Source organism: Ursus arctos, unplaced genomic scaffold, assembly GCF_023065955.2.
Source record: "Ursus arctos isolate Adak ecotype North America unplaced genomic scaffold, UrsArc2.0 scaffold_4, whole genome shotgun sequence".
Classification (NCBI taxonomy): domain Eukaryota; kingdom Metazoa; phylum Chordata; class Mammalia; order Carnivora; family Ursidae; genus Ursus; species Ursus arctos.
In genome coordinates this window covers 26,721,153-27,006,526 of record NW_026623056.1, presented here as the reverse complement: position 1 = coordinate 27,006,526, position 285,374 = coordinate 26,721,153, and the positions used below count along the sequence as shown (strand labels likewise).

Here is a 285,374-nt window from a genome sequence, read left to right as displayed (position 1 = left end):
AAACAAGTGAATGAATAAAATAAATAAAACCTGGTTTTAGTGTCCTTCAGACCAAACTATCCTTGAGCTCTGATCAGATTGACACAAATTCTTGTTTTACAACTTCTTAGTTCCATGAGCTTCTGCTGAGTACTTAATATCTCTCAATCCCTATTTCTATATTTATAAAATGGGGATCATAGCAGTAGCAAAAAAACTTTGGAGGGGTTGAGCCTCAGGTTCCTTCCGTTCTCTGTCTCATTTTTCTACTTCTGTACTGATCATGCTTCCTGCAGTCACCTCAATTCTCATTTATGTGAATTTGTGCAATTCTCATCTTAGGGCCTGCTCTAGGGTAAGCTAAATTAAGATTCTGCCCTTACTATCTGTGTCACATTTCTTGTTCAAGCATTCATCGCAAAGAAATTCAGCAGACCCTACCAGTTAGATCAGCTATTAATCCCACAATGTGTGTTAGTTTCCATTTTATTTTACACATATAGGTACATTCATAGGTAGTGGAGTTCTTATGGAACTTCCATTAAGGAACTGCTAAAAAAGACATACAAACGGTTTACCTACTTCAAGTCTGCTGAATTTTTTAAAATTAGTAAGACATTTTTATTTTTTAAAGATTTATTTATTTTAGAGAGAGAGAGTGGGGGAAGGGGCAGAAGGGGAGAGAGAATCCTGAAGTAGACTGCTTGCTGAGTGTGGAGCCCAACACAGGGCTCTATACCATGACCCTGAGATCATGACCTGAGCCGAAATCAGGAGTCGGTTGCTTAACCAACTGAGCCACCCACCCAGGCACCCCAATTAATAAGACATTTTAAAAATTGAAGTATAACATATACACAGCTGTATATCATAAGCTTGATGACTATAATGTGATATAATAAATTTATTTTTGGTCTTTGTCCCAGTTCTGGGCACAGAGCTAATAAACTGGTGGTGACTTCCTAAGTGTAAGAACCATAGAACATCTGTGATAATGTTTTTTGTCCTCAGCTCCTATAACAGGTGAAAGCAGCTTTCATTTTAATATTTCGTTTTTATCTCTAGTTACTGAAATAGCTCCAGAGTGATAAAAGTGAAAGGAGTGCCTTCTGTTATTCATAACAAGTCCCTTTCAACCAAACCTGAATTTATGGTAAGGGGGCAATTTTTAGAAAGCCCCCAAGGATAAGGGCTGGTTGCAAGCGAACCACCAGTGTGATTAGAGAGTTGGAATTTTCAACCCCACCCCTCAACCCCTTGGGAGGAAAGAGGGCTGGTGTTAAAGAGATTAAGTTTAATCACTAATGGCCAACAATTTAATCAGTCATGCCTACTATAATGAAACCTCCAAAAAAATCCTAACCGAAAGGATTTGGAGAAGCACCTGGGTGGCTCAGTTGGTTAAGCATCTGCCTTTGGCTCAGGTCGTGATCTCACGGTCCTGGATCGAGTCCCACATTGGGCTCCCTGCCCAGCAGATAAGCTCCTTTTCCCTCTCGCGCTCCCCCCTGCTTGTGCTCCCCCCTGCTTGTGCTCTCTGTCAAATAAATAAATCTTAAAAATAATCCTAAAAAATAAAAGGGTTTGGAAAGCTTCCAGGTTGGTGAACAAGAACACATCAATAAGTCAGGAGAGTGGTATACCCCAAACTCCACAGAGACAGAAACTCCTATGCTCAGGACCGTTCTGGACCTCACCTTATGTATCTCTCATCTGGCTCTTCATTTATATTCTTAATATATCCTTTGTAATAAATCAGTAATAATGACTAAACTGTTTCCCTGGGTTCTATGAGCAATTCTAACAAATTATCAAGTTTGAGGAGGGGGTGATGGGAATCTCTGATTTATAGTTAGTCAGAAGTACATGTGACAACTTGGGACTTTTGATTGGTTTCTGAAGTGGGGACAGTCTTGTGGGACTAAGTCCTTAACTTGCAGGGTCTATGCTAACTCTTGGGAGTTAGTTTTAGAATTGCTTTAAACTATAGGACACCTAGCCAGTGTCTGCCAAGAACTGGAGAATTGCTTGGTGTGGAAAATCCCACACATTTGGTGTCAGAAGTATTGAGTATACGGGGCGCCTGGGTGGCTCAGCAGTTAAGCGTCTGCCTTGACTCACGTCATGATCCCAGGGTCCTGGGATGGAGCCCCGCATCGGGCTCCTTGCTAGGCAGGAAGCCTGCTTCTCCCTCTCACACTCCCCGTGCTTGTGTTCCCTCTCACTGTCTCTATCAAATAAAATCTTAAAAAAAAAAAAAAAAAGATGTATTGAGTATAGAGAGGAAATGGTGCTTTTCCTTCCAGATTTATCACAAAGTGAACACCCTCATGTAACTTTAGCCCAAATCAAGAAATAAAATATTGCCAACATGCCAGAATTGGCACGGACCTCAGGGGCCCTCCCAATTATTGCTCTCCCTTTCTTCCCAAAAGATAACTACTGATGTAGTTTTGGAATGTTTGGTGGGGTGAAGTCCACAGCCGATGGCCAAGAAAGAATTCTCGAGACAAGACGTCTTTGGTGCAAAAGGGTGGTTTTATTGAAGGACAGCAAAGAGCAGCTGCACTGGGGTTATGAGGGATGACTGATTATATACTTGGAGTTGGGGGAGGTAAGGGAAAAGGGAGGTTTTCAAAACAACTTTCATATGCTAAAAGGATCTAAAAGATACTGGAGGCCTTGCCATTGTCAAGTTAAGGTTGTTCTCCACCCCCCCCACCCCCTGTCTATTAAGGCATTAACATTAAGATAGTCGGGAGCTTCCTGGAGGAATGTCACATATACCCCACCCAGAAGTGACGGTTGGGGGGCAGTTTGCAGGGTGTCCCCTTATACTTTGTCCTCAGCTGGGCTTCCGCTGCCTCATCAACTACTATGTCTCATTGTATATTAGTTTTCCCTATTTTTTACCTTTTTGTAAATGGAATCATACAGTATGTATTTTAACAGCTTTATTGAGATATAATTCGTATATCATAGAAATGACCCATTTAAAATATTCAATTCAGGAGTTTATAGCGTATTCACAGAGTTCTGCAACCATCACCACAATCAATGTTGAACACTGACATCACTACAAAAAGAAACCCTGTACCCATCAGCAGTCACTCCCCATTCCTTCCTAATCCCTCCACCTCCTACCCATTTATCTACTAGCAACTATTTATCTACTTTTTGTATATATAGATTTTCTTGTTCTGGACATTTCATATAAGTGGAATCACACAATATACAGTTTTTTTGTGACTGCTGCTTTTTCTTAGCATAACGTTTCCAAGATTCATCGATATTATAGCACGTATCTGTATTTCATTCCCTTTTATTGCTGAATAATATCCCATTATGTGGTGCAATGGACTGAACTGTATCCCCCAAAATTCGTATGTTGAAACCCAGTGTGACTGTCCTTGGATATAGGGACTTAAAAGAGGTGATTAAGGTTATATGAGGTCATAAGGGTGGAAGCCTAATCCAATATGACTAGTGTCCTTATAAGAAAAGGAGATACCAGGGATGTGCATGCATAACAGAAAAGGCCAGATGAAGACACAGTGAGAAGGCAGCCATCTGGAGGCCAAGGATTGAGGTCTTGGGAGAAACCAAACCTATGTATACTTTGATATTGGACTTCCAGCCTCCAGAAATATGACAAATACATTTGTGTTTTTTAAGCCATCCAATCTCTGGTATTCTGTTATGGCAGCCCCAATGAGGGAACAGAAGGCTGGCTGAAGACAAAGCATGAGCTGACACCCTGCAACTTCCCCCCAACCCCCACTCCTGGGTGGGACATTCTTCCAGGAATCTCCCAACTATCTTAATGTTAATGCCTTGCTAGAGGGGAAAAACAACCTTAACTTGACAAGGGCAAGGCCTCCTGTATCTGGATATCTGGCAAGGCTTCTGGTATCTGGGTATCTCGTAGGTCCTCTTTAGCATATGAAAGTTCTTTTGAAACCTCCCTTTTTCCTTACCTCCTCCAACCCCATAGTATATAATCAGTCATCCCTCACAACCCCGGGGCAGCAGCTCTTTCTGTCCACAGGTCCTGTCCCCGTGCTTTAATAAACCACCAAATGGAAGTTCTAGAGCTGAAATATGCAACATCTGAAATTAAAAATGTGCTCATCTATGGAACATAAGAACTAGGAAGATCGGTAGGAGAAGAAAGGGATAAAGAAAGGGGGGGTAATCAGAAGGGGAAATGAAGCATGAGAGACTATGGACTCTGAGAAACTGAGGGCTTCAGAGGGGAGGGAGGTGGGGGAATGGGATAGGCTGGTGATGGGTAGTAAGGAGGGCACGTATTGCATGGTGCACTGGGTGTTATACGCAATTAATGAATCATCGAGCCTTACATCAAACCAGGGATGTACTGTATGGTGACTAACATAATATAATTAAAAAAATTACTATTGGGCGCCTGGGTAGCGCAGTCGTTAGGCGGCTGCCTTCGGCTCAGGGCGTAATCCCGGCGTTCGGGGATCGAGTCCCACATTGGGCTCCTCCGCTGGGAGCCTGCTTCTTCCTCTCCCACTCCCCCTGCTTGCGTTCCCTCTCGCCGGCTGTCTCTCTGTCACATAAATAAATAAAAAATCTTTAAAAAATTATTATAATAAAAAATGTGCTGGATGAATTAAGAGCTAGAGATGAAAAAGGAAATGATGAAGGAGAGTTGGAGGAAAGGCATGCAGGGAGAAGGGGCCCCCCACCCTAAGAGGAAACCATCCTTAAAAGGATTTTACACCACCCTGGAAGGAGCCCTCTACGCTTTCCCATGTGATAGGTAGATGACAAAAAACCCTGACTGGATGACAGTCTCATGAAGGGTTAATCAGATTGAAACAGCCCACCAACAAACCCATAAAAACCCCTAGACTTAGAAATTCCAGTGGCAGCCCTCCTGGGTCCCCATCCTCTTAGGGAGTTTTGTACTATGACTCACTAAACCTTGGTTTGCTACCCACCACTTTGTCTGGTCTACCTCTTAATTCTCTGAAGACGGGTGATGAAGAACTGCAGGCACTAAAGGAAAAATCCTGTAACAAAAAGATTAATGAAGCTGAAGACAGGGCAATACAAACTCCTTAAACTGAAGCACAGAGAAGTAAGGCTGAAAAATAACAGAGCCTCAGTAAACCGTGAGACAATATCCAGAATTCTTACATGTGTATATATTAGAGTTCTAGAAAGAGAGGGAGGGAGGTAGAAAAAAAAATCTGATGAAAGAAATGTCTCCAAATTTGACACATATAATTCCAAGAAGTTCAAAAATGTCCAAGCAGCATGTATATATAAGGAACAGCATGCCAAAGGTGACTGTAGTTGATAATGCTGTATTGCATAATGAAATTTGCTGAGAGTAGAAATTAAATGTTTTCACCGGAAAAAAAAAGATAAATATGTAAGGTGAAGGATATAAAAATTAACTAGATCAGTGGAATCCTTTTACAATGTGTATATCAAATCACATTGTGCACTTTAAATATCTTATAATTTTATTTGTCAATAAAGCTGGAAAAAGGAAAAGAAAACCATACCAAAGCACATCAGAATCAAGTGGTTGAAAGATAGTGATGAAGAGAACATCTTAAAAGCACCGAAGGGAAAAAAAAGATGCATTAAATACAGAGAAACAAAAATAAACATTACTGATGATTTCCCATCAGGAACAATACCAGCAGGGGAAATTGGATTGTCATTTGAAAACAAAAACAAAGGGGAACAAACTACCAACCTAGAGTTCTCTATCGAGCAAAAATATTCTCCCAAATTGAAGGTGAAATAAAAGGACATTCATAGATAAGGAAGATAAGATTGGAATAGGGTGGGCCCTTGATCCAATATAACTAGTATTGTCTTAGTTCTTTCAGGCTACTATAAAAAAAAATCACAGACCTGGTAACTTAAAACACAGAACATTATTTTCTCACAGTTCTGGAGGCTGGAAAGTCCAAGATCAAGGCACCAGTATGGTTGCCTTCTGGTGAGGGCCCTCTTCCTGTTTCGTAGCTGGTGCCTTCTCGTTGTATCTTCACGTGGTGGAAGAGGGTAGGGATCTCTCTGGAGTCTCTTTTGTGAGGCACTAATCCCATTCACAAGGCCTCCACACTCCTGACCTCAGCCCATTACAAAGGCCCCGCGTCTTGATACCTTTGGGGTTAGGTTTCAACACATAAATTTTAGGGTGACACGTTCAGATCGTAAGTGCCTTTATAAGAAGAGAAAAGTCCCAGAGAGACACACTTAAGGGCAGACTGTCTTTGTGATGACAAAGGCAGATGGTAATCCTAGAGGCTGTAACCCATGGGATGCCAAGAGTTGCTAAACTAGGACGATGTGATTCTCCCCTATAGGGAGGGAGTCTCCCCTACAGGCTTCAGACCCTGATGATACCTTGTTTGCAGACTTCTAGTCTCCAGAAAATTCTTAAGACATATTTTATGTCTTAAGCCACCCAGTTTATGGTACTTTGTTATGGCAGTCCTAGGAAACTGATATGCCACATGTCCCTAGAGAAATGAAAATGTATATCCACGATACATTTATATATGAATATTTATAGCAGCTATATTTATAACAACTTGAACTAGAAACAAGCTATGTTTCCATCAATAAATAGGTGGATCAATTGATGGAATGTGGTATATTCATACAGAATATTACTCAGCATTAAAATTGAATATACCATGGATAAATACAACAAAATATACAAATTTCAAAAACATTATGCTAAGGACAAGAAAAGAGGCTATGCTGTATGATTCTATTTACTTCAAGTTTGAAAATAGGCAAAACTTATCTATCATGAGATATAGTGGTTCTATGATAGTTATGCAGACAAATGGTTATAAACGTTTGTCAAAACTCTGAGCATTATACTTAAATTTTTAATTATGTAAATTATATCTGACATGGTTGATCAAAAGTACATACTGTAAAAACTTGTAATGAATGTTCACAGCAGCATTATTCATAATAACCAAAAAGTGTTAACAACCCAAATGTTGTCCATCAACGGATGAGCCGGTAAATAAATTGTGGTTTAGCCATATGTGTTAGTCTTCTGTGGCTATCGATGTGATTTTTGGAGTAGCATGGGGGTCTGGAGCCAACAGCCAAGAAAGAATTCTTGAGACATCTTAGGTGCAAAAAGGCGGTTTTATTAAATCATGGGGACAGGTCACAGGGACAGAAAGAGCAGCTGCTGCCTTGGGATTGTGAGGAGTAACTGATTATGTACTTTGGGGTTAGGGAAGTAAAGATATGGAAAGTTCCAAAAGGACTTTCATATGTTAAAGAAGACTCTGCAATGTCCTGAAGGCCTTGCTATTGTCAAACTAAGGTGGTTTTTCCCTCTAGCAAAGCATTAAGACAGTTGAGAGTTTCCGGGAGGAATGTTACACTATCTCAAGTATTCGTCAATGGGGTGCAGATTATAATTCTACCTACATTCAATTCTATCTACATTTCCTTCTGCCTTTGTTTTCCACATCAGCTCCTTGACAGAATACATATAGGCTGGGTGGCATTTCATTTTCTCAGTTTTGGTGGCTGGAAGTCCAAGATCAAGGTGTTGCAAGTTTGATTTCTCCTGAAATCTCCCTCCATGGATTGCAGATTTCTACCTGCTTCTCCCTGTGTACTCACATAGCTTTTTCTCTTGTACGTGCACCTCCCTGGTGTCTCTTCTTCTTGGAAGAACAGTAGTCATATTGGATTAGGGCACCGCCCTTATGACTTCATTTAACCTTTAAAGTCCCTACTTCCATACATAGTCATATTGGGAGTTAAGGCTTCACCATATGCATTTGTGAATGTTGGGGGAACAATTCAGTCCATAACAGTTGTTTTTTTTTAATAGTTTTCATTTCTGTCCTTATTTGTTCATGTTTTCCTTAAATCCAGACAGACAACATTTATAATAGCTCTTTTAAAAACAGACTTTAAATGCCATTTAATTCTATCATACATGTCATATAAAGTTCTGTTTCTCCTGACTAATTTTTCTCCTGAGTATAGGTCACGTTTTCTTGATTTTTCAATGTCTAGAGAAGTTTTTAAAAAGAAGTTCACCCATGTGAAGTGACAATTCGGTGGATATTCACAAAGTTGTACAACCTTCACCAAATCTAATTTTAGAACATTTTCATTCACCCAAAAGGAAATCCCATACCATTAGCAGTCACTCTCCATTTCTTCCCTGCCCCCAGTCCTACGCAACCACTAACCTACTTCCTAGCTCTAGAAATTGGCCTATTCTAGCCATTGTCTAGTACTTTTGATTAGATGCTAGTCATTATTACCGTTACATTGTTGATTTTATGGATTTTGGTGTGTTCCTTTAAAAATGTTGAGTTTTGGGCGGTAGAATGGCCAAGTGGTTTAAGGCACTGTTTAGGGGAAAAAAATGTTGAGTTTTATTCTGGTAGGCTGTTTAATATAAATAAGAATGGTCCTTTCAAGGCCTGTTATTAAGGTTTGTGATGATGGCTCTAGAGTAGCCTTTTCTGCAGGTCTAACTTAGTCCTACTCAATGCATCAGGTCAATAGAGTCTCTCAACACCAGTCTCCCAACAAGATCTCTTAACACAAAGGTCTCTCTGATGGTTGTTCAGCTTACAATTCTCCAGTAGGTTTTCTTTGATTAGCCTCGAGGGGTATCATCCTATTTTTGCACAGCATTGTATTTGGCCAAAGACATAAGGAAACTCCTATGCAGATTTCTGGATCTCATTCTCTGCATAGCTTCCATCTCTCTGGTATTCTGCCCTATAACTTTTAGCTGCCTCAGTTTCTACAGGCTCTAACTTTTTTCTCCTCAGTTCAACTCTGCCACGCCTTACTTGGGAAAGAGAGAACACGAGCAGAGTGGAGGGTCAGAGGAAGAGGGAGAGGGAGAAGCAGACTCCCCACTGAGCAGGGAGCCTGACGTGGGGCTCGATCCCAGGACCCCAAGATCATGACCTAAGCTGAAGGCAGATGCTTAACCGACGGAGCTGCTCAGGTGCCTCTTTTTTTTTTTTTTTTTTTTGAGATTTATCTATTAGAGAGAGAGTGCATGGAAGCAGGGGATGGGAGAGGCAGAGGGAAAGGGAAGCCTGATGTGGGGCTCAATCCCATGAACCTGAGATCGTGACCTGAGTGGAAACCAAGAGTCCAACGCTTAACCAACTGAGCCACCCGGGCACCCTGAGATCCCCCCCTCTATGCTGATATTTGGTAAATGCTACCAAGAAGAAAGCTAGGGAAACTGTAGGACTCAATTCATTTGTTCCCCCTTCTCTCAGTAATCACTGTCCTGTGCTGCCTATGGTCCAATGACTGAAAATATTTCACATTTGTTGTACAGTTATCTAGTTGTGTATGACAGGAGATTTAGTCTGATACCAGTTACTCTGTCATGGCTAGCTGTGTGTATTATTGTTTGGTTCCTTTTTGCCCGATATTATGTTTGTAAGATTCATGCTTGTTTTTTTTTTTTTTCTTGCCATATTGTACCATCTAGGACCTCCAGTAGAATGTCAAATACAAATAATGGTGGAGATATCTTTCTCATCTCTTGTTTCCAATATCAGAGAGAATTGTGTCAATATTTGCCATGTTTCTAAATAATTCATGTATCAAAGAATAAGTCACAATGAAAATTTAAAATGTTATATTTAAAAAATAAAAATAAAATGCTATATTAGAACACTAATGAAAATGTGGCACATAAAACTAGAAGGATGTAGCTAAAGCCATATTTAGAAGAAATTGTATAGCCTTAAATGCATATATGCCAAGGGTGGGAGGCGGGGCTAAAAAAAGTCAATGAGCTAAGTGTCCATCTCAAAGTGTTAGGCAAAGAGCAAATTAAACCTGAAGATAGCAGAATGAAGGAAATAATAATAGTTGGAGCAGGAATTAAACAGAAAACAAAGAATAGTATTATCAAAGGCAAATATTGGTTCTTTGAAAAGGCTGTTAATATAAAAAAAACTCCTGACAAGGTGTGCCTGGGAGGCTCAGCTGGTTGAGCATCTGACTCTTGATCTCAGCTCAGGTCTTGATCTCAGGGGCATGAGTTCAAGCCCTGCAGGTTCCATGCTGGACATGGAGCCTAATTAAAAAAAAAAAAAAAAGCAAACAAAACAAAACAAAAAACACCTCATGACAAGACTAATAAAAGAGGATATTATAAACAAATTCATGACAATAATTTGAAAATACACATGAAATCCAGTTTGATGTATCAATAGTTTGTTCCTTTTTATTTTGAGTAGTATTCCACAGTATGGATATATTACAGATTGTTTAACCATTTACCTCTTTAAGGAATCTGGGCTAATTCCAGTTTGGGGTTATCCACGAATAAAGTGCTATAAACATTCATGTAGGTTTTTATGTGGACATATGTTTAAATGCCCAGCAGAGCAATTGCTGGGTCATATGGTTTTGGCATTTTTTGGTAGGAAAATGCCAAACTGTTTTCCAGAGTATCTATACCATTTTACATTCTCACCAGTGACAGATGAGGGATCTAATTTCTCCCACATTCTTACCAGCATTTGGTGGTGTCACGGTTTTTTATTTTAGCCATTCTGACAGGTGTGCAAATATTTAAAAATATTTAATTCAGATCATTTAGTATTTTTTAATGATTTTACTTTAAAATTATTTTTTAATATAGTTTTGTCTTTTTTTTAAGATTTTACTTATTTGTGAGAGAGTGAGAGAGAGCACAAGCCAGCAGGGAGGGGCAGAGGGAGAGGGAGAAGAAGGCTCCCCACTGAGCAGGGAGCCTGATGCAGGGCTCCATCCCAGGACCCTGGGATCATGACCTGAGCCAAAGGCAGACGCTTAACTGACTGAGCCACCCAGGCGCCCCTAATGATTTTATTTTTAGGTAATCTCTACATTCAATGTGGGGCTTGGATTCACAACCCAGAGATCAAGAGTCACATGTTCCACCCACTGAGCCAGCCAGGCACTCCCATATTATTTAATATTTTTGAAGGGTGAGTTGATCTGCAACATATTGAACCTCTAATCAGTACCGTATTGAGTTTTTGAGGAATAGGACTCAGGCATCTAGATATTTTTAAAATCTTCATTGGTGAATCTGATTTGCAGCTAGGATTATGAAGACATCTTGGTCTCAGAGGACAAGAGCTTTAAAGGATAAGTCATCTTTTGAAACGGCCATATCTAGGGCACCTGGGTGGCTCAGTTGGTTAAGCGTCTGCCTTCGGCTCAGGTCACCATCCCATGGTCCTGGGATCAAGCCCCATGTTGGGCTCCCCACTCAGCGGGAAGCCTACTTCTCCCTCTGCCTGCCGCTCCCCCTACTTGTGCTCTGTTGAATAAATAAATAAAATCTTAAAAAAAGGGGGGGCGCCTGGGTGGCTCAGTCGTTAAGCGTCTGCCTTCGGCTCAGGGTGTGATCCCAGGGTCCTGGGATCAAGCCCCGCATTGGGCTCCCTGCTCCCCTGGGAGCCTGCTTCTTCCTCTCCCACTCCCCCTACTTGTGTTCCCTCTCTCGCTGGCTGTCTCTCTGTCAAATAAATAAATAAAATCTTAAAAAAAAAAAAAAAAGAAACAGCCATATCCAATGATAGGAATGTCATAGACAATGAAAATATGTGGTAGGATAGTAGAGCTGAATGACATTTCAGAATACACACAAGGATTCTATAATCCTGGAAAATAATATTTTTGGAAAATAGCTTATTAAACTTGAAAATTCAAAAAATTAATTTTATTTATTTTAATTTTTTTCCTCCCCCCATCTCCAAAATGGAGATCTACTTAATTTTAGAGAGGTCAACTTAGACCAAAAAATAATTTTAAATTTTGGTATTTAATGGTTCCTTGGAGACATGAAGAATTCCTTATTAACAAGAAAGAAAAAAGAAAGTGAATTAGTTGATAAGAAGATGCATCACTGTCCAACTCACTTGGAAAAGACAAAAACAGAAAAAAATCCAGGTAGGGACTAATCGATTATTTGACTAATTTGAGGCTACCAAAATCTGTGAAAACCAGTAAAGTTATGAATTATGTCTCTAGGGGGCGCTGAAGCTCTACAGAGCAATGCAGGAAAGGAAAATATTGAAAATTCTAAGAACCAAAAAAAAAATGTTTCATGAATAGAATCGATTAGAAAATTAGAGTGTATTATTAAGAAAGGAGTAAGGCTAAGAGTAAGAGGTTTAAGGGAAACAAAGAGAAAGAGAAATGTCTGCCTAGTCCCCACTCTGGCTTAAGGAGTCCAGTAATACTCCAAATCCACCCTGCCTCTCCAGTGCGGCCAGACTCCTGACTAATAACAGCTCTGTGCCATTTTGCAGAGCTGATGGTAATGACACAAGAATGGCAAGGACCAGTCCGGGCAGATAAGGCAGATTTAAGTAGTCAAACCTGCCCAGCCTCTTGTGCTCCCTACCAGGATTTATGGCCCTAGGATCCACCCAGTCCCCGAAACCAAAAACTTGGGCTTCATTCATTTATTTTTTCTAAGATTTTATTTATTTATTTGACAGAGAGAGAGGCAGCGAGAGAGGGAACACAAGCAGGGGGAGTGGGAGAGGGAGAAGCAGGCTCCCCACCGAGCAGGAAGCCGGATGTGGGGCTTGATCCCAGATCGCCAGGATCATGACCTGAGCCAAAGGCAGACGCCCAACTTCTGAGCCACCCAGGCGTCCCCTGGGCTTCATTCTTGACTCTAATACTTCTACTGATAATGTGACTAGTTTTCCTATCTGGCTATTTTAGAATTTACTCCGAACAATCTGTGCTTCTCCAAAATACCCTCTTCCACAGCAAACTACTGGTTCCACACTGCTCTTTCCCCACATTTCCCAGCAATGTCACTTAGTCCTAGTCTCACATGGAGATGCTAAAGGCCACTCAAGAAGATTTTCAGGACTTTATCTACATGTCCATGCATTCAAGCTTGAGGACTATGCATTTTTAAAAGAAAAAAAAAATGTTAGCCTTCTAGGATTATTTATTATACTGAAATTACTTTTATTATAATGTTGCTTAAATATGTCCGAATGCAACATTAGGTATCAACTTCTTATAACTCTTATGTGACTATAAAATGAAAAGAAACATCCATATTAAATACAAACCAAATTACAACTAATAAAATTAAACTGTCAACATTAATTTATTGTGATGGCTGATGCTGTTCTGCTGAAACTAAATCACCTCTCACATGAATTTGGCACTAATTGCTTTAGAGGAGGTTCTTTTGCATTTGGCAAGTTGATACTACGTTGGGCAGAGCAATGACTCAGTTATAAGACATTTCTCTAATTGAATTACGTGCATCAATTGGTTCATGCATTCTCACTTTATAAATTTTAGATTTACAGAATTTTGTTTAAAAAAAACCAACTAAATATTTATACCTATTTATTTTAAAACATTTTAATTATTTATTTATTTATTTTTGAGTAATCTCTATACCTCACATGGGGCTCGAACTCTCAGCCCCAAGATCAAGAGTCGCATGCTCTTCCAGCAGCCAGGCACCCCTAAAACATTTTTATTTATTTTCATTTTTTAAAAAAGATTTTATTTACTTATTTGACATAGAGAGAGAGAGAGAGCACAAGCAGGGGGAGTGGCAGGCAGAGGGAGAGGGAGAAGCAGGCTCCCTGATGACCCTGGGATCATGACCTGAGCAGAAGGCAGATGCTTAACCGACTGAGCCACCCAGGCGCCCTCACCCCTAAAACATTTTTAGACTTAGTTTTTTTCAGCCAAAGATACTCTATGACATGATAAATTCTTCCTATTAACTTCTGCTACTGTTGTTAGTGGGGAACTGGTAACAGAACATTGGAGAGGGGACTTATTTGACACTTGTATTTAGTGACTCTGTGGGCTCTGGGGGACTGGTGTCTGCTGAATAATCAAAGTGTTTCTGTTGAACATGTTTAAACTCTTGTTTGTATTAATATTTCTAACATTGTAACTTTCAAATTAGGAAAAGGATGGAAAAAACATTAACTTAAATTGTGAAACCTAAGGGAAAAAAAATCCTAATTTTAAGTTAAAAATTAGTAGTGATAAAGACACACATTAATGGCATGAGAGCTCTGAACTTTCTATATACAAGGGCATTGGCTGGTAATAGGTCTGGAAAGAGCCCGAAAAGACTTCTCTTGAAAATGCACTTTTGCAAAGCATGCAGCCTTTTTTAAAAAAATCCATTTTGAGATATAATTTGCATACAATAAAATTCAATAATTATAGAAGTATGATTTGTTGAGCTTTGACAAGTATTTACAGTCATATGACCACCACCACAATTGTGATAAAGATCACAGAACATCACCCCTATCACCATCAAACGTTTTCTTGTACTTTTTTGCAATCAATCCTATACCCTACCTCAGACCTCTGGTAACCTCTGATTTTTCTTTCCTTCTCTAGAATGTCTTATAAATAGAAACATACAGTATTTTGTGTCCAGCTTCCTTCATGTATCAGGTTTTTGAACTTCATCCATGCTGCTGCATGTGTCAGTTTGCTCCTCTTACTGTTCAGTGGTGTTCTGTTGTATGCTCATACCCCAAGTTGTTCAAAGGGTCACCGTGGTTTGTTTTCAACTGGCTATTACAAATAAAGTAGCTGTAAACCTTCGGGTAGAGATCTTTGTGTGGGCATAAATTTTTATTTCTCTTGGGTAAATATCTAGGCGTGGAACTGCTGGGTCAAATGGTAAGTATATGTCTGACTTTGTAAAAACTGCCAAACTTTCTCCCCAAGTGGCTGTTCCATTCTTCATTCTTAACCACAATGTATGAGAGTTCCAATCAGTCTGCGTCTTCACCAACATTGTCAGTCTTTTTAATTTTTGCCATTTTAACAGATCTATCTAGACTGAACATTGTGGTATTAATTTGGTTTACCACTGACTATTGATGTCAGATACCTTTTCATGCACTTACTCTCCATTTGTAATCCACTTTGGAGAGGTCTCTGTATTTTCCTTACTTTTTTAATTGATTGCTTTCTTAAGTAGTTAAAATTCCTTATACATTCTGTACATAAGTCCTTTAGCAGATATATGTTCTCCCAATCCATAGCTTGCCTTTTCTTTTCTTTTTTTTTTTAAGATTTATTTGAGAGCGAGAGCATGAGCAGGGGTGAAGGACAAGCAGACTCCCTGCTGGGCAGGAACTTGATGCAGGGCTCGATCCCACGACCCTGCGATCACAACCTGAGCTGAAGGCAGATGCTTAACCGACTGAGCCACTCAGGTGCCCCAGCTGCTTTGATTGTTTATGGCTTCCCTCATTAAAGACTCAAGTGAAGCCAAGCTACATTTCTGCTCTAGTAAACTAGAGAATTCTGCTCCCCATGCCCTAACAGTAAACTTCCCTTTGCTTAGGCAGTCTGAGTGGGTATGTTATCAGCAACCAAAAGAAGTTTAGGGTTGATGTTTCAACCCTGGTTCAAGTACTTCTTACTTTATTCCCATAAATTTATTCAGACCCAATAGCTAAAATGACGCTGTACTTGGGTAAGTTTTCAAAAGATCCCTCTAAAACCTCCAGAGATTAGACATGAGCATTAGTCCTTCCTAACATTTTAATATTAGAATCATTGGCTAAGCATGTCATGATGATGGTATTTTCATTTCACTTGAACAGTGGCATGAAAGGTACCTTAGAGGATTTCTAATCCAAGCCCTTCACTTTTAAGGAAACTAAAGCCCAAATTGGGCAAGAGCCTTGCCCAATGCTGAGATTAGAACCCTGTTTCTGTCAATACTCAGGCCAAGGTCCTTTGCCAATGAATTTTTTTTTTTAAAGTAATCTCTGTGCCCAACGTGCAGCTCAAACTCACAACCCCCAGATCAAGAGTTGTATGCTCCACCAACCGAGCCAGGTAGGTGCCCCTACCAATGATTTTTTAGGGCCAAGATGGTATTCCCCCTTCCTTAAATTCCAAGTGAGATCACTCAACAATATTTATTGATTGCCCACTTAATTGGTTAGGACTCTTAGCTGCAAGTTAAAATAAAGGCTCTAAGAATACATTTGTTTTAGATACGGTTGTTTCAAGGCTCAAAATCACTGAGTATTCTCTCTCTCCACCTCTAGGAAAAGACTTTCCACAGGTGGGGTACCTGTAGCCTCATATCTTAAGTAGTACATGCTGGATTTTCCTTGGACTTCTCAGTTGTGTGAGCGAAAAAACTCCTTTTATTCCCTTAAGCCAATTTGAATTTGGTTTCTGTCACTGAACAAGTGTTCGGACTAAAATCACACTTACCAAAGAATTCTCCACAAACAAGGATAATGATAACCAGATTCTCTTCAAAACTTTGAATGTAACAGTAGTTAGTATAGGGGCACCTGGGTGGCTCAGTTGGCTAAGTGCCTGACTCCTGACTTCAGCTCAGGTCATGATCTCATCAGGGTTATGAGATCCAGCCCCGCACTGGGCTTAACACTTGGTATGGAGCCTGATTAAGAATCTCCCCAACCTGGGTGCCTGGGTGGCTCAGTCGTTAAGTGTCTGCCTTCAGCTCAGGGCGTGATCCCGGGGTCCTGGGATTGAGCCCCACATCAGGCTTCTCTGCTGGGAGCCTGCTTCTTCCTCTCCCACTCCCCCTGCCTGTGTTCCCTCTCTTGCTGGCTGTCTCTCTGTGAAATAAATAAATAAATAAAATCTTAAAAAAAAAAAAAAAAAAAAAGAATCTCCCCCACCTCCCCTGCCCCCTGCTTGCCCTCAAGCTCTCTTAAAAAAAAAAAAAATGAGTAGGCAGTATAAGTCGAAGCAGAAAGAACATGCAGAGAAGACAGCAATCCAAGCCATGATGAAAAGCAATGTGCTCGTGACATTGTATCTTGGTTTCTAGTCTTTACTTTTTTTTTTTTTAAATATTTTATTTATTTATTTGAGAGGGAGGGAGATAGGGAGAAAGACAGAGAGAGAGAGAGACAGCATGAGTATGCATGCAGGGGGGAGAGACAGAGGGAGAAGGAGAATCCCAAGCAGACTCTGCACTAAGCCCAGAGTCTGATGCCGGGCTAGATCTCACGACCCTGAGATCATGACCTGAGCTGAAACCAAGAGTCCATGCTCAACTAACTGACCCACCCAGGTGCCCATATTTACCTCTTTTATCTCTTCTCTATTTTTTCTCAGAATTTCTTATTCTTAACTTCAACTTATTCCTGGTTCTATCAACACCACAGCTTGGATTACTGCATAATATCCTAAACTGATTAGACCCTGAAGCCCTTTTCTTAGAAACAACAAAAAGTAATTGTCAGCAAAGCCTTCTGGGCTTTACACAAAACAAGAAAGAACAGGCTTCCTCTTCCAACTTGGCTCCTCATGACATCCTAGGATCTGAAATAACCAGTCATAACTAACGTGGGGACTACATTTGGAATAGATCACATGTGGGCTTCCCTGAGGCAGGAGGCTTGACAAGACAACCAAGATCCTTTCCAGGTAAGTAATCATGCCTGCAACTTTCCTGGGTCTTTGTTACTTAAAATCTTTGAGTCTCAATTACTGTGGCAATAAAATGAGGGGAATCGCCCACATCATGGATTTGGAAGAAGAAATCAAACATGTAAAATGGCTGGTATATGGCCATTACTCAATGAATATTACTTCTCTTCCCTCAAATTTTGTTATTTACCATATAAAGTATTACCTAATTATCTTTCGCTCAAATGCCTTATAATTTATATGATGGAACAGTACTATTCCACATACGACAAACATTAAGAATGACAAAAATGAAGAAACAGGATTTTTTTTTAACCTATAAAAAGTTGCTGCAGTTTTTCAAATGATTTTATTGGATTTAAAATTCTTTTAAGGGATATACAGATATACAACTAGTTTGATCAGCTACTAATATATTCTGGTATCCCTTTATTCTTGTACTCAAGAGCCAATTCACCTTTTCTCCATGTTCAATACTTAGCTTTGGTAAAATTTTGCCGTGTTCTTCTTCATCTGCTACTGGAGCAGGAGTGTTTCCACCCTGCTTGGTATAAGCTGCTCTTTTCGTTTTCTTCCTGTGAGTAGGTTTCGTAGGACTCTTGTGTTTTTTTTCAACTTCACTGCTTATATCCCACAACATTATCTTCCCATCATTCCCTCCGGTAAGCAGCAAATAGGATTCTGGCAGAAAGCAGACCTGGGACACTCCCAAAGTGTGGCCCTTAAATCCCAGTTCCTGTTCACACTTAACTCCCATCACCCTAAAGATTCGAACCTTACCATCTTCTGCACCACAGCTAAAAATATTGCCACATGATGCCACAGACACAGAGTGGGCTAAAGCAGGGTTTAAAAGCTGACCAGGTGATTGTGGGCTTTCCATCTCTTCTGTTTCATCTTCCTGCAAGTTTGTAATCCAGAGTGGCCGCGCTTTCTGAAGGTTCCACAGCATCACCTTCAAATGAGAGGGAATTACGTAGTCAGAGGTTTAGCCATTTTGCTTATTTTGCTCCACTATCATGCTTACTCCACTTCTAATGAAGTCATCAAAGTAGTTTGACAATAATTAGCATGACACAGTTTCAGCAATATTAAATTTTTAAAAATTCATATGGCACCACAATATGCCAGTGGAATGCTACCCTCGTGCCAAAACTAGGATGCCAATGGGCGGTAAGGTAGAATTTAGAAAAAAAGATCCTGAATAACTTGCAATTAACAACCCCATTAAAGTGTAATCCACATTCTTAAGCAGTTGCCAGTTTAAGTCATTGTACCCTCATCTCTGCAAGTAAAAAGAAAATTTTGAAATTTATTTATTTAATTTTTGAAAATATTTCATTTATTTATTTGACAGTGAGCACAAGCAGGGGGAGTGGCAGAGGGAGAGGAAGAAGCAGACTCCCCAGTGAGCGGGGAGTCCGATGTGGGACTTGATCCCAGGACCCTGGAATCATGATCTGAGCTGAAGGCAGACGGTTAACCAACTGAGCCATCCAGGCACCCTGAAAATGACGAAATTTATTAATTTTAGTTTATGCCGGTTGCAGGTCAAAAAGCCCATCAATTAAACAAATGAAATCTGGAATGCTTTCTCTTTCCTCTCACGCTACCTAAATTACCCATTTTAGGGGCTTACCTCAAGTCTCTATCCTTCTAGGAAGGCTTTCCTAACTATTTCAGCCTACTTCTCTCTTTCCCGTGTTAATTTCTATGCTATTAACTAACATATACTACTAGCTTGTCAGTTTCTTGAGATTTAATTCTTCTTTTTAAAAAAATTTTTAGTAGACTCCATGCCCAATGTGGGGCTTGAACTCATGACCCCAAGATCAAGAGTCACACACTCCACTGGCTAAGCCAGCCGAACGCCAATTCCTCTTTGCTAACGTCTAGCACAATGCCTGGAAAAGAGCAAAAATTCCATACCTATCTGTTGGTTAATTTGACATCCTGATATATGTGGGTTTTTTGTTGTTCCATACTATGATTTTGGACCTACTAAATTGATTTAAATGAAATGCTAATTAAACCTGTATAAAACAGAACAAAAACAATCTTTGTGAATTTATTTTACTCTATACTAGTGATTCGTTTTATTCCCACAGCAACTAATCTGAAAAGGAAAATATTCTTCATATTTCAGAGAACAGACAGCCTTATTTTTTACCCTCTAGTATTTTTTAAAAATACATTTATTTATTTGAGAAAGTGCACGTGCAAGTGGGGGAGGGGCAAAGGGGAGAGAGAGAGAATCTTAAACTCCTCACTGAGTGTAGAGCCCAACATGGGGCTCGATCCCACGACTCTGAGATCATGACCTGAGCCGAAACCAAGAGTCAGATGCTTAACTGACTGAGCCACCCAGGCACCCCATATTTGACCACCCAGTATTAGCCCTTAATTATGACTCAATTTAAAATGGACACTAGACTAAGTATGAGCATGTTCAGTCCAAAGCAGAGATTTGAATTGATAAGATTACTACTGCCGATGATATTAAGGATTTAGTTTTCTACTGAAGGTAACTTCCCTCAACTCAGTGACATCTAATAACATTTATATTCTGTTTTTATCAAGGAAAGCACTGAAAACCCTTTTGGATTAGATTTATAACATTATACTAAGTGGCCAGCAGTTGCTATTTGGTGAAAACAAAATACTAAAAAACAAAGTAAACTAAAGTAAGATAAAGAAATATCAGAAAACATAAGAAAGATGAACAAGTACTAAAATGGAATGTGGAAACAATCTCTATAGAAAAGTCTGAACACAAGGAAGATAGACATTCCAGAATCTGCTAGCTTACATGTCTTGGCAGGTATCCCTAAGTCTTTCTTGCACAGCCCTGTGTGATGCCTGGATTATATTTTCTGTCCTCCCAAGACATCTAAGCATGAACTATACGCAGTGTTTTCAGCAGCTTAAACTTCTTTTGTATTTACCGAAATCATCTAAATGTGTTAACAGTCATCCCAGATTCTACCAATCTAAGAATCATTTCCAAGTATTGAAGATTCCCACACGGTTTCTGCCTGGACATTCTCTATTCATCACTTTATTCCTCCTAACTGCTGAAGATTCTAAGGTGTTTTACAATTTCTCAACCACTGGTTCATACGGTGTCACCTAAGCAGGAAAGCGAAAGATATGGAAAGAAAGAATACAAAAGTTTGGGGTTTATGGTCCTATAAAATATCAGAGGGGGAGAAAGTGAACAACTGGCAAATGTTCAGAGATGAATGCGAGCACATCAAATGACCCTGCTCACGAATTTCTCCCGCTACAAAAACATTTCTTTCCACACAGAAGAATCATTTTCAAGGAAAAAAGCCTCTTCTACCATCCTGATCCTTAAGTGTTGGTACTAGTGAACTTTCAAACTCCAGAAAGAACAATTAACCTTTGAATCATTTATTTTCAGATGTGGAAAGGAAGGGCAAAAAAATCAATGTGTATGCCACAGAAATATATGGTGGTCTTTTTTTTTTTCTTCTTCAAGATTTCATTTATTTATTTGACACAGAGAGAGACAGCCAGCAAGAGAGGGAACACAAGCAGGGGGAGTGGGAGAGGAAGAAGCAGGCTCCCAGTGGAGGAGCCGGTTGTGGGGCTTGATCCCAGGATCACGCCCCGAGCTGAAGGCAAACGCCTAACGACTGAGCCACCCAGGCGCCCCGAAATATATGATGGTCCTAAATTTCCAAAGGTCTTTACGAGAGAAAACTATATTTGAGTGGTGGCTACCCACGTATTTATTTAATGTTATTCTTACACTTTACACGTATATATTTTATAGCTACTTAATAAAAATTAAGCAGTCTCAAATGTCTTAATAAATCACTTTAAGGTCTCTGCCCCTCCAAGTGTGCTTTGCCTAATTATTTAAACCTATCTAGATCAAAGGACATAATTTTTATAATTTCTATAATAACAAAGATTTACTGTGTGTGGCAATAATCAATCCCTGCCTTGAGATAAAATGTTTGTTCGGAGAGAAAGCACTCCCAAAATTAACTTTCTAAGAATTCCCTTCCACTACTATACCAACATTCTTGGACCCTTCCATAGGCTGGCTATTCTTCAAGTTTAGAATAATACTGGATAACTAGGTTTTAAGAAGTAAACTGTGGGGGGCGCCTGGGTGGCTCAGTCATTAAGCGTCTGCCTTCTGCTCAGGTCATGACCCCAGCCCAGCGTCCTGGGATTGAGCCTGAGTGGGGCTCCCTGCTCAGTGGGGAGCCTGCTTCTCCCTCTCCAACTCCCTGTGCTTGTGTTCCCTCTCTCACTGTCTCTCGCTGTCAAATAAATAAAATCTTAAAAAAAAAAAAAAGAAAGACAAAAGAAGTAAACTGTGTAAGATATTACAGTTTCAACTTCAGTTAAGGAAAGTGATTTCCTAAAAGCACAGTTGTGCTGTCTTACCACTGTTGTTACAGCACAACACAATGCAGAAATTAATCTACAGTGAATTTTTAGCAAGTCTTGGGAGTCAAATCAAATAAGCAATATAAATCTCCTTCTCACAAAATATTTATAGCCTATACTGTTCTTTAGCAGCTGCCTGCCACTGTAACTTCTCTCCTAGAACTGGAGGCGAAATAATAAATTCTGGATGCCCATTTCTTATCTAATTTGAAAAGTATATAGGTCATTTTTGCACATTGAATTGTTTACTGCCATGCTTAGTAAGTTAATGAACCAGTGACTGACAACTGGTATAGCTTAAGGATGAAAGAATGACTAGTCAAAGAGACACTGTACAATCTGTCTACTTAAAACAGATATCCACCTGGATATGTTAAGTCTTTCTGCACAAGTAGGCAGGTCATCACCACGAGGGTAGAAAATGCAGGTTTGTTAAGGGCTTGGTCAAGACCCGGAGTGGAAAAGGAGTTTACAGGTCGTAGGATCACTGTGCACCTTAGGGCAGAATGATTCTCAATAGAGGAACTATAGACATTTTTGGTAAGACATTCTTTATTGTTTAGGGACTGTCCCAGTGCTGTAAGACATCTCCTGATTCTGCCTACTAAATACCAGTAGCTTGGGGGAGGGTAACGGCAGTCATTATGAAAACAACAACAACCAGCTTCATTTATTTCTAACTTATAAGGGTATGCAGAGGGTAAAGAAGGGAGTGGTAAATATTGCTGGCCAAAAAGGTAGAAAGACAAATCTTTGATGCTATTAATGGAATCAAAGTGTCTTGAAAGATACTGTACACAGTTAAGAATGTAGATTAAATGCCTAGAACAGTGCAGGGCACACAGGTCATTAATAAACAATTATTCTTTTTCTAGGAGTCACCTGTCCCCAAACCAAGAACTTTTTCGACTACATTACTGATGATATCCTGCTTGACGCTGCTGATGTCACAGAAAGAACATATAGGCTTTGCAGCCAGAGATACTGAAGTTTGGAATCTCAATTCAGGCAGCTATGTGAACACTTAATTTGAACCTAGTCTCATTTCTAAAAAAGAAATAGTAACTATCAGGATGTGATTAGAGTGAAAACTAATATATGTAAAGCACTGGCCAGAACTAAGTACTCACCAAAGAGAAGCCATCAGGTTATATCTTTTATCTGAATGTTTAAGAGAATGAACTGGATTATGCTCACTCCAGTGATAGAAGATTTACTTTTAAGAGGAAGTACATCTGCTATGGGACAGTTCAAGCTATCTAAAAGCTTTCTTTTATTAAACCAAGATCTGGGGGCGCCTGGATGGCTTAGTCAGTTAAGCATCTGCCTTTGACTTGGGTCATGAAAAGGGGCCTGGAATCGAGTCCCACGTTGGGCTCCCTGCTCGGCGGAAGCCTGCTTCTCCCTCTCCCCACTGCTCATGCTCTCTCTCTCGCCATCTCTCTCTCTCTCTCAAATAAATAAAATCTTAAGAAAAAAAACCCACACACACAAAAATCTGCTTCCCTAGGACTTCTATTTAGACTAGCACATTCCACTCTTTCCTCTCATGAAAACCAAGAATTAAACACTTACATTTCCCCCACAAAATGGAGTTTCTAGATATATCTACTCTCCTGATGGCTTTCCTCTGAATTTGGTCTAATTTGTGATGTTCCTTTCAAAACTCACTGAATGCAGTGCTCTGATCTTGGTCACCAGTACACAATGCTTCAACTGATGTGCCACAGAATTTTAAAGTAAAAACAAAAAATCCAGTCCCTCTTAAAACAAAACAAAAACAAAAACAAAAAACGGTTTGCAGACAGCGGGTGATAAAGTCTGCCTTTGGCATGCTCCTTTGTTTACAAAGATATTTAGAATCAAATATTTGAATTCCCAGAGTTTATGACTCTTAAGCATAGAGAAAGGAAGGCTAAAGGATAAATGATTACTTTGTGAATAAAACCTACTAGGCTTTGTCAGGTTAGCATTAAGCATGCAGAAGTAAAGCTTATGATTCATACACAGAAAAGACATGTCAGTAGAGAACAGAAAATGCAAGGATATATTTAGCCTGATCAGTAATTTGATCGTTACCAAACCCATTTAGAAATTACCCAAGTGCTCTCTGCAAAGCATTACCTGCATATCCAGTCCACATGATACCAAGCTCTGAGGCCTCTGAGGTCGGAAAGCTACAGAGGAACAGATATTGGAATGTCTCTTCAGTGATCTGCTAACTTTCTTATTTTCCAAGTCTAGGATTTTGATTGCCCCGGAGTCATCAGCAGAAGCCAGCAGGTTTTCAGTTTCATTCAATGAGAGACAATTGATTTCTTCCTCATTCACATGAAAATGGTCCAAGGAACCTTTGAGGGACCTGACATCCAGTAAGCTAATGGTTTCTCCATGTGAGGCATACAGCTTGGTGGGGCAGGAGGGAGAGAATAAGACACTGGTAACATCATCGGCCCCTTGGAAGCGTGTATGTCCTAAAGGAGTCCCATCTTCACCCCAAGCCATGAGATCACCACCCTCTGCTCCAGAAGCCACTAGGCCTTCTTGACTTGCATTCAGGCAGAGAATAGGAGAAGAATGTCCACCAGTCCACTTGACGGCCATTATGGCCCAGGAGACTCTGTGAAGAAAGGGAAAAACTATAACCTCTCATTTGAGAACGTGATGGTAGCAGACAAATGCAATACGCAGTATTTCATTTAAATATTTTAAAAAGACATCTAAAAAAACTTAATTAAAAAAAAGACATTTGAAGATCAAGTCTACAAAAGCCTAGTTGGACACAGGACTGTGGGGCACCTGGCTGGCACATGCATAAATAGGCCTTCTTTGTAATCAGGGACCCAGGCAAACCTGGTCTTCCAGCATTTGATATGAGGCCTACATAAGAATAAACATAGGGGCGCTTGGGTGGCTCAGTCGGTTAAGTGTCTGCCTTAGGCTCAGGTCATGATCCTGGGGTCCTGGGACCGAGCCCTGCATTGGGCTCCCTGGCCAGCAGAGCCTGCTTCTCCCTCTCCCTCTGCCCTCCTCCCCCGACTCTTGCTCTACCCCCTGAAATAAAATCTTAAAAAAAAAGAATAAACATTACATATTTAAATTAGGAAAAATACTTTTAAAAGAGAGCTGCTCAATCATCAGGTTATATCTTTTATCTGAATGTTTTAGAGAATGAGCTCTGGAGCTAGATTCTCTGGGTCTGAATAGCTTTACTACCTATTATTAGCTGGGTGACTGGGCAAGTTACTGAACTTCTCTGTGATTCATTTTCCTTCTCTATAAAATGGGGGTGGGAATAATAATAGCACCATTTTACAGGCTCATAGAAAATTAAATAATATATGTAAAGCACATGTAATAGTGCTTGGTACATAATGAGTGTTCAAAAAATATTATCACTATCACTTTTCCTATTTTTTTTAAAAAGATTTATTTTTTAAAGTAATCTCTACACCCAATGTGGGGCTCAAACCCACAACTCTGAGATCAAGAGTCACACGCTCCATCGACTGAGCCAGTCAGATGTCCCTCACTTTTCCTATTTTTATTAGGCTGGTCAAAGCGGCATCACAGATCTGTCCCAGTGGTGCTCAAAGTATGGCCTCCAGACTGGCAGCATCACCTAGGAACTTAGAAATATAAATTGCCCAATACCACCCTAGACCAACTGTATCAGAAATGCTGGGGTTAGGGCCCAGCCATGTGTTTTAAGAAGCCCTCTGGGTGATGCGAATATATACTAAAATTGAGACTAGTACACCAATAATCATCCAGGGAAATGGTTAAAAATGTAGATCCTTGAAATATTACTCAGCCATCAAAAAGAACGATTTCACAACATTTGCAGCAACATGGACGGGACTGGGGGAGATAATGCTAAGTGAAATAAGTCAAGCAGAGAAAGACATTATCATATGATTTCACTCATTTATGGAACATAAGAAATAGCAGGGAGATTGGTAGGAGAAGAAAGGGAAGAATGAAGGGGGGGTAAACAGAAGAGGGAATGAACCATGAGAGACTATGGACTCTGAGAAACAAACTGAGGGCTTCAGAGGGGAGGGGGGTGGGGGATTGGGATAGGCCGGTGATGGGTAGTAAGGAGGGCACGTATTGCATGGTACACTGGGTGTTATACGCAAGTAACGAATCATGGAACGTTGCATCAAAAACTAGGGATGTACTGTATGGTGACTAACATAACATAATAAAAAATTATTATAAAAAAAATGTAGATCTTTGGGTTTTACCGCCAGAGACTAATTCAGTACATTATTTACCTTTATTCTCAACACAACCCTTCCGTTTAGTATTATTCCATTTTAAAGTTAATAAAACTTGAGTTTCAAAAATGTTAAATAATTTGGTCAAAGTCATCTGGCCCTTAGGACTTGTACATGGGATCCAATACAAAGGGATCCCAAACTTTCAAATAATGAAGACCGTTTTCCAACAATTCCACCTGACGATAGTTTTTAACTTGTTAGTATTCTCTGAAAATACAGAAAATAACCAAAAGCCACGAATAATTCATTACTGCTTTTAAATGTACTTATGTATTTTTATTATTTTTTAAAGTTTATTTTATTTATCTCTACACCTAACACGGGGCTCAAATTCACAACGCTGAGATCAAGAGTCACATGCTCTAACGACTGAGCCAGCCAGGGACCCCGTACTCACATATTTTTATAATTACCTTATCACCCACTTACACTTAACAGTCGCACTTATGTACAAAATTTAGATTCCTGATACACTAGGCATCCCAGATTTATACAATGAAATTGCCACAAAATACTACCCAGCCTCAACTGCCTGTTGCATAAAGCAAAAAAGGAAATAAGGGCAATTTATATAACTCTAAACGTTCAGACAAAAGGAAGCAAACAAATCTACCTGAACAAATTTAATGTTTCATTTCACAAGCCAAGGGAGAATTTCTCCAGTAAGAAACTGTCATAGTTGACTTCATATTTTCAGATATGATACCCGAATTCAATCCAATAGTACAGATAAATTTCCTAATATTGTTTTGAAAAATAATTTTAAATACTGGCAATCTGCCTAAAGTTTCTATTCCCGACACAAAGCTTATTTCCTCCCATTTTTAGGAACTCACACATACACAGAATAACTAACCAGACTGCTAAAAAACCTCTAATCTTTCAGTAATCAAAGTAACAGAGGGGTGGGGGGGGGGGAACAGAAACATGGTCACAAAATCACATACAGCAATTTTCATAAAGATGACAAAATGGGAAAGACAAAAAGATACTTTATTTCAGCAGAAGCGCTGAATTAGAATACAGAGGAAACTAATTAGAGACTGAAACAAGTTTTAAAAGGAGAGGTTTGGAGAGGAAATGACTCAGAGAGAGGTAAAGACAGGGAACTCTGGTGGTTTGATTTTTGCTGACAAGTAATGAAAGAGTAGTTAAAATAATTTTCTACCATTAAAAAGGCTTGCCAAATGTTCAAGATAAACCAAGAAAACAGGACACTTAGCACAATTTAAAATTAAAGGTATTAATTAGGGACTGCCATATGTGGTGACTACTGATTTGTCATTAAATACAGATAATATACTACCTTAAACTATGAAGTTTGTAGTAACCATTGAAAAGGCCACTTAAGTTAAAAATAATTTTGTTCAACTCTTTTCTTTAAAGACCTTATCACTTATTTCCTCCGTTAGTTTTAGTTTTTCCACAGTGAATTAAGTTTAAAGTCCGAAGTCAGCCCTCTACAGCTTTAGGATTTTGTGTGCAGAGGTTTTAGATCCTTGCTGGGATTTTAGGTTTTTTTTTTTTTTTTTTTTTTTTTTTTAAGATTTTATTTATTTATTTGACAGAGAGAGACAGCCAGTGAGAGAGGGAACATAGGGAGGGAGAGTAGGAGAGGGAGAAGCAGGCTCCCAGCAGAGGAGCCTGATGCGGGGCTCGATCCCAGAACGCTGGGATCACGCCCTGAGCTGAAGGCAGACGCTTAACAACTGTGCCACCCAGGTGCCCCTGGGATTTTAGGTTTTATCTAAGACGAGAATGAGATAGGGTTTCTAGTACTTCTATTTCTTCATCACGTATCTACCCACAGGCAACCTAAGTAAATGCTGACTGGCAGACAAAGTTTTAGCAGGTTTTCTTCTGAATATAATTTTTTTAATGGAAAAGATTAACTCAATTTTAAAGACACATTTGGTTAAGCTCACCCTGAAGTGTGAGAAATTAGGCAACAAATGGATTTTGTACTTAAATGAATTATTATAGATAATAGCACTGTTTCCGTAAATTTTTCCATAGTGGAACCAGTAGTATATATTAATTTCACAAGAACAAGGTCAGCTCTACCTTAACCTCCTAAACATTAAACTTCTAATCTCTACATCACATGGAAAATATTTACTGATCACCAACCTATTACCTTATCATGCAGACTATAAATCAGAGTCAACCAGAGGCCCCCCCCAATCACTTGTTTACTTGGTCTACAAAATTAAAATTGTTATTTTGTAAAACATACCCAAAGACCACCATCAAAAAGTATTAAACGATAGACTGCTGTGGTAGAAGGCAGTGGGGAAAAAATGTAATTAAATCTGGTTTAATGTAATTAAATCTTTCAGAAATGAGTTGTCAAGGCACTGTTCCTTGTTTTTCTCTTCCTGGGACTGGAAAGCCTACCAGAAAGGTTAAGTGCCATTATCTCCATATTCAGGTATCAGGTCAACAAGCTTCTCTTCTCATAGGTAATGTCTAAAGCACACCAATTAATCATATCCTATTGTGAATTACTCTAATTAGTAATAGATTCCTTTAACAGCTAATGAGATCATGGCCTAAGCAGGGAAAGGTGGGGTATCTTGAGAGCAGTTTTAGAAAGGGTGGAGGGCAAAGATGGAAGTTCTGAACAGTCAGAGGGCAAGACGGTACTCAATACAGGGGAGGGGCAAGGTCAGGAGGGTGATTTGTAGAAAGAAAAGGACCTAGTCATAAAGAAAATCTTTTCCAGGGCACCTGAGTGGTTCAGTCGGTTAAGCATCTGACTCTTCATCTCAGCTCAGGTCTTGATCTCCAGATCAATGAGTTCAAGCTCCAAGTTGGGCCCCACACTTGGGTGTGGATACTACTTAAAAAAAAATTCCTATTTTGAAATTTTGCCTGGGCCGCTTGAAGGGGTACTTTGTCACAAAGGCATCTCACTGACTGGACTAGATTAGCACCAGAATTATCTCATCAAATCTTTCCAACGCTCTACCTTACCTATACTTGACAGGATAAACACTAAAGTCTTTAATAACTGATGATCTCTAAACCCTGCTCCAGTTATACTTCCATGGGCTCACATGTCCTTTTCAAGTGTTTGTGCCTTTAAAGCTGTTTATTCTGTCTGGTTCTTTGCCCCCTTCTCAGATGGACCAACTCTACTTATCCTTGAAGATTTAAAAGAGGGGCCCTTGGGTGGCTAGTCATTTAAGCGAGATTCTTGATCTAAGCTCAGGTCTTGATCTCAGGGTGGTGAGTTCAAGCCTTGCATTGGGCTCCACACTGAACGTGAGGCCTACTTAAAAAAAAAAAAGAGAGAGAGAGAGAGAGAGATTTAGAAGAAATTTAAGTGCCTTCCCAGACAAAACTTGGACCTCCTTCCTTGGATATCCTATAGTTGAAAGCTGAAAAATGAATAATGAATACAACTCCCTAGCCTGAGATTACACTACCATTCAAATAATATAATCACTATCACTACAGTAAGTATAAGTCAACTTTTTTTTCATACGTTTGGGTTTTCCAAAGTTGGTCTTGATGTGGAGAAGCTGGATAGCAACCAAAATGATTGGAGGGCTGTGGCATTAGCACTAGTAAGGAAAGAATCTGGGTTACTAAGCTGGGAAGAAAAAAAAAACAAACCATCTGGGAAGAAGGGACTGGCAACTAATAATCAAACACCATTTAGCAGAGAGTAGAGAATGTAGTTGCTGTTCTTTTGTTTTTAATGGAGAACTAGAAATGTATTATACACAGCAGGGGAACTACTGGAAAGATTTCTTACTACATAAAGGCAAGACAGTGGAGTCGACTACCCAGGGAAATCTGTGAACCTTATAATAATTTCCTCATAGTTGTTTTGAGAATTATATAAAACCCGAGTAAAGGACCCCTACCACAGTGCCTTGTTCACATGATGGTTAGTATTTTCTCTCACTAAGCATTCTTTAAAGGCTGTAAAAAACTTTGGCCACCTAGGAAAATGCAGTATGACCAAATAATGCTTAAATTCTTTCTCTTCCAAGAAGCCATCTATAATTACAGCCTCCACATCATTCTCCCTATTGGAATGTCTAATTATGTAAAAACACGCTCCCTTGATCCGCCTACTAATTGGGTTAGTAGGAAACAGTGGGAAAGGCTACATTTTGTCCAAAAGAATGGAGCACTTAGCCAGCAATTACACGGCACTTTCAGGCTATCCAAACATTTGAGCGGGGCGCGGGGGGTTCAAATGAAGACCTTACTTGCCGAATACACGTTAGGACACATGTTCTGATTAAGTACCACACTACCAATAAAGAACAAAAGGGTCTGACCAGGAGAAGACGACCTCAGCTGCCGAAGGTAAAGAAAGAAGATCCAATTTAAGCCGAAGGCGGCGGAGCTAGGAATTGCCTAGCAAGGAGAGGGAAGTTTCATGCGTTAGGTTGGAGTCTGAAGCAGTGACCTGACACACGGAAACCTCACGAGGAAAGGGGCCCAGGAAGGCAGACGCGAGACCACTAGATCAAAAAGAGGAAAAGGTACCGGAGGACAGTCACAAAGCCACAAGCGCCAGCTTCATACCTGCGCTTCCCGCTTCCCTCCTCGGCGCCTCGTGATGACCTCACCCGTGGTCGCCCAATCCCATGTAGGGTTGGGCGAGGGGCGCCTCAGCCAAACAGTCACATCCGGGGCCGAAAGGAACCGCGAGCGAGCTGGGCGTGCGCCCTTGCTTCGTGCCCTCAACCAGTATGGCGCAGCCACGGGCGCGCCGCGGGGAGGCCGTGCGAGTCGGGCGGTTCCGACGCCCGCGCTGAGCCGGGGAGGGGGGGCGGGGGACGCCCGTGCGGCCGGTGCGTCTGCCCTCAGTGAGGCGGGGCGCGCGGCGGACGCCCCCGGGCAGGGGCGGGAGTGGTGGAGGGCCGGTGGTTGGCTGTGAAAGGGGCGGTGAGCGAGGTGCTCCGGTCTCAAGGCGAGGCTTGGCCTCCCGAGCAGAGACGGGGGGAAGCGGCGGCGGCAGCGGCGGCCCTTGGGCCGGCTGGTGAGGCGATGGCGGCGCCAGCCCCGGGGCCTGGGGCAGCCTCCGGCGGCGCTGGCTGTAGCGGCGGCGGCGGCGGCGGCGGCGCGGTCGGCGGCTCGGGCTCCGGGTCCTCGGGGGTAGGGGGCCGGCTGCCCAGCCGGGTGCTGGAATTGGTGTTCTCCTACCTGGAGCTGTCCGAGCTGAGGAGCTGCGCCCTGGTGTGCAAGCACTGGTACCGCTGCCTGCACGGTGATGAGAACAGCGAGGTGTGGCGGAGCCTTTGCGCCCGCAGCCTGGCAGAAGAGGCTCTGCGCACGGACATCCTCTGCAACCTGCCCAGCTACAAGGCCAAGGTGAGGGAGCCCCGGGCCACGCCGCTGCCCACCAGTCCCGCTTCTCTGCGCCGCTCTCAATCTCAGTGCTTCTCATCTAAGCTCTGACTCAGACACCTCGCCTCACCATCCCGCCTTTGCACGGCTGCAGTCAATACCTTACTTCACCTCCCCCCTCCATAAAGATCTCTTCTCTTTGAAGTTTGGCTTCTTAACCCACCCCACTTCCGTGATGCACTTTTTAAAGGACCAGATAGTTTGCAATTCCTGGTTTCCATCACTCATTCCACTTTCCACAGTCTTCTCCTATAAAGACAGCCCCCCCATTATTGTACTTCTAAATACTTTTATCCTATTTTTTATTAGATCATCTCAGCTGCCTTCACACCGACTTAGTTTCTAAGATCTTTGCTTTCACCCCACGTTCACCTCACCTTTTCTAGGCTCTGATTTTTAACTGTTTTTCCCCTATTTTCTCCCAAGTTCTCTTTAATTCCCTCCATTATATTTCAGCCTTGTAAGGGAGTGTAGTGTGGTCCTAGAAATTCTGCTAACTTTCAAGATACAGGCTTTAATAGAACATCCCCTTCTTCCCCTATGGGCACTTCTTAACCGTCCTAATGCTGCCTTGTCCCACTATTACTGGCTACTTCCCTGCCAACTTTTTCATAGTTCCACCTTGATGGTGTGCCTCTTTTCCATTTGCCATCTGACGTGCTGATTCCGGTTTTGCTGCCTTTTTGCCTCCTAGATTCTTGGGCATATTCCTGCCTTCTTCACATACAAGTAAAAAATTCAAGTAACAGGTAATGGTAGGGCTGAGAAGATTCTTCAGGCAATGTAATCAAAGGCCTGGAGCTTGAACTCAGTTGGATGGATAACAGCTATTCAGTATAGCAGTTACTGGGAGCATATATGAGAGAGGATGAAGTCTGCCCTAGAATGTGGTAAACATAAAAAAATACATTAATAACTGAAAAGGGTAGATACCCTAATTTGAAAAACTAGACTGCCAAGGAGGGGAGTCAGAGTAAGAAGTAAATTTTTTTGTTTTTGCAAGTGAAGTAGATGTAAAATTTATTCTTCTGTAATAAAGGAGGTTTTCGTTTAATACGGTAAGGAATATTGCCATTATATATGTCAGTTACTAAATTTTCTAGTAAGTGAAGTAACATGTTAATTCACTAGGACAGTGTTTGTACATGGTGGATGCTCGGTGGATACTAGTTGTAATTTACGTAGTAGAGCACAGAACATTGCAGTTTTGTCCTACTTTCCCTAAAAACAGGTAGGCTTCATACATTTTATTTAGTTTTTATTTTTTTATAAAGTTTATTGTTTTTACTCATTTTCAACTAAGACCTTTTTGTAATTGGTCTGTAATAGATACATTTACATGAGTAAAGATTCATATAACAATATGTGTTAGGTAATGTGTTCATGTGAGTCAACATGCAAAAGAAGCAAAATACTATCAGCAAAATGTCTTCCTTTTGCCCTTGTCTGCTGGCCACCCAGCTTAGTTTCCCTTCTTGGAGGCAACCTGTGTTACCTGTTTCTTTTGTATCCTTCCAGAGATATTTTAGGTTTCTTAAGTTTTTAACACTTTGTATGTCTTCCTACCACACCCGTGATAGGTATTGTAAATTTGTACTAATCATATGTTCGTTCAGATGTTGCAGAACTTTTCTTGAATGTCTTGAGAATAAAAGGATTAATTCAGAAGAACTCAGATACCTTAGTAAGGAAGTCCTTAGTCAAGTAGAGAGGAAAAATGTATAGAAATAACTGACACATGATGGAAATTGCTCCTATTAGAGATATTATGTTCAAATACAGTATATGCTGAAAGTATATATATTCACACACAGTAGAATTTCAGGGAAAGGAGGGATATACAAGTTTAGTGGAGGTTTGGAGAAGGTTTGAGGTTAGGATTATATTTGAGCTGAATTGTAAAGATAGGGAGGACTTGAACATTTTACTAAGAAGAAATACCCTGGGCGAATGCAAGACAAGAGGGAAAAAAAGGCTTTGTACAGCATATATTTTTATTTTTAAAAATGTGAGTGCCAGGCACTGTGCTCAGTTTTGCAAATGCAATGGTGAATAAAAACAGACACAAAACTCTTATGGATGCCTTGCTTATGGAGCTTGCAGTTTATTGGGGGGGAGGATAGATACTAATCAAATAATCACACAGTTATAAAATTGCATCTGTGGTAGGTGCAATGAAGGAGTACTCTGAATGTCAGTAATGGAGGATTTGACCTAGGTAGGGAGGTCAAGGAAGGCTTTCTTTGAGGATAATGCATGAAGTGAACCCTGGATAGTAAGGCCAAGGGGAGAGAAAAGAGCCTTCCAGGAGGGAACTTGATGAGTATGAGGGATAGAAAACACATCAGTGTGGCTGGGTCATAGAAAGCAAAGGTGAGACAGGTTTGAGAGAAGATGGAAAAGGTGAACGGAAGCCAAAGTATAGAGAAGCCATTTTGAATTGTAAGCAAGAGGGGGTTAGGGGTGTGGGGATTGGTGATGTGATTTTTTTTTTTTTTTTTTTGCATTTTTCAGTGGTTATTTCTGACTTCAGTATGGAGAACAGTTTGGAGGAGGACCTTAGAAATATGGGTAGATCAGTTAGGAAGTGGGTAGTGTAGGAGATGGGGGAGAAATTTAGGAAAGATTTAGGAAGTAAGATCTACAGGACTTGGCAGTAAATTTGAAATAGGGGTGAGGGAGAGGGAGGTGCTAAGAATGACTCCTAGATATCTGGCTTATGTAATTACAGGAATCACCTGGGCTAGATTTAGGAGGAATAGCAATGAGTTCAGTTTTGGTAAAGTAGAATTTACAGTGTTTTTGAGACATCTGAGAGATTTCAGATAGGCAGCTGTTACAGTTTAGAGCTTAGAGGAAAGGCTAAAGATATAAAAGTGTCTAGTGAGATTGAATTGAAGAAGTGGGGAATATGATTGTAAAGGTAAGTTGAAACTAGAAATATCATGGATGTTCTTGGCTACAGGCTTCAATGTGTAGTTTGGGCTTTGTTCTACCATTGTAACCACAGAAGTTTGAACAGAGGAGTGACAAATAAGAGCTGTGTTTTAGAAAAGCTATCCCATAAGATGAATTGGACAGAGTAGGGGTTGGTACCTATGCCAGAGGTACTTAAGACCTGAACAAACATATAGAGGAGAGGAGAGGATGGCTGAGAGAGCTATCGCAGAGAACAAGTTAACATAAGTGAACAACTGACTGGGAGTGAATGAGGTGAAGAAGAAGAGTCAGATAGCATTTCCAGGGAGCCTGTGTAACCAAGAGGAGGATGGGAAGAGGCGTGGGAGAGCATAAAACTGAAAAGTGGAGTTGCCAGTCTATTTAGCATTTGTCTTCTTTTTAAAATTTCATATTTTACATGTCACCAAGGAACGTCAATTATTCCAGTCATGCTTAGCATCTAACTATAATATATTCTCTAACTTTCAGACCTAGATCCTAAAGTAGGTCTTAAAGTTGTTTGTTATAATGTAAAATTTAGGTTGTGCACAAGACTGAGACAGGAACTGTGGATTGTTTTTATTTATTAATTTGGGTATGTATTTTTCCATTTCACTTGAATTTTTCAGATGAAAAATTATCAAAAAATTATTGAAAAGATAAGGACACTTAACACAATCACAATGTTAGTATCAATAAAGTATAAAGAAATTAACAATAATTCCTTAATACAAACATTAGTGTTTCCTGCTGTTTCATAAACGTCAAATGTTATATTTTTAATTTTCAGTTTATTTAATCAAGATCTAATAAGGTTCTCGTGGTAAACAGTTGATATGTATCATCTCTTAAGGCTATTTAGGCCAGCAAATTCAACTTGCATCTCCCCTAACTCCCATTTCTGCACCTTATCTGTTGACGAAACCAGGTTGTTTACCCTATTGCCCTCAGTCTGGACTTTGTAGATTTCATTCCCCTAGTGTTCCTTAACATACCCTTCTGTCCTAGACTGAGGGAAGCGTGATCAATTTAGTAAGATTAGTGTTGTTCTTGTTCTTGTTGTTTTTCAGTATATTTTCTCCTAGAATCAAGTGGTTGAGTTGGATACAGACTTTTTTAAGGTTCGGTTTTTTTGTGTTTTTTTTTTGTTTTTTAAAGATTTTATTCTTTTATTTGTCAGAGATGAGGGAGCACACGCACAAGCAAGGGAAGTAGCAGAGGGAGAGGCAGGCTCCCCGCTGAGGAAGGAGCGTGATGTGGGACTCAATCCCAGGACCCTGGGATCATGACCTGAGCTGAAAGCAGATGCTTCACCGACTGAACCACCTAGGCATCCTGGGTTGGATACAGACTTAAATGTTGTTTGGTGCCAACTATGATGGATAAGAATTTAGGAGAGAGAAATCGGGGATTGGGTGGTCGTGGTTAGAATACCTTCATAGAGCTGACAAGACTATATCTGGTTGTAGAGGATATAGGGTATGTTGGAGGAGGAAAGCAGGTGTATTAAAGACAGGGACAACAACATGAAGTTAGAAAGAGAAGTAGGAGGAACCAGACCTGGAAGGCTTTGAAAGCCAGGAAGAATAATTCACAGTTGATATGGTAGTTAATATGGGACCATCAAAGGTTATTGAACTGAGATGAAATGTAATAAAGGTGCTCTTTTAGAAGATAGGTCTGGAAAGAATTTAGGTAGAGAGTTAAGGACAGTTCTGGAGAGTTTAAGGGGGCAGAAGTAGGATAGTCACCGGAAAAGAGTACAGCAGAGAAAGATCAGTCCAGAGTAATAGGAAGAAGTCGTAAAAGTTTGAAGAAGAGGCTGGCAACAGTGTCTTTGTGACGGAAGAAGGATAGAGAAAAAGCAGTTGGTATTTATAAGAATTGGGGAATAGGCATAGGTAAGTAGTAGTTAAATATTTTATAATGAGACTTTTATAAAGTATGTTATATTTTAGTTGTTAAACCCTCTTGAGTCTTTTAATACTTAATATTTTGGGGATATTTTACTCCCCCATTTAATCTTATGTTCTGATTTTTTCTGTGCTTAAAAGTGTGTTATAATAGGAACAGATAGGAAAAAATTTAGAAATACTTAGTATTACAGCCTCCAAAGTGAAGCAGGGGTTTTGTTTTGTTTTTTTTTTTTGGTCTCTGCCCTGCAGTGCAACATTGAAGCAGTGGCTAATAGTAACTGAACACTGGATGAAGGGATACCTGACTTCTCTTTGGGATTCTTGCTCTAACTAGCTGTTGATTTTAGGTCTGTGTCCTTATCCCTGTGTTGCACTAGGTCCCTCTGAGCCCTTTCTAAGGCTGAAATCTATGATTCTGGAGTTGGTGGCTCAGGTTATCTAAAGCAATAGGACCTAGCCTTTGGCTGCTTTGAGGTAGTTTGAATAAAATAAAGAAAGGATTTTCAGAAAACATACAAATCACTTTATTTTTTCTCCCTCCCCCAAATCAAAAACTTTAAATTATTAAAGCATGAGAAATGTTTACTATTTGTACAGAGTAGAAATTTTCATACTGTATTTTGGAAGCTTAAGAAACTGATTAGTGAAGGTCAACTAATCTGTCCTTTCAATGGTGGCTGCTCTTAATGACTATCTCTTTATAAATTCTAGTGTTTGAAATTAGATGCTATTTATGGGGTTATTTGATTTGCTAAGATGAGAGTGGTGCTTTCTCAATGTATGAGTAATAACTAGCGAGGAAGCTGAGGATCTAACATAGTTTGTGGTTATTAAAATTTTTTCATAAACTTTAGAACTTCGATAGAGAACTAAGTTCTCTATTAAAATATTTTTATGACAGCATTGCCAACATGAAAACTATACATCCCTTAACTTTTTGATATAAAAATACTAAATATAAATAAGACTAGAGAAAATAGTTTAAGGAATCTCCCAAACCTGTCACCAAGCTTTACCAGTGATTAATTCATGGATAGTCTAGTTTCATGTTTACCCCACCCACTTTCCTACTCCAGCCCTGGATATTTCAAAGCAATTCTGAGATATTGTCATCCATAAACATTTCAGTATTATCTCTAAAATACAAGGATTCTTGTGTATATTTTTTGATATTTTAAGAAATTGATTTAGAGAAATTATACTATAGTTCAGAATTTTGATCAATAATGAAATAATGTGACTTAAATATATATGTATCACTTCATTGTTTAAAAACATGGAGCTTAAAGTCCTAAAGTTTGCTAATTTTTTTTTTTTTTTAAGAGAGAGCACACAGGAGTAGGGGTGGGGAGTGGGGAGAGAGAGAATCTAAGCAGGCTCCACCCCCAGCATGGAGCCCAACCCAGGGCTCAGTCTCCCGACCCTGAGATCAAGAGTTGGATGACCCTGGGATCAAGAGTTGGACATTTAACCAACTGAGCCATCCAGGTGCCCCTAAAGTTTGGGTATTTTTTTAATGTTTAAGAAAAATCAAATTTCTATTTCTTTGGTCTGTTTTTCATCTTTTCAGGTACGTGCTTTCCAGCATGCCTTCAGCACTAATGACTGCTCCAGGAATGTCTACATTAAGAAAAATGGCTTTACTTTACATCGAAACCCCATTGCTCAGAGTACTGATGGTGCAAGGACCAAGATTGGTTTCAGTGAGGGCCGCCATGCATGGGAAGTGTGGTGGGAAGGCCCTCTGGGCACTGTGGCAGTGATTGGAATTGCCACAAAACGGGCCCCCATGCAGTGCCAAGGTTATGTGGCATTACTGGGTAGTGATGACCAGAGCTGGGGCTGGAATCTAGTGGACAATAATCTACTACATAATGGAGAAGTCAATGGCAGTTTTCCACAATGCAACAATGCACCAAAATATCAGGTGAGAAACTGGGTACTTTCCATTTGTGGGCCTTTGTGAAATCATGCCTTGATTTGTTTTAAATATACAAAATTTTATATAGCAGCTTTATATGTCTTTTTGGTAATTTAAAAATAAATAGTGTAACTGGCCTTTCTTTGCTACTCTGATAATCTTTTAGTATTTCCATATTTGTTTCCTGATACATATTTGACCTTGAGCAATCTGTCTTTGCTCTAAATTGGGAGTTGGCAAACTTTTTTCTGTACAGGGTGGGTTGTAAATATTTCAGGCCTTGTGGTCCATGTGGTCTCTGTCACAGCTATTCAGTTCTGTTGTACAAAAGCAGCCATAGATGATATATAAATGAGTGAGCGTAACTGTGTTCCAGTAAAACCTTATTTATGGTCTGCAGGCAAGTTTTGGCCCAACGACCATAGTTTCCCCACTCGTGCTCTAGATTGTCATCTTTCCTATGTCATGACACGTCCAAATGTACTTTTTCTGGACTTCTTACTCCCACAAATGCACACGCACATGAGCACGCATACCCTCTGCTATTCATTATCTGTGGATTCAAAGCCTCTGGAGGTATCAATGATTTCTATTAAGACAGGTATATTGCGGCAACCTACTGCATTTTTTAATTCTTTTCATCTTAGCTTTATGCCATACTTGGGGTCAAAATTACAGTTCCTATTTGTAAAAGCTATATGATTACCATAGAGTCAGCTGAGTTTAAAACACAATCATCTGATAAGAAATTGGAAGTTTTGGGGCACCTGGGTGGCGCAGTCATTAAGCGTCTGCCTTCGGCTCAGGGCGTGATCCCGGCGTTATGGGATCGAGCCCCATATCAGGCTCCTCCGCTATGAGCCTGCTTCTTCCTCTCCCACTCCCCCTGCTTGTGTTCCCTCTCTCGCTGGCTGTCTATTTCTGTCAAATAAATAAATAAAACCTTAAAAAAAAAAAAGGAAGTTTTAAGGAATTACAGACTTAAAGACAAGGAATATTATAAAAGTCATTTCATAATTATAAAAGAGTTAATCAGGGAGGGAGATATAACAACTGTGTAAACATATATGCACCTAATAACAGAGCTCCAAAACACATGAAGCAGAAACTTACAGAACTGAAAGAAGGAATAGATAAATTAGCAAATATAGTTGGAGATTTCAGTACTCTTTGTTTTTAAGTCTATTTTGTCTGATGGTAATATAGCAACTTCAACTTTCTTATGCTCACTATTGCAAGGTATCTCTTTTTCTCCATTCTTTTATTTTCAATCTGTCTTTGTATTTAAGATGAGTCTCCTAGAGGACATATAATTGGGTCTTTTTATCAATCTCATAATCTCTGCCTTTTGATTTGAGTGTTTAACCCATTTACATTTAATGTAGTTGTTGGGACTGCTTGATGTTGTCATTGTCTTTCGCTGAAGCTATGTTCTTGTTTAAAAAATCTTTTTTCTCTTGGGGTGCCTGGGTGGCGCAGTTGTTAAGCATCTGCCTTCTGCTCAGGGCGTGATCCCAGCGTTCTGGGATCGAGCCCCACATCAGGCTCCTCCACTAGGAGCCTGCTTCTTCCTCTCTCACTCCCCCTGCTTGTGTTCCCTCTCTCGCTGGCTGTCTCTCTCTGCCAAATAAATAAATAAAATCTTTAAAAAAAACCAAACTTTTTTCTCTTTGTTTTTTGGATCAGATAATTCCTATTACTCCAAGTTCATAGATTCTTTCTTCTTACCATATCGATTCTTCTATTAAGCGAGGCTAGTGAATTTTGGTTATTGTACTCTTCAGCTCTAAAATTTTCGTTTGATTCTTTTTTGTAGTTTCTATTTCTCTATTGAGAATCACTGTCCATTCATCAATTTAGCTTTTGCTTTAATTCTTTGTACATATAATAACTACTTTGAAGTCTTTGCCAAATCTGACAGGTAAGCCTACTTGGAATCAGGTTTTATTGGCTGCTTTTTTCCCCCCAGAGTATGAGTTGCACTTCTCTGTTTCTTTTCATATTCAGTCATTTATAAATTGAAAATTGGAAATTATAGGTAATACATAGTAACACTGGGATGTTTTGTTTTTAGAAATCACTTTGTTTTTCTGAAAAGTGTTGATGTTCTAGTGGGCAGTTAAGTTGCCTGGATTCTTCAGACTATAAACTCTGTCTCCCCCATGGTGTACAGCAGCTAGATCTTTGTTCAGTTTTTTGGGGGGGGGGGGGCGGGGAGAGGGTGTGGTTTGGCTTCTAGCTGCTACTTTTCCAGACTGATTCTGTGGGGATTTCCCCTGTGTCTGTGTAAGACAGTGATCACACAGTGATTTGGGCAGGTTATTCTCGGATTTGGGGGCTCATCCTCTTCAGGGTTCCTCCTCTAAAGTTTCCAGTTGTTCTGCCACCTCCCAAGTTTTGCCCTCTGACACCTAAAGTTAATAATACTTCTGCTTTCTGCTCCCTGTGCTGTAGGCATGCTGTATGCTCAATCAAAGGTGAAGCAAACTTGCAGATTTCACCAGGAGTGGTTCAGTCATCTTAGTTTCCATCTTCTGTAAAATAGGACAGATATTAGGATATTAGGATAGATGGGAGAATTGAATGAGATAATACAAATAAACCACAAAATGAATACCCAGCAAAATAATAACTTTTCATTTTTATTGTTTGTTTTGTTGGTGGCAATAGTGGTGATGGTGATTAGGATGTTCTTAGGTCCATAAAATGGGGTGAGAGTTAATCTATGATTTGGGCAAAGGAAAAAAGAAGCAGATGTTTGTAGTCGTCTGTGACAGGAAATATAATGAAGGACAGTAACAATAACAACAGGAGTTAACATAATTGGGAAGTATTAAATTCTGATTTTTGGTTGCAGATGTTAGGACTTTCTGGCCCCAAGTATATAGATGAAACAACCTTTTGTAGTTGCAAATTATAAAAATAAAACATCCTTATTTGTCTGCTTACTTTTCCATGTGGGAAAATAGCCAGATATATTGTGCTTCTGCTTTAGTTTAACAGTGTTGCTGTTTTTATAACAAACAGGTGTTTCAGAGTAGTGGCCCATAAAATGACTAATAAGCTAATTCTGCATCTTTAAAATCTATAGTCAGATTTGGCTCTTCATGATTATGTAAGTTCCACAGTATGTGTAAAACTGCTTTGTAAACTTTAAAGATTATCTAAGTGTTTTCTATTATAGTAACTTTTTATTGTGATAAAAAAACCCCACAACATTATTTATTGTTTTAACTGTTTGTAAGTGTACGATACAGTGGCATTAATACACTCAAAATGTGTGTATCCATCACCACTATCTATACCTAAGAGTTTTTCATCTTCCCCAACACAAACTCTGTGCTCATTAAACAATAATTTTCCATCTCTCGCTTCCTCCAGCCCCTGGTAACGTCTATTCCATTTTCTGACTCTACAATTTGAATATTGCAGGGGTTTATTATATAAGTGGAATTGTACAATATTTATCTTTTTTGTCTGGCTTATTTCACTTAGCATAATGTTTTCAAGGATCATCCATGTTGTAGCATATATCAAAATTGCATTTCTTTTTATGGCTGGATAATACTCTGTTGTAATATAATAATTTAAAAAGGTTGTTTAGCTAGCTTTTTTTTTTCTTTTTTTGTAAAATATACCAAGTTACAGATTTTAGTAGTCAACTCCTTAAGAAAAGCCTTTAAACGAAGAGTAAATAAAATCTGGGAACTGTTTAGGGGGAACATTTAAATTTTTGTTATTAAATGTAGATCCCATCTTAAAAAAAAATTATCAAAACAAGTATTTGTGATGAAGTTGATGTATGTTGTTTCTTCTAGATGTTTCTCCTTGACCAGAAAACGTCTCTGAGCATTTTTCTAGATAACTTTTAGGATATATATTCTTTAATATTTTTAACTTGTTGATTTGTAGCTTATTTCTTCTAGCTATGCCCTTGGTGAGTTTCCTTCTAACCATCTTTTGTTGTCTGTTTGCAGATAGGAGAAAGAATTCGCGTCATCTTGGACATGGAAGATAAGACTTTAGCTTTTGAACGTGGATATGAGTTCCTGGGGGTTGCCTTTAGAGGACTTCCAAAGGTCTGCTTATACCCAGCAGTTTCTGCTGTATATGGCAACACAGAAGTGACTTTGGTTTACCTTGGAAAACCTTTGGATGGATGACAGTAGCTTTCTTGGGATGGAAGACAGAATGGAGGAGATATCTGCTTGTGGAAAGTAGAATCATGAAGTGACAGTGTCATACATGCATGCCCAAGAAACATCCTGAAAAACACATGAAATTGTTAACTGGAGAAGCAACTCTACGCAGAGATTATCTTAGTGTTTCCTCTTTGTACTGGGCCAGAAAAATCCTCAGGGTTGCAGTTGGTTGAGTGGGCAGTTGACATATGCATGTTGCAACAGATTTTGTCTCTAAGTTAGCAATGTGTCATTTCCAACTTTTAAGGTGAGATTTTAGAGATGCTATAAAAGGGATAAGATAAGGAAATAGCAAGATTTTTAAGTAGCGTGTTTGTGAAGAAAGACTGATCCTGTTTTACAACTGCCTGTTTTTTCTCCAGACCCTTTTCTCCAGCCAGCTTGACTATTAGAAAAGTATGAAACTGGTTGGGTTTTATTTAATATTTTTAATATATTGAGAAGCATGGTCTGCCTGGACTGCACTTCTCTAACAGTGAGATGTAAAATTGTGCAGCTATTTTAAAAGTTGTATATATAATAAGTGTGTAAAAAAACTGTAAAAAAAAAAAAAACAGCAACAGGACAAAGGGGTTGCTTTGTTCTAGTTCAGTTTCTTAAAAACCACTACATGGTACAAAATTAGAATAACATTTAGGGAAAATTAGGTAACTACAAAGAAGAGGATTTTAAGAGGAGATGTGTTGTATTGGCTCATTTTTGCATTAATTTGGTTTACAGTTTCCATAGCTATTACGGTCTGGTATTTTTTCTTTTAACAATCAAAATTATTGTAAAGACCCCTCAGTCTCCTGGTTTAAGATTGAGGGAAGGCAAATATATTTCTAATCATACATATGTCCGTAGTAGTAATAATAATGTGCATCTTATAGTATCTGGTTTTATTTTTTGGCCTTTTGAGAAAGTGTCTCATAACAATACAGAACATTGCCATTTGCTCTTACAGGCCTCAAATATGAAAGCTGTTAGTCACAGACCTTAGGAAAAGAATTAATGGTCCTTTTATTTTATAACTTTATAATGCTGTAGATACTATAATTTTTTTTAAATTTTATATTGTTTACATCATGGCAACAAATCTAAGCCTCAAACTCGTTGTTGGGGTTATCAGGAAAATGTTTACTCACCCATCTGAAACAGTGCCAACCTGAACCCAGGTTAAGAATGTTCTTAATCTCCTTATAGATAATTGCCCCCATGGGACTTGAAATAAAATACCTTGTGCTGAAAACTTCAGGTTGGCAATATTTTGAAGGTTTCCTTGTAGAAGAGCTTGACATTAATTCTTATTCTGAGTTTTTGACGAATGAATCTGATTTCACTAATACTTTTGAATTAATAATCTAACATACCTGAGCTGAGATTTTCTTTTAAGAGAAACAAACATCATCTTTCTGTATGAAAGTGTAAATGTTTGGTTTCAGATACATCTTCATGATAAGAATTGACTTGAGGCAGGTGGTTCTTTGCTTTTCAGCTTATTGCTGTGTGTAATTTTGTTTTAAATCTAATCAAATTAGGAACAGTAAGCAGCTGGCTGGGGTTCTTGGGTTGTTCCTTGAGAGTTAAGATTATCAATACTCTTACAAAACAGGGTATTTCAGTCGTGAACAAAAATTTATTTTTGCCACCTGACAGGTTTACAAATATTTATTGCGTATTTGGTATGTTGCATAAAGGTGAAATCTGTTAAAGATCCTTTTCAATATCCATGTCAAGAAGAAACCTCCTGGAAACCATATTTAATAGTACAGAGTGAAATTATATGTTAAATGTGTTAGAGAATATAGCTGCTACAGAAATTGATTTTTCTTGGTGTAGAACAACTCAATTTAGCAAAGTTTAGAATTTGAAGAAAAGAACTGGTTCAGGATGAAGGTTGATAAATGACAAAACAATAAAGTCCTCTATGTGCTTGCTTTTTTTTCAGGGTGTGATATAGCCAATTCCAAGAGCTTTTGCCGAGAGTTTTGTTTATAACTTCTGTTTTGTCTTATTAGGGTAATATTCATTTGTAACAAAGTTTTGAAGGTGCTGAATGGAAAACAGAAACACATGGTTATTGCACGTTGAACCTAGACTCAAGTAATTGCCTAAATATTTAACAACAAGCCATTCTTATCTCAAAGACTTAAATTCTCTAATATGCTCATTGCAGATTTTATAAAATGGAGGTTCATGTTTAGAATGAGCATCAGGAGAATGAAGAGCCTTCATTTATAAACTGATAAATTATTTTATTATTGGAGACCAATAGTAGTTGTACAGAGAATATTAAACTCTTCGATGTTCAAGGAAAAGGAATCTCTTTCATTGGTGCTGAGAGAGCATTCAGGTAGAAGACAGTTGCATCTGAAGGTTAAGTATAAATCATCTAGACCAGTGGTTCTCGAACTTAGCTGTGCTTTGGAGTCACGTGCAGTGTGAAAAATATTTATGCTTGTGTCCCATATCCTAAAATTCGGATGTAACATGATCATAAGGATATTTTTAAACTTCCTAGGTGATTTCAATATGCTGCTAAGGTTGAGTTTTAAATTCACCTTAAGTTTTCTCATCTGCAAAATTAAAAAAAAAAAATCCGTGCTCCCTCCCTTCACTACCTCATAAGCATATTGAGGGTAAAGGAGAAAATAATGGGAAAGTACTTGTATGATGGATAAAATGTGCTACTGAAAGGCAAAGTAGTATTGGTTGTATTTCAACTAAAACTATGATCAGGAAAGAAAAATGTGTAATTGAATTTATTTTGTTGACTTTGGAAACTGGGAGCATTCTCTTTGGTTCTTAACTTTAGCGAAGCATGCAGATGTGTAAACAGACAGTACTATGGTCTTTCTGTCATACTTGAGATAGGCTGTTTTAATTATCTGGTTCTATATAGGAAAGAAATATTGAGGCTTAAAGTCTGTAATGGCCAATGGCTCATAATTCATTAAAACTTTTCGTACAAGGAGTTCTGTGGTTAATATATTATTTCATAAATACCATTATTTTTTTCATTATCTGACTTGAATGTTAAGCCATTTATTTCATCTTCATTCTTATGCAAGTTTAGGTATAGATTTTATAAAGCACCGAAAGCAAGTAGGTTTTGCCTAGTTGAATACTTAAAGTCATGGCTCAGTGATTAGGCATCTTCTGCCTTTCAGATATGATTTGACCTGGGAAAGAGAGTTGCAAAAATAGCAGCCCTAAACCATATAATAGGTATTACAATTAAATTTAAGTCCCCAAACTGCTGTTTATATAGATTATAATACTAATATTTTTTGATCTTTTTAAAAAAAATAAACAGTTTTGAAGAACTAGAAATGTAAAGAGTTTTAAAGATTACTTTCTGGAAATCAACACCATCATCATCAGGACCCCTCTGAAACCCTCCTGGAAGGAACAGTCCATAACCAATCCAAATACTACCCTCATAAAGCATTCCTAATTTCTCTTGCTGAATGTAATCTTTTCTTCCTTGAAATTTCCCTATTTTTATATTTATAATTAACTCATGCTATATTACTTTATACCTTGTATAAATTTATTTATATTTATTATTTGTTGGTGTCTTATCTCCTCTAAACATCTTAGGACAGGATCTCTGATGGACTCATCTTTATGCCCACATCATCTAAGCCCAGTAGGCAAGTGCTCACATACTTGGTAAAGGAACAGAGAAAGAATTATGTAGGCCGACTAAAGCTGCTCTGAGGTTACAGACTATAACAAAAGATAAATAAGAAAGAAATTCTGTATCCTGTTGAAGCACGAAGGAAAGGGATATAAATCTGAGGCTAACAAGGAAGAAATGACTGTGAATGCATTTTAGCCATTCCCTGTTATTCTTAAATATTGATAAACTGATTTAGTTTTTGGTGTAGATTTCATATTTGTTTAGAATTAAAATTAGAATTCTGTATTTTAATTTTTTTGAAATTCTGTCGTTTTGCTTTAGTTTCCTAATAAAAAGTTAAAACATTAACCACCTGTGATTGCTTACATTTATTTATTTTTTTTTAAAAGATTTTATTTATTTATTTGACAGAAATAGAGACAGCCAGTGAGAGAGGGAACACAAGCAGGGGGAGTGGGAGAGGAAGAAGCAGGCTCACAACGGAGGAGCCCGATGTGGGACTCGATCCCAGAACGCCGGGATCACGCCCTGAGCTGAAGGCAGACGCTTAACCGCTGTGCCACCCAGGCGCCCCGATTGCTTACATTTAAAACAACTTTTATATTTATTGATCGGAAAGGAAAACTGGGGTAGCTTAGTAGCCCGTTTGGTGATGGAATTTAGGTGTAAATTGCATGTATTTAATAACGGAATCCACATTTCCCGTGTTTCAAGTGGAAGGTGAACAGGGAATAGTAATTCACTGGATCCTGTTCTCTCTCCACCCCAGGTAGGTTTGATGATGTTTGCCAAGAGTTACACACGACAAGCATGGCTGAATGAGTCGCTCCGGTATCTTAAAGGAGAATCAGTTGATCATGTTGCTAAAAGTTGCTTGACACATCAACCTTTTGGAATAGGTTTGAATTTTACAAAGGGTTTTAATTTCCTAAAAAGAAAAGTAGGTGTAGAATTTCTGTATCTTTTTGTTGAGGGAGAGCTTTACTAGTCTGTTGTCCTAATTTCCTTTTTGGATCCTCCCCCTGAACCATTTGCATTTTATCTGCCGTAGTCATTAAAATACTACTGAGGGCATGTTTTATCCTCTTCAGTATATGGTTCTTTAAAAGAAATAGCCCCTCAGAATTGATGATTGTCGTTAATTAGGTGGAATATAGAGGATTTCATGATGAGTGATTTAGGGAGTAAGACCCATTTAGGGAGTTCTTAGGTTACCCTGTTGACAGTCCTTAACTTCTGTTTCTTTTTAGACCAAAAAAAAAAAAAAAAAAAAAAAAAAAAAAATACAAGAAAGAGTTTAGGGAGGGGCGCCTGGGTGGCAGAGCGGTTAAGCGTCTGCCTTCGGCTCAGGGCGTGATCCCGGCGTTATGGGATCGAGCCCCACGTCCGGCTCCTCCGCTATGAGCCTGCTTCTTCCTTTCCCACTCCCCCTGCTTGTGTTCCCTCTCTCGCTGGTTGTCTCTATCTCTGTCTAATAAATAAATAAAATCTTTAAAAAAAAAAAAGAGTTTAGGGAAATCGAGTCCTGGCTATCTGTTGTATGATATTTAGTAAATTATATTGTATTTCAAAAAATATATATTTCTGCTGCCTTTTTTCCTTTATAAACAAATTAGGGATAGAAATGAGTGATGGGCATAGGTTTTGAGGTCCTATCTCCCTTGAGAAAGTCTCCTTGAAGTAACTTATTAAAATGCTAATATCTAAAATTAGATTAATCAGAGGCATATTGTAATAGAAGTAGGCCAGGTATCTTTGTTTATTTTAGTGTAGCTAACCTGTTCACATTTTCCAAACAGTGTTTAAAAGGTCTTGTACTTGTGCCCCTTTGTTGGTCACTTTTATCTTTGAGGAAAAGGATGCTTTAAGGCTGGAATGCAAGTGGTCAGTGATTTCTCTCCTCCAAAAGGCCAGAATGATACAGTTAATGACCGAATTGCCTAGAGCGTTATAGGGCGTGGACAGATGGCTGCTTGCTGAAAGGCATGTTAGTAGCAGAGACCGATTACACTGAGTTCTGGGGAGCAGCCAGATGCACCCACCCTTCCAAGCACAGTTAACAGGAATAGTGCATTTAGGTGCCTGTGGAGCCACATGGAACCGGTAGAGACTCCCTAGGCCACTCTGGGTTTTATGTGGCCATAGGTGAGCCATAGCTTCTGAAATTGTGGAGATTTCCCTGCCCACCTAGCTGCTGGTCACCTACTCAGTATTTAGAAAGAACAAAAAAAGCAGAAAAGAAATTCCAAATTCATGAAATAATTTTATGCACCTATATGTATGTACCAGGGTCTTCCTGGGTCCTAGGGATGTAGAGATGAGAAAAACATGGGCTGCTTTAAAGTTGTTCACAATCGGGGCTCCTGGGTGGCTCAGTTGGTTAAGCGTCTGATTCTTGGTTTCAGCTCAGGTCATGATCTCAGGGTGGTGAGATCGAGCCCCACATCATGCTCTGCACTCAGTGGGGAATCTGCTTGTGGACTCTCTCCCTCTGCCTCTGCCCCTGCCCCTGCTCGTGGTCTCCCTCTCTCTCAAAAACAACAACAACAAAAAACAAACAAAAAAACCCAAAAACCTTTACAAAAAAATAATAAAGTTCACAATCTAGTGAGAAAGCATGTGAAAATAGACTACCATGAAAGAGTGGAATAATTGTTTTCATGGAGCTACATGTGAGGACCAGTATGGCATGGGAGAGAGGGAGTATTTGACTTAATCTGGAGTGATTTGAACTGAGTCTTAGAAGATGAGTACGAGTTAGTGCGGTGACTTCCCTGTTGCAGGCCTGTGGAATAGCCTGTCCGTGAGACGGAGGCAGAAGTGGATCCAGCATGCACTGGAACAGTGCGTACCGGAAGAGTGGTGGGAGACGACAGGAAACAGGAGGACTGGGGCCAGATCATCATTGCTCTGCTAGGAGTTTGGGTTTCGTCCTGTTTTTCATGGGGAAGCCGTTCAAAGGTTTTCAAGTGGAGGCACGGCATGATCCGTGGTCTTGGACGATTACTCTAGCTGCAAGAGGCAGTGACAGAAAAATGGGAGAGGAGTCAGGAGGCCTAGGCAGGAAACGACGAGGACCTAAAAATGACGGCAAAGATGTAAAGGAAGGATGAATTTAAGAGACCTTCAGGGAGGTCTTCAGAGATGGACACCACTCGGGTGTAGAGGATGAGGCACTCCTTTTGGTGCGGATATTTCGGAGAATGGTGGCGCTCTATTAAGGAATTGAAAAGGAGGAATAGAATGGAGGAGAAGGTGATGAGTTCAATTTTGAGCATGTTGAATCTGAGGTGGAAATACTCAAAAAGCAGTGGGAACTGGAGCCAAGGAAAGAGGCAGCCATCAGGCCGCTGCACGGCGAGCGGGAGCTGCTGACACGATGCTTTCCTCGCTGGTTCTATTGGCCCCACAGCGCCCCACGACCCCGGGGAGAGTGAAAAGACACTGAAAAGACAACCGACCGCCCCTCCAAGTGGTGGCTCTACCAGGTAAAGGCTGGAGGGTTGTTTTTTGTTTTAGCTCTAGTGTGCCCTACACCTCTGAGGAACAATCCTAGCCCTTCAAACATTTTAATGCCTATTTTTTAATTTGTAAATGTCCTACCATTTTGGTTTTCAGGTGAGAACACTGGTGCAGCAGTCGGGAGTCATAGGTTCTAAGTGCTGGCCGTGCTGTTACCCAAGACATGGTGCCTAAGCAGACGTCTTCCCTTCCAGGGCCATTGCTTGAGCTGCTTAACTGAGGAGGTTGTCCCAGCTCAATGGTGTTCATTTTGGGATGCCCACTAGAATTGCCTGGAAGACCTTTGATTTTTTTCAACAGCTTTATTGAGTTATAATTGACATACAATAAACTATACATATTAAAGTGTACAATTTGGTAAGTGCTGACATCTGTAGGCATCCATCACAATCAAGAGACTACGTATCTGGGAAGCTTTTAAAAGGTAGGATGCCCAGCATGAGACGGCATGGGGGATGCACTCAGGCTTCAGTATAGGTTTGCTTTAAGTTCCCAGGTAATTCTCCCTTGAACTAGGAGATCACCATTCAGGACTGATTTTTGAAGAGCCTACGAAAAGAGGCAAAATCTCTGTTTTATGACCAGAAAAATACATACAGAAAAACAAAAACAACCAACGTACGCTGGGAGCAAGTCCCTGGCAGAGGAGAACTAGTACTGAAGGCATCTAATGTCTCTTCTGTTGGTCCTTCTACGAGCCTTAGTGAGCTACATTTATGCAGTCATTTAAAAGAGGTCAGTGTCCTTGGGGCGCCTGGGTGGCGCTGTCGGTTGGGTGTCCAACTCTTGGTTTTGGCTTGGGTCATGGTCTCAGGGTCCTGGGATGGAGACTGGTGTTGGGCTCCACGCTTGGTGTGGAGTCTGCTTGAGATTCTCTCTCTCCCTCTGCCCCTTCCTCTGCGTGCGTACACACACACACACACACACACACACACACACACACTCTCTCTCTCTCTCTCTCTCTTTAAAATGAGTAAATGAATCTAAAAAAAAAAAAAATAGAGAGAGGGAGAGAGAGAGAGGACAGTGTCCTTACCAGGACTTTTTCCGGGACAGTGTAGTTGGTACCCGTCCTGAATCAGAGCAGCAATGAAATTGGAGTGTTAAACCAAAGCTGAAAAGCTGTGCCTGAGGTCTGTCACATCTTAGAGTTAAACCTTTTACCACTTTGGAAAAAAGGAGATATAATCACTGAAAATTGCCTCAGGAAAATACGCAAAAACAAAGGGAAGAAGATTCAATCACAGAGCAGGAGTAAATACTCTCGATATTTTCATACATAGCCATCCAATGTTTTGTATACATACTTAAAAAAAATTTTTTTTATCATAAGTGAAGTCATCCTCTACCCTCTACTTGTAACCAGCTTGTTTTAAAATGTTATTTTCCTGTGTCATTAAATAATTACATCAACTAAAAAAAATTGCAGCAGGAAAGAAATAATAAAACCTTATGCTATGGGTTGAATTGTGGCTCCCCAAAATTCATGTGTGGAAGTCCTAGCCCCCAGGACATCCAAATATGAGCTTATTTGGAAACAGAGTCAATGCAGGTGTAATTAGTTGAGGTCATACTGGACTAGGGTGGGCCTCTAATCCAGTGTGACCGGTGTCCTTATAAAAAGAGGATATTTGGACATAGACAGGCACACGGGGAGAACACCATGTGAAGAGGAACGCAGAGACTGGCACGACGCAGTAGGAGCCGGGGAATGCCAGCGATTGTCAGCCAACCCCCAGATGCTAGGAAAGAGGCACGGAACAGATCCCCCCTCATGGCTCTCAGAACGAACCAGTTCTGCCCACACTTTGGTCTCGGACTTCTAGCCTCCAGAACAATGAGATGACACAGTTTTGTTGTCGAAGTCACCCAGTGTGCGGTATTTTGCTGTAACAGCCTGAGGAAACCAAAGCACCTGGTAAGTCTCTCTTTTCCAATCCTGCTAGCTCTCTGTGGAGACAACTTTGAGGCTGTGTTCGGTGGTTTGTTGGAACAAGAACCAGGAACAATTTTAAGGGTGTGATAGATTTGTTGGGGGGTCTTTTGTCAGATTGCTTTGGTAACGTTTGGAAAGTATATAATATAGGAAGTCAACACTGCCTGTATTCAAGTCCAGTTCCACCCCTTACTAGTTCTGTTACTTTGAGGAGGACATTTGATTTCTTTGTGCCTCAGTTTCCTTATCTGTAAAATGTATAGAATAGTACCACCTCCTGTAAAAGATGTTGTGGGGATGAAAGGAAGGCACATTGAGCGGCTTAGAATAGTGCCAGGAACACAGTAAGCGTTCAGTCCATTCCTCAATATTATTACTGAGCTGGTCTACAGTAGGCAAATACCATTAGGAACCAATTATGAGAGAAAAGCAATTTTTTTCTTGTAGGTTTTGTGTGTGTGTGTGTGTGTTGTGTGTGTGTGTGTGTGTGTGTGTGTGTGTAAAACAACTTTTAACTCATTTGGTCCTAAAACTGGGAATAGGAAACACTTAAAAAATATTTGAAGCAACAGAAACTTGAAGTTTAAGCAAAAGGTGTTAACTACAGAGACACAAAGCTATTTCACGGAGATCAATGGCAAGAATGCAGCTGGACTTCACGAGTGACTTGGACAAGACAATGGAAAGTCATTGGGAGCCTGGGAATATCACCTCTTCCTTGTCCCTGAGACATCACTCTTTCCCTAAACTTTCTCTTCTACACAGTCCACATTGTGGAAAAATAGTTGCCAATACGTCTCCTTCTTTTTAAGAGATCAGCCCAGGACAAGATTGGACTCGCAGTCCTAATACCAAATTCTGAAGACAGGGATGCCACTTCCCACCGCTAATCCCATCGGCTGTGGTCAAGGGAGGAGAAGCTACCGGAATCCCCGTTCTGAGCCCCTATGGCTGGCACCGGAGGTGGGGGTGGTCGGTGGGAGGCAGTCACAAAGAAGAGAGGCTGGGTACTATCCAGATGCTGACACCGTGTTTTTATTCCGAAGTTTGGCCTTGTAAAGAGTAGCATTCTTAAGGAATCCAAGAACAAAAGAAGACAAGGGAGGCTGAAAGGGAGGGAGAGGACCGGCTTCTTGCGGCCAGACTCAGCTCTGAGAAGCAACAGCCACAGCCTGGGCCACAGGGGCGGCATCTCGGCAGGAGCGGGTCCTCTACGTCAAGGGCAAGAATACAAAGCTCAGGTCTTTTGGATCTTGAAAAAGAAACTGTGCTTCCTACCTCAAGCTTCTGTTCCCTGTTTAAGAGGGAGCGTAAAGGAGGGTGAGGTTGGCAACTCAGAGGAAAGCCAGCTCAGTGACCTGCTCTTTGGCTCCTCTGGGCTCATTAGCAGCCAGCTGCTCACCAGCTGCTCATTCTGAGCGCAGAAGTGAGGGTGAAGGCACTGTTAATCTCTGCCTCCTGCGGGCCTGATGCTTACGTACTTCACTGGATTCCTTTCCGGAGACCCCAGAGTTTAGTGTTTTTGGGGTGCTGCAGTGAAGTGAGGGTCACAGTCTGGAGGGGAGTTTGGTGATGTGGTCAACTGAGCAAATATTCTGGGGAAAGGACAGTGTCTTCATCAGATGGGGCGATGGTAACAAAATACCATGAACAGGGAGCTTCTGAATGACAGAAATGTAGGTCTCCCAGTTCTGGAGGCTGGAAGTCTGAGATCTGGCCACCAGCACGGTTGGCGTCTGCTGAGGGCCCCTCTTCGGACGGCAGACTTCAGACTTGTAGCCTAGCAAGGCCGAGAGCGGAGAGGGGAAGAGAGCTCTCCCCCGACTCTGAAGGGCACTAACCCCATCACCAGGGCCCCACCCTTGTGACACCATCTAATCCTACTTAGCTCCCAAAGGGCCACCTCCTGACACCATCGCATGGGGGAGGGGTTAAGGTCACAACCGATGAATTGTGGTAGAAAACATTCAGTCCATAATAGACAGCAAGGGAATTGTATGTTCAAAGCCTCTACTGCTTCAACCAAACGAAAACACTCCTGCTTCTCATCGGGTAGAACTTAGAGCTACAGGTCTTTGGGGGGTTTTTTGGAAAACATTTTAAAATTTTATTTATTTATTTGAGAGAGTGAATGCATGTATGAGCGCACGAGAGAGAGAGAGAGAGAGAGAGAGGGAGAGAGAAAATGCACGAGTGGGGTGAGGGGCAGAGGGAGAAGCAGACTCCCCTCTGGGCAGGATGCCCCATGCGGGGATTTGATCCCAGGACTCTGGGATCATGACCTGAGCCAAACGCAGATGCTTAACCGACTGAGCCACCCAGGCATCCTGGGCTACAGGTTTGAGTAGGAAAGGAGCTCTTGTGGGAAGATGGAGCCAGGCATCGGCCCAGAGGGGGCTCAAGAGGCCCTGCTGCGCCCTCAGGACTGTGCCCCCTGCCCAAACCTGGATGTGTCCCCTGACCGCACCACCTGCTGTGGCCTGCCCTCCTTCGGGACCCCAGGAAGAGTTCAGGGTTCTTTCCCCCAGGGGCCCCTCCCAGGAGGAAGCACAGGATCTGCTAAGTGACAAGAGCACCGCAAGGCCCTGCCCACTGTACTTGTCTCCATCAGGCCTTATCAGCAGCCACTGGCGGAAAATTATGACTGAGGCTTTCTTATCTCTTTCCATCAGATCATGACTAACTGCAAGAGCCTCTAGTGTAGATAATTAATGCAGAGCTCACCCTCCTCGCTCGGACTGTTCATGCGTGTCCCCACATCTGCTGAGCCCCCCTGCACAGCACACAGCGCTGAGGTCCCCGCGCTCGGGTCCTCCGAGATGTTGTGTTTGCTCCGTGTGGGCACCTGCTGTGCGCTTTGCCCGCACCACCTCATGTATTCATCACAACGTCTCGATGGTTTTCATTTTTTATAGGAGAGAAAAACGGATGTTTTCAGCGGCTAAGTGACCTGCTCAAGTCACACAGCTTGAAGTTTCAGAATCTGGATTTGAACCCAGATCGTGGACTCAAAAGCTTGGTCCCTACCCATTCAAGGGGAGGCCAGACATGTCAACAGATCACCAGGGGGGTGCTGTTCAAGAGGCAGACGTGAGCAGGGGCGGTGGCTGGCTTGCCCGGAGAGACCGGAGACACTGGCCGATGTTTTATTCTTCAGGCTTGGGAGACGTATTCCCTGCCCCGAAGGCCCATTCAGGGTCTGGACTAGCTCCTCTCTGCTTCCTCCTCACCTCTGCGAACTAATCCCCCTTAGTCGGCCTATTAATTGTAATCAGCAATAACTACATAATCCCTGGCCTATGTCTGGCTTGCCAGATAAAACGCAGGATGCCCAGTGAAATTTGAATTTCAGATAAATGAATCATTTTCTTGTTTAAGTATGCCCCCCCCAATGTTGCATGAGATAACAATTATGCTAAAGAATTATTCAGTGCTTATCTGAAATTCAAATTTCACCGGGGGGCCTGTATTTTTATTTGCTAAATCTGGTGACTCTAAAAGCCAGCCGGAAGCCTCTTGTCTCGTCCTGTCAGCAGCCTCGGGAACCCGTGGCTTTTCCGTGTAGCCTCCTGATAGCAGGCTGGCCGGGCTCCTGGTCCCCACCCAAGCACTCCTCATTGCTGCTGTGCGGGGCCTGGCTTGTCACCGGGGGCCACTGCTGTGGCCGAGAGACGTTCTCATCGTATTTTCTGACTGTGCTTCTTCTGAGAGCACCCCACTGGCTGCACAGGCTGAGCCTGAAGGTAGAAATTGGCAGAAGTTTGTCTCAAAGGAAATGGCCCAAGAGGGCAAAATGTTGAAACAGCAGAAATTTGTAGCCTAGACTCAGCGCATGGACTGTTACAAACATCCTTCACTTTGAACACTGGGAAGAAGCAGACGTTTTTGGCTACTTGATTCTCTCCTCGGTTAGGGTTCTTGGTCTCTCTCCTCTCCTCTGTTCAGATCCTTACTAAGGACCTACCATGGGCACCATATTATCAGGCTGAGATAAGTTAACCTTTGCCCTCAGGGATCTCATGGCCCTGCAAGAAGCCACCCATCTAAATATCTGTAACAAACGGGTGGTAGAAAACGATATTGTCTGCGGGAAGTGAAGACAGAGTGCTGTGGGACTTCAGAGGAAGAAGAGGGTGTTTTGGGGGAAGCAAGGGGTTCAATCTGGGCAACCTCATGGAGGAGGTGTCATCTGAGCAAAGGATATTTATCAAAGCATAAATACTGTTTAAACATCTTTCAATTTGCTAAACATCAAATTGTTGAACACTGATTAATAGCAGTTCACCAATTTGTCAAATGATCAGCTCACTAAAACCTTGTTTCTTTTAATAATTTGTAGAATCTATAGCAATTTGGTTTTTTTCACCAAGCCTTCCAAATAATGAGTTTATTATTTATTTATTTATTTTTAATTTCTGGTGATGTTCATGTCTCAAATGTCAGAAATATTATAAGGTTGATTTTTCTCTTCCATCCAATTTTAAACCCATTTCACTGCCTCCCTGGGCTTCTGTGACTGCACTGACTTGATTCCCATTGGTACCCCTACTACAGACACCTGCTTGAAGCTTTCTCTGCCTTGTGCCTATTCCTTTGTGATTTTGACATCTTTGAAATAAACAGAAGAGTAAAGAGAACAACCACAAACACATTTGTGCCCACCGTGCAGCTTTAACAAATCTTAACATTTTGCCATATTTGCTCCAGATAATTTTTTCCTGGAAACAAAAAGCTACAGATACAGTTGAAGCTCCTATATGCTCTTGCCTGTGATTTGATTCCTTTCCCTTCCCTTCCCCTCCAGATTCTGAGAGTTCTCATTCCCATGTTTGTTTTTATACTTTCTACATATGCATGATTCCATAAAGAATGTTCATAGTTTTGCATATTTACAAGCTATACATGTATACTACCGCTTATGTCCTTTTATAACATTACGCCCTGTGACTTACCCAAACGTGAATGTAGAACTGTTGATTCATTGTAAATTACTGTATAGTATTCCATTTTACAAATATACTCCAATATATTTATTCTTCTGTTGATGACCATTTAAGTTATTTCCCACTTTTTATTATTACAAGCAAAACAGGGATGTATTCTGTACAAATGCTATCATCTCTCTAGAATATATTACTAGAAATGGCACTCTTGGGTTATAGGTTATGTTCACCTTTGCTTCACCTTTGCTAGACATGGCCTAATTGGTTATCAAATGTTTGGACCAATTACTCTTATGAGCAATATTTCTGTTTATCAAGCCAGGCTCAAGGGCAAAACCCACAGATAATACCTGGCACGTTTCAACCTGCAGGTGGAAGGGGATGTACGTGGTACCCCAGGTTCTGACCACTTCATGGGTGGGTGCACCCAGGCCAGGCACAGCAGGACACACCCTGCACCGTGTGCAGGAGAAGGACTGCAGACTCCCCGTTGCCGCACATGTTTATAAAGGAGTATGGAGGAATCAGGATCGTCTGACCGAGCTGGCTTTGTGATTAAGAGGTCAGCCTTCCTGGCATGAGAAATGTGTTAGAAACAGCCCAATAATTCAGAGAATTTATAGACCAGAGGCTTTGCAGCTGTCCCTGAAGAGTCAATTTATTGCTAGGCTGTCTGAGAGAGGCTCACCATGGTTATTCAGGTGAAAAGCTGGTTATCTCTCTGCATTACACCTTGGCCCTGGGAACGTATTAAATATAGGCTTTCTAACCCAGGGCGTGTATCAGTTGATAACATTGTGATGAGTTTGCATCATGGGCTGTGAAAGGTATTTTTATAAAAAGTATTTTGAGGCTTTTTGTGTTCTTTCTGTAACACAAAGTGCGAGTGTTTAAACAATTTTAATGTATGTCTTTAATCTACCTAGAAATTATTTTTATTATGCAGAAAGTAGAAGTTTCGTTATTTAAAACAATGTGATTGATATGTAATGCTGCTTATTGAATGGTTTATGCTTTCCTCCATTGACTTGCAATGCCCTCTCTGCACTTACCAATTGTCCATATATGCGTGGGTCCCTGTTCTATTTCTTTGGCCTATTTATCTGCACATAGCCTAAACCATCCACTCTTAGTTATTCTTACTTTTTAATCAGTATTATGATCATTTTTAAAAGAGCAACTCCCTCAAACTTGTAATTTTTAAAAATTATTTTGATTACTCTTGGCCCTTTTGCTCACCCATATAAATGTTAGACCTAGCTTGCCAAGTTACCTGAAAGTTGTGTTGTGATTTGTATTAAAAGTAGAAAATATAGAGATCCCTGGGTGGCTTAGTCGGTTAAGCGTCGGACTCTTGATCTCAGCTCAGGTCTTGATCTCAGGGTCAGTTCAAGCCCTGCACTGGGCTCCATGCTGAGCATGGAACCTACTTTAAATAAACAAACAAACAAACAAACAAATAAATAAATATCAATATACATATTGAATTAATAGCTTTGGGAAGAACTGTTATCTTTATGATAAAGTTATTCTCATCCATGATCGTGGTACATCTCACCATCTTTTATATCTTTCAATATTATCTTTGGGGGGGCACCTGGGTGGCGCAGTTGTTAAGCGTCTGCCTTTGGCTCAGGGCGTAATCCTGGCGTTATGGGATCGAGCCCCACATCAGGCTCTTCCACTATGAGCCTGCTTCTTCCTCTCCCACTCCCCCTGCTTGTGTTCCCTCTCTCGCTGGCTGTCTATCTCTGTCAAATAAATAAATAAAATCTTTTAAAAAAAAGTTAAAAAAATTTTAATATTATCTTTGGGGATACAATAATTAGATTGGTTCCCACTTAGGTTTGGAAGAAATTGAGGAGAAAAAAAAAGCACCTGGGAGGCCGGAATGTTACCTTTACTGCTGATAGAGACCAGGTTGGAGGATGTGGCTTTAGGTTTAGGTAAGCAAGTGCTTGGTAGATCAAGCCAACAAATATTAGTAGGCACTCAAAAGATGTATGCAAATAATCTAATAGATACAGCTATGTATAGGACACGGTCAGCAGTTTGCTCCCCAAGAAGAAAAACAGAACTGAGCCTGGCATACCCAGATTATTCTTCCTAAATGTACTATTTAATGTCACTCTGTCCTTCAAGGAGCAGAATGAGTAAAGGGGCAGAGAGACAGAGTGCCCCACCAGTAGAGTTCCTTTCAAATGGACAAAAATCTTACAACTAGGAAAGAAGTATTCTTCCTTAGAGACACCTAAGGTGTCTGGTTTCTTTAAATTAAGAATGGAATTTGTTTCCCATTACATTTTTTCATTGGTTATTAACGGCATATAGGAATTCTACTGGTTTATATATGATAACCTCATTTTCAGCAACATTAGAACAATCTTATGGGATATGCACTGTTATTATTCCTCTTCTAGATGGGGAAACTGAGGCAATGAAGAATTTAAGTAGCTTGCTCAAGGTCACAAACCTAGAAAGTAGTAGAGACTAGCTCTGGTCTAGGCAGTCTGATTCCAGGGTCGTCTCACTAAATCCCCGTACAAACTTCTTTCACACTAATGCATGGTATCCATTGTATGGATGACCCCTCCCTTATTCACCCAGTCCCTATTGATGGTCATTTCTCTTATTCCCTGTCTTTCCCTTTTACCGATACATTGTAATAAATAACCTTGTACATGTGTCATTTTAAACACTCGTGGGATGAATTTTTGGCATAATAAGATGTCCTAGGTTCATCTCGCACCTTGCCTGCTCCAGACCTGGAGTCAATTGTTTTAGCAAGGAGCCCTGGTTTCTTTTAGTAGGGAATGGTATTTAGAAAATAAAACCTGGGCATTTGACAAATATCTTTTTGTGACACTCTTTTAATACTTTAAATGTCTAGAAAATGTCTTCATTTTGCCCTCATTCTTTTTTTTTAAGATTTTATTTATTTATTTGAGAGACAGCAAGTGAGAAAGAGAGAGCACAAGCAGGGGGAGGGGCAGAGGGAGAGAGAGAAGGAGATTCCCCACTAATCAGGGAGCCCAACATGGGGCTCGATCCCAGGACCCCAGGACCCCAGGATCATGAACTAAGCTGAAGGCAGACATTCAACAGACTGAGCCACCCAGGTGCCCTACCCTCACTCTTGAATAAGTTTGACTAGTGAAACAAATTCTAAGGTAACAGTTCCTTTTCCTCAGCACTTGGAAAATATTACCGTATTATTTTCTGGCATGAATAGTTGGTAATAAGAAATCTGCTGTCAGTCTTATCACTTCTCTGTAGTTAATCTTTTTTTCTCTGATAGCTATTAAAATATTTTCTTTATCCTTATTATTCTACAGTTTCACCTCAGTGTGCCCAGATGCAAATTTGTTTTTATTTATCTTCTTGGAAGTCAGCATGTGCTTTTTAAAAATTTTTTTCAATTTTTTTTAGCATGTGCTTTTTTTAAAAAAAAAAAGGAGTATCGTTGACACACCATATTACATTAGTTTCGGTGTATAACATAGTGATCGGATGGGTTTGTACATTATGCTGGCCCATCACAAGTGTAGCTACCATCTGTCCCCTACAGCGCTCTTACAATATCATTGACTATAATCCTTATGCTGTGCCTTTTATTCCCATGACTTATTTATGCCACAACTGGAAGCCTGTATCTCCCACTCCCTGTCACCCATTTTGCCCAACCTCCCTCCCAACTTCCCTCCGGCAACCATCAGTTTGTTCTGTGTATTTATAGGTCTGATTGCTCAGAATGTACTTTTTAAATGAGGGCTTATGTTTTTCTTCAATTCTAGTAAATTTTCAACTATTTTTATAGTTTTGAGATATAATTCATATACCATAAAATTCACCATTGTAAAACATACAATTCAGTGATTTTTAGTATAGTCACAAATCTGTGTAACCATCACCACTATCTAATTCCAGAACATTTCAACACAGCAAAAAGAAAGCCCATAGCTATTAGCAATCACTCTCCGTTCCTTCCTTCCCCCATTCCCTGGCAACCGCTAACTCAATTTCTATCTCACTAGATTTGCCTATTCTGGACATTTCATATAAATGAAATCATATAATATGTGACCTTTGTGCCTGGTTTCTTTCATTTAACATAATAGTTTTGAGGTCCATCCATCTTGTAGTATATACCAATACTCCATTCCTTTTTGCATTGTATAATATTCCATTGAATGTACATACCACATTTTCTTTATCCATTCATTTGTTAATGGACATTTGGGTTTCCACTTTTTGGCTATGATGAATAATACTATTAAGAACATTTGTGTACAAAAAAAAAGAACATTTGTTTACATGTTTTTATGTGAAAATATGCATAAACCTATGCTTTCAGTTCCCTTGGGTGGAATTCTCTGGAGTAGAATTGCTGGGTCTTTTGGTAACTCTAAGTTTACAGACTCTTTTTTCTTTTTTTTTTTTAAAGTAGTCTCCACACCCAGCATGGAGCCCAACATGAGGCTTGAAATCAAGACCCGAGCTGAGATCAAGAGTCAGACTCTTACCTGGCTGAGCCACGCAGGCACTCCTGGTAACTCTATGTTTAATATTTGAGGAATGGACAGACTATTTTCCATAGTGGCTGCACCATTTTACATTCCTACCAGCAGTGTATCATGGGCATTCAAATTTCTCCACATCCTTGTAAATACTGCCTTTTTTTTTTTTTTTAATTTTAGCTATCCTAGTGGGTGTGAATGGTATCTCGTGGTTTTAAATGATGTTGAACATCTTTTTATGTACTAATTGGCATTTGTACATGTGCTTTTGAGAAATGTTTATTCAAATCCTTTGTCCATTTTTAAATTGGAAAATTTGCCTTTTTATTGTTGAATTGTAGGAGTTCATTGCATACCCTAGAATGATGGTGTCCTTTTGAAGTTCAAAAATTTTTAATTTGATGAAGTCTAACCTATCTATTTCTTCTTTTATCAGTTGGACATTTGGTGTCATATCTAAGAAACAATTGCCTAATCCAAGATCACAAAGATTTACTCCTTTGTTTTCTTTTAAGGGTTTTATAATTTTAGCCATTATATTTAGGTCTATGATCATTTGGAGTTAATTTTTGTTTATGGTGTGAGGTAGGGGTCCAACTTTATTCTCCTGCATTCAGATATACATGTGAACTATAATTTAAAAAATTCTTCTTCACCATTCCTTCCATTCTTTTCTTCTGAGACTTCTAAAGGAGATTAGAAACTTAATCTATTCTTCATGTTACTTTGCTGTTATCTGTTTTTTACTTTAAAAAAATTCATTATTATTTCTTTGTTATGTTTTAATTAATATATTTTCTCTTTGTGTTTCTGCCTGCTGAATTTTTAAAATCATTGAATAGTTATTATATTCCCAAGATCTCTAATCCAAATTTTTTTCTGATTAAGAAATAAAATATTTAATTAATTTATTATTTTTGAATATGCAATATAGGCTTATTGTACAAAATTCAAAAGATACAAAATATAATGAATAGGTTATAGGGTTTTTAAAATACGTTCTGTTCTTGTTTCATTGTTGTCAGTTTTTGTTTCATAATTTTGTATCTGTATAATGCATGCTATTCATTGGGCTATAAGTATGGGGGACAGGGAGGAGAGAAACATTGACACTGAAATGACAGTGGGAAGGAAAGAAGGAGAGTTTGAGAATTGGGAAGATTTCTGTTTCATAGAAGCACAGCCTGTGGAGGGACAACTGGGCGTCTCAGTCGGTTAAGCATCTGCCTTCGGCTCAGGTCATGAACCCAGGGTCCTGGGATCAAGCGCCTCATTGGGCTCTGTGCTCAGTGGGGAGGCTGCTTCTCCCTCTCCCTCTGCCTGCCGTTCCCCCTGCTTGTGCTCTCTGGCTCTCTCTGACAAATAAATAAATAAAATCTTAAAAAAAAAAAAAAAAAAAAGCACAGCCTGTGGAAGGAAGCCCAGTGGGAGGCAAGACTAAAAAGGTAGATCCGTGTCAGTCTGTGGACTTTGGAATAAGAGGTGAGAAAAGCTTAGCTGAAGATTTGCAACATTATTCTCTTAGTTACGCATGTAGTCTCTGAAGATTCTTCCCCCACACAATAAGCACTGCGCTTTAGGAAGGTTAATATGTTTCAGATAGGCCAGAGGGAGAAGATGGGTAGTTGAGGCCTCATTAAAATCCTTCTATCTCAGGGGGGATCTCTCCTTGTTCTGCCTTGAACTCTTTCAACAGGCCTACAGACGTTTCAGACATTTTCCACATTAGTGTGTTTATGTATCTTAAATACTGTGTTTTATTGCCTACTCCTTGGAGTATTTTAAATGCCCTGATGTGGAAAGGGGCCACCCTCCGAAGGCGTCCCTCTTCCCTGAGTCCAGCAGGGTTCTCCCAGCAGGGGGCAGCGGTGGCACACTTCAGGTGCTAGGGGGAGGGGGAGGTGTTGTGAGGGGCCCTGTGGGGAGGAGCTTGTAGGAGGAAACCCATAGAGTGGAAAAAGTTAACTAGTTCCTCAGTTCCACTTCAGAGCCAAACACACACCCTGTGGTGGGTTAAGCCACAAACACCATGTTTTCTGTAAAGCTGACAGTTTTTTTTCTTCTGGAGGGAGGAGGATGCTCTCAATAGTTTTGAGGGCCTGACTTTTTGTTCTTTGCTTTTCCTAATTCTTTATCTTCTGCTTTTGCCCATGAAAGTTCTAGTTCCTCCAGCTTTCTTTCTCCTCTCCTGTTCTTTCATTTCCTCCATTTTCCCACTGTCGTGATTATTAACCAATCTATGTAATCACCTTATTGACACCCAGTCACTCTGGGAGTAGAGATGCAGTGAGAGGGAGGGCAAAGCCCGCTGTTCCTCTAGCTCTTCGCCTCCCCCCAGAAGGATTACATTTCTCTTCAAGACTTTAATCACTTCTAATCGAAGGCCTCTGACAATCTATCTCTCACACATCTTCACTCGCTTGCTGGATTCTCTGCCGAGACAGGATGAGAATGTGGGCACCCACTTGCAGTCTGGCCTGTAGCTTGGTCTGCTCCTACATGCCATGTGCGGAAGGCATCCTGGGGAACAGAACCTGTGGAGTTGGGGACCAAAGCACATTGGTGAGGGATAGTTTTGCAGGGATTCCAAAAGAATGTGACCCTAGTACCTTCTCACTGCTTTCCCCCAAATCCACTGTGCCAATGGCTTCTATAGTATCTCTACCCGGCATGTTACAGTAGAGGCCGTATGGGGAGTAGAAAGCACATGGGAGTTTCTCACCTCGGGCCTGGTGGGACTTGGCCACAAACCACATGCTGATGTTCCTGCTCTGTGGTTTTGGCCAATCACTTACCTTCAAGCCTTAGTTCTCTCATCTGCACATGGAAGTTAACAGTGCCCTTCATAACCACCTCACAGAATTGAGATAGTCAGGTAACATAATGATATAAGGTTTTATAATCAATAGAAATCTTTCAAAACATCACTTATCGTGACTAGTTCTTTCTCAAGAGTTCTTTGGCTCCTGTTTCATGGACACAGAATGAGGTATTGGGACAAACTGGATTCTTGAAGGTTCCAGGGCTACTGAGAGGCAAGACAGGAAGAACAGAGTGGGACTATTTCTAGAGATTTGGCTTCTAACCTTCTGTGAGAGGAGGGGTTTCTCCCCCCCCCCCCCTTGGTCAAGAGAGACTAATAGGGATGTCTACCTCTAGAACACTGGTCAGGACAAGACCACCAGAAAGTCATTAGTCTCAGACCATTTCCCTGCCCCTCACCTAAGCCTGCATCTAAACTACACCAGATGGTTAAAAAAGAATGTGGTAGATAGTCTGTTTCTTAGGCGTTTTCAGGGAAATTTCATATCCTCCCCTGGTAACTCAGAACTAAGTATGTTTTACGGTGAGTCTGTATATTTTATTTTTGCCCTTTGGCTGCCGTTGAAGGTTTTGAATACTCTGAGGGAAGGAAAGTCACTATTCATCTTCATATCCCATCTAAGCCCAGCACAAAATGGCCCTGGGGCCCACTTTGTTGATCTGATCTGTATCGTTCTGTCCTCACCAGATGCAGAAAATATGCTGGTCCCCATTCTTTTTTTTTTAAGATTTTATTTTTTTATTTGAGAGAGAGTATATGTGAGAGAGCGAGCGGGTGCACACAAGTGGGCAGGGAGGGCAGAGGGAGAGGGACAAGCAGACTTTCCGCTGAGCAGGGAACCCAACATGGGGCTCATCCCAGGACCCTGGGATCATGACCTGAGCCGAAGGCAGACATTTAACCGACTGAGCCAGCCAGGTGGTCCCCATTTTTGAAATACGGTATTTGCAAAGTTCAAAACAAACCCTGCAGTCTTTTGGCTTGCAACTTCTTTCCTAACTCTCCCTCCTTTGGGGACTGAGTGGGATAGGAGTAGGAACTGCAGAGACTGAACTCCTGTTTCTGCTCAAGGACAGGCCCCATGATGGCTTAGCTTGGACCCCCCTCCCTTTCCTTATCAAATGAAATCAGCCGCTGAAGGAAATTGGCTTCTCCAGATTGTGAGAGACAGGAAGCAGCACTACGAGGCAGGGTCCAGGAGGGAAACCAGAGAAACAGCTCAAGGGCCTGCTCAGGCAGTGCCTGGCCCCTCCCCCACCCCCCTTTCCTACAGCTCGGTCTTGTTCTGACCACCTCTGGCCTCACACCCCTCTTCCCTGGGTCCTGGCATGTGAGGCTGAAAGGGACTGCAGAAGTCAAGGCCAGCGCTCTCAAGCCTTCCAGCCCGTGCTTGATACTTCCAGAGGTGGGAGTTTGGCTGCTTCCCCAAGAAATCAGCTTTTTATCCAGCAGAAATCTGCTTCTTGCAGTCCTTCCTGCCCTCTCTCCGTGGGACAGCCTTTCAGAAGCCTTAGTCTCCAGGCTGACCACCCCCACCCCGGGAAGATCCTGATAAGAGCATGAGTTTCTCAGAAACTCGCAAACCCAAAGGGAGTCAGGACAGGAACCTAAGGGGGAAGGAAACGCTGAGAACAATGCCTTTAGTGAGCTCTTTCCTTGCCAAGGAGCCTGGGGTTTACCCTGATGTTTACTACAACCCTGACATATTGCCTTTTCCTCCTCCTGTGTGCCTAGTGTCTGCTGGGAAGATTTTTTCCCCTGTTCATCTCCCTTTATTAATTTTTGTTAACATATTTAAAAGTATATTTAAAGACATCATGGCATTTTGCTCCTGAACACTTCAGTATATATCTTTAAAACATAAGAATATTTTCCAAGAGCGCCTGGGTGGTTCCATCATTTAAGCGTCTGCCTTTGGCTCAGGTCATGATCCCAGGGTCCTGGGATTGAGATCGGGCTCCCTGCTCAGTGGGGGGTCTGCTTCTCCCTCTCCCTCTCTCTCTGCCCCACCCCTGCACGCGCTTGCTCTCTTGCTCTGTCTCTCTCAAATAAAATCTTTAGAAAAAAAATATTTTCCAGCAGAGATGAAATCAAAATATAATATCTAGCAAGATTAATTACAATTATCTAATACTTAATCTATATTTAAAATCAGACCAATGCTCGGGCCTCTTCATCCTTGCTCTGCTTTTGGGAAGCTACACAGCCTCCTTGGCCAGTCATTGCCTTTTTCCTCAGCATATTATCCTTTCATTACCCACACTGATGTCCCTGAGACTTTGGGCCCCTCAGCGGGGTGCTCCCAGTCACGTGGCCCAGGGGCCAAAGCCTCCGCCAAGCTGAGCACCATGCCATGTAGTTGTGGGTTACTGCAAAGGGGAAGAGTGGAAGCTAAACCCCCTGTTTTACCGGGGGGCTGTGACTGGCTGGAGGGGCATTTCTTCCAACTCACACAAAGACATTGTGTAGCAGAAGCCCTGGACTGGAGCTGCTGGTGGTACTGCCAACATAGTGGTTAATCCTTCCCCTGATATTTCATCGTGCAGTTTAGCCCTCAGAGAATCATGGTCTCATGGTTCAGGGGTTCTGATGTTCCGAATACTTAGTCTAGTCCCAACATCAATAACACGTCCAAATCCCTTCTGAATAAAGTGTTATATTTTGAGTTCCCCAACCTCACCCTCCTTTCATGCATTTAGATTCTTTTTTAAAACTTTTTTTAAATTCAGTTTAGTTAACATATATACTGCATTATTAATTTCAGGGGTAGAATTTAGTGATTCACCAATTGCATATAACACCCAGTGCTCATTATATCAAGTGCCCTCCTTAATGCCCATCACCCCATCCATCCCTCTACCCACCTCTCCTCCAGCAACCCTCTGTTCCCTAGAGTTAGGAGTCTCTTATGGTTTGCCTCCCTCTCTGTTTTTATCTTATTTTTCCTTTCCTTCCCCTACGTTCATCTGTTTTGTTTCTTAAATTCCACATATGAGTGAAATCATATGGTATTTGTCTTTCTCTGAGTTATTTCACTTAGCATAATACCCTCTAGTTCCATCCACATCATTGCAAAGGGCAAGATTTCATTCTTTTTGTTGGCTGAGTAGTATTCCATTGTATATATACACCACATCTTCTTTACCCATTCATTTGTCAATGGACATCTGATCTCTTTCCATAGTTTGGCTATTGTGGACATTGCTGCTATAAACATTAGGGTGCATGTGCCCCTTCGAATCACTATGTTTGTATCTTTTGGATAAATACCTAGTAGTGCAATTGCTGGGTCATAAGGTAGCTCTATTTTTAGCTTCTTGAGGAACCTCCATACTGTTTTCCAAAGTGGCTGCACCAGTTCGCATTCCCACCAGCAGTGTAGGAGGGTTCCCCTTTCTCTGCATCGTCGCCAACATCTTTCATTTCCTGAGTTGTTCATTTTAGCCCTTCTGACTGGTGTGAGGTGGTATCTCATTGTCGTTTTGATTTGTGTTTCCCTGATGCCGAGTGATATTGAGCATTTTTTCATGTGTCTGTTGGCCATTTGTATGTCTTCTTTGGAGAAATGTTCATGTCTTCTCCCCATTTCTTGACTGGATTTTTTGTTTTTTGAGTGTTGAGTTTGAGAAGTTCTTTATAGATTTTGGGTACTAGCCCTTTATCCAATGTGTCATTTGTGAATATCTTCTCCTATTCTGTATGTTGCATTTAGTTTTGTTGATTATTTTCTTTGCTGCGGGCATTTAGACTCTTACATTATGCCTGCAGCAATCCTCTCCACCCATTTCTTTGTCTCCTTCTCTCTGACTCACCTCTTGCAATACTGTCATGAATTCACCAAAAAATATAAACTACCTTTAATCTTTTATCCACATAATGACTATCTCTGACAGACACAATCAATAGAAAATAAAACTAACAATTGCTTATAATGAAACATAAAATTTTTTAACTAAACATTGAAAATAAAAATTTTAACAAAATTAAGGCCTGCAAAATTTGAGGTAGAAAATTTGGACTTTGTGGGGGCACCTGGCTGGCTCAGTCAGAAGAGCATACAGTTCTTGATCTTGGAGTTGTGAGTTTGAGCCCCATGTAGGGTGTAAAGGTTACTAAAAATTAACAAATAAACTTTAAAAAAAGAAAACTTATATCCATAATGGCCATTTAAACAACTCGTAAGAGTTGTTAAGGCAGCTTCAGTTGCAAGGAACAGAAAGCTCAACTAAGCTTAGCTAAAAAAGGGGGAGTGGAGAGGGGATTTAATGGCTCCTATAACTGTAAAGCCCATAAATAGTTCCTTCGGATGTAGTTTGTCAGTTTAGTTCCCATGCAGGGCTTGCCGTCCTGGCCTCCTCTGTGTGCTGGCTTAGCCCTCAGCCGAGGTTTCCTCATGGCAACAAAATGGCTGCAATGCTTCTAAGCTTCACATATTCATACCACATTCGGCAAGGAAGAGAAGGGAACTGCTTCCTTAGAAGCCCCCACAAAATGCTTTTTCAAACATCCCTGGCCTGAATTAAGTCATGTCCTACCTCCTGCCAGAATGACATCCCACTGCTTCAGCCGGGGGTGGGATTAGCTTCCCTCAAAGTTCCCAGATTGCCTGGTGGAGATATGGTTCCTGGACAAAAGTTGGGGTAGTCACCAGGAATAAGGAAATAGATGTGGTGGGGGGGGCAAGGATGCAATCACCATGTCACCTAAAATGATAGAAACTTTAGTAAAATTTGATGCAGATGTGACACAGATAAAGAAACCAAGCAACGAGACAAAATTTAAAAAAGTTTTAAATGAAGAAGAATTGATCCTGGCGAAAAAATGTTTCAGTTGATTAAACATAAAAACAGATAAAATGGAAATGTCTCAGGGTCATAGAAAGATGAGCAAAGCATTAAAGTGACTTAGTGTTTGTTCCAGAAAACACATTCCTGATGAAAATTAATCAATGTTGGCATAATTCATTTGAAGTGTTTGCATTGCAAATCTCCTTGGGGACAAGATGGCAAGGATCAGAATGCTGTGTAGTCCCCTACACCGACTCCTAATGACCCCTGACCCTTTGAGGTGCCCACGGACCATCTCATTAATAATCCATTTGGTTCTGGGAATCAGAACAAACACAATGGCTTGTGATGTGAGGAATTGAATTCTCTCACTGTTTTAACATTGTAACGAGTGCCTGCCTCCACAGGTCTGTCCCTTAGACAATGCTTCCAGGGTAACTCACTCGCAAATCTCCCCACGATCTGGAAGGTAATTTGTTCTGGTCAGATTCCTGGAATTCGTATAGAGATACTGGGGTTGTCTCTTGCCTCTTTTTCTCCCACCTTGAGTTGACTTTTCTTCTGGGTGTTTCTGTTCTAAGAACATTCCCGCTGACAGAGAAAACAGAAGCAAAACACAAATTGAGGAGTTCTGCTTTCTCTTCGTCACCCACCAACATGACAGCATTGACCACAAACAGTGTATCCCTTTTTTGCTTTGAATATGACTTTACGGAGCCCTTAATGGGCCTCTCTTCATGTGAGGCTTTCACTTTCTCAAAAGTATGTTGGGCATCTGTTCCACGTCTTATGTTCACCAGTGGTTATGCAGCTCTCTGTTCATCTTAGGCTTCCTTTCTCGTACAGTCACACAGATATGTAACTATATGGCTTCTTTCAGCTCCTTTCCCCTTTTCACTGACTTGGCATCTTACGGGTAAAGCGAATGTTCTTAAGAAGTTACTAAATTCTTGGGCGTCTTTCTAAAGTCTCAAGCTCTGTATTTTCTTTCAATTATTAGAATCAAGGGAACGCATCTCCCTGCGTGCTGTCATTTTTCTCACCATCACAAACTTCAAGAAGACACAGTTGCTTTCTTGCAAGGTTCCTGTCACTTCCACTCTGCCAACCAATTCCTCCTTTTGGCCAAATTTAGGCTCAGAGTGGCAGTTCCCCTTACTACTTCCTCCGCTCTCTGGAAGATGAAATTGTCAGCAAGCAATAATAATAGCTAAGGTCTCTCGGGCATTTGCTGTGTGAGAGGCACCTTTCCTACGGGGAAGCCGAGGCCCAAAGAAGACAGGTGTCTGCTCGAGTTCATCCTCCCGACAGGTGCTGAAGCATGAGCATTAGAGCCAGAGTCTGACTCTGGAGCCCAGTTCTGTCTCTGGTTTAAAGAGCACGTCACACAGTCTGGTTTCAGCTGGACAGACATCTAGCCGACCTGAGAATGTCAAGATCCCCCCCCAACCCCGCCCCAGCCGTATCTCCATACTTTGGGGCCGTTTTTGTGATGTCGGGAGAAGCTGGTGGTCTGATTTCTGGATCTCTCCTCTCCTTCCACATTCAGCCTTCGATCCTTGTGACCTACAATCTGACACCCTTTCCACTCCTAATTTCCCAGGATGCCTTCAACCCTTCCTGGGACAAGTCACGCAGAGAGGCTTTTCTTAAACGCCTTTGCTTCCTCCTGCCGGTGGACCACCTTGCACTCCTCCCAGACGCAGCTGCCAGAAAGAAAACGGGCACACTTCTGGGGGCCACTTGAGGTTAGCAATGGATTCCATGCAGAATGGTTATTCCTCGTGGCTCCTCCTCTAAACAGTTCTTCTCTTTTTGTTTGTTTGTTTTTCCTTTTCTTCTACAGTTACGTGAGTTTGGAGAACGCTACACCTTTTGGGTTTCTTAAGTAACCCTGTTTCAAGTGAGCTGCCGCCCAAGCCTGCTTCCTTTTCCAGTCATCGGGAGTACATCTGACTTTACCCCAAGTAATAGGACACTCAATCATCACGATCTGTACGATTGAAGGGATCCTAAGGCTGAAAGAAGGATCATTTCATTAAAATGATCTTAAATTCAGGATTGCCAAAGTTAACCTATAAACCACTATAAACTTAGAAAGTACCATTTTCTTGTCAGTAATTCCAATTATAACAAAGGTGATTATAATTATATAGAATTATAATTTCAGAAGAGTTTAAATAGTAATTATAACCCAAACTGCAAATATTTCTACCACATAATCATCAGCCAATTCTCTCAAGTCTTAAGTTTGAGCTGAGATGATCTCACCTGTTAAAATTTATTGTTTATTAATGTCTCCACTAAAACTTTTGGCACGTTTTAAATATTTCAGTTTTCCTGTATTATTATCAAGTTTTGGCAAACATTTAACTCTTATTCTTTAATGTGTTTCCAGGCCTAATTTATCCTAAAGTATACCCACCAAAAACACCATTTCAGAATATCAGACACAACTGACTCTGAAAAGAATTCTATCACTCACATAACTCATTTCCTACTATGGTGGTGGACTCTAATTTTCAACTTGTGCCAGTAGAATTGCAGTCTTGGTTTCCTTGGGAGTCCAACAGCTTTGCTCATAGCTGAATGTAATGTACTCTTATTCCTTTTTTTTTTTTTGAGAGAGACATGGAGACAGGAGGGGCAGAGGGAGAGGGAGAGTCTTAAGCAGACTCCGTGCTGAGCATAGAACCTGATGTGGGGCTCGATCTCACGACCCTGAGATCATGACCTGAGCCATTATGACTTGAGCTGTAATCAAGAGTCAGAAGCCCAACCGACTAAGCCATCCAGGAGCCCCTAATGTGGTCTTGTTCTAACAAGAGTAGCTGCTGTCATGGCTTTCTGCTAATTACAAGAAAAAACTTCTTTTTAACTTTTCCAAATCAAAATATCCCCTCCGTTCCCCTGCTTCTCCTCTTTCCCCCATCAAATTTTCCAACTTTAAGAGTTTTTTGTATTTTTTTTTTATTTCATTTGGAGGGGTTCTTGACTGCAAGGATTCTTGACTGCAAGGATTCTTGACTACACCCAACAGAAACTGATTCCGGCTCCTTTGAGCAGGAAAGGGATTCTTGGAAGGGTAGTAGGTCGGTGCCAATGTGAAGGCCGAAGATCCTGATGAGCAAATGAGCATCACCAAGAGGAAGTGGGCAGCTGTAACCACAGCCTTGGTCGTGCCATGGGGATGGCCTGGTTGGAAAGCTGTGTCACTGTGGCTGCTGAGCACTGTCCCTGGCATTGCTGCCACCATTGTCTCATTCACCAGAGGCTGCTGCTATCGCCTCTGGAGCCGTCAGCTTCTTTGTCTCGCTTACTCCACACCCATGGTTCTCAGATTCAGATGGTTGAGCCTGGATCATGCAATCAAACCCTAATGTCCAAGGGGTGGGGCTCTGTTTCCTACCAAGACCAGGCAAACAAAGACTCCCCTACATAGTAAGGGGGTTTGGATGCTGACCACTCCTCAGAAACAACCCAGCAAATACTAGTCTAGATCCAAGCCTTGGGTATATAGTCTTCTTTTCCCCAAACAGAAGAAGGGAGTCATTTCTGCTCTCAGAGGGATGACTGCCCCTTTTTCTTTAAAAAGGAATACCAGCTGCCTGGAGTTTTCTGATGTATAATGATATATGATTAATTTTTACATCAAATTGTATAAATTTATAAATATTTATATATATTATCTTTATACTTGAAATAATTGGATAGTATATATATATATTTAAAGATTTTATTTATTTATTTGACAGAGAGAGAGATAGCCAGCAAGAGAGGGAACACAAGCAAGGGGAGTGGGAGAGGAAGAAGCAGGCTCTCAGTGGAGGAGCCCAATATGGGGCTCAATCCCAGAACTCCGGGATCATGCCCTGAGCCGAAGGCAGAAGCTTAATGACTGAGCCACCCAGACGCCCCGTGGATAGTATATTAATACAATTTAATTAATATACATTAATGATCTCCTTAGCAACCATCTCCAACACAAGATTAAAGATACTTGTATTTTATTTTTTTCATTTTATTTATTTTTTAAAGCTTTTCTTAGACAAGGCCAAGGGGATCTTTATTTCACACATAGAGAGGAAGAAATATTTCTTTTTATATGTTTTTTAAGAGAGATGGAGACAGGAGGGGCAGAGGGAGAGGGAGAGTCTTAAGCAGACTCCGTGCTGAGCAGGGAGCCCAATGTGGGGCTCGATCCCAGGACCCTGAGATCATGATCTGCGCCAAAGGCAGACGCCCAATCGCCCGAGCCACCGTGGCACTCCAGGATAATTGTATTTTAAAGATTTTATTTATTTATTTTAGTGAGAAATAAAGAGCATGAGCAGGGGGAGAGGCAGAAGGAGAGGGAAAGGCAGAGAATCTCAGACTCCGTGCTGAACATGGAGCCCCAGGCAAGACTCGTTCTCAAGACCCTGAGACCATGACCTGAATCAAAATCAAGAATCGGAGGCTCAACCAACTGAGCCACCCAGGCGCCCCAAGGATAATTGTATTTTATTTTATTTTATTTGTTTTGTTGTTGTTGTTGTTTTTACAGATGTTTTTTTTTAATGATTTTTTATTATATTATGTTAGTCACCATACAGTACATCCCCGGTTTCCGATGTAAGGCTCGATGATTCATTAGTTGTGTATAACACCCAGTGCACCATGCAATACGTGCCCTCCTTACTACCCATCACCGGTCTATCCCATTCCCCCACCCCCCTCCCCTCTGAGGCCCTCAGTTTGTTTCTCATAGTCCATAGTCTCTCATGTTTCATTCCCCCTTCTGATTACCCCCCTTTCTTTATCCCTTTCTTCCCCTACCGATCTTCCTAGTTCTTATGTTCCATAGATGAGAGAAATCATATGATAATTGTCTTTCTCTGCTTGACTTATTTCACTTAGCATTATCTCCTCCAGTGCCACCATGTTGCAGCAAATGTTGAGAACTCGTTCTTTCTGATAGCTGAGTAATATTCCATTGTATATATGGACCACAACTTCTTAATCCAGTCATCTGTTGAAGGGCATCTCGGCTCCTTCCACGATTTAGCTATTGTGGACATTGCTGCTATGAACATTGGGGTGCATATGGCCCTTCTCTTCACTACATCTGTATCTTTGGGGTAAACACCCAGTAGTGCAATGGCTGGATCATAGGGTAGCTCAATTTTTAACTTTTTAAGGGACCTCCACACTGTTTTCCAGAGTGGCTGTACCAACTTGCATTCCCACCAACAATGTAGGAGGGATCCCCTTTCTCCACATCCTCTCCAACAATTGTTGTTTCTTGCCTTGTCTGATAATTGTATTTTAAATAAGAAATCCATAGCACTCCCAGCAGTAGCACATGTACTGAAATTGGAATGATAAATTTAAAAAATCTATAACTTCAAAATCTCCAAAACATAACCTTTAAAAACATTTAAATAGTTGTTAAAGGGAGAGGTCAAGAGCAGGAAATATTTTTACTTTGGAAAGCTAAATATATATACTCAAAATACTCCACAGCTACAAAGAGAAACTGCACTTTCAAGGTAGTATGGTCAACTACTAAGTCACTCTGTCACTTAGTGTAATGTTTTCAAGCATTAAGATGTTGACGGCTGAAAGAATTAGGTGGCATTTTACATAAGTAGAGATAATAAAGTGAATAGGATGGGATTAATTGGGGCAGGTTTTTGGGGAGGTGAGTCTTTAGTGAAATCACTGAGCGGGTAGTGACAATAACCTGGTAGAGAAGAGGAAATTCCTGAAGGAGGAATTTGCGAGATGTGTCTGGGAAATGCATCGTGGCTGCAACGGATCTTGGTAACTATGGTGAGAAGCAATGAGGAGGAAGAATGTCCTTCAGAGTGGCATGAGGCCTAAATTCAGCCTTTGCGCTCAGGGCTAGGCTAATAATAATTGGTTCTGATAGGTCAACCATCCTCTGGTGTGCTGATGTGAGAAAAAAAAATAAGATTACTCCTCCCTGTTTCCGGTTCACCAACTTCCCCTCCTCTGCGGACCCCACCCTGCCCCCAGCCTGTGGCTAAACTGCCCAACTGCCAATGACAACCCACACTTCCCAGCATGCCTTGCACACCCCAGAAGCCCCAGTCCCCGCCATTCATTCTGTTCCCCAGCTGAAAGCAGCCCTAGCGAATCACCCTCCAGATTCAGGGCACCCACCACAGGGCCTCTCGATCTCTGGGCGCCTCTCCCCACTACCTCCCTCGGCTGTGGCTGAACCTGCTACCACTTGACAGCAAACCACACTTGACACAGGAACGGGGAGGAGAATGGGGCCCACGGCTCTTCTCCTCTGTGAAATCAACACACTTGTGCTCCTTCTCCTCCCACAACAGGCTGCTTCTGAGCCTTCTGCCCTTCTTTCCTCTCTCCCAGGCTCTCAGGAGGTCTGGCAGGGGTTCCTGGGGTAGTAGTCTTTTTGACCTGTAGAGCTTCTGTGTGTGTGTGTGTGTGTGTGTGTGTGTGTGTATGACGTGAATTTGGGAGCTTTTGACCAGTGCTCTGTGGCAGTTTGCACTTTGCCCCACTGCCAAGGCCCCGTTGGTCTCCATAACCAGCACTTCCTTCTAGGGAACCCCCCTTTTGTCCTACACCCGGCCTTCAGGCCTGCAGCCCTCCCTGTTTGAGGAATCCCACCGCCACTTTTTTGAATTCTTTTGCGTCCCTGAGCAGCCAGAAACTTGTTTCACGGTTATGCCTTTCCTTCTGCGGCCATTCTAGAATGCCATAGCTGTTGGGAAAGCCCATCAGTGTGGGACAAGCCAGGCCTTGAATCCCGACAGAAGTCCACCATTCTGAAATCCAAAAAACTCTGAAAACCAACGGGTTTTTTTGGTGCGTTTGACACAAAGTTATTTGGTTGCAAAACCTGACCTGAACTGACAAAAGGCTATTTTGTTCACTTTCTCATTTGCCCACTGAATGAGAATATGTATGTTTGTTGCCAAAATATTAACGTGGTGATTTAGGGCTGCGGTTGAGACCCTGCTGGAAGAATTAGCCAGCATATGCATGGTGTTACCCTGGTAAATCACAAAAAAATTATGATTTTTGAAACACTTTTGGCCCCAGGATTTTAGGACAAGGTTATTTTGGACCTGTACTCTAACGCCACACGAAAGAGGACCAGATAATTAATTACAGACATCCATGTGACAGAGTATTACAGAGCTAATCAAAATCATATCCATGAAAGCTTAAGGACACAGGGAAACAAATTATAAATTATGTAAGTTTTAAAAAGAGCACATGGAATCTGATCTTAATTTTATATTAAAAAATATTACTTGTGCATAGAAAAAGCTTGGAATGCAGCACACCATAGTGTTGATAGGGAGCTGTCTCTGTATTGTGCCTCCGTGGTTGGTTTTCTTCTCTTTAGCCTTTCCAGTATCTATATAATGCTTTTATAATCAGAATTTTTTTTAAAAAACCACTCACTGTTCTAAAAACAACTTGGTACTGACACTTTTTACTGTGTGGCCTCGGGCAAAACACGTGATCAACCAGAGCCTGATTTTCTCTTTTGTAAATTAAGTCAGTGACTGCCTCCTTCACAGAGTTGTTGAGAGACAATATACCTGAGCAGAAGATGGCTTGGTCGGTGGCAGTTTTAATAATAGCAAAGGCTTGTCTCTGGCGGCAACAAGATGAATAGATCCCCGGACCCACCCTCCAATCTTAAAAGTTTATAAAGAGGACCTGACCGGGTTCGGTCACACATACCCCGCAGCTGTTTTCAACATCATGTCACCATCTCAAGGCCACGTCCTTGGAGCCGGCTCTGGGAGCAGGAAAGGCAAGTGGAACCCACACTCCCAGGACAGGGAGGGGGTGAGGAGCCTGCAAGGACCCAGGTCCAGCTCAGGGGTCAATCAGGGGTCATGTCTTTTTTGATCACATTCCGCAGGAGGACCGGGTCATGCAAGGCCTTGAACCCAGAGTGAGGACACAGATTTATACTCATCAATTATGAAAAAGAATTTCTCAATGACCAGCAAATGATTTTTCTTGAAACTTCAACCTCTCCAACTGCTCCGGAGCAAAGGACACTTTAACCCTCATTCATTTAAGAAATTTTTGTTGCTAAAAAACAAAACAGACGGAACAGACTCATACAGAAAACAATCTGGTAGTTGCCCAGGGAAGCGGGTGAGGGGATGCGCAAGAGAGGAGAAGGGGATTGAAAGGCACAAACTTCCAGGTATGAAATAACTGAACCAAGGAGATGTAGTGTACGGCACTGGGAATATATTAATAACATTTAACAACCCTGTATGGTGACAGTAGTTAGCCTTATCACAGTGATCACTTCTTAATGTATACAGATGTTGAATGACTGTCGTACCCCTGAAACGAATACAATAGCATATGTATCGGATGCCAACTATATTTCAAGAAAAAAAGAAAAAAGAAAAAATTTGCTGGGCACGCACAAGCTGCTAGAGTGGGTATTCCTGGGGATACCTACCAAGGTGACCAAACCATAGTCCCTGCTGCCAGGACCCCCCGCCCCAGGAAAGGCGGACCAGAACAAGAACTGGCCCTGGGCAGCACAGGACAGAACCGTGATCCGAGTCCCGTAGAGACACAAAGAGATACCATCGTCTCTCCTCCAGTCTCTCCTGGACACGGCTTCATCTCATGCACCATCTTCCTTATCTCTCCTTCGGTCTTCAACCGAGGCCCAGTCCCATCTCAGAAGGTCGCAATTCAGAGGCTGCCTCTTCCACAAGCTTCCTCCGGAGTCACCCACTAGTCGTGCGCGCTTCTCCCATGACTCTCCCAGCGTCTCATTCCTGTCCTTCTATGAGTCCCCCCAATTCTGCCCTGAACCAAACATGCCTACCATGTGCGTGCCTCCCCCTCAGCGTCCCAGGGCCAGGGACGCCCTGGCACTGACAGGATCGTTCTGCCAGAATCTTGTCATCTTGGCACCACATGAAATCTTTGATCATATGTGGATACTGTCAGTGTTTCCGGAAAAGGAAGAGGCAGTGTCCACACAGAGGTCAGTCACTGGAATTAGTGGCCGAGGGAGGCCACGCGCTCATTGTCCTGGGAGAGTTTTGCGAACTGTGTAAGTCCCCACCTGGTGGGCAACAAGGAGCAAGAGGGGCTGACCTGATGATTTGAGACCCACCCTCCCCGAGATGGTTAGAGCAGAGGAATATACAAGCCAAGAAGGACCTTCGGCCAGGACACCCTCACTTGCCCTCAGTCTTTGCATTGACCCCGAAGCTTTTCCAGGACTGGCATCATGAGGGGTTGAGTGGTTCCAATGTGGGTGGAGGCCTCTCCTCTTTCCGTTTTTGACTTTTGGTTCTTAAAAACTACATTCCAAACGAGGGAAATGAAACTACTGAAGACTCTCCCCCAGCAGCCAGCTGACGTGGGGCAAGAGAACAATTCCCAGTTAAGGCCCCAAAGGAAATCCCCTCCCTGTCATGTGCTGAGGCCAGGAGAAGCGGGGGAGGCACTAGCTCACTGCTTGGCCAGGCCCAGCCATCAAGGTAAAGGGCCAGATGGCAGGGCTGCCGGTCTGTGGCCGGGGCGGAGAACCCAAGGCAGAGTGGAAAGCACCACAGGTGGAGATCTCGCTGGGGAGACTTCCCAGAAGAGGGGAGCCCAAGCAATGCCTTGGGGATGGGGAGGTTGGCGTAGGCAGAGGAGAGACCACTGCAAGTAAGGGAACCCTCTGACAGGGAGGACAGGGTGGGGAACATTTGTTCTGTGTTTAGGGAAACTGTGAGCAGATCGGACTGCATGAAACCCACTCTCCCCTCCAGCCATCCTAGATGCCGAAAGGAAAGAAAGCTAAGAGGAAGAAGGGGGCCCCAGCCCTGTTATTGTGAACAAGCAGGAGGCCAAGAAGGTGGTCAGTTCCCTGTTGGAGAAAAGGCCCAAGAATTTTGGCGACAGGACATCCAGCCCAAAAGGGACCTCACCGGCTTTGTCAAATGGCCCTACTACAGCCGGCTGCAGCGGCAAAAGGCTATTCTCTATAAATGTCCAAGAGTGACTCCCGTGATTAACCAGTTCGCCCGGGCCTTAGACCACCAAACAGCCACTCAACTGCCTCAACCGGCCCACAGATACAGACCAGAGACAAAGCAAGAGAAGAAGCCGAGATAGTTGGCCTGGGCTGGGAAGAAAGTTGCCGGCAAAGGGATAGTCCCCACTCAGAGGCTGCCTGTCCTTCAAGCTGGGGTTAATACTGTCACCACCTTGGCGGAAAACTAGAAGGTTCAGCTGGTAGTGACTGCACATGATGTCAATCCCAGGTGTCTTCCTGCCTGCCCTGTGTCACAAGATGGGGGTCCCCTACCACACTATCAAGGGGAAGGCCAGGCTGGGGCATCTGGTTCACAGGAAGGCCTGTATCCACTGTCGCCTCCACACATGTTAACTCGGAAGACAGAGGAGCTCTGGCTAAGCCGGTGGAAGCCATCAGGACCGATTACAATGACAGATAGGATGAGTTCCACCATCACAGGGGAGGCAACGTCCTGGGTCCAACGTCAGTGGCTCTCATTGCCAAGATGGAAAAGACAAAGGCTAAAGAATTGGCCACCAAACTGGGCTGAGTGTACACTGTTGAATTTTCTGTACATAAAATTAATTAAAGTTCTCTTAAAAATAAAAAGACTGGATGAAACCCACTTGTAGACACATGTTGAAATATGGAACGAAGAGAGGCTGTAGGCAAGATGAGGCCGCGTGAGGCATCTGTACTTTCTCCTCCAGCTGAGAAGTGCCCAGCTCCTTGCCTCCGCCTCAGCTCTCCTCGGTAATGCCGGTGTCCTGCTTGACATTAAACTTGGCTTTGTTACAGCTGAGAAGGAGACGGATACAGGCTCCACAGCACGTGCAGCAGCCTCGAAGAAAAAGGCACTTAGTCCCCCAAACTCTCACCATCCCAAGGAGGGATGCGCTTGTCTAGGGGAGGGTTGGCTGCACCGTCGGTCCTGTTCCAGCGGAAGTGCCCTGATCCCCTCTCCCTGGAGCAGCCTGCGTGGGGAGGGTCTGATCCTGAGCCGTGCAGTCAGGGTTACCGTCTTGCTGGCGTGAAAAAGTGGTGTTTCCAGCTGCAAAGCCACATTGATTTCAGCTGGAAGTCGTAGGTCCTTCCAGCTTGCTCCAGATGAGAGGGAGAGCTCTGGGTGCTATTTGCCAACAAACTGGCTCGTCTCCACATATCCATCAAGACCATGGGTTTTCTAAGGATTTTTTTTGAGGGATAGCAGCTGCCTTCCTCAAAATAAATTCTGTGAAGAACCTTAATGTATAAAACATTTACAAGTAATGTATAAAACATTACAACATTGCTTGGGATAAGGAGGGGATGGAGTGCCTGGAGTCCCGTCAGGCAGTCCTTAGGGACTTCTGAGGACCCGCTAAACCTTTTGAACCTGGTTTTAAGGTGAGAAAGGCAACCGCAAGCCATGAAAGGGCTTAAGCAGGGAGTGAGACAATCCAATATACATTTTAGAAAGACGCCCATGGCTGCTGGGTGGAAATCTGCACTGGAGACAGCCCTGTTTAAGGTGGCTACTGAAATGGTTCAGACCTGAGTTGATGAATCTAGATCCAGGGCAGTGGCAGGAAGGATGAAGAGTAGGTTTGGGTTCAAGGAACATTTCTGAGTTCGGTGCCTGGGTGGCTCAGTTTGTTAAGCGTCCGACTCTTGGTTTCGGCTCCGGGTGTGATCCCGGGGTCATGAGATTGAGCCCCATGTCAGGCCCCACACTTAGTAGGAAGTCTGCTAGAGATCTTTCTCCCTCTCCCTCTGCCCCCTGCCCCCCCACCCCACTCTCGTGCACACACTCTCTCTCTCTAAAATAAATGAATAAAAATCTTTTTCTAAAAGGTAAAGAAACATTTCCGAGTTAGAATCAGCAGGAATGGGTGACCATTCAACCAGCAGTTGGATGTGAGTGGTGGAGTCTCCAGGGGGTGGACTGCCCGGGTGCAGGCATGCCGCTAACAGTGTTACCCAAAGAGGGACAGAAACCGGCTAACACAAAGACTAAGAATTCAGTTTGGGAAACATTGTGTTGCAGCCACTCTGGGAGGAGTTGTTTGACCAGCAGACAGTTAAAAATATGTCTGGATCTTCTAGGGAAGACCTTGGGAGAGAATGTTGGAACTAGAGATTATAATCCAGGAGTTACCAACATATAGGTAGACACAAAGGTGAGTACACACAGGTGAGTAGAAAATGCATACCACAAGAAGAAAAAGGTCTGCAAGAGAACCTTTGTTCTCTTTGATTGGACTTTTATCATCATTACCACTACGAATGAATATTTTAGGGAGCAAAGACAATTTGCTGGGTGTTTGGAGCAGGAAGGACTTGCTCTTGTTTTTGTTTGTTTGTTTGTTTGTTTTAAAGATTTTATTTATTTTTTGAGAAAGAGCGAGTGCACGAGTCGGGTGAGGGGCAGAGGGAGAAGCAGGCTCTCTCCGCTGAGCAGGGAGCCCGATGCGGGACTCGATCCCAGAACCCTGGGATCATGACCTGAGCCGAAGGCAGACACTTAACCGACTGAGCCCCCCAGGTGTCCCTCTTGCTTTCTTAGGATGGACATTCCAAGGATAATAATGCCATGTGGAATTACAAATCAACAGGCTATAAGAGATGCGGGCCAACCCTCCAGGACACTTCGACCCCTAGCTCTGATGGGAAAGAACAGAACTAGAGATCCCTTCTCTGACTCTCCTGGTGTGGTTGCCTGCATTTCTCACTAGAGATGCAACAGACACTGTAAATATTTTGCCTTCTCCACTAGATTCAAGCTCCCTGAGAGCAGGAGCGACAAGATAACGCACATGAAGGCCTTAGCGTAGTGCCTGGCACCCCTGTGATGGTGGCTGCTATTAGTTCCGTATTTCTTTTGACCTCTTGGCAAGAGCTAGCAGAAAACGTTGTACATAGCAGGTACAAAAAAATTCATCCATGAACCCATGTTCAAGAAGTTCACGGCACTCTGAAAGTCCGCCGCAAAGCAATTTCTGCGTCGTCGTCTTTGTTTTTTTAACATACGGGACGCACAAAAGGAGATTATTGATAAAGATGATCTGAGTGGATGACTCTCCCGAAGGTGGACTCCCTCCTGATTGGAAAAATGCATGTCCTACCCGTTCCCTAAGTCTGCTTCAGCTTGGCGAAGAGTTTCTGGGTCAGCAGAGCTCATAGGCAACAGTTCTCCGCCCCCCAAAATCTCTAAGACAAGAAAATTCAAAATGGATTAAAGACCTAAATGTGAGACCTGAGACCATAAAAATCCTAGAAGGGAGCACAGGCAGTAACTTCTCTGACATTGGCCTTAGCTACATTTTTCTAGATAGGTCCCATGATGCAAGGGAAACAAAAGTAAACTAAACTATTGGGACAGCGTCAAAACAAAAGCCTTCTGCACAGCAAAGGAAACAATGAACAAAACTAAAAGACAACCTACTGAATTGGAGAAGATATTTCCAAATGACGTTTCTGATAAAAGTTTAGTATCCAAAATATATAAAGAACTTATACAACTCAACACCAGAAAAACAAATCATCCAATTAAAAATGGGCAGAAGATGTGAACATATATTTTTTCAAAGAAGACATACAGATGGGGGCACCTGAGTGGCTCCATAGGTTAAGCGTCTGACTCTTGGTTTCGGCTCAGGTCATGATCTCAGGGTCATGAGATAGAGCCCTATGTCAGGCTCCATGCTTCGCACGGAGTCTGCTAGAGATTTTCCCTCTCCCTCTGCCCTTCCCCTGATTGTGCTCTCCAAATAAATAAATACATAAATACATAAATAAACAAATACAATATTAAAAAAGACATGATATATGTGTCAACAGACAAATGAAAAGATGTTCATCATTACTGATCATCAGGGGAATGCAAATCAAAACTACAACGAGATATCAGCTCACACCTGTCAGAATGGCTAAAATAAAAAAGATAAGAAACAAGTGTTGGCAAGGATGTGGAGAAAAAGGAACCCTCGTGCACTGATGGTGGGAATGCAAACTGCTGTAGCCACTGTGGAAAACAGTATGGAGGTTCCTCAAAAAGCTAAAAAAAATAGAACTACCCTATAATCCAGCAATCACACTACAAAGAATACAAAACCACTAATTCAAAGGGATACATGCACCCCTGTGTTTATAGCGGCATTAGCCAAGATATGGAAGCAGCCCCAGTGTCCATGGATTGTTGAATAGATAAAGACAATGTGAATATATACATACATATGTGTGTGTGTGTGTGTGTGTGTGTGTGTGTGTATGCAATGGAATATTACTCAGCCATAAAAACGAATGAAATCTTGATATTTACAACCACATGGATTGAGCTAGAGGGTATAATGCTAAGCAAGTCAGTCGGAGAAAGACAAACACCATCTGATTTCATTCATTTGTGGAATTTAAGAAACAGAACAAATGAGCAAAGGGAAAAAGAGAGAGAGAGAGGCAAACCAGGAAACAGACTCTTAACTGCAGAGAGCAAACGATGGCTCCCAGAAGGGAGGCGGGTGTTGGGAACGGGTCAAATAGGCGATGGGGATTAAGCAGTGCACTTGTTGTGATGAACACTGGGTGATTAAACTAAAACTAAAAAAAAATTTTTTTAAATCTCTAAGGCAAGAAAGCCTGGGAGCCTTGGTTAGGACTGCTGGGAGACCCTAAAAATCCGGGCCTCCTGGCTCACCCGCAGGTAGCCCCCGGCACTGCGGCCGCCGGCCGCCCCCTCCCATCCCCCTGCCACCCCCCGCGCGCCGCAGTTCCCTCTGAGATGCCTGCTCGCTGCGAGTGCTGAGTCGCTGAGCCGCTCGCTCTCCATGTGACTTCAGTTTCCGTCCGTTCCTTCCGCAAGTGCTAAAATAATCTGATGCCCCAGGGAGAGGAGGCAGCCCAGCCCCGCGCTCGGCTGCTCTCGAGGAGGCCGGAGCCCCGGGAGAGGATGCGCCCGGCGGAGCCGCCTGGGCCTGCGGGAGCCGTGAGTATCTCCTGCGGGGCGGCCCTGCTGGGGTGGGCGAGCTCGGGCGCCGCTGCGTGATCGGAGGTCAGTGCCCGTGGCCCACAGCCCGGGACGCACGGGGAAGTTGCGGCTTGCTGCCTCCAAACGCCACGGCTCTTGTGCTCAGTTTGGGGCCCACGGCTCCGGGTAGGTGGAAAAGCCTCCTTCTGGGAGCGCTCTGAGCTGAAAGAGGCGGTGCGGTGGGGTGAAAGCCGTGGAGGCTTCAGATTCCTCTTTTGAGGGTTTGAGTCCTGGCTCTCTGGGGAGAATGCCTGAGCCTCAGTTTCTTCATCTGTGAAATGGGAACAATAATGCTCCCTCCCTGGGCTGAGTGACTGGCGGTAATGAGACTATTCTGTGGACACTCCGTATGCTGAGTGCTTGGGTCTCCCTTCCTTCCCCACAACGTGGTTTGAGAATCACCATTTCATAGATGAAGGCACTGAGACCCGTTCGCAGCCACACATATTTAGGGCTGTCTTCACGGGTGTGGGTATGTTGGAGGCGTTGGGGATAGAACTTGAACAAGACAGGCAAAGCCCCTTCCCCAAAGTATTTGTCCTTGGGAAATTCTGCAGGGTTCTGTTACTTTGATTCTCAGCTAGTAAAGATGAGAGAGAAACTAACCCTCAGGCGTCTGACCTCTTGTCCAGTGCTCTTCCCAGCCTTGGTGGCCTCTCTGTGTGGGCCAGATTATAGAGGGTTCAGCAGTGTCCCCATGCACTCGGGAACTGACCTAAGTAAGGAGCCCCTGACCAGCTCCTCCGTATCGCCCTCGGAATGGGCTGCTGGCTCACTCTGCCCCAGAGAAAAGGTGGCCACGTGTCCAGCCGTGCCCGGGACTAGACAAAGCTGAGCAGGATGCTAAGAACAGAGCCCCTGGATAGGACTGGTCCTGAGCAGAGCACTTCCAGGGGAACGGAGGGGACTCCACCAGAGGGTTCTTTGCTGATGAGTGCAGCCTCTAGGAGTCTGGAGGGTAGACACGTTCACTACATAGAGCCGGCCTTGCGAGATCGCGTGTGCCCCTTCACCGGCTGGCTGTGCCGGCGGACGGCCCCTGTGGATGCTGACCATTCGCGGGGTTTCATAGCCCTGAGACTTATTTTCCTCACACACCCATAGGTCTGTGCAGGTATGTCTGAAAGTTCCTAGGGGTGATTTAGGGAATCATGGGCCAAGAAAAACAAAACAACCCAAAATAGAACAGAACAAAACCTTGATTCTTGCCTTTAGGTTAAAAAAACAAAACAAAACAAAAAAGTCAGTTTCACAAAGAAGGTGCTTTCATCTAGTGGGTCCCCTCATAGGAACTTCATGAAAACCCGCTTAAACCTGATCCCACATAGTACTCACACCTGTCGTCCAAGAGCGGGAACCTCCCAAACAGGGAGCGGGGCTTCGGCCTGGGGCCTGGGAAAGGAATGCGTTGACCTCTGTCTGTCCCTGGCTTCTGTCTTCATCACAGAAGAGTGATGCCAGTCCCAATTATCATCTTCGCTCTGGCTGCCGTGTGCACCCACGCCACGAAGTGTAAACTAGACTCCTGGACGGACCACTAGATGTGCCTCGCACTGTCTTCAGACCCGCGTTATAACCACATAAGTGAGAGGACAGTAGGCTTTCAACCATGACTGAAAAACATGATCTTTCTGAGGACATGCCGTATGGTCAATGATGCTCAGTGACATGTTTTCATATTAGTGACAGATATTTTTGCCTCTGATAGAACCTCGTTATTATACTCATTTCCCACCCCTCAAACTATTCTTCTCCACATCATTGAACAAATGTTATGGGCTCAGTGTGTGGGGGCTTCTGGGCTAGGCTAGGTGATGTTCTCTGACCGCTCACAAAGGTAAGGAGAGGGGTAAAGGACACTGGTACTTGGATCTTATCAAGCTTCACAAGCAACTGTAAACATGAGTTCAGGGGTCTTTTAGTTGCAAATGACAAAAACGCAACTCAGCCCGGCTTCAGAAAGAAAAAAAAAAGATTTATTGTTCTAAATAACCAAAAAGTCTATGTGGAATAGCTTCAGACATGGCTGGGTCCAGGTGCTCAAACATTGCCGGCTTTGCTTTTTTCTGTTATTAGGCAGGTCCTAAAGCTGGTGGCAAAGATTGTCCCGTTCCTCCATGAATTCAAAGAACTGCAGCTCCAAGCTTAGTTCCCACCAGGCTGGTATCTGGAGCAGGAACTGAAAGCCTCTTTCCCAATAGTTCTAACAACAATCCTTTTGTTGGCTCTGATGGGCTTGTCGTCTGTGATGTATGCATTATAAACCAATCACTGTGGTTGGGGAAATAGAGGCTCTGATGGACCCAGCCTGGTGCTTAGGCCCCTCCTTGGACCCAGGGATTGAGGTCAAACCCACACAAACATGGACTTCTTAAGAAAGGAAGGGCATTGGTGGCATGACAATGTAAATGTACTGAACACTACTGAGCTTTACGCTTAAAAGTGGTTAAGATGGTAAATTTTATGATATGTGTATTTTACAATTAAAAATAATAGTAAGGGCACCTGAGTGGTGCAGTCAGTTAAATGTCCAACTCTTAGTTTTGGCTTGGGTCATGATCTCAGGGTGGTGAAATGGAGCCCTGCATCAGGCTCTGCACCCTTCACAGAGTCTGCTTGGGACTGTCTTTCCCTCTCCCTCTGCCCCCCTCCCTTGCTCGCTTGCGCAAGTCTCTCTCTCAAATAAATAAATAAATCTTTTTTAAAAAATCAAAAAAAGAAAGAAAGAAAGAAAAAGGAAGGGGTGGTTTCCTCAAAGGGGAATTGAGGAGTTGTTACCAGAAGGAGAAATGATTGTGGGTAGGAAAAACCAACTGATATCCAGAGCAAATGCAGTCAGGTGCTGAGACCAAACCACATGTGTCTTCTCACTTCAGTGCATGAGTGATTCCAGACCGAACAAAGGGAATAAAGGAGGAAGTAGAACCCTGTCGTTCTCAGCAGCAAGGTGGGCATGAGGAGCAGGCTAGTACCTGTGATGGCCACGAAGCCCTGGGAGGACACAGGGACACCCCACGTCCAGCCCCAGCCCAGACATCTCTGGGCAGGTGCTAGCTATGTGTCCCAAGAAACTCTCTGCTGTGCCTCCAGGAAAGAAAAGAAATGGGAGCGGATTTCTCCACAGAAGTTAGCACTTGGGCTCTCTTCACCTTGACTCTTGTCAAGAGGACCTACATGTCTGAGGCAGCCCAGCACCCACCGTGCCAGCAGGGGGCTCCTCTTGGGGTACACATCATGTTCTCCAGTAACCTCATGTCACTCTTTTTTAGATGTCAGGCTGGCTACTGGCTCCTCCTGGTCCTCCCTGTTGTTACTCTTCGTCTGGTCCAGCCGTAGTCCCTTGGGTCTCTCCTGCCTTTCCAATGTTTTCTTGAGGGTCCCACCAGACGCCAAGGCTGGGTTCTCCCCCTCAGGTCATTCCATGCTTGGCCCTGGGTCACCTCCTTCAGCTTCAGACACATTAATGGTCTCCCTATTGCTGCCCAGACAGACACCCTGAGACCTCCTCATGGGATTCTCCTGATGGCCTTTCTCTTGTTCTAGGTTCTCGAGCCCTTCCTCTAATCCCTAAACTGAAGTTTCCATTATATTTAGTAATACTGGCTTCTTATTTCCTTCTAAATGCCCAGATTTTTTCTAGGCTTTTTAGCTCCTTTTGCAGAACTGTAAAGCCCTCATCTTTGTCACAGGTACACTCCCTGGCATTCACAGGTTATCTCTTCCCCACAAAAGCCCCCGCGCCCCATGAACACTCAGGGGTGCTATTCAGAACATCAAATACTGCATGGTACAGGCACTGTCCTGTTGGAATGGACATTGTCACTAGAAACAGGGTCCTGGGGCCCTGCTGGGTCAGGTGTTACCTCCTTGGTTGCAGGATCATGGTGGGGGCCTGGCAGTTCCAAGAGAGGGGCCTGGCTCATGGGATATCTATTTCCCGACATATACAAACCTGTGCCCCAGCCAAACATTCACTCAACATGTACCCTTCCCGGGCAGGTGCATATCCAGCACCTCCTACCCGGGCCTGAACGCAGCTCTGGTTTGGGTTTTGCCCTTTCTGAGCCTTGAATTTCCTATCTGTAAAATGGAGATAACGGATTTGAGCCTAGATGTTTGCACACCAATGTTCACGGGAGCATTATTCACGATGGCCAAAAGGTGGAAAACAACCAGAGTGTCCACCAATGGATGAATGGACAAATACAATGTGATCCAAACGTACAAGGGAACATTATTCAGCCATAAACAGGAATGAAGTTCCGATACCTGCTACGTGGAGGGAGCTTGGAAACATTATGCTGAATGAAATAAGCCAGGCACAGAAGGACCGACATATGACACGATTCCCCTTACAGGAGGGACCTAGAATAGGCGAATGTATAGAGAAAGAAAGAACAGTGGCTACTAGGAACTGAGGGCAGGGGGACGGAGAGATACTGTTTAGTGGGCAGAGTGTCGGTTTGGGATGCTGCAAAAGTTCTGGAGAATGATAATGGAGAGATGGCATGGCAATGTGAATGTGTTTAATGCTACTGAGTTGTACACTCAAAAAGGGTTAAAATGGTAGATTCCATGTGTTTTTTACCCCAGTAAAAACTGGAGGTAATAATGCCTAGTCTGTAGAAATGTTGCAGAGTGCTAAGTGAGATCAAAGGTCTGTATGAAACCTTTGCAATCTCAAGTGCTATTATTGCCATTATTATCCAATAGCAGTACGTCATAATCCACCTGTTTTGGCTTTATCCAAGAATTCCCTAAAAACCATTGTTATTGGGGGGGGGAGTGTTTTTGTTTTTGTTTTTGTTTTTAATCACATTACTCCCATTCCTCTGGAATTCAAATAGGGTTTTTTTTTTTTTTTAAGATTTTATTTATTTATTTAACAGAGATAGCCAGCGAGAGAGGGAACACAAGCAGGGGGAGTGGGAGAGGAAGAAGCAGGCTCCTAGTGGAGGAGCCTGATGTGGGGCGTGATCCCAGAACGCTGGGATCACGCCCTGAGCCGAAGGCAGGCGCTTAACCGCTGTGCCACCCAGGCGCCCCTCAAATAGGTTTTGAGAAACACACACACACACACACACAAAATAGCCTTAGAACACATAGCCACCTGGCCAGTACAATTTGAGGGATTTTGAAAAAGACGAAATGATCTCCCCTGCCATCCTGAAACTACACCGTGAAAACTTTATTACTTTCCACCATTACCTATCTAAACACCCATTGCAGAGCAGTGCATTTAAGAGGGTATCAGTCATTCACACTGCAGTGTCAGCTGCATTCTTCCCAATTCTGGCTGAGGACACTGAGGCAGTGATTATCAAATCTTATTTTTTTTTTAACAAGACAAACTTTCCCCAAATACCCTTTGCAATCTCAATTAAATTGAGATTAAATTAATTAAACTGATCCAGAAGATTGAACATGGAGTAACTTTATTTTTAGTTACATCACTTGATACGCATTCTAAAGTATTTAGGGGGAAGTATGCTGATGACTGCAATCTGTTTCTAAATGCATCGAAAACTAAGATGGGTTGAAGGATGGACAGCAGGATAGGTAGATGGATAGTTGTGTGAAAAAAGCAAGTGCAAATGTTAAGAGTAGAATCTAGGTGGTGGGTATACCAGCAATCCCTGTCAAATTATTTTGACTTTGCTGTATGTTTAAAATGTTCATAATAAAATATTGGGGGAAAAGTTAAATTACTAACAACGCCTGGTAACTGCTCATATTCCTTTTCATGAACATAAAAATCAAATAATAAAAAAATCAAAAAGCTTCCATAAGAGCTACAACTTTCTATACTATATTAATATATTATATGAATCATTGCTCAACTGAACTGTTAGGATGTGATGAGAAGATGGCACACGCACTGGGCCTTGTAGGATGAATAGGAGTTTGGCAGCTGGAGAAGACCAGAAAAAGGGCCTTTCCCACAGAGGAACCAGTGTGTGAAAATACATGATTTAGTCATGGATAGCAAATATCTGGGGGTGGCTGGGGCTTGTGGTATTGAGGTTGAGTTTTGCTGGATTCAGACTAGGTTTCAATTGCAGCTCTGACATTCTCTGGCTCTATAGCCTAAACCTTTGTGAGCCTCAATTTACCATGTATGAAATGGAGATAACATTTCCCTGCTAGAATTTTGTGAGTTGGGTACATGTGAAGCACCTGGTACAGCACTTGTCCCAAGGTGAGCACTCAACAGACATCAGCTGTTGCAAATTGCAGCTGAGAGTCTGGGAAGCAAATATATTTCCACTCTGGGCAATAAGCCTCGGTTCTCACCTATAACCCCTTTCCTGCCCATGGTCTCCCAGAGACTCTGGGTGGTCTCTCCTCCTCTGAACATCCCTGGGTCTACACTCCGCAGCTCAAATGGATGGGAGAAGGTGCTGCTGCTCCTCTGTCTTATTTATTTCAACACCAGCTCCCTGTTTGCACGGAGGAACTGTGCCTTCCCTTGAATTCTGACACTACCTTGTCTTACTAATGAAGTCCACACATTTCCTTTATTGACAACGTTTTTCACACACGTTCTCTCATTCAGTCTTGACACAACCCTGTGAGATCAGCAAAGTACCGACAGCGTCATTGTCACCCACGGCCACACTGGAGTGTGAGAGAGAACAAACCTGTGATATTGAAAGGAAATGACAGGTTTGAAACTAATGCATCGCTGGTCGGGTGCCTGTCTACAGAGATAGTGTGGGTCTCTCATAAACAAAGGTGACAACACGTTCCCACCACCAGCCCTGTAAGAGCAAGGTGTTGTCACCCCACTGGGAGCACATTTGCATTTTTTAAAATCTGTGGCCATGGAACAGGACAGCGTGAACTGACCTCCGTTCGTTCTAAAGGGCTGACCCTGACCACATAGGGAAGCCAGCTGACTCCTTTGTAGCCCGGAGGAGACATAGTCTGGCAGGATAGTGTTTAAGCAGCACTCCACACACTGGCTGCCCGGAGCTGTCGTAGGAAGAGCCCAAGAGAAGAAAATCGTGTGGCCTCCCGCCTCCCTCCAGGTGCGGGCAGAACCTCAGCTGCTCCCAGATGAAGACTCTTCTTCTCCCAAGCTCAGGTGGCGTCTGGCTGCTCAGGTGGCGTCTGGCTGCTCAGGTGGCGTCTGGCTGCTCAGGTGGCGTCTGGGTGGGAACCAGACATCTGTATGGTAAACCAGCGCTTGGAGACCGTGGCACCGCGTTCCCTGTGGCATCTTGTCCATATCATCTCATCTCTCTGACCCAAGTGTCCTCACCTCCAAAATACCAGTGGGCAGTCCCTTCAGAAGTGCTACAGTTCTCCTGAAAGAAATGGTCAGTTACTAGATTTGAATGACCGTGCACGTGCCAGAAGAGTCACGTGCCACAGGTGTGTCCTTTCTCAGATAAATTCTTGGAGCCGCATGTCCAAGGAGCACGCCAACAAATTCAAATGGGACAACTCCTCGCTTACTTGTGCAGGCCGAGAGTGGGGTCCAAGTCCTAGAAGCAAAAGGAAAGTATTCACACACCCAGCTGCTCACAAAGCCCTGAGCTCCCACCTTGGGTGCGGTTGAGCACAGGCAAGTCGATAAGCTGCCAAGGATGACGCTGTAAATATGACAAAGACTATTTTTTGAACTTTCTTTGAAAACTTGCCTTACAACGCAGGCATTATGATTCCTGTTTTCCCGGGGAGGAAATCGAGGCCCGGAAGCTGGATGATGTACTCAAGGTCAAGCCAGGCTTTGAACCTGTTCCATCTGTCCCCCTAGCCTGGGCTGATCCTTTACCCTTACAGCCACCTTTCCAGAAGCTGGACTGAGAACATGAAGCCCCAAAATCTAAATCCTCTGGACCCTGAAAAGAAAAATAATGGCTATAAAACAACTTACTTTAGGGATTAGTCAATGCAATTTTTTCTTCCATTAACTCCAAATATGATCATTTTAAGCACACTCACAATAATTTCAGTTCTAAGTACCTATAAGAAATTCTCTATTTTAGTGATATTTATTAGACTCTGATTATAGCATATACTTTAATTAATAATAGATTAATTCCATTCTTTTAAAACTTGTCTTTATTTTTTATTTATTTTTTAAAGATTTTGTTTATTTATTTGACAGAGAGAGGGACAGCCAGTGAGAGAGGGAACACAAGCAGGGGGAGGGGGAGAGGAAGAAGCAGGCTTCCAGCAGAAGAGCCTGACGTGGGGCTTGATCCCAGAACTCCGGGATCACTCCCTGAGCCAAAGGCAGTCGCTTAATGACTGAGCCACCCAGGCGCCCCAAAACTTGTCTTTTTCAAAAAAATATTTTATTTATTTGAGAAAGAGAGAGCATGAGCCTGGGGGAAGGGTGTGGGGGGGGAGAGTTAGCAGGAGAAGCAGCAGACTCCCCTCTGAGCAGGGAGGCAGATATGGGGCTCTATTCCAGGACCCTGGGATCATGACCTCAGCCAAAGGCAGACATGTAACCGACTGAGCCACCCAGGTGCCCTAAAACTGGTCTTAATATAGTAATTGAAATTGATTGTTGGAAAATTAGAAAACACAAAGAAGCAAAAATACAGATATGGAAAAAAGCAGATATCAGGTGCAATTCTCCCCACTGCTGAGATTCAAATGTGTACCTTTTCAACTATTTTCCATACAGATGCAGATGAACGCATATTCCTTTAGCAAACTTGGGATTGTACTCTACATTCTATTTTGTGTCTTCCTTTCTTAATATTTTATCATGAACATCTTTGCATGTCGCTAAATATATTGCCACTGAAGTATTTTTAACTGCAGCACAGTATTCCCATCATATGGTTGTATCATAACATATTTAGCCAATTCTTTCATTGTTGGACTTGTAGATGGTTTCCACTTTTAAAAAATAGTATTACTAATATTGCACTGAATATCTCTGTAAAAATATTTTTACATACATTCTAATTCCTCCCGATAAACACCTAGGAGTGGGATTCTTGAATCAAAAGTAATCCACATTTTCAAGGTCTTTGATAAATTTTGTAAAATTGTCCTTAATAAAAAGTGCCAACTTTCTCTCCCATCTTCAGGGTATAGGACAGTTCTGGGGGCAAAGGGTCCTCAAAAGCCATTGTGTTGCCTATGTTTTAACAAGCTCATTATTAACAGAGAAAGCCAGAGAAGCAAATTATGAGGTCTGAAGTCACACATCAAAATTCTAAATGCCATGTTACCCCAATCCTCAGTATGCGAGTTCTTTTTATTTATTTTTATTTTAAAAATTTTAAAATTTATTTGTTTGAGATAGAGAGAGAGCACAAGTAGGGAGGAGCGGCAGAGGGAGAGGGAGAAGCAGACTCCCCACTGAGCAGGGAAGCTGTGGTTGATCCCAAGACCCCGAGATCATGACCTGAGCTGAAGGCAGACACTCAATTGACCGAGCCACCCAGGCGCCCCTGCAAGTTCTTTTTAGACATATTTGCCATCTGAACATTGATTCTTTACAAAATATAGGAATGTACTAATTCAACCGGAGATTACAACTGGTCCTTTTTTTTTTTTTTTTTTTAAGATTTAATTTATCTATTTGAGAGAGAGAGTGAGCCAGAGAGAGAACACTAGTCAGGGATGGAGGGGCAGAGGCAGAGGGAGAAGCAGACTCTGCACTGAGCAGGGAGCCTGATGTGGGGCTCGATCCCAGGACCCTGAGATCATGACCTGAGCTGAAGGCAAATGCTTAACCGACTGAGCCACCCAGCCACCCCTACAACTGGTTCTTTACTTTTGTAACTATTCTTCATTTTCTTTCACGTAAAATACCAAAATCAAATTTAAAAAATCTTTGGAATTAATAGTACACATTTTGGACATTTATCTAAAGAAGATGTAGAAATAAGTCAGTAAACACATGTAAATGCTCAACATTGTTAGCCATTGGGGAAATGGAAATCAAAATCCCAAAGAGCTAGCACTTCACACCTGCTAGGGTGGCTGGAATAAGAACGAAAGGCAATAACCAGTGTTGATGAGGATGAGGAGAAATTGGAACCCTCCTACACTGCCGGTGAGAATGTAAACTGGTGCAGAAACTGGAAAGCAGTCCGGCAGTTCTTCAGAATCCAACAGAATGACGGTACGTCCCGGCAATTTCATTCCCAGGGTATATACTCAAGAGAATTGAAAATACGGCCACACAGAAACTTGAACATGAATGTTCATAGATGCATTATGCTTAATAGCTGTAAGGTGGTAACAATCCAAATGACTAATGAATTCATAAATAAATGTGGTAAATTTGGCCAGACAATGGAATATCACGCAGCCATAAAAGGAAGGAAACACTGACTGATTCATGCTACCACATGGATGAACTTCGAAAGCATTATGCTAAGTGAAAGGAGCCAGACACAAAAAGCCACATATTGTATGATTCAATACACAGAAGATGTCCAGAATAAGCAAATCCATAGAAATGGAAAGGAGGTTAGTGGTTGCTGAGGGATGGGGGAAGTGACTACTAATGGGTATAGGGCCTCATTTTGGGGCGATGCAGATGTTCTGGAATTAGTCAGTGGTGATGGCTGCACAACTTTGTGAGTATACTAAAAACCACTGAATTGTACACTTTAAAAGGGTGAATTATATGGTATGTGAATTATGTCTTGATTTTTAAAGTATACCTTGTAGCTTATTTGTAGGAAAAGAGCACAAAGTCTCTAAATCTTTTTAGAAATTTTTCTTAGATTTCATAGCTAGTTAGATTTCATAGCTGGGTGTGTGAATACCCTTAGATTTCATAGTTAGTTATAAACTCACTATTCGAAAATGTTGAATAGTTTTATCTTGACTCTTTATCTGTCTATCTATCTGTCTATCTATCTATCTATCTATCTATCATCATCTATCTATCTTTTGGGCCTCGATACGAAGGACTTGGGCCCCCCTCATCTTCAATTTAAAGTTTGAGCCAAAATGTTACTCTTGCTTTTCTTTTTTTCCCTTTCCTCTCTCCCTCCCTTTCTTCTTTCCTTTTCCAGACTACATTTTAAGCAATAAATATATCTTGCTAAACCATTTGCTTGGTGTCAGTACAATTTCTCCAAGCAAAAATCTTGCAAATCAAGTTAGTTTTATGTGCAGATTCTCATAAAACAGAGATGATGTCTACAATTATCTAACATGATGATTTGTCAGTACCCAAAATAAGTCAATTTTCCTGTTACAAGAATCTAATTAGTTTTACAGTACATTTTTAATTTTTTTTATTTTAATTTTATTTTTTTTAGGGAGGGAGCAGAGGGGTGGAGTGGTGGGCAGGGCAGAGAGAATCTTAAGCAGGCTCCACGCCCAGCACAGAGCCCCACGCAGGGCTCGATCTCAAGAGTTGAACACTTAACCGACTGAGCCACCCAGACACCCCTAAAACTGTGCTTTTAGGTGTTAATTTTTTGTAACTTTTAATTTTGAAACCATTTTGAACTTACAGAAAAATTGCAAAAATAACTAAAAGAATTCCCACAAATTCTTCACCTCCATTCACCAGTTGTTAACATTTCGTCATGTTTGTTTTCTCTCTTTCTCTTTTAATTTATTTAAAAAATATATATGGGGGTGCCTGGCTGACTCAGTCAGTAGAGCACACGACCCTTAATCTAAAGGTCATGAGTTCAAGCCCCACATTGGGCGTGGAGCCTACTTAAAATACACACACACACACGTTTTTGTGCTTTTTTTGTGAATGATTTGAGAATAATGTTGCAGATATGCCCTTTACCTCGAAATAATTCAGTGTATATTTTCTAAGAACAAGGTTAGCCTCTTACATAAATGTAGTACAATGATCAAAATCTGGACATTTAACATTAATATAATACTGTTTTTTGTTGTTGTTGTCATTTTTAAGCAGGCTCCATGCCAGGTGTGGAGCCCAATGCGGGCCTTGAGCTCATGACCCCTGAGATCAAGACCTGAGTTAAGATCAAGAGTCAGACACTTAACTGACTAAGCCACCCAGGCACCGCTATATAATACTGTTATTTCATCCATGGTTTATATTCAGATTTTGCCGAGTACCCCAGTAAGGCCCTGCAGTAACTTGACCATTTGATTAAGGAGGTGTCTGCCAGGTTCTCCACCATAAAACTGCTATTTTCACCTTTGCAAAATTAATAAGTAATCTGTAGGGAGATACTTTAAGACTAGATTAATATCTTGTTTCCCCCCAAATTTTTGCTCTTTAGTTTTCCCGTCCCTTGACATTCTTGCCTATGGGATGCACTTTGAAAACTACATTGCTAGATTCAGATTTCAGTCACTTTCTCTAATTTTCAGGTGGCATCATAAAACCCGCATGCACCTTGTTGTCCAATTTTGTCCTTTGTGCTTAAACTTATTAAAGAGCAAATCTTATTTTAGTTAGCTCCTTTTTGTTGGCAAGATGCAACAGCTGGGCCAGCGCTTGGGGGTTGGGGGGTAGGGATGCTCTCATGAGCAAACATGGAACTTAGAAATGGACCTGACCCTGCAGCGAACCATCAGGAACCCCAAAGGCAGCCTCAGAGGACATTCTTGCCACCCAGCCTGCAGGGCCCACCCTCTTGTCATTCTTCCTATTCCACCTTCTCTGATCTCTGCCCTCTGTTGACTGTTTTCATTCTCTTCTCTTCATATGCCTTGTCATCTAACTCATAGCTTCTGCTTTCTCACAGCAAGATCCCTCAAAAATTCAATTGTACCTTCTCTCTATACCTCTTAGCTCCAATTTCCACTGCTCCTTACCTAATTTGGGGCACTTGAGTGGCTCAGTGAGTTAAGCGCCCAACTCTTGATCTCAGCTTGGGTCTTGATCTCAGGGTCATGACTTCAAGCCCTGCAGTGGGCTCCACACTGGGCATGGAGCCTACTTAAAAAAAATTACCTAATTCTCTCCCTTGTCTCTGCATCAGGATCACTCAGTGGGTGCTGGCTGCACGTAAGGGTTGACCTCCTCTGGTCAGGTGCTCCCCCAAGATTCTCTGAGCTTGCTGGAGGCAGAGGTAGAGGTGGAAGTGATGGGGAGGTCATGTGTTTTCCTGAGGGCTGCCTCTCAGAGGGACTGCAAGTGTAGCAGACAGAGCTATCGACTGACCTGGACAGTGGAAGTTATGTTAGTACGTCAGGTCAGAGCACATGATCTAACACTCTGGTGCTCCTTCCAGATAGGAGAGAAGCTGCCTGAAAACTCTAGTTTATTATTTTTTTTATTTTATTTATTTTTTTTTAAAGATTTTATTTATTTATTTGACAGAGAGAGACAGCCAGTGAGAGAGGGAACACAAGCAGGGGGAGTGGGAGAGGAAGAAGCAGGCTCATAGTGGAGGAGCCTGATGTGGGGCTCGATCCCGGAACGCCGGGATCACGCCCTGAGCCAAAGGCAGACGCTTAACCGCTGTGCCACCCAGGCGCCCCTGAAAACTCTAGTTTAAATGTCAAATGCTAGAATCTTCAGGATATCTTTAAGGTTTATGTGTATATGCATTTTTAACAAATGTTTACTGAGCACCCTTCTGAGGAGAATATTTGAAAAATATTATGTTCTGAGAAATACTGGGACAACAAATTACCATGATTACCCCTCTTCTTTTAGGAACTCCAACATTTATCTCATGTTCCCTGTTTATTTTTATTTTGAAAAATTTCAAATTTACAGAGAAGTTAAAAGAAAGTATCATGCCAAATGTATCTTTTGGTAATATTTTGCTTTAATTCTCTCTCTCTCAGGCCATGTGAAAGTAGGTTACATAAATTGTAGACATTGTGAAACTTCACCCCTAAGTACTTCAGCATGCATTTCCCAAGAACAAAGGCACTTTCCTACATAGTCAAAAAATCATTTTCATACCTAAGAAAATTAGCAATAATCTGATAATATTATTTGTACGTAATACCATCTGAAAATACATCTTTCGGTATACATGTAAATGTACCCCAGTTGTCTCAAATTTTTCTCTTAAAGATTTTTAAAAATCCCAAAATCCACTCGAGGTGCATGCATTACACTTGGTTATTACACTCCTTCGCTTGTCATCAGACCTCCCTCTCTTCCCCTCCACTGCCTTTCTTTGTGTTTCAAGACTTTGACTTCTTTGAAGAGCCCAAGCCAGTTGTCTTGTAGGACAATGTACAGCCTGGATCCGTCTGATTGTTTCCTCATGACTGCGTCCAGGGCAAACATTCTAGGCAAGGGTACTGCAGAGATGGGGCTCTGTGTTTCCCAAGGCGCCCCACCTGGGAGCTCGGAGTGTCAGGTGGTCTCACTATGGGAGATGCTAAGTTTGAACATTTGGTGAGGGCTAAAGTCACTCTAATTTTTTGCTACGGATCAAAGAGACCAAAGCTGTTTGCCCGAGGCTTTCAAATACTTCTTGGTAGTAGGAATTATTTGAAGTGGTCACAGACTGGGGTTTCTGTTCTTTATTATCTGTTCTCTGTGGTGTGTGACCAGCTGCCCTTCCCTTTTTCCCAGGATCCCAGGTGGGATTTGCTCTTTTATTTTTAAACAAAGGAACCATGAGAGACTATGGCCTCCGGGAAGCAAACTGAGGGTGTCAGAGGGGAGGGGGGTAGAGGGATGGGCTAGCCTGGTGATGGGTATTAAGGAGGGCATGTATTGCATGGAGCACTGGATGTTATATGCAAACAATGAATCATGGAACACTACATCAAAAACTAATGATGTACTGTATGGTGACTAACATAACATAATAAAAAAAAATTTTTTTTAAACAGAAACAAAGGCAGATCCCTTTCTGTGGGGACCTCTAGCTAGCACCCGTGCCTTTCATGTTCACGGGTGTCAGCCTCACACATTCACACCCAGCACTTGTGCATTCTCTGCTTCTAGAGATTTCTTCCCCTGAGACCAGTCTCTACATATTTGTTTGTTTTTATGTTTTATTTATTTATTTATCAGAGAGAGAGGGGGAGAGAGAGAGAGAGCACAAGAAGGGGGAGCAGCAGGCAGAGGGAGAAGCAGGCTCCCCCTGAGAAGGGAGACCAATGCTCCAATGCTGGGACTCGATCCCAGGACCGTGGCATCATGACCTGAGCCGAAGGCAGACGTTTAACCAACTGAGCCACCCAGGTGTCCCTATGAATATTTGTTTCTGACACCAGTACCTCTGAGTTACCATCTTTCTCCAAAGACCCCCTTTGTTTAAAGCTTTTTCTGCTTCTCTTGATTATTTTGAGGAGAAAATTCTCCATTACATGCTAATGTATGTATAACACTCTTAACACTTACTGATGACGCCTTTAGCAAAGAGGGCGCAGTCCCTGCTCTGTAGTAGCAGTGGTGAGAGGGGGTGGGGAGGTGAGAGTGTGGGAGTGAGGTGATATTCAGGGTGCCCCTGGATATTAGAAATCCAGCCTCCTTTCCTGAAAATGAATCAAAGCCTTCCCACACAGCAAAACCAAAACTCAAGTCAAAGTTATTCCTTAGTATTCCCAAACTTTTAGTAGGAGGAGATCTTTTTATGGACAAAAATACCTGTAAATTGGCCTTTTTTATGTGTGGTTGTGTTTTACTACCTGCTGATTAAGACATTATCATGACAGAAAACTATTTGGAATTAATCACCCTTAAAAAAGAAAAGTTTTATTTTATTGATACAGGAAAATGTACATGCATTTGGGGAAAATAAGTAGCGTGCATATATGTTTAAGCGTTAGACGATCTAACAAAACTAGGGATGCCGCCTCACCCTGAACAATTTTGATTTTTGTGACGACAGGCACATGGAAATGTCAGGACTTCAAGAAGCAGAGACCAGTCAAAAGATTTCACTAACCCTCTCTTCCCTGTCCATTGCAAAAGCAAGCAACGCCCACATGTCCCCTCACTGCAGCCAGTCCTTGGCCTGCATGTTGCCTTCTTCTTCCATTCAAGCGGTCCTGAGCCCAGACCTGAGGTGGGCACGGGGATGGATACGGAAAGTGCCCCCCCCCCAAAGCGTACAGCCAAGCTGCTGCCGGCAGGATCGGGACACCCTGTCCAAAAAGAGTAAATGCTCCCGTCCCGTTCAGCCCACAGGACCATCCTCTTGGTCTTCTTTCACCTTACTCAGCTCAGTGAAGCAGGAGCTTCTCCGTACTATTTTGTGGAAATAGAAAAAGCAAACAAGCATACCTTCTAAAACAAAGAGGAATTTTTACAGCTGATATGCATCTTCTTCCTCACCGTTAGTGTTCTCTTGTTCTAGAATACAGTCTTGATTCGTGTTGTTTTTTGAAATGAATCTGTTTTCACCACTTATTTATTATAACTAGGTATGAACAGAGAAAAACCAGACAAAAAGCTATATTGTATTTCTGCCTAAAAAGGAACGCTGTATAGGGGTGCCTGGCTGGCTCTGTCGGTAGAACACGCGACTCTTGATCTTGGGGTCAAAAGTTCGAGCCCCACATTGGGTATAGAGATTACTTAAAATAAATACATAAGTTTTTAAAAAGGTACACTGTTATAGACCGGGGATTGCTATGGGTGGAATCACAGGTTTCCATGATAGCCAATTAGAAAACTTCGTCCCAAGACTAATGATTGCGCAGGGGGTGCTGTAAAGCATTGGAGGTCCTAATATTTCAAGGACTTCTTAGAGAAGAACCAGAAAGGACATTTTGTGATGACTGAACACAAACAGAATAGTTAGAAGGTAAAAAAGAAATATAAATGCCATGCTAAGAGGACTTCTTCACTCTAACAGAAGGTAGGATTTAGAGTCTTCATATTTCCAGGTGAGCTGTGGTACAGACATGGTACAGTACTTATGTCCTGCTAGCACCTGGGTCACTAGAGCCTTGTCTTTCAAAGCTTTGCATTAATCAGAAGCTCACAGTCTCTGGTGTTGGCCATGATCATGAAAACCATGACTGGATAAAATAGAGAGAGACCTTATAGAAACTGTTAACTGAATAAAAGAATATAGAACTGTAGACTCTGTGTAAAAGAGAAGAGGACTTACCATTTTTTGCCTCCACACTTACAAGGAACTCTTCAATTTTGTTATCTGGTTTAAGAAGAAGAAACAAGCGGAGTCTCTTAATGCCATCTGCTTCTCGTGTCAGGACCTCGGCTTTTATATAGGGGACTTTCCCAGTGGTCACCCAGACCGGGAGGAGACGTGATACTTATTCAAAGCCTACTTGGGTTGATTCGCAGTTCCTTGGGGCTACAGTTCCTCTGTGGTTCCCGCAAGTGCTTCACAGTCCGTGAAATGGGAACCATGGTTCCAGACCCTTTTAATTATAGTGAGGGGAGGTTCTAGGTTACCTCATTTAAATTATAAATGTCATACTGCCGTGTGTGCCCTCCATTACAATGACTTTCCTTTTGCTTCTCTTTCTCTACCAAAAATGTAGTTAAGATGATTTGGCTGTATTGGGGCGCCTGGGTGGCGCAGTCGTTAAGCGTTTGCCTTCGGCTCAGGGCGTGATCCTGGCGTTCTGGGATCAAGCCCCACGTCAGGCTCCTCCGCTATGAGCCTGCTTCTTCCTCTCCCACTCCCCCTGCTTGTGTTCCCTCTCTCGCTGGCTGTCTCTCTGTCACATAAATAAATAAAATCTTAAAAAAAAAAAAAAGATGATTTGGCTTTATAAATGGATGTATTTTCCAGAAGATGTCAGAGAGATTGGAGTGAAGTGGGACAGTTATTATTTGCCACAAGCTTAGATGCTCTCTTGCGGCTAGAGACTCTGTGGAGTGGTCCTCACCCAACTGAGGTTGATTATGGGTGGAGGGGAAGCAGCTGTATGAACAGTAGAGGGTTCATGGGATTTCCGGTGAGATTTGGCACCCAAACTCATCTTGTACTCTTTGCAATGCCATGGCTCTGAGGAATCCTTCTAGACACTCCTGGAATAGTGTTCCTCAACCTGAATGGTTATTATTTTGAAAGCCTTTTATTCTTCTCGGGGTCATTATGTATCATTTTGTTTAGGGCTGATCCAAAGCCATTCTCACTTACATCATTGTATCTGTCAGGGTCCAACCAGGAAACAGAAACACTGAGATTATTTTTTAAAGAGGAAATTTAATGCAGGAAATTGGCTGCACATGATGGAAGAGGCTAAGAAGGTAACCGGCAAGGAGACCGTCAACCCACAAGTCAGCAATTTCAGGAGACTGTGATCTTCCCTAGGTAGGGGAAGGATAGAGGCAGGAGGATGTTGCTAGAGTCTCGGAGTCACCAGTAAAAGCTCAAGGACTTCTCTGTCCAAGGCAGAGAGAGAGGGAAAGGAATACCCTGGATTCACTCCTCCTTCTGCTGTCTAACCTCTCCTAGTGCCTCCCATTGACCGAACCAGCTGGAAGCCAGCTGACACCCAAAGCTTGGGAAACAGCCTTCAGAGGTCAGCTCCCTGTGGTACAGACATCTATTTGAGGACAACCAGCTCTCAACCAGCATAGTCATCCGTTAGTGGGATTAACCTTGTTCTGGAATTTATTAACATAGAATTTTTAATGCAACTTTCCTGCATACTTTCACACATTCAGTTGGTATAATGATATATTTATTCTTCCATCCAAATTTTTCATTCTTTTCCCTTCTTTGTGTAACTGCTAAATTACCTTGGAGATTATACATAACAACCACTCAACCAGCTCAATGGTGTTTGAGACTCATAAATAATAATTATGTTATTAAGTACCCTCAAAGTTAATGAAGCACTTTCACATATACTGCTTGATCTCATAAAAACTCTGAATAGTTATTATTATCCCCATTTTTAGAAGGATTATCTGAGTCTTAGAGACTTTATATGAATGGCTCAAGGACAAAGAACAAATACTGGAGCCAGAATTCAAACCCTGATCTGTCTGGTTCTAAATCCCATAATTTTCCCATGCTGCCTCATGAGAGGAGTCACCCAGAAGGAACAGCAATAATCTTTCTTTCCTGGTTGGCTGAGTTTAGGAGGAAGGAGAAAATATATTTTAGATTTGCAAAAGTTTTCTCGTTGACCCAGAAATTAAAATTATACTCTGGGCATGACATCAGGCCTATCTAGCATTCCAGTCTAAAGAGTTACAGTCTTCTTGAAAAAATTCGTAATCTTGCCCTATACACATCTAGATTTGGCATTTTGGTATATATTGAAATGGCTGTTCTGGAAGGGTCATTGTCACAGCAGCATGTACCTCCCATGCCTGACAGAGGGGGTGAGGGAGGAAGAGAGGGGGCAAGTCCATGGTTCCCATTTCCCTGTCTGTCTTCAATACAATATAGGATGTCCAGTGAAACTTGAATATCAGATCAACAATGAATTTCTTTAGTATAAGTATGATGCAAATATTGCATGGGACATAGCTGCACTAAAAAGTTATTTGTTGTTTATCTTATATTCAAACGGCATCCTGTAATTTGCTAAGTCTGGCAACCTCATCTCAAGGTGGGCAGTGATCCCAAGGTTGTTTCCTGTCTCTGAGTGTGTGTGTGTGTGTGTGTGTGTGTGTGCGCGTGTGTGCACACGCGCTGATCATCCAGAGCCCATATGGCTCTGCTTTTGCCATCTGTGCCCCTGTACATGCCCTGCACAGGCGCAGAAGCGGAAGGAGGGCCAGGAGGGGGATTCCCAGTGTCCAGCAAAGACTGATTAATTCTGAGTTAGAGGTTCCCTCTGTGGTAAGGAGAGCTGACCTGACCTCAAGTGAAGGCTAAAGTTGATGTACCTGGTTTCACTTTGCTTTTCTGCTAGTCTGTTTTCACTGGTGAGTATTCAGATCTGACTGGGAAGTTAAAGTTAACCTCAGAAATGTATAAACTCATTCAAAGAAAGAGAAGAGGAAGGGGCCCAAGATGGCCTGGATGTGTGAGGCAGAAAGGTCCTTGGGTCCCCTGGAATAGGTGAGGAGGTTCATATCAGTGCTGGCGCTGCTAGCTTAGGAGAAGACTAGGGAGCAGACCCCGTGGTCCCTCTCGGGGCGGGGGGATGTCGGGGAGAGGATGGAGCAGGTGAAATGCTGGGACCAGGCACTTGCCTCTGATTGTGAGGAACACAGAGCTGAGAGGCGAATGCCACTGGGCCACCCGCCCTCCCAACAGGAGGCCAGTCAATTCGACAGCACCTTCAGGAAGAGAAATTATGCTGATTACTCATCCTGTAGCTTAGGGAGGGGAGCTTGGGGTTGCTCTCAGCCCTGCTCCTAAGTTGATCTGGAGTCTTGAATAAGCCCTTATTATCTCTGGACCTTTGAATGTTCTCCTGTAAAACTGTGATAGCAGAGAATATACCAGATTTCCATTATGTTTTCTCTTAGCTCTAAAATTCTGTTGGTATATGTATAGTTTTAAGCCTTCTCATAGTTCCTGTTCTGTGTTCACTGGCCAGGTAAGAGGGCTGGAGACCACACTTCATCAATAATCCTTATTATATCTGGAGATGACTTTTCATTTGCCCCTCAGTTTGTTCTCTTATCCAGGCAAAATATCAAAGTCCTTTTTTTTTCAAAGGGCTATATTCAAAAGAGTTAACCAATGAGATCTACCCTCCTAAAAGCCTCATGTCAACACAATAATTAGTAACTCTATGGGACCAGAAGCTACAATTAATATTTCAATCCCAGTTCACCATTCTTTCATTCATTCATTTGTTCAGAAAATATTTATGGAGCTCAGGCAATTGCATCAGGCAGGTTTGAGCTTTGGGAGGAAAACTTCGACAGACCTACAAAACATGGCAAACTCCAGGTGACCTGAGACCTGGTTCCTCAAGTCCCTTGCCTCTCTCTTCTGTTGGTGGGCTCTTACAAGTTTCAGTGTTCAGCCACCTGGCCATCAGATGGGAGAAGCAAAACAAAAATAAGATCTTGTCTACAGTGGCAGTGAAAGGTTAAAAGTGTTGGCTAACCTGAGGTATTTGAAGAATCTGTGGGTTTCCACCTCCTTACAGCTGTGGGCCTCCAAGACCAGACATAGCTGGGAACCGGCTCCTTCTACCAAGAGTGCAAAGCAGCCCTCGGGGATGTCCTTCTCTTATCCGCTTTTTCCTTGCCCTCTGTCCACAGTGCTGCACTTGAAATGGAGTTACTGCCCCTCTGGCTTTGCCTGGGTTTTCACTTCTTGACGTTGGAATGGAGAAATCGAAGTGGAATGGCCACAGCAGCTTCCCAAGCGGGCTGCGAGTTGGTAAGTTTTCCCGGGAACTCTGAGCTGTCGGTCGCTTCTGTCCTGACAAGGATTGGTCCATCTGCAAAACTGGTGGATTGTCCAGCCAAGAGGGCAGGGAATGAGGGAGTCGGAATCACTGTGCAGCTGCCTGCACGCTGCCGTGTGCAAGCTGCTGCTTAACCAAAGGTTAGGATGGCACCTGGGGAAGGCCGGGCAGTCCCTGCCCCATCTTTTTCATACCTGTTGAAGACGGGAAGCCCCAGAGACCGAGGTCGGTCACCCGGAACAAGAACACCTGGTTATGAATCTGGATGATCGAGCTCCACTCACGGAATCAGAATCCCTGAGCAGGGCAGCGTAAGGCTGGAGAAGCCCTGACTCAGAGCTTGTGTGTGAGCCAGCAGCAAATGCTTGAACCGCTGTGCAGCACGGCAACGTCCTTGGTCACGTTCAGGCTCAAGAGGATCCAGGGAGTGGATAGCTGAGTTTTTACAGTTTACCCTCTCCAGGGCTTTCGGCCTATATGTGGAACCAGACTTGGCTCGTAACAACTGAGCACATTTCTGGAAAGTTTCTCCCTTGCCTATAAGTCTGTGATAGCAAAAGTCTGCTTGGGAAACATACATTTAATACACATTCCTTGGGTCCTATTATATACCAGGCACTGGGAAGAAAAATTGAATGTCGGGGTAATACCTACATTCAATGCTGATAAATCTCAAAAACCCAGCTGGTCATGGTTCTTAACCACTTCTAGTAACCTCTAACCACTATGCTGTAATATACTCCAGTATGGAGTGGGGGGTATGAGCCAGAACAGGTTTAAACCCCAGCTTACTGGCTGGTGACATTGGTGGGGGGGGCACTTTGTGTCTCCGTTTCCTCCTATGTAAGATACGGAATAGTGGCACCAGCCAGAAATACCATAACACTGCATTTTATGATGATTAAAAAAGCTTTCAGAACAGTGCCTTGTATGTAGTAAGAGCTACGTGTTTTATCTAGTTTTACTATTGTTATTCTCTGCTACAACTTCAGACTTCCACTAGTCCCTTAGAGCGGTAATCGAAGATTAACTTCACAATTGCTAATTCAGGAGGGAATCAGGCATAGAACACAGAGGGAGTAAAGTGTGAGTCCTTTGGTGGCCTTCCAGGGTTCAGGCTAGACCCCCGCCTGACCCTCTCCAGCCTGGTGGGCAGGGGAAGGGGTGGGCTGCCAGGGGGCTCAGAGAGTGGATTCCCTGTGGCTCCTTAAAGACTGAGAGGTTGCGAGTCCCGCTATCTCCAGTGCTCCTCCTTGCCTAAGCCATGTGTTATCATGAAGTGGACTTGGTGAGCTTTTCTTGGGCTCTGACAGCCACGTGGTCCTTTTGCAGCCCTTCAGTGGGGCTGCGGGGAATTGCAGAGGTGGGACCCCAGAGCTGCAGCAGTGGTGCTGAAACAGGTCCTACTGCTTGAAGAAAGCCCCTAACCACAACACTCTCCACAGAGTCTCTGTGAGCGGGAGACCAACATTTACTCAGATAAAGAAATACATTATTTCTGCATGGGGAGATTGAGTTCTGTGAAGATGTCAGTTATCCTCCCCCAATTAACCCATAATTGGAATGCAATCCCAGTAAAAATTCCAGAGACTTTCGAGGGGAGGGGAAGTGTGAAAGGAACTTGACAAATTCATTCTGATGTTCCTCTGGAAATCAGAAACAACTCCAAGGCTCAACAATAGATTAATTAATCAGATCATGCTAATCATCATAGCTAACATTTATCAAGCACTTACGTGCTAGGTTTTGTATTATTTTACATGAACAATTACATTGAATCCTCAAGAAAAAAAAAGCCCCTATGAGAAAATTGTAAGTATAATTTCCATTTTATTGGTGGAATAATGAAGGTCCCAACTGGTTAGGTAACAGCCCAAAGTCACCCATTTGTTGAAAAGCAGAACCCAAATGGACTGACGCTAGACCTCTTGCTCTTTAACACTGTGCTATTCACGCACTGAACTAATATGGAGTTGTTTTACAGAATGTGGTCAAATTTATTTTTCTTGCCACAGCAATACGTCTGCACATATTATTGAGGTGGTTAAAGTAGATCACTGGACAGTTTGCAGAGTGTGGTCTCGTTAAAAAAAAATGTTTTTTTTTCCCTGCAATCCCTGGCCTTGTCCTATTGACCAATCCTTGAAAAGGAAGGCCATTATTCTTCTATCTTATCCCTTAAAACTCTTTTTCCTGGACACCTGACCTCTGCTGACAGACTGTTGTTTCCAATCTCGTAAGACACTGGGCCGCACTAAAGCGTCCTGAGGCTTGCGTGATTTCTGCATAGGACAGGGTCAGCCCATCCGTCCTGCTTCCTCATGCTGCACAGTCGTGGTGGAAGGGCCCTGAATTGGGCATTAGGAGCTCCGGGCTCCTGTGCTTGCAATGCTGTTAGCTCTTCTCTTCTCTCCAGACCCCATTTCTCTGTACCATTCAGGGTGGTGATGAGCTCTAAAGTCCTCTTAAGCTGTAATATTGATCAATCCTTGTAGAGGATGTAGAGAGGCATCCCAGGCAAAATTCTGTGGGGTGAGACGAAGAAGCCACAGCATCTCAGGTTTCTGGCGTTGACCCTGTTAGACGCACAGGTGTTATGGTAACAGCAATAAGGACACGACAGTGGCCGTTTGTGTGAATGGTGTTCACTGCATCAGGCTCTGTGCGGCCTCCGGTCTAATCCCACCGCAGGCCTCTGAGGTAGGCACTGTTTCTCCATCTCCAAGTTTCAGAGGAAAGAACAGATTAGGCTAAGTAATTTGCCCATGGTCACATAGGAAATAAATGGCAGAGGTGGGATTTAAACCCGGGTACAGCCTTGGTCCTCAATCCCTCGCGCCGTTGAAACCACACTGTGAGCACGGCTGTCACTGCTCAGAAGCCAAAGGACAGGGGCTCAGATCTTCTCTGACACGCGGTGTGTTGTAAGTGGGACCTGGGACTCAGCTCCCAGCGGACTGTTTCACCCTGAAGGTAAAGAATAAAGAAAAGTTCCCTTTTGTTCTACATTTTCCTATGCTTTTTTTTTTTTTTTTTTTTTTTTTGAAGTGTGATCTCTAGAGCCACTCCCAGCAGTTGCACGAGTAGCCCGGTGTCTGTGCATAAACGTCCGCCCCGGAGCCTCCTCCCCGCTGACCGGTGTGTTTTTGGACCTAGGTTGATGGAGTAGCCGACTGCCGGGGGCAGAACCTGGAGTCGGTGCCCGGCGACCTCCCGCCCCACTCCCGGACGCTCCTGCTGGACGCCAACCCGCTGAGCACCCTGTGGAACCACTCCCTCCAGCGCTACCCTCTCCTGGAGAGCCTCAGCCTGCGCGGCTGCCGCCTGCAGCGCGTCGGCCGCGGCGCCTTCCGAGGCCAGGCCGGGCTGCGCAGCCTGGCGCTGCCCGACAACGCCCTGTCCGAGCGCTACAGGGAGACGGCGGCCGCCTTCCGCGGCCTGCGGGCCCTGCGGCGGCTGGACCTGGCGGGCAACTCCCTGACGGAAGACATGGCGGCCCTCCTGCTCTGGAACCTGTCCTCGCTGGAGTCTGTGTCGCTGGCGAGGAACACCATCATGAGGCTCGACGACTCGGTCTTCGCGGGCCTGGGGCGCCTGCGGGAGCTGGATCTGCAGAGAAACTACATCTTCGAGATTGAGGGGGGCGCTTTCGATGGCTTGACGGAGCTGAGACACCTCAACCTGGCCTATAATAACCTGCCCTGCATCGTGGACTTCAGCCTCACGCAGCTGCGCTTCCTCAACGTCAGCTACAACGCGCTGGAGTGGTTCCTGGCGGCCGGGGGAGAGGCGGCCTTCGAGCTGGAGACGCTGGACCTGTCGCACAACCAGCTGCTGTTCTTCCCGCTCCTGCCCCAGTGCCGCAAGCTGCGCACGCTCCTGCTGCGGGACAACAACATGGGCTTCTACCGGGACCTGTACAACGCCTCCTCGCCGCGGGACATGGTGGCCCAGTTCCTCCTCGTGGACGGCAACGTGACCAACGTCACCACCGTCAACCTCTGGGAGGAGTTCGCCTCCAGCGACCTGGCCGACCTGCGCTTCCTGGATATGAGCCAGAACCAGTTCCAGTACCTGCCCGACGGCTTCCTGAAGAAAATGCCCTCCCTCTCCCACCTGAACCTCAACCAGAATTGCCTGGTGACGCTCCACCTCCGAGAGCACGAGCCCCCGGGGGCGCTCACGGAGCTGGACCTGAGCCAGAACCAGCTGTCCGAGCTGCGCTTGGCCCCGGGCCTCCCGGGCTGCCTCCGCAGCCTCCGCTCGTTCAACCTGAGCTCCAACCGGCTCCCGGGCGTCCCCGCCGGCCTCTTCGCTGGTGCCAGGAACATCACTACAGTCGACATGAGCCGCAATCCCATCTCCCTCTGCCCCCAGCCGGCCGGCTTGGAGCGCCTGGGCGCCCCGAGCTGTGTGGATTTCCGGAACGTGGCCTCGCTGAGGAGCCTGTCGCTGGAGGGCTGCGGCCTGGGGGCCTTACACGACTGCTCGTTCCAGGGGACCGCGCTCACCCACTTAGACCTGTCCGGCAACTGGGGGGTTCTGAACGGGACGGTCGCCCCTCTCCGGGGCACGGCCCGCACCTTACAGGTCCTGTCTCTCAGGAACGTGGGCCTCAGCTCGGGCTCCGCGGAGCTGGACTTCTCCGGGTTTGGGCGTCTGCGGGCGCTGGACCTGTCAGGGAACTCTCTGACGAGCCTCCCGCGGGTCGGGGGCAGCCCGGCCCTGCGGAGCCTGGATCTCCGCAGAAACTCCCTCACAGCCCTGCCCCGGACGGCCGTGTCCGAGCGGCTCGCCAGAGGTCTGCGGACCATCTACCTCAGTCAGAACCCTTATGACTGCTGTGGGGTGGAGGGCTGGGGCTCCCTGCGGCGCCTGCACGCCGTCGCCGACTGGGCCATGGTCACGTGCAACCTCTCCTCCAAGGTCGTCCGCCTGGCCGAGCTGCCCGGGGGCGTGCCTCAGGACTGCAAATGGGAGCGCGTGGACATGGGCCTGCTGTACCTCGTGCTCGTTCTCCCCAGCTGCCTCACGCTGCTGGTGGCCTGCACCGTCATCTTCCTCACTTTCAGGAAGCCTCTGCTTCAGGTCATCAAGAGCCGCTGCCACTGGTCTTCCATATACTGACGGGGCATGGGGGGGCGCTTTCCCCGCCAGACCCCCAGATCTGCTGCGGAGGGCCCAGCTGGTGACTGGAGGTTTAAGTTAACGGTTAAAATGTTTCCCTCCCCAGTTGTCCCCAAGCTCTTCCTCCATCATGGTGAGCCATCCTCATCATCCCAGTAAAATATTTATTAAGTGATGTTCTGTGACAATAAACACATGTCTCTTAAATATTTTTTAAATCGAACTCGGCTTGTGTTCTCTCTTTCTTTAATGCTTGTCGGTAATTTCACTCAGATTACTCTCCAGCGTCCTCCCCCGGGTGACATCCGCGGAGGTGACTAGAGAGGGTGGCAGTTCAGAGCTCCCTGTCGGCAAAAACAGCTCCAAGAGCTTGCCCTGTGGATGGGAGAGTCCGTGGCCTGGGGGTTCACCACGGACAGGAATTCCCGAGCTGGGGGTCTGAGATAAGGGTTCTCACCTGCTGTCGTGGCAGCCGGACTGGGCCTGAGTGCCCTGGGTTCACGCGTGCAGTCTCCGCAGTCTCTGCCGCCAAACACGGCCCTTCCATGGAAAAGTTAAGAGCGATAACCGGGCCCTGAGTTTATTCATGTAACAAACCGAACACCAGGCACAGTCCTGGTTCTGATAGAAAGGAAAGAGGAATGTAGAAAGGAGTGGCTTCTGCTGACTTGTAGGCTACCCCTACTCTTCGCAAAAACCACAAACGACTCAGCAGAGGCTGAGCATCTGCGCTCAGGACATTCCTGGTTTCCTTCTCCTCCTTCCCTCAGTGAAGAGAGAGCAATTTCCGTGCTCCCCTGGGAGGAAAAGATGAAGACACAGGCCTTGCCCTTTTGGTAGTTTAGAATTGTCACTGTCCTTGCACTTCTTATCCCTGTCTACCAAATCATAAAGGGGCTAAATGCAGGAGTGGGGCTGGGGGTGAGGGGGTGGGGAGAGGACAGAAAGCCCACAAGCTGATTCCTATTACCATGGAGACTAAATGTCAGCAGAAGTGTTTAGGCAAATCAGAGAGAGAAAAACAGTGGTCTTCATTTGACAAAGCAGAAACTTCCCTCGGCCCGCTCTGCAGGGGCATAAAAGGCCATTTGGGTAAGGCTCCACACTCCAGCAGCAGGTCAGCCTGTGCTAGCTAGCTGTTGCCCGTACCACCCCCCCTCCTGCCAGGGTGGCGCTCTCCAGCCTGCATGCCCCAGCCCAGAGCCTTGCACATCCCTCAGGTTGCCTTGGGGCCTCTGTCCAGTGTTGTGTTGTTGTTGTTGTTGTTTTAAAAAGATTTTATTTATTTATTTATTTATTTATTTATTTGAGAGAAAGGGAGAGAGAGGGAGAGAGAGACCACGAGCAGGGGGGAGGAGTAGAGGGAGAAGCAGGCTCCCCACTGAGCATGGAGCCTGACGTGGGGCTCAATCCCAGGACCCTGAGATCATGACCTGAGCCAAAGGCAGACGCTTAATTGATTGAGCCACCCAGGCGCCCCTCTGTCCAGTGTTGTTCTGGGCCAGCCCCAGCAGCCCATGGCCCATGTCCCTAAGACAAGACTCCCCTGATTTCCTCCCCCCATCCACACAAACACTTTTTCCTGGGGTCCTGCTGTTTCCCAAGGTGACAACTAGCTAACGAGACGAATGAATCTCTCTGCGGCTTGTACATTTATGGCTTCTCTTGAGTTAATGTGCACCCCTCGCATCAGTTAAAGTTCTTAGTTTCTTGCAACTGAGGACAACTCTGTCTGATTTAAGCAGCATGCGGGTTTAGTAAAAGGATATTGGGACGCCCAGACTCTGGGAAGGCTGAGGAACAGCACTGGGAAATAGGCAGGAACTGGGAGGCTACACGGCCATTGGGACCACAGCCTGATCATGCCATGAACAATCTCTGTGAGGACACGACTGCAGCCACCCCCCCCCCCCCTTAGTGCTGGACAACACAGTTTGCCCTGCTGTCCTTGACAGCTCCGGATGGAGCCGCCACCACAGGAATCACCGCCACTGCTGCCACCCACTGTCCAAATACACGGCCTCCCAAATTCTGCCATCTTGGGTCACTGGCTCCTGAGGCACAGTCTGGAGCAAGTGGAGCTGGTCGGTTGACCTTAGGTCATGTGCCCCTGCCCAGGCAGCAGAAAATGGGTTCTGCTTCCTATAAATACTTACGAGGGGTGGAGTTCTCAAAACAGGAAGGGAAGTTCAATGTTGAGAAGACAGAAAGACAGACAAATGTGCACCACACCCTTTCAGGCAGCATGTACGTTTAGCAGAGGACTTCTTGAAGCAAATTCTTAGCATGAAGGAATGACTCGAGGGGTCGGGCGAGCCTTTCAAAGCCGCTTGAGTCACACCATATAGCTCAAAACCCACTCTACCTGCTTTTGGGGCCTAGCCTTGCAGAATGGCAAATTGCAAAGACGTTAGGACAGAGCCCTTCTCTTGCCTGTGGTGGTGACTTCAGAAGGCTCTGGCCTTTTCTAAGTTGGTTAGTTCATCACTAGGGTCCAAAGGTGATTTCCTAGGTTTGTTTCAATATGGTGAGAGGAATGGGAAGAGCAGGTGGATTTCTGCTTCCAGTCCTGAGCTATGGTTCACCAGCAAATTCTGTACCTTTGTCGTCCTTGCCCCCCCACCCCCGACCCCCGCCCCCTGCAGGAGAAGAGCACACTCTACCATCCCCTCGGAGCAGGTTAGAGGCACAAGGACCCACAGAGCCTGTTTCGAGTTCCCTGGCAGGACCAGATGGTATCTGTCTAGGGCCTCCCAGCCAGATTGAGCACGAAGTGGTTCTTCCTCCATGGGTGGGAAGTGGGGGCCACCTCCAGTTGCCACATGCCAGAATATTCAGAATCAAAGATAAATAATGTCAGAGATTGAACTGTTAACCTGAGAGGTAATAATTCAGATTTTTAAAATCCAGTCATAAAACAAGAGCTTAAGATTTTCCTGGAAGCACAAAATTGGTTACTAGGGGTCAACTCATTTTTTTAAGGCCCTTAACTTCAAAAAATTGGATAAACTCTAGTTCTCGTTTCATAGCACTTGTCATCTTTGGTCATCACGGATCCATACAGGGCCTGCTTTTGTTTCATGTGCCAGATAGCTTCCATGTGTCCTTCCAGATCCACTCTCCACCCTTCCCTGTCCTGCCCCAGGAGGTTGACCTCAACAGGCTCCCTTGCTTTCTGATGTCCAATGGTAATTGGCTAAGAAGGAGCCTTAGCAGATCAGAGTGGAAAAGGTTAGTGAGGTCAGGGTGCTTATTCTCCCCACTGCTCCCTATGGATTTGTCTCAAATTGGCTGCACTTACAAACAAAGTTCACATTCCTCTTAAGGTGGCCCTTTCTATGCAAACCTCTGCGTCGAGGTGCTAGGAGCCACTAGAGATAGGTAACAGCTCTGTTATTACCAGCCCCATGTCATTGCATTAGGCCTTGTGGTTTGCCTTTCCCTGCCTATCCCTTTGTAAACAGTCTCCTTCTAAGTCCTCCTTGAATTATCCTTGTTTGAATATGATTCCTACATTTACCCATCTGGTTCCTGTTGGGACCCTGAGCAATGCAGTTGGCTATTTATTTAGTAATACTGACCAATATTTGGAGTCTTGGTACTGGTGTCAGAAAGCCACAGAAGGCCAAGGATCCAGCCAGAGGTATAGAGGCAAATCCCTTGGAGATGGCTGTCCCTCTCCAAATTGGAGAGGGAGAAGTTTCCAGGCTTGGAGACCTTCTTTTAGAAAGTGTGGGTATTGTGGGGCACTGGGGTGGCTCAATCGGCTAAGTGTCCGACTCTTGATTTTGGTTCAGGTCATGATCTCAGGGTCGTGAGATTGAGCCCCGTGTCTGACTCTATGCTGAGGGGGGAGTCTGCTTGAGATTCTCTCACCCTTTCCCTCTGCCCCTCCCACTATCCCCACTTGTGCTCTCTCGCTCTAAAATAAATAAAATAAATAAATAAAATATTTAAAAAGTATAGGTATTGTGATGTCATGACACCAAAGAAAACAGGCAGTGGGGCTAGGAAAAAAAGTGTTATAAACCAAAGAAAAAGGAAAATACTCCTCACTAACTGGGTTGTCTTCTCCATCCTTATCATCAATTACTAAGTGCTTATTTTGGGCTAAGCTTTTATATGGAGGATTTCACTTAACTTGGGGAAATCTCAGGCTGAGAGCAGTTCAATTTTGCCCAAGGTCATACTGAGCTGGAGGAAAGACGTCAGCATTAAGCTGAAGAAGAGAAAAGAGCTTTGGCAGCTTGACGGTCTTTATCAAGTCCACCCAACCGTCCTCGGGCAGCACCCCCAGTCTGCTGGCAGCGCTGACCAGCGCACGTGGGCTGCCTGAAGGGGCTGTGGGGAGGTTCGGGTGGGGCACAGGTGAGCAAGTCCACGGTATTGAGGACCTCCGAGAGCTCAGGCAGCTCTTGGTCTCAGCGTCACCACGCATGGTAGACAAGGGCCCCTAAACCCCAGAAAAGACGAACAGAGGAGAACTGCCACACACAGGCTTCCACGTTCCATGTGGAGTCTCTCTCACATTGTACTTCTCAGGGTTCCTAAAACACTCTTCAGTGACTGTTCCCAAGAGCTGCTTGTGTCTTTCACACTTTGGTTTTCACTGTCCCGCCTCCATGTCCGTGCAATGGCCGCCCTCAGCCATTCAGATCCCTTAGTATGGAAAATATGGAAAACTAGATTCCAAACTCCTGTCATATTTAAAACTCTTATCCCTGGACACGATAGTCCCTGCCTTTGCTTATTTCAAGAGTGTTTAGCTTATAAAGGGCAACACGGACCATTTTATGCATAAGACCATGCCCAGTGGTACTGATACCAACCGAGTCTGTGTCACAGTGATCAACCCCTACCTACTTTAGGCAACCCCTCATGCTGCTGAGACTGAGAGAAGTTTCTTGCATCATCTCAAAGTCTTAGGGAAGGTGGCATTAGCAGATCCCAGTTTGAAAACAGCCTTTCCCACAGATGTCCAAGACACATTATCTAAGAGGAGGGCTTGGGGAAGGTATATGGCCAAACCCAATTTAAATGGGGATAAAATTGGGCTTGAACACTGGACTGGCCTGAAAAGTGCAACCCCAAAGGGGCCTCTGGGCCTCCAAGGGAAATGTAGGGCCCACATGGGGAAGGCACAGACAGTGAACAGGAGGGTCATGCTTTCTGGAGAGTGGGTGTGTTTCTTTCTTTTCCGGCTACTGTTATCGATGCGGTAAGCACATCCCTTCAGCTGAATGCCCTGGAGAGGAAGCCCCGAGCTTCCTGTTGTCTTACCAGTGCTGCAAAATGCAAGTTAGAAATAAAGAAAAATGGGGAAAAAAGGAAGAAATGGGAAGCTCCTCTGGCTAGGTCAGGGATACCAGCCTCTGGGAGGAAACGCAGCTCACCTTTTCCTGGAGAGGTAGAGGAAAAGGCACATGCCAGACATCAGCTGCTTCTCACATCAGTCAGGATCCAGAAAATCCTCTCTCTATAAAATGGACCTTTTTGAAATACAACAGAACAGACAACAAAGTTGAAGATCTTAAAAGGAAGAATAAAGAAATATGTATAGGGAGATACTGCCAAAGAAATACACCCAGCCCTGCTTCAGTGCCCTTAAAATCCTCCTGTTTGTGAGACTTCGTCCCCAACGTTTTACAGTGTTGGAAGGAATCAGATTCGGTTTTGTTTTGCTGCTGCGAGCATCTTAGCCATCTAGGAGATACTTCATGAGATTTAGCTGAAATAACATCCTGGCCCCCGGGGGGGAGTAAACAGGTGGTGCCAACAGGTTGCATACATGCATATTTACTTATTTATATCATCAGAAAACTTATCACTTGGCAGGATAGCTTATCCTCGCCTTGCATTCCACTGGCCAGCTTTTTTCTTCAGTTCTTCAAAAAGCCAGTTTTATCCCCATTAAAATCTGCTTTGGCCATGTACCTTCCCCAAGCCCTGCTCTTAGGTCATGTTTTTTGGAGATCTGTGGGAAAGGCTGTTTTCAGACTGTGGTCTGCTAATGTCACCTCCCCTAAGACTTTGAGATGATGTGAGAAACTTCTTCTCTTAAACTTTTCAAGCCAACCCTGACTTTCCTGAACTCGATTTCTTTAACAATATTATCTTCCTCTACTGCCTGGGTTTCACATCACAGAACATCCTTCCTCCGAAAGAGATAAAAACAACAAAAATTCCACTGTGATCATAACGGTCGATTAGAAAAGGAAACTCCCTCCGACTTTCTAACTTTTCAAAAATGTCATACTTTCCCCTTGAAATATGACTAAGTTTGGCATCCTCTAAGTGCATGTCCTATGGTTTTCCTAACTGGCCAAGTACTGCCTGCCTGGGACGTGGTGACAGAGGCAAAGACACAGACTTCCTGGGTGCTAGCATCACCTTGCTTTCTTTTTTTGTTGCATCCAGCTTTGTTTCTAAAGATAATGTTTTCCTACCTCACTCTACTCTTCTTTACCAGAAGCTCCAACAGTATTTAAATTATCTTCTAAATTAAATTATCTTCTAAACTGATGGTTCTAAAAGATTACCAGATATTCTGCAGTTTACATCATATACCAGAGAAAAGATCCGACGTTCGTGTCAAGGGACAACCTGAAGTGCAGAAGGCCTGCAGAGGAAGATGCCCGGCCCTCTCAGCTGTCTCTCCTTGGGAGTGGGGAGCACTGTGACAAAGACCGAGTTAAGTTTTCTTTTCCTTTTCACTGCTGAGACAGAAAACTGTCATTAATTGCAAAAATGGCTACAAATTCTACTAAAGCATTAACAAGCAAATACAATGCAAGTGGCTCATTAAGAAAGGAAATCCTGGGGGCATTTGAGGGGCTCAGTTGGTTAAGCGTCCAACTCTTGATCTCAGCTCAGGTCTTGATCTCAGGGTTACGAGTTCAAGCCCCATGTTGGGCTCCATGCTGGGTGTGGAGCCTACAAGAAAGAAAGAAAGAAAGAAAGAAAGAAAGAAAGAAAGAGAAAAAGAAAAGGGGGAAGGAAGGAAAGAAGGAAGGAGGGAAGGAAGGAAGGAAGGAAGGAAGGAAGGAAGGAAGACAAGACTTGTACAGATACAGTCTAGGGATGGAAAGCTTAAATGATCGTGATGTAAAAAACAAAAAGGTTTAACATTATGTGGATTGGGTAGAAATGAAAACACAGTGCAGCTCATGAGTGTGACAAATTGCTGAGCAAGATCAATGTATTCAATGGATCTAGAGAAAGTAGTTGCCTAAGATAAACCAAAGAGAGAGGACTTGACCTAAGGTCCAGTTTCACATGGATTTTAGTGCCATTTGGATATTGTATGAGGATAGACGGATGAAGAAATTATACGGGAAGAAAAAGAGATGGTCCAAAAATGGAAAAAGAATGTAATATCACCATTTTATAAATACTAAGGGATAAAAACTTAGTGGAACAGTAGAAACTGCGCGAAAATATGAAATAGTTCAGTGGAGATATTATCAATAGGACAAATTAAAAACAAAAAAAAGACTTAAAAGGGGAAGAAAGTAAAGCTATTTGATTTCATAAAGACAGCTGCATTCAGAAACAAAAGGACTGTTTGCATAAAGAGTGTATCACAAACAAGAAGCTGGTATTTGTGGACTCACTCCCGGAATAGAATCTTGTGCACGAAAGGAACAAAGGCACAGATTCTTTAAAATCGACTTTGTCTACTTTTGGCTGCTGGTACTTGTATTGAGGTTCTCAAGGGAAGAGGGGTTCCAGCAACTATTCAGCTTTCTCTGGATTTTGGGGGTCCCACACCCCACTCTCCTCCCCTAGGAGGTAGAACAACTTTGTACTTTTTAAGTTAGTTCAGACAAATGGTGAAACCTTTCAACGACTGGATTTTATTTTCTTCTGATAGCTGTTAACTTGAGTACTCTCCCCTTTCTGGCATTCAAGACCTCGTAAATGGTACAGTTTATTTCTCAGGTCTCAAAGGAAGAATGTTGCTGATATTTTAATTACTTAGGAAGGCCAGCCTCTGGCGGCTGGCGCCGGAATCCGTAGGGTCGTCGCTGAATTGGCCATCCTTTCCCTTCCTGACTTATTTCGTCTTTCCCCACCAGTTTGCACCCACTCAGCCCCAGCCCTTTCCTTTCATTTTTAGGTGCTCTTCTTGGCTGTTTTTTGGTGAGTTCATGACCACATTTTTACTTCTTTGGGAGGTCCAATGTTGGTTTATTTGCCCCATAAACGTAACTTTCTGCACTCTTGCAAATTTTTGGACTTACTGTTTGTTTGTTTATTTTAAAGATTTTATTTATTTACGTGACAGAGAGACAGCCAGTGAGAGAGGGAACACAAGCAGGGGGAGTGGAAGAGGAAGAAGCAGGATCCCAGCCAAGGAGCCCGATGTGGGACTCGATCCCGGAACGCCGGGATCACGCCCTGAGCCGAAGGCAGGCGCTTAACCGCTGCGCTACCCAGGCGCCCCTTGCTGTTTATTTTTGTATTTCGTTTGTAGTTTTAATCACTGAGTCATTCAGGGAGATGTAGTTCTGTTGCATGGTAACCAAGATGGTCACTGTCATGGCTCGTTTGTTAAGACTTAACTGACACCTGAACTTTCATGTCCGCAAGGTTTGTTCATTTTTAGAGGACAATTTAAGTTTGAGTTAGTAGCCGAAACTCCTAGGTTCTCATATTACTGGGTTTCAATATTAAATTCTAGATCCTGCTTAATTTCTGGAGGGGTATGACAATGCTTGCTCGTCACCTGCTGTGAGATGACTGAGTATAGTCTCTCCCGGGGGCTTGTATCAAATGAGGGAGGGTTGCTGTTTGAATGGTCCTGCTCCTTTGAGTCCTCAATGACTAACAAATTTTACCTTTCATGGGACAGTCTTCTTCCCAAGCCCAAGCTATTCATTTCTACATAAATGATTTTTTTTAACTAACCATTTAATGATAAGTTTTTCCACTGTCAGTTCCTGAGCACTGATAGTAGGAAGGGAGACCAGTCTCAGGGCTGGCTGTCGGATCTACTCTGAGGTTACTTACTCACCCTAGAGGAGCACACAGGGGTAACAGAAGGGTTTTCAACTGGGAGTTATAGCTGAGGGTGTAGCCCCAGCGTGGCTTCCAACTCGACGCGTGTCCCCTTGAACCCACATCGTTCTCTCCCTGACTTCACCTTCCCCAAGATAAGGAGGGTGAGCTAGATTATCTCTATAGTGCTTTGCAAATCTAACAATCCGTGGTTCTAAAGAGTTTTCTGTTGGACTATGTGAATGAAGCCGGCAACTATTATAAATATTTATACATTATTAATTTGAAAAATAAAATGAGATACAGTGGGGGTCAGCTTAGGTAAGAAATGGAGTGATATAAAGGCATCTGGTTTGCTGATAGCCCCAACACGATAATGAAGCAGTCTTAGGTCCTGCTACACGCTTTATCTTATTGTGTATAACTGTGAGCTTCCAGAATTTTGAGAACCCTTATATGGATTTTTGTTTGTTTATTGTCTGCGAGGCTTTTAGCCAATTTTGGTCCAGTAACCCTCTGAGACTGGAGTGTCTGAGCTCTACCTTTCTCTTCAGGGTCCCAGGAACCACCTAAAGGATACTGACCAGAGACCTCCCTCTTCACGCCCCTAAAATGGGCTGGAATTCCCCTCTGCCACAAACCAACTGACAGCAACTGAGGAGAACAGGGCAAGAGGAAGGTTAGAAGTTACCAAGCATAACAAGGGGTGCTCTACTGGAGAACTGCCCACAGGTTTCTTGGTATCAGTCAACTGGAGCTTTAAAAAAAAAAGAGACAGCTTCATCACCCCACTGCCACATCCTCAAATTTTATGTCCTTATCAGGGAATCAGAGCGCAGCGTCTTCCCTATGATTGCAACATCATAGACCTCTTAGTTTTGTTTAACTTTTAAGAAGAGTCATTCATTTGCTTGGGGCCTTTATCAAGTCCAAATGCCCAGAAATACCTTACTCCTCGTTCCATGTCCTTCGGCACTCTGCAATGAGGAAATGGGCACAGATCTCTAAGACATTTATTTATTCAGCAAATGTTTAGTGAGCTCTGCTGTGTCAGGCGCTACTTAGCTCTGGGGATACATAAAAGCTATTTTTCTTCTCACTGGCTGTCACTTATAGTCACTTTTCTTCACTTCCCTGTCCTGCCCTTCTTCCACTGCTTTTTTTTTTTTTAAAGAGTTTATTTGACAGAGAGAGAGACAGCGAGAGAGGGAACACAAGCAGGGGGAGTGGGAGAGGAAGAAGCAGGCTCCACGCTGAGCAGGGAGCCTGATGTGGGGCTCGATCCCAGGAGTCTGGGATCATGGCCTGAGCCGAAGGCAGACGCTTAACCAACTGAGCTACACAGAGGGGAAGGCGCCCCTCTTCCACTGCTCTTGGCTCTCCTCACTCTCCTTCAGACCTGAGTCCTGAGCTACTACTCTGGCGAGTACAGGGCTGAGGTACTCCTTGCTATATTTGGGCAGTTACAGAAAGAGCGTGTCACATGTATAACATATGCTCTTTTCTGTGTCTTTGGTTTTCTTAATTTAATGTGCTCCCGAAAGACGAAAGAGTTTCTGTTCCTGTGTCAACCATGCATTTGCCACATAATACAAATCTGCACTGTGGCCCCTTTCTATTCTTGATTCTAAAGCTGGGTGACACAGACATCAATCTGTCATAGATCCAGTCATCCAAAAGACACCTTAGTCCCACTCTGAGCCTCGGTGTCTCAAAGAAACTAGGAAACAAGTAATATTGGCTTGAGCCCTGGTTCCAGTCAACGGCCTATTTATACTACTTTCAAATCCATTCTTTCCCCTTACCTGCTTTGCTCTGGACCCACTCACACTAACATAAAGAAATTATTAAATAACTAACTAAAGAGAGAAGGAAAGAAGAAAGAAAGAAAGAAAGAAAGAAAGAAAGAAAGAAAGAAAGAAAGGCAAATATTCCCTACAGAAGAATTCCAAATAATATGTGTAGATATCCCCCACTCTAAAAGGCAAAACTCAGCCTCCTCCCATCCCCCTTGCTTTTGAGCGTGGGCTGGAGTTAGTGACTGGCTTCCAAAGAATATGGAGAGGGGAAAAAGAGCAACTGTACAGTGGAGGGACATGGCAGTATCACTTTATCACGTGATCAAGATTAATATCAGCAGGCACGCCATGTGGATATCATGCACTCTCTGACATGATGTGGTGAGACGGGCACTTCATCTCTGTGGTATTCTTTCAAAAAACCCGTAACCTTAGTCTAATCATGAGAAAAACAGAAAACAAGCCCAATTTGAGGGACATTCTATAAATAACTGACCAATACTCCTCAAAACTTCCAGGTCATGAAGAACAAGGAAAGACTAAGAAACAAATACCTAAACACAACATAATTATCCTGAGTTGGATCCTGGAATAGACAAAGGCCATTAATGAGAGAATCTGGTGAACTATGAGTCTAGAATTTAGCTAATAGTAATGTACTAATTTTGGTTTCTTAGTTTTAACAAGGGGAAACAAATTGGGAGGGCATGAGAACTTTCTGTGCTGTCTTTGCAACTTTTCTGTAAATCTAAAAATATTCCAAAACAAAGTTTATATAAAAAGTTTTCTAGGGGCGTCTGGGTGGCTCCATCGTTAAGCATCTTCCTTTGGCTCAGGGCGTGCTCCTGGAGTTCTGGAATCGAGCCCCACATCGGGCTCCTCCCCTGGGAGCCTGCTTCTTCCTCTCCCACTCCTCCTGCCTGTGTTCCCTCTCTCGCTGGCTGTCTCTCTCTAATAAATAAATATAAATAAATAAAAATCTAAAAAAAAAAAGGTTTTCTAGCAAGACTGATTAAGAGGAAAAAACACTAGTTATAAATATCAGGAATGTAAGTAAGAACATTGCTACAGATCCTACAACATTCAAAAGATTGTAAGATGACATAACTATCTTTGTGCAATAAATTTAATGATTTAGGTAAAATTAGCAAAGTCCTTGAAAAATACAAGTAAACTGATACAGAAGAAAGCAAAAGATCTGAATAGTCCTATAAAGTAAATATGCAATTAAAATCATCCCACAGTATGGTGACTAACATAATATAATAAAAAATCATTAAAAAATAAATAAATAAAAAATAAAATAAAATCATCCCACAAAGAAAATTCCATGTCTAGATGGCTTCACTAGTGAGTTACTCAAAATAGTTAGGAGAGTTACAATATAAATACTGTTCAAATACTTTCAAAGAGTAAAAGAAAAGGGAATTCTTTCCAATCTGTTTTATGATGCTAAAATAATCCTGACATCAAAAAAGAAAAATTACATTACATTACACAAAATTATACTTTTGAAGTTTTATTTATTTATTTATTTATTTATTAGATTTATTTATTTATTTATTTAACAGAGATAGAGACAGCCAGCAAGAGAGAGAGCACAAGCAGGGGGAGTGGGAGAGGAAGAAGCAGGCTCCCAGCAGAGAAGCCCGATGCGGGGCTCGATCCCATAACGCCGGGAACACGCCCTGAGCTGAAGGCAGACGCTTAACCGCTGTGCCACCCAGGCGCCCCTAAAGTTTCATTTATTTGAGAGAGAAAGAGAGTTTGTGCGTGTGTATGTGAATGGAGGGAGGGGCAGAAAGAGAGAATCTTCAAGCAGACTCCCCGCTGAGTGCAGAGCCTAATGGGAGGATGGGGGGCTCAATCTCATGACCCATGAGATCATGACCTGAGCTGAAAACAAGAGTTAAACACTCAACTGACTGAGCCCCCCAGACATCCTCACAAAAGAAAATTATTAACCAGTAAATATCTTTCATTAATCTGGATATAAATATCCAAACCAAAATATTAGCAAATCGAATCCAGCAATATACGAAAAATGATATCACATCTTGATCAGTAATGCCATGTTTATTTCAGGAATGCAAGATCAGTTTAACAGTTGAAATCAGTCAGTGTAAATTTTACATTAAAGATTAAAGGAGAGGTGCGCCTGGGTGGCTCAGTCGGTTGAGCATCTGACTTCAGCTCAGGTCATGATTCCGGAGTCCTGGGATCTCAAGCACTCTCTCAAATAAATAAATGGAATCTTTAAAATAAATAAATAAATAAATAAATAAATAAATAAATAAGAGAATAACCATATAATCATCTCAATATGCAAAAAAGCATTTGACAGAATTCGATACCTGTTAATGACAAAATACTCGGCAAACTATTAATTGAAAGAAACCCTTTTAATCTAATTATCTATCTACACAAAGCCTGTAGGTGTCATCACACTTAATGTTTAAATATTTAACACTTTCCCTCTGACATCAGCAACATGATTGATTTCTGGTGCTGTCACCACCAATATTCAATATTGTACCAGAGGTTGTAGCAATTTTTTTTAAGAGTAATAAAAATTAAGAGTAATAAAAATTACTCTTTTTTAAGAGTCATAAAATAAATTTTATTTATTTATTTCTTAGAGAGAGAGAGAACACATGAGCAGGGGGAGGGGTAGAGGAAGAAGCAGACTCCCCGCTGAGCAGGGAGCCCCACGTGGGGCTCAATCCCAGGACCCCGAGATCATGACCTGAGCCAAAGGCAGCTGCCTAACTGACTGAGCCACCCAGGTACCCCTGTAGCAATTATTATACAGCAAAGGAACAGAGGCATAAAAATGAGAAATAAAGAAATAAAACTGTCATTATTCACAGATGATATGACAATATAAACAGAAAATTTAAAAGAATCTGCAAATAAACTATTAGAATTCATTAATGAATTAAGTAAAATTGCTAGATGGAAAATCAATATGCAAAAACCAACTGTATTTTTATATGCTCTACAATCAATTAGAAATTGAAAATCTTAAAAATGGAACTTACAATAACATAAAAACACCAAATACTTAGAAATAAATATAATGAGGGATGTGTGAGAGCCCTATACTAAAACCTAGAAAACATTGCTAAGAGAAATTAAAGACAATATATCAATGGAGAAATATACTATGTTTATGGATTGGAAGACTCATATTGCTAAGACGCTACATCTCACCAAATTGATCTATAGAGTCAGTGCAATCCCAATCAAAATCCCAGCAAGATTTTTTTTTGTAGAAATTGATGGGAAGATTCTAAAATTTATACAGAAATGCAAGGGACTTAGAAGAGTCAAGATATATTCAAGAAGAGCAAAGCTGGAGGAATTACACCACCAGATTTCAAGACTTAGTATAAAGCTACAATTAATCCACACTGCATTGTATGGGGGTAAGACAAGCAAATACATTTATAGAAGAGAATAGAGAATTTAGAAATAAATTTAACGCATATACTGTCACTTAATGAATAACAAGGTCACCACTGAAATTCAGTGGGAAAGATGGTCTCGTCAGTAAGTGGGACTAGAGCAACTGGATATTATCACAGAAAAAAAAAAAGATCCTCTATCTCATATCATCTATAACATTTCATTTGAAATAGATCATAGACCTGAATGTTAAAACTAAAACAATAAAATTTCTAAAAGAAATGAGAGCATATCTTTATGACTTTGGGGTAGGCAAAGATTTTTTAGGCAGAACACACAAGGCAATGCACAAAAGAAAAGATGCTTTAGATTGATTAAAATTAAGATTGGAGGGGTGCCTGGGTGGCACAGCGGTTAGCGTCTGCCTTCGGCTCAGGGCGTGATCCCGGCGTTATGGGATCGAGCCCCACATCAGGCTCCTCTGCTATGAGCCTGCTTCTTCCTCTCCCACTCCCCCTGCTTGTGTTCCGTCTCTCGCTGGCTATCTCTCTGTCAAATAAATAAATAAAATCTTAAAAAAAAATAAAAATAAAAAATAAAATAAATTTAAGATTGGATATCAAAGAAACACTACTGAGTGAAAATCAAGCCTTATACTAGAGAAGATTTTCACAATGTGTCTAGCCACCAAAGGACTCATTATCAGAATGTACAAAGAACTTCTACAAAACAATAAGGAAAAAACCAACAATCTAATTTTTTAATGCAAAAGACACAAACAAAATTTCACAGAAGAGGATGTCCAAATGGACAAATAAGCACAGATGCTTGGATAAAGTGCAGTTAAATCCACAATAATGTACTAAGACTCATTCACTACAATGCTCGAATTTTTAAGAGATGGTAATACCAACTGTTGATGAGTAGATGAAACAACCGAACTCTATCCTGGTGGCAATGCAGGATAACTTTGAGAAATAGCAGGATAGTATGTATTCATGCTAATCGAATGCCTATCCTACAACCCACCAATCCCATTCCTAGTATACATCCAAGGAAAATCTCCACCAAAAGACACGTGTGAGGACATTTCTAGCAGGTTTATTCATACTAACTAGACACTGGCAACAAGCTAAAAGTTCATCCATAGAGGGCTGGATAACCCAATTGTGATATATTCATAGAATGGAATACCACACAGAGATATAAAAGAGTGAATTACTGTGACATACCACAGTGGGTGAATCTTCCCACCCTACGCTGACCCAAGAAACTGGATGCCAAAGAACGCTTACTGTTTGATTTAATTACTTTCAAGAAAGATGAAAACAATCTATGGGTAGCAGGCAGAGTAGTTGTAGTCCTGGAAGGGGTTGGGTATTGACAAGGGAGGGGCATAAGGGAGTCTCCTGGGGTGCAGGAGATGGGCTATACCTCCATTTTGGTGCTATTACATAGGTGTATATATGAAAATATTCACTGAACTGCACATTTAAAATTGATGCCCTTGGGGCACACTGCTGGCTCCGTCGGTAGAGGATGTGACTTTTGATCTCAAGGTTGTGAGTTCGAGCCCCATGTTGGGTATAGAGATTACTTAAATCCTTTTTTTAAGAAGATTTTATTTATTTATTTGTCACAAGCAGGGGGAGCGGCAGGCAGAGGGAGAAGCAGGCTCCTCATTGAGCACAGAGCCTGATGCGGGACTCGATCCCAGGAGCCTGGGATCATGACCTGAGCCAAAGACAGACGCTTAACCGACTGAGCCACCCAGGCGCCCCAAGATTACTAAAAATCCTTAAAAAAAATGACGTACTTCAATAACATAAAAAGAACTATGGAACAACAATAGAAACCAATAATAATGATGTAGACTACAGATAATAAAAGTCAGGACCAATGCAGTGAATGTAGAGATGGATGTTGGGGCGGGTGGGGGGCGGGGGTTGTAATTTCTGAGTTGATTCTTTAGGACTGAGTAGAATCAACAGTAGCAACAACTCCTTAAAAAGAAAGAAAAGTGTAAGATTAGTCATTTCATAATGACTAAATACATTTCTTTTCTTTTCAATTGTATCTTGCTTTTTTTTTTTTTTTTTTAGATTTTATTTATTTATTTGACAGAGAGAGACAGCCAGCGAGAGAGGGAACACAAGCAGGGGGAGTGGGAGAGGAAGAAGCAGGCTCCTAGCGGAGAAGCCTGATGTGGGGCTCGATCCCAGAACGCTGGGATCACGCCCTGAGCCGAAGGCAGACGCTTAACCGCTGTGCCACCCAGGCGCCCCTCAATTGTATCTTGTATTTTAAAGTTGACTTTTGCTTTAAATGTTTGATATAAATATTTTTTTCAAAAAGTGAGGGGCTCCTGGGTGGCTCAGTCATTAAGCATCTGCCTTCGGCTCAGAGCGTGATCCCAGGGTTCGGGGATCGAGCCCCGCATCCGGCTCCCTGCTCCACTGGGAGCCTGCTTCTCCCTCTTCCTCCCCCTGCTTGTGGTCCCTCTCTTGCTGTGTCTCTCTGTGTCCAATAAATTAATAAAATCTTTAAAACAAACAAACAAAAAAAACAAAAAGTGAATTGCCAAGTGTTACAACCCAGCTTAGGAAAAGTTGCCAAGGGGCTTATTAATTACCTAACAACAAGCACATCCTGTGAGAAAACAAAAACAAAAAAGGAGTTGTGGGAATCAGGCCTGCAAATAACAGAAAGATTCTTTCTCGGGCAAGTGGTGAACGTGTGATGTTAAGTAGGGAGGTGACTGTACTTTTCCCTCGTGGAAGAAGGAAAGAGATGCAGATATGTTTGTGGAGAGGATTTTCTTCCAAGGCAGGATGTAAACAAAATATATAGAACCAACCTAAGGCAACTGGGCTGTTTATAATTATTAGGGTTGATTTGATAGGTAACAGATGCGGTTCCTACAATGAAAGCAAGTCTCAGCCCAAATTTGGCCACACACACAATGTTCATTATCAAGCAGGTATAAAAACAGTCCTAAAATTAGCTTTGTGGACTGGATGAAGCCCCAGGGCTCTATCCCTTTACTCTATTTCACTGGAAACAATCGTTCTGTGTCCAGGTCACCCCAGAGGCTTTGTTAATGAGCATAATGGATGTTAGAAATGTTTGCTGCAATTAGTAATGTGCCAACACGTGTGGGTTCTCTGGAAATACTGAAGAGCATCTGTACTGTTGCATGGTCAGGGTCACAGTCCAATGACCCAGATCCCCGAGAATGGTACTCTGGGCTTGTCTCCTAAGTGGTCCTGTGATCCAGAAGTGTCCTGGCCTTTTGAGTTTGACAAGATGGTAGCTGAATCCTCACGGGAGAATAATATTTCACATGTTTCAAGTGAAATGGAGTATTTAAAGGAACCCCCTGGGGCTTCATCAAGTCCTCTTTTTAGAGGTTGTAAACATTGGGAGGGAAATGTAGAAATCACAGCTACAAAGACAGGTGAGTTCTAAAAGAGCCTAAGGGATAGATTACTGAAACCAGTGTTCAAATCCTACCTCTGCTACTCACATGTTGCTGGGTTACCTACTGTTTACTTCACTCTGCCCTAGTTCCTTAATCGGTATAATCCAAACAGAAATTCCTCCTGAGGAAATTCCCTGAAAGCAAATCCAAACCCATCTGATTCAAGCGGCTGACATTGGCACACTCCTGCCCCCTGGTGGTTACTTTTTAGAACTATGTGTTTGTGATAAGGGCACAAATGAAGTGTGGAAACTAAAAACAAAAATCATGAGATGCCTTCCTTGCAGTGCACCTTAGCTTTTTGATTGCTCATTTTCTTGCTCCTCAGTGCTTTTTCCCTCCTACTACTAGTCCAAACACACACTGCAGGAAATTTCAGGAGTCATCCAATTACCCCAGAGGAACTGTAGTTATTTGTTTGCATTTGTCTATTTCCTTCTCCAGATCACATGGATTTGTGGAGCAGAGCCATGTCTTTGTGTCACTAGCATGGCCTTTTTAGGAGGCGTGACCACAGAGACAAACAAAATCATGCGAGATATACGGAATCCTACCGGAAATCATTGAAATATGTAAAACCGTTGTAGCACTAGCAGAAAGACAGAATATGAAAAAAAATTCAAGGCGGAACGAAGCAGTAAATTGATTGATTGAATTTGACCAAGAAGCGAAGCAATTGACTCATGGAACTTTACCCGTCCTAATTAGATGGCTAAGTGGAAAGAAGTTCAACGAGTTATCAGGGCTTTTAACTGAACTCAATGGAATAGGATTACCAATCCACCTCCATTGGTAGAACAAATTTCTTTCTTAAAAATATGTATTTTCCTGCTTTTCATGACTGCGACTGTGAGTTTGGAGCTGGAGAAAGACGAGAAGCAAAGACAGAAAGAAAGGAACAGGAGGAAGATCTCAGAAATGCGGGTGGGGTGCTAAAAGGGGTGAGTGCAAAGACCTTGGCCCCCTTGCCTCCTGGTTTGACCAGGACTCCTGTTCTGTCATCCCACCTGGATAGCCCATGGCAGGTCCTAGTAGGGGCCCCATCACTACCCTAAACATCTAGAGATTTTATCCACTAGACTTTCTGCTGCTGAGGTGGACTGGGGCCTAGCCCTGGAGGAGGTTGTGATGTGGCTGAGGTATCTGGGTGTGATTCAAGAGTTCTGGAAGGAGAATTAGGAGTTTTGGGCTCCAGCTCCAACTTGATACTTTGCCAAGCCACAACCTCCGGGAGGCTTGATTTCTTTATCTATAAAATGGGTGTATCTTTTTTCTCTAGCTCATAGGAAGTTGTAAAGATCAAAAGTGTAAAATACATGGACAAGTACTTATAAAAAGCAAGGCTCTTATCACTGTCAAGCAGTGGCATTAAAGGCTAGCATGTGGTAATCTGCTGCCTCCAGCCTCCCCCATCAACTTTATGGTGCTCTCAGATCCTCCTTCCCATCTTTCTCCTTCCCATATCACTCCTGCTCTTTGTATTTAATTGCTATCCACACTTAAATAGTATTAAATCAGAGAGCGAAAATTAAAATTAAATCTGTAATGGTTACATCTTGTCCAGAAATATTTGCATATTAAACCTTACCTCTGTTTGAGTAGTAAAAACATTTAGCCCTTGATCAAGAACTGTTAACCAACAGTTTGTGGTAGGGAAGAGAAGCAAGGCTTTCCTGTGCTCTGAAATCACTTATTTTATGCCTGGATTATCCTATCTAAGCTGAAATTCAGAATGAATCTTTGGACCACTATTTTTTTTTTTTTCTTTTTGGGATCAGTATTTTAAAAGGACAGCTTTAGAGAACCTAAATTCCATTTTTTTCCTATGCGTATAGTTTGGTTTTTAGTTAGGATCCTATTACACGTACAGTTAATGGTCTGTTGAGAAATGTACTAGTAAGAGGGTTTAGTGCACAAATTCTGGAGCCAGCTGACCTCAGTTCAAATCCCAGCTCTTCTATTTATGACCTGTGTGGCCTTGGGTAGGCCATTGAAATGCTGTGTCTCAGTTTCTTTATCTATAAAATGGGGGAAATTAATAATACCTACCTCCACAGATTTATGGGAAAGATGAAATAAGTTAATAGGTCTAAAACAGTGACTGGTACTTGGTAAGCATTAGCTAGTATTTATTCTAATTACATGTAAAAAATTTCAGACCATTCAGAAATTCAATTTTAAAAATTAAAAATCCCACCTAAACTCCCACGCTCCCCACCTCCCAGTTAACCTCCCTCCCCTCTTCCCAGGCAGCTGCTAACAGTTCCCTTGTGTGACCATCCTTCAGGAATTTTTATTGATATAGTTTTCCGATCATCGGGTTATAATATACTGACTTCGGCAGCTTGTTTTTCTCACGTAACTGTGTAACTAGATTTTTCCAGGTCACTACGTCCAGCCCTACCTCCTTTTTCCTATGCGCATCACAATATGCCCAGCACGGACAACTCCACAATTTATTTAACCAATGTCTTTTTTTTTTTTTTTTGGCACCCTGAACAGGGACATGAATAGCCGTGTTCATGAATAACATGAATGACGTCTTATTGATGGGTGCTTGGGCTGCTTTCATTTTTCCGCTATCAGATTCACTTTTGACACGTCCTTTTCTTTTTTGTAATTCACAGCCATCCCGCTGAAGCCCAGCAGGACTTCCTCATTACAACACAGGAGCTCATTTCCTATTGAGCAAAACTTCTTCCTCAGGTTGGCTCTTGCCACACCCTGCAGGGGTGGGGGCTTTTCCACAGAAAGAAGAAGTGGAATTATCTCTCCTGGGCCTTAGGAGTAAACACGCTCATTCCCTCGGAGGAGATGCCCGGCCCACACAGCGCCGTTGCCCCTGGGGCTTCTCAGCAGCTTAGCAACCTGACCCGACAAAATCATCACCACTGGGCCTCCTGTGCGGTTGCCTGCGCCTCGTAAATAATAACAGCTCTGGCCACAGACAGGATGCCTTCCCATAGCAATACTTCACTGCTTTGTCAAAGAGACATGTGGGCCAGGGTGGGCCTGTCTCCTCAGTGTCATCCCAACGTATGTGTCTGTTTTCAGGGGTCATGGGCTATTGGTTTACTTGTCGGGAATACTCTTTCCAATCCACTCTAGATTTTGTTTTTTTGTTTTTTGGGTTGTTTTTTGTTTGTTTGTTTGTTTGTTTTGAGAGAGAGAGAGCGAGCATGAGCAGGGGGAGGTGAGGGTAGGGGCAAAGGGAGAGGGAGAAGCAGGCTCCTCCCTGAGCAAGGAGCCCTGGGATCATGACCTGAGCCGAAGGCGATGCTTAACCAACTGAGCCACCCAGATGCCACTCCAATCCGCTCTAAACAGACAAATCTCCCTTTGAGGATGAACTGAAATCTGATCTCTTTTTTGAAGCTTTCCCAGTTGCTCTGGCTACATTAATCCTTCCCTCCTCTGAATCTCTTCAGCAAGAAGGCCTGCTAAGTGTATACCACCTTGTAAAGGGGAACCCCGGGGACATAGACACATGGCTGCAGAACCAGGGGTTGTGGGAAGGTTCCAGATAGAAGGCCACAGTATACATGAATCTTGTAGAAATCATGTTATTACGAGAGGAGAGGCCAATAAGCAGAGAGACGCTTTGGAATATATTGGAGAAAAAGAACAGGAACATTCACAACAAAAAAGAAGGAAAGCAAGTCTCAAGAAGTGTTTCTCAAAGTGCAGTCTGGGGAATTTGTTAGAAATGCCAATTTTCAGGCCCTCCCCAGACCCCTGAATCAAAAACTCTAAGGGTGGGTGGGGCCCAGCAATCTGTGTTTTAACAAACCCTCCAAGTAAGTCTGACGCACGTGAAGTTTGAGAACCCCTGGTAGCAAAGAAGAGACTTCTGCCGTCCAAAGTCCTGAAAGTTGTAAAGTAAGTAAAGAGGACTCTAGGTGTTACCCCCTCCCCGCCCCCACCGTCAGCTGCTGCATTCTGGACCTGGTGCTGGGAAATGGAGGAACAAATCCAAGTGACACATGGTCCTTCATTTTAAGGGAAGACAGGGTGCATAACATAGGAATCATCATGCAAGGTAAGATGGGTTCTGCACCAAAGAGAGTGATAGACTCCACTGGTTCCCAAATGGGGTCCCTTGGGAGAAGCTTGTTACAAACACAGGTTCCTAGATTCTACCCCGCAAGATTCTGATTCAACACATCTGGGGAGTTACTGGGTCTATACTTTTAAAAAGCTACTCAATTTTTTTGAAGCCTGGTTTGGGAAGCCCTGGTAAAAGTAGCAGTAATGAGGAGGTTCTGAGTAGGGAGGAGAGAGCTCAAGCCTGGAGCAGTGGGGGGAAACCCCAGTGAGCAGAAAGGAACCCTCCTACTTGGTGAGCTCCCCTCCAAGGGCTGTGCTGGTCCAGTCGCGTCTCCTGGAGGCCTGCTGGACATGAGAAGTACAGATGTCCAGGGCTAGAGTTCTGACCGCAACTTGGCCCCAGGATTTCTCTCCCCCGTGGATGGAGGGGCAAGTCTTATCTGCCGGAGGTGGAGACTGATGGGGGAGGGAGAACAAAAGGAAGGCCTGCATGAGGAGGCAAACCAGAGTGGGAAAGGCGGCATGTGAGGAAAAGCTTAAAGATTAATGCTAGGTATCCAGCACGCTGTCAGGCCTTACAGACTCAAGGGCTGCTAACCGAAAGACGAAGATTGTGTTGTTTTTTTGGTTTAAGGAAGGGAAGGACCATTTAGAAAGCTCCAGAAGTGGCTGAGCTCAGACAAAGCTAAGACTTACTCAGACTATGTTCTAGAGTGCTCTCTGACCCATCGTGGGCCTAAGAGATGGGTGCTGTGTCGCCACGTGAGTTGGTGAGAAAACCATCATCTCCAATGGTTTTCAGAATTTGATTTAACAGCAGAGCCCTTGACAAATATCTCAGGTACAACTCTGAAATGGGGAAAACTTAAAAACATAAGATCTGAACTGCTGTGGTTAAATAGGGTTCCCATTTCCGCCTCCTTGGTCTCCTTCCTTCCAATCACTCTGGAATAATTACCATTCCCCACCCCCACCCTGGCTCCCTAGGATGCCACTCCAGAGAAAGCAGTTTGAAAAACACTGATCCACTTAACCTCCCAACCACTACCTTCCTAGATCGCCTTCAGGGATAGTCAGATCATTACTTAACGAAGTCATCCCTCCTATTGCTGGAAACTCTGATCCTCAGAAAGTTCTTCCTTTCATTGAGGTGAGATCTGCTCCTTCAACGTCCACCCACTGTGCCTAGAGTTGCCCTCTGGAAGCATTGCTACGTTCTTGCATACAAAAAGTCTTTAAATAATATGCATTAAGAGCAATCTTCTCTTTTCCAGGCAAAACCCCCAGCATGTCTCCCTGTGGAGTCTCATGTGGCAAGTCAATGTCCCTTTTAAAATCAGGCTCTTGAAAGAGAACGTGGCTGCAGACAGGATCTGGCCAAGGCGGCGTACAATGGGCCATTCCTTCCCTTGATCTGGGCATTAAACCTCAATTAGCGAGGCATGGGATTACATTAGCTTCCTCAGCAGCCACTCTGCAGTCTGTTCCTACGGACTGTACTGTCAATTAAACCCCCTCTGTCTCCCGCTAATTGCTGTTAAGTGAATTCTTTCCCAGCCTGTGCTCCTGCAGTTCATATTTCTTAATGTAAGCTCTGGACTTGACTTTGATCTCCGTAATAGTTCATCCTATTGGTTTTAGAGCAGTCATTCAAAATATTATAACATCTTGATTCTGTTCTTCGGTAAGCTAATACTGCCTAGCCTTGGTTGCCTTGAATTTTAGTGTTCCTGCCGTACGTCTGAAAGTACCGATGTACACCGCTAACGTGTATCTGGAACTTACGAGAGCGCTAGAGGCAAGAGCCTTGGTTTTTTTCGGTTAATTTTTTTTTTTAATTGAAGTATAGTTGACACACAATGTTAAATTAGTTTCAGGTGTACAACCTAGTGGTATGACAAGTCCATATGTCATGCTGTGCTCACCGCAAGGGCAGCTACCATCTGCCACCGTACAACTCTATTACAGAATCATTGACTATATTCCCTACGCTGTGCCTTTTATTCCTGTGACGTATTCATTCCATTCACTGGAAGCCTGTGTCTCCCACTCTTCACTCACTTTGCCCATCCCCCCACCCCCTCCCCTCTGGCAACCATCAGCTTGTCTTCTATATTTATGGGTCTGTTTCTGCTTTTAGTTTATTTTTTTTGTTCATTCCTTTCGTTTTTTTAGATTCCACGTATAAGTGAAATCATATGATATTTGATTTTGTCTGTCTTATTTCACTTAGAATGATACCCTCGAGGTCTATCCATGTTGCTGCAAATGGCAAGATCGTTCTTTTTTATGGCTAATATTCCATTGTTTATTATGGCTAATATTCCACATCTTTGTCCATTCATCTATCGGTGAACTGGGCTGCTTCCACATCTTGGCTATTGTAGATAATGCTGCAATGAACAGAGGGGTGCATATATGTTTTCAAAGTAATGTTTTCATTTTCTTTGGGTAAATACCCAGTAGTGGAGTTATTGGACCATATGGTATTTCTATGTTTAATTTCTATATTTAATGTAGCGCATGGCTACACTGATTTCCACAGTGGCTATACCAGTTTACATTCCCACCAACAGTGCATGAGGGCAAGAGACATTTTTTTAAACTTCCCTTTATTGAATACTTACTCCTGGCCAGATACTTCACTATGCATACGCTACCTTATCTAATCTTTACGCTGGCCCAGTGAAAACAGGCATTGGCATCTCATTTTACACATGAGGAAATGGAGGGGAAGGGACAAAGAGGAAAGTATTCTGTTCTCTGAGGAGTCTTTCTCATTGGTCATCAGTCTCAGAGACAACTGAGCGCACAGGTTCTCCCATGCACCCAAACCTCATCAGCCTCCCCCAGAGGCTTTGGCTCCGCTGTGGCTGAACAGCTTGGCCCACGGGGAGGGAGAGCAGAAGAACTAAACCTTTCCCTTAGGGTGACATCTCATTAACCTTTTGAAGAAGATGAGTCACACAAAGGAATGGACAAAAATTAGAAACAGCTAGGAAAAATGAAGTTGGATTTTAAAAACAAAATTTAGTGGACATAGAATGTTATAAAATGTGACTTGGTCATACAGGTGTTTCAGTTACACGATCGTGGAATTTTCATTCGTGGCTTTAGCAGGCAGAATTTTCTTCCCCTGTTTTCCTTTCCACATTCTGTGGGAGGGACTGATGACTGAGGGCAGAATTAACCCCATATTGCCCTACTTTTATCTGCCTAGCATTTACGGTCATATGATATTTTTCTTATTTACTTATTTCTCCCCATTGAAATGTGAGCTCCATGAACGTGGGTTCCTGTCTGCCATGTTCTCCTCTGTATCACTATTACCCAGACTCGTGCTCAGCACCGTAGTGCTCAGTGCTTAAAATGAATGGATCTAAGTATGACACAGAAAACCTAGCATTTAAAAAGATTATTTAAAAACCATGTAAAGGCTGAGCGAGGTTCACCCCAGCATTCACTCTGGATGTGAGTGTAGGTACGTGGCTTACATTTAAAAAAAAATATTACTGGGGCGCCTGGGTGGCACAGCGGTTAAGCGTCTGCCTTCAGCTCAGGGCGTGATCCCGGCGTTATGGGATCGAGCCCCACATCAGGCTCCTCCGCTATGAGCCTGCTTCTTCCTCTCCCACTCCCCCTGCTTGTGTTCCCTCTCTCGCTGGCTGTCTCTATCTTTGTCGACTAAATAAATAAAATCTTAAAAAAAATAAAATAAAATAAAATAAAATAAAATAAAATAAAATAAAATATTACTAACATCCTTCCAGTGCCAAGCCAAAGCTGCGTTTTGATAGATTAAACACACACACACACACACACACACACACACAGCCACACATACACACTGCCCTCTAATGGTAGTGGGGGCTTTTTGTTTTCATTTTTGCAGGAATATTTAAAATACCCTAGTTCCCTTAAAATGGAACTATGGCTGCAGGTAATGGCAGAGCCAAGGAGTGGCCGGGGAGGGACTTTTAGATGTACAATGGTTTGTTCTGTACGTTCAATTCAATTCTCCTGGCTTCCAACCGGACTGCTGCCCCTAGCATTCTGATTCTGGAGTCCCACAGGTTAACTTGGCTGTATGAGGGTAGGCCCCAGAGGCCAAGTCAGGAAGATAGTGAGTGACACAGCTTGCTTGCTGGGACCAGCTGGAACCCAAAGGGGGGTTGACTCCTCATATGGCAGTTGTCCTTTATTTGTCTGACTTCTCAACTTGGCCTCTTCATCTTTTGCCTGTTTCCTGTTCCCAGCTCCTCTCACAGATGGAAATGTCAAAAATTGAAAGTTTAAAATATGTCAGCCCATTATATCAAAACTATGTCCCCAAAGACTAAAAAAAAGTTAATCCTTTTATCCGATGGGCTACCAGGTATCAAAGTATAACTTAAAAAAATGTAAAAACCCGTAACTCTCATACCAATATAAAATAAACACAGGTGTGAGACTTATTAACTTATTGATGAAGGGGACCAATAAGATGGTAAAACTGGTTCAAAAAATATTTTGAAGAACTAAGAATTTATAGGCTTTCACAAGGGAATGTTAGAATAAGACTGTTAGGTTAATGTCCTAGAGGTAAATAAGCCTATTGATTACCTTCTCTACTGGACAGAAATTTTTAAATTAACATGTAAATGTAGTGTCTGGGCTTTAATCAAATAGTAAAGAGCCAAGTCAAACATAGATACATTATGCTAGAAAATTAAGAATTCTCGGGCAAGCTTTTAAACAATGCTGGCAGTATAATAATGAAAAAGACGTGTGGCCCTCATCTTTTCCCTTATTTGTAAGTTTTGGATAATTTTTTTAACACAAGTCTTTCTATTTTTCATATATATGTATATATATTTTATATAAATTTACATTTTTAATATAGAGTTTGTATATATTTCTACTGTTAGTCTTTTCCCTGTTTTGGAGTGTTAGTACTTCTCTAATAGTAAACAGTGGTTATGAGAGGGACACGACATAATCTCCCAAATTGCTTTTTATTGTAAGTTGATAACTCATTTCAGGGTGAGAGTGTTTGGTGTAGAGCAGAGGGAAAAGAGGTCAAGTGAGGGAAGAGATTAAGTTTTGGGTAAAATGAACTTTTGAGGATTACATTAGGATTTTAATGTATCCATTCTATTTTGTGGTTCATTATCAGAAATAATGGATACCTTTGAGTTTCTTGTCAGTGGAGAATGCATCCAATCAGAAATGTGAAAATTATGTAGTACTCGATATCTAATAACAGGAAAGAAGGAGAGTGGAATCAACAAATATTTAACAGTAGTGATGACAGATGCTTGGCTCTGGTTAAAATTTTGTTATAAGTAGTAAAGCATGTGGTTAACATCAAGAAGGCAGTCCTAATGGAATTTGCTAACCCAAGAGTTCTTACCAGAAACTCAAAGCCTCCTGCATCCATAATCATACAGTAGGGTGTCCATATTTAGGTTAGGAACAAGGAGCATCGGGGTGCCTGGGTGGCTCAGTCAGTTAAGCGTCTGCCTTTGGCTCAGGTCATGATCCCAGGGTCCTGGGATTGAACCCTGCATCGGGCTCCTTGCTCATTGGGGAGCCTGCTTCTCCCTCTCCCTCTGCTACTCTCTCCCTGTCAAATAAATAAGCTTTTTTTTCTTCCAAAAGCTATATGGTTTTATATAGTTTTTTGTTTTGTTTTGTTTTAGCTTTTTCATTTAGGTGTATCATCCTATGTTTCCTTCATAATATCCTGCAATTTCTATCCAATCACTCCCTTCAATCTTTATTCTTTTTTTTTTTTTAAGATTTTATTTTTTTGACAGAGAGGAAGACAGCCAGCGAGAGAGGGAACACAAGCAGGGGGAGTGGGAGAGGAAGAAGCAGGCTCCCAGCGGAGCAGGGAGCCTGATGCAGGGCTCGATCTCAGGACCCTGGGATCACGCTCTGAGCCGAAGGCAGATGCTTAACGACTGAGCCACCCAGGAGCCCCTTCAATCTTCATTCTTAAATATTAACAGACACCTAGCTGCCAAATCCTTTTCATCTACTACTTTTGTCAAAATATTAGGTAGATGATGAAATAATTACCAAAAAAACCTGAGTAAAATAGTTGCAAAAGTGCAATGGAGACAGATCTGGTGAACCTCTTAGAACATGTTTAAGGTGACGTCACAGTACCTTGAAATACATGGTGCCTGATTACATACTTGCTGAATTGATAAATAGAAAAGGCCCTTTAGCTCAATTCTTGTGCTGACCCAGAGATTTATATACAATCTTTGGTGAAGATTACAGTACATTAAGTACGCTAAGAGGTCCAAACTGAATTGTATTTCCAGGCTTACATGTGAACAAACCTATACTCTTCAATGAACCAGAGATTCTTAGGGATCCAACAGACTGAGAATAATCCAGGGTCAAACTGAACTTTAAGTATGGAGTTTCATAGGCTGAGCATGTCTAGTCTAGTCTACTCTAGAATCAGACTACAGCCATATCTGCTCTAAAGGGTGCAGTAGTGGGGGAAGGGTTAGATTTATCTAATAACTAGATGAGGTATAACTTGGTTAGACAAAGCGATGTTTTCTTGTTTTAATATGGCAAGGTCTTATGCATGTTTACAGACTGTAGAGAGTGAGCCAGAAGGGAATGAAGCTGAAAATGAGACAGAGGCAGTGAGAGAAAGAAAGAATACTGGTAAAGCAAACAGATGGGATCCAGAGCCCTCTAGGAAAGCCAAATTCTCTGCAGAGTTGCAATTGAATGAAGTTGAGGAGAGAATTTTCTCATTTTACTTTTACACTCTGGTATCTGTCTAAATTTTTAAGATAATGGGTATTGACTATGTGTTCATTTTATAATGGAAAAAAATTGAAAGAGCTCAGCAGAATTTGCTTTGGATAAGATACGTAAGAAAAAAAAAAATCCACAACTGCTCAGCTCACATGATCTCCCTCTCCTGCTTCAGTTAGAGTCAGGACCTCTAGCTCATATATGCTAGTTTTCTTGTTTTGCTAAACTATGTTAATATCTCAAAAGCAGGGGCGCCTGGGTGGCACAGCGGTTAAGCGCCTGCCTTTGGCTCAGGGCGTGATCCTGGCGTTACGGGATCGAGTCCCACATCAGGCTCCTCCGCTATGAGCCTGCTTCTTCCTCTCCTGCTCCCCCTGCTTGTGTTCCCTCTCTCGCTGGCTGTCTCTGTCTCTGTCAAATAAATAAATAAAATCTTTAAAAAAAAAAAATCTCAAAAGCAAAAGTTATGGCCCATTTTGTATCTTACTGTAGCTCTTCATTTAGTGAACACAAGATGTGCTCAATAAACATCAAAAAACATAGACTGGGAAAGTATGCTGCTGATGACATTAACATAATCAAAAGATAACTATTTTGATACATGTGGCAACTTGTATATGATAAAGCACACACTTCAGATCATTGGGGGAAAGATAGGTAATTGAGTTTATAGTAATGTTGGGACAGTGCGATGGGCATTTGGGAAAAAGTAAAGTTAGGATTCACATCTTGTATTTTATAACAAAATTAATTCCTGTGTAGAAAAAAATCATGGGATTGAAAAAAAATCTTGGGGTGAGGAATGCCTCTCTAAATATGACAAAAATGTAGAAGCACAGAGAAAAATACTGATCAATTTGACTTGAAAACAATCTGCCTGGAAAAAATAATATAAACAAAGTTAAAACACAAATGACAAAGGTGGAAATACCTGCAACTCATATCACAGACCAAGGACTATTTTCCTTAATAAAGAACTTTTTTAAAAAAAAGATTTTATTTATTTATTTGAGAGAGAGAGAGTACAAGCAAGGGGAGTGGCAGGCAGAGGGAGAGGGAGAAGCAGACTCCCTGCTGAGCAGGAACTCTGGGCTACTGTGGAGCTTGCTCTCAGGTCTCTGGGATCATGACCTCTGCTGACGGCAGACACTTAACCGACTGAGCCACCCAGGTGCCCCAATAAAGAACTTTTTATAATAGAAAAATGACATAAGTTATGTCATAAAAAAATTGTCCTTAAGTGTATGAAAATGCTCAATCTCACCCATAATAAAAGAAATGAATTAAAACTATGAGATGCCCTTTTTAAATTATAATTATAAAATGGGCAAAGATCAACACGTTTGAGAACACTATCTGTTGATGAGCATGTGGGGAAAACAGGTACCCTCATGAACTGCCGACAGTTTAAGTTGGTACAGCCTTCGTGGAAGTACTATGCACTGGTAATAACACTCCAACCTCATCTCCTACCATTATTCTCTTGCTCAATCTATATTAGCCACATCTGTATCCTTGTTCTTCCTCAAGTAAGCCAAGCACACTCCAGCCCTGGGGGCCCACACACCTACCTTTCTCTACTACTCATGAAATGCACATCGCTTTTTCCTTACCTCCCTCAGGTCTTTACTCAAATGTCCCATCTCTACAGTGAGGCATTCTCTGATCACTGTCAAAAAAAGTGGCTCCATTGTTTTCTTTTTACCATGTTTTTAATTCTAAGCACTTATCATGTGACATTACTCTATGTATTTATGTTTGTCTCTCCTCTCCCACTAGATTGTAAATCTTGTAAAGGCAAGGACTTTGTTGTGTATATGGCTACATAGCCAGACTCTAGAATAATACAGGCTCAGCATGTAATAGGTGTTCATTAAGTACATATACCGAATGAATGGATGAATGAACGAACTTCTTTGAAGGACAACTTAGCAATATCTATTAAAATTTAGAATAGACATACCCAGCAATTCCCTTCTAGGCATTACTTATAGTTTCATAAATGCACAAAACAGAGAATGTACAAGGTTATTTGCTGTGGCATTATTTGTAACAGTGAAAGGATAAACAGCCTCAGGTCAACTTTTAAAATAGATCATCTACATCTGTACAGTGGAATACTATGTAGATACAGAAGGATCTCTGATTCTGAACATTTTTTTCTACCTTTGGCAAATATACACATGACACATGACCATCTTGAGCCCCTGCTGATACCACTATAAGAATGGTCCCTTTAATGGGGCTTTTAATGGTAAAGAGAGTAAGGATGGATAGGTAGAAAGAGTGAATAATTTTTACAGTTTTATTTAATGAGTATTAATCTCCTTGCAGAAAACACAGAATATCTGCCAATTAAACAATATTCTAGTAATAAGAAAGATGTATCTGTACACATATAACCTCGTTCAACAAAGGTCTCTTTGTAGATCCAAACTCATGAATAGGCCTACACTGGCAATGCCTATTAGTCATTCATTATGGCTGGATTTCCCATTTTACAAACAAACCTCTTTATTTATGGGAAGAGCTTCGGGGTTTCCGAATATCTTTGGTACAGTTTTCCTGATCCTGGAGCAGCAGAATGCCCCTGCTGTCCATCAGATGATATCCATTCGCAGCTGCAGGGCATTCTCTAGGGCTATTCTCCTACTCCAGACTTAAATACATATGAAGACAGTGCACACAGGACAATCCCTGGTAACCGTCCATGCCCTCCCATCTTACCAAACTATAGTTTGCTTACTGTTCCTCAAATAAAATGTTCTAATCCCTATCTCTTTACCACTACCCACCCCCTACCTCCGGCCTCTTTTTCCTCCCAGCTTTTCTCATCTGGAGTTCTACATAAACTTCCTTCCAAACACCATCATTTCGAGGGCCAGGCAAAGTCCCATCTCTCTATGAAAGGACACAGTCTTTCCTGACTCTTCTAACCCTGTGGTAAGCTAGGCTCTGACCCTCTTTAACTTTTATCAAGCATCTGGCTCTAATCTTTTAGCTGCCTAATTCTGTTAATTAACTTTTCACAAGTTTTTGAGTCATCTTCCAATTAGATTGTAAGCTCCTTAAAGGCAGATTCCCATATTCTGGTTTTCGTATATTCCTCATGCATCTACACAGTAGATACTCTACATGTCCTGGTTTTGAAAAGTCATGGTCAATCCAAACTTGACCCAACATGTACATTAAGTGTTCTTTACAGACTTTTCTAGAACCATGTTTATACATCCTTTGTACAAACGGATTTTCCACTAGCCCAATCAATTCTTTGAGTTTCTGGTATCAGAACTCGTCAGCTGACTCTGTGTCCCAGCCACAGGACTGCAGCTGTTCATCCTGCGGGAACTCAACCTCGATGTCATAAACGAAATTCGGATCATCCTTCTTCTTCTGATTTTTCTCAAAAAGTTCATCCATGATGCTCTTTCTCTTAGCAAGTTCCTTGTCATCTAGTTTGTTCAGGTCTTCCTCAGGATCAAGTGTTGTTTCCCGCTGAATTTGTTCCATTGTTTCTGCCAAACTCTGCCCCCACAAGTAACCTCGTAAAAAACTGAATAACTTCTCTAGCTGCCTCAGGGACACTTGTTCCAGGTAATCCTTGTGTCGTGGATTATTCTTTAATTGTTCAGCAGCTCTGCTGCAATCTAGGAGGGAAAAACAAAACTATATACCATATACAACAGCTATACCGCAAACTACTGAAAGCGTTATCTGCTGTGAGAGCCAAGTAGCTAAGTGGCTTTTTCAGAATGAATTATTTTGCAGAACTATTATTCCTTTATATCAAGCTATGAGTGTGGTGGGGGGAGGATGGATGCACTTTTTATTTCCTTAACTTAAAATCACTTTGAGGAGATGCTAAACACTTGCAATTGGAGTAAACGTCTAAGATGAAAAGGTAGCATTACAGTTTTAGATATTAGTACTGGTACCAAGAAAATATCAAGACTACAAATAAAAAACACATTTAGAGGGATAGAAGGGAGTCAATATTATTGAATAATGCTATCTCACCTAACCCATATCACAATTCTGGAAGGGTGGGATTATCAATTTCCATTTACAGATCGGGAAACTGAAGCTCGCTGACAATATTCTACCTGATAGTCATGATTTGAACCTAGGACTGTCTAACTCTGAAGGCCATGTCGCTCCATTACGAGACTGAAGTCATTGTTATTAAATGATTTAGAGGATATTTAAGATAGGAGGCAAGATAAAACATGAGGTACCTGAAAACTTTGAAAAGTTTCGGACTGGCATGATGCGTTGGCGACTTTTCCCCTTCATTTCATTCTCATAGATTAAGATAATCGCTGGAGGCTGGAACCTAATTCCACATTTCTTGGCAGTGCACATCATTCTCACATACACTTCAGGGTAAATCAGAGGAAATCTGATGAAAATGTGTTAGTCACAATGACTTCCTGCTAAAGGGGGGAAAAATGTTAAGTGTTAGATAAATCACACTCCCCAGTACCCCTCCTCCCCAGCAGATCTGGCTCTGGCCCAGTCCTAAAGATGCATGCTCAGGCTGTCGATTTCAATACTTTGAGAGCTACCCTGAAAGTTCAGTTTGGCCCTGAGGTTATCCTTAGTTGCTGGATCCCTGGTTCTTTGAGGCGTGTAGGTTTGTTCGCACATGAACCTGGAAATGCAGTTCAGTCTAGACCTCTTAGTGTACTGCACTCTTAACCAAAGACTGTATATGAACCCCTAAGTCAGCCCAAGAATCAACTTACAGGATCTTTTTAATTTATCAATTAATCAAGTATGTACGAGCACCCTCTATGGCAAGATACTATGATTTTTTTAACCTTAAACATTATGTCCTGAGAGGTTCACCAGACCAGGTCTGTCTCTTCTGTATTTTCCCAATCATTTTACTCATTAAGTTTTTTGTGATTACTTACTGAATCATTTATCTTGCCTTCTATTCTATAGGCTACATGATGGCAGGAAACATATCCATTATTCATCAGAATATCCCAGCAAAACACCATACATTCTTGTTTAATTTAATGTACCAGGGGCGTCTGGTTGGCTCAGTCAGTTGAGGGGCTGACTCTTGGTTTTGGCTCAGGTCATGATCTCAGGGTCATGAGATTGAGCCCCACGTTGGGCTCTAACTCAGCAGGGAGTCTGCTTCTCTCCCTCTCCCTCTGCCCCTCCCCTCACTCACACACGCACGTGCGCTCTCTCTAATAAATAAATATAATCTTTAAAAAAATTTGAATTTAATGTACCAACATGAGACATAGCCTCTGTATATCATTTAAGTGTTTATAGTCTATAGACATCTGATAAAAAATGTAGACCCGGTACAGATTCAACCTCCACATATACAAGGCAATACAGTTTACATGGTTTTTATTTCAATTTATTTGTCTCACTATGTTTCCTCAGTTACAAGAAACACAGCTATTTTGCTGTTAATACTTTCTATTCCCTCTTCCTGGTGCCCAGTGCCAAAATACACTTAATTACAGGGACTGCTTTAGATAGGACTATGATACTTTTTTTTTTTTTTAAGATTTTATTTATTTATTTGACAGAGATAGAGACAGCCAGCGAGAGAGGGAACACAAGCAGGGGGAGTGGGAGAGGAAGAAGCAGGCTCCTAGCGGAGGAGCCTGATGTGGGGCTCGATCCCAGAACGCTGGGATCACGCCCTGAGCCGAAGGCAGACGCTTAACGACTGTGCCACCCAGGCGCCCCCAGGACTATGATACTTTGAGGAAGATTTGCAAATGTCAAGGAACCTAGAGGTAAAGCAGCATAGGGTGATGATACCTTCATAAAGTTGACTCTGCTAGAGAATCACCACAGGAACGTAGTACTTTGGAGAAGACTGGGGGTAGGGTGGGGGAGGAGGAGGAGGAAACATATATAAAATGACTACCCTTGATTCTTTCTTTTTTTTGTACACATATAGTTTTTTAAGTATAGTATTTTTTATATTATACATCTATTTCCTGCCTTGTAAATTTAACAACTTATGTGATTTTGTCCTTAGATGCTTTACTAAAACGCACATTTCTATGACTGTCAAGTGTTTTGTCCTATGGATAAACCATTATCTATACTATTCAGTCCTTATCGCTGGATGTCAGAATTTTTACCCGTAATAAATTAATCATAAAGAACTGCCTTTTCAAATTACTGTGCTCTGATCTGATGCACACAATCCCACCCCACCCCCTTCTTCAAATACTACTCCCAGTTTATGTCATTAAAATCTGGTCTGTTAGTAAGCTTTCTAGGAGATCCTACTGAGCACAATATAAATTCCGCACACACTAATGACTGTACTCATGACTGATGTATGGAATTGATAACGATGTCGTTTTTCTGACTACAGAGTGTTTTCTTTTTAAAATTTAACTTTTATTTGTACTAAAGTAATGCTTATATTCTGTTTTAAAATGTAAAATAATTCTCAGGATTATAACAAAAAACTGTTGTCCTCTGCCCTTCCTCTCTTCATAGGCAACCAGTTTCCATTCTTTTAAGTGTTTCTTCCAAAGCGTAATCCATATTTCTTATTATCATGTGTATACTGCTATTTTCAGTTTTCGATAGTACATTCTGACATCTTTCCTCTTGCAGACACCTGTCCTAGCTCCAGTCTGCATCTGGGCCTACTTACAGATTCAATTTAATTCATGAAGACAGACGACACATTTACCTAACTCTTCTTTCTAGGCATTAATACTTTTCTCCCCAGGAATCAGTGACTGCCAAAATCTTGCTAAATATCCCCCCAGCACCTAAAAGTGTACGGATTTTGCCAACAGAGAGACGATCCTCTCCCTAATTCACGTCCCCACTACTGCAAGGCTGACTTTTCTTACCCTTAGAGAAATACAGAAAGTGATCTTCTGCAGGGCAAGGTCTTAAAACCGCCGCGAGGGGGTTGTTTCCACCCAACTGCATGCAGTGCACAAAGGAGCACTTCATTCGACTTTGAGGCCGGGCGGAGTCTGGCGCTGCAGGAAGAGGCGATAGCCACAGCCCCTCAGACGTGACTGTTGGGTGAATTCCCCCGCAGGAAGGCAGAATCCGCAAGTACCTGGAAGTGGAGGTGGAGACTGAGAGCTCCGGGATACCTCTCGCACGACTGCCTCGGGGTAGGGGTCTGGATGCGGGAGTCGTTCCCACAGCAACAGCCCTGGCGTACGTCACGGCGCGTGCGCCGCTCCTCGCTCCGCCCCCCCGACCCGACCGCGAGGGGCGGGGCGGCGAGAGAGCGAAGGAGGTGGCTAGGGTTTCCCCCTCCCGCAACGCCGGAGCTTTCGAGGGGGGGGCAGAGCTGCGGGAAGCCGGGAAATGGCAGGACCGCAGGCGCGCGTCACTGTCTTCCGTCCCGGTCACTAACTCCGTGGCAGCACGCTTTAGGAGCGGCATAAGGCGTGCGCAGGCTCCTCAGTCCGCTTTTCGTCCCCGCGCGCTCCTTTGGGGAGCGCGTTCTCCAGCGTCCTGGCTGCCAGGGCTGTGGGCGTCTGGGCTGTGGCCTGGCTGCTCCTCTGGGAGGCGGCTGGGCTCACGAGCACACCAGCTGCAGCCTTCACTGCCGCCCTCACCGACGCTGGTAAAGGGAGGGGCGGGGCTGCGAGAGTGGGGGCGGGGCTGGGGGGGCCGGCGGGTGGGGGGCAGTCGCGACTCTAGGTCCTCCCGGGTTTGCAAAGGTAGGGTACTTCTCGGGACCTCGGCGCGCGGACCGAGAACCTGCTGGGTGACCTGGAGGAGGTTAAAAACAGAGGCCATGTGCTTCCCACCCTTCCCACCCTCCAGCCACTGCTCAGAGGCTTCTCTTGGGTCTCTGGAGAGTCTGGCTTTGTCGTTCAGAGGTTGTACTGGCCGTACTATTACTAAAATATCGTGAAGGAAGTTTAGCCGCCAAGTGTCTTGGAATGCATGAAGCTTGGGACCCCCGAGGGACCAGCAAGGCCTCAGTGCCCTGTGGGGTGTGAGAATCCCAGTCCAGAAAAGAGAGACTGACGGGGTGAGGGCGTGGGAAGGGGAGGACAACTAGTTTTGTTTTACAAACTTTTTTTGTAATAGACTGGATTGGGCTGGGGCTTTTCTTATGACTACCGGCTGGGCAGGCGAGTTGATTAATTTCTCTGGGCCCGAGTTAGTGGGCCCGCAGTGCTGTGCTAGGTGCTGTGGATTCAGAGTTGAGCTAAATACGGCCCCAACCCTCGTGGAGCTTGCAGAGTAGTGGGCAAGTGCAGTAGTATTTACAATAAGGAAAAGTCAGTACAAATTTGTTAAGTTTCTCCGTCTGTAAAGTGAGGATATTGGACTATGGTGTCAATCACTGCTTTTGTGTCTTCGCATATTAAGTTTCCAAATTTATTTGAAGTATTATGAAGCCAAAATGAATTTTTAAACAACTGGACTTGGTGATCTCTAAAGACTCTTCCAGCCCTGGTATTTTATGATTAAAAAGAGATCAATTTCCAGAGCCAGTTCAGGCCACTGTAATCAAATAAAGTAATATTTAAGAGGAAAAATCTTGAAGGTCAATTCAGATGCAACAAATTCATTTTGAAAATGGTATTTTTGCTTTAAAAATTTGCTGTACTGTTTGTAAATTAACCTTTCTACCATCCCAAAATGAATGTGATTTACTATTCTCTAATGTATATCCCAATAGAATTTAAGCCTATTAATCTGAACTTTTTTTTCTAATTTAACTTATAGCTAGATATAAATCCTTACTCTCCACCCCTATTGAAATTAAACATAATGAAACACCTGGATTTGTAAAAAAGATACCCAAAGTTATTTTTTGGAAATGATTATATATGCTTCTCGGAAGCAAATAAGGATTTTTTTTTTAAATAGCTAGGAAAGTGGAAATATCTTAGGCTTTAAAACTCTGGTAAATCTTGCTTTTAATCAGTAACTTACTTAGTGGTATGGCCTAGAGCGAGTTAGAACTGTTTATTAATCAGAGTTTCCTCCTGTGTGCAAATGGCAGTAATTTTGCCTGCCTGTTTTGTGAAAGTTAAAACATGTGAAAGCCCCAAGTAGAGGATTTATCATATGGATATCATTTAATAAATATTATTTTTCCATACTGTTTTCCTTCCCTTGTATATTTCAATGTTTTCATTTTCATATCATTTTTTATGCGTCTTTTCAGGAATAAATCTAATAGACTTGGCAATACACAATAGTATATGGTTTTCTTTGTGTTTGTTTTAATGTTCTTTCCATGTACTTCCAGCTTTTGAAAATGGGGTAAAGTTTCATAGCAAGTTACCTGGCAAAGTTGATGGTCATTAGTAACTGAATTATTTATTTATTTATTTATTTAGAGAGAAAATCTTAGCAGGCTCCACCACCCAGTGCGGAGCCTGTCTCAGGGCTAATGTCACAACCCTGAGATCATGACCTGAGCCGAAATCAAGGGTCAGACGTTTAACTGACCAGGCCACCCAGGTGCCCCTGAATTTTTCGTTTTATGATGCTGACATCGAGTAATAGTTTTAACATCTGAATTCTGGATGGTGTCAGTACAGTGAGATTTTGGGTCATTCTAAATTTATAAAGGAACCCTTTGAATCTTTCAAAAGCCTTAAGTTTTTGTTTCTCTATTTTAAACCCTCCCAACATCTCCACAAGGTATAAATGTACCATCTTCTCAGTTTTACAGGTATGGATGGTAGAATACAAAAGTTGGCAGTTTGTATCTGAAACACAGTTTCAGTGAACCAGGATTTAAACTGAGATTTCCTGGCTTTTTAGCCATTCTGTTCCTTTTGGTGTCCTGGGATCATCTGAATAAAATAGTATTAATGACAAACACTTACGTAGAGCTCTTACTATGTGGTAAGCCCTGTTCTAAATGCTTCTACGTGTATTAAATTCTGATGACAAATAGATAAACTATCTTGTCCAAAGTCATGTAGATTTAAGGGACAAACTGGGATTTGAAATTAGGCAATTTTATTCCAAGGTCAGTGTTCTTAATGCCTATGCTGTATTAGTAGCTTTTTAGATAGCTCAAATTGTTTGTTTTAAAAGCTTTTGTTTTGTTTATAGGTTGGTTAGATTTTCCAGGCAAGTAAAGCCTATTCAAACAATTATTTTCTAATTATTTAAATATTCTTTCATTGAGTGCTTATTTTATTTTAAAAAATCTTCTGGTTCTTCTAGGCATAAGGGCCACTTGTTCAGAAATTATTTTGAGGCAAGAAGTTTTGAAAGATGGTTTCCACAGGTAAGTTGCCCACTGACTTTTACTTATGTCAAAATACTGTTTCATATAATTAGAACAAAAAATAGCTGGAAAATGGATAAACTGAAAATCTCTTGCTTTCTTACAAGTGTTATAAGTGACAGTATTATCACATGTGGTTCACAGTTTGAAATAATGATTAAAATAACAGTAGAGAGGTGCCTGGATGGCTCAGGTTAAGTAGGTTAAGCTTCTGCCTTTGGCTCAGGTCATGATCTCAGGGTCCTGGGATTGTGTCCTGTGTTGGGCTGCCTACTCAGCCGTGAGTCTGCTCCTCCCTCTGCCTGCCACACTTCCTGCTTGCAGCGCTCTTACATGCTCTCTCTGTCAAATAAATAATTAAAAATAAATAAATAAAATAGCAGTAGAGAAGAGAAAACGAATGTTTATTATTTACCATACATGTGTATTCTTTATATATATAACATACATATAGCCAGATTCACTTAATCTTCACAGTGGGTGTGAGAAAGATGAAACCTTTCTTGCTTTTCCCTTGATCTTAGCCAGAAGGCCAAGAAGTCATTCCCTTTTTTGCTTTTCAGATGAGAGAAGTAGGGTTCAAAGAATTTAAATAATTTAGAAGTTAAGGTAGTAGGGCTCTAACTCAAATTTATGACTGTCATACTCCAAAGCCATGCCCTCATGTACTAAGATATATCACCCTAAATCACTGTTTCTGATTCATAAGACTTGGTTCCAAATGACCAAGTTGTTTCCAAAATAGAAATTATTCTCGGGCAACCCTCTCAGGTCCCCTTCCTCTCTGGGAGCTTTGTACCCTCTCATTCAATAAACTTTACTATTGCTCAGTAAACCTTGCTTTGCTGCCCATTTAAAAAAAATTCTCAAAAATGAATTTTTGCCAGTGTTGAAGATACTTAAAAGACTAGTAAAAAGTTGTAGAAACTGTTCTGTAAGAAAACTTCCCAAACTTTAAACTCGTTCAAGGTAATTAATTTGAAATGATTCTGATATTTGATTTATAAATCTGATACGTTTATTTTTTTTAAATTGCTGCATTTTATAAGTCACCTTAAACTGAGACATCTCACTCTCCACTGTCTTCAAAGTTAGCCTACATGTGAATGGCCGGGAGGTATAGTAGAAAAAACTTGAAGTTTTGTTTTGTTTTGTTTTTTAACTCAGACAGATTTGGGCTCAGAGTGTAGCTCTGTTATTTAATGACTGTGTGGCCTTAGTCAAGCATACTTAAGTCTTTGCCACCTTATGGTAAAATTAGATAATGATAGTATTTCCTCATTAGGTTTGCGAGGATTAAATCTGAGAATATATTTGAAGTCTTTTAATGTAGTGCTGTCACAAGTACATAGCCAGGAAATGTTAGCTCTTATTACAAATGATGAATAGGTGATCAAATTGGGCAATACAGTTTCAGTGAAAGAGGAGATGTGACTATAATAAAACTGATTTTGGGAGGGAAGTCACTTCTAAAAGGAGTTTTTGACCAAGTTTTAGACAAATTTTAAGCAATGTCAGGGTAGTTATGCCAAGGTTATAGCTTCTTTTTTTAAAGATGTGTTTATTTGAGAGAGAGCATGTGTACAAGTGCGGGGAGAGGGAGAGAGAATCACAAGCAGACTCCTGGTTGAGCATCATCCCAGGACCCTGAGATCATGACCTGAGCCGAAATCTGAGTCGATTGCCCAGCCGACTGTATCACCCAGGTGCCCATGCCAAGGTTATAGCTTCTGTTATTAGAAAAATTGGTATGTATTCTCGAGAGAAATGGGAAATACTAAATAATGCAAAATTGATGGTGCAATTATAAATGACTCCAGTGAGGAAGAAAGAGTTGCTTGAGGAGGCTATTGTGACAGCAAAAGTAGCTGTCCCATTAGAAGTACTGAAGGTAAAAACCGGGACATAAAACTGAGGATGAAGAGTGACAGAACTATAAGAATAGATTCAGAAACTAGAAATCTCAGAGTTATTTGAGACCTTCAGAAAATGCCAGTAATCATTTTGTAAAAAGGTTTTCCAGTTATGTTTAGAGCAGGTATAGTCTTGCTGCTAGGGTAGAGGAGGAAACATTAACAGATGATAGAAAGGAGAATTTGTTAGCTTCTCTTATTTCTGTCTTCTTGGTCAAGAAAAATTACTTCCCCTCTGGAGAGGGCCAAGCAAATACTGGTAGGAGGAAATTGAAATGCAGAGTACGTAAGGGAATTTTATAAAAGGACCTTACTATTACGAATGAGTTTAGGGTCTCCTTTCTGTGATGATCTAAAGTTCAGTGCAGTAGAAGAATTTGCTTAAGTGATTGCCGAACTTCTGTTTGTGATCTTTGGATAATCTGGGAGTGAGTTAGTTGATGTAGCTTCTGGGCAAAATTCAAGCCCAGGTTGTTAAAAGGATGGTTTGTGGACACAAAAGAGGAAGTGGTAGTCTCTGGGAACTAGCATGAATTTGCGACAAACCTATGTCCTTCATGCAGACCCACTAGATACGTAGATTAAAGAAATGCTGTAGATATAGTATATGGGATTTTCTGCAAGACTTTGATGAAGTTTTACAAGTTCTATTTGTGAACAAGATAAAGAACGTGAACTGAAAGATAAAACAGTTGAATGACTTCATAAAGATTAACAAAGTTATCCAACATGTTCTGATTAATTGATTGAATGTCATCTTGGAGGGAGGTCCTGAATAGTCTCTGGTTCTAAGTATATATATTTTTTCTAATTATAAAATAGTACATGTTCATAAATACATATACATTATCTGAAATAAAAGAGATTATAGGTATACTCTACTTTTACAGAGGCAGAGTGAATAGCGGCTAAGAATGTGGGCATTAGAGTAAAATAATTGGGGTTTGAATCCTGGCTCTTAGATAAGTTAGTTTCTCAGTGCTTCAGTTTTCTTTTTCTTTTTCTTTTTCTTTTCTTTTCTTTTCTTTTCTTTCTTTCTTTCTTTCTTTCTTTCGAGAGTATTTTTGTTTCCTCAAATCCTTTTGGATTTAATTGATTTGCATATTCTACCCTTAGCTTTTACATCATTAGAAATGATATTTTTGGATGAAAATAGAATATAACAATACCACAAATATTATTCAAAATTCTTTCAATGAATACAAATTATTAGGAAAATAAAATGCTATATGTAAAATTACCTCTTGGAAGAATATAAGCTACTTGGAAGAATGTAAGCAAAAAAAAAAAAAAAAAAAAAAAAAAATCCAAAACAACTCTTTCTCTGTATAGCTGTTCTTGATATTCATTTCCTGAAATTGCTGCTGTGTTCTTGGAGCAATGAGTCCATAAAAATTTATTGAATATCTGAGAACCAAAACCTAATATCATACATTTATATGAAGGCTCAAAGCATTTCCCCATACTTTTTGAGTTAGAGTAACAATTTTTCTATAAAGACAGTAACATGGATGTTTTAACCCTGGTGCTTTGTTTTATTACAGGTAAAAGAGGAATTATTATAGTACTATTTCATAGTATGATTTTTCATGATTTTTTAAAGATTTATTTATTTATTTTGGGGGGAGGGGCAAGGGAGAGGGAGAGAGAGCATCTCAAGCAGACTCTGTGCTGAGCATGGGGCCTGATGACCCCGAGATCATGACCTGGGCCGAAACCAGGAGTCAGTCGTTTAACCCACTCTTCCACCCAGGCGTCCCTCATAATGATTTTTTTAATCAACTTCACTGAGTTTTGGCAATTCTGTATACCCATGTAACCACCACCCCGATCAAAATATAGAGTATTTTCATCATCTCTAAAAACACCCATGTGCTGCTGCTTGGAATTATTCTCCCTCACCCATACCCAGGCTCAGCCAACCACTGATCTATTTTCTTGCATTATATAGATTTTCTAGAATTTTATGTAAATGAAACCATACAGTATATCTTTTTGATATCTGGGTTCTTTCACTCAGCATTATATCAGTGAGATTTATTCATGTTCTGCATGGCAGTAATTTGTTCCTTTTTGTTTCTGAGTACTAACATTTGTTTATCCATTCACATTTTTATGGCATTGGGGTCATTTCTAATTTTGGGCTATGATAAATAAAGCTATAATGAACATCTGTATACAAGACTTTGTGTGAATATGTTTTCATTTCTCTTGGGTTGCTGGGTATATGGTAGGTATATGTTGAACTTAGAAACTGCCAAAATGTTTTCCAAAGTGATTATACTGTTTTACATTCCTGTGAGCTGTGTATGAGAGTTCTGTCCGTGCCACATTGTTGCCAACACTTGGTATTGTCAGTCTTTTTAATTTTAGAGATTCTGGTGGGTGTGTGGTGGTAATTCACTGTGGTTTTAATGATGACTAATGGTGTTAAGCATTTTTTCATGTGCTTTTTGGCCACTGGTGTATCTTCCTTTGTGAAGAGTCTGCTTAAATCTTGCCCATTTTTATTTAATTTATTTATTTTTGTCTTTTTAAAAAAAAGATTTTATTTGACACAGGGAGAGAGCACAAGCAGAGGGAGTGGCAGGCAGAGGGAGAAGGAGAAGCAGGCTCCATGCTGAGCAGGGAGCCTGACGTGGGGCTTAATCCCAGGACCCTGGGATCATGACCTGAGCTGAAGGCAGATGCCCAACTGAATGAGCCCTCAGGTGCCCCAAATCTTGTCCTTTTTTTTTTTTCGTTTTATTTTATTAGTTCTTTTTTTGTTTGTTTGTTTAATCTTGTCCATTTTTAAACTTAGTGGTTTGTCATCTTATTATTGGGTTGTAAGAACTCTAATTTTGAATTTTTCAGTTTTTTTCTTTTATAGTTCGTGGTTTTTGTGTCCTGTGTAAAAAATCCATGTCTATTTCGATATCATTAAAATTTTCTTTTAGAAGTGTCATATGGGGGGGCGCCTGGGTGGCACAGCGGTTAAGCGCCTGCCTTCGGCTCAGGGCGTGATCCCAGCGTTATGGGATCGAGCCCCACATCAGGCTCCTCTGCTATGAGCCTGCTTCTTCCTCTCCCACTCCCCCTGGTTGTGTTCCCTCTCTCGCTGGCTGTCTCTATCTCTGTCAAATAAATAAATAAAATCTTAAAAAAAAAAAAAAAAAAAAAAGAAGTGTCATATGGGGGAGTCCTGGGTGGCTCAGTCAGTTAAGGATCTGACGCTTGATCCCAGCTCAGGTCTTGATCTCAGGGTTGTGAGTGGAGCCAACATAAAAAATAAAAAATAAAAAGAAGTGTCATATGGGGTGTGATCCATTTTGAATTAATTTTTGTGTGTACTATTAAGTAAGGGTTGAGGTTAATTTTTTTCCTTACGGATATGCAGTTGATCCAACATCATTTGGTGAAAGGATTATTCTTTCCTCATCAAATTACCTTGATACATTTATTGAAAATTAATTACCTTGTATGTGAGGATCTATTTGTGCACTCTATTATGCATAAACATTTGGCAAAGTGGCCCAAGGCCAAAGCCTGCACATGGCCTATTTTATACTACCCTTGAGCTAAAAATAAAAATGGCTTTTACATTTTCGAAGGTCTTTTTTTTTTTAAAGGTGAAGAAAAATACGTAACAGAAACCTTGTAAGGCTCACAAAGCCTAAAATATTTACTGTTAGGACCTTTACAGAAAAAGTTTGCCAACCCCTGATCTGAATGTCCATCCATATGCCAGTAATGCACTACCTTGATAACTAGCTTTAAATTATGGCTTCAAAACCTCTGAGTGCTTCAACTTTTTTTTCAAAGTTGTTTTGGTTATTCTGGATCCTTTGCAGTTCTGTATAACTTTTGGAATCAATTTGTAGATTTTTTCAAAACTTCATGAAAGTTTGCGATTCTGTTGAAATTCTTGATCAACTTGTAGAGGAGTGATATGTTGCTGTTAATGAGTATTCCAGTGCATGCGTATGGCATCTTTATTTATATAGGTTTTATCAGCTTGTCTTTAACAATATTATAACTTTTAATATATAAGTCTTATGCATCTTTTATTAAATTTACCCCTAAGTTGGGTGCCTGGGTGGCTCAGTTGATTAAGCATCTGACACTTGGTTTTGGCTGAGGTCATGATCTCGTGGGTCATGAGAACAAGCCACCACTGCCCCCCACCATTGGGCCCCTACTGAGCATGGAGTCTGCTTGAGATTCTCTGTCTCTGCCTGTAGTGCCACTCACAAACGTGCACGCATGTGCGTGGGCTCTCTCCCTCTCAAATAAATAAATAAATAAATAAATAAATAAATAAATAAATAAAATCTTTAAAAACAAACAAACAGAAAGCCCCAGGCACCTGGGTGGCTCAGTTGGTTAAGCATCTGGCTCTTGGTTTCGGCTCAGGTCATGATCTCAGGACGCTAAGCACAGGCATCAAATTGGGCTCCACACTCAGTAGAGATTCTTGCTTGAAGTTCTCTCCCTCTCCCTCTGCTCCTTCCACCTGTGTTCTCTCTCTCTAAAATAAATAAGTAAATCTTTAAAAAAAATTTACCCCTAGGTGTTTCATGGGTTTTTTTTAAATGTAAAAAGTATTATTTTAAAATTTTTATTTCTGCTTAGTTGTTGCTGGTAATAAAATACAGTTGATTTTTGTAGGTTGACATTGTACCCTAATTTCTTGCTGAAGTCACTTATCAATGCCTGTAGCTTTTTCATGGATTCCTTAGGATATTCTACATAGATGATCATGGTCTGTATGATTTTTATATCCTTGCCTTTTTGAACTGGCTAGACTCTCTAATATGATGTTGTTGTTGTATTAATTTTTTTTTACTTTTTAATTACTTTTTTTTCTAACACAATGTTGAATAAAAGTGGTAAGAGCAGACATCCTTCCCTTTCCATTCATCCTTGTTTCTCATCTTAAAGGGAAGGTATCCAGTTTTTTACCATTAAGCACCATATTTGTTAGGTATTTTTGTAGATGGCTTTTATCAGTTGAGGATGTTCTCTTACGTCCCTAGTTTCCTATGTTTCTCTCTTTCATGATCAATCTAGAGATTCATCAGTGTTACTGATCTTTGGAAAGAAAACATTTCATTGATGTTTCTTTATTTGTTTACTTTCTATTTCATTGATTTCTACTCTTTATTATAATTTCTTTCCTTTTTGCTTTGAGTTTAAAGTTTTTTTCCTGATTAGTATTAAGCTTTGTCAGAAGCTTTTTCTGCATCTACTATAAGAGAATCATGATTTTTCTACTTTATTTTGTCAATTTGGTACAGTCCATATGTTGATAATTCCAGTAAACCTACCACTTGGTCATGATGCATTATTTTTTTGAAATATTACTGGATTTGATTTGCTGGTATCTTGTTAAGGACTTTTACTTCTCTGTTCATGAGGGATCTTGGTTTGTACTTTTTTGTTGTGATGCCTCATTTGGGTTTTGGTGTCAGGCCAATTCTGGCCTTGTAAAAAAAATTGGGAAATATTTCCTTCTTCTCTGTTTTCTGATTGTGTAGCATTGATATTATTTTTTTAATATTCAATAGAAATCAACAATAAAGTCCTCTAGGCCTGAGGTTTTCTATATGGAAGGCTTTAAATTTTTTTAAATTACAAATTCAAGATACAGAGCTATTCAGATACTCTATTTTTTCTTTTTCTTTTTTTTTTTTTAAAGATTTTATTTATTCATTCGACAGAGAGAGAGACAGCCAGCGAGAGAGGGAACACAAGCAGGGGTAGTGGGAGAGGAAGAAGCAGGCTCCCAGCAGAGGAGCCTGACGTGGGGCTCGATCCCAGAACTCCAGGATCACGCCCTGAGCCGAAGGCAGACGCTTAACAACTGAGCCACCCAGGCACCCCCCGATACTCTATTTTTTCTTTTGTCAGTTTTGTCATTTTATTCTTTCCAGGAATTTAGCTGTTTTATTTAAGTTATTTAATTCATTGGAATAAAATTACTCAAATATTCCCTTATTGTTCTCTTCATGGGTAGAGGTTGTATAATAATGTTCCCTCTTTTATTCCTTTTTTTAAAATAATTTTTTTAAAGATTTTATTTATTTATTTGACAGAGATAGAGACAGCCAGCGAGAGAGGGGACACAAGCAGGGGGAGTGGGAGAGGAAGAAGCAGGCTCATAGCGGAAGAGCCTGATGCGGGGCTCGATCCCATAACGCCGGGATCACGCCCTGAGCCGAAGGCAGACGCTTAACCGCTGTGCCACCCAGGCGCCCCTAAAATAATTTTTTATTTTATTTAAAAACATTTTTGTTTTTAAGGATTTTATTTACTTAAGAGACAGAGCACATGAGCAGGGGGAGAGAGGAAGAGGGAGAAGCAGACTCCCTGCTGAGCAGGGAGCCAGATGCGAGGCTCGATCCCAGGACACTGAGCTCATGACCTGAACCGAAGGTAGATGCCTGACTGAGCCACCCAGGCGCCCCTAAAAATTTTTTTAAGTAGGCTCCACACCCAGCATGGAGCCTGACATGGGACTTGAACTCATGATCCTGAGATCAAGACCCGAGCTGAGATTAAGGGTCGGTCGCTTTACTAACCAAGCCACCCACACACCCCCCCACACTCTTTAATTCCTAGTATTGATAGTCTGTGCTTTTTCTCTTTCATGATCAATCTAGAGATTTATCAATGTTACTGATCTTTGGAAAAAAGACATTTCATTGATGTTTATTATTTGTCTACTTTCTATTTCATTGATTTCTGTTCTTTATTATTTCTTTCTTTTTTGTTTTGAGTTTAATTTCTTCTTCCTTCTTAGCTTTTTAAGGTGGCAGCTTAGGTCGTTAATTTTAGATTTTTTTCCCCTTAATGTAAGTATCTTTGCATTTATGGCTGTAAATTTCTTTCTATACAGGGCTGTAGCTGTATCCTATAAATTTTGACATTTGTTTTCACTTTCATTTAGTTCAGTGTATTTTTTAATTTCCTTTTTGATTTCTTCTTTGACACATCAGTTATTTAGACATATGTTGTTTGATTTTAAGGTTTTGGGGGATTTTCCAGAAATTTTTTACTTTTTTTTTTATATTAACTATTTTATTCTAACATGGGCACCTCAATATAAAACTAAACACTGGTGAACTGTTTTCCTTACTAATTCTGAATTACTGTAAATCTATAAGTTCTGCTAGCTGTTCAGCACTTAAATAGATTAAATCATTTCTGACACATAGTGGAAATACCTAAAACAATTAGTACAATTTGCCAAATGGATCAAAATAAAATGAATTTGGAAAAACAAAGCTGCAAGATTGCAAAAGTCATGTGACAGATTACAGGTATGTTGTTTATGATGGTTCTGACCATACAGGAGTGACTGAACCCCTTCCTTTCAAAGGAGGAGAGAGGAAATAATTAGCTGTTTTAGTAACTGTATGGTTTGTATACTTTTAAACAACTTGTAATGTTGCAGAAAAGTGGTAAACGTATATGGAAACTACAGTGCAGTACCCTACTTACAATACCGTTGAAGATTGAATTTAAAATAAGTTTGAATGTACATATAGTTAGTACATTGACTTTATTATGTCCAAAGGGAACACAAGCCCTCTTTTTAACACCTAAACAACAAAATCAATAGTAAATAAACAGATTCACAGACATCTGGTTTGTTTCATTTTTGTTGAAAATCTCATATGTTTGCAAGAAGTGCTATTCATTAAGATGCATTTATAATGGGGCGCTTGGGTTGGGTGGCTTAGTTGCTTAAACGTCCAACTCTTGATTTCAGCTCATGTCGTGTTCTCAGGGTTGTGGGGTCAAGTCCTATGTTGGGCTCACACTGGGTGTGGGCCTCCTTGAGATTCTCTCTCCCTCACCACCCCCGCAAAGATGCATTTATCAGTTTCATATTCCTAAAGCTAGCTGTGGTTACATTTGATTTTTTTATAAAGTTTATTTTAAAAATAACAGGACTGGTTATAGTTTAGATGCCACTGATGTTCATTTTTTCCCCCTGAAGATACAGGACTATTTTCTTGTAGTTAGTTTGTTTTGTTTCGTTTTTAAGATTTTATATATTTTTTTAGTTTTTGAAGATTTTATTTATTAGAAAGAGATAGACAAAGAGAGCACAAGCTGGGAGGAGAGAGAGAAGCGGGGAGGAGAGGGAGAAGCAGGCTCCCTACTAAGCAGAGAACCTGGTATGGGGCTCGATCCCAGGACCTTGAGATCTTGGCCTGACCCAAAGGCAGCTGCTTAACCGACTGAGCCACCCAGGCGCCCCTTAAGGTTTTATTGGGACTCGATATGAAGAGTTGCATGCTCCACCGACTGAGCCAGCCAGGTGACCCAGTTAATTTGTTAAAATGTGGAATATATGCTTTAAATATAGATGCTAGGAGAAACTACTGTTTGTCTGAATTACTGTAGGAAAGTTGAAGTATCTTTAGAACCTCCTTTTTTAAAAAAGAATGTTTTTGCAAAGCGTAAATCAATAAGTTCCAAGTCTTTTTCATAGACTTTTTCATAGAACTGTCTGGTTAACTGAGGGTCCAGATAGTCATTTGTTAGATCTCTGGTGATGAGAAATGATTTCCCCTGACCTTCCAATAAAGCAAGTGGACACACAGATTTCATTTTCTCCTTTTACTGATGAAACAGGCAGAGGGACACATACATGTTATTAAAAATTAAGTTCAAAACACTTAAGATAATTCTGATTTAGAAACTTGACTCAGGTGCCTGGGTGGCTCAGTCCCTCTGCCCCTCCCCCTCACCACTCATTCGCTCTTTCTCTCTCTCTCTCAAATTAATAGATACATCTTAAAAAAAAAAGAAACTTCACTATTATCTCTTTTTGGAAGTTACATTGGACTGGTTAAGTGCACTAATTTCACTGTTATTTACATTTAGGAAGCAGAAGAATATTCCAGCTAGCTCCAACTGGAGGCTTAATTACACCGACCCCTGGTTGGCTGTGTGTGTTCAGTAAATTCTGCTACTCTTCGCTGGCAGAATTTGCTCTGGACTCCATGGTTCCTTATTTGGCAAATTTTTAGCAATTACTGTAAATATTTCATTTACATTCACTGATGTTTTAGCTGATGTCTCCTTGAATAATAAACTTTGTCATCTGCATAGGACTGTGCTTCCTGGAAATCTACAGCTCTTTTATTCTAGGTCAGCTTTGTTTTCTGGTAAAGCTATGAAAATGTTAGGACTTGCTTGCCTCTGAGGTTCTTTAACCCAGTTTTCTGCTCTTGCAAAGGACTCCTGATTTGAGCTCTCATATTCAACTCTGGCTGCCTGTCCTCCTCTGTAGTACATTGGTGCTAGGCTCTAGTACCATTCTTGATCCGCTGTATTGCATATTTCAGACTTCACTGTTGTAGTATCATGATAGACAGCTTGGGTTACAAAAGCAGCCACAATGGTACTGTCTTGAAATTGATGAAACAAAGAACTAGGCATGATTAGCCAACAGCAGACTCTCCCAGAAGTACTAGTTTCAACTGGCATATTTTATTTACAGTGTTTGGCCTGTTGGGTCTTGTTGCTTCTCAATTAGCCATGTCCAAATTTGAAAGAAGTCCCTAATTTCAGTCTCCTAAATGAATTTCCAGGATGTGAGTTATCAATTTTTTTCTTTCTGGAGGTAAAGAAACCTGAGGTGAAACCAAGGCTTCCTGGCAGCAGATCCCAGGCATAGCCATAGGAGGAGAGTGAGCCCGAGGCTGTGGCTTTGGTAAAGGCGGTGTCCCCTCCTCCTTTTGATTTCTAACTTAATTCCATGTGGTTAGAGAATATATTCAACATGATTTCAGTCCTTTGAAACTTCTAGAGACTTTTTTTATTGCTCAGCTTATAATTTTTCTTCTGTAATGTGCTTTTGTAGGTTGGTAGGACATTCTACAACTGTCAGATAAACTTGATTGAAGGTTGTTCATGCCCTCTGTATCTTTACTACTTTTGTACTTATCCTATCCATTATTGAGAGAGGGGTTATTAAAATCTCTGGCTGTGATTGCGGATTTGTCTATTTATCCTTGAAGTTCTCCCAGTTTTTGCTGTGAAGTAAAATACATGAATATTTTGAAGTACTGTTTTTAGGTGCATACAGCACATTTAGGATTGTTATACCTTCTTGATGAATTGATCCTTTTATCTTGGTGTAGTGTCCTTTTTTTATCCCTGACAATATTCCTTGTTCTGAAGTCTGCATTTTTTATATTACTATACCCACTCCATATTTTTATTATTAATGTGTGTCTTGTAGACAGCATGTAATTGTTTCTATTTAACCGGTCTGTCAATCTCTACATTCTAATTAGAGTGATTAGACCATTTACTTTTAAATTTTTTTTTTTTTTAGATTTTATTTATTTATTTGACAGAGATAGAGACAGCCAGCGAGAGAGGGAACACAAGCAGGGGGAGTGGGAGAGGAAGAAGCAGGCTCATAGCGGAGGAGCCTGATGTGGGACTCGATCCCATAACACTGGGATCACGCCCTGAGCCGAAGGCAGACGCTTAACCGCTGTGCCACCCAGGCGCCCCTAGACCATTTACTTTTAATATAAATATTGATTTGGTTGGTTTGGTTTAAATCTACCCATCTTGCTCCTTTTTTTCTATTTGCTTTTCTTTTCTTTTTTAGAGGAGGAAGAGAGGAGGAGGAGGGGTAGAAGCAGAGGGAGAGAGACAGTCTCAATCAGGCCCCTCACCCAGCATGGGCCCGACTTGGGGCTGTATCCCACAACCCTGAGATCATGACCTGAGCCAAGATCAGAAGCTGGCTTAACCGACTGAACCAGTTAGGCACCCCTCTATTCGCTTTTCTATTTGTCCTAGCTAATCTTTTCTCTCTTTCTTGCCTTATTTTAGATTAATTGCGTATTTTTTAAGCATTCTACTTTATCGCCATTTTTGGCTTATTAACGATACTTCTCTTTTTTTAATTGGTTGCTTCAGGGTTTACAGTGTGCAATTTTAACTTATCATAGTCTACCTTCCAATATTATTCCATACTATGAATAATGTATAAATCTTAGAATAGTTCGTTTCTTTCTTCTCTCTTTTATGCTTTTGTTGCCATACATATGTATCAACTTTATATTTTACTTATAAGCCCCACTACTGTTGTTATTTTTGTTTCGAATAGTCATATATTTTTTTCATTTTTATTTAATCATGGTAAAGTACCCATAACATAAAACTTACCATTTTTAAAAAAATCTTATTTTAAGTAGGCTGCATGCCCAACATGGGGCTTGAACTCATGACCCTGAGATCAAGAGTTACATGCTCTACCAATTGAGCCAGTCAGGCATCCCCCATCTTAACCATTTTTAATTGTTCACTTGGGTGGCATTCAGGACATCCACTTTATTGTGTTACCATCACCACCATCCATCCACAGAACTCTTTTCATCTTGCAAAATTGAAACTCTGCTTATTAAACAGCCCCCCAGTCTCTCCTTCCCCCAGCCCCTGGCAACCACCATTTCACTTTCTATCTCTATGAATTTGACTACTCTGGGTACCTCACATAAGCAGAATCATACAGTATTTGCCACTGGCTTGTTTCACTTACCATAATGTGCTGAAAATTTATCCATGTTAATTTTCTATGGAATCATCATCCTGTTTTCCTTAGAGGCCGCACCAGTTTTCATTTCCACCAACAATGCACAGGGTTCCAATTTCTCTATCAATCAAATTTTAAAGCAATTAAAAAATAAGAAAAAAGTTCTTATATTCACTCACATACTTACCATTTGCTCTTCTGTCTTTCTTGTAGATCCCTGTTTCCACATGATATCGTTTTCTTTCTGCCTGAAGAATTTCCTTTACCATTCTTGCAGTGACAAATTATCTTAGTTCATATTGGTTTTAGGTGTGTTTTTGTTTTGTTTTGTTTCGTTTTTGCCTTTATTTTTGAAGGATTTTCCTTTTGGATATATAATTCTATATTGATAGCCTTTTCTTGTTTAATACTTTAAATACATTGTCCCATCGTCCTCTGGTTTGTTCTTTGTTATTCTCCATAATGTTTCTTTTTCCTCTGATGGCTTTTAGGATTTTTTTCCCTAGTGACTGGATGATAAGGTGTCTTCATATGGTTTTCTTTGTGTTTATCTTGCTTGGGATTTGTTGAGTTTCTTGGATTTATGGGCTTATAGTTTTCATGAGATTCAGAAAATTTTCAGCCACTATGTCTTAAAATATTTTTTCTATTACATTCTCTCCTCTTTTTCTAGGACTCTAGTTTTATATATATATATTTATATATATATAATATATATAATATATATATTATATATAATATATAATATATATATTATATATAATATATATTATATATATTATATATATTATATAATATATAATATATATATTATATATATATATTAGACCACTTGATAATGTTTAAAGGTCACTGAAACTGTTTCTCCCCCCCCCAATTTTTTTCTCTATTCTTTCAGTTTGGATAGTTTCTGTTTCTTTGTCTCCAAGTCACTGATCTTTTCTTTTGCAGTGTCTGAATGCTTTTAATCATACCTAGATAGTATTTTTATTTTGAAATTGTGTTTTTCATTTCAAAGTTGCTTTCAGTTCTTTATATATAGACATAGATATATAAAGGTCACTTTAACTTTAGACCTATACAAAAAAAGGTTAAAAGGATCAAGCTGATAAACAAGTAACTTGTCTATATATATATATATATATATATATATAATCTTTTTCATATATATACAATTTCTTCTCTTTCCCTCACAGTGTTCGTGTTTTTCTTTAAAACTTTAAACATGTGGGGCATATATAAGAGGACTTTTAACATTCTTTGCTAATTTTGTCAATTCTGTCATTTCTAGGTCTATTTCTATTGAATGATTTCTTTCTTGGTTATTGGTCACATTTCCCTGCGTTTTTGCATCTGTAGTGACTTTTTTAAAAAATGATTTTATTTTATTTTTTTAAGATTTTATTTATTTGAGAGAGATAGCCAGAGAGAGGGCACAAGTGAAGGAGGGGGGCAGAGGCAGAAGCAGACTCCCCACTAAGCAGGGAGCCCAACGCAGGGCTCCATCCCAGGACCGCAGGATCATGACCTGAGCTGAAGGCAGATACTTAACTGACTGAGCCACCCAGGCGCCCCTATTTGTTTATTTTAGAGAGAGGGGAAGAGTACGCTTGAGCTGGGAGAGGAGAGAGAAGATCCCAAGTAGACTCTGTGCTCAGTGTGGAGCTCAACTCAGGGCTCAGTCTCACGACTCCAAGATCATGACCCGAGCCAAAACCAAGAGTCAGATGCCCAACTGACAAGCCACCCAGGCACCCCACGTGTTTAGTGACTTTTGATGGGATACTGAACATTGTGAATGTTGTAGATATGAGCATTTTTTAGTGTGTTTGTCTTATTTTTTCTGTTAGGAGTTAAGTTACTTGTTTATCAGCTTGATCCTTTTAACCTTTTTTTGTATAGGTCTAAAGTTAAAGCAGCCTTTACTGCAAGGCTAATTTAGCTGCTAAGGCCTTACCCTATTGGTATCCCTAACAAAAGCTGTGGTTTCTATACTTTGGTTGGTTGGAATGCAAATTTCTCCCAACCATGTGTGAAATTTTAGAATTTCTCATTTTCCAGTTCCCTGGTCATTCTTTGCACCGTCTTTTGGAGTTACACTTTTCTTACACTTTTCTTAGTATTCAACAAAAACTCAAGGGGAGTACAATTCAGATTTATAGAACTCTTTTTACATAGTTCCCTCCTCTCTGGAATTTAGCACCTTGACTTCCAGCCACTTCAGTCTCCCTTAACTTCTGTCTCTGTTTTATAATTTAAGCAAAACCACCATGTTGTGCTTTGGATTTCCTTCCCTGCATTTTGTCCCAAATGTGCCTTCAGACAGAAAGCTGAGACAACTATACATTCAGGTTTATAATCTATTTCAAATTAAATTTATATGTGGTATGAGATTGAGGTCAAGGTTCATTTTTTTCTATATAGGTATCTATTTGTTTCAGTGCCATTTGGTGAAAAGACTCCCCTTTCCCCACCAAATCATGTTGGCACCTTTATTGCCATATAAATATATGTGTGTCTATTTTTGGACTTACTTTCTGTTGATCATTGTCTGTTTTCCTACTAATACTATCCTGTGGGTCTTGACAAGAATTGATGAAAGATCTAATGAGTGGTTCTGACATGAAAGAAATACTTCGTTTGACTTTATAATGTTTTGAAAAATAGATTTTGAGTTTGAATTTGAAATACAGTGTTTTCACGCATTTGAATGTGATGTTATGCTATCTCACTTAACAATTGAATGAAGAGATATATTTTAAACGTACTTGCCTTACAGAGACCTTTTAATAAAAGTGAAATTTGGAGAAAGCATCGAGGACTTACAGACCTGCCGACTCTTAATTAAACAGTACATCCCGACAGGACTTTTTGTGGATCCATATGAGTTGGCTTCGTTACGAGAGAGAAACATAACAGAGGTACAACTATTAGAGGATTTTTTTTGAGAGAGAAATTATTTTAGGGATGCTGTAATTTGAACTAAGGAAAAATAATAGACAACATTGTACTTTTTATCCATTGTGTTAGTGTATAAAGTAACTTTTTTAGGTAGGATGGGAGTATTCTTTAAGAAGTGAGTGATGTGTGTCAAGCTTGTCAGTAATAAGCCAACTAAACTGAGCTAGTTAAACACTTTTTGTTAGATTGGTTCCTAGTTTCATGACTAAGAAAATTATATGTCTTTGAGAAGATTAATGATTAATAAATACTGCTTTGGCAGCATTTAACAGTATTGTTTGAGTGACATATACGTCAACACCTGTATAATTTGGATGTGGGAGGAAAGGAAGCTGGTATTTATTGGATATCTGTATGTCAGATATCTTCTTCTTTTTTTTTTTTTAAGGAAGCAAGGTAAAATTAAGCATTAGAGAAAGATTATGTCACATACCCTTTGCATAGATCAATCTTTATAATGACCCTAGAAGTATTATTTCTCCATTTTATAGATAAGGAAACTGAGGCACAAAGAGGCCAGGTAACTTATCCAGGATCACACAGGTAAATGGAAGAGCCAAGAGATAAATGCAGCGTTGTCCACTTGTAAAGTTGTTGTTCTTTCCAGAAATGAATTTTATTCCTTAGTTAATGGGTTCTCTTACTTTTGGTAAGAATCACTTGGGGGCAGTTTTTGTTCAGATTTTGTTTTCCTGGGAAAGCTTAATTCAGTAGGTCTAGATTGGACCCAAAAATCTGTTTTTAACAACTCAGATGATTCCTATTAAGAAATTTTGGGAAACACTGTCTTTGTACTTAAGATTATAATCTATATGTGAATATGAAAGAGGCAAAACAGATATAGTTGGAGTCATTTATGATGACAGTTTATTTCTAATTATGGTTTAGGCCAATTTCTTCACCTGTTTTAATTACTTATTTAAATTTCTTTTAGAATAGGTCATTATATTCTCATAGGTCAAAATTCAGGAGGTATAAAAAGGTGTACAATGATGAGCTTCCACCTATCTCGACCCCCATTCACCAAGTTTCTTCCTGTGTTCTGTTTTTTTGCACATATATAGCAGTTTAGATAAACATGTTCACATATATGGCAGTTTCAGTACATACATACATGTGGAAAGGCCTCATTGCTTTTTTTCCTCATTTCTTTCTTTCCTTCACTGAGTCATGAATTCTGAATGAGGCTTTTAAAATTTTAAATAATAGGTTTCAAATTTAAATATGGTTCTTGGCTTGTAGTGACATGGATTGGAATCATATTTAAACCTACTTAATAAAATTGCCCACCATTTTTTAAGAAAATGGAATTTTTTGCATAGGAGTACCCATAAAGAGATCACATGCCCACCCTCTTGGGATGAGATTGAGGAATGTGCAGATTAATTGTAACAAGAAAACTGGGCAGTCAAAGGATGCCACTCTGGATTGATTGACAAGCTTCTCTTATCTTAATTTTCTGTTTCCTAATTTTCTAATACCTAATTATAAGCCTTTTAAGTGAATTTACTTTTTCATTTCAAATAGGTGTCTCATTTGTGACACATGGATAATTAGAAGTTGATTTCCTGATATGTGAGATGCTATTTCTTTCTGCCTAGCCGAGTTGAGACTGTGGCCCAATTCTTTGTGCAGAGAAACTTGGTCTCAAGAAGTGGTATTAAATGATGAGTATAACTGGATAGAAGGAAATTTATATGTAGGGAATGATTGATACTTATGTATTTAGATTGAGATCTTGACTCTTCCATGAGATAAAATTTGTGACTGCAGCAAATAGAACAATGGCTTCAAATTAAATGAGTGATGGTGGCAATAAAATGTTTTGTAAGGAGTTTGTGATGGTTTGTGAGCAATTTGAAAATAAGGACAAGCCTTAAACAGAGTCACCATGACTAAGGCCCTTCAAAGGAACTGATTTCATTTTTAGGTAGGGCTATTTGATATATTTAATCAAAATATCTCACATTCTTTGAAAACAGCATAATATTAGATTGAAGCATATGAAATTGCTGTTCTATAGGTCAAAATGGAAATGCTGTGTTTTTGAAATCATGTTTTACTCAATCAAAATGTGTGGTATGAGAGCTTATGCCCCGACCAAGACAGAGGACAGGGACCGGATTTACTCTCCCACTTGAAACAACAAAGAAATAGACAAAATATATGAAATAATGGAAAAGATCATTGAATATCAGGCAGTGAGGGCAGTGATATCTGAAATAAATGGAAAATAAATAAGGTGAGCTCTATAACTGTCCCAGCTCATTGCCTTGGAGAGTTCTCAGGTGTAGTATAGGGAACAAAAACCCAAGCAGAGCCTAGTGGACTTCTTGAGTTGAGGAGATGAAAGTGAAATTCTGGGAAGACCAAGGTTCACCAGAATTCATAAGGCAGTATAGCAGAGAGAAGCGAATTGCACAGAGACAACTCCAGAGATCCATAAAAGGTTCCCCTCAAGTACATAGTTGAGTATTGATTAGTGTATGTATGTGAGGAATCTACTTGCTGCTGAGAAAAGAGCCGTATGAAAAAATTAGAGGTTACAGTTTCTGACACTGACATAGGGCCAGTAGTAGTGTCTGTTCCCAGCAACCATGATAGGAAAAGACTCATAATTCATTGGGCATTAGGTAAAGTAAACAGAAGGATGTTTACTCAGTAGTGGGGGATATTTAGCCCTAGCCTGAACATCATGGCAGTCCTGTTTAACAAATCTTAAAAGCACGACCTTCAAAAAAATCAAACTGTCTGTAAGTAACTTTACTGCATACAAGCAAAACTCAAGAATACTTATAGGAATACAGAAATATCCAGCACCCAATAATATCAAAATCACAATGTCTTGATCCTAATAAAAAATTAGATTCAAGGATGGGGGAAATATGGCCTGTAATGAGGAGATAAATGAATCAATCAAAACCAATCCAGAACTGACCCAGACGTTAGAATTAACAGACAGGCTATGGAAACAGTTATTATAACTGTATCCCATATGTTCAAAAAATTAAGTATAGATGTGGAAGATATATAAAAAAAGGACAACATTGAACTTGTGAAGAAGATTAAGGCTACAGTGTATGAGATAGAAAATATTCTGGATAAAATCAATGTGTTTCAAACATTGCAGAAGAAAAGATTAATAGACTTGAAGACATAGTGAAAGAAACTACCTAAAACAGATTTAAAAAAATAGAAACATAAAAAGTGAATAGAATAATAGTAAGTTGTGGGACAACTTCATTGATTGGACTATCTTGAGGTGATAGCTCACCCCCATGTTCCTTGCAGCGTTATTCACAGTAGACAAGCTATGGAAACAACCTAAGTGTCCACCAACAGAGGAGTGGATTAAGAAAATATGTATGTAAATATATACAGTGGAATGTTACTCACCTATAAAAAAGAAGAAAATCCTGCCATTTGCTTCCAGCTAAGTGAAATAAGTCAGAGAAAGACAAATACTGTATGTCTCATTTATATGTGGAATCTAAAAAAACACCTGAACTCATAGAAACAGGGTAGATTGGTGGTTTCCAGGAGCAAGAGTGTGGCAGAAGCAGGTGAAGGTGGTCCAAGAGTACAGATATCCAGTTAAAAGATGAGTAAATTCCGGGAGTCTAGTGATAGCATGGTGAGTATAGTTAACAATAGTGTACTGTATATTTCAAAGTTTTTAAGACAGTATACTTTAAAAGTTTTCATCGGAGTGCCTGGCTGGCTCAGTAGAGCATACGACTCGAGCGCAGGGTGGTGAGTTTGAGCCCTATGTTAGGTGTAGAGATTACTTTAAAAAGTAATAAAATAAAAGTTTTTATTGTACACATGCACACACACATGAAAAGGTAACTATGTGAGATGATGGATGTGTTAACTAACCTTATTGTGGCAATCATTTTGCATTATAAATGTATAGCAAATCATTATGTTGTATGCCTTAGACCTATACAATGTTATATGTCAATTATATTGCAATAAAGCTCAGTGTGGGGTATGGGGTGGAGAAGGAGTGATTGGAATCTCCAGGGAGAGAAGAGAGAAATGGAGATGGGAAAAAAAATTTGAAGAAATGATGGCTGAGAAATTTCCAAATTTAATGAAAACTATAAATCCACATATCTAAGATGCTGAAGTACCAGAAGCATGAAGAAGGTACCCGATACTCAAATTATTTAAAACAGTGAGAATGAGGGGTGCCTGGGTGGCTCAGTCCGTTAAGCATCTGATTTTGGCTCAGGTCATGATCTTGGGGTCTGAGGATCAAGCCCCGTGTTGGTCTCCCTGCTCAGCAGGGAGTCTGCTTCTCCCTCTGCCCCTCTCCCTCCTTGTGCACTCACTCTCTCTTTCTCTCTCAAATGAATAAAATCTTAAAAAAAAATAAAACAATGAGGATGAGAAAATTTTTTTTAAGTTTTTATTTAAATTCCAGTTAGTTAACATACAGTGTAATTAGTTTTAGGTACATAAAATGGTGATTCATTCAACACTTCCATATATTGCCCAGTGCTCATCATAACAAGTGCACTTCTTTTTTTTTTTTTTTTTTTTAAATTATTTATTTATTGACAGAGATAGAGACAGCCAGCGAGAGAGGGAACACAGGCAGGGGGAGTGGGAGAGGAAGAAGCAGGCTCATAGCAGAGGAGCCTGATGTGGGGCTCGATCCCAGAACACCGGGACCACGCCCTGAGCCGAAGGCAGACGCTTAACCGCTGTGCCACCCAGGCGCCCCATAACAAGTGCACTTCTTAATCCCTATCACCTGTTTAACCCATCCTCCCACCTACCTCCTTTCTGGTAACCATCAGTTTGTTCTCTATAGTTAAGAATCTGTTTCTTGAGGCGCCTGGGTGGCTCAGTCGTTAAGCTTCTGCCTTCGGCTCAGTCACGATCCCAGGGTCCTGGGATTGAGCCCTGCATCGGGCTCCTTGCTGAGCAAGGAGCCTGCTTCTTCCTTTCTTTCTACCTGCTTCTCTGCCTGCTTGTGCTCTCTCTCTCTCCGTCAAGTAAATAAATAAAATCTTAAAAAAAAAAAAAAAAGAATCTGTTTCTTGGTTTGCCTCTCTTTTTTTCCTCTTTGCTCGTTTGTTTTCTTTCTTAAATTCTACATATGAGTGAAATCATATGGTATTTGTCTTTCTCTAACTGATTTATTTCACTTAGCATAATACTCTCTAGCTCCATCCATGTTACTACAAATGGCAAGATTTCATTCTTTTTTATGGCTGAATAATATTCTATTGTATTTATATACTACATCTTTTTTTTTTTTTAAAGTAGGCTCCCTGCCCAACGTGAGGCTTGAACTTATGACCCTGAGATCAAAAGTCACATGCTCTACTGACTGAGCCAGCCAGGCACCCCTGCGTCTTCTTTATCCATTCATCAATTGATGGACACTTGGGCTGTTTCCATAATTTGGCTATTATAGATAATGCTGCTATAAACATCAGGGTGCGTGTATCCCTTTGAATTAGTACTTTTGTATTCTTTGGGTAAATACCTAGTAGTGCTGTTGCTGGATCATTAACTTTTTGAGGAACCTGCATACTGTTTTCTAGAGTGGCTGCACCAGTTTGCATTCCCACCAACAGTGCAAGAGTTCCCCTTTCTCCACATCCTTGCCAACACCTGTTGTTTCTTGTGTTGCTGATTTAAGACAGAGAATGAGAAAATTTTAAAAGTGACAAGAGGGAAAGAAAAACATGTAAAATATAAAGGAACAAAGATAAAGATAACAGGTTTCTTGTCAAAAATAATGCAAACAAGAAAACAGTACAACACCATCATTAAAGTATTGAAAGAAAAAAACCTGTGAATTTTGAATTCTGTATGCAGTGATAATATCTTTCAAAGTGAAGGTGAAATAAAGACTTTTCAGACATACAAAGTTGAAAGAATTAATCACCAGCAGACCTCCACTATAAAAAATGTTATAGGTGGTCTTTCAGGCAGAAGGAAAATAATACCAGATAAAATCTTTACACTAAGGAGAGAAGAGCACTTGAAATGATAACTACATATATAAGATCTATAAAATATATATAAAATATAAGATATATAAAATATATATATAAGATATGTATATCTTATATATAAAATAAAAGATAAATTTTTTTATTTACAAGATAATTGGCAAAAATAATATAGGATAGCATTTATACCATATGTAAAAATAAAATGTGTGACAATAAATATCACAAAGTTGGGGAGGAGAAAATGCAAGTATACTTTTGTAAGGTTGTTAAACTAAATGTGAAGTAGTTTAATATCACTTAAAGGTAGACTGTGCTACATTAAGGACATTTATTGTAAATCCTAAAGTAACCATAAAAGTAACAAAGAGTTGTGGGGTGCCTGGCTGGCTCAGTTGGTGGGGCAAATGACTTTTGACCTCAGGGTCATGAGTTCAAGCCCCACATTGAGCCTAGAGCCTACTTAAAAATAAATTAAAAAATATAACAAAGAGTTTTAGCTAATATGCCAGTAAAGCAGATAAAATGAAATTATTAAAAAAATCCAGTTAATCCAAAAGGCAGAGAAAGAACATAAAAGGAACAAAGAATGGATGTTAAATATAGAAAACAAGATGATAAATTTCAACTTACCCATATCAATAGTCACATTAAATGTCTAAATATCCCCATTAAAAGGCAGAGATTATCAGACTGGATAAGAAAGTAAGATCCAACTGTATGTTGTTTACAAGAAATGAACATTAAATTTTAAAAGAAAAGCTATAATGTGCTCACATTGGTTAAAAGGAAGCTGAAGTGGCTATATTAATTTTAGGTGAAGTGGATTTCAGAGCAAAGACTATCACCACAGCTAAACAAAGTCAATTTGATAATGGGATCAACTCATCAGAAGGAAATAATAACCATAAATGTTTATGTACCTAATAACACAGATTCAAAATGCATGAAGAAAAATTGGTAGAACTGTAAGGTATAATAGACAAATCTACAGTGATAGTTGAAGATTTCAGTACCCTTTTTTCACTAATTGATATACTAGACAGGAAATTAGTAAGACTATATAAGATTTGAATAAAACTGTCAACTTGACCTAATTGACATTTATAGAACACTCCACCCAACAACAGTAGAATATACATTCTTTTTAGGTATACATGGAACATTTATCAAGATAGAGCATATTCTAGGTCATAAAACAAGTCTCAGTATATTTAGACAAATTCAAGTTTTACAAAGTATGTTCTTTGACTACAGAGGAATTAAAGTAGATATCAAGAATGGAAGGATGTCTGGAAAAGCCTCAAACATTTGGGAGCCAATTAACATACGTCTAAGTAGTCCATGGGCCAAAGAGGAAATCAAAAGGGAAATAAACTATTTTGAACTGAATAAAAGTGAAAACACAATATATTAGAATTAGTAGGGTGCTGCTAGAGCTGCATTTAGGGGGAATTTTATAGTCCTAAAAATGCCTATTTTAGAAAGAAGAAAGTTCTCAGGTTAGTGATAGCCAGGCCTCCCTAAATTGAAAAAAGAAGAGCACATGAAATCAAAGTAAATAGGAGAATGGGATTAGTAAAAACAGCAGAAATCAATGAATTAGAAAATAGAAACACAATAGGGAAAACCAGTAAAACTGAAAGCTGATTCTTTGAGATGGATATAGTTGGTGAACCTTTAGCCAGTTAGGTCACTTTTTAAAATGTACTGTTAGGGGACGTCTGGGTGGCTCAGTCGTTAAGCGTCTGCCTTCGGCTCAGGGCGTGATCCCGGTGTTCTGGGATCTAACCCCGCCTCGGGCTCCTCCGCTGGAAGCCTGCTTCTTCCTCTCCCACTCCCCCTGCTTGTGTTCCCTCTCTTGCTGGCTGTCTCTCTCTCTCTCTCTCTCAAATGAATAAAGAAAATCTTAAAAAATAAAAATAAAAAAATATAAAAATGTACTGTTAGAACTAACATCTCAGTGTCAGAAAAGTATTCTACATTTCACTTTTATAAAGTTTCATGTTTTTGGATTGTATAAGTTGTTTAAGGCACAAATTACTGTGTCCTAATTGGGAGAATTTTTTCTGTTTTTGAAAGAGCTGTAATAAGAGAAAGATCCAGCAAATGTTATAGATATGGCACAATTTCATAGCTTACTTCATTTAACTTAGCTGTGGTGGTGTGTGTCTTGTAGTTGAGTGTTGTTGTGAAAAGGTGTAGGTCCATGTCTGTTAACACGTATATGCTCTTTTTGGATGAATTTTTTTATGCATAATTTCAGTTTTTTGATAATATGTTATTGCTATTTTATCTGTGGTGAAAATGGAATAGCAAAATACAATTTTTGTAGATCAGTGTATAGTCACTGGACTTTTAGGGGTTGCACTGATGGTTTTGGCATACATTGGGAAATCTAGCATCTAGCCATTGTCCATATTACTTTTGATTGTTATACTATGATATCCAAAAATATTTTTCTGTTGTTTATTTATTTTTTAGGGAAAGAGAGAGAGAGTATGTACATGAGTGGGGGTGGGGGGCACAGGGAGAGGGAGAGAGAATGCAGAATCTTAAGCAGGTTCCACACCTAGTGCAGAGCTCAGCACTAGGTTCTCTCTCAAGACCTGAGATGATGATCCAAGCCAAAACGAGAGTCAGATGCCTTAACTGACTGAGACACCCAGGTGTCCCTTTTTCTGTTGTTTTATTTTTTTTAAGCTTTTTTTTTTTTTTAAAGATTTTATTTACTTAGCGTGCACGAGAGCACAATCGGGGGTGGGGGGCAGAGGGAGAGGGAGAAGCAGGCTCTCCACTAAGCAGGGAGCCCGAAATGGGACGTGATCCCACGACCCTGAGATCATGACCATAAGGCAGACGCTTAACTGACTGAGCCACCCAGGAGACCCTAAGAGAACTATGACTCCTCTGAGGAGGAGAGAACTTAGTGGAGATGTTTAAGAGACCTTAAGTGAAATAAGGAACAGATTTATTGTAGATACTGTAAGCAAGGACAGTTGTGAATGTTAAAGGCCAGGGCATCAGATTTCTGCTTATGAAAAAGGAATAGGGGAGCCTGGGTGGTACAGTGGGTTGAGCATCTGACTCTTGGGTGTTGGCTCAGGTCGTGATCTTGGGGTTGTAGGATCAAGCCCTGTGTTGGGCTCTGCGCTCAGCTCTGAGTCTGCTTAAGACTCTCTCCCTCTCCCTCTGCCTCCCCCACACTCTTGCTCTCTCTCAAATAAATAAATCTAAAAAAAAAAAAAAAGGAATAACCTTTTCACAGTAGATAAAATGATATGACTCAATGTAATAACCTCCCTTTTAGTCATTGAGAGTATTCAAGCAGTGGCTGGATCTTAGAACAATGCCCTCATTGGGACAGTGGTTTAATTTGATCACCATTAAAGTTCATTGTGATTCATAAGATTATATAACTCCTTGGCCTTTGCCAATGAATTTTTTTATTCTTGTGATTAACAGAGAAGAAGAAACACGTGAAAAAAGACAACACTCGGTGTCACTGTCAAACAGCAGAATTAGGATGCTTGCCATGATAGGGAAGAAGTTAATTCTGTTTTTTTTCTCAGAGAAATGTCAGGGTTTCACATAGAGAATCTATGACAAATTGTGTGTGTATAGGTCTGTACACACACACATACACACAGACTCATAGATTATATAGTGCCTATATATATGTGTGTGTATAAATATATGTGAGTATGAATGTATGTATGTTTATACATAAATATGTGTGGATGTATATATGTATATATGATGTATACACATATTATAGTTTAGCACTGTTTTCTGCCACATAGGCATTTTTACTTTTGGAGTGGAAAAACTTTTTTTTTTTTTTAAAGATTTTTTATTTCTTCATTTGAGAGAGAGTGAGCAGAAGAACGAGCAGGAGGGAGGGACAGAGGGAGAGGGAGAAGCAGACTCTCCGCTGAGCAGGGAGACTGACGTGGGCTTGATCCCAGGACCCCAAGATCACGACCTGAGCCGAAGACAGACACTTAACCGCTTGAGCCATCCAGGTGCCTCTAGAATGCCTGTTTTAAAATGGTTTTTACCATATATTTTTTTAAAGAATCATTTACTATTTTTCTTTTAACTTTTTATACCTAATATGGGCAGAGTGCTGACCTTTGCTCTGACTTCCTGACCACAGTGCTCTGTCTTACTCACTGCCATCTTACTTGCTTCTCTGAAGAACAGGAAATTACCAGAATGATACCAATCATTTCAGCCCAATACTGGGTTAACTGTTTTTGTCATAGTTTTCATATTTATTAAATAATGTTGTATTCACAAAATTTCTCTTGTCTTAGTACCTGTTTTGTCACCTAAACAATGGTTGATAAGGATATTACAAATTCATAATTTTTATTATGGGGAAATTTCACACCCCATAGTATAATGTCCTCAGTTTACTTTTAGTAAACAAACTTTTATTAAACACAGATCACATCTTGTGTTTTCTATTTAAAATTGAGGATGGAATGAAATGGAAACTGTAAGGGGAGTGAATTTGACATTTCTGTTCATCTGTACAGCAGTCTTCTGGTTTTATTTATTAATCTTCCTCATTTATTTCTTCTTCTGGATTAATATTTGTTTTCTTTTGACAGGCAGTGATGGTTTCAGAAGACTTTAATATAGAAGCTCCCAACTATTTGTCCAAGGAATCCGAAGTTCTCATTTATGCCAGACAAGATTCACAGTGCATTGATTGTTTCCAAGCTTTTTTGCCTGTGCACTACCGCTATCATCGGCCACATAGTAAAGATGGAGAAACCTTTATTGTGGTCAATAACCCTGATTTATTGATGTATTGTGACCAAGGTGAGGGTTGCAAGTCTTTTCTGAGGGTTAAAAATAAAAATAAATGTATGGTGGCAAGTCTGAAGTCAAGGACAAGAATGACAAAAGCAGGTTTCTTTTTTCTTTCTTTTTTAACTTTTTTTTAAAAAAGATTATATTTATTTATTTGTCAGAGAGAGAGAGAGCACAAGCAGGGGGAGCGGCAGGCAGAGGGAGAATCAGGTTCCAAGCAAGGAGCCCGATGTGGGACTTGATCCCAGGACCCTGGGATCATGACCTGAGCCGAAGGCAGATGCTTAACCCACTGAGCCACCTAGGCATCCCTCTTTTTTAACTTTTTGTTTGTAAAATATACCATAGATATAGGAAAACTTCACAAATAAATAGTTTAGTAAATTATTATAAAGCAAATACCCTTGTAACTACCACCTAGGTAAAGAAATAGAGCTTTGCCAGTCACCCTAGCAGCAGCTCTGTGTGTCCTGTCTCAATCATAGCCTCCTCCTTTCCTCTAAGCCTAACCCATATCCTGACTTTTAATCACTTGCTTATGTTTCTTTATACTTTTTTCACCTAAGTGGGCATTCTTAGATAGTAAAGCCTTGTCTTCCGCATTTAAAGAAATGAATTTCCATTAAGTCTCTTAATTTACAGGTTTCCCCTCTTTCCCTTTCTTTTTTTTAAATTCACCTGTCAAGAAGTGTGGGTCAGTTGACCTGCCTCCTTTCTCATTGTTGGGGTTTTGATGCTTGTACTCATGCTGTTCATCTAGCCTCTTTGTTTCCTGGAAGTTGGCTGCTGGCTCCAGAGGTGTGATCAGATTCAGCTTTGATTCTTTTGACAAGACTATAGGTGGTGCTGTGTTCTTGTATGACTACGCATATAATGTCTGGAGTGTTTCTTTTTTTGGCCATTGGTCCTCTGCCCCTGTGCTGCTTTTTGTTTCTTCATGCCGATTTGCAGGACTTGTAGCTGTTGGTGTTTTGTCTCCGCTTGCATAGATTTTCGTGTTTGAGGGGATATTTTACCACCTAGTTTTGTTGTAACTGTTGTTCATGAGTTTTTGGTTTTGGGTGTAATTGTTCTTTCTGTTTTTATGTGTGCATTTGAATTAATTAAAAAAAAAAAACAACTATGCTTCCCCATTTTCAGTCTTCCTAGAATCAAGACTTTAAGAGGCCCCTTTCAGATTTTGGTTGTGTCTCCAAATTTGGGTTGATTAGAATATTCACAAATCAGTAGCCCTAAAGATTGGGAGATAGGGAGTTTTTAATCATACTTTGCAGCCATCATATATTTCATGATGAGAAAATAATAAAGTGTTCAACTTGTTAGATTCATTTATCCAACCTAGTTTTCTTTCTTCTAATTACTCTAAATAAAGTTTGAAAAAGTGCCCTCTCTTGAGAGAGCATCTGGGGTTCTGGTACTGTTTTTGTTTTGGTTTGGTTTGGTTTTTTGTCTCAATGCTCTTCATATGGGTTTGTTTAGTCTATGGAAATTTTTTTAATTGTATGCTTAGGATCTGTTCATTTTTCTGAATATATGTTACACTTCAGAAAAAGTTTAAATTTTTTAAAAAATGGTACCTACTGGGGGTGCCTGGGTGGCTCGGTTGGGTGTCTGCCTTCGGCTCAGGTCATGATCTCTGCGTCCTGGGTTCGAGCCCCACTTCCGGCTTCCTGCTAAGCAGGGAGTCTGCTTCTCTCTCTCTTCTGCTCGTTCTCTCTCTCAAATAAATAAATAACATCTTAAAAAAAAAAAGTGGCACTTACTGTAATGGGATTTGTTAAGAACTCATGCTTAGCTTCTGCAGTGTTGTAAAACAGCATGTGATAGATAGATTCAGGTCATGTACATTGTGTAGCAAAGTGTTTGAGTACTCATGCCTCAACATGAAAGACTGGCCTAGCGTCTAGTCCAGATGCTGGTTTTCTGATACGATGTTCTACCACTCTTTCTCAGAGTTTCCAATTTTGAAATGCTGGGCTCAGAAACAAGTGGCAGCTCCTTGTGCTTTGAAGAATAAGGATATCTGCCAATGGAACAATATGAAATATAAATCAGTAAGTTAATATTTTATGTTGTTTTTCGATCATGCTGCATTATTTAAAACTCATAATGTTTCTGCCACATTTAAGGGATTAGCATTTTATATTCTACCATTGAAAGCTGTTTTTTGTTTGTTTTTAATGTTGTTTCTTTGCTACTAATGGCAACAGTGGTTCCTCATTTCTATAGAGTCATAGAATCATTTAATTTGGGGACTGGAGAGATTTAGGGTTAGTTCCACACCTCATTGGTCCAGAGCCTAAGTATAGCTAATATGCTTTTTAAAGGTGTGGAGTGGCAACGAAACACAGTGCTGTGTCCATCTGGTTTTACTTTATCTAGAAAAGTGTTTCGATGGCTGATGTCAAAGAAATGACTGCCTAAGTTTTCTTCCAGGGATTTGATGGTTTAATGTCTCATATTTAGGTCTTTAATCCATTTTGAGTTTATTTTTGTGTGTGGTATGGTCTGGATTCATTCTTGGTTTTACTTCATCAGTACAACTTTATTTTATTTAGAACTTTCTATTAATTTTTGAACAACAAAATCAATTCGTTAACTTCATTATATGGCACAGAACAAGTGAGAAAAAGGAACTAAAGACTCCAAGTAGTAGTATTTCAACTGCGATAGAGTTTCTAGACAGTTGTATTGCTATTTATATGTCTAAATCCAGGTTGTGGCCAGCCATTTTTACAGTTTTGACTTCCGACCTTGTTTTCAGTTAATAAATTAGGTAAGTATTCTTACTTCATTAACATTGGCTTTGTCTAAGGAGTGTACAGTTTTCTCTTTACCTTCTTTAGTTAACATGGTCCACTTCCCTCTCTCCAGCGTGGTGAGTCTTATACAACCATCTCTTTTCTTTCCCTCTTTTTCTGTCCTTTCCTTCCTCTTTTATGAGCTGCATTTTAACTGATGCTTGTAATATCCGTTTGTGTTTCTCTTTGACCCTAATTCTCTTCAAGGCCTGCTTCTTTGGTGGAATAGCACAATTTGTGTCATCATTTTTACCATTTACTTTTACAAGGAGTCAAATGAGCCTGCAATAAAAGTAAAATGATTTTAAAATGTCAAACCACAGACAGACTGTCAGTCAGATAAACAGAAAGCAGATTTGTTCATATGTAGATATTTAGATTTGAAGTATCTTCCTTGGAGTTGCTTTGAAATCTGTTTACCAGCTAGCCTAGGAAATAACTCGTTATGGTGAAGGCTTACTTCAAAGCACTGCTATTTTGTAATGGGGAACTCTCTTAGAGCTGACAATTGGTGAGATGTAGGACTGTGCTAATATCTTTTGCAATATAGAGTTGCTTTTGAGTAGATTTCCATTACCATATGGGACCCGAATCTTTTTTCAAACTCTAAAATACATCTGGAGAATTACATGTGATTTTCTTTTTTCTTTATTTTTTTTTAAAGATTTTATTTATTTATTTGACAGAGACAGCCAGTGAGAGAGGGACACAAGCAGGGGGAGTGGGAGAGGAAGAAGCAGGCTCATAGCGGAGGAGCCTGATGTGGTGCTCGATCCCATAACACGGGGATCACGCCCTGAGCCGAAGGCAGACGCTTAACCGCTGTGCCACCCAGGCGCCCCTACATGTGATTTTCTTATGTGAATGAAGAGTATAATTAGTGTTTACGATTTATTTATTTAAAATATTGGTAGTGTGCATTGCTAGGAAATAAGTAATTACCCTATTAAAACGTTTTGAATTCAGTGCTCTTTTAGACCATGTAACTTGAAAGAAGAGGTCATAATTAAGCCCTTTGAATTGTATGTGTGTGTTAACATTTCTTGTTTACATATACCAGAAAAATAGGTGACCATTACTAAGGTGGTGAGCTACATTAAGGCTTGTTGATTTAAGATACCATTTTTTGGAAAGATAATTTTCAGGTGGCTTTGTTACAGATTATGTTGGTAACATTTGTTTGGGCTGTGAAATTATACTCTAGATATTTATGAAAAGGAACCAAAAATAAGAGCATTCCCAAGTTAACTAAATTTTAGTGTTTTTAAAAACCTATTTTAAACCATAAAATTTCCTAGAGTTTCTAATTGACCCCCTTTATCTTCAAAACCAAATAGAAAATAGAAACCATGTTGAATGTAGGAGAACTTGTTTTGCTGGTCAGGATGACAACAACTTTGATGTTTTAACAGTAAAAGACACATTCAGTTGTGTAATTTGTGAATAACAGCTTTTTAAAGGTATTTTGGAGAGAGAACAAACGAGTGAATGGATACTTTAGCTTTATTGTTGTTTTAATGTTTTCCTTTAGGACTTTGAGAGAAAATTTTATATTCTAATATGAAACGTAGTAAAAGGAAGTAAATATTTATATTGATTATAGAGATGACAATGGGAGGTAGCCAGCATCGGTAGAAAGTAGAAGTCAAAACTAATGAGAACTTAAGGATTATTGTTATTGAGTCTGATTCTGTTATATTAAATGAAATGTTGAATCCAAAAGAATCACTCAAACAATAATGTTACGTGTAGTGTAGCTTTGGCCGAAAGATACTACAAGAAAAAAATTAAGTTAAAAGTCAAAGAAATAGTGGTCTCACCCTAGGGCATGCATTTTAAATGTCTCTAACTTCTCTCTCTCTCTCTCTCCCTCTCTCTGTAGGTATATAAGAATGTGACTCTACAGGTTCCAGTGGGACTGACTATACACACCTCTTTAGTATGTTCTGTGACTCTGCTCATTACCATCCTGTGTTCTACTCTGATCCTTGTGGCTGTTTTCAAATATGGCCATTTTTCCCTATAAGTTTTATGGAGTTTAATGCTTTCCATAAACCTAAATAAGACCTATTTACTTGCGATTAGAAGTGTTCTTCTAGAATTATGTCCTTGCTTTTGTCTTCATTTATGGCTAAAATTATGTGTACTAGAGGAAATTTTGGATCATTTTCAACCAATTCCAGAATTTAGTGCTCTGTTGTATAGACCTTTGATAATCTTCAAGCAAGTGCCAATAGAAGAGGAAACTTAATTTTGTCAAATTAATATTTATTTTGTGAAAAGTGATTTTATCTTCATTTCAGTTATGAAAATGAGTACTTCATGTGTTACAGAGAAATTATTCTCATTTTATGAACAGAAGCATTTTAATTTCAGCTAAAAATTGAGAAAATCATTATAAACAAGAATAAAATATTTTGGATGAATCAGTTTATTTAAACATTAATTTTGTGAAAACATTAAAGTTATTCATCCAGAGTTTAAAGAAAACAAAGTAGGAAAGCTAAGAAATATTAATATCAAGATTGATTATTCCTTAAAGCATTTCCATTCTCCTTTTGTATTTTATTATACTGTTTTGAATATATGAATTGGTTTAATGAAACTAAGTACTAAGACTTAGATTTGATTTAGTACTGAATTTGTCAGGAAGACAATTCAGATTGTCATTTTAGAGTATGTTTTATTAAGTTGTACATTTACAAAAAAAAATCTTTTTTGTATCTTTTGCTCCATGCCGAACTTGGGGCTTGAACTCATGACCCTGAGAGCAAGAGTCACATGCTCACGGACTGTGCCAGCCAGGTGCCCCTCTTTTTTGTACCTTCAGTGAATTTTTTTAAACAAAAGCTTTTATTCTATTTTTCTTGGGGGAAAATTAGAAAATAAGTGCTATGAGCTAATTAAAAAATAAAAAGGCATGGGGCATTTGACTGGCTCAGTCAGTGGATCATGTAACTCTTGATCTTGGGGTTTTGAGTTCGAGCCCCACATTAGGTTGTGTGGAGTCTGGAAGACTATCAGAGGTATCACTCTTTCTTTCTTGAAAGCTTAGTTATGCCTTTGAAGGGATGTTCTTTTTTATCCAGCATTTCAATGTGTTTAATAAATGGGACTGTTTTTCAGGTTATCTAATAATAGTGTGCCATATTGATCTTTGATTCCTTTCTCTCTACATCATGGGGTTTTTATTCTACATCTATACATAAGCACAGTCTAGCTACCTTCTCCATTTCCACTATGTCCCTAGTATCAGCCAAGATTACTGCCTTTCTAGTTCATTTCCCTTCTATTCTTGCATCTGTATACTACATTTTCCACATAGCAATCTAGTGATCTTGAAGTATAAGCCAGATAACTTCACTTCCCTGCTTGACACTCTTTTTTTTTTTAAATAAAGATTTGATTTATTTATTTGACAGACAGACAGAGACAGCCAGCAAGAGAGGGAACACAAGCAGGGGGAGTGGGAGAGGAAGAAGCAGGCTCCCATCAGAGGAGCCTGATGCAGGGCTCAATCCCAGAATGCTGGGATCACACCCTGAGCCGAAGGCAGACGCTTAACGACTAAGCCACCCAGATGCCCCAGCTTGAAACTCTTCAATAGCTTCTTGGCATAAATCCAAACTCCTTAGCATGGCATTCAAGATCCTTCTTGACCTGAATCTTGTCTACTGTAGTGTTTTTTCACAGTACACTACTCTTGCAATAAGCTCAAGCTACACAGGTCTTCTTAACTGATCATAGCAAGCCTTTTTCTTCCTCCTTTTGCCTATAATGCTTTCTCCTAGGAGCTTCTCATGCCTCTCTTCTATTCTCAGCTTAAATGTTGCCTCCCTAAAGATGCTTTCTCTGGCCACCCAATCCAAAATAATCTCCCCAGTTTTCTTCTCATACCAGATATCACTAGTTAATTATTGTGTTTGCATATTTGTAAGCTCCACAAAGGCAAAGTGATTTATGTCCACCCTGTATCCCTGATACCTAAGTGATATATTTTAGATGCTCAAATGTTTGTAGAATTAGTGAATACATTGACGAACTCCTCCCTGGATAAAACATGAAGGCCTTAATTTTAAGGAGTTGGGACTTACTTTAGCAGCAAAACATAGTAAGAGTTTGAAAGTAAAATGCAAAATGGATAATGGATGAATTCCCAGAAACAAATACACTGTAGCAGATTTATATAACAGTAATGTTGGTCAGCACCTTTGGCACAGACCTGAATGGAGACAATGCTAAATTAAATGAGGGACTGTCTCTCTTTCTCAATTTAAAGAACACTCTCCCCGCCCCTCCCGTGGCCAAGAAGGAAAAAAAGAAGAGAGAAAGCGAGGAGAGCGGGATGCCCGTGTCCAAACTACGACTCCCAGCAGCCCCCGCGCGAGCCCGCCCATCGGGAGGTGTTGCGGGTCTCCGCCCCGTGGAGCTCCGGGCTTGGGCCGGCGAGGGGCGGTGTTCTGGCCCCGCCCCTGCCCGCTCCCCGCCGTCGCCCTCCCCCAGGGTTGTGGCCACGCGCAGCGGCGGCGGTTGTTCCGCTTCCCCTCCGGCCCGGGCCGTCGCCATTGCCGAAGGCTCCCTGCCCTCCCCTCCCGGCGCCCGCGGGGCTCGGCTGCCGCTCGGCCTAGCGGTAGCAGCGACTGCGCTCCAGCGCGGCTTGTCTTCCCGCCCCGCTTCCCCTTCCGTCCCCGCCTGCCCCGCGCGGCGCGCTTGCCCGGGGCGGCTCCAGAGCCCGCCGGGAGCTCGGACCGAGGCGCTTCGCTGGGGCGGGGACCTTTCCTCGCCTGAGGTAAGTGTGCAGACAGGCCGGGACGCGGGCCGTCGCTCTCTTCCTTCTTCCTTCTCCGAGGCCTGGCCGGCGCGAGCGGCCCGCAGCAGCCTACCTGCCGGGGGTAGCGCCGGGGCAGCCGCCACCTGCGTGCCTGGAGCCGCGGCTCCTGGGGCGGTGGCTCATTGTCTGCTCCCTAGGGCCGTTTTCTTCGGCTTTAGCCCGAAATGGGAAGCTCGCTAGGCTGGCGAAGTCTAACTCTTCCTGGACCCAGCCCTGCCCAGGGCCGTGTCGCGCCACAGGCTCTGCCCACTCTCGGTCTCCCTTCCCTCGCGTTTCACGGTCCTCCTGTTCTCAGTTTACTTTAGTGTTCGACCTCGCGTCTCGAGTTTTAGTCCTCGATTTTTCCTGTCTTACTGAGTCCCAGCCCCTCCTTGCTACCTCTCTGGTCATCTTAGTTTCATTGGTTAGGCGTGTTGTTTCTAGTCCCTTTACTCTTTTCTAAACTACAATGTGTAATCTCTTCCATATTACGCGTTAGTAGAAAAGTATAGTTTTCCGAGGATTTGAGGGCCTTGCCTAAGAACAAAACTTTCGGATCTTCTCGTGATTCTTGTTTGATCTTCAGCCAGGAGGTGAATAGTTGCTTCTTTAGGTAATTTAGGTGAAGGTTGGCTTTTCTCCATGTTTGGCTTTCTTTAAAACAACACACGTAGGACGTTGCTACAGAGTCTCCGGTGGACTCAGCCTTTTGGCTAATTCTTTAAAGATAAAGTCATCCCAGAACTAAAGTGTGAAAAGTAATTTCTGTTGTCGGTTGGTGTGGTCCTTTTATCTTCGTTTTAATTGGAATACTCGAGGCAGTTCCGAGCGTGATTTATTTCCTCCTGGATAAATCATGCCAACTCCCATTGATCTAATTGTTTCAGTTCTACTTTACAAGTTATCTATAGTTGTTTGTTTTCTTTTTAACCTCTGTAAAAGACAATCAAAATGGTTAGGCCTAAAATTAGACTACGACGAGCTGTGTTTTGGATCAAGGTTGTGCACGTCACGTTTTTTCCCCTTCTCTGTTTGACTCTTCCGCTCTTATAAGTAGGCAGGATATTGAAATGTACAAGAATTTGCTTGGGGGCTTTTGTTTTTGTAGGGTTATCCAAAAGAATATCATTAAATAAAATTAGATTGGGATGAAGGCAGTGAATAGTAATTTTTAAAGCAGGTTAGAACTTGTCAACTTTGTCAGAAGGTCTGTGGCATTTGTAAAACATACTCATACTAACTTCTAAGTATCTTTTATGGATATGTGGAAATATATATATATATATATATATATGCATACATATAAATGGAAAGCTTTGTTCATGTTCTATTAATACAGGGTATTGATTTTTTTTAAAAGATTTTATTTATTTATTTGACAGAGATAGAGACAGCCAGCGAGAGAGGGAACACAAGCAGGGGGAGTGGGAGAGGAAGAAGCAGGCTCCCAGTGGAAGAGCCTGACGTGGGGCTCGATCCCAGAACCCTGGGATCACGCCCTGAGCCGAAGGCAGACGCCCAAGGACTTAGCCACCCAGGCGCCCCAATACAGCGTATTGATTTAAGGCAGTTCTTTCATCCTTAGCTTTTAAGTCTTTCTAGCTATTAATCAACCAAGAACACTGATTTACATTGTGAAATATGAACCTTCAAATGTTTTTGACCTGTAATATATGTAGGTCTTAAGCCCACTTTCAGGGTTTGGTGAAAGACATTAATCTAAATTCAGTGAATTTTGCTTTCACTAAATACTCCACTTTTACCTAAGTGACTTAGTACTGAGCTTTAATACTGCCATTTGATAGTGTCAGTTGTCCTTAACTTGAGAGGTCTTGTTGGCCAAAGGGGCTGAGGTATAGAAATGTTGGAGTGTGAAATTTGGTCTGTTGATGTCAGCTTCTCTGTCCATTCTTCTATAAGCAGATATTTTTACCAAGGAAGAGTTACTGGATATTCCTCTTCACTTAGGGCTTTGATTCCTGGTTTACCATTATTCAAAAAGAGTGTTATTCCTCTGGACTTTGTGACATTTAATACTAACCTTGCAAAACCCAAATCATAACGTAACAGTAAGTTTGTATTTGGAATGTATCTACTAAACAAATGAATAGGGGTTCCAGTGGTTCTCTGATCTTTATGATAGGCAGGTTTCCAAATAGGCATGGTTAACAGTGGTGTATATTTCTTTTTAATTACGCTTTTTAAAAAAGAGCTTGTTCAAATAGATAAAGTAAGTAGATACTTTAAAGTCATTCCTGTTTCTTCTGTCAATATCGATTCTAATAATTGAGTGTAATGTTTCTTCTGACTTTTTAAAATTTCTCCTCTTGATTAAAACTTGAAACTAGGTCTTGTTCAAGGCTTTAAGGCTTCGGGATTCTGATCGGTTTGTTTTCAAAAACCCTTCCAGTTACTTAGAGGGCTAATTCCAGACTAGTCAGAGGGCAGGTAAGTTACTTACAAATCTGAGTTGGGCCTTGTATCCTTCTTTTACCTTGGTAGAAGCAGAAAGACAAGGAAAAATTGCCCCCATTGCCTTGAAGAAATACTGATTGTTTTCTTCTGCGATCAGAATTTTCACTACTTCTTCATTTTAGGATCACTAACCTATTTAAGAATAGTCATTCTGAACATTCATGAGGGATTTCAGAGTTCTAGCCTATTATTATCTCTGAGGTACATTAGTACTTACCATTCCATGTGTCTCAAATGGTTAGGTGCTGGAGACCTGGGTTTGAATGACGGCTCTTCTACTTGACCCTGAATAAGACATGTACTCTTTCCAGGACTTGGTTTTCTTCTGTAAAATGGGGATTGATAGTAATAACAATATAATACAAATTTCATGGGGCTATTTAAAGCAAATGAGATAATGCAGGTAAAGTACTTTACAAATACAGTGCTTAAGTTCTTAATAAAGATTAGTTAATATTCCATTCTAAAATAGGTTTTAGGGGTGCCTGGGTGGCTCACTTGGTTAAGCATCTGCCTTAGGCTCAGGTCATGATCCTGGGGTCTTGGGATCCAGCCCCACATCATGCTCCCTGCTGAGCGGGGAGTCTGTTCCTTCCCTCACCCCACTCGTGCTCTCTCTCTGGCTCTCTCTTGCTCTCAAATAAAAGAAAAATCTTAAAAAATAAAATAAAATAGGTTTTACATTTAATTGCTTGTGTAGCAAATATTATGCTTCCAAACTTAGATTTAAGAATGCTTTCTGGAGGGGCGCCTGGGTGGCTCAGTTAGTTAAATGTCTGCATTCAGATCAGGTCATGGTCCTGAGGTCCTGGGATCAAGTCCCGCATCGGCTCCCTGCTCAGTGAGGAGTCTGCTTCTCCCTTTTCCTTTGCTCCTCCCCCTGCGTGGTGCACTCACTCACTCTCTCAAATAAATAAAATCTTTTAAAAAAGAGTGTGCTTTCTGGAAGAGATTGGGATCTCAGGATCAATTTTCTGAGACCATAACTGTTAAATTAGAAATTGTTTTTTTGGGAAAAAAAGCTTTGCTACTGATTACTGATATAAAATACAGGTTTTTCAAATACAAGTTTTTCAAATTTTAAAAAGTATGCATATTTCTTATAGAAAATTTGGAAAGTAGCGAAGATTATTAAGAAACAGGACAGGGGTGCCTGGGTGGCACAGCGGTTAAGCGTCTGCCTTCGGCTCAGGGCGTGATCCCGGCGTTATGGGATCGAGCCCCACATCAGGCTCTTCTGCTTTGAGCCTGCTTCTTCCTCTCTCACTCCCCCTGCTTGTGTTCCCTCTCTCGCTGGCTGTCTCTGTCTCTGTCAAATAAATAAATAAAATCTTAAAAAAAAAAAAAAGAAAAAGAAACAGGACAAAAATCACCTTCGCCTCAGCCCTCAGAAATAACCATCATAACGGACTGGTGTTTTTTTCCTTTATTTTTAAATTCCAAAAACAGCACATGCTTATCATAAAAGGTTCAAGCAACTCAGTTATTTATAATAAAAAAAGTGAAAATTGGGGCGCCTGGGTGGCACAGCGGTTAATCGTCTGCCTTCAGCTCAGGGCGTGATCCCGGCGTTACGGGATCGAGTCCCACATCAGGCTCTTCCGCTATGAGCCTGCTTCTTCCTCTCCCACTCCCCCTGCTTGTGTTCCCTCTCTCACTGGCTGTCTCTCTCTGTCGAATAAATAAATAAAATCTTTAAAAAAAAAAAAAAAGTGAAAATTGCTCTTTCATCACTTTCTAGTCCCATTCCTTAGAGCTACCCACTGTTAATTTTGTTTTCTTTATGCAATTATAAATAAGTACTATGTGTGTGGTTTTAACTAATTTTTAAAAATAAAAGTTGTGGGGGCGCCTGGGTGGCACAGCGGTTAAGCGTCTGCCTTCGGCTCAGGGCGTGATCCCGCCGTTATGGGATCGAGCCCCACATCAGGCTCTTCTGCTATGAGCCTGCTTCTTCCTCTCCCACTCCCCCTGGTTGTGTTCCCTCTCTCGCTGGCTGTCTCTATCTCTGTCAAATAAATAAGTAAAATCTTTAAAAAATAAAAAAAAAATAAAAGTTGTGGTTATTACATATTGTTTTCCATCTCCATACATATAGTTGTACTTCATCTTTTTAACCGTCATGATACAGTCCATTGTACTTTGTTTCATTATTCGTGGTTGTTTATGTTACAGTAATCCCCCCTTATCCACAGGGGATATGTTCCAAGACCTCCAGTGGATGCCTGAAGCCACAGATAGAGTGAAGCCTATATTTAATATGTTTTTGCCTACATATACATACCTGTGATAAAGTTTAGTTTAGAAATTACACAGTAGGAGATTAACAATAGTAACTGATAATGAAATAGAACAGTTATAACAATATGCTATAATGAAAGTTATATGAATGTGGTCTATCTCAAAATATCTCATTAGACTGTACTCACGGTTCTTGTGATCATGTGAGATGATAAAATGCCTACGTGATGAGATGAAGTGAGGTGAATGGCGTAGGCAGTGTGATGTAGCGATAGGCTACTATTGACCTTCTGGCAATACATCAGAAGTGGGATCCAGGGCAGTAGTTTACTGCTGGTAACTGAAACTGCAGAAAGAGAAACCGTGGTAAGAGGGAACTACTGTACAGATCTTCATCAACTTACAAGGGGGTTTTGTCCCGATAAACCCATTGTAAGTTGAAAATGGCATAAGGCGAAGCATAGCTTAGCCTAGCCTACCTTAAACGTGCCCAGAACACTTAGGTTAGCCTACAGCCGGACAGAAGCCTCTAACAATGCCTAATTTATATTAAAGTGTTGAATATCTCATGTACTTTATTGAGTAGTGTACTGAATGTGAAAAATAGAATGGTTTTAAGTGTATGAGTTGTTTATCCTCTTGATCACGTGGCTGACTAAGAGCTTTGGCTTGCTGCCACTGCCCAGTGTCACAAGACAGTATGGTACTGCGTATTTCCAACCCCGGGAAAAGAGCAAAATTCAAAATATGGTTCCTACTAAATGTGAAAACTTCACTTTCATATCTTCCTAAAGACTAAAAACTGTAAGTGAAACCATGATAAGTCAGGGACAGTCTTTATTCTCTCAATTTGGAGCAAGTAAAACTGGAGGCTTAATGAACTTCCTTGTATTTTTGTGCATATATACAAGTATTTCCATAAAAAGCATTCTTAAGCGTGCATTTTAAGTTTCGATAAATGCCAAGTTGTTGTCCAAAAGTCTGTATCAGTCTGTCCTTCCTCATCAAATTGTAGAAGCTCTTCATACATAATACCTTCTCTTTAGGAAGATCTTTCCCATTTTACCTTTATCAAAAAACATTCTTTTTAATAATTGTTGTATTGGGGTACCTGGCTGGCTCAGTTGGAGGAGCATGCGACCTTTGATCTCAGGGTTGTGAGTTTGAGCCCCCTGTTGGGTGTAGAGATTACTTAAATAAAACTTTAAAAAATAATAATTGTATTTTAATCTTAATCCTTCTGAAATTTGTGTGGGGGCATGTAAGAGTTTTAACAATATAAAATAGCTTGGTTACTGAAATGAAATACAAGTATAGAAAAAATGTTAAGAGTTTTAGGTTGCTGTGAAATCAATTATAAAAATTCAGGGAGTAATATTGTAATGGTCTTATTGTAAGCCTCACATCTGAAAAGGAAAAAAAATGCCCCTTTGGCCCGTTTGTTTGTTTGTTTCTTTCTTTCTTTTTTTAAGATTTTATTTGTTTATTTGACAGAGAGAGTATTTGACAGAGAGAGAGAGCATAAGCAGGCGGAGAGGCAGAAGGAGAGGGAGAAGCAGGCTCCCCACTGAGCCGGGAGCCTAATGCAGGGCTCAGTCCCAGGATCCTGGGATCATGACCTGAGCCGAAGGCAGACGCTTAACTGACTGAGCCACCCAGGCACCCTTGACCCCTGTTTCTTGTCATCTACTGATTTCATCCTCATCCTTTAAATTTCTGCTTTTGAGTGTATCTCTCTTTGGGAATCTTACTTTATCTCCACTATGTTATAGATATTCTTATATATTTTCTTAACATGTTAATCCATAATTTTATTTGTGGTATGCTGAAAGCATGAGTTATTTATCTGGAAATGAGAGTTATTTCTCAATTTTTGCTAGTTGAAACTAATCAAAGAGGGAGATGCAAGGACAAACTCACTAGTGTTGGTTAAAAGTGATACATTCGCATTACTGAGTTCTTCCTCACATCTTTCTGATCAAGCTGTTACATTGGTAATATTTTTTTATGTAAATGCTTAATAGGTTCTGGAAAGCTAGAAGGTTTTATTTTGGCCTTGCACTTATTTCATAAGAAAAGGTATATTTTAGGACACGTGGATGGCTCAGTTGGTTAAGTATCCAACTCTTGGTCTTGGCTCAGATTTGATCTTAGGGTCTTGAGTTCAAGCCCCGCTTTGGGCTCTATGCAGTGGGGAGGGGGGGAAGAACAAGGTGTATTTTAAGATATATTCTCAGCTTTTAAATATTTAATTAATGTTCTTAATTTGAGTTTATTTAGTGATTTATAGGCTTATAAGTGAAACAAAATTGTTACATAATAAACACCTGAGCAGCAAGAGGTGGGTAAAGCATTTAAACAAAATTTCAGGTGCTCTAAAGAGCAAATTTTTAAAGGAGAAGTTACATTGCCACAAAAAATAGTGGAAATAGAGCTAGATGTTTGATAAAATATCTCTATTATAAATTCTTCCTGAACTTTTTTCACCTTTCTGATTAAATACTTGAAAAGAATAAAGTTGCCTTTTTTTTTTTTTTTTAGCCTCTTATTCCATTATATATGGATAACTACTGTTGATATTTTGGTACGCTTCTTACCAGTACTTTTTCATATATATATATATATATATATATATCTTTTTCTTCTATATATATGTGTGTGTATACACATAGCTTACTTTTTCTTATATATGTATATGTGTGTGTGTGTGTTTGTACATAGCTAACTTTTATAAAATTAGAATCTTGTTCTGTATAATTTGTTATCTTGCTAAATCTTGAAAGTTTCCCTTTGTTAAAAATTCTCTTAAAATCATCTTTTAATGTTTGCCTCGCATTCCATTGTACAGCTCTGCCTTACTCGCTCTTTTCCGGTTGCTGAATGTGTAAGTTATTTCCAATATTTTATATAAAAATAATGTTATAATGAATAGTTTTCTATTCATACCTGATTATTATAGAATATTTTCCTGGAAGTGGAATTGCTGAATGAAAAGGTATAAGCATTTAACAGTCTTAAATTATCCTTCAGGAAAGTTTGCTGTGTATCATCACTGGCTGTGTGTATCCCTTTTTATTGCTATCCTCAATGAAGCAGCCATCATTTTTAATGAAATTAATAGAATTTACTTATTCTTAGGCAAATAAAAATCTAGTTTAATTTGCATTTCTTGTTTAAATTATAATTATTTTGTTTTGGTTAATTTGATTTACTTCTGATAAGTATGCAGACGTAACTGGATATTTGTGTCCAGTATTTTTATTATTTTACCGGTCTTCAATAAAATTTTATTTACTTTTGTTTTCCAGGTTCATTGTCTTGTCTGAAAATAGTATAGTAACCTTTCCTTCCTTTCCAGTAGTCACAATATTTATTTCTATTTTAGGGCTTTATTATATTGGCCAGAATTTCCAAGACATGGTTCAGTAAGATAGGCGATAATTGTCTTAGAATATCTTAGAATATTTTTAGAATTTACTGAAAGAGTAGGAAAAAATCTCAGAAATTTAGTTTAATAGGAGTATATAGGCCATATGGTAACTTCTGTAGTTACTTCTGTAGAATCTTGAATCCTTACTTTCTTATAAGTCAGTTTTGATCATTTGTATTTTTCCAGGTTATATATATTTTTTGATTTTCAAATTTGTTACTATATGAATGTATGTAATATTTTATTATTAAAATCTGTGGTGTGTATTTCCACCCTTTATTAGTGATTGTTATTTTTCTTGACTTGCCAAATGTTCATTGACTTAGTTTTTAATAACCAGATTTATTGTTGGTTTTCTGTTTTCTGATTCCCTGATTTTTACTTTTCTCTTTAAAATTTTGCTTTTCTTGCTTTTGTTCATTTTTTTTTTTGTTACGGTTTTTTTTTTTTTTTTTTTTTTTTGGGAGAGGATGAGTGCATTGGGGGGTGTGGAGCGGGAGAGGGAGAGCATCTTAAGCAGTCTCCATTCCCAGTGTGGAGCCTGATGCAGGGCTTGATATCACAGTCCTGAGATCATGACCTGAGCCAAAATCAAGAGTTGGATGCTTAACCCACTGAGCCACCCAGGCACCCCTGTTACACTTTTCCTAACTCAAATTCTTAGTTCCTTTTCCTTTTTCTTTTTTTAATAATGAAAACATTAATGCTCTTAATTTGCCTCTGAGTACAGCTTTGGCTGCACTCAATAATTTACATGAATCATGGTCTTATATTAATTACTCTCCAAATAGTTGGCATTTTTAGTTTGATTTCCTCTTTGATTCAAGAGGTATTTAGGACAGTTCTCTTCACTCTGTTTTCTTTCATTGTCGTCAATGGCTATAGTCTTTTAAACTTTCAAATTTACTGAGGTTTTTTTTTTAAGATTTTTATCTACTTGAGAGAGAGAGCGTGCGTGCAGGCGTGAGCACACCCATGAGCAGGGGGAGGGGCAGAGGGAGAGGAGAGAGAGAATCTCAAGCAGACTCCACACTGAGCATGGAGCCCCATGTGGTGCTCAATCAGACAGCCATGAAATCATGACCTGAACTGAAATCAAGAGTTGGATGCTTAACCTTCTGAGCAACCCAGGCACTCCCTGAAGGTGTTTTGTTTTGTTTTTTAATGATTTTTTATTATATTATGTTAGTCACCATACAGTACATCTCCGGTTTCCTGTTTTTTTTTTTTTTTTTTTTAATGACTTAAAGCATAATCCAATTTGGTAAGCGTTCTGTGAAAACTTAAAAAAATTTTCTGTTTGCAGAGTATATATGTAACTTTAATTATTCAAATTATCTTATTTGGTTTATTATTCCTTTTTAATGGTTCCTATTATAAGACTTAGTCTTTATTAGGTTTTTGTTTTGTTTTGCTTTGAGAAAGTGTGCATGCGCATGTGTACACACATGGGGGGGCAGAGGGAGAGAGAGAATCCCCAGCAGGTTCCACACTAAGTGCAGAGCCCAATGTGGGGCTTGATATCATGACCTCGAGATCATGACCTGAGCCAAAATCAAGAGTCTGATGCTGGGACGCCTGGGTGGCTTAGTCAGCTGAGCATCTGCCTTCAGCTCGGGTCATAATCCCAGGGTCCTGGGATTGAGTCCTGCATCAGGCTCCTTTGCTCGGCAGGGAGCCTGCTTCTTCCTCTGCCTGCTGCTCCCCCTGCTTGTGCTCTCTCTCTTACTCTCTCTCAAATAAATAAATACATCTTTAAAGAAGAGTGAGACACTCAACTGACTGAGCCACCCAGCTACCCGGTCTTCATTACTTTTTAAATCTTAATCTGTCAAAAATTAAGAGAGTCACATTATTTTTAAGAGCTTGTTCTCACATTGGGACCTTTACATTTTTGTTTCTTCCGCCTGATACTGTCTTCCTTTCATACATTATGGTTTCGATGGGGCCTTACCTGATTGGTCATCTAAAATAGCCTTCACCTACTGCACTCGATATCTAACTTCTTACCCTTCTGTGTCTGTCTTTATAGCACTTTCGTCTGAAGTTATTTGGCTTCTTTCATTTTCTTGTTTCTCTATTTCTTTGCTGTTATTCTATTTAGAACTTAGAACATGTGGGCATGCAGTAAGTATATGTTGGTTGAGTGTCAGTTTCTTTTATTTCTGATGATTTTTGATTTTTTAAGTAATAGACTTATTTTATATAGCAATTTTAGGTTCACAGCAAAACTGAGTAAAAAGTACAGAGTTCCTATATACTCCAAGCTCCCCCTTACTCTCAGTACCCCTTACCCCACCATCAATGTCTGACCGCATATGGTACATTTGTTTTAATTGATAAACTAACATTGACACATCATTATCAACCAAAGTCCATAGTTTAGGGTTCACTCTTGATATTGTACATTCAGTGGGTGTGGACAAATAAATGGTGGATTTTTACTTGTGTCCATCATTACAGTGTCATGCACAATAGTTTCCCAGCCCTAAAAATCACCCATGATCCACATATTCATCCCTCCCTTCTCCCTAATTCCTGGCAACCGCTAGTCCTTTTACTGTCTCCATAATATTGCCTTTTCCAGAATGTCCTATAATTGAAATCATATAATATGTAACCTTTTCAACTTGCAATATGCATTTAAGTTTCCTTCTCATCTTTTGATGGCTTGATAGCTCATTCCTTTTTAGCAATGAATAATATTCCATTGACTGGGTGTACGGCAGTTTGTTTATTCATTCTCCTGCTGAAGGACATCTTGGTAGCTTTCACATTTGTCAATTATGAATAAAATTGCTATAAACATCTGTGTTTCATTTTTGTATGGATAGAAGTTTTCAGCTGATTTGAGTAAATAACAAGAAGCATAATTGCTGGATTGTATGGTAAGAGTATATTTAGTTTTGTGGGAAACCTCTAAACTGTCTTTCAAAGTGGTTATACCATTTGGTTTCCCACCAGCCATGGGTGAGAGGGTCCCTGTTGCTCAGCGTCCTCACGAGCATTTTATGTTGATTAGCTAGTCTCATAGGTATATAGTGGTATCTCATTGTTTTGATTTGCAGTACTCCCATGATTGATGTTGAGCATCTTTTTGCATGCTGCTTTTCCATCCATGTATCACCTCGGTGAGGTATCTCTTCAGAAGTTATGCACATTTTTAAGTTGGGTTGTTAATTTTTATATTGCTGAATTTTAAGAGTTCTTTGTATATTTTGGGTAACTGTCCTTTATATCTGATATTTCTTTTGCAGGTATTTTTCCCCAGTCTGTGGCTTGTCTCTCATTCTCTCAACTCTAATGATTTTTATCATGTATTTTGATGCAGTTTTATTTGATGCGTGTGTAAGTTATCTACTGCTGAAAGTCTCATTATCGATTATACTTAAAAATAATCATCATACTTTCTGAGTCTTGTATTTCACTTAAATTTCTGTCTGTACTAAATGTCTTTGTTCAATAAATTATCCAACTTTGGCTTTCCATGCCATTTTGTTTTAGTTGTGTCTTTTTAAAATTACATGTAGGTTTTTTTAAAAGATATTTATTTATTTATTTATTTATTTATTTATTTATTTGAGAGAGAGCATGTGGGAGCATGCACTCAAGCAGGCAGGGGAAGGGGCAGAGGGAGAGGAAGAGAATCCTAAGCAGACTCCGCACTGAGCGTGGAACCCAGTGTGGGGCTTGATCCCATGACCCTGAGATCATGACCTGAGCCAAAACCAAGAGTCAGATGCTTAACCAACTGAGCCACCCAGGCACCCTGTGGTTTATTATTTGTTGTAATTCAAAGTGAATGCTTAAAACATTTATCGTCATAATGAATTCTGTTGGGTGTGTTTCTATCATTTTATTTAGTGTTTCCGGTTTTTTTTTTTTTTTTTAAAGATTTTATTTATTTATTTGACAGAGAGACAGCCAGCGAGAGAGGGAACACAAGCAGGGGGAGCGGGAGAGGAAGAAGCAGGCTCATAGCGGAGGAGCCTGATGTGGGGCTCGATCCCATAACGCCAGGATCACGCCCTGAGCCGAAGGCAGGCGCTTAACCGCTGTGCCACCCAGGCGCCCCGTGTTTCCTGTTTTTTAATGATTAATTGCTGCTGCTTTCATTGTATAATGTACATAAGATAAAAATTACCATCTTAACCACTTTTATATATACAATTCTTTAGCATTAAGTACATGTACATTGTTGTACACCCATCCCCCCCACTTTTTTATCTTCCCCAACTGAACCTCTATACTTACTAAAAATGAACTCCCCATTCCTCCTTACTCCCAATCCCTGGTAACCTATTTCTAATATTCTTTATGTCTGTTATGATTTTGCCTATTCTAGATGATTCATGTAAGTGGAATCGTACCGTATTTATCCTTTTGTGTTTGGTTTGTTTCACATAGCACATGATGTTTTCATCCTTGCTGTAGCATGTATTAGTACTTCATTCTTTTTTTAAGGCTGAATAATACTCCATTGTATATATACACTTGACCCTTGAACAATGTGGGGATTAGGGGTGTCAGCCCTACACACACAGTCAAAAATCTGCATATAACTTTTGACTACCATACGAGTAGCCTACTGTGACCAGAAGCCTTACTAAGAACATGAACAATAATTAACATATAACTAGCATGTTATATTCTCATAAGATTGTATTCTTATGACGTAAAACAAAATGTTACTCAGAAAATTATAAGGAAAATCTATGTAGTACTGTATCAGAGAGCTGGCATACAGTGCACAGTTCAAACCTGTGGTGTTCCAAGTTCAGCTGTATACCACATTTTGTTTATTCAGTTATCTGTCGCTGTGTTCTAGTTTTTGCTTTGTAAATTTGTTGCTTTTTTCTCACTTATTTGGAGTTTATGCATCTTGTTTTTAAGTCCACTAATTTATAGTTTAAATGAATTCAAGTATAAATCTAAATTTAAAAAAATAAAATTTTCTGGTTTGTCAGTCTAAAAGAAAACTATACTTTGACTCCCCCTTATATTAGAAGACTAGCTGCTCCTCTTCATCCACCCTCACTTTATCTGCGTTTTCTCTCCACGGTGAACTGGGAACTTTGTATTCTTCGTATATTTTTTACCCATTTCATGTTTTTAACTTCGTCTTCTTTCAGGTCTTTTATCTTGGTAATTACATTCCACATTAACACAAAGTATTTAAATTTTATTTAGACGGAGTTGTTGGTGCTCATTGCCGTTTTTCTCAGGCTTTCATTTAAGGTGATACATCATGTTCGTCAACTAGCCTTTTCAGCTATTTTTTTTTTAATTAATTTATTTGAGAGAGAGTGCACAAGGCGGGGGGCAGAAGTAGGGAGAGAGAATCCTCAAGCACAGGTGCTCCTTTTTTTTCCTTTTTATTAAAATATTTTCACAGATCATGTCTGTTATACACATTCATCAATGTTGCCTGATACACTAGCTCCTTACTGTTTTTGTACTTCGTTCTTTTTTCATTTCCAGAAATATTTTTAGTTATTTTGTTTTAATTCTGTTTTCTTTCTTGAAAATACTTACAATAATTAGGTTGGCTTGTCATTTCTGTCCTTTGTGTGAGTTTCTCAAATGTTTGTCTTATCACCCGTTTGATTTTTCTTTATCTCTTCCAGTGTAGGCTTTATTTCTGCTATTGAAATTTTAGCTTCTTTATATCCTTTAAAAATTTATGCTGCTCCCTTTTCTTCTTAATTTACTCTCATTTTATCTTTGGCTTTTCTCTCCATATATGCCTGTTTCCTAGTTTGCCACTGTTTGGGAGTTCTGTGTCTTGAGGTGATTCATCATCTAAGTCAGACTCTGCTTCCTGTGGTGGGTAATTATCTTTCTTGTGCTACATTATTTTTTGTTGGGATCAACATAAATTGTTGAATGTTTTTTCTGCTGCTCTATCTTTGAATTGTAGCTGTTGTATGTTATCTGATGTACATTTGTTAGAAGTGTTTGTGGGTTATCCTTGCTACAGTGGGCTGTGATTCTGATTGAAACCTCTTAGGTGTATTGCCAAAGGATACATAGCTCCTAGCCTGAGTTCCAGTGATTAATAGATATTCATCTAATATAGTAGTTCTGGTGGGATCTGGTTTCTAACTTGTGCTGTTAGGGCTCTTCCTGATTCTAGCCTTATACCCACAGCACAACACTTTGCTTAAGTGACTACATCTCTCAGGAAGCCATGTGCTAATCCATGTTTCTCTGTGCTTGTACAGCTCCACCTGAACCTTACATACACACAGGAACATAGACACTTGCTTTTTTCTGGAACTTGCATGGTAAACTCTTAAATGTATGTAGAAAGATCAGAGGGGAAAACAAGGATCTCTGGCTGCCACAAAACCCACTTCTGCATAGCAACGAACAGCTTAGCAAGGGTTGGCTGACTAGTTTGTTTCTTTGAGGCTGATTTTGGGTCTCTAAATAAAAGGATGGCTGGCAGAGAGGGGCAAGGTGTCTTCATACCTTCTTTTAGGCAGATGGTTGAACTTAGTTTTATGAAGCAGAGCATGGCTGGGTTGTGAATCCTCTCAGTTAAGATTGACCTTATAGTTAGTGGAAATCCTTCAAAGATCTGATATAAGTTGTTTTCTTGGAAATTTGGGATAGGCTACGTGGGTTGATTCTGATTTGATACCATTTTTTTAATGAGAATAAGCTGGCTCCAGTTTTTGTTTAACTTAGATAACCACCCAAGGAATCAAATAATCCGTTTGCTGTTAACCATTTTTTAGTCAAAGGTCTTATTTTAGATTGATAGATTATCACTTTGATGGTAGGAAATGGTATCTTGTTTCAATTTGCATCTCTCTGAAGTTGAACACATTTCATAAATTTATTGCCCCCCCTTTATTTTTCATTTTGAATTAATTGCCATTTAAGGTTTGTGACCAAAGCTGCCTTTTTTTTTTTTTTTTGTAATCTTTGCTGTTCCTTACTTCCCCGTTCCCTACCTTACAGTCATTTTGAAGCATTTCTGACTCTTGCCTCTTCTTTCGTGCTTGGTCATTGTTTCACTTTTTCAGTGTGGTGATTGGGTGAAGGCCAAGGGGAAAAAGAAAAAAAAGAAGGATCACATTTAGATTACTATGTTTCTTTACACACACTGCTTCCTCTGTATATAGAGACCTTCCTGTCTTTCCTTGCCTGGCAAATTCCTTCTCATCCTTCAAAAGCCAAGTCTGATTTCTTGGCCTAATTACTCATATAAATGGGAGCTGTGGGTCCTCTTTTCCATAGTATGCCTTACACCCCTATTAGCTCTTACCTTATTTCAGAGTAGTCGTCTGTTTTTATTTTCCCACTGACGCCAACTCAGAGGGAACACTGAATCATAGTTGTCTTTGATCTCTAGCGTCTGACACAGTATAGGCACAAAATAAATATTTGACTGACTTAGGAGAGACTAAGGTTTTTTCCTTCAACTGTGTCATTGCCCTGCTTCTAGTGTGAAAATGTAAAACACAGGTCTTTTGGGAAGTGGAGTTACAAATACTTTTTTGTTTAGATTTTATTCTGGTCTGGGTTGTTTGTTTTTTTAATGATCGGGCACTACTTCTGAGAATAAGAAATACTTAAACCAACCTCTAAAACTTCCAGGTGCTCCCTGTTGCCCAGCACCTGTGACTTTTTGGCCCTACTCCACAATCTGATTTTTCACTACTTGCTGCCATTTGCCCTCTTGTTTTCTTGCTGTCTCATGAACTAGATCATACTTACTGTTCCTATTTGTTCCTATTGTTTGGAATCCCATCTTCTTCTTTTTTTTTTTTTTTTTTTAAAGATTTTTTATTTATTAATTCGACAGGGACAGAGACAGCCAGCGAGAGAGAGAACACAAGCAGGGGGAGTGGGAGAGGAAGAAGCAGGCTCATAGCAGAGGAGCCTGATGTGGGGCTCCATCCCACAACGCCGGGATCACGCCCTGAGCCGAAGGCAGACGCTTAACCGCTGTGCCACCCAGGCGCCCCCGGAATCCCATCTTCTGAATGGGAATGTGATCTGTTGTAAATGAGGATTGAGTAGTGAGAATTTAGACTATTTATTGTCCTGCTGGTCTTATACTGAATATATGATGGTTAATGTGAGGTTCCTGGATCAGTTTTATCAATTGTGAGGATCAAAATAAATAGAGCATTTAATTGTCTTTGTTCTAGAATAGTGATCTGAAAGCACACAGAACAGTGACTCTTTCTTCAAATTTTGCTGTGTCCCCTGCAGCCTAAAAAAAAAAAAAGTTCACTTGCCTCTGATGCCATCACAGATAAACCTTTCATTGGTCGATTTATTCATCAGCAATTACTCATGTAGACACATGAACTGGATACAATGCTAGGTGTTAGTGGTTAACAAAATACTCACTGGATCCATGCCTGTGGAGTTTATAACATAGGGAAGATAGACATTAAAAAAGCAAATCCAGTGTGATGAATGTTAAGACAAAGGAAATAAAGTGATATGCATGGGATGGGAGTGAGGAGGTGTCAGAGAAGGTTTTCTGAGAAAGTCACCTTTAGGGCAATACTTGAAGTGGGTGTTTGACAGGTGGAGCTGGTGGACAGAAAGTAGGGTGACCAACTCAATGCCAGTTTGCTGAGGTCTTTCCTGGGTTTAGTACTGCCCGTCAGGTGTCCCAGGGAAATAGAATGAATGATTGGTCAGTGAACAGATCTTCCTAGGAGGTCACATGTGAACGCCTGAAATGGCCATTAGAAAAACTGAAAGAATGGATAAAACTACAGAAGAACCCCTTAAAACTACGAAGGAGTGAGTATGGAAAGTGAGGGGCCTAATCATGCGTGTACTGTTGCGCTTTATCTTCAGTCTCCCACTTGAAGGCTTTAAGTAGGACACTGAAGTGACAGAGTTTAATGTGCTTTAAAGCTGCTCCCTGCAGTGTGTACAATAGATTGGGAGGGGCTGAGAGTGCATTTGGGGATCATAAATAACAGTGAGTAAGTCGTAGGCTGCAGTGATTTAGAAGTTTTGAGAGGCATGGATGGTTTTGAGACAGCATGTTTAGGTAGAGCGTGAAAGCCTGAAACAAATGATTTTCAAAAATCATTTTATTCCAAGACAATTAATTTCTTAAAAATGGAAAAACTGAACATTTTTTACTTTGATATTTTCCTGTCACCTGATAGAAATTTTCCGAGCAGAACCCATAATCCAGACAGCAGTTTTGGTTTTTTTGTTAAATGATGACCCTGGGTCCTTTTTTCACGTACGAAGAACAGCAGCGTAGGAGGCATGGCTTTGAAATGGTGGAGATGATTCTTTTTCTGAACGCAGCGAGAGGTGTGACTTCAGGTAGTTTAGTCACCTTGAGAGTAATGCCCCTGCGAGGCTCTCGAGGCAATCGATGGATCGATCGATCGTTCCAGGGATGCTTGCATTCTGCATTTGTTTAGAAGTCTCCGTTGTAAGTTACTCCGGGAGGCCACAGCAGTTTCTTTGGAGCTGCTTCTTCCCCAGACCTGAACCCTCCATGTCTGCCTCAGTTTCCATCATTCCCTTTCTTTGTCTATATCTGCTCCACTGTAGCTTTTTTTTCCCCTTAAATTAAAAAAAGAGATATATAATTCATATATGATAAAATCCACCCTTTAAAAGGTATACAACTGAGTGGGTTTTGTTTTGTTGTGTTTTTCTGTTTTCCGAGATTGCATAATCACCACCACTCTCTGATTCTGGGATGTTTGTATTATCGCAAAAAGAAATCTTGCACCTGGTAGCAGTCACTCATTTTATCCCAACTTCTCCCCCTTGTCCCAGGCAACCACTAATATATTTTCTGTCTTTATCAATTTGTCTGTTCTGGACAGAGAAGCTGATTCACATAAAATGTGGTCTTATGTGACTGGTTTCTCCCATTTCTCACAGTGTTTTCAAGGTTGATCTATATTGTAGCATGTATGAATACTTAATTTTTTTATGGCTAAATAATACTCCATTGTATGGGTATACCACATTTTTTTAAAATCCATTTATCAGTTAATGGAAGTAGGGTTACTTTCACTTTTTTTTTTTTTTAAGATTTTATTTATTTATTTACTTGACAGAGACAGCCAGCGAGAGGGGGAACACAAGCAGGGGAGTGGAAGAGGAAGAAGCAGGCTCCTAGTGGAGGAGCCTGATGTGGGGCTCGATCCCAGAATGCCGGGATCATGCCCTGAGCCGAAGGCAGACGCTTAACGACTACGCCACCCAGGCACCCCTGCTTTCATTTTTTGACTGTTAGATGAATAATGCTTCTGTGAACATTTGTCTATAGGTTTTTGTGTGGACATATTTTTATTTCTTTGGAGTATATACATAGGAATGGAATTGCTGAGTCATAGGGTAACTCCATCTTTAACCTTTTGAGGAGCTACCAGGCTGTTTTCCAAAGCGCCTGTACCATTTTGCAGTCCTGCCAGCGGTGTGTGAGGGTTCCAATTTCTCCCTGTCCTCACTAACACCTGTTACTTTCTGTCTTTTTTAATGTAGCCATCCTGCTGGGTGTGAAATGGTATCTCATTGGGGGTTTACTTTGCATTTCCCTAATGGCTAATGATGTCGAGTATCTTTTAATGGGCTTATTGGCCATTTGTGTTATCTTTTGAGAAATACGTATTCAGGTCCTTTGGGAATGAATTTTATGTTCAGAATTGAGTGGTTTAGAGCAGTGCCTCTCAGAATCTTTTGGTAATAAACTAATAACTTTTGTAAAATACTGTAAAATGGAAATGAAAGAAAAACAAGACATACAAAATAAAAGCCCCTTTTGTTGTTGTTGTCATTGTCATTGTCGTTGTTAGGGTCAACAGCAAATTACTGTGTCAGATTGCTCCGAAAGTTTCTAAACACTTCTTCTCAATTTCTGTATTTCATTGAGCACTGGTAAAAGAAATAGCTGGTCCATGTAGCACTCTTTGAGTGGTACTGCTTTCAATTACTAAAAGACATTTGAAAAGTAGCACTTTTTCTGTGTTTAACTCAAGACAATAGCTTGTTTCTTTTATCTTCTGTACTTCCAGCTCCGACTCCCCAATTCTAACTTACCATTGAGGTGATCCCACAGAGGGCTGGTTTTGAGGCTTGATGAAAACAAGCATTTCATATGGATTTTACATAAGCAAGTTGCGTTTTATTGGAACAAGCTAGAGGGTCCAGTTTCAGCAGAAGATAAGGCAAATGAGATTTGTAGCCAGTGAGGCAGCCTTCTAACCATTTCCCAGTTTTCCTCATAGGAGATACCCTCAGTGTTGATGACCCTGTGCTTGTGGTAGGGTGGTTTCTGCCAGGTTTTCAGAAGCACAGAATGCAGGTTTATCATAAAGCCTCGTATACTTCCAATCATGTCACTCTGAAATTCCAACATAGTTATCTTACTTGTTTGTAAATAAATAACTTATCACTTGGCTGTAACATCCTTGTTCTGAGCATGATTTCTTACCTCATTGTATATAGTTATACAGAAATAAGCGTTATTCATCTCCAACCTCTTTCTGACCCTGTAGCCATGAAGAGTCTATGAGCATGAGCAGTTCATTATCTCCTGTCTTAAAAGCTCTCGGAGCTCTAAGCATGCAGGCTGTTCCTGTCTCTGAAACCTTATAAACTAGGGACACCAAGGAATGCATACTTACACTATCTTGATTATCTTATGTTTTGGGTGGTGAGATTCTGAAATAATTGTAGGTCATTAGAAAGTATTTTGTTTGTTTATAGTGGCCTTAAACTAATGAGGGTGTATAGAGTATTTTTTTTCTAAAGATTTTATTTATTGACAGAGACAGCAAGAGAGGGAACACAAGCAAGGGGATTGTGAGAGGGAGAATCAGGCTTCTTACTGAGCAGGGAGCCCGATGCGGGGCTCGATCTCAGGACTCTGGGATCATGACCTGAGCCGAAGGCAGATGCTTAACAACTGAGCCACCCAGGCGCCCCTAGAATATTTTTGAATCGTTTGAAGTGAGTTTAAACTATCGTTAGTTCCTCTGTGTTAAAAGCTTTATTTTGGACAATGTCACATTGATACAGAAATTAAGAAAAGTGTTCCTTGCCAGCCTGGAGTTTAAAATCTTGTAGAAAAAGAGAAGAAAGATGCCAGTGACTGAAGTACAAAGAAGTGTGTAAGTGTAAACCTTACGGATTGCACTGTATCATTCTGGGTCCATTCAGGAGAGAAACCACACAGTAATTTGAACATGGAAAGAATTATTAACTATAACAAGAGAGTGGAATAACGAGGGATGAGTTAGTAAGAAGTAAATAGAACTCTAAAGAATATAGGAATAGCAAGTAAGGAGCAGCTGCTACCCCTAGGGCTCGTATCTCAGGACCTAGGAAGGAGCCCTCCTTCCCCCAGAGCTGAGATCCAGACGTTGTTGGAGAGAGCATGGCTGTAGATCCCTGAAGGTGCTGTGTGGGCAGAACTTGCTGGACATATGCTCTCTAGGGTAGGTGCCAGAGAAAGCTGTTGACAGGGAGGTGTTAACTCCACTACAAAAGCTCCCAAAAAGAGAGCAGTGGGAAGCTGTTGGCTGCTGAGTAAGCTACTGGTCACCTCGTGGTATAGAAGCCTGGTATTGGAGGAATTTGGGGAGCAAACACACCAGAACCAGGAAGCAAAACTTTTATCCTACTTGTCTCTCCTGCGCCCTCTACTGATAAAGCTTAATATCGTGCCAGCTGGCCAAGGGAAACACTTAAAGGTCCCAGATCTATTTTCAGAGTAGACAAAGGGATGAATTTGGGATTGAGAGACACTAAATCAGTAACTAGCATTGGAATGGTATTAGTGCTGTCAGAGTCATAGGAATAGATTTGCTATGAGATTATGACAGTTGAAGAAGTGGTATATGAAGGAGCTCTTGTAAGATCAGTAGGGTTGTTTTTTTTTTTAATTCAACCATGGTTGACATACAATGTTATATTGCTTTCAGGTGTACAGAGTAGTGATTTGGCACTTCTATACATTATGAAATGCTCACCACACTAAATGCGGTTACTATCTGTCACCAGACAATGTTATTACAATATTGTTGACTATATTCCCTGTGTTATACTTTTCATCCCTGTGACTTATTTTATAACTGGAAGTTTGTACCTCTTAATCCCCTTCACCTTTTCGCTCAAGGTTGTTTGTTGTTGTTGTTGTTGTTTTAATTGAAGATGATAGCTGTTTTTTTTCTCATTACAAAAATAGTACATGTTCATTTTATAAAAATTAGAGTATGGACAGTTATTTTTGTCCTGTGTATATTGTAGAAAGGTAGGGAAAGCAATCAGGTCTATTACCCATAAAGAGAATCATTGTTAATCATTTGATAAAATATGGCTAGGTAGGGGAGATAGTAGGGAGGGAAAGCTTTCTGTGATGGTGCTTGCTGCTTCTTTCGTATATTTGTTTACAGAAAAATTTGGCTTTCAAATATAATGCTAGGGATGCCTGGGTGGCTCAGTCGGTTCAGTGCTTGCCTTTGGCTCAAGTCATGGTCCAAGGGATCGGTTTTCGCATCGGACTCCTTGCTCTGCAGGGAGACTGCTTCTTCCTCTGCGTGCCGCTCTCACTGCTTGTGCTCATGTGTGTGCTCTCTCTCTGACAAATACATAAAATCTTAAAAATATATATATAATAATGCTAAATGATATATACTAGCATTTTGAGGAACTTTCTGTTTTTGGTGTTTATGTGAAATATATTTATGTAAGTTCTTTTTAAATGTTTTATTATTATATTTTATTTGTTTTATTATTATTTTTAAATTTTCAGTATGATTAACATACAGTGTTATATTAGTTTCAGGTATACAGTATAGTGATTCAACAGTTCTGTGCATTACTCAGTGCTTATCATAGTAAGTGTACTCTTAATCCCCTTCACTTATTTCATCCATCCCCCCACCCCTCTGGTAACCATCGATTTTTTCTCTGTATTTAAGAGTCTGTATTTTTGTTTACCTCTTTTTTGTTATTGTTCATTTGTCTTGTTTCTTAAATTCCATTATGAGTATAGTCATATGGTATTTGTCTTTCTCTGACTTTGACTTATTTCACATAACTTTATACCCTCTAGATTGATCCATGTTGTTACAAATGGCAAGAATTCATTCTTTTTTATGACTGGGTAATATTCCATTGTATTTATATACCGCATCTTCATCCATTTATCTATTGATAAACACTTGGATTGTTTCTGTAATTTGGCTATTGTAAATAATGCTGCAGTAAACGTAGGGGTGCATATATCTTTTTGAGTTAGTGCTTTTTAATTTTTTTGGGTAAATATCCAGTAGAAGAATTGCTGGATCATATGGTAATTCTGTTTTTAGTTTTTCAAGGAATTTCTTTACTGTTTTCACAGTGGCTATACCAGTTTGCATTCCCACCAATAGTACATGAGGGTTCCTTTTTCTCCACATCCTTTCCAATAATTGTTGTTTCTTGTGTTTTTTATTTTCTCCTTCTGACAATGTGTGAGATGATGAGATCTCATGGTTTTGATTTGCATTTCGCTGGTGATTAGTGATGTTGAGCATCTTTTCATGTGTCTGTTGGTCATCTGTAAGTATTCTTTGGAGAAATCTCTGTTCATATTGTCTGATTTTTTTTTTTTTAAAGATTCTATTTCTTTGTCAGAGAGAGCACGCATGCGAGCACAAGCAGGGGGAACGTCTTCTCATTTTTTAATTGGATTATTTGGTTTTGGGTGTTGAACTCTGTAAGTTCTTTATATATTTTGGATACTAACCCTTTATCAATTATATCATTTACAAATATCTTCTTCCATTCAGTAGGTTGTCTTTATTGTCTTTTAGTTTTGTTGTTTGTTTCCTTTTGCTGTGCAGAAACTTCTTATTTTGATGTATTTATGTAACGTAACGAAGTTTGTCAAATAGACAATCACTAAACATCATTTTGGTGCTCTTTAAGTGACTGTTAGGAAGGTAGTCACATTGTAATCACAATGTAATCACGTTGACGGAATGTTGCATCTTAGAAGTCATCATGGTTTAGTCCTCTTCGCCCAAATATTGTCGTATTAATGCGCCTTTTAGGAACAGGGTTCTAGCAGACTTGATCTGGGAAAACAAATTGAAAACTATATCTTGCCCTTGTTGAGGTGTAGGAATAGAATCCCCCCACCCAGATATCAAAGACTGAAGGATTCTCATGAAAGAGAAAGACTTTAATAATACCATATTACTGATTATTGGCTTTTATACTTTAAAAGTTGGACAGTAATTCTAGAAAATGAAAACAAAGTTCTTGGGTGTTAACCCATGACTAGGCTCATATAAATGGTCAGGCTACATAGTGTGAGGCCCATTTTCAGAGAAATATCCTATACTACTAAATCTAGACTAGTTCTTATTGACTTATCAACCTTTTAATCAGGTTGGTGCAGAAGTGAATTGTTTGCTTTCCATTTTTGACAAATTTAAGAAAAATATTAAAACTTACTAATATAAGTATAGTTTTTAAACCTTTTAGATATGATCTTTGACTTAGAAATATCCAACTTAAAAATAACCACTCTTCCTCTCATTATGTATGAGTAGTTATATGGAAAGGTTTAGAGTAGTGCTGGATTTGGAGTGTCTGGGTGGCTCGATCGATAAAGCGTCTGACGTCAGCTCAGGTCATGATCTCGGGATACTGGGATGGAGCCTCATGTTGGGCTTCCTGCTCCGTGGGGAGTCTGCTTGTCCCTCTGCCCTTCCCCCTCCCCCTGCTCATGCTTGTGTAAGCTCATTCTCTCTCTCAAGTACATAAATATAGCTTAAAAAAAAAAAAGAATAGTGCTGTTCAACCTGAACTCGTTGCCATGATGGAAATGTTCCATATCTGTGCTGTCCAATATGGCAGCCACTAGCCACGTGTGACTGCTGAGCACTTGAAATATGGCTAGTGTGCCTAAGTATCTGAATTTTATTGCATTTTAATTAAATTTAAATAGCCACACATGGCCAGTATGTCTATCCATATTGGATAGCACAGTTTACAGAATGTAAGGAAACCAGTTTGAAAGAAAACAAGTAATTTGAAGATGACTTTAGGAGCAACTTCCCATTGAGGGTCAGCCTCTCTACATGATAGTTTCTGTTTTCCCCAAATATCTTAATTTGAAATATTTTGAAAATTTTTTTGTATCACTAATGTAATTACAAAAATTTGATTGAGATTCATTTCTTTTTTTAAGGTATCTTTTAAAAATGCATATCCTGGGGCACCTGGCCGGCTCAGTTGGTGGAGCATGTGACACTTTATCTGCGGGTTGTGAGTTCAAGCCTCATATTGAGCATAGAGAGTACTAAAAAAATTTTAAATAAAGATGCATATCCCTCAGTGATGTCTGTTTTATAACCTTATCACACGCCTAATCTTGGTTCATTTTAGTATGCATCTGTTGAATGCATACAGTGTGCAAGACTCTATACTGTGTGCTAAGAGTACAAAGATTAATAAGGCATAATTGTCATTAGCCATTTAGTCTAGCCGGGGTTAAGCGAGAGGGAAGTGGTGTTAAAGGAAGACTTTTTAGTGTTCAGTTTTTTGATGTTTTTGATTTTACGTAGGCTCCACGTCCAATATGGGTCTTGAACTCAGGACCCCAAGATTAAGAGTTGTGTGTTCTACTGACTGAGCAAGCCAGGTGCCCCTTAAGTGATTGGTTTTTTTAAACCTCTGCATGCCATTTGATATGCTTAGGAATATATATACATATATATGTGTGTATATATTTTTTTTTAAGATTTTATTTATTTGAGAGAGAGAGAGAGAGAGCAAGAGCAAAGGAGAGGGGCAGAGAGAGAGGAGAAGCAGACCCCCCACTGAGCAGGGAGCCTGCCGTGAGGCTCCATCCCAGGATCCTAGGATCATGACCTGAGCCAAAGGCAGACGCTTAATTGACTGAGCCACCCAGGCACTCCGAAATATATATTTTTTAACTTAGCTCACTTTTCAAAAAACATTTTTCTTAAAGCAAGGAAAGATTTTTTGCCTTTCTGTCTTTGCTGGATTATTTTATTTTGTACCCTCCCATAAGAGGAATGCAGCCTCAGAATTCTCATCACAGTGTACAGGAAGACGTGGCCGCCAGCCACTCGGAATCATTCAGAGTAGCTCTGTGAATTGAAGCCTGCTGGCTCTTTGGCATCTATAGTAGTACCTGGAATATTCTTTCCCTATTTTTTATCTGTGCAAACTATCCTTTATGTTATTTTTCAAGTTAAAGTCATGCTCTTTCTCAAATCATTTTGAAGTGATAGAAGTGATCTCTTCCCCTTTCGTACTCATGCATTCATTGAACAGATATTTATGGATTGCCTTGTATGTGGCAGGTTCTGTTGAACCATGAGGTAGGAAGTGAGCTATGTCACTTGTGGACTGAGACAGTTAAAGCCCACATGCCCCCTCAGTCTCTCTCTCCCATTTTGGTGGTGACCTATTAAGATAATGGAACTCTAGGATCGCAGCAACCTAGATCCATAAATCGTCTTAAGGAGAAGAACTAAGTTCCTCAGGTTTAGTGTCCACTAGAAATAAACCTTCATTGTGTCAAAACATTCAGATTTTGGGATAGGTTTGTTACCAGTGCATAGCCTGGTCTGATAAAGGGTTGTTTCGGACTTTTACTGGTATGACAGTGCTACTATAAACATTCTTATAATTTGCACATCTGTGAGAGTTTCTTGGATTTATATCCAGCAATAAAATTGCTGAGTTGCAGAATGTAAAGACAGACGGTCTACTTTACAAGCTAATACCAAGTTGTTTTCTGAAGTAGTTTTGCTACTTTGCACTCTCCTAGCAGTTAGGGAAATTCTCTTTGCTCTACATCCTTGATAATATGTAATTTTGGTCAGCCTTCTTAATTTTTCCAATCTAGAAGCTGTAAAAATGGTATCTGATAATGGCCTTAACTTTATATTTCCACAATTTTTTATGAGGTTGGGCATGTTCTCATGTATTTATTCACTTTGTTGTCTTCTATGAAATGCCATTCCCATCACTTGCTCATTATTAATTGGATTGTATGTCTTTTACTTATTTCTTTATAGAAATTCTTTATATGTTCTTTTTTTTTTTTTTTTTTTTTAAAGATTTTATTTATTTATTCGACAGAGATAGAGACAGCCAGCGAGAGAGGGAACACAAGCAGGGGGAGTGGGAGAGGAAGAAGCAGGCTCATAGCGGAAGAGCCTGATGTGGGGCTCGATCCCGGATCGCCGGGATCACGCCCTGAGCCGAAGGCAGACGCTTAACCGCTGTGCCACCCAGGCGCCCCAGAAATTCTTTATATGTTCTGAATATAATTTTTTGTCAGCTACTTTTGTTGCAGATTATCTCCTTGGTTTGCAGCATATCTTTTTATTTTATGGTATAGAATGTAGTCCTATTTATCAGTCTTTTCCTTTAGAGCCATAAAGATACTCTCTCTACGTAAAGAAACCCTTCTATATAATCTTCTAAAAGTTAGAATTTTGCCTTTCACATTAAATCTTTAATTCATCTAAAGATTTTTTTGGTATAAGGTAGGGGTCTTCACCTGCGTTCTCCAGAAGGCAGAGCTTGAGGCGGAAGGCTTATGTATCTTTTCATTATTAGGAAGTACATTTCAAGGAGCAGAAGTATGGGGAAGGAGGAGTGGAGTACTCCTGTAGTGGTAGCCTATATGGAAGTGGAACTGATGGCTCAATCCCCTTGTATTGCCTCTCAGGAAGTTACAGGAAGTCAGTCTCAGGATCATCCAACAGGGGATAAGAAAAAGGATCTATTTAATGAGATGGGATCTGTTCTCATCACATTGGTCACAGGTTCACCCCACAGTTAACTCCCCTGCACTATCAGGTTGCACTTGTTGGGGTAGGGTGTGCAGCTCAGGAATGAAGTGAGGCATTGTCGTATTGTGCCTGCATTTAAAAGTTGGCCACATCCAATATAGAGCTGGTAGGTGGAGTAGCAGCTTGAATAAGAGATAGGTGAGGCTGAAAGGATCGGAAAAGTTGAATCTAGTAGAGGATCCAACCTCTTAGATAAAAAACGTTCCTATCAGGGTCTTTCTACATTATTCTATTTCAGGAATGTCTTTGCTCTTCCTGGGCCTTCGCTCTTCCATATAGATTTTAGAATTAGCTGTCCAATTTTTCATAAAACCCGTTTGGGATTTTGATTAAGATTACTTTGAATCTAGATTAATTTGAAAAAAATTTGGCATTTATATAATTTTGAGTCGTTTAAAATTTTTTTCTTTTTTGTTTACTTTTTTTTTTTTTTTTAAAGATTTTATGTATTTGACACGGAAGTGAGGAGAGAACAAGCACAAGCAGGGGGAGTGACAGGCAGAGGGAGAAGCAGGCTCCCTGTTGAGCAAGGAGCCCAGTGTAGGGCTCAAACCCAGGACTCTGGGATCATGACCCAAGCTAAAGCCAGCCGCTTAGCCAGCTAAGCCACCCAGGGGCCCAATTTTGAGTCTTAAATTCCTGAACACTAGTATCTCTCCATTTATTAAATTCTCCTTAATATCTTTGAATCTGTTTTCCTCCTGTATAAAGATTCTCATTCCATGGTTCCCAAACTGTGCCAGTGTACCCTGGGATACCCCCCTGAGCTGAGAGGCACTGTGGGATTTTACATTTTAGAGGGAGTCAGTGATCGGCATCTATTGAACACCATGTGGACTTGCAGCTCTAGGGAGTTCCACAGTTTCAACATTAAGTTGTGGTACATTTCGTAATGTCCATCTTTGTGGAGCAGCTGCTGTGATTAAAAGTACAGAAATCAATGTGGAACAGAAAATGAGGGTGGGCAGTGCCTGAGGTCTTGTATTATGTAGTGCCCATCAGGTGCATGTTTCCAGTTTGTAAGTGATTGAGAAAGAAATTAAAAAAATCTTCAGTTTGTGTGTATTGCTTTTTTTTAATAACTACTAAGTTTTTAGGACATAAATACTAATAAAGTTGTTTGGACCTAACTACTAAATAAGTGAAACTGTTAGGAATTTCTTTTAGCATTGTGAATAATTACTTAGAATAGCAAGGGCCCATGAATTGAGAAGGTTTGGGAACTTCTGTTGTAGGAACTTCATGTTTTTCTTATGTTAAAAATGGTATCTTTTCCCCTTCCAATTTCATTTTGTTTAGTATACAGAAATGCAGTTGAGTTTTGTATATTCTGCTGTATCTTGCAAAATTTGCTTGATTTGTGTTTATCTGAATAATTTGTTGTTTTTGAGCTAACACCTCACACCTGTCAGAATGGCTATAATTAACAACACAAGAAACAACAGGTGTTGGTGAGGTTTCAGAGAAAGGGGGGAACCCTCTTGCACTATTGGTGGGCATGCAAACTGGTGCAGCCCCTCTAGAAAACAGTGGAGGTTCCTCAAAAAGTTAAAAATAGAACTACCCTATGATCTACCAATTGCACTACTAGGTATTTACCCAAAGGATACAAAAATACAGATTTGAAGGGCACATGCACCCTGATGTTTATAGTGACATTATCAACAATAGCCAAACAATAGAAAGAGCCTAAAAGTCCACTGACTGATGAATGGATAAAGAAGATGTGGTGTGTACACACACACACACACACGCACGCACGCACACACACACGCACGCACGCAGGCAATGGAATATTACTTAGCCATCAAAAATGAAATCTTGCCATTTGCAATGATGTGAATGGAGCTAGAGTATATTATGCTAAGCAAAATAAGTCAGAAAAAGATAAATACCATATGATTTCACTCGTGTGAAATTTAAGAAACAAAACAGATGAACATAGGGGGGAAAAGAGAGAGAGAGGGAAACAAACTGTAAGAGACTTAATGATTGAGGGGCGCCTGGGTGGCACAGTGGTTAGGCATCTGCCTTCGGCTCAGGGAGTGATCCCGGCGTTATGGGATTGAGCCCCACATCAGGCTCCTCCACTATGAGCCTGCTTCTTCCTCTCCCACTCCCCCTGCTTGTGTTTCCTCTCTCGCTGGCTGTCTCTATCTCTGTCGAATAAATAAATAAAATCTTAAAAAAAAAAAAAAGAGAGACTTAATGATTGAGAACAAACTGAGGGTTGATGGAGGGAGGTGGGTGGGCAATGGGCTAGATGGGTGATGAGTATTAAGGAGGGAACTCGGTGCCCAAGCATATTTTTAGTGGCCAGTGGATTGAGATTGGGTTTCTCTGATATCTTATTTATTTCAAGTAATATTACTCATTCTACTTTTGCTTGTGATTATATGTAACTTCCAAAGTTCCAAAATCAAATATACAAAGCAAGATACATTCAGAGAAGTCTCACTTTCAATTCAGTCTCCTCCATTTTGTTCCATTCCCCAAAGTAACCATTGAAAAAATTATGGTTTCTCCTTCTATTAAAAAAATAATAAGCTTGTGCGTGTATGTGTGCATGTCTGTGTGTTGAAATGCCTTTCCTTTCCACTTAGATAAATGGTAGCATACCATACATATATTTTTCTCCCATCTTGCATTTTCATTAGTAGTATACCCTGAGATCACTCCATGGGATAGACTGATTTCCACATTCATTTTTACAGCTTCATAGTGCTTGAGTGGGGGGTACATCATAGCTAATTCAACCAGTCTCCTGCTTATTGCGATTTGAGATGCTTCCATCTTTTGCTTTTACAGGTATTACAGGCTTGGCCTTAATGCAGTCTCCTGCAGATGCACTGCTATTGGTAACTCCACCAGCATGAGCATGTTGCTTTAAGTGATACGATATTCCAAATGGTAAATAACAAGAACTTCTCAGTAAAAGTGAACTGAGTAAGACAAATTCCAGGCTTCTCTTGGTTTCATAGTGGTTGCATAGCTGGAAAATTCAGTGTGTGTTAAAACTGTGTAAAAAATATTTTATATGCAAAATAGAACTGTGCTCTAGGTTCAGATAATTATATAAATACACATATATATATGTATACATATAAAACTTTTTTTAACTATAAATCAGTGCATGGTGGGACATTCGAGAGTTCTGAAGATGTGGGGTGCCTGGGTGGCTCAGTTGGTTAAGCAACTAATTCTTGATTTCAGCTCAGGTCTTGATCTCAGGGTTGTGTGTTCAGGCACTGCGGTGGGCTCCACACTGGGTTGGAGCCTACTTAAAAAATAAATTAAAATATAAAAATAAAAATAATTATAGAAAAGAGTTGTGATGGTGTGCCTGGTGGCTCAGTCAGATTAAGCATCTGCCTTCGGCTCAGGTCATGATCCCACGGTCCTGGGATCTAGCCCCACATGGCACTCCTGTTCAGCAGGGAGCCTGCTTCTCTCTGTCCCCTTGCCCCTCCCCCAGTTTGTGCTCTTTCTCTCGCTCTCTAATAAATAAAATCTTAATTTATTTTTTAAAGATTTTATTTATTTATTTGACAGAGAGAGCACAAGCAGGAGGAGCAGTAGAGGGAGAGGAAGAAGCAGACTCCCCACTGAGCAGGGAGCCTGATGTGAGACTTCTATCTCAGGACCCCAGGATCATGACGTGAGCTGGAGGCAGCGCTTAACCGACTGAGCCACCCAGGCCCCCTAAATAAAATCTTTAAAATAAAAAGAGTTGTGAGGACTTGCTGGCACATTGGAGAATGCTGGTATCTGTGAAATGTGTTCACTAAATACCAGTAGAACCCCTTTTCTTTTTCTTTTTTTTTTTTAACTAATTTATTTATTTTAGAGAGAGCATGCACAAGCATGGTGAGGGGCAGAGGCAGAGGGGGAGAGAGAATCCCAAGCAGATTCCCCACTGAGCGTGAAGCCCAAAGAGGGGCTCAGTTCCACTATTATGAAATCACGACCTGAGCCGAGATCAAGAGCAGAGCCACCCAGAACACCTACAATGCCTTTTCATTTGTATTTATTTTTTATTTGTTTTCTTTATTTGTGCTTTCTCTATTTCTTGATTAAATTTGTCAGAGGTATTGTACTAGTTTTATCCAAGATCTAACTTTTAGCTTTATTGATCTCCACTGTATGTATAATAGTCTTCTATTAAGCAATTTCAGCTTTTATCTGAATTATTTTCTTCCTACTTCTTTGGGTTTACTTTGTTGTTTATTTTTGTTTTGCTTCTTAGGCTAGATGCTTAACTCATTAATTTTTAGTTCTTTTTTAAAGTAAAACTTAAGAACTGAAAGTGTCCTTAAGTGCTTTAATCACATCCTGCAAGTTTGTGTATGTGTAGTAAAATACATATAACATAAAATTTGCCACTTTCAAAACTTTTTATATCTTTCCAAACAGGAACTCTCTACCCATTAAATAATAAATCCCCACTTCACTGTACCATCAGGCCCTGTGATTTCTAATCTTCGGTCTCTTTGAATAATTTGACCACTCTAGATGCCTCATGGAATTGAAATTGAAATTATACAGTATTTATCCTTTTGTATTTGGCTCATTCTACTTAATGTTTTCAAAGTTCATCATTATTAGAGGACATATCAAATTTCACTTCTTTTTAAAGATAACCATGCTCTACACTAGGTTTATACCACATTTTGTTTATCTTTGACATATATTTTTGACACACAGCTTTTTCATTCTCATTCAGTTCTAATAAGTATTTTCTGATATCCTTTATGATCTCTTTTCTTAACCATAAGTTTTTTAGAGGTGTTTTAAAATTTCCAAACTTAAGGAGTATTTTTCTAGTTAAATCTTTTTGTTAGTGATTTCCAACTTGACTGACTTCGGTTAAGTGTATAGGGTAATTCTAATCTTTTGAAAATTTTCTTTGTCTCAAAATATTTTTATTTTGTCCTCATTCTTGAAAGAGAGTGTTGTTGAATCTGCAGTATGTTGGCACCTTCTCTCAGAACATTGAGAATATTCCAGTGTCTTCTGGCTGTTACTGTTGGTATCAAGTAAGCTTGAAGTCCAATTGCCCTTTTCCTCCTTTGGCTGATTTTAAGAATTCTTTGCTTTTTTACCTTAATTTCACTATGATGTGTCTTTACTTCAATTACTTTTTTATCTTGCTTTTGATTTATTAGGTTTCTTCATGTAATGGATTTGTGTCCATCAATTCTAGAAATTTCTCAGCTACTAATTTATCTGGCAAACCAGTCCCTCATTCATTCTGTCCTCTCCTTCTGAAACTCCAAATAGTTATATCTTAAGTCATCCAACCTACTCATCTTACTTTTCTTTCATATTTTCTTTGTCTCTGTGCTGCTTTCTAAAGTGACTTTCTAAAGATACATACATCTCCCAGTTCACTAATTCTTTCTTCCACTGCATCTATACTCCTTTTTACTTCAAATGCCAAGTTCCCATTTTCAGGTATTATGTTTTTTCTTACTGAAAGTATCGTGTGGTGGTTTTTTCATGTTTGCTTTTTTTTCAAGCTTCTTAAGATGTTCTGTGTCAGATCATTCCACATCTATTTCACCAGTCTGTTTTGGATAGTTCTCAGTCCCCGTGCCTTGTTTCATTTTCTGAATTTTCACTATGAGATGTTCCTTTTCCTCAGAATTTTATATTTGGGTATTATTTGAGACCTGTGTTAAAGTTCTTTTCATTTGATTTTGCCATTCACCAGCATGACCATATTTAATTATATACTTATTTGGTAATTTGGGGGACCTCAGAGGTGGGATGAATTCAGACCAAAAAACGTGCATTTTCTTGTTAGGATTTCTTAGAGATCCTCACCCTCATCCCTCACCCCACAGTATCACTGGACTCAAAATATTTAAGATTTTCTTGTTCCCTTAGGCCCAGAGGGATTTGTTCCTGGTTTAGTTTTGTATCTTATACGGACTATACTTTTTAGGTCTTAGTCTTACGTGAAAGGGACTTCTGTCAGATTTTTCAATTTAGGCAGACTCAGTTTTATCAAACCTGCCCCCTGTGACAGACATCACAGTGGAAGTTGAAGATCTTCAGTAGTTAATCAAAAATACCTCAAGAATAACTGGATTAGTATATTGCTTACTCTGTTTTTGATTTCACTCTGCCTTGGGCTCAATGGAAACATCCTTTTTATCTTAATTAGTCTATCCTTGCATTTTTATAGATTTGATACATTATCCACTCCTTTATTTATTTGAGTTTGAAGCAACATTTCTTTCCACTTTCCTTCTTTATTCTTCTCCGGTGCCCCAGTTGTGTTTTCTACATCTCTTTCCCTCTTTCCCTTTTACTTTCTGGCTTTGCTACTAAATAGGCCTAATGTTATGGCCATTGGCACCAAATAAAAACATTTCTTTACCTTCTAATTTGTGGACTTGCCTTCCATAGTGTGCGTTGTGCCTTTGAGGTGATTTGGGATATTTTTAATTGATACTTTCACTCTCATTTGAGGCTTTTTTGGAGTGGGAGGGGAAGAGAGGCCAGTGGTTTGGGAGCTCTTGTAGCTTATTGAGAGATTGCTAGAAGTCTTATCAAATACTTTTGTATTATTAACATTCATAAGGTACTGAAAAACTAAGGTTCATTTGTTATTTATATAAAATGTAAGTGAAAATATAAAGCAAGCTGTGCCTTTTAAAATTGTCATGTTTTTCAGTAATATATGATTTATACTTGAAATATCATAGTTGATCCAAGTTAGATTATAAAAAAATTAGTAATTTTTATTAGTTTGGCTGGTTCCAGACACCACTCCTTTTTTCATTTCTGTTGTATATTTAGCTTCCCCTAGTCTCCTTCAGTAGACAATTGAGGAATTGTTTGTCTTTGAGTCGTGTCACAATTAAACAATGGGCCTGTTAGAAGAGTACAGTGTGTTTTGGGCTTGCTTTTTGTTTCGCCTACTTGTTTTTCACTGAAAAGTAGCAAAAAGTGTTTGAACAGATTTGGAGAGAGGCACTACTTACCATTTTTTTAATAAAACATTTTTGGGTAATGATGGAGCAAAACAGTGAAGCAGAACTTTATCGTGAATTGTTTTTATATTCTTTATTGCTTCTGACTAAAATATAAGATGTAAAGAACCTTATCACATCATCATCTAGCACTTTTTAGGCATTTGACGCCATCAGTAGAAGCAATATGCAAAAAAATAACACTGTCTTATGGAAAAGGATCAAAGACTAAGGCTATGAGTCAGCTGTTAGAGGAAAAGTATAAATCTTTCAAAGATATTTTTGTTGATATTGGGTAGTTTGTATGTTATCTAGTGAAATGCTGTTTGATAGAGAACTAATAAATTTAGGAAGAATAATATTTCATCTGGCAACAGAGTATAGTACCATAAATCAGTGAATACTATTGTCTTAATACATGCAAGGATCTGTATTAAGCATTAAAGGCGATAGTACAGTGTATAATAATAGTAGTAGATAGTACGATATACAATAGTAATAGTGGTGGTGGTATAATTCCTGCCTTTCAATTGCTTGAAGTCTTGAGTAGGAAAGGCACCTAAAATAATAAATGATGCACAGTTATAATTCATTCAGAGTGGTTATACACACGCGCACACACACGTGTGTGCGTGTGTGTGTGTGTGTGTGTGTGTGTAGTTTGTTTTTAACATTTGAATTTTATCTCTATACCCAATGTGGGGCTTGAACATAGAACCCTGAGATCAAGAGCCACATGCTCTACTGTCTGAGCCAGCGCCTCCCCCACAACAGAGTCGTCCAGTCTATTAACATGATTAAGAAAAACAGCATGAGATTAAGAGTTGTTACTAGACCTTGAATTCTGGTCTTAGTTTTGTTAGTAATTAGATTTGTGTGACTTTAGGGAAACTGCTTATTCTTTGGGGTGTCAGGTCCTTCTCATATCAAATAGGAAAGATGGACCAGATAAATTCATTTTTTTTAAACTTTTTTTTTTTTTAAGATTTTATTTATTTATTTGACAGAGGGAGAGAGAGACAGCCAGCGAGAGAGGGAACACAAGCAGGGGGAGTGGGAGAGGAAGAAGCAGGCTCCCAGTGGAGGAGCCTGATGGGGGCTGGGATCACGCCCTGAGCCAAAGGCAGATGCTTAACAACTGAGCCACCCAGGTGCCCCATGGACCAGATAAATTCTAATCCAACTTTACTACTGTCTGAATTTATCTTCCTGTGTAACTTGTATTCTGAGGACGTGAGGTGTGTGGTTTTTGTTTTGTTTTGTTTTTTGTGAGGTGTCGGTCTTGTTCAGAGGAACCAAAGAATCATTTTGAAGAGAGATAGAAATGACCTTATATAGGAAATAATTATTGCTGAGCATTGAAAGATTTGGTTAGATAGAGAAAAGGATGAAGAAAATTTAAAAATGGAGAAATATATACACAACACAAAGATGATTTAGGCCAGAAAATTCTTTGGTGTCTTTGGGCAGCGTAGGCATATGTTTATGTTGTGCATTTATATGATATCAGATTGATTCAGTAGTAAATGTCCCAAATATCAGTTTAGTCCCCAGTCTGTTGGTTATGGGTAGCTCTAAGCAAAAACCTGAATGCTAGAAACTCATCAGGAAGCTAGTTAGAGCTTTTATCCTCTTCCTCTGAACAGCAGCTTGAAGACGTAGATAACTACTTAGAGAAATCCTGAAATGAAGTAATGACGTCATCCTCAGCTAAGCTGGTGTCAGAGTATCAAGGATCATGCGTATAATTACTAAGATCTAATCATTTATGAGGCCTGTTACTTAGAATTGTTGGTATTGTATTTGTCATCTTGAGTAATTTCATTAAGGACATCTGTGACCCATATGTTTAATGTTAAATTTGGGCTTTATTTAGACATGTGTTGCCTCCAGGGTACATCATGTTAATTGGGGTTTGCTTGAGACAGCTAATTCAGCTTTATCTATAATGTACAGTCACCAAGAAGAATATTCTGAAACAGACAAATAATATATTCCCCTTTAGTTCTGTTGGACTGAATTTGTACAGCAAATTAAAAAGCTGCTGTGCAGTATATTAAAATAGAGCAGTAAAGGAATTTTTTTGGATAACCAAAGTATAAGGAAAGGCATATTCAGAAAGTTGCCATCTAGTGTTCTTTGCCTAGAATTTTGTGGGGTTTTCCCATACAAACGGCAATTAGTCTCTCTGGCTAACACAGGAAAGCCTACTGATCTTTCTGATTTTTGTTACAAAAAAATAGTATAGTAAATACCATTGCATGTATATAGATTTCCAACCATGTTTAACCATGTTAAAGGTTTCATTAGGTTTATATACCCTAGCTTGGAAATCTAGCCATGTATTACTGTTTCCTATGTTTAAAATGTGGGCAGTATAGGATGAATAAATAGGAGTCTTCTGCCACCCAAATAGTACATTAAAATTGGGGGTAAGAGGGTGAAGTATAGAGCTGGGATATATTTTAAAGCAGCAGTTCTCAAAGTGTGGTCTATGGTACTGTTGGGGTCTATGAGGTCAAAACCTATTTTTGTATTACTAAGATTTTCTTTGCTTTTCATACTGTTGAAATTTTCATTGCTGGTACAAAAGCAGTAGTAGGTACAACTGCCTGTGCTTTAACAGATACCAAGGTAGTGGCCCTGCACTTCTAGGGTTTTGTTTTGTTTTGTTTTGTTTTGTTTTGTTTTGTTTTTTGGGGGGTGGGGCAGAGGGCGAGGAAGAGAGAGACTTTTAAGCAGGCTCCATGCCTTGTGCAGAGATCCATGTGGGGCTCAGTCTCACAACCCTGAGATCATGACCTGAGCTGAAATCAGGAGTCAGACGCTAAACAACTGGGCCACCCACGTGCCCCCACTTGTAGGTTTTTGTTTTTGAAAAAGATTTTATTTATTTACTTAACATGAGCTAGCGGAGAGGCTGAGGGAGAGGGAGAAGCAGACTCCCTGCTGAGCAGGGAGCCCGATGTGGGGCTCAGTCCCAGGACCCTGACATCCTGACACAAGCTGAAGGCAGCCATTTAACCCACTGAGCCATCCAGGTGCCCCCTGCCCCACTTGTAGGTTTTTGTTTTTTGTTTTAAAAAAGGCTTGTTTTACTTAAGAATGTACTTCGAGGGTGCTTTTATTTGGATTTTCTTTTTAAGATTTATTTATTTTACAGAGAGAGATGGCGAGAGAGGGAACACAGGCAAGGAGAGTATGAGAGGGAGAAGCAGGCTTCCTGCCCAGCAGGGAGCCCGATGCAGAGCTTGATCCCAGGACCCTGGGATCATGACCCAAGCCAAAGGCAGACGCTTAATGGCTGAGCCACCCAGGCGCCCCTTTTATTTGGATTTTTAATCTACGTACACTACTTTGGCTAAAAACCTAAAATAACTAGGCCTGAAAAGACATTTCCCTTCATTGTTCTCCTTTTTTGAAAGATAAAACCTGTTAAACAATTTAGCATAAAAAAAATCTCCCGAGTTAAAAAAAAAAAGAAAGCCACAAATACCAGGTATCAAATAAGTAGTGAAACATGCCTTAAACTCCTACAAATAGTGCTTTTTAAGTCATTCAAGCATTTCTGAACTTTTCTTAGGCAGATGTTTTAAACATTTGTTACAATTAAAGACACAAATGTTAGAATAGCATAAACAACTTTATAGTGTAACAAATATACTTTAAGCAATCATTACTTACACCCCACTCACTGCTAAAAATGTATAATTTTGGTTTTTGAGAGCGAACTCTATATTGCAGCTGTTCTCCAAGTTAGGGTATCCAACATTCCATATGAAATGCATATAATGGGGTGTCTGGGTTAAGCATAGGACTTTTGCTTTCAGCTCAGGTCATCATCTCAGGTTTGTGAGATCAAGCTCCGCATTGGGTTCTGTGCTGGGCATGGCGCCTGCTTAAGATTCCTTCTCTCCCTCTCTGCCTTTCTACTCTCCCCACTGCCCCCCCAGTGTGCATGTACTCTCTCTCTAAAATAAACCTCAAAAAAAAAAAAAAAAAGGAAGAAAGAAATGCATATAATGACATGATGCCCTAAAGTGTTTACACTTTTAAAGATCTCTTGGTATATTTAACACAGCAATGCTGGTAAGATTCTTATTATCTCAGTGAGGTCAGCATTAGAATTTCAGGCCTAGTTACTGGAGGTATTCAAACAGATCAGAAGTGTTTCCCTGGTCTGACAGCCAGAACATTTGTAAGAAATGTATTCTAACCCTGATTTAGAAGAGGAGAGGGTCATGCTGCCCATACATTCCTAGAAACTTCTCTAATTTGGAGTTCTGTAATACATTCAGAATGGTGCCATGTTTAACAAATACCCTTAAAAATACTAGAATACTTCTTGAAAACCTATTATATTTATTCTTTTAAACTATTCTGATCTGAAGAAAGAACTGAAGTTTAGGAAAGGGGAAAATGAACATAAAAAAAGTTTATTTCTAGCCCTGAAAGAACAAAATTATTGAACAAAGTCATCAAATACAGCAGTTAATGTCAATGTAACAATTAAATAATCGAATGGGATTAAATTAAAAATTAAAGTCAATATAAAATTTGAAGACAAAACAGAAAAGACAAACTACTTTCACTTAATTCCATTTCTATCTACCAAAATAAGGGGGGGGGGGGAAAGGCAACACATTCCTACCAAAGATGTCGAATTCCAAATATAATTCCTTGCTTTTCTTAATACAGGATGAAAATGTGTTTGACACAATCATACATTTCTTTTTCCCTTTCATTTAGCAACATTCTAGAATGGTGAGTGAAAAGGACTTCAGCTCTCTCAAGGCCAGGCCAGTACTTGATATTCCCTGGTAAATCCCACAATATCTTCCACAGTGCCTTTGCCATAGTGGTCAATAAATGTGTTGAGTGATTAAACAAATGTGTGTGTGTGTGTGTGTGCGCGCGCGCGCATTTTTCCCCTTTCTTACACACACACACACACACACACACACACTGTGGGGAAATGGATTTTAATTGTCTAGCTTATCTATTGTGGAAGCAATGGAAACAAGGAAGACAATCTTCATTTTATAGAACTATGAAATTCCACTTATAGTGGAAACCCAAAAGGAGTATGAATCTGGATTTTAGCTCTAATTCTACCATGGTTTTTTGACATGTCACTGGATATGGATCTCATTATATTTTAAAGTTTTAGATTAAAACACTGATGCAAGTTCTTTAAGCACCCATTTTTTCTAACTATACCTACAGCTCAATTAGATCTAAAATTGTTCTGGCTAGAATACAGGATATATAAACAGACATGTATTCATGTGAACCCTACAAAGAAATACTCATAGGTAGTTTTAAATTGCTTATTAAAGGCACAGGTTCATTTAGGACTGGTGGTAACTAGATACATTTTAAGCAGCTCAATATTTATGTGTGGAAGGGAAGAGAATTTATACTATGCGCCAGGCACTCAACACGTGAAAACACAGTTGTGTTAGCTTCGGTTTCTTACACTATCACAACTACTCTACCTGTTTACTATTCTCAGGTAGGAGAAAATACTCCATATTTTCGTGGTTTCCCAGTTTGAACTGTCCCTAAAAGCAGCAAAAGGAACAAGAGGAGAAGGAAACCTGAAGACCACCAGAGAGTCTGAAATACAATAAATAAGTACTAGAGTAATATTGTTCTAATAACACAAGAGGACTAAGGTAACTTTTAGTTTTCAATGGGAATTTTCATTCTGAAGTGATGACAAAAAGGGTGAATACAAAAGGCAGTCATTAAAAAAACATGAATCTTGATTCAGATATAATTTTTCTTTAACAAGATCTGAACATTTTAATTTAAAATTAACTAATAAATCATAATTCCATATTACTTTTAGGATTATTTTGCTTAAAAATGACACACTTCAGAATTAACCAAAGTATATTTCTATTACAAGTTAGTTTATCCAAGTAAGTAAAGAATAAACCGCAGTGTAGCTCCCTTAACCTAGGAGTCAGGTTTTAATGACAAAGTCCGTTGCCAGCAATGGACGCGCAGGTAACCCTCAAAGAAGTTGTAAATACAAATCCCAAACTGCTTCTATAAACTGGAAAGACCTTTGTTGAGTCACAGGCATAAAAATGGGGCATTGGCACTGGATTCAATGAACATGGTCTCTATGACGTACGTATGGCAGGGCCTTCCAGAGTGGTCATGACGATGGGTCTTAACATCTGGTTGATTTTCTATTTCATTGGTAGCGTCGTCTTTATCATCATCCACCCAAACAACGATTTACACAGAATGTTCACATCTGAAACCCAAGTGGCACTGTAGATTTCCACCAGAAATAAACCAGCTATTTCTTCAAGGAGCCCTGAGGTACAGTTAAGTAGTTCGCCCCAGGTCACACATTGAAGTAAGTGGTGGAACCAGGATTCAGACCAAGGGAATCTGATTCCACAACCCACGCTCTTAATCCCAACATTGGACAGTACGCAGCTGAAGGTGTACCGGCAGTTTCTAGTCATGTTCCATCTGTGAGCCAGCCTTAAGGATAGAATTTGTAGTCAGTTTAGAGTAAGTAATTATTGTGCTGTTTTTAAAGATTTGTTTATTTTATTTTTAAGAGAGAGAGTGTGTGTGAGCATGAGTGGGAGGGGCAGTGGGAGAGGGAGAGAGAGCGAATCCCAAGGAGAGTCCGTGCTGAGCGTGGAGCCGGACATTGCAACTGGACCTCACAGACCCACGACCTGAGCCGAAACAAAAATTCAGACTCTCAGCTGACTGTGCCACCCACATGCCCTTCTTGTGCCCTGTTTTATATTGATTTTTTAACCACAGCTGTGATTATTATAATCAAGCTAAAAATTACTTGTTAGCCACAGATAACCACTGCTAATATTTTCGTGCATTTCTTTCTTTGAATGGATGCAAATGTATTTTGAAATTTTGTTGTATTACCCTGATTTTTTTAAAAAAAAAGATTTATTTGGGAGACAGAAGGAAAGAGAGAGTATACATGAGCACATGAGCATGAATGGGAGGGGGTGAGGGAAAGGGAGAGAGAATCTGAAGCAGACTCGGTGCTGAATGCAGAGCCAGATGCAGGGCTTGATCTCACGACCCTGAGATTACCACCTGAGCCGAAACCAAGAGTCAGCTGCTTAACTAACTATGCCACTGGACATCCCATATTACCCTGATTTTTAAATTTAATATGCATAAATATGGAGCATTCACAGTGTGACCAAAATCTGAGCATGCTGTATTTGTTGTAACCGGTGATTAAGATGAAAGTGAGCTGCTGTAGGGTCAATCTGTTTTGTCATGTTATGGTTACATAAGAAATAAACATCTGTCTTGATTTATCATGCTCTCAAGTAATCCTCCAAATAGTGTTACTAAGCTTTATCTTTCTTCCATTTGTAGTAATGGATAAGTCCTCTCTGGTGAGGCACGCCTTACAGCCCACACTTAAGAACAACCAGTTGCTTCTCACTCCAAAGCAAAACAAACCCCGCCCATGATGTGACCATCTGGTTTCGAAGAATCATCTGACTATGTCATTTGCATCACATTCTTAGATTCCACCCCCATTTCTTCTCTTGACAACCAATAGTAATTTCACTTCAGGCAGTCTTTCTCACACACAGATAGGAGATCTTTTTTTTACTGTCTTCTCCCAGCCCTTCTCTAGCTAGCTCTCCCCAGAAAAGTTTATTTTCCCCCTTTACCTTCTCCTTCCTCTTTTGTAGGCTGAAAAATAACTGTCATTATGGCAGATAAAATATACAGTGGTTCTAGTGACACATACTCTTATCAGGGAAAACAAAAGCTGTAAGATTTGAAGTGGAGTTAGGTACAATAATCTCTTCATTCCTCAATTCTTCTCAAATGATACCTACTTTTCTTCAGGTACTAACATTCAATCTAAATAAAAAATAAAATTTATTTTTAATTTTACCTAAATATCATTGGCATTCCTTTCATTGTACATATAAAGTTTTGTTCACTTACATGTATTAAATAACTATAATCAAATCAGGATCTAATTACCAATCAAAATCTTGTATACTGGGGAAATGTGTTGTTTCCTAATGTGTACTTTTGTATCAGAACTCATCTAGGGGAAGAAAAACTCACCTGGAAGTTAAGCATCCTCTTCCTTTACTACTGACTTTAAATTTGTATAATCTACTGTTTTTAAAGGCCATCTATCTATCTAAGTATATGTGTAAATAAGGTTTATATAATATTAATATATATACAAACAGAGTGGAAGCTTCCGCTGAATTAGTCATGTGGATTAAGAGGGGTTACTTGACTGCCTGGATAGGGCATCGTAGGATGACAGAATCTTGGGATTTGGCCATGCTCTGGTTTTCGGCCAAACTCTGAATTTACTTTTGTCAGTGTTCCCAGATGGGTCAAATTCTGTGGTACTGTCTTGCAAAGCTTGCAAGGGACTAACACATGTAGTTAGAATGTCAGATTTTCAGAGAAACCAAATATTGCATCAGTGGCACATTCTCATCCTTTAGGAAAGTTTATATGAAGGCTAAGTTGTAATCACAAGGCTAGTGATCATGGAGTCAGATTCTTCATGGGGAGTGGTGTTGGTTGATATATTTAATAGCAAGTTTTCTATCTCTGCTCTAGAAATGGACCTATCAGAGACCTATCTTTCGATTGATTGATCAGAGCACAGTCTTCCTCTGCAGAATTTTCTTTCTTTTTTTTTTCTTTGAAGACTCCATGTTGTCTGTCTTTTCATTGGAATACATACTCTTAGAATGACTAGGTGAATATCTTTTGATAGTTAGTACCATCATGCTTTCCCAAAACTTACCACACTCCTCTTAACTAGACTTGGCTTTTCAAACATTCCTTCAGCTAACCATTTACCAATTTTGTTAGGGGAGATTACCTATGTTAATAACCAATAACAGCTCTCTCTTACTGTGTTTTACAAATTTTGCAGATTTCACTCTAAATGGATAACCTTTTCTAATTCAGAGTTGGAAAGAGGATAATTATTACTGTTTGTGCTTATCTGTACTGTTTTTTACCTTGTTATTAACTGTATGATTTGCCTATCTATTTCAGGCCATATCATAATTCCGAACCATGTCTGATAACGGAGAACTGGAAGACAAGCCTCCAGCGCCTCCCGTGCGAATGAGCAGTACCATTTTTAGCACCGGAGGCAAAGACCCTTTGTCAGCCAATCACAGTTTGAAACCTTTGCCCTCTGTTCCAGAGGAAAAAAAGCCCAGGAATAAAATCATCTCTATATTCTCAGGCACAGAGAAAGGTAAATAGCTACTGTCATTTCAAGAGTCTCAGTTATTATTTTATGTTCCTGATTTTGATGTCTTTTTAACTGAAGTATATAGTCGAGATTTTTATGGTGAGAACAATAAACAGATCCAAGAAAACTATTGATGGTGGTATATAGGCACTATTAGAAAGGCTAATTTCTCTTAACCTGTGATAGGAAAGAATAAAACTAAATTTGTTGCTCATCTACTTTTAATATCCAATGAATTTCTGTAATCCTCTCCTTCATTTTCTAAGACTTGGGCCGTAGTTTATAGCTTCCCAACATTAATGAGGTTTGGATATTTGAGAAAGATCTAATTAAGAGAGGTTCTCATTTTTCAGTAGTAGTAATACTTAGCACTTTTTATCATGTATTCTGTTACGTCCTCAGAAGCATCTGAGGCAGCACTCCGTGATCAATACATTAATGTGTCTTCTGCAAGCATTAGTCTAGACCAGGGTTTCTCAACATCAGTAAGGTTGACATTTGGGAGCCAAATAACGCTTTGGTGCGGGAACTGTCTTGTGTATTAAATAGTCCTCTCATCTCAGTTGAAGTCACTGAATTTGTTTTGGTGCCAAACCTAACGAAAAAACTTGGGGTTTTCAGAGCTCTTTGGACTTTAGAAATAGATGAGGATTATGGACTGGTAATGGATTTCAGAGTAAGAATTAGGTATTTGTTTATTTAATTATATTAAGCATGACTATACGGCTCTGATAGCCAGTAATAGATCTAAGTGAAGATAAAGATATATTTCCACTTTTATAGCTAGGTTAACATTGAGAAGTAACGCAAGTGGAAGAAGAATAGTGCTTTATATGTAATAATAAATATACATTTAACTTGAGAGTTAAAAATACATAATCAGTGAAAATTTGAATGAGGTAATATACTTAATAAAGAATCAAATCTTTGAGAATTTATATTTGCAGACAGGATATAATCATGGGACAGTTGAAAACCTGTTCTCTTCATTATATATCTCTTATTGCTAATTTTGCTTTTAAGATTTCGTGTGGTTGTAACTGAAAACCCTCATGGAAGTATGTTTTTTCAATATGTATGGGAAGAAGACAGACAAGTATGTGTGTTGGAGAGCATTGAATGCTCATCTTCCATAGTAATAAGTCAGTATATTTAGAGTAGGAAAACCTAAAAATGTCCATGTAAACACAGTATTTGTAATTATGAAGGTTAGAAAACAAATTTATGGAGGGTAGTACCAGAAGAAATTGCTGACAGGGTTGAAATGACTTACCTATAAAGAGCGGAATGCAAAGTCGGGTAGGGGAAGGGTGCTTGGCTGGCTCAGTCCGTGGAGCATGCAACTCTTGATCTTGGGGTTGTGAGTTTTAGTCCCATATTCGGTGTAGAGATTACTTAAAACAATAAAATCTTTAAAAAAAGGTGGGGTAGGGGAATGCTCAAGATGGGATAAAATGTACTTAGGGACAGCCTTGAAAAGGCAGAAAGCCCACAAAATGAAATGAGTAATGGTAGGGTTTGTGAGCAAATTGAACATGCATTTACATAAATTCAAAAGAGCATACCCATCTCTCTGATCATTTTGGAAATCTTCCAGTTTTACCTTCCTAACTCTACTTTCCCTTCCTTTCCCCCAGAATTATTCATCAGCTGTTACTAACTCAAGGTCCCCCCAAACAAAGGGAGGCTGAAGGTACCTAAGATGGCTCTGATTGCATTTAAGTTTATCAGCTCTTGAGATCTGTAATTAATATCCATTAAATTTTGTTTTTGTGATTTCCAAAGTCTTTCTGTTTTCTTGTATTAATCACATTCAAGATCTAATAACTTTTTAGTGTTAATCTTAAAACTTTATAGGCTCTTATTTTATTTTTTTAAAGAGTTATTTGTATATTTACTTATTTGGGAGGGAGAGGGAAAAGGAGAGAATCCCAGGCATACTCCACGCTGAGCAGGGAATGCTGAGCCCCATGTGGGACTCAGTCCCACAACCCTGAGATCATGACTTGAGCTGAAACCACGAGTCCAACGCTTAACCAACTGAGCCACCCAACCACCCCTACAGTCTCTTCAAACAAACAAACAAACAAACAACTTTGCCTTTCTTATTCGATTCCTATTTTTCTTTTCTCTTAAAAAAAAATTATATTATGGGGTGCCGGGGTGGTACAGTTAATTAAGGTCAGACCCTTGGTTTCTGCTCCGGTGGTCATCTTAGGGTTGTGAGGTCTAGCTCTGTGCCAGGCTCCGTGCTCAGCACACAGTCTGCATAAGATTCTCCCTCTCCCTCTCTCTGTCAAATAAATAAATAAACGTTTAAAAAAAGAAAGAAATCTTTGCCAAACCAGGGGTCGAAGGTACTTTCTTATGTTTTCCTAAAAGTTTTACAGTTTAAACCTTTGAACTATCTGGATTTGTTTTTTATGTTTCTATAAGAAGAGATTCATATTCACTTTTTTAAAAAACCAGTGTCCTTGATCTTTCACTGAAACTTTAACCATTTCCCCACCGACCTGCAATAGGAGCCATTATCCATGAGGTTTGCACGTGTGCCAGGTCTGTTTCTGTGTTTGCTTTATTGCATTGGCTTATTTGTCCCTGAGCTAATACTGTACCGCCTTCATTACTATAGCTTATAATTCTTAATACCCGAGAGAGCAAATCTGCCAAGTTTTTCTTTATGATCTTTTGGCCCTTGGCTCTTGTCTATTCATTTTAGAATTTGTTTATCATGTACTTTTAAAAAAAGAAAAAACCTGTTGATATTTTTATTGGAATTGCATTGAATTTGTAGAGCAAGATGGGAAGAATTGCATTCAGCTTTGTAGTTGAGAGTAGAGCACCTGCAGAGTCACTTTTTATAGCCTGGTTGGAGGGAGAGAGAGAAAAAGTGAGAGATGGAATGTTTGGAGGGTTGGGTGTCCTTAATTCCTCTCATTCCTGGGGCTCTTCCCTCCCTTTCCAACCCAGCCTCCCGTACTTACTGTTCCTTCCTGGAAGCTAACATCTCCGACGTAACTATGACCTGAAGCTTTGAGGATTAGGAGGAAGGGAGAACCCTGTGTGTGTGTATGCACATTCATGCTCACATGAACACAGAGATCTACCTGCTTAACCACCCCAGCAGTTCTGAACTCGCATTGTCCTGCCTATATCCTGAGTGGCTTTTTCTCTCCTTAGTTTTATCTGAATTGCTTTTCATCTTTAGGCATTCCTCACTCATTTTGTTCCATGATAAATAAAGAGATTTGTCCTAAAAGGGAAGGGCTACAGTTTGTGGTTAGTCTCTCATCTTGAAATAGGAGTCTAGAAGGGAAAAACTGTATTTTTATTTTTTAAAAAATCTTGATTACCCTGATATTTTTGCTGTCTCTAATATAAAGCCTGATCTAGAGATACTCATTTTATGCTACTCAAATTTATATCCCTGTTTCTGTCCTTACTGACAGCTAATGTTTTCATTAAAAAAAAAAAAGTTGGACTGACTGAATTATTCATTATTGGTTAATCAGTGTCACTGGAAGAGTTAAGAAAATTAGAAATTATACTTTTTATGACAACTTGAACAAACTTTTCACATTTTGATACGTATATATCATATGAACCCTGTGAGTGATGAGAGGTAGGGATAAACAAAGCAGATGGTGTCCCTGCCCTTGTGACACTAGCCAAAACTACAGCATAAAATTATGAACTATGGAAAGTGGTAATAGGGATAGTGTAAGATGTCTGTCCTTTCTGGGAAGGCTTCCTAAAGAAGTGACAGTAGAGCTGAAGACTAAAGAATAATTAAGTGAAAATAGGTAGAAGGATTTTAATAGTTAAAATTTGTGTTCTGTGCCTAGAAAAGAGTTTCAGTGGTCCACCTCCGGGAGGGGTCATAGCACATTCATGGAGCTGAGTACGGTCCAGCGTGACTCGAAAGCAGAGGTGGGGGAAAGAATAATAGAGGATGTGTGGAGGAACCTGCAGACAGGAGAAGAAGCTGAACAGGTGGGCAGGGAGCAGGTCATAAAGGGCCTTGTATTCCACGCTACAGAGCTCAGATTTTATCCTGTTTCCTAGGGAACCATTACAGAATTTGAAATAGGGGAAAGACCTGCACACATTTGTCTTAAATAGGAGAGACTAGTAGCTGTATAGAAAGTAGGTATGTTGGAGGCCTAAGACTGAAGTCGGAAACTAGTTAGGTGGATTTTGTAGTAGTCCAGGTGAGAAATGGCTTAACAAGTCCAGTAGTTTTGTTAATAAAGATGGCAATGAGCCGCTTGTCTTGGCTTATTTTTAAAAAGCTCTATTCAGTCAGTGTTGAATGGTATAGTCCTTAGTAACCAAAGCAGTTTTCTCATTATTCAGTCTGTACACACTTTCACTTCTGGTTAGTGATGAAGATGATAGAACTGTAAATATCCCTTCTGGTCTAAAAATTGAATTGTAAGATTAATAAGAGTAACTCATACCCATCTTCCTATTTTTTAGAGAATATCCTTCTTTGTGACGAAACACAAAGGTTTACTGATTTGAAGCTGTTCTGGGTCAAAGAACAAAGGGGTAATCGCTGATTCTGTTAGAGTAGAAATAGAAGAGTCTTCCTTTTAAAGAGAGGGGGATTTTTTAGCCTTAGTCTTTAGCTCCAGTGTAGCCCAAAAGGTGGTGGCCTTAAAGAATGTGGCAGTGACATACTTAGGATTCTTTTCAAGCACCTTCTGTGTAACACATGACGTAGGGGCCCCACCTCTTAGCTGAAAGTTGCTGCCTGACTTGCTTTATTGTCTGATAAAGTTGGAAAGTGATTCTAAGAATCTTTTTCCCCCTCCTACACTAACAAGTTGTGGGTTTTATTGAAAGAAGTTTCTTTCCCTGATCCATTACTTCCAGCAAGTGATCCAGTTGCCTGGTGAACATCTGTTGATAGATGATCGTGGGGTTTTTTGTTGATGGTGGTCCTTATAGTTCTTGGTGTCCAAAGTTAAAAAGGATTGATTCTTTTTATCTAACAGTTGCTTCCCACAGATTGTTTGATTTGAGACATGCTTCATTATCTTTTTGTTTTAGGTATTTTTTTAAATATCCCTTTCCCTTCCTAAGACAACTAAATACAGGGAGTATTTGTGTGTATGTGTGTGTGTTATATAAAAAGAAATAGATTTTTAGAATATTGGGTCATTTCCTTTATAGGGGACTAATGTATTTAAATGTGTCTCAGGTTCTGCTTAATCATTTTTATTACTTCTTTAACTTTTTATTCTGTACTCCTAATATATGTGAAACTTTTGTGAATATGTGTCTCTAAAGTCAACATTCCCAAGTTGAAAAATATGGCTGGGCCTTAGACACAGATGGAACCAGGAATTCTCTTGCTATATGTCTTGTCTTCTCTTTTTCTGTGTTATCTGGCTTTATTTTTTAAATTTTAGGCTGTTTTTTCTTTGTGTGTTAGGAAACATCCCTCAACACTTCTTAGGGTTTATTTCTTACAACTTCGTTCACTAGTGAGAGACTGATTTTCAGGGTGTTAAGTGTGGCTTAGTTTAGATATTTACTCCTGAACCAAGCTTATTGGCTGGCAGTGTGTGGGGAACAATGGCTGACCTGGCTTGAATTTCATGCCTTCTGTGGACCAGTCATCTGTAATCAGGGCCATTTAAGAAAATAGTATCTTTGTCAGCCGTATGCATATCAGAAGTGGGATGCTGAGCAGATTTTTTTGAAAGAAGAGGAAACAAGTACTTTTATAGTACATGAAATTTGTTTTTCTGTCATCAGTTCAGAGCCATATAAAAAGTAAACTATTAGTTTATAGTTGGTTAATAAATATTTCCTCCTATATGCAGGATATGGAGTTAGAAGTCTAGTGACTTCTAAAGAGTCTCCTAAAGAGAAGTAGAGGGCATGACCTCAGAACACTCATAGTGTAATTGAAAATGAGAGGTTGTTTATGATAGATGGAATGGTGCATTTCAGTAGAGATGGCAAAATTTGTACTAGGCTTAACAGTCGCATTTCCCTCTGCTCCTTGCCACGCCTAATGTGCCCTGTCTGCTTACCACAGATCTCTTGTAAATATGTGTCAAAGAGACCTAAAAAGGAGATGGACATTTGAGCATGAATCTATCATCACTAATCAAAAAAAATAGTATGTTTCCTACTAATGCTAGGTCAGTAGTGTCTTGTAAACAAAGAATAGTGTACAGGGGCGCCTGGGTGGCACAGCGGTTAAGCGTCTGCCTTCGGCTCAGGGCGTGATTCCCGGCGTTATGGGATCGAGCCCCACATCAGGCTCTTCCGCTACGAGCCTGCTTCTTCCTCTCCCACTCCCCCTGCTTGTGTTCCCTCTCTCGCTGGCTGTCTCTATTTCTGTCGAATAAATAAATAAAATCTTAAAAAAAAAAAAAAAAGAATAGTGTACAGTAACATTCCAACTGTAGATATGCAGACCTATCAAACAACATGACTTTTAGCTCGTTTATATTAGAAGACTTTCCTGGTTAACAAAGCAGATTGACAATATAGCAGATTGACCACATGCCACTATTTGCTATCCCTCCCCAGACCCTAGTAAAATGACAGTTAAAATTTTTTTTTAATATCACAAGGGCAAGGGGACTAAAAGAAGAGACATAGTAGATGCATTTGAAAGACAGAAGGGTGGAAAAGTGGCATCTGACTAAACTGAACAGATGAGGACCTATCCTAAGCATTCGCAGATTGGGAATGTTCTGTGAGAAGTGAACCGGTTTCCTTGTAAAAATCTCAGAGGCTTAGGATTTAGAGACACACAACATCATGTATGTGCGGTGGGGTGGGGGAGCTATAATACACAGGCTGAAGAAGGGGGGGAATTAATTGAAAGTCTATGTAGGTGGTGTCAGAGGCCCCTTAGGATCCCTTCTTTACCCCATACAGCCAATGAAATATTTTAAGTCCCATCCTCCAGTGGAACAAAAGAACAAACTGATGTTTATATGTATTCAAGGAGAAATTAAACCTGAGAGGCCCCTCATTCTTGTCAGAGGAGTCAGTGAAAGGTGTAGCACAAGAATAAGAAAGGACCGCTAGAGGGGCGGTGGGTGAGGAAATGGGGTAACTGGGTGATGGGCATTAAGGAGGACACTTGATGTAATGAGCACTGGATGTTATATGCAATTGATGAATCACTAAATTCTGTCTCTGAAACTTAAAAAAAAAAAAAGGGAGAAAGGCAGATTCGATGCAAGTTCACATGTTAAAATTTGTTTCCTCTATCCTGCTTTCAGAATACTTTTGTAGCTTGACTCAAAGCCCTCACACTAGATTGGAAGATTTTTCTCTGGATAAACAAATGCCCTGGAAAAAAATACTTTAGGTACCCCACCCCCACCCCCATCTCTAATGAAAAGGCTGACTTATCTCCCAGTTAACTTTTTAATACTTTTCTGTATGAGTAGACAGCAAAGGATTACCAGACATTTGAGAAAAACCCTTAATACAAGAGAGTACAAAACAACAGGGTTTAAAAAAGGAATATAGAAGAAACAGACAATGGAGGTGAAGAAAACCAACCTATACACACAAGTAAACTATATAATCTTCAGAGAGAAGATCAGTGGCATCCATGAAACAAGGAAAATATTCTCAGAGGAAGAACGATCAGAAAACAATGAGAAGAAATTCTTGGGAAATCAACATTTAAGATTACCAAAGCGAACAAAAGATATCAATAGGTGGAAGATGGGAAGATAGTCAAGAAAATTCTCCCAGATTATTAGACAAAAGTACAAAGATGGAAAATACGAGAGGAAATATATGATGTACTGATCTAACTAACAGTGAACAAAGAAAATAATTCAAGAAATAATAGAAAAAATTTCCCAGATCTGAAGAATATGATTTCCAGATGGAAGGGACTCACTGAGTACTCAGCTCAATGAAAGAATAAAGACCACATCAAATCATATCATCCTGAGATTTAATAATACCACAGATAACTCAGCAAAACCTGTTAAACTTCCAGTCAAGGTGTGGAGTAACAGGGACCAGATTTACCCTTACACGTGAAAAGAACTAAAACACTGGGAAAAAATATACAAAACAATGGTTTTCATGATGTTGTACATCAGATAATAAAGGAAAACAGTCCCTAAGAGATGGGAAACAATGGAGGTGAAAACTACAATTGACCCAGCTTACTGCCTGGAGTGAGTTGCCAGGCTGCAGCAAAGGGAGGGACAATTAGATGGTCTCCTAGAACTAAGAAAGAGAGCTGGGAGTTGGGAGATGTCAAGGCGGCTAGTTTTTATACATATAGAGAAAGATCTGTAGAAGTCCCCCTTGAGTCTTCAGTAGCACATGTATGTAAGAATTACTGCCCAGAGCTGGAAAAGGAACCACTGGAAATGGTGAGAGGAAACTATCCTCAATGCTCACACAGGGCCCAGAATATTTCCTGTTCCCACCACTCAAAATAAGAAAAGTTGAGTAGAGGTCTTGCCTCAGTAATGGGGCAGAATGAGCTGTAGATTAAGTGTTGCTCCAATTTTGCCTAACAAAACTTTAATACCTCACAGGATCAATGGTTTCTAAATTTGTTTCTCCCCTATATAAGTAAACAGCTAAGAATCACCTATCTGTGTCTCAGAGCAAAGCTCACCGATATTTATAGGAATACAAAAATATCTAGCATCTATCAGGGAAAAATTTTCAATGTCTGGCATCCATTCAGTATTTTCCAGGCATGCAAAGACCCATAATGAATAAAATCCATAAGTTAGAATCAATCCAGAAATGACACAGATGATGAATTAGTAAGCAAGGATATTAAAACGGTGAAATAATTGTATTCCATGTTGAAGAACCCACAGGAAAGATTCAGCATATTTAGAAGTAGCAGTGGAAAACAGAAAAAAGAACAAATCAAATCAAAATTCTAGAGATTCAAAATACGATGGACAAGATTAACAGTAGATTAGAAATTTCAGAAGGAAAGATAAGTGAATTTGAAGACCATGGCAATAGAAACCATCTAAAATGAAACTTATAAGAAAAAAAGTGAAACAAGTGAATAGCTGCGGGACAGACTGCGTGCAGAGCTAATTAAGTGTAATTGAAGTCTCCAAAAAATGGGAAGGGGAAACATTAGGGGAAAAAACGCTTTAAAAAGTGGCTGAAAACTTTACACATTTAATGAAAGCTGTAAACCCATAGATTCAAGAAGTTCAGTGAATACCAAGCATAAGAAATACGATGAAAACTACACCACAGCATATAATCAAATTGCTTAAAACTGGTGATAAAGAGAAAATTTTAAAAGCTTTCAGACCTTTGCCTCAATATTCTGTGAACCTAAATCTGCCCTAAAAAATAAAGTCTCTTAGAAAACAAACAAAACTTATTGTTGTAAGCCAAAAAATAAGCTGCTAAAAAGAAAAGGCACATTACATATAGAGGAACAAAATATGACAGTGGATTTCATGGAAGTAACAGTGCACCTCAGAAGGACAAGAAGGAACATCTTTAAAGTACTGAAAGGGAAAAAAAATCTGTCAACTTAGAATTCTGTACCTTGTGAACATATCTTTCAAAAATGAAGGGAAACAGACTTTTTTAAATGTATAAAGGCTGAAAGAATTTATCACCAGCAGGCCTGCCCTATAAGAAATGTTAAACCAGATTATTCCGGCAGAAGGAAATGTTGTCAGAACTGTGTATCTACATAAAGGAATGAAAATCACTGAAAATGACAAATGTTTTTTATCTAAATCTCTAAAAAATAACTGAATTTTTAAGAAATGAAGTACTGATACATTCTATAACATAGATGAACCTCAAAAACTAAGTAAAAAAGCCATTTACAATAGACTGCATGTTGTGTGGTCCTGTTTATATGAAATAGCCAGAATAGGCAAATGTGTGGTGACAGAAAGATGAGTGTTTGGCTAGAGCTTGGGAGGGGGAGAGGGAACAGTAAGAAGTGATTTCTAATGAGTACAAGGTTTCTTCTAGGGATGATGACAATGTCCACAGTTAGATGGTGGTGATGGTTGCACAACTCTCTCTATATAATAAGTCCTAGATGAACTTTATGGTATATAGAGAGTTATTGCTTAATAAAATAACAAAGGAGATAAAAGGGAATTATAAAAAATACTTAGTCAAAAAGAGGAAAAAGAGAAAAATAAAAACAGAGAATAGAGACCATTAGAAAACAAATAATGGAATGGTGGATTTAAACCCAGCTATATCAGGGGTGCCTGAGTGGCTCAATTGGCTGAGTGTCTGACTCTTGATCTCAGCTCAGGTCTTGATCTCAGGGTTGAGTTCAAGCCCTGCATTGGGCTCCACACTGGGCATGGAGCCTACTTAAAGATAGATAGATAGATAGATAGATAGATAGATAGATAGATAGATAGATAGAGAAAGTAATCACATTAAATGTAACTGATTTAGACATCCCAATTAAAAAGCAGAGGTTATTCAATTATTAACTATATGCCATCCACAAGAAATCCACTTAAAAAATATAAAGCCACAAAATAAAAGGAATTTTTTTTTTAAGTATGCTAACAGTGAAAAGAAACCTGGACTGGCTAAAATCAGATAAAGTAGATTTTAGAGCAAAAAACACTGCTGTAAATATTTAAGGGATAAGGGTAGGGAATAGGTTATTTTATAATAGTAATAAGGTCTGTCTGTCAAGAGGATATAATAGAAGAGTAAACATTTTATGCACTTAATAACAGAGCTTTGAAATACATGAAACAAAAACAGATATAATTTTAAGGAGAAATAGACAATTCCAGTTATAGTTGGAGATTCCAGTATACTTCTCTCAGTAATTGGTAGAGCAAGTAGACAGAAAATTGCTAAAACTATCAATCTACTTTGACCAGTTGACATTTATAGAACACTCCACCTAGCAGAATACACATTCTTTCTAAGTGAACATGGAACAGTTGCTGAGATAGAGCACATTCTAGGGAGATTTTTATTTTTATTATTTTTATTTTTTTTTAAGATTTTATTTATTTATTTGACAGAGATAGAGACAGCCAGCGAGAGAGGGAACGCAAGCAGGAGGAGTGGGAGAGGAAGAAGCAGGCTCATAGCGGAGGAGCCTGATGTGGGGCTCGATCCCATAACGCCGGGATCACGCCCTGAGCCGAAGGCAGACGCTTAACCGCTGTGCCACCCAGGCACCCCTCTAGGGAGATTTTTAAAAGCCTAATAAATGTAGAGAGATTCAAATCACACAAAGTATATTTTTTTTTAAATTTTTTATTATGTTATGTTAGTCACTATACAGTACATCCTTAGTTTTTGATGTAGTGTTCCATGATTCATTGTTTGCCTATAACACCCAGTGCTCCGTGCAATACATGCCCTCCTTAATAGCCATCACTGGGCTAGCCCATCCCCCTACCCTCTCCCCTCTGAAACCCTCAGTTTGTTTCCCAGAGTCCGTAGTCTGTCGTGGTTCATTCCCCCTTCTGTTTACCCCCCCTTCATTCTTCCCTTCTTTCTCCTACTAATCACCCTACTATTTCTTATGTTCCATAAATGAGTGAAGCCATATGATAATTGTCTTTCTCTGCTTGACTTATTTCACTTAGCATAATCTCCTCCAGTCCCGTCCATGTTGCTGGAAATGTTGGGTAATCGTTCTTTCTGATGGCTGAGTAATATTCCATTGTACTATATTATTCTTAAAGGGTATCCAGCAAGGGGACCTAACAATTATAAATATCTATTCCCCCAACAGGGGAGCAGCTAGATACACAAGCCAACTCTTAACCGGAATAAAGAGACATATAGGTAATAATCCATTAATAGTAGGGAACCTCAACACTCTGCTCTCAGCAATAGACAGATCATCTAAGCAGAAAATCAACAAAGAAACAAGAGCTTTGAATGACATACCGGACCAGATGGACCTCATAGATATGTACAGAACACTACACCATAGAACAACAGAACACTCATTCTTTTCGAATGCACATGGAACTTTCTCCAGAATAGACCGTATACAGGGTCACAAAATAGGTCTCAACTGATACCAAAAAACTAAGATTATTCCCTTCATATTCTCAGACCACAATGCTTTGAAACTAGAACTCAATCACAAGGAAAAATTTAGAAGAAACTCAAACACTTGGAAACTAAGAACCATCCTGCTTAAGAATGATTGGGTAAACCAGGAAATTAAAGAAGAACTTAAGCAATTTATGGAAACCAATGAGAACAAAAAACACATCGGTCCAAAACATATAGGACACTGCAAAGGCGGTCCTAAGGGGAAAATACATAGCCATCCAAGCCTCACTCAAAAGAATAGAACAATCTAAAATGCAGTCCTTATATTCTCACCTTAAGAAGCTGGAGTTGGAACAGAGGAACAGGCCTAACCCATGCACGAGAAGGCAGCTGATCAAGATTAGAGCAGAGATCAGTGAATTAGAAACCAGGAGTACTGTAGAGCAGATCAACAAAACTAGAAGCTGGTTCTTTGAAAGAATAAATAAGATCGATAAGCCACTGGCCAGACTTATTCAAAAGAATAGAGAAAGGACCCAAATTAATAAAATTATAAATGAAAGAGGACAAATCACACACCCATATATTCTATGAGCACAATATAATTAAATTAGAAATCAATAACAGAAAAATCTCTAGAAATATTTGGGGGGAAAAAACCCACTTCCAAATAAATGAAGAAATCCAAAGTATACTTAGGAAGTATATTAAATGGAATGAAAATGAAAATTCAAAGCATCAATATCTGTATGATGCTGCTAAGGCAATGCTTAGAAGAAAATGTGTAGTATTAAGCACCCATATGAGAAAAAAAGATTTTAAGTCAATGACTTAAGCAAAGCTATCTTAATAAACTAAAAGGAAGAGCAAGTAAGATCCAAAGTAGTAGAAGAAAAGAAATAACAAAATTCAAAGCAGAGATCACAAAATAGAAAAAATAGAAAAATCAATGAAACCATAAGCTGATTTACTGAGAATATCAATAAAATGGATAAACCTCTAGGCAGACTGGAGGGGGGCCTGGGGGGGCAGCACAAATTACCAATATTGAGAATGAAAGAGTTGGCATTTACAGATATTAAAAATGATAAGGTGACAAATTCAACATGTTAGATAAAGTGGGAAATTTTCTCGAAAGACAAATTTTCAAAGTTCATTCAGGAAGAAATAAGTAACCTGAAAACACTATGTCTCTAGGGAAATTTAGTTTGTAGTTATTAACCATCCACAAAGAAAATGTCAGACCCATATGGCTCCATTGGTGAATTCTGCCAAACATTTAAGGAAGAAATATCAACAGTTCTACATAATCTTCCAGAAAATTGAATGCAAAGGAATAATTCCCGATTTATTTATTTGTTTTTAAGATTTTATTTATTTAGGGGCATCTGGGTGGCTCAGTGGGTTAAGCATCTACCTTTGGCTCAGGTCATGATCCCAGGGTCCTGGGATCCAGCCCTGCATCAGGCTCCCCATTCAGCTGAAAGCCTACTTCTTTTTTTTTTTCTTTTCTTTTCTTTTCTTTTCTTTTCTTTTCTTTTCTTTCTTTCTTTCTTTCTTTTTTTTTTTTTTAAGATTTTATTTATTTATTTGACAGAGACAGCGAGAGAGGGAACACAAGCAAGGGGAGTGGGAGAGGGAGAAGCAGACTTTCCCACCAAGCAGGGAGCCTGATGGGGGTCTCGATCCCAGGACCCTGGGATCATGACCTGAGCCGAAGGCAGACGCTTAACGGCTGAGCCACACAGGAGCCCTGAAAGCCTACTTCTCTGTCTCCCTCTGCTGCTCCCCCTGCTTGTGTGCTCGCACTCTCTCTCTCTCTCTGTCAAATAAATAAGGTCTTAAAAAAAAAAAAAAAGACTTTATCTTTTTATTTGACAGAGAGAGAGCACAAGCAGGGGGAGCCACAGAGGGAGAGGGAGAAGTAGGCTCCCCACTGAGCAGGGAGCTTGATGCAGGATTCCATCCCAGGATGCTGGGATCATGACCTGAGCTGAAGGCAGACGCTTAACCGACTAAGCCACCTAGGTGCCCCTCAAGGCTTATTTTTGTAACTGTCAAGGCATGCTGATATTGGCATAAAGATAAAGAGATCATTGCAGGGGCCCCTGGGTGGCTCAGATGGTTGAGCGCCTGCCTTCAGCTTGGGTCATGATCCCAGGGTCCTAGGATTGAGCCCCGCACAGGTCTCCTTGCTCAGCGGGGAGCCTGCTTCTCCCTCTCATTCTGCTGCTCCCCCTGCTTGTGCTCTCTTGCTCTCTCTGTCAAATAAATAAATAAAATCTTTTAAAAAAGAGAGATTATTGCAGCAAAGTTATGTATCTTTGGCCCAGGCATATATGGACAATATGGACAATTGATTTTCAACAGTGGTTCAAAATGGTTTTGACCTTCTAAATAGCAACACTGGAAATTAGAAGAAGTTCTGAGGGGGGAAAGCATTTTCAACCTAAATATATATAGTCAAGAATTATCAAGGGGTAAACCAAAAAGAAGAGAACAGAGTATCCAGAAAATAGATTCTAGCAAGGGTGAAAGTGAAGGAATGTCCTAGGACAACAACTCTGGCAGAAGTCTAGGCATAACCTACTGCAGATTAAAGCAGGATCTGAGAGCAAGGCGGGGGCGGGGCGGGGGGGGGGACTAATGTGTTTGAATTACGGAGAATATTATTGATAGATGTGTGTCAGAAATGTAGCAAAAATAATTGGTAGAACCATGGAAAAACCGGAAAGCATTAAGATGTAGCAGTTATTAACTTTAATAAAAAGAGGAAGGGCTAGAGTTGCTCAGAAAGGTGGCATGCTCATTGTAAACTCTTTGTTTATACAATTTGTACTATCTACACGGTCATGGCAATATAAGTTCTTTTGGGATGAATAGGGCCAAATGGAAATAGGACTTGATAGACTTTGTTTTCCAGATTGCTCAGTATCTAAGTGTAGGCCTCTGTTTACGAGAACCAGTGTTCTAAAGGGCTGTTTCTTCTGCCTTGTGCTCTTTTATTCGGCACCAGTCCAGGTACCTCTTTAATCAGGACACAGACGTGGTTGTCCCCACTCCTGCTTGAAGACAGAATAGGTTACTTTTATCAGTTTCCTGTCAGCCAGTGTCTTTAGGGGAAATCTCTTCTAGAATAACTTTGTTCCTAGTCTGTTCTTCGGAGAAACATGATTATGAGTACCTTTATTGATCTTGTTTAAATAGGCTGATTCTTTTTTTAATGCCCTCTAGGAAGTAAGAAGAAAGAAAAGGAACGGCCAGAAATTTCTCCTCCATCTGATTTTGAGCACACCATCCATGTTGGCTTTGATGCAGTTACTGGAGAATTCACTGTAAGTTTACCCAGTTGGGACTCATTTATGTATCAGCACTCAAACCTTTTTTTGCACTATTAAGTTTCAAGTTAACTTTTCTATCCACATATTAACTGTCAATCCTTAGTGCTTTTCTCTTCTTATAAAAGTATTTGTGGTTGGATGTATCTTTTTCTTAGGGAGCTGAGCCCTTCAGTTAGAATTATGCAAAATCGATTTAGAAAAATAAGACATTTTAAAATTTAATCAAGGCTACAATTGATTGGCTTGTTTTTTATGTGTCTTGTCTTTACTTCTGGAAATTGAATTTATTGGAGCAACTCAAAATAACTAATTTCTGAATATCTTTTTGTTAGGGCATGCCAGAACAGTGGGCTCGATTATTACAGACCTCCAATATCACCAAACTAGAGCAAAAGAAGAATCCGCAGGCTGTGCTGGATGTCTTAAAGTTCTATGACTCCAACACAGTGAAGCAGAAATATCTGAGCTTTACTCCTCCTGGTAAGATGTCCTACTGTGGTAAAAGGCTGATTCAGATGGGATTGCAGAATTGTAAAGCACACCTGGATGATTGCTTCTGGAAAAATAAAAAGCTAAGCTATGGTTCTTGTCTCTATTGTTGCCCCTGTGTAGATCTGCCTTTTGTAAACTGATTGGGGCAGGTTTTATGCATAATTTGAAGGCCGGGGGACTGCGTTAATCTCTTAGTTTTGTCAAAGGTGGATGTTCTGGCTTTTTGTTTTTTCGTGTCACTTCTTTGGAATGACTCCCAGCAATAGAAGAGAAAGGCGCTGATGTATAGGCATGTTCATACTAGACATATGTTTATTGTTAGCAGGACAGGAGGAGGGTTGTCTGCTATATTACATATACAGACTTTGAAGTAAAAATGTTTAAGTCCATTCAAAAATTGAAAAACTTACCAAATATATAAACATAAAGTAAGCATTAGAACGAAAAGATTTTATACCTTGGAATTAGAGTATCATTAGGTAAGAATTGGAGTATAGTGGGTTTTTAAAAATAGTTCATTTGTTCAAATCAGGATCAGAATAAAGTCCATATAGTACAGGGGCGCCTGAGTGGCGCAGTCGTTAAGCGTCTGCCTTCGGCTCAGGGCGTGATCCCAGGGTCCTGGGATCAAGCCCCGCACAGGGCTCCCTGCTCCTCTGGGAGCCTGCTTCTTCCTCTCCCGCTCCCCCTGCTTGTGTTCCCTCTCTCGCTGGCTGTCTCTCTCTCTGTCAAATAAATAAATTAAAAAAAAAAAAAAGTCCATATAGTACAGTTGATTGCTGTATCCCTTTTGATGTTTAGGCTCCCTCACGTGGATTCTCATATTCTTTGCCTTGAAATTTATTTGTTGAAGAAACAGGGCCATGGGTCCTATTTCCTTCAGTGGGTTTTGCTAATTACATCCCCAGGGTGTCTTTGTGTTTCTCTGACCCCTAAAATCATACATGTAGTTTTAATTAATTGTATTTAATTTGATTACATTTTCAGAGAAATAAGGGCTGTGCTCAAGGAAAAAATAGAGACCACTTGGCCGAATGATCTTGACTTTTTTACTTAGATCTTGACCTTTACATCCTTAGCAAAAAGGTCAGACTTGTCCCTAGAACTTTTGTGTCAATTAGTAAGTCTGTATAAATTAGTATTTTTTTTAAATCAGTGTTTGAGCAGAAAATGGTATATTCTTTTCACCCAATATTTTATATTATATACTTAATATATATGTTACAGTTATGTTAAATATATACCTTTAATATAATCATATTTATAAATATATATTTATATGTACTTATGTATATATAAGTATACATATGTATATATATGTTTATATTATATACTTATACAAATAACAAATATAAATATGTTTTATATGTTATGTTAATATATATGTTAAAAATATAGCATATTATAATTACATAATTATATTAATATTTAGCATATATTGTTAGATATTATATAATGTATATAAAATGTAAAAATCTCTGGACCTTTTGAAAAGTAAAACAAAACAAAATTTGCTCTTCTAAACTCCAGAATGAATGTTCTGACGTTTAGTCTTCATGAACTGTGTTTTTGCCTTCAGGACTATGCTTTCTTATTGATAAAATTTATGTCAAGAATTTTCTTTTGCACAATTGCTGTTGTCTGAATAGTTGCTTTAAGAGTCTCCATAGACAGTTTTTTTTCTGGAGAAAGTATTGCAATGAATAAACTTCAGTTTTGTTTTAATAAATACACATTGAGAAGTATAGTTACAAATGTTTCTAATAAGTTAAGTATAGTTTACATGCTATAAAATTCACCCATTTGAGGTATATAAGTCAGTGATTTACAGAGTTCCATTAAGATTTGAGATTTGTTAGCACAATCTTGTATAAATTCACATTTGAATACTGATACTGTCATTTTTCTCAAGGTTTACTTCATCTTAAAATGAAATCAGTCTAAGAACATTTTACTTGCTCTGCTTTGTATTTTCTTCTCTTTATTTTTTTTCTTCCCTTTATTATATAGAAGTTATTTTTGGAATTGTTGACTTAGCATTTTTTTTCCGTTTTGTATTCAGAGAAAGATGGCTTCCCTTCTGGAACACCAGCAGTAAGTTAATACATTACTTCTTGTAGCTCTTGTTCTAACTTAATTTACCTGAAACAAATCTTGGTTTTTATTTAGCTTTCTAAAATAAATCACAGCCATCAGAAATAAATAACTACTTAATAAATTTTAAGCTAGCCACTTAAGCAAATTGATGAAGCAAATAAGGAAGCCATATTAAGTAAATAATTTCTTCAATTAGGAAGAAACAATCTCCTTGAGGTATATGAAGACAAAATGCAGTAATATGTAAAGTACCTACCCAGCACACACCTGGCATGTAATAAGCTCTTTATAAAGGTTAGCGTCTTCTTTTATTTTATCAACCACCATTCTTGATGGTGAATCTAGCTCTCTTAAATGACCGAAAATGACTCTGACTTATACAAATCCTAGAGGATCTTTGTTTTCGGTTTTAACAAATAAAGTGATTATTTCCCTATGGGGCTTGTTTAAGGGATATAAAATTCTCCACCTAAAAAGTACAGATTTTCTCTTAAGAAAACTTGATATTTACTGTGATCCTTTATTTCATAAACTTTTCTGTAAGTTACAGAATTGCCTTTACTTTTGAAGTGATTAGAATAGAACCAATGAGGTTTTATAGTTTTGAAATGAGCTATTAAAGAAATCTATTATTGTTATATTTGACTTGGCTTCCTTGCTTTGCTCACGTGATTAATGCAGCTGAGTACCAAGGGATCAGAAACGTCAGCAGTCGTGACAGAGGAAGATGACGATGATGAAGAGGCTGCTCCCCCTGTTATTGCCCCACGGCCGGATCATACAAAATCAGTGCGTGTCTGAGTAACTGGACTGCGGGTGTGTGGGCGTGTGTGCTTTTAAAAAAACAGCAGTCTGTATTTGACTGCCGGTGATTGATTTTCAGAAGCCCTCAGTATGGGGGAAATTTGACGAAGAGATCTTAACCTAAAAATCATTCATCAAAAAATTTGAAAATTAAAATTAAATGACTTTCTCAACAGTTAAAATAGTTAGTTACCTCATTGTTTTTCCTTTCCATATTACACCTTCTCTTCCAGAGAATTCATCTATTTCTCTGGCTTTCTCTGTTTATCTCAGTGCAGATAACTACTATATCTAACACTTAAATCTTCTTACCCAAGTTGTGTATATAATCTCCCATTTTACATTTCTCTTAAAGCCTTGGTGTCATTCAGGAGGCTGTGGAGAGTGATAGGGAAGAATTTAAAAAATAATAACCTTAGAGAGAGAAAGAGTCCTGTCTCCCTGTACTAATACAAGGAAAGGGGGGCAAGGTGCTATGCAGTGGAGTGCTGGCACAATCAGCAGGAAGGGCTCCGAGGGCTGCTGCTGGGTCCTGATCTAACGAGAGAGGGCTCTGTTCTTGCTTTACCTCCTAGAATTGGCTGTTTAAAATGAGACAGTAGCACTCTGGGTATTATATAAGACTGATGAATCACCTCTGCCTCTGAAACCAATAATACATTATATGTTAATTGAATTTAAATAAAAATTTTAAAAAATAATACATAAAAAACAAAAAATGAAATGGTAGAGATCATCTTTGGGTGTAAGTTTTTATAAGAATTAATAGTTAATTCAACATCATGGTTTCCGTAATTTTGCTCTTTCTCTTTTGTAGTAAGAACATGATTTTTAAATTTGTGCTTCTTTTTGCTTCATTGCTAGCATATCATTTTAGATCTAGTTAAACTTAAATTTCATTCACAGATCTGCTATTTTGCTAGACAGACTTCTAAAATCTATACATCGTGTGTTAAGTGTTTAACATTTATTCATCTTAGTTACAAGTCTTTTATTAAGTCTGAAAATATTCTCTTTCTTTAGAACACTGGAGAAGACTAGTTTTGAATAAAAAAATCAAAGAACTGAATAGTGGTTTCTGGAAGAAATTAGTATTTGAGTTGGTTGACTGAGTAAAGAATATCGCCCTCCCCTGTGTCAGTAGGTATCATCCAATTCATTGAGAGCCCGAATATAACAACAGGTGGAGGAAGGGCAAATGTGCTGTCCTTGCTCAACCTGGGACATCCATCTTCTCCTGCCCTCAGACGCAAGGGCTGGTAGTTCATGGACCTTCAGAGTCAGACTGAATTACACCACTTACTGTCCTGCTTCTCCAGCATGAGAAGGCAGATTGTGGGACTTCCCGGCCTCCAGAACTCCATAAACCAATTCCTATAATAAATGTCTTCATATATGTCTATTTAAAAAAAACTGAATAGTGTACCAGTAAGAATACCTAAAAATATTTTTCCTCGGATCTCAGTAATTAACTGTCTCTCTGCAGATTTATACACGGTCTGTAATTGACCCTATTCCTGCACCAGTTGGCGATTCTAATGTTGATAGCGGTGCCAAGTCTTCTGACAAACAGAAAAAGAAGACCAAAATGACAGATGAAGAGATTATGGAGAAATTAAGTATGTTACCTACATTTTACATTGTTCTTAAATTATTAATAGCTCTTGAAACATTTGGCTCAGATGGATTTTAATTTATACCTTATGTTTTGGTTTAAGACATAAATAATAAAGTGTTTCCTCCTAGGAACAGTAGTTTCAGTTAAAATCTGGTGAAGCCAAAATCATACTCTGATTTGCTTGTTTATTGTGTGTTGACTATTGAGTAATGTCTGCAGTGATCAATACCTTTGGGAGCAATACTTTTTCCCAAAGGGCCAAATCTAAGGGTCATGGTTGGAAACGTTATCAAAGGAAGTTTGTATATATTTATACATACTTACAGTTTCTTGGTATGAGAATACAAACTGTTCCCAAATAACTAAACAATATGGCCTTCCTGTATAGATATATGTGTAAACATTAAATGTATTTTTTTTTCTCTTCTCCCCTTTCATCCATTAACTATCATTGGCCTGAATCAGCCATTGGAAATAATGTACACAGTGCCAGGGAGAGGGTAGCAATAATGTCCAATTACAAGTCTAAAGCAACTATAGTTACAAAGAACACTGATATAGAGGGATCAAGGATCAAGGAAAAATACTATAGCTAAAGTGGCTATAGACCTGAGATTGGGTACTTCTATAAAACTGGATTATTTGTGTGAGTTTCCTTAATATGATCGTATCTCCTTTTACCTTGAGCAAGTGAGAACTTAGTGTGGTTTTCTTATGTTTTGACTTAGTTAGTGGTAGTAAGAATATGTTGTTACAGTTTTATGTCCAAATCCTAATTATAAAAACGTTTCTTGGTTGTGACTTTGTGAACTTTCCTAAAACAGATGTATGATTAATTCATACTAAAGTAATCTTCATAGAAATAAGTGGTTTCCTAAATATATTGGAAGATAGAAGGTATATGGAAAGAGTCAAAAAAGCCATTTGGGGTTATTCATTTGGATCTCATTTATATATTATTTATGATAATAAGTGGTTTCATAACTTACCGTTAGTTTAATACATTTCAGTGGAGTATGAAAAGTAGAATGACCAACCCATCCTTCCCCAGAAATTTTCCAATTAAGACTGAACATCCCACATCTTGAGAACCCCTTTATTCTCAGGCAGACTAACAACAGTTGTCGTTTTAAAGTGTGTTTATTTTTGAGAAAGTGAGAGGATAATTAAGACATTAGCGAGGAAGTCCAACCTCATGGAAATAATATGTCTCCTTGTTTCTGATACTTTCTTATTAAGTTTCATTAGTGTTCTGTGTTTGAAATCTACGTGATTTTTGAAACTTAGTGTTGTGTTTGAAAACCAGTGTTCTGGGGCGCCTGGGTGGCACAGCGGTTAAGCATCTGCCTTTGGCTCAGGGCGTGATCCTGGCGTTATGGGATCAAGCCCCACATCAGGCTCCTCCGCTAGGAGCCTGCTTCTTCCTCTCCCACTCCCCCTGCTTGTGTTCCCTCTCTCGCTGGCTGTCTCTATCTCTGTTGAATAAATAAATAAAATCTTAAAAAAAAAAAGAAAACCAGTGTTCTAAAATCAGTAAAGTTTATTAAAAGGAAAATGGTATTAATTTATAACTTTAAAATGCTTGACTGAGCTTTCAACTTCTTGTTGTTTTTTGTTTAAAATAGGAACTATTGTGAGCATAGGTGACCCTAAGAAAAAATACACAAGATATGAAAAAATTGGGCAAGGGTAAGTTATTTGTGACTATATTAAATAGTACGTAATAGTTCCTGGGTATATAGTATGGTATCTCTTCTGCCTGTTGACATTGAGCACTTACAGCATTCGATGAGTGGTATTCTTGGATTGGTGTAAATAAGTAATGCATTTATTTCTGCATGCTGTTACAAAACTGTACTGTCGAGAAATGACTGTACATTGTTTTTTTCTTTAATGGTATTTCTCATTGGTGGTTAAGAGATTAGGTGGAAAAATTGACCACCAAATACAGTTGAAAGACAATAAGAACATTTACTACAAGATGATAGGCAATAAAAGTATGTATTTAATCACATCATTGAATAATGATTGATTTTGTCCAGTAATTTGTATTTTTAAACTACACTTAACTTTGTTTCTGTTGCCTGGGCGCAAATGAACATCTTGAATTTTTAATGTTATTAATCTCTGGAAAGTATTCTGTGAATTTAGAAAGAGAGCTTGAGTCTTTTGAAAACTTCCTTACGAATTTCATTCTAAAAACTAAACTTACTGGGGTTTCTGGGTGGCTCAGTCAGTTAAGCATCCGGCTCTTGATTTCTGCTCAGGTCATGATTTCAGGGTTGTGAGATCAGCCCCTCATGGGGCTTCACGCTGGGTGTGGAGTCTGCTTAAGATTCTCTCTCCCTCTGCCTCTCCCCCTATCTCTACCTCTCTTAGAAAAAAAAAACAAAAACTGAATTTCATTGCATAAGTGGTTTAATAACAAAAATTGAAAATAATCTTAATATTCTTGAGCATGATAATGGATAAATTATAATATATTGAATAATAATAATGATGAGGGAACAAGTATAAGGCCTATCCTAAATCCAATGTTGAATTAAAAAAGCAAATCTCAAAGCATAAAATGAAATAAAAAATAACTTAAAAAAATTAAAAAGCAAATTGTAGAAAAATTCATATAATGAAACCATTTATAAGAAGTTTCAAAATTGGGGGCGCCTGGGTGGCACAGCGGTTAAAGCGTCTGCCTTCGGCTCAGGGCGTGATCCCTGCGTTCCGGGATCGAGCCCCACATCAGGCTCCTCCGCTAGGAGCCTGCTTCTTCCTCTCCCACTCCCCCTGCCTGTGTTCCCTCTCTCGCCGGCTGTCTCTATCTCTGTCAAATAAATAAATAAAATCTTAAAAAAAAAAAAAAAAGAAGTTTAAAAATCATATTGAATATATTTTATAGTGATACACACCTATGCCCTCGATAGTTAAAGTGTAGACAAATGCATGGAAAGGATGCACATCAACTACAGAATAAACACCAAATACCCATTACTTTTGGGAGGACGGAAGGATGCCTTTGGAGAGCACATGCAAGGACTTTAAATTTATTTGTTGGTTTTTGTTTCTTAAGCAGGGGAGTGGATCCATGAGTATATATTACTTTTTTCTTTCCTTTATCTTTTTCCTACATTTTTGTAGGTATGATATTTATGACAAATTTCTAACATAAGTTTTGGGCACAGGGATTGCCTTTTTCTTATTTTTTCCCCATTTGTGTTTCCTTTTACTGCTGTTTAAAAATGTTAAGTCTTAAATGTTCTTTAATCCTTTTCCAGTTGTTCTAAGTATAAATATCATATATAAATGATAATGATATAGAAACCTTAAATCTGGTTGTGTCTTTTTTCCCCCTAGGGCTTCTGGTACAGTTTTCACTGCTACTGATGTGGCACTGGGACAGGAGGTAGCTACTTTTTCATACTTCTGGGTGTTACCATTAGCTTTTAGTATAGAAGGAAACTAGATAAACCTGTGAATAATCAATAGGAATCTTTTTTTCAGTTGAATATGTTGAAAGAATTACTCTATTTTATAGCACTTTTCTTAATGGGGGAAAAAGAAGGAATTATGCATTGAGTTTCATAAATAAGCAAATATTTAAAAAATTATTTTCCCAGCTTGGAATGAAAAGAGGATTAATTCCTGGCATTGGTTTGACCTTGGGTTGGTTAATCAGCTTCGGGAGAAATCTAAAAGTAATGAGGCTCTGTGTATTACAAAGCATCTACGTGGGAGTAAGTTACAGGCTCACTGTATAATACAATAGATACCCAGTACATTAAATTATTACCTGATTGGTGTTTGTAATTTTCTAAGAGAATTAGGAGACTTGTTCTGATTTTTTTTTGTTTCCTTCATAGGTTGCTATCAAACAAATTAATTTACAGAAACAGCCAAAGAAGGAATTAATCATTAATGAAATTCTGGTGATGAAAGAATTAAAGAATCCCAACATTGTTAACTTCTTGGACAGGTAAATATGAGTATTTCTTAAACAGTGGGACAAAAATGTGGATATTTTACGTCTCGTGGTTTGGGGGGCTAGCTCAAGCACTTGAATTAGACCAGAGTAGGATATCAGTGTTGAAAAGTAAGCTTGAAGGAGGAAGAGAGGTAAAAGTAAAAATGGCTTGTTGCAGGGGTACCTGAGTGGAGCAGTTGGTTAAGCGTCCTACTGTTGGTTTCGGCTCAGGTCATGATATCAGGGTCATGGGATCAAGCCCTGGTGGAGCCGGGCCTTGGGCTCCTTGCTCAGTCCCCGAATCTGCTTGGGATTCTCTCCCTCTCCCTCTGCCCCTCCCTCCTCGCTACACACACACACACACACACACACACACACACAGAGCTCACGTGCAAGTTCTCTCTCTCAAATAAATAAATCTTTAAAAAAAAAAAAGGCACATTGCAGTTTAGCAGGCCTTTTTCTACATATATATCACCTGACAAGCAAGGGAAAGCAGCTAAATGAAGGACATTGCTGCTGGTGCTTATATTAATTATAAATGTTCAGACGCAGAAACATTAAGGAAATGAGCTGTGATTCATGTGTTGACCGCCAGCAGTGGCTGGCCACATGGTTTTTAAACTTTTAGATCAGTTGCTATTTCAAATGCTGTCTTTCATGGGCAAATAGTTTGTCAAAACCTCATTTAATTTAGGAATTGATGTTAAATAACAAAACAAAGAGCAGAATAGAGAATTGTATATTCTACGATTATATGGGGATTCTGAAGCAATTACATATATGTGAATGAAAGAAGAATAGAAAAATAAATGAAAATTAAAATAGTGATTGTATTGGAGATAGAACATTATAAGTGACTTTATTTCCACATTTAAATGTGTTTAGAATGGGGAAAAGATTAACATATTTTTAGATTTTATCCCTAGTACCGAGGGCCATGTTCATAAAAATCAACTTTTTCCAAGTATATTTCCCTGCTTTTGAAAATACTATGTCAAGTCAGTATGGCCTGGTGGGTAAGATAAGCCATAGCTTTGGAATCATTTACACTTGGCTTCCGATTCTGGTCTGTCACTTACTAGCTATGTGAACTTGGATGAGTCATTTCTCCAAGCCTCCAACTGTTCATCTGTAAAACAGGACGAATGATTCCTACCTTACAGAGTTATTTTAATTGAAAACATCAAGTTACATTTGTGGGCCAACTGTGAATCACTCAGGAAAGTCCTAATGATCTTCAGTTCCTTTTCTGTGCTGTTGCATGGCAGCTTGCCAGCTTTCTTCCTGGCCCTCCCAGCTTCCAGCTTTCTAGTTTCATGGTGAGGGTGTCTGACATGGTGTGAAAGTAGAAACGTGAGTGTATTTTGTGTGTTTTTCATGTTTTTTTAGTTACCTGATGGGAGATGAACTGTTTGTGGTAATGGAGTACCTTGCTGGGGGCTCACTTACTGATGTTGTAACAGAAACCTGCATGGATGAAGCACAGATTGCTGCTGTGTGCAGAGAGGTGAGTTTGTTCCCTTTCCGATAAGTTAACGCAATGTGTAGTTCGTAGGAGGTTAAAAAAAAAGAAAAAAAAGAAAAGTTTTTTGCACAGGTGATTTTTACTGTGTGAGATGCTTTCTCTACATATTCTCTGCAAGTCGTCTGCATACCATTTTATCCTATGTGAGATATCCTTCCATGTGTAAGATGATTCTGGAATGAAGCATGGATTTTTGAAGAGCCCAGCTCACAGGTAAATTTCAGTGGGCTGATCATTGAAATTTATGATCCCAACAGGGTACTTTTAAGAGTGAAAGGGAGTGCCACTCAACAGTGGAAACAAGGACTGTCTCACACAAAGCAGGGCACATGTTCACCTTAAGTATTAAGTCTGCTTCTGGCTCTATTAATCTCCTCAAAGGTGAAAAGCTGGTTGTTTCCTGATATTCATTATTGAATTTTTAGACATACTGTTGCTTAAGCCAGTAGAATTCTGCCAAATTGCCTAAGTTTAAGCTAAAACTGAAAATTTTAATTCTGAGTTAATTATGCTCCACTGAAGGGGTAGCCCCTTTGGTTGTTTCAGGAGGGGAGGAAATAAGAACTCTTTAATAGTTATGAATATGGTATTTTACTAATATGATATCTCTAACAAACAGTGTTTGATCACTTAAAAACTGACAAAAACTTGGGGCATCTGGGTGGCTCAGTCGGTTAAGCGTCTGCCTTCAGCTCAGGTCATGAGCCCCACGGCGGGCTCCCTGCTCAGCAGGGAGTCTGCTTTTCCCCCTCCTCTTCCCCTGCTTGCGTTCTCTCTGTCAAATAAATAAATAAAATCTTAAAAAAAAAAAAAAAGCTGACAAAAACTTAAGAATGTATCCATACTTAATTTGTTTCTCTAGTAATTTCTTTTTGTAATTGTTTAAAAAATTATTTTAGGAGTTCCTCGAATTGTGACAAATTTGTTCCTGTTGTACAGATGTTTTGGGGAGGATTTGTTCTTTTCAACAATCTGCCTAAATGCTTGGGAAATGCAGGACGCCTGGGTGGCTCAGTTGGTTGATTAAGCGTCTGCCTTTGGCTCAGGTCTTGATCTCAGGGTCCTGGGATTGAGTCCTACATCAGGCTCCTCTGCCACTCCCCCTGCTAGTGCGTACTCTCTCTTTCTCTGACAAATAAATCTTTAAAAAAAAAAAATGCTTGGTATATGTGGTACAGTAATACACAGTTTATCTGTTTTTCCTCGAATGAATAGTAGACTATTTTAAATGAGATTTAGTTGTTATTCATAATGTACAGCCTTTATTTTGCTGTTCTCTTCTAGTGGGAGTAAGAAATAAAAACGTAGCTTTTTCCAAGCTTACATTTTATATTCAGTTTATATTCAAAAACATATGGGCAAGCAGATCTTAAAACTCTAATCTTGTTCTTTTTTTTTTTTTTTTTTTAAGATTTTATTTATTTATTTGACAGAGAGAGACAGCAAGAGAGGGAACACAAACAGGGGTATTGGGAGAGGGAGAAGCAGGCTTCCCGCCAAGCAGGGAGCCCAATGCGGGGCTCAATCCCAGGACGCTGGGATCATGACCCGAGCCGAAGGCAGACGCTTAACAGCTGAGCCACCCAGGCACCCCCTCTAATCTTGTTCTTGTATTTAAGGAAGGGGGGAGAGTTTTTCCTCACCGCTGACCATGCTTTCTGAAACATGGCATAAGAGGAAAGTTATTCTTTCATCAGTGGTACCTAGGTTGTGAATATAGCTTTATGTAAAATCCACTCTAAAAGAAATGAAAACATTTTAACATTACGTCAGTGAACAGCTGGATGGAGCTGGACCTCCCAGGATCTTACCTACCTTTCAGGGGCTGGATTAGACTTCTGTAGCCGTGCTCATGCTGTAAGTACTGTATGTAACTTCCCTTAGACTTTTCAGGGACTGTTTCATTGATAGGTGTTTTTCTTGTTTAGTGTTTACAGGCATTGGAGTTTTTACATGCTAATCAAGTGATCCACAGAGACATCAAAAGTGACAACGTGCTTTTGGGGATGGAAGGATCGGTTAAACTTAGTGAGTAACAAATAAGGAAATAACATTTGTTATTATAATTCTGCCGTTTGTTTAAGTAAAAGAAACCTATTAATATTTTTATGACTTAATATATGGGGGGAGGGAGAAAAATGGTAAAGAATATGAACTTCCAACTGGACAGCTTGGGTTTAAATAGCAGGTTAGCTACTACTTGTTGAATAATTTGGGGTGAGTTACTTAATGTCTGTATTTATTTTCTCAATTAGATGATAAGGAAAATAATAGTAACTGTCTCAGAGAATTCTTCTGAGGATTAAAAATGTAAAGCACTGAGGAACAGTGCCTGGGATTGTCATCATGTTGATACTGTCTTCCAAAGATAAATTTGAATTTGTCTCTGTTGTCTGTTAGGGTAGATCTTTCTGATTATGCTGTTCAGCTTTCTTTGGATTTGGTAGAGCTTGGCCCCCTGACCTGAGCGATGAAAGGAACAAACCTCTTTTCCTAAGTGTCTTCTGTATCAGACATGATAGAATCATGGGGGGGGGGGGGAGTCCTAGACTTCTTTTCCTCTGCTGGCTATAATCTGTCCATTTCAGCTATGCCCTCTGGAGGGTTCAAGAAGAACTTCTATTGAGGTTCCTCCAACTATGCAAAATTGAAGGCATTTCTTGGATCAAGAGATCAAAATTTTTTCCCTCTGTTCTGTGGAGTGTTTGACTCCTTTTTCAGTATCTCTTTTTTTAAGATATTTCTTCCAGAGATTATTCAACCACAAGAAAGGGGTTCTACCAGGTGGTCAAAAATATGATTACTAATCTTAATCAGCAGGCAAAATAGAAATGGACATTCTCATACTTTTTTGGTGGATACACATGTAAGCTGAATTGGACTTTTTTGGATAATATTTTATCCTGGCTCTTCCACATACTAGATGAATGGTCTTGGATAAGTTATCTAAAAATATGTATGCCTTAGTTTCCCAATTTGTAAAATGAGAGTAATATTAATAAATGTACCTATCTCAAAGTTACCATGAGGATTGGGTATGTTCATTCCTACAAGATACTTGGAACGTACCTGGTTTGTTACAAGTATTCATTTTAGCTATAAATTTATGATTTGACTATACAATTGCTCTTTTAGTATTCTCTTGGGTAGAATTACTGAAAATATGCACAACAATAAATAAAAAGTTGTTCTCTGCAACATTGTAAACAATCACAACAAGTGCCATAGATGTCTGGCAGTAAAGGAGTGGTAAAATAAATTATGATTTTGTTATTTTGTGATATTGTGTGGTTATAGTAATGAGGTAGATCAATATACAACTATGGAAAAATCTCTAAAAATAAGTTTTAAGAAACAGTTTATTGGAGCACCTGGCTGGTTCAGTTGGTAGAGCATGTGACTCTTGATCTCAGAGTGCTGAATTCAAGCCCCATGTTGAGGGTAGAGTTTACTTTAAAAAAAAAAAAAAAGCAGTTTATAAAGTATCCTAACTAGGTTAAATAAACCATGGAGTTCATAGGTAATATTTGTACCTATATAAATTCATAGGAAAAAGTCCAAAGCTTTATAAAACTAAATGTTAACAATAGTTAACGTTTGAAGTAGAAATGGGTCTGTAGAAGGGAGGAAAAAATTCTAGATTCTCATCCAGATGTTCCCACTAAATTAACACTGAGTGATAACCGAGGCTTTCTGCTCCTGTTACAAAATGAAGTGGTTGGAATAGAGTAATGCTGGCGAGGACCTTGTTAGGTACAGCTGTAGTTAAATCTGTCCTTTTTCTAGGCTGTCTGCTAAGTCAGATACTTAGTAATTCTGGCTTCTGTTTATTTTCTTCAAAAATAGTTCCCACTTCCTGACCTTTTTACCTGATTTACAGAATTTAGTTTTGGTGTTCACCTTTGGTAACTTTCTTTTAGACCTTCTTCAACTTTATTAAAAATTTTTAGGATAATTATTTAGAATAAAAGACCTCCTGATAATTTGCCCTTTGCTTGTGAGAAGTAAAAGTAAACAAAGTGAGAGTATATAACATCATCAAAATATTTGTAAATCCATTCTGGGTTATCTTTTTTTTTTTTTTTTTTTTTTTTTTTTTTTTTTTTAATGTAAGCTCTGTGCCCAACATGGGGCTTGAACTCACGACCCCAAGATCAAGAGTCACATGCTCTATGGACTCTTCAATTGCCAGGTGCCCTTGTTTATTTTTTAAATCCAATGTTAAAAAAGACGAGGCTGAATAGTCAGATGTAATTAATTAAGTCATCTATCATGAACTCTTAGATGAAACTTCCCATCGACACCATTAACTGTAGATATACTTTGTTTTGTTTTATAGCCGACTTTGGGTTCTGTGCCCAGATCACCCCTGAGCAGAGCAAGCGAAGTACCATGGTTGGAACGCCGTACTGGATGGCCCCAGAGGTGGTCACACGGAAAGCTTATGGCCCTAAAGTGGACATATGGTCTCTGGGTATCATGGCTATTGAGATGGTAGAAGGAGAGCCTCCATACCTCAATGAAAATCCCTTGAGGGTAAGACCAATTAAATACAAGCCTTATATTTAGAAAAGTACATTTCTTCAGAATATTTATTTAGAATCTGATTGCACCTGCCACTAGGGAAAAATTTAGGCTACAAAGTTGATATAACCTAGTCTCTGCATCTAAATATTATTTGCTTCTGGGTTATTGAGTTGAATGTGTTAGGTAAATAGTTCGTAAATTTTTAGTAAGCTATGTGGTTTTAAATTTTGCACATAAGTAAGAATTTGCTCACTTTTCTACAAAGGATCTCTAGATGTACTTTTCAGATTGTCAGCTTTGAACCTTGGCCTCTGTACTGCCAGGTACACAGGAGAGGAAAACAAGATTACATCTATGAGAAAGCTGTATAGATGGCAGTGTTAAAGCTCACATTCAAACAAAGAGTGAGGGTCCTGAGTTACAGATGGAGTTAGTAGACTTTATTTTTTTTTTTTTAAGATTTTTATTTATTTATTTGACACAGAGAGAGGGAGGGTGAAGAGAGCAAGCACAAGCAGGGGGAGCAGCAGGCAGAGGGAGAAGCAGGTTCCCCGCTGAGCAAGGAGCCTGATGTGGGGCTCGATCCCAGGACCTTGGGATCACCACCTGAGCCGAAGGCAGGTAGACACTTAACCGACTGAGCCACCCAGGTGCCTATGGTTAGTAGACTTTAAACAATTAGATATTTCAGCAGCAGAGGTGGAAAGTTTAGGAGTTCATTCGTTCTTTTTCTTTGTCTTCTTCTTTCTTTCTTTCTTTTTCTTTCTACTTCTGTAAATTATCATATATGGCTCAATATCATTAGTTACTAAAGAAATGCAAATCAGAGCCCCAACAAGATACTACTGCACACCATCGGAAATGACTATAATCCAAAAGATGAACAATAATAAGTGTTAGTGAGAATGTGAAGAAATTGGAACCCTCATACATGGCTAGTGGAAATGTTGGTGCATGCAGCACTTGGAAAACAATTGGACAGTTCCTCTAAAAATTAACGTTGAGTTACCATATAACCTAGTAATTCCACTGCTAGATATATATCCAAGAGAATTACAAGCATACATCCACGCAAAAACTTGCACAGAAATATTCAGAGCAGCATTATTCATAATAGTCAAAAGGTAAAAACAGTCCAGATGTCCATCATCTGATGAGTGAGTGAACAAAAGTGATCTGTCAATACAATGGAATATTATTTAATCATAATAAAAGTAGTAAAGTCCAGATACATAAAACATTAAACCTGAAAGCATCATGTTAAATGAAAGAAGTCCTCAGCAAAAGATCACATATTGTGTGATTCCATTTGCAGTTGGTTTTTGTCACTCATGGTAATTAGGTTTTGCAAAGCCACAAATACTGAATTAATAAATGCTGAACTGTTGCTTCTAGGGGAAATATAGGGTTGGGTTCCTGCAAGCCTGTGGTCACATTTTTTTTCCTAAGATTTCATTTATTTATTTTATTTGAGAGAGAGAGTGTGTGTGTGAGTGGGGGGAGGAGCAGAGGGAGAGAAACTCGAGCAGACTCCACACTGAGCACGGAGCCAACTCGGGGTTCAATCCCATGACCCTCACAACCTGAGCCAAGATCAAGAGTTGGCGCTCAACCGACTGAGCCTCCCAGGTACCCCAGCCTATGGTCATTTTTGTCAACTGATGAGTCCGTAACCTTGCTTGATGTGTGCTTCTGTTTAAAGCCATTTTCATATATACTGTTGATTGAGTAATGTTGAAGTCACAGCCAGTATACTGATGGCAATATACTCCTGCCTGAATGAAGCTTACCAAACGTGTTTTCTCCACAGGGCACATCACAGCCTTCTTTCACTTAGGACACTAGACGGCACATCAGCACTGTACTTTTTGCCTCTCTGCACATATCCATGAATGATCAGAGAAGCACTAAGAGTATTGATTTGTGGGTTACAAATTTCAGCATGAGTAGATGAGTTTACATATAAGGAATCTGCGAATACTGAGGATCCATAGCATATGAAATCTCTACAACAGGCAGATCCACAAAGATAGGAGATTAGTGGTTTCTAGGAACTGAAGAGAAGAGGGAATAGGGAGTAACTAATAATACACGTGGGTATTTTTTTGGAGGAATAAAAATGTTCTGGAATTAGACAATTGTGATGGTTGTACAACTTGATGAATGTTCTTAATGTTAAGAACACTGAATTGTACACTTTAAAAGGGTGATTTTTATAGTGCATGGGTTATATCTCAATGAAGCAATTATTTTTAAAAGTTTTTAAATAACCATATATGACCACAGGGTTATTGCCAGACTTTTCTTTTTTCCTAATTTTTTTCCAAATAAGTTGGATTTGCTATAAAATGGGCTCCAGAGACCAAGGTAATGGGTATGTGTAGGAGGGGCCCTTTCACGGTGGCATTGGATTTTGATGCTTTTTTCTCTGAATGTTTTCCATCTCCTTGGAAAGATTCCAGTTCGTATGAGCAATTAAGTACTTTTATAGAGGTGATTAATTTTAGAACACTTTTGGAACAATTTTTAAAACCCTCTAATTCATTCATTTGTTTAACAAATATTAATTCAGATACCTGCTCTGTGGTAGGCACTGTACAAGGTGCTGTATACTGACAGAAAATCCTGCCTTCAGGGTGCCTGGGTGGCTCAGTGGGTTAATTGTTTTTGGCTCAGGTCATGATCTCAGTGTCCTGGGATCGAGTCCCATGTCTGGCTCCACACTCAGTGGGGAGTCTGCTAGTCCCTCTGCCCCTCCCTTGTGGTTTCTCTGTCTCTCAAATAAATAAAATTTTTAAAGATTTTATTTATTTGACAGAGAGAGACACAGCGAGAGAGGGAACACAAGCAGGGAGAGTAGGAGAGGGAGAAGCAGACACCCTGCTGAGCAGGGAGCCCGATGCAGGGCTCGATCCCAGGACCCTGGGATCATGACCTGAGCTGAAGGCAGACGCTTAACGAGTGAGCCACTCAGGCGCCCCTAAATAAAATCTTAAAAAAAAAATCTGCCTTCATAGAAGGTAGAGAGAAAAAATAAAATAAGTAAGAATAATATGTATATATTAAATGATAGAGTGTAAGTGCTGGGACTGGTAGGGAGGGAGTTAGGAGAGTGTTTGATTTCACAAGAGTGCTTGGAGAGAGCTTCACTGAGGTGACATTTGAACATAGAAGATAAGAGAGTGATACTGAGTTACCAAAGGGAACGTTCCAATAGAAAGTACAGGACATGAAAGGCCCTGAAGAGGCATTTTTGGTATATTCAAAGAGCATTGAGGATTCCCCCATAACTAGTGTGCAGGGAGCACACAGCAGGAGAGAAAAGGTAGATCAGTGAAGAAATGGGACCAGACTATGTAGTGCCTTATTAGGCCTTTATAAGAATCCTGGCTTCTACATAGGTAAGATAGGCAAACCACTGGAGAGTTTTGAGCAGAGAAAGTGAAATGGTCTTACTTGTATTTCAATAGGATCACTCTGGCTACTTTGTTAAGAAAAGATTTTCCAGTGAGGCAAAGACAGACACAGGAAAACCAGTTAGAAGGCTATAGAAATAATGGTAAGACATAATGGTAGCTTAGACCAGAATCGTATCAGTAGAGGTGGGAAAAAGTAGTTGGATTCTGGATATATTTTTAAAGGAGAGTCTATCTGGAGGAGAGAGAGAGAGAGAGAGATGACTCTTAGAGTTTGGCCTAAGCAACTGGAATGATGAAATTCAAGTTCACCTTAACTGAACTGGGGAAGACTTGAAGTAGAGTCGTGTTTGAGGGTGGCAGGTGGGAGATCAGGAGGTAACATTTTAGCACGTTTTAGAAATGTTAACCTTGCATTGCCTACCAAGACATCCAAGTGAGGGGCTCCTGGGTGATTCATCAGTTAAGCATCCAGCTCTTGGTTTCGGCTCAGGTCGTGATCCTCAGGGTCATGAGATGTAGCCCTGCATCAGTCCCCATGCTCAGCATGGGGTCTGCTTCAGATTCTCTCTCTCTCTCTCTCAAAGTAAATACATACATACATACATACAGTATATACATACATACATACAGTATATACATACATACAGTATATATACATACATACAGTATATATATATATATACATACATACATACAGTATATACATACATACATACATACAGTATATATATATATATATTATAGTGGGGAGGGAGAGATCCAAGTGAATCTGTGGAACAGGCTGTTTGGCATGGCCATCTTGGATCAGGTCAGAGATGTAAACTTGAGACTTGTTAGCTATAGAAATTAAAGTTATGCATCTAGGTAAGATCACCAGGTCAAGTAGGCATAGACAGACGATAGAAAAGATTCAGCTTGCATCCATAGTTAACAGTTGATATGACAGACCAGCAAAGGAGACAGAGGAGGAATGGCTGGAGAGGTACACAAAACCAAATAAACCCATGCCCTTGAATCTGCATGCAAAAAGTGAGGGAGATATCAGCTTGTCAGAAACCACAGTCAAGTCAAGTAAGATGAGGACTAAAACTTGGATCATTCAAGTTGGCAGTGTGAATGTAATTAATGGAAACTTGGCAAGCAGGAAATTCTGCTTCCTGTCAAGATGGAATAACAGATATCAGATTCACCACCCTTGCCTAAAGTAGCAAAAACAAAAAAATTAGCATATATGAAACAATGGTTTGCAAGACACTGGACATCGAACAGTGAAGAGCAGTGATCTCCAAAAGTGGGAAAGACTTGAGGTGGGCTCTGTGATTGCCCCAGCTTCATGTCTTGAGAGAGTTTTAGGCCATGTACAGGGAGGAAGAACCCAGGTGGGACACAATGGCCTCCTTGAATTAAGGAGAAGGAGTTGAGAGTCTGGGGAGACCAACTCGGCTACAGTTTACAAGACAGAGAACAGGAGAGGAGAAAGCTTCATGGAAGATTCTGGAATCTATGCAGTCCCATTGAACATTCAGCAGAGACTGGTGCATCTGTGTGAAGAATCTATCCAAGGTCAGGGGTATATCCATATAAGATTGAAAAAACAGTGCTTGGTGCTCACACAGAGGCTGGGAATAGTGCCTGCTTCTGTCAGCCACAGTGGAAAACCTTGTAATGCACGGGATATTGAATAGAAGACTCAAAAGAGTCTTGCTTCAGTGATGGGAAATAAACCCCTAGACTACATGCTGCTATAGTCCCACCTAACCAGTCTGAAACACAAGACCCGAAGAGATCCTCAAGTAACTGTTGCAGAGCAAAGCTCAAGAATATTTATAGGAATACAGAAATATCCAGCAGCCAATAAGCACTTAAATATCCAGTCACTTTATCCGGCAGGCAGAAGAGCAGGGAAGTACAACCCATGAAGAGAAAAATCAGTCCACTGCAGCAGACCAGAACTGACACAGATAGAAGAGCACACAAAGTCACTAAAGCAGTTTTTGTAACCGCATTTCACATGTTAAGAGTAGCAGCGTTTGGAAGGAATAGAGACAGAAATGAAATTTAAAAAAAAAACGAAAGAGCAATAATGAGACAACTTCAAGTGTTCTAATATATGTGTAACTAAGTTTTGGGGGAAAATCAAGACTTCTACAGCCAACAAATATCTTTTCAAAACTGAGGTGAAATGAAGATTTTTCTAAACAGACATTGAAAGCATTTATTGCCAGCAGATCTACACTATAAGAAATATTAAGGGAAATCTTTCAAGCAGAAAGAAAATGGTAATATGGCTCTACAAAAAGAAATGAAGAGTGCTAGAAATAGTAACTGTGAGTAAATATATAAGATTTTCTTATGTAAATGCCTTTAAAAGATAAAACTGTTTACGTGAAAGTAATGAGGGGGAGGAAAAGAACATGTGTACTAGTAAAATGACAAAAGCATAAAGCTGAGGGGGGGAATTGTAAGGTGGTTTTAATCTGTGGGAAGTGGCTTAATACTGTGATAATTGTGAAAATTGAAAGATGCATGCTCTCACCTCTTAAGCAAACCCAAAAATAATGAAAGAAAGAATTATGCCTGATAAAATTTAGCTAAGGAGATAAAATAGAATCATAAATCATACTGAGTTAAAGAGAAGAGCTCAGGGGCGCCTGGGTGGCACAGCGGTTAAGCATCTGCCTTCGGCTCAGGGCGTGATCCCGGCGTTATGGGATCGAGCCCCACATCAGGCTCTTCTGCTATGAGCCTGCTTCTTCCTCTCCCACTCCCCCTGCTTGTGTTTCCTCTCTCGCTGGCTGTCTCTATCTCTGTCGAATAAATAAATAAAATCTTAAAAAAATAAAAAAAAAGAGAAGAGCTCACACTGGTGAGTTTGTCAGAGGGGCAAGGGGCCAACTGAAAGAGCTCTAGTGGCCAAAGATGCAACAATTTGAACAACAGAATAAAGTAGTATGGGATAGCAACCTGAAGTATAAAATAATGTTTACGTGTCCATGCTGATATAAGTAAGTAGTTGAGTGCTGATATGTGTCCATGCTGATATAAATAAGTAAGTGAATAAATGAAAGGGGCAGAAGAGAGAATTCCAAATAATGTATGTGGATATTCCCCCCTCAGGAAGATGGAGCGTAACTGCCCATTCCTTAAGTATAGACTGCACATAGTGATTTTCTTCTGAAGATCAGAGTATAAAAAGTGGGGAAAAGAATAACTTCGCAGTAGAGAAACCTGACAAGCACAGCCTCAGCCAGGTGATAAGGTCAACATCAACAGTCGTAAACTATGTTGACGGTATGTGCTTTTGATATGATGCAGTGGAGATGGCACTCTGTGATCTAACTTCCCAAAGCTCATATTCTCCGTCTGTAATCACGAGGAAAACATCCGATTCCAGTAGAGGGCATTCTGCAGTATAAAACCTGACCAGCACTCCTCCACACTGTCAAGGTCAACAAAAACAAAGGAAAAGTCTAAGAAACTGTCACTGCCAAGAGGAGCCTACGGAGACTTGAGTGTTCTGAAACAGAAAGCAGAGAGTGGGAGAGTGAGTGAAATAGGGCCTGTGTGAGGTGAATGATGCCGGTCAGCAGGGATGTATCTCTTTCTTCTACTGTCCTTCGCTGCACGGGTACAGGCAAGGAGTAGGCAGTTTTAATGTGTAGCACAGTGAATGCTGTGAAGTGCAAGAGGGTCAAAGAAGTGATTATATAAAAGGAATGATGAACACTGGAAGATCAATGGGATTTATTTAAGGTTTAGCAGAGTCAGAGGCTTGCTGGTGTTGGGAGTGCTCAGAGTGAAAAAAGTAGGAGGTGGAGAGCAGCTGCAATTTCAGAGTTGTGTTATGGGTACTGATAATGAGGCACAGGCTGTGACCATGGGTTTGTGTGGCCGAGGGAGGCCAGAGGACAAGAGCATGGGGAGAAAATGAGGTCAAGGGACTGTCACAAGCCTCTCTAGCTATTGAAATCTCTGGGAGTTATGAGCACTGTTAGAGATGGTAACAATAGTGTTTGGTAGATGTTTAAAACAAAGTAAGGTAGATAGGAGTTTGAAAGCCCAGGAGTTCTGAAGGAGGGAGGTAGATTTCTCAGAGAGGCGATGAGGGGCCATAAGGACACTCCTCTAGGTGCAGAGGTACAAAGGACTGGGAGGGAATGGTGACCCCTAGAGAGCACTGTGGATGAGGCAGTTCTTCAGGGGAGATCCAGGCCTCAGTAGATGAGGTAAGCAGAGCATTTGGTGATACAGCAGAAATATGAAATAATTCAGGAGAAAATTTAGGTGACGTTGGGTTTGGCAGTGTTTTTAGATCAAAAAGCATGATCCATGAAAGAATAAATTGGACTGCATTAAAATTGGAATCATCCTGGTTGGCTCAGTCAGAGGAGTGTGTGACTGTTGATCTTGGGGTCATGAGTTCGAGCCCCATGTCAGGTGTAGAGGTTACTTAAATAAATACAACTTAAGGAACAAAAAAAGGAATTTGGGGCTCCTGGGTGCCTCAGTCGATTGAGCATCTGCCTTCAGCTCAGATCATGATCTCAGGGTCCTGGGATCGAGCCCCGCATCGGGCTCCCTGATCAGTGAGGAGTCTGCTTCTTCCTCTGCCTCTGCCCCCGACTCATTCTCTCTCTCTCAAATATATAAAACCTTAAAAAAAAAAAATAGGGGGGCGCCTGGGTGGCACAGCGGTTAAGCGTCTGCCTTCGGCTCGGGGCGTGATCCCGGCTTTATGGGATCGAGTCCCACATCAGGCTCCTCCGCTATGAGCCTGCTTCTTCCTCTCCCACTCCCCCTGCTTGGGTTCTCTCTCTCGCTGGCTGTCTCTATCTCTGTCAAATAAATAAATAAAATCCTTAAAAAAAAAATAGGGATCTTCCTCTCTAATAGACACTATTAATAGTGTCTAAAAAGACCCTATTAAGATAATGGAAAGACAAGTCATAGACTGGGAGAAAATATTTGCAAAACACCTTTCTGATGATCAGATGTTATCCAAAATATAAAAAGAACTCTTCAGACATCAACAATGAGAAAATAAACAACCTAATCTAAAAAAGGAACTAAAGATCTCAATAGACAAAGAAGATACACAGATGGGGCACCTGGTTGGCTCAGTTGGTAGAGTAAGAGTATGACTCTTGATCTTAGGGTCATGAGTTCGAGCTCCACGTTGGGCATGGAGATTACTTAAATAAGTATTAAAGGAAGATACAGATGGGGGGCGCCTGGGTGGCACAGCGGTTAAGCGTCTGCCTTCAGCTCAGGGCGTGATCCCGGCGTTCTGGGATCGAGCCCCACATCAGGCTCCTCTGCTATGAGCCTGCTTCTTCCTCTCCCACTCCCCCTGCTTGTGTTCCCTCTCTCGCTGGCTGTCTCTATCTCTGTCGAATAAATAAATAAAATCTTTTAAAAAAAAAAAAAAAAAAAGAAGATACAGATGGCAAAGAAGCATATGAGATGTTCGACATCATGCTATTAGGGAATTGCAAAATTAAAAAATCAATAAGATACACGCCTGTTAGAATGGCGTAACATTTTTTTAATGGCAATACCAAATGGTGGTTAGAATGTGGAGCAGTACAACTCGGCGTTCATTGCTGGTGGGAATGGAAAATGGTACAGCTACTTTAGAAGACGTTTTGGCAGTTTCCTACAAAACTAAGCATACTCTTATAAACATGCAGTTCATAGTTGTGCTCATTATTATTTACCCAAATGAGTTGGAAATTTATGTCCACACAAAAACCTACACACAAATGTTTATAGCATCTTTATTCATAATTGCCCCAAATCAGAAGCAACCAGCCAAGGTGTGAAGTACATAAATATACTTTATTTTAAAAGGGTAAGTTTATAAATAGACTGTGGTACATCCATATGGTGGAATGTTATTCCATGACATTAAAAAGATAAAAAAACAAAAAACAAAAAGAAATGAGCTATCAAACTGCAAAAAGACATGGAAGAACCTAAAATGCATATTGCTTAGTGAACAAATACAGCCTAACACAGCTACCTACTATATGATTCCAACTACAGAGAGTAAAAAAGATCCACCATACTCTCTAAAATAAATAAATAAATCTTAAAAAAAAAAAAAAAAAAAAGTTGGGGGAGGCCCCTGGGTGGCACAGTCAGTTAAGCCTCTGATTCTTGGTTTTGGCCCAGGTCATGATCTCATGATCATGAGATCAAGCCCAACATTGGGCTCCACACTCAGCATGGAGTCTGCCTAATATTCCCTCACCCTCTCCCTCTGCCCCTCCTTCTCTAAAATAAATAAGTAAATCTTTGGGGGAAAAAAAAATCAGTGGTTACTAGGTGTTTGTGGGGTGGAGTGGGGAGGGTGAATGGGTGGAGCAGAAGGGATTTTTAGGGCAGTGAAATTATTCTGTATGATACTATAATGTCAGAAACATGGCAGTATGTATTTGTCAAAATCCATAGGACTCTACAACACAAAGAGTGAACCCCAGTGTAAACCATAGACTTGTTTAATGAAAGTGTATCGGAGACCCTTAACTGTAGAGAACTAACTGAGGGTTGCTTGGGGTGGGGGTGGGGTTAAATGGGTGGTGATGGGTATTAAAGAGGACCCTTGTAGTGAGCACCGGGTGTTCTGTGTAAGTGATGAATCACTAAATTCTGTTCCTGAAACCAATATTACATGACACGTTAACTAACTAGAATTTAAATAAGAACTTGAAACAAACAAAAAGGTTTAAAAATAAAAGTGTCTCAGTAGTGGTTCATCACTTGTAACAAGTGTACCTTATTAATGTAAGAAACCTCCCCCATTATCAACATCCCTCACCAGCGGGTCCGTTTCTTAGATTTGAAGAACCTACATTGGCACATCATTATCACCCAGTCTGCAGTTTGCATTAGGGTTCACTCTTGGATATCGTACAGTTCCGTGGGTTTGGTCAAATGTATAATGAATAACTTACATCCATTATCATAGAGAGTGTTTTCACTGCCCTAAATGTCCTCTGTTCTGCCTATTTCATCTATAGCTGTATAGGTAACAGCTAATTTTAAAAAGGGGAGGGGAGTTCTGCACCACTAAATTCCACTCCTGAAATCAATATTACACTATATGTTAACTAACTAGAATGTAAATAAAAACTTGAAGAAAAAAAAAGGTTTCAACAAATCCCATTTTGAAATCTGGTGTGACTTGGGATAAAAGCTTGAGAAAGGTAAATGGATGCTATATGTCGATAGTGGGATTGTGCTCATTTTTCTTTAAACACTCATGTATTATAGTTCTTTTATCAGTATGTATTACATTTATAACCCCTCCCCAAAAACATAAAGCTAATTTCTGCCCCAAAAATTATGGGAATGTAACATCTAAAAAGTAAAGGGAAAATATCTGCTACAAATGGGCAGAAATAATACTGCACCTTAATTTATTATTTCTGGTGAATGTCTTTTACTTCTTTAAAAGTAAGAGATCCAGGGGCGCCTGGCTGGCTGAGTCAGTGGAGTGTGCGACTCTTGATCTCAGGGTTGTGTGTTCGACCCCCACGTTGGGTGTAGAGATTACTTAAAAAAAAAAAAAAATCTTTTGGGGCGCCTGGGTAGCACAGTCGTTAAGCGTCTGCCTTCGGCTCAGGGCGTGATCCCGGCGTTCCAGGATCGAGTCCCACATCGGGCTCCTCCGCTGGGAGCCTGCTTCTTCCTCTCCCACTCCCCTGCTCTGTTCCCTCTCTCGCTGGCTATCTCTCTGTCAAATAAATAAATAAATAAAATCTTTTAAAAAAAACCTGAAGAAGTAAAAGATCATAAACTTTGTAAAGTGCTGTCTCACTTTGTTGTGCTGCTTTAAGTACGTCAAAGATACTTCTCTATTTCTAGGCCTTGTACCTGATAGCAACTAATGGAACTCCAGAACTTCAGAATCCAGAGAAACTTTCCCCAATATTTCGGGATTTCTTAAACCGGTGTTTGGAGATGGATGTGGAGAAAAGGGGTTCGGCCAAAGAATTGTTACAGGTGAATTTGGAAATAATACTATTTTTGGATAAAGTTGATTTTTTTGAGTAACCAACAGGAAGTGTACATAGGATTAATAATTAACATTTCACTCTTCATTTATCACCAGCAGCGTGGGAGTTGCTCTAGTTTTATCTGCTGAGAATAAAATAGCTATAATACTACAATCAAGTATATGAGTTTTTGCATATTGTCAATTCTCAGACAAGTTCATTTGCTGGCGTGGGTATCTAGGTCATGTAGGTGGGATTTTATAACATTAGATAAACTAAAAGAACTGCTTTCAACTATGAAAGTGATATATTGATTATGTTGATTTTACACACGTCCTGAAATACATGTTTGTTAAATAAATTATAATCCATAAAATAGCCTTTGGGGCTTAAACTGAAAGGAAATATTTAGCTTCTGAGCTGGTGACACTGATACATATTTCCCTCTCTCTCTCTCTCTGGCAGCATCCCTTCCTGAAACTGGCCAAACCCTTGTCCAGCCTGACACCACTGATCATGGCAGCTAAAGAAGCGATGAAGAGTAATCGTTAGCATCACTGCTGTGGCCTCGTATTCTTTCTTCCATTTTCTAAAAAGAAATCTTTTAATATATGAAAATTATTATCTTTTGGGGTTTAAAGAAATGGTCTGCATAACATGGAGGAAAAAGCAAACTACTACTTCCTGAAGACAACCAAGAGAAAATTGCAAAACAGAATGACAACTTTCTGTTGACTCCCTTCTTTATAGAGTCCAAAAGGAATTGCGGACTGAATCACTAGCCTTACTTTTTTCAGCAGACAGCCCATCAGGCCCATTTATCGTGCTTGAGATTTGCATTTTATTTTGCTGACTTCATCGTGATAGATCCCATTCATTGTCCCCTTGGGGGAGTATTTTCAATACTTGAATGGCAGATTCGAGTTTTTCAGAGTATTTGTTTCATCTGCTGGTCTTTTGTCTCTTCTTCATAGCCTTCTTTTTCCTTTCCTTCCTCCATTGAGTTGCTTTGAGAAATTTTTCTTGTGCCTAAATTCAAGGTAAATGTAATAAAAACTATGTAGCTCCTTATATTGGCAGAGGAGCTCAAAATCGGTTAGCTTTGTATAGAAGTTAGGACCAGCTATTACTGCATGTAATATTTCAGTTCATAATTTGAACTGAAGGAAGGGAAGAAAAACATGTGATTTTTACCTTTTTTAACAAATGTGAAAGAGTTTTAGAAATTTCATGGTAGTGAGTTGTTTGGCATTTGTTACATGTATAGAGAGACTAATAATCTATATTTATAACTAAATCATTGAGACAGAAAAAGAATCCCATTGATTATACATCCTTACAATTTTGTTTCTTTTCTGACTATATCCTCTTCAGATTGGGCTTCAGGAACCAAAGTGATTTGTTCTTTCTTGTTCCAACTTGGGCTTTGTGACTGGTTGGTATCGCTACTTTGCCCTTCCTCCTTTTACCTTCATTTTGGAAATAAGTTTCTGTATATGTTGTAATTTTAGTTAGTTTGTTTTTTTAATTAACCCTCTCTCACCCTACTCTACCCTTCCCCCTTTGGTAAATAATATAATAACCATTAAATTTTCAGAATTTAAAAATTAATTTTTTTTCCATTTAAAGGAGAAAAATACTTGGAGCTAGCAGAAACAAAGTGAGAGAATAGAACTTTGGTGAGCTCTAAAATAATTAGATAAGATTATATTCTTGAAAGAGAAATGACAGTTACATAGAGATGCAGCTTCTGATGAGTAAACTATAGAGATTTGTTATAAACATTGTTTCCAGCCCATTACCAACATTTTACTATCTATGAGAACTTAAGTCACAAAGTACTTCATAAATTCATGGATTATTTGAGATGTTGAGTTACGTTAGATTTTTTTCAAAAATCGTGTAAAAAAAAACTGGAGAAGAAAAATGAAATGTGCTTGTTGATAGCAATACTTTTTTTATTTTAAAAATTTGAAGAGGGTCTGTGACCTGTAGCAGTAATTATGAGAGTGCCCTTTCTTCTCCACCCCCCTTCTGCTCTCTTTTCTGTCCTTATTTTTTCTTGTTTGGCTTGTGGAAGTGGTGTTGCCCCTTCTGACATGCCTCAAGCCACATAAAAGAGAAGAATCTGGTGTCGTTCAGGCAGTTTGTTCCCCACCACCGCTCCTCATTAACTTCACGCCTACTCGCCATCCTGCAGTAGTACAGGCCATGAACAAAAATAAGTTTGATGTTTTGAACTACATTAGGGGAACGAATAGAGTTTTATTTCTTATCATTTTCCTCACATCTGTGTTATTAGGATAGAAATGGCTGTTTTTCATTGATAATGCAAGGTTTTCACAAAACTGAGTAAAATAATTAGTGAAACTTATCTAGAGCACTTACTGGTCTCTGTTTTCAGTTTGATTCTTGATTTCATTTTTCTCTGGATTATATGGCCCCTACAGCTATTACTAAATTACAGAAACAAGCTGGTTTATTTCTGATGAAAATCTACAGTGCCTCTTGGGTTTCAGATGTGAACATTCTGTGTAAATCGTTGTTTGGGTGGATGATGATAAAGACGACGCTACCAATGAAATAGAAAATCAACCAGATGTTAAGACCGATCGTCATGACCACTCTGGAAGGCCCTGCCATACGTACGTCATAGAGACCATGTTCATTGAATCCAGTGCCAATGCCCCATTTTTATGCCTGTGACTCAACAAAGGTCTTTCCAGTTTATAGAAGCAGTTTGGGATTTGTATTTACAACATCTTTGAGGGTTACCTGCGCGTCCATTGCTGGCAACGGACTTTGTCATTAAAACCTGACTCCTAGGTTAAGGGAGCTACACTGCGGTTTATTCTTTACTTACTTGGATAAACTAACTTGTAATAGAAATATACTTTGGTTAATTCTGAAGTGTGTCATTTTTAAACAAGATAATCCTAAAAGCAATATGGAATTGTGATTTATTAGTTAATTTTAAATTAAAATGTTCAGATCTTGTTAAAGAAAAATTATATCTGAATCAAGATTCATGTTTTTTTAATGACTGCCTTTTGTATTCACCCTTTTTGTCATCACTTCAGAATGAAAATTCCCATTGAAAACTAAAAGTTACCTTAGCCCTCTTGTGTTATTAGAACAATATTACTCTAGTACTTATTTATTGTATTTCAGACTCTCTGGTGGTCTTCAGGTTTCCTTCTCCTCTTGTTCCTTTTGCTGCTTTTAGGGACAGTTCAAACTGGGAAACCACGAAAATATGGAGTATTTTCTCCTACCTGAGAATAGTAAACAGGTAGAGTAGTTGTGATAGTGTAAGAAACCGAAGCTAACACAACTGTGTTTTCACGTGTTGAGCGCCTGGCGCATAGTATAAATTCTCTTCCCTTCCACACATAAATATTGAGCTGCTTAAAATGTATCTAGTTACCACCAGTCCTAAATGAACCTGTGCCTTTAATAAGCAATTTAAAACTACCTATGAGTATTTCTTTGTAGGGTTCATATGAATACATGTCTGTTTATATATCCTGTATTCTAGCCAGAACAATTTTAGATCTAATTGGGCTGTAGGTATAGTTAGAAAAAATGGGTGCTTAAAGAACTTGCATCAGTGTTTTAATCTAAAACTTTAAAATATAATGAGATCCATATCCAGTGACATGTCAAAAAACCATGGTAGAATTAGAGCTAAAATCCAGATTCATACTCCTTTTGGGTTTTTTATAGTGGAATTTCATAGTTCTATAAAATGAAGATTGTCTTCCTTGTTTCCATTGCTTCCACAATAGATAAGCTAGACAATTAAAATCCATTTCCCCACTGTGTGTGTGTGTGTGTGTGTGTGTGTGTGTGTGTGTGTGTGTGTAAGAAAGGGGAAAAATGCGCGCGCGCACGCACACACACACACACATTTGTTTAATCACTCAGCACATTTATTGACCACTTTGGCAAAGGCACTGTGGTAGATATTGTGGGATTTACCAGGGAGAATCAAGCATTGGCCTGGCCTTGAGAGAGCTGAAGTCCTTTTCACTCACCATTCTAGAATGTTGCTAAATGAAAGGGAAAAAGAAATGTATGATTGTGTCAAACAAATTTTCATCCTGTATTAAGAAAAGCAAAGAATTATATTTGGAATTCGACATCTTTGGTAGGAATGTGTTGCCTTTCCCCCCCCCCTTATTTTGGTAGATAGAAATGGAATTAAGTGAAAGTAGTTTGTCTTTTCTGTTTTGTCTTCAAATTTTATATTGACTTTTATTTTAATTTAATCCCATTCGATTATTTAATTGTTACATTGACATTAACTGCTGTATTTGATGACTTTGTTCAATAATTTTGTTCTTTCAGGGCTAGAAATAAACTTTTTTTATGTTCATTTTCCCCTTTCCTAAACTTCAGTTCTTTCTTCAGATCAGAATAGTTTAAAAGAATAAATATAATAGGTTTTCAAGAAGTATTCTAGTATTTTTAAGGATAAATATTTGTTAAACATGGCACCATTCTGAATGTATTACAGAACTCCAAATTAGAGAAGTTTCTAGGAATGTATGGGCAGCATGACCCTCTCCTCTTCTAAATCAGGGTTAGAATACATTTCTTACAAATGTTCTGGCTGTCAGACCAGGGAAACACTTCTGATCTGTTTGAATACCTCCAATAACTAGGCCTGAAATTCTAATGCTTACCTCACTGAGATAATAAGAATCTTACCAGCATTGCTGTGTTAAATACACCAAAAGATCTTTAGAAGTGTAAACACTTTAGGGCATCATGTCATTATATTCCTTCCTTCCTTCCTTCCTCCCTCCCTCCCTCCCTTCCTTCCTTTCTTTTTTTTTTTTTAAGATTTATTTTAGAGAGTGTATGTACACTGGGGGGAGGGGCGGTGGGGGTAGTGGAAAGGCAGAGGGAGAGAAGAAATCTTAAGTAGGCGCCATGCCCAGCACAGAACACCATGTGGAGCTTGATCTCACAACCCCAAAATGATGACCTGAGCTGAAAGCAAGAGTCCTATGCTTAACCGATTATGCCACCCAGACACCCCATTATATGCATTTCATATGGAATGTTGGATACCCTAACTTGGAGAACAGCTGCAATATAGAGTTCGCTCTCAAAAACGAAAATTATACATTTTTAGCAGGGAGTGGGGTGTAAGTAATGACTGCTTAAAGTATATTTGTTACACCATAAAGTTGTTTATGCTATTCTAACATTTGTGTCTTTATAACAAATGTTTAAAACACTTGCCTAAGAAAAGTTCAGAAATGCTTGAATGACTTAAAAAGCACTATTTGTAGGAGCTTATTGCATGCTTTAGTACTTCTTTGGTACTTGGTATTTGTGGCTTTTTTAATTAGATATTTTTTATACTAAATTGTTTAACAGGTTTTATCTTTCAAAAAGGAGAGCAATGAAGGGAAGTGTCTTTTCAGGCCTAGTTATTTTAGGTTTTTAACAAAGCAGTGTACGTAGATTAAAAATCCAAATAATCTTAAAGGAGTTGTAATAAACAATGCCAGTCCCCAGCTTTAAACTTCCCACTGCCAAGTCCAACTCCACAGAGGATTCTACTTTTAACTCTGAGCTGTTCTTAGCAGGCATTAATCCTCACATTTCTAAATTATGTACTTAAACAAGTATTTCTTGACATTTCTATCTTTTACTTTATCTGGTAATTTCTTATTATGGCAGTTGAGAATTTGGGTACTGTCAAACCATCCCATTCTCCCATTTCATTCCATCTAAGTGAGGTAACAATTTTTGGGGGGCGCCTGCGTGGCTCAGTTGGTTGAATGCCTGACTTGATCTCATCTCAGGTCTTGATCTCACAGTAGAGTGTTCAAGCCCTGCATTAGGCTCTACATAGGGTGTGGAATCTACTTTCAAAAAAAATAACAATTTTTTATTCAAGTAATAGTTTTTATTTCTCTTTTAATATCTATCTATCTATCTATCTATCTATCTATCTATCTAATCTTAGAGAGGCGGGAGGGCAGGGGAAGAGAGAGCCTTAAGCAGACTTGTGCTGAGCTCAGAGCCCATGGGGGGCAAGGGGGTTTATCTTACCACCCTGAGACCATGACCTGAGCTGAAACCGAGTCAGAGGCTTAGCTGACTGAGCCACCTGGGCACCCCAGTACTCAGATTTTACTTATGACTATGTGGAAGTAGTATTCACTTAAGTAATTTATTATCATTATATATCATTTCCTGTGCAACTCTTTGCGTGACGTGGAGCTTGATCTCACAGATCCTGACCCCAGCTGAAATCAAGAGTTGGACGCTCAACCAACTGAGCCACCCAGGCACCTCTCTTTGCCTTTTTTTTTTTTTAAGGTCTGTTTATTTTAGAAAGAGAGCACAAGTGGAAGAGGCAGAGGGTGAGGAGAGAAATTCTCAGGCAGACTCCACACTAAGACAGACCTCGGCGTGGGGCTTGATCTCATGACTCTGAGATCGTGACCTGAGCCGAAACCAAGAGTCATACGCTTAACCAAATGCACCACCCAGGTGCCCCTCAACAGTCAGGTTTTTAATCTCCAAAAGCTCATTCTTGTTTTCTGATCTTCATTTTTATAGCCTTCTGTTCTTATTTCATAAATTTAATATCTTTCCTGATGTATTAATCATGAGGTTTTTCTAGTTCAGGCTACCATAACAAAATAAAATAGCCTGAAAGATTTAAACAACAAAATTTATTTCTCACAGTTCTGGAGGCTCAAAAGTCCAAGACTGAGATGTTGGGCAAGGTAGGTCTCATTCTGAGGCCTTGGTTTATAGGAAGTGTGAAACAATTTGATTCCGTTTAACCCAGATTAATGAAACATTGGTTCGAAGTCAGAACTATATATTCTCCTGAGTTTGGGTATAGGATGACACTTCCTAGAAGCCATGGCGTGGAGTTAGCCCCTTTGGATAGTAGTTTGGTTTCTATGTGCCATTCAGCCAAAGGAATATACTACCCATTTGCTGTCCCCAGTTCTTTGGGGAAACTGGTTTCCATAGAGCCACTTCTTGTTGGCTGCAAAACATCCTACCAGTCAAGAAACTTGATTAAATTCTGGAATCCTCTTCTCACTTACTATTGGGGGCCCTGAGATCACCTTTTGCTAAAAACGAATGAAGGAATGGTTGATGATTTAAAAAAAAAAAATTTCAGGTATTCTCCTCTGGTGTATGAGTGTTGAAATGATGTCCTAGTACATTTTATGAATAAGGTATTTATTTGGGGGGCACCTGGGTGGCTCAGTCGGTTAAGTCTCCAACTCCTGTTTCTGCTCAGGTCATCATCTCCCGATCATGAAATCAAGCCCCGAGTCGGGCTCCCCTCTCAGTGCAGTGTCTGCTTGAGATTCTCTTCCTCTCCCTGTCCCTCTGCCCCTTCCCCCCACTTGCACGCTCTCTCTAAAATAAATAGATCTTAAAAAAAAAAAGAAGATACTCATTTGGATTATGAACTTCTCTTCGTTGCAAATATCCCCTGAAGGTTTGGACACCTCCCATCCCCGCTTTTCACTAATCCATTAATCTAAATTCTAGTCGAGCCTTCATTAATCTCTCAGGGAATGGATGAAAAGAATTTTGGAGTTTGAAGGTCTTCAAGATAAGGAGGACCTTGACAGTACAGGGTGTAAATTAGAAGATGAACACTGGGCAATATTCTTTTTCTTTTTTTAAGATTTTATTTATTTATTTGGCATAGAGCACAGGTAGGGGGAGTGGGAGAGGGAAAAGCAGGCTCCCTGCTTAGCAGGGAGCCTGATGTGCAGCTCAATCCCAGGATCCTGGAATCATGATCTGAGCCAAAGGCAAACGCTTAACCGACTGAGCCACCCAGGCACCCCACGGGCAATATTCTTGAAAGATGATAGAACACTGACAAATTTTGCCTTCTCAAGTTTGCTTTGGTAAGCTCTTGGCTTGGTGTCAGCAGTGTTTTAAATGGAACTACTTTGTAAAGCGGTAAATTTCAACCCATCCTATTTCAGGTCTCGTTATGCTTTTGCTGAGAGGGAGAGAAAAAGAAAGAGGAATCAAGCAGAGATGAAAAGATGTTGTAATTCACCCCCACCCCCGCTTTTCAGGATGCTTTAGTGCAAACTTTAATATTTCTAGTTCAACGATCTTCAGTAATTTAACTCTAAATGTGTTGAGGATCTGTTGCAATACCCTAGTTAGCATTGGATTAGGATGGATTAGCGGGTAGGGAAAGATAGAGCAAAAGGCCAATTTGAAGACTGACCCTGTTCCGGATTGCAGGGTACCATGGTCTTCGAAGCATAATGAGGATGTTTTGTGATTTAATAGCCTCTGGACTTTTGGAGGGAGAAGAGGTAGAAAGGGATAAAGAAAAGCATGATTTGTGAATTGTTGCAAAGTAACTTAAACCAGTTCGTTTGTGTGCTACTCTTAGGTTTTTGGGTAAAGCTAGCCACCCAAAAAATTTGAAGTGGTGAGGGGTAAACTAACCTATGACAGTTGCGTGGCTAAATTATGAGCAAGTCTCAAACCAAACTCTGCCACACATCTAGAAGCTAATTAAGTGAACATATATTACCAAAAGCATTCATTTGGCCTGTTCTACAGCTCATTATCATTCTTGCTGTCTGTTCTGTTAAGTGCTCTGTCCACAGCTTGCACAAAAGGTTTCACTTTGGGCAGAGAAGGAAATATTCTAAAGGCCAGGATTCTGTCACCCTTAAAGATGCCATCATGGAACCAGGCATCCTCCTAAACAGAGTTCATTTAGCAATAGAGCTTTGAGGGCCATCCTTTAAGGAGTCAAGTTGCAGGCCTCACTAGATTCTTAAACCCTGTTCGTGCAACGCTGCAGTTTCTCTCAAATTACTTTAGCCAATCCAAGTAACTTGAACACCTTTAATTTCACTGGTAAGAGCCCATTGTTAACTACCAAGCAATGAATTTCATAAGGGAACACTCATTTCCCATCTTCATTTTGCTTGTTAGCAGAGCCTCAGGTGATGATTGAGATACGGATACAGAAGTGCTTGTAGTCGCTGTCTATTATAGAGTATGACCTTTCTGACTATGAGCTGACCCCACCTCGCGTGTGAATTTTCTATCAGAACAACACACACTGTCCTTGCTAAAACATTTTAAATTACAGATGTGATACAGATGAAGTTCTTGACACACACAGTTTAATGTAACCCATAGTTGCTTATCATTTCACTAAAGTAAAATGACCTAGAAGACTGATGCACAGGAAAGAGGGTCACTCGGCCAGTCAATGATTTTAGCGGGTCACTCTTTATCCACATTTTTCTAATTGGCATGGAAGCACCAATATATGGCCAAAAGGGACCACTTAAATTTTCAGTTCTACTTTAGTGTTGTTTTTCTGTTTATTTTTTGTTTTGTTTTATTTTTTCGAGGGACGGTATGTTATTTAGTGCTGTTTGGGAATTCATGATGATGTCAGGATGTCGACGCTTTACTGCTCTATGTAATTTTGCCTGTGGCAGACAAGCTTAATCCCAGGCTTAATCCCAGAGGTCCCGTGAGTTGTTGTTTCCACGGTCTGAAATTCCAGTTCAGTCTGGCTAAATCTGTATAATCATATCTCAGGATCCTTAGATGTTTAAAGATTTATTTATTTTAGAGAGAGAGTGAGTGGGAGGAGGGTTGGAGGAAGAGAGAGAATCTCCAGCAGATTCTCCGCAGAGCAGGGAGCCTGCCTCAGGGCTGGATCTCATGATCCTGAGATCATGACCTGAGCCAAAATCGAGAGTGGAATGCTTAACTGACTGAGCCACCCACGTGCCCCATGGATCCTTAGATGTTTGTACATAGTTCTTGGAGGCTTGGAATGCAACCCAATTAAATGTTCCACAAGGCAATGAGGCTTTTCCAAAGACAGAATTTTCTAATGACTAGATTCTTTAGAGATTTTTAGTTCTGCCATTGTTGTGTCCTAGTTATGTCATCTTTCAAGTCCATACTTGGGATGCCCAATATAGGACCTATCCACTTTTGCCTACATACCAGTCTTAAATCTCATAGTATATAGAGGAAAGAGATTCCACATCTTCTCTTTCCTTTTGTTAATAACCAACTAAATTCTACTTTCTGCAGGGAATGGGGAAAGGATTTTGCAAGAAACGATTTTTCCCCCACCTCAGCTCTTTTCCTGCTTCGTTAGAGTATTCTGATGCATTGTTAGCAGAATGGCCTAAATCTTCTTCCCATACCTGTAAAATGAGGTCAGTAGTGCTCACTTCATGGATTGTTGTGAGGATTATTTGAAGTAGTTCACAAAGGTGCTTAGCACAATGCCTAGCACACAGAAATCCCTTGGTACATGTTATTATTTTAACTTTAAGATAACTTATGGTTTGCAGAACAGTTGCAAATATAGTACAGAGATATTCGTAGACTTCACTCAGCTTCCCCTAATATACGAATAATACTTCAATACAAAACAAAAAAATGGTACAATAATGTTAAACTACAGGCTTTATTTGGTTTCACCAGTTTTTCCATTAATGTCCTTTTTCTGTTCAGGATCCAATCCAAAGTACCACATTGCATTTAATATTGTGTTTTTAAGAAAGAGAATTTTATTTTTTCAGCCCATCCTGATTCCCAGGTGTTCAGCGTTGTAACACCATCAGGCCCCTGTGAGGCATTCCAGATATTCACCTTAATTTTCTGGGACTTCCTTTGGGCCTTCATCCACATAATGTATCTCTTCCAGCCAAACAAGCTAGGTAGATGAGAGGAATTGTTTTATTCACTTTGACTCTCAAGGGCCTTTGAGAAGATGGTGTCAGAAGCTGAAAGAGCTCAGGGCTGGATAGGGGTGGAATTCCAGGATCTGAGCTGGGGGTTGGGGTGAGCAGCTCATGGGGTTGTGGTAGCTCCAACCAAGGGAGCAGCATGGGCAGGAGGGTCTCACAGAGGTGTCATAGTAGGGCCCGTTAGCTAATGTGAAACTGGCTTACCAGCCCACAGTGGATAAGAGGTCCAAGTATAAGGAAGAAAAACATCGTTCAAAAGAAGTTTTAAGCTGAATGAAGATGATGAGGAGCAGCACGTAGCACAATTCACGAGCCAAGTATCAAGTACTAAGAGCTTTTAAATTAATTCCTGTGGCTGTGGATGCAAGAGGAGCTAGAAAGGAACACATAAGTACATGACAAAATGAAGGACACTTTCTGATCTTTATAGACTGAGAATTTCAATTTGAGACGAGAAGAAGGACTTTGTGAGCTGCATCTGATCATATGCTCAAGATGAGGCTCATTGATATGCCCTTAGTATGCATCAGTGGTGAAAAATCAGCTTGGCAGCCAAAAGAGGGTGTAAGTCAGGGCTGGAGAAACAATAGACTAGCCAAAAGACTTGCAAGGAAAAACTGAGGAATGAGATATCCATAAGGGCTTTGAAAAGCTTTAAGATATTCTCAGGAACTTAGAAGTCCACATGCATGCCCAGGGCTGTTCATGCTGTCTCCATACTCAGGTAATACTTGAGAAGGCCCTGAGATCTCTCCTCTACCTGACTTTAAGGCTCTGAGAGAGCAGGAAGTAAAAGGTAAAGCAGAGTTGTAAATTGCATGGTGCAATGGTGAAGGCATACCACAGCATACACATAGAGCCCTTGGCAAAGAGACTTAACTGGTTCCAAGAATTTAAGAAAATCTCTGTCTGGGGCACCTGGGTGGCTCAGTCGGTTAAGTGTCTGCCTTTGGCTCAGGTCATGATCCCAGGGTCCCGGGATTGAGCCCTGCATTAGGCTTCTTAGCAGGGAGTCTGCTTCTCCCTCTTCCCCTCCCCCCTCGTGGTTTCTGTCTCTCTCTCAAATAAATAAATGAAGTCCTAAAAAAAAAGAAAGGAATGGGGCGCCTGGGTAGCGCAGTCGTTGAGCGTCTGCCTTCGGCTCAGGGCGTGATCCCGGCTTTCCGGGATCGAGTCCCACATCAGGCTCTTCCGCTGGGAGCCTGCTTCTTCCTCTCCCACTCCCCCTGCTTGTGTTCCCTCTCTCTCTGGCTGTCTCTCTGTCACATAAATAAATAAAATCTTTAAAAAAAAAAAAAAAAGAAAGGAAGGAAGATCACTGTCTAATCATTAGCTAATAAGTACCTTAAGCTGAGTAGAGACTTCAGTGACCACGCACAACAAAGAACACACACTTTACAGAATTAGCTCAGAAAAATCACCAAATAACCACAACAAGTAGTAGCAGCAATAAATCCTAGGGAGGAGATCTGATTTCCAGAATTATCACACTATATTATTTAAAATGTCCAGTTTTCAACAACAACAAAAAAATAAGACATGCAAAGAAACAGAAAACAGGCCCATACACAGGCAAAAAAAAAAAAAAAAAAAGAAAGAAAGAAGAAAGAAAGAAAGAAAGAAAGAAAGAAAGAAAGAAAGAAAAAGAAAAACAGAATAAAACAGAAAAGCAATCAATAGAAACTATCCATGAGGGAGCCCAGACACTGGATTTACTAGACAAAGACTATTAGCTATTTTAAATATGTTCAAAAAACTAAAGGAGACTATGTTAGAGAACCAAAGGAAAGTGTCTCGCCAAGTAAAGAATATCAATATAGAGAGAAAATATTTTAAAATAGAAATAGAAATTCCGGAGTTGGAAAGTACAATAACTTATAAGAAAAAAAAAAGGCTGGGGGTTGCTTAATAACTGAAATGAAAAATTCACTGAAAGGGCTCAATAGCAGATTTGAGCTGGCAAAGGAATCAGCAGACTGGAAGATAGGTCCATTGAGATGACCTAGTCTGAGGAACAGAAAGAAAAAACGAACGAGGGGTGCCTGGGTGGCACAGCGGTTAAGCGTCTGCCTTCGGCTCAGGGCGTGATCCCAGTGTTATGGGATCGAGCCCCACATCAGGCTCCTCCGCTGGGAGTCTGCTTCTTCCTCTCCCTCTCCCCCTGCTTGTGTTCCCTCTCTCGCTGGCTGTCTCTATCTCTGTCGAATAAATAAATAAAATCTTTAAAAAAAAAAAGAAAAGAAAAAACGAACAAAGAAAAATGAATGAAGCCTTGACTTGTGGGAAAGCATCAAGCTTACCAAAATATGCACAATGGAAGCTGATAAGGAGAGAGGAAAGCAAGAAAAGAATATTTGAAGGAATAACGGCTAAAAACTTCCCAAATTGATGAAAAAGTTTACAAATCCAAGAAGCTCAAGAAACTTTAAGTAGAATAAACTCAAAGAGACTGACATCTAAACACATCATAATCAAACTGTCAAAGCCAAAAACAAAGATTCCTAAGGCAGCAAGAGAGATGCGACTCACCAAGAAAGAAGAGCTTCAATAAGATTAACAGTTCATTTTTCATCAGAAACCAGGGAAGCCAGAAGAGAGTAAGATGACATTTTCAAATTGCTGGAAGAAAAATGTTCAACTAAGAATTCTATATCCAGCAAAACTCTTCTTCAAAAATAAAGGAGAAATTAAGACAGTGTCAGATAAATAAAAACTAAGACAATTTTTCACTAGTAAACCTGCCTTAAACATTGAAGGGAGACTTTATGATTGAAAGGCACTAGAGAGTAATTTGAAAGCACTTGAAGAAATAAAGATAACTACACCCATAAATATAAAATACAGCATAAGTTATTTTTTCATAATTCTTTTTTCTCTCTGAGTTAAAGAAAAATGCATAGAGCAATCATTTAAAATCTGTGTTGATATGCACATGATGTGTAATTTATATGACAGTTGCACAAAAGGGGGAGGAGAACTGAGCCATAAAATAGGAAAGTTACTGTTTATTATTCAAATGAGGTTGGTATTAATATGAATTAGGTTGTTGTAAATAAAGATGTTGACTGTAATTTCCAGGGAAATGAAATAACCCAAAGTGGAAGAGTGTGTATATGTATATACACACATACATAGTATATAGTAAAAGAAATGACAAGGAAATTAAAATAGCACAATAGAAGATATCTATTTAACACAAAGGAAGGCAGTAATGTAGGAAGAAAGAAAAAAAAAAGACATGACTCATATTGAAACAAATATCAAAATGGCAGACATAGGGACATGTGGGTGGCTCAGTCAGTTAAGCATCTGCCTTTGGCTCAGGTCATGATCCCAGGGGCCCGGGATCGAGCCCCACACTTGGCTCCTTCTCATTGGGGGTGTCTGCTTCTCCCTCTCCCTCTGCCTCTGCTGGTGTGTCCTCTCTCTCTTACTCACTCTTTCTCTCAAATAATCTTTTTTTTTTAAATGGCAGACATAAATTCTACCTTACCAGTAATTACATTAAATGCATATGGATTAAATGCTCCAATTAAAAGACAGAGATTCCAGAATAAATAAAATACATGACCCAATTATATGCTGTCTACAAGAGATCCCCTTTAGATTCAAGGAAACAGAGGTTGAAAGTAAAAGCATGGGAAAAGACATAGCATGCAAACAATAATCAAAATAAACTTGTAGTGGCTGTGCCAGTATTAGACAAGAGAGACTTTAAGACAAATTGTTACTTAAGACAGAGAAGGATATTTTATGATAATAAAGGCCAATATATCAAGAAGATTTAGCAATTATTAAACATACATGCACTTAACTATAGATCTCCAAAATACATGAAGCACAAACTGATGGAACTGAAGAGAGAAGTAAATAATTCAACAAAAACAGAGACTTCAATACCTACTTTCAGTATGGAGAGAATAATGAGGCAGAAGATCAACAAAAAAGTTGAAAAGTTGAACACTACAAACCACGTAGACCTGACAGACATAGAACACACCATCCAATAACAGAAGAACACATTATTCTCAAGTGCACATACGACATTCTCAAGGATAGAGAAAGCAAATCTTAATAAATTTTAAAAGATTGAAATCATACATATATACATTCTGAAAGCACAATGGAATGAAATTAGAAATCAATAATAGAATGAAATTTGGGAAATACACTAATACACGGAAATTAAATAGCAGACTCCTAAATAACCAATGGGTCAAAAAATTCACAGAGAAATTAGAAAATACTTTGAGATAAATGAAAGCAAAAACAATATATCAAAACTTACAGTACATAACTAACACCATGTTTGGAATGAAATATATAGCTGTAAATGGCTATTTTTATTTTTTATTTTTTTATTTTATTTTTATTTTTTTTAAAGATTTTATTTATTTATTTGACAGAGAGAGACAGCCCGTGAGAGAGGGAACACAAGCAGGGGGAGTGGGAGAGGAAGAAGCAGGCTCCCAGTGGAGAAGCCTGATGTGGGGCTCTATCCCAGATTCCAGAATGCTGGGATCACGCCCTGAGCCGAAGGCAGATGCTTAACGACTGTGCCACCCAGGCGCCCCTATATATATATTTTAAAAGATTTTATTTATGTATTTCACAGCACGCACAAGCAGGGGGAGCGGAAGGCAGAGGGAGAGGGAGAAGCAGGCTCCCCACCAAACAGAGAGCCCGACAAAGGGCTTGACCCCAGGACCCTGGGATCACGACCTGAGCCGAAGACAGGCACTTAACTGACTGAGCCACCCAGGCGCTCCTATATATTTTTTTTCTTTTTTTTAAGATTTTATTTATTTATTTGAGAGGGAGAGTGAGTGAGAGAGAGAGCGTGACAGGGAGAGGAGCAGAGGGAGAGGGAGAAGCAGACTTCCCCCACCCCCAGAAGCAGGAAGCCTGATGTGGGGCTCTATTCTGAACCTCTGGGATCATGACCTGAGCCAAAGGCAGACACTTAACTGACTGAGCCACCCAGGGGCCCATATATATATATATATTTTTTTTTTAATTTATTTTTTTTTAGTAATCACTATCTGCAATGTGGGGCTCGATTTCATGACCCCGAGATTAAGAGTCACATGCTCTTCCAACTGAGTCAGTGAAATACCTCAATGGCTATATTTATTTATTTATTTAAAAATATTTTGAGAGAGAGAGTGCCCATGTACCTGTGAGAGAGTGGGGGGAGGGGCAGAGGGAAAGAGAGAATCTTAAGAAGGCTCCACGACCAGCCTGATGCAGGGCTTGATCTCATGACCCTGAGGTCAAGACCTGAGCCTAAATCACAGGTCTGACACTTAACCGATTGTGCCAATCAGGCATCCATATCTTTTTTTTTTAAAAGATCTCGAATCAATAACCTAACCTTCCATCTTAAGAAAGTAGAAAAAGAAGAGCCAACTAAACCCTAACCAAGCAGAAGGAAAGAAATAATAAAGATGAGAACAGAAATAAATGAACTAGAGAATAGAACAATAGAGAAAATCAACAAAACTAAAAGTTGGTTCCTTGAAAAGATTGACAAAATTAACACATCTGTTTGTAGAATGACCAAGGGAAAGAAAAGATTCAAATTAGCAGAAACAGAAATTAAAGAAGGGATTACTACTGTCTTTATAGAAGTAAAAATTAAAAGGGAATACCATGAACAATTGTATGCCAACAAATTAGATAACCTAGATGAAATGGGCAAATTCCTAGAAAGACATCAGGTTGGTCTAACATAAAAATCAATCAAATGCATGAATATTAATAGAGCAAAGTAACAAAACCACATAATCATTGCAATAGATGCAGAAAAAAACCTTTGACAAAATTCAACATCCCTTCATGAAGAAAAAAACACTAAAAAAACTAGGAACAGAAAAAAGAACTTCCTCAACCTGATAAAACCATTTACAAAACCCACAACTTACATCATACTTAATGGTGAAAGACTGAACATTTTCCCTTTAAGATCAGGAACAAGCGATGATGTCCATT

At 40.3% G+C, this 285,374-nt stretch overlaps 6 protein-coding genes, 1 non-coding gene and 2 pseudogenes across 13 annotated transcripts; 5 read left to right on the top strand and 4 right to left on the bottom strand.

Annotated features, from left to right (window-relative positions):
* Positions 1–13,061: 13,061 nt before the first annotated feature.
* On the bottom strand, positions 13,062–30,810 carry WDR53 (WD repeat domain 53). 2 transcript variants are annotated; one of them, XR_008957309.1, is made up of 4 exons: positions 30,717–30,810; positions 24,007–24,502; positions 17,110–18,409; positions 13,062–16,343 (listed from the first exon to the last, which is right to left on the bottom strand). XR_008957309.1 is itself a non-coding variant. In XM_026495807.4 (3 exons), the coding sequence occupies exons 2-3, from the start codon at positions 24,484–24,486 to the stop codon at positions 17,813–17,815; spliced, it is 1,077 nt and encodes a 358-aa protein (XP_026351592.1). In that variant the 5' UTR covers positions 24,487–24,502; positions 30,717–30,810; the 3' UTR covers positions 16,843–17,812. The 2 variants fall into 2 exon arrangements, 1 of the variants encoding a protein (XP_026351592.1); XM_026495807.4 differs by lacking the exon at positions 13,062–16,343 and having other exon boundaries at positions 16,843–18,409.
* Positions 30,811–31,036: 226 nt separating this feature from the next.
* FBXO45 (F-box protein 45) lies at positions 31,037–46,496 on the top strand. The gene is made up of 3 exons (XM_026495822.4): positions 31,037–31,505; positions 37,968–38,324; positions 42,296–46,496. The coding sequence occupies exons 1-3, from the start codon at positions 31,182–31,184 to the stop codon at positions 42,479–42,481; spliced, it is 867 nt and encodes a 288-aa protein (XP_026351607.2). The 5' UTR covers positions 31,037–31,181; the 3' UTR covers positions 42,482–46,496.
* Positions 46,497–78,483: 31,987 nt separating this feature from the next.
* Positions 78,484–79,272, top strand: LOC123000872 (60S ribosomal protein L7a-like; annotated as a pseudogene).
* A 4,288-nt stretch (positions 79,273–83,560) lies between these two features.
* NRROS (negative regulator of reactive oxygen species) lies at positions 83,561–110,230 on the top strand. Of its 3 annotated transcripts, none has more exons than XM_026495831.4 (3): positions 83,561–83,682; positions 104,732–104,852; positions 108,037–110,230. In XM_026495831.4, exons 2-3 carry the CDS (start codon positions 104,745–104,747, stop codon positions 110,005–110,007), a joined length of 2,079 nt encoding a protein of 692 aa, XP_026351616.2. In that variant the 5' UTR covers positions 83,561–83,682; positions 104,732–104,744; the 3' UTR covers positions 110,008–110,230. The 3 variants fall into 3 exon arrangements, with proteins under 3 accessions (XP_026351616.2, XP_057162681.1, XP_048071080.1); XM_057306698.1 differs by having other exon boundaries at positions 83,561–83,850; XM_048215123.2 differs by lacking the exon at positions 83,561–83,682 and having other exon boundaries at positions 101,643–104,852.
* A 29,258-nt stretch (positions 110,231–139,488) lies between these two features.
* On the bottom strand, positions 139,489–145,950 carry CEP19 (centrosomal protein 19). 3 transcript variants are annotated; one of them, XM_057306500.1, is made up of 3 exons: positions 145,368–145,950; positions 142,746–142,886; positions 139,489–142,157 (listed from the first exon to the last, which is right to left on the bottom strand). In XM_057306500.1, the coding sequence occupies exons 1-3, from the start codon at positions 145,918–145,920 to the stop codon at positions 141,796–141,798; spliced, it is 1,056 nt and encodes a 351-aa protein (XP_057162483.1). In that variant the 5' UTR covers positions 145,921–145,950; the 3' UTR covers positions 139,489–141,795. The 3 variants fall into 3 exon arrangements, with proteins under 3 accessions (XP_057162483.1, XP_048070852.1, XP_057162484.1); XM_048214895.2 differs by having other exon boundaries at positions 145,586–145,674; XM_057306501.1 differs by having other exon boundaries at positions 142,746–142,943; positions 145,586–145,670.
* On the top strand, positions 145,921–181,910 carry PIGX (phosphatidylinositol glycan anchor biosynthesis class X; the record flags this gene model as incomplete). Its single annotated transcript, XM_048214945.2, has 6 exons — positions 145,921–146,104; positions 148,684–148,747; positions 164,994–165,135; positions 175,770–175,983; positions 177,928–178,028; positions 180,658–181,910. Coding segments are annotated over 6 exons (849 nt in total), but the record flags the coding sequence as incomplete, so codon positions are not given.
* On the bottom strand, positions 159,579–160,199 carry LOC123001086 (ras-related protein Rab-5A-like; annotated as a pseudogene).
* TRNAK-UUU (transfer RNA lysine (anticodon UUU)) lies at positions 170,462–170,534 on the bottom strand. Its single transcript has one exon. It is a non-coding gene; the product is annotated as a tRNA-Lys (tRNA).
* A 1,293-nt stretch (positions 181,911–183,203) lies between the features above and the next one.
* Positions 183,204–272,995, top strand: PAK2 (p21 (RAC1) activated kinase 2). 2 transcript variants are annotated; one of them, XM_048214894.2, is made up of 16 exons: positions 183,273–183,564; positions 213,382–213,483; positions 226,620–226,827; positions 242,068–242,168; positions 242,507–242,654; positions 244,729–244,760; positions 245,445–245,552; positions 247,054–247,186; positions 248,811–248,874; positions 250,537–250,585; positions 251,043–251,155; positions 252,536–252,653; positions 254,600–254,699; positions 257,011–257,207; positions 268,487–268,624; positions 269,083–272,995. In XM_048214894.2, the coding sequence occupies exons 3-16, from the start codon at positions 226,641–226,643 to the stop codon at positions 269,167–269,169; spliced, it is 1,575 nt and encodes a 524-aa protein (XP_048070851.1). In that variant the 5' UTR covers positions 183,273–183,564; positions 213,382–213,483; positions 226,620–226,640; the 3' UTR covers positions 269,170–272,995. The 2 variants fall into 2 exon arrangements, with proteins under 2 accessions (XP_026351685.1, XP_048070851.1); XM_026495900.4 differs by lacking the exon at positions 213,382–213,483 and having other exon boundaries at positions 183,204–183,564.
* Positions 272,996–285,374: the final 12,379 nt, after the last annotated feature.

Excerpts from the sequence above, each read along its gene's own strand:
- PAK2 (XM_026495900.4), top strand. The coding sequence starts at position 226,641 with ATGTCTGATAACGGAGAACTGGAAGACAAGCCTCCAGCGCCTCCCGTG. Across the intron at positions 226,828-242,067 it reads ATTCTCAGGCACAGAGAAAG|GAAGTAAGAAGAAAGAAAAG; the intron begins GTAAATAGCTAC and ends AATGCCCTCTAG. Across the intron at positions 248,875-250,536 it reads TATGAAAAAATTGGGCAAGG|GGCTTCTGGTACAGTTTTCA; the intron begins GTAAGTTATTTG and ends TTTTCCCCCTAG.
- NRROS (XM_026495831.4), top strand. The coding sequence starts at position 104,745 with ATGGAGTTACTGCCCCTCTGGCTTTGCCTGGGTTTTCACTTCTTGACG. Across the intron at positions 104,853-108,036 it reads CCCAAGCGGGCTGCGAGTTG|GTTGATGGAGTAGCCGACTG; the intron begins GTAAGTTTTCCC and ends TTTTGGACCTAG.
- CEP19 (XM_057306500.1), bottom strand. The coding sequence starts at position 145,920 with ATGCCGCTCCTAAAGCGTGCTGCCACGGAGTTAGTGACCGGGACGGAA. Across the intron at positions 142,887-145,367 it reads CTTTCTGTATTTCTCTAAGG|TGTATGTGAGAATGATGTGC; the intron begins GTAAGAAAAGTC and ends TTTACCCTGAAG. Across the intron at positions 142,158-142,745 it reads AAACTTTTCAAAGTTTTCAG|ATTGCAGCAGAGCTGCTGAA; the intron begins GTACCTCATGTT and ends TTTCCCTCCTAG.
- FBXO45 (XM_026495822.4), top strand. The coding sequence starts at position 31,182 with ATGGCGGCGCCAGCCCCGGGGCCTGGGGCAGCCTCCGGCGGCGCTGGC. Across the intron at positions 31,506-37,967 it reads TGCCCAGCTACAAGGCCAAG|GTACGTGCTTTCCAGCATGC; the intron begins GTGAGGGAGCCC and ends TCATCTTTTCAG. Across the intron at positions 38,325-42,295 it reads ACAATGCACCAAAATATCAG|ATAGGAGAAAGAATTCGCGT; the intron begins GTGAGAAACTGG and ends GTCTGTTTGCAG.
- WDR53 (XM_026495807.4), bottom strand. The coding sequence starts at position 24,486 with ATGGCCGTCAAGTGGACTGGTGGACATTCTTCTCCTATTCTCTGCCTG. Across the intron at positions 18,410-24,006 it reads CATGTGGACTGGATATGCAG|GTGATGCTGTGGAACCTTCA; the intron begins GTAATGCTTTGC and ends TCTCATTTGAAG.